This window comes from Aquarana catesbeiana, linkage group LG06 (genome assembly GCF_042186555.1).
Source record: "Aquarana catesbeiana isolate 2022-GZ linkage group LG06, ASM4218655v1, whole genome shotgun sequence".
Lineage (NCBI taxonomy): Eukaryota > Metazoa > Chordata > Amphibia > Anura > Ranidae > Aquarana > Aquarana catesbeiana.
This window is the reverse complement of record NC_133329.1, coordinates 87,207,113-87,462,841: the sequence shown is the minus strand read 5'-3', so window position 1 is coordinate 87,462,841 and position 255,729 is coordinate 87,207,113. Positions and strand designations below refer to the sequence as shown.

General features: G+C 43.9%; 1 protein-coding gene and 1 long non-coding RNA gene across 9 annotated transcripts; both read right to left on the bottom strand.

The window, feature by feature from the left end:
• Window positions 1-109,378: 109,378 nt before the first annotated feature.
• On the bottom strand, window positions 109,379-229,974 carry EPN2 (epsin 2). Of its 8 annotated transcripts, none has more exons than XM_073636398.1 (10): window positions 229,720-229,972; window positions 184,238-185,046; window positions 177,911-177,931; window positions 152,978-153,090; window positions 148,832-148,924; window positions 146,308-146,488; window positions 136,378-136,542; window positions 135,793-135,888; window positions 125,488-125,694; window positions 109,379-110,598 (listed from the first exon to the last, which is right to left on the bottom strand). In XM_073636398.1, the coding sequence occupies exons 2-10, from the start codon at window positions 184,833-184,835 to the stop codon at window positions 110,297-110,299; spliced, it is 1,776 nt and encodes a 591-aa protein (XP_073492499.1). In that variant the 5' UTR covers window positions 184,836-185,046; window positions 229,720-229,972; the 3' UTR covers window positions 109,379-110,296. The 8 variants fall into 8 exon arrangements, with proteins under 8 accessions (XP_073492499.1, XP_073492500.1, XP_073492498.1 ...); XM_073636399.1 differs by having other exon boundaries at window positions 125,488-125,697; window positions 146,308-146,485; XM_073636397.1 differs by having other exon boundaries at window positions 125,488-125,697; window positions 229,720-229,971.
• A 3,051-nt stretch (window positions 229,975-233,025) lies between these two features.
• On the bottom strand, window positions 233,026-255,516 carry LOC141147653 (uncharacterized). The gene is made up of 2 exons (XR_012245080.1): window positions 255,447-255,516; window positions 233,026-233,312 (listed from the first exon to the last, which is right to left on the bottom strand). It is a non-coding gene; the product is annotated as an uncharacterized lncRNA (long non-coding RNA).
• Between the last annotated feature and the right edge of the window lie 213 nt (window positions 255,517-255,729).

Here is a 255,729-nt window from a genome sequence, read left to right as displayed (position 1 = left end):
GGCATTGATGGGCAGCACTGATAACCAGCACTGACTGGCATCACTAATGGCTTCACTGATTGCTGGCACTTGTGGACACTAATTGCTGGCACTTGTAGGCACAGATTGGTGGCAATTGTGGGCACTGGTTGGCACTGATTGCTGGCAGTGGTGGGTAATCATTGCTGGCACTGGTGGGCACTTCATTGTAATCAGGGCACTGTCGATGATCAGTGCCCTGATTACATCCCTAGCTGTACCCTGGGAGGAGATGCCGCTGATCGGCTCTCCTCTCCTCACACTCGGTCAGTGTGAGGCGAGGAGCGCCGATTAATGGCATCTCCGTGTTTACATGTGACCGGCTGTAATTGGACACAGCCAATCACATGGTTAAAGAGCCGCGGTCGAGGCTCTTTACACAGATCGGGTCGCGCCGTGTCCTAGCAGCAGGACGCGCCCGCGATCGCCGCTTGAGAGCAGTCGTTCTGGGAAGCCGTCATATGACATCCACCCAGAACAAGAGCCGCATCGCCCAGCCATCATCAGATGGTGGGTGGGCGGCAAGTGGTTAAAGAGTATCTAAACCCAAGAACTGAATTGCAAGATATTGCAGCTTACCAGTCCTTAGATGAGGTGTCTGCATTCGTTTTCTTTTTTCAGGCAATTTTGCACTGTTTTCGGTTTGTTCACACTGCCTTGATCACTGATCAGCATTGATCACTGCAGGCTCAATACAAGAGTACATAGAAAACAATTATTTTCTATGGGCCCTGTGTTGAGCCTAACAATGAATTTCTATTATTTGCCCTATTTTAGTCTGTTAAATATACATTTGAAAGTGTTTTGTTATATCAGTTTGATAAGTGCAAAAAATACTAGTTTATCCTGTCTATGGTGAACAAGGGACATAGAATTTTTTTTTGTTTTTTTTACATACAGTACATGCTTGTTGATTTGGGTTGCATACAAATGCAGCATGTCTACATTTTTATGCAGCACAATTCATGTCACTGCATGAGTTGAATGAAATGTCATCATGTGATTTCAATAAAGTAAAAAAAAAAAAAAGTAGAGTATGATGCATTGTAGCAATGCATCTCACCGCCCAGACACAACACGCACCAGTGAGTGTTTGTTATGCAGTTAGTAACGCATGGCCACTGAAGTGAATGAGCCCTCCCTGTTGTAGGGTGACAGTGCCCACTCAGCCTCTGTTTTAGGGCAACAGAAAAAGATAGGACTGGGTAATCCCACACCGCTCTTATTCTCCAGGGGTTGTGTTCTGTAGCCATAGGTGTGCGCAGCCTGTTGCATTAGAGCGTGCACCCCAGAGCTCACATACACATGGGTGTGTATGTAACAACAAAGCCTGAAATATCAGGGGTCTGAATGGACCCCTGATGTCTCACTTTTGAGACAGAGAAAGAGACTGAGGACAGAGATTCCCTTGTCTTTTTCTCTGCAGCCTTGGATACACGCGACTGGACAGTGAATGAATGTGAAGTGTCCTGTGCTGGGTGGCTTCCTGTTCGTTCACAACCTAGTAAATACAATGTGGCGGACAGCAGGGGGAAATCAGCATCACATGGGGTAATTAGGGTGTGCCCAGGCACACCCGGAACACCCTGTGCGCACACCTATGTCTGTAGCCTACATAGATAGCCAAGACCAATGTAACTGATGACAGTCAGCACTAGTTAGGTGGTAGATGGGTCCATTCTCTTAAAAACTCTCTTCACCCACAGGCTACTATTCACCATCCTTGCAGAGCTGTTCTGCTCTTCCATTGAAGCCCAGGGTCTAAGCAGCATTCGGTGTGTGTGTGTTGCAGGGTTACTGACCTTCTTCCCTCCACCACGTGAGAGTGTTTAAGCACTTGCCGACCGCTGCACGCCGATATACGTCAGTACAATGGCAGCGGCGGTCAAATGGGCGTACCTGTATGTCCCAATTAATTGGCGGGGCTAGCAGGTGCGCACGCGCCGTCGACGCGTACAGCGTGGCCGTGCCCGCAGGAATCAGTGGACTCGATGTCCGCCGGTCTCCTGGCGATCGTGTCACGGAGCCGAAGAACGGGGAAGTGCCTATGTAAACAAGGCATTTTCCTGTTCTGCCTTGTGCCCTGCCCCATAGTTAGAATCACTCCCTAGGACACACTTCACCCCTTCATCGCCCCCTAGTGATTAACCCCTTCCCTGCCAGTGTCATTTACACAGTAATCATCAGTGCATTTTTATAGCACTGATCGCTGTATAAATGACAATGGTCTCAAAATAGTGTCAAAAGTGTCCGATGTGTCCGCCATATTGTCGCAGTCACGATAAAAAACGCAGATCGCCGCCATTACTAATAAAAAAAAATAATAATAAAAATGCCATAAAACTATCCCCTATTTTGTAGACGCTATAACATTTGTGCAAACCAATCAATATACGCTTATTGTGATTTTTTTTTTTACCAAAAATATGTAGAAGAATACGTATCAGCCTAAACTGAGGAAATTTTATATATATATATATTAGAGGGATATTTATTATAGCAAAAAGTAAAAAATATTGCTTTTTTCTTCAAAATTGTCGCTCTTTTTTTGTTTATAGCGCAAAAAAAACCAAAAAAAACGCAGAGGAAATCAAATACCACCAAAAGAAAGCTCTATTTGTGGGACAAAAATTTTGTTTGGGTCCACCGTCGCACGATCGCGCAATTGTCAGCTAAAGCGACGCAGTGCCGAATCGCAAAAAATGCTCTGGTCAGGAAGGAGGTAATAACCTAACCTAAATCTCTGCATCTTTGGAGGAAAGGCAGAACTTTATATATACTGTATACACTATATTACCAAAAGTATTGGGACACCTGTGTTGACTCACACATGATTTTAATGGCATCCAGGGCCATCTTTACTATTGATTGGGCCCTGGGCAAAAAAAATTCTTGGGCCCCCCCATGCAAATTGTCTCTCCACCCCAACATTCGAAAAAACAAAACAAACACATAAACTTATGTATTGTATTGTATTCTACTTGTACTGTCTGCCCTCATGTTGTAACAAATTGTTGGTGCTATATAAATCCTGTATAATAATAATAATGATGGGGGGAAGAGATAGAGAAGTCCAGGATGATGGGTGGGGGGAGATATGGGAGTCCAGGATGATTGGGGGGGAGAGATGGGGGAGTTCAAGATAATGGGGGAAGGGGGGAGATAGGAGTCCAGGATGACACACGGGGATTGGGGGGTGTACTTTGAGGTGTTTGTATCATACAGGGCACAGAAAAAAATCAGCACAAGGGGCAGTACTTGCATATCCTCCTCCCTCCCGCAAAGTAACTATCTATTGGTCACCTCTGCACATCACTTTGCTTACCTCTGCTTCCTCATCCACAGCTCACTTCTGTATTCCCTGTCTATCTCTGTCCCCCCCCATACACAGCTCACCTCTGTACCCCTCTATCCACAGCTCACCTCTGTACCCCTCTATCCACAGCTCACCTCTGTACCCCTCTATCCACAGCTCACCTCTGTACCCCTCTATCCACAGCTCACTTCTGTATCCCCTGTCTACCTCTGCCCCCCCCCCCATCCACAGCTCACTTCTGTATCCCCCATCCACCTCTGTACCCCCCCCCCCATGTCCACCTCTATATCTTTCCGTCCACCTTTGTACCCCACATCCAACTCTGTGTTCAGCTCTGTACCCCCATCCACGTTCACTTCTATATCTTTCCGTCCACCTCTGTACCCCCCCCCCCATGTCCACCTTTGTACCCCCTATCCACCTCTGTAGTACCCCCCATCCATGTTCACCTCTGTACCCCCCCACCGCCTCTGTTCACCTCCGTACCCCCATGTCCATCTCTGTACCCCCCATGTCCACCTCTGTACCCCTTCCACCTCTGTACCCCCCATGTCCATCTCTGTACCCCCATGTCCATCTCTGTACCCCCCATGTCCATCTCTGTACCCCCATGTCCATCTCTGTACCCCCATGTCCACCTCTGTACCCCCCATGTCCAACTCTGTAACCCCCATGTCCACCTCTGTACCCCCCATGTCCATCTCTGTAACCCCCATGTCCACCTCTAACCCCCATGTCCATGTCCATCTCTGTACCCCCCCCCCATGTCCACCCCTGTACCCCCATGTCCATCTCTGTACCCCCATGTCCATCTCTGTACCCCCATGTCCACCTCTGTAACCCCCATGTCCACCTCTGTACCCCCCATGTCCACTTCTGTACCCCCCATGTCCATCTCTGTACCCCCCCTGTCCATCTCTGTACCCCCCATGTCCATCTCTGTACCCCCCATGTCCACCTCTGTACCCCACCATGTCCACCTCTGTACCCCCCCATGTCCACCTCTGTACCCCCATGTCCACCTCTGTAACCCCCATGTCCACCTCTGTACCCCCCATGTCCATCTCTGTACCCCCCATGTCCATGTCTATCTCTGTACCCCCCCATGTCCACCCCTGTACCCCCATGTCCATCTCTGTACCCCCATGTCCATCTCTGTACCCCCATGTCCACCTCTGTACCCCCCATGTCCATCTCTGTAACCCCCATGTCCACCTCTGTACCCCCCATGTCCACCTCTGTACCCCCCATGTCCATCTCTGTACCCCCCCCATGTCCACCTCTGTACCCCCCCCATGTCCACCTCTGTACGCCCCATGTCCACCTCTGTACGCCCCATGTCCACCTCTGTACCCCCCCATGTCCACCTCTGTACCCCCCATGTCCACCTCTGTACCATGTCCATGTCCATCTCTGTACCCCCCCATGTCCATCTCTGTACCCCCCCCATGTCCACCTCTGTACCCCCATGTCCATCTCTGTACCCCCCATATCCATCTCTGTACCCCCATGTCAATCTCTGTACCCCCCATGTCCACCTCTGTACCCCCCCCATGTCCACCTCGTACCCCCCCATGTCCACCTCTGTACCCCCCATGTCCATCTCTGTACCCCCCATGTCCATGTACACCTCTGTACCCCCCCCCCATGTCCACCCCTGTACCCCCATGTCCACCTCTGTACCCCCCATGTCCACCTCTGTACGCCCCATGTCCACCTCTGTACCCCCCATGTCCACCTCTGTACCCCCCATGTCCACCTCTGTACCATGTCCATGTCCATCTCTGTACCCCCCCATGTCCATCTCTGTACCCCCCCCCATGTCCACCTCTGTACCCCCATGTCCATCTCTGTACCCCCCATATCCATCTCTGTACCCCCATGTCAATCTCTGTACCCCCCATGTCCACCTCTGTACCCCCCCCATGTCCACCTCGTACCCCCCCATGTCCACCTCTGTACCCCCCATGTCCATCTCTGTACCCCCCATGTCCATGTACACCTCTGTACCCCCCCCCCATGTCCACCCCTGTACCCCCATGTCCACCTCTGTACCCCCCATGTCCACCTCTGTACGCCCCATGTCCACCTCTGTACCCCCCATGTCCATCTCTGTACCCCCCATGTCCACCTCTGTACCCCCCATGTCCATCTCTGTACCCCCCCATGTCCATCTCTGTACCCCCATGTCCATCTCTGTACCCCCCCATGTCCATCTCTGTACCCCCCCCATGTCCACCTCTGTACCCCCATGTCCATCTCTGTACCCCCCATGTCCATCTCTGTACCCCCCATGTCCACCTCTGTACCCCCCATGTCCACCTCTGTACCCCCCATGTCCACCTCTGTACCCCCCCATGTCCACCTCTGTACCTACCATGTCTTCTCACTTCTGTACCCCCCATGTCCACCTCTGTACCAGCAATTCTCTGCAGTCTGAACAAATGAATCCTCTTCCCCTTCTCTTCACCTTGTTCTTTCTTACCTGATCACACGGCGGTGCAACGAACACAGTCCCAGCCTATCAGACCCAGCACACAGCCAGAAAACTTCACTTGGCTGTGTACTACACAGGTCTGCCAGGCGGGGGTGGGGGCGGGAGGAACACAGAGCGCCGCTCTCGCTCTGTCATTGACTAGGGTCCGCAGCTCCTGACAGAGGGAGAAGCGGGACGAGCGGGCTCAAACACATGAAGCCCGCAGCTGTCCCGCTCTCCTGTATAATGAATGTAGCCGCTTGGGAGAGCAGGGGGGATCGGCTCCCCCTGCTACTCCGCAAAAACTGCGGGCAGCGCAGGGCTTAAGTGGCAGCTGCTTTGGGCCCCACAGCAATGACAGGGCCCAGGGCAGCTGCCCCTTTTGCCCTGCGTTAAAGACGGCCCTGATGGCATCCCAGATGTCTTTATGGACCTTGCTTTGTGCACTGGTCCAAATCATTTGGTGGAGGGGGGGATTATGATGTGGGGTTGTTTCTCAGGGGTTGGGCTTGGCCCTTTAGTTCCAGTGAGGGGAACTCTTAAGGTGTCGGCATATCAAGACGTTTTGGACAATTTCATGCTCCCAACTTTGTGGGAACAGTTTGGGGATGACCCCTTCCTGTTCCAACATGACTGCACACCAGTGCACAAAGCAAAGTCCATAAAGACATGGATGAGCGAGTTTGGAGTGGAGGAACTTGACTGGCCTGCACGGAGTCCTGACCTCTACCTGGTAGAACACCTTTGGGATGAATTAGAGCGGAGACTGCGAGCCAGGCCGTCTCGTCCATGTGCGTACACCTATAGTCATTAGTACAGTGACAGTACAGTAACAGTGCATATTATTTATTGGTGTCACTGGTCCCCAAAAAAGTGTCACTTAGTGTCCGATTTGTCCGCCGCAATGTCACAGTCCTGCTATAAGTCACTGATCGCCACCATTACTAGTAAAAATAATAAATAAATAAAAATTCCGTAAATCGATCCCATAGTTTATAGACGCGAAAACTTTTGCGCAAACTAATCAATATACGCTTATTGGGATTTTTTTTATCAAAAATATGTAGCAGAATACATATTGGCCTAAATTTTATGAAGAAATTCGATTTTTTACATTTTTTTTATTGGATATGTATTATAGCAGAAAGTAAAAAAAAATTCCTGTTTTTCAAATTTGTTTTTTTTTTATTGCAAAAACTAAAAACTGCAGAGGTGATCAAATACCACCAAAAGAAAGCTCTATTTGTGGGGAAAAAAAAGGACATTTTATTTGTGTACAGCGTTGCACGACAGCGCAATTGTCAGCTAAAGTAACATAGTGCTGTACCGCAAAAAATGGCCTTGTCATGAAGGGGGGGTAAGCCTTCTGGGGCTGAATTGTTTAAATTGATTTCTGTTGCGGGCCCTGAAGGAAAACATCATGGCTGCGATATGTGTGGAGCCCTGAACAGCTGTATGCCCAAGTTTAGGTAGACAGTTGGGGGGGGGGGGTAAAACCATGGCTCAACCAGATGCTTTTTCTCACTGTGTGAATGAGCCCTAAGGCCCCATTCACACCTAGTGTATCCTCCATGTGTGTTGTTGTGCATTTTTTGTACACTTTCATGCGTCACGTGCAAAGCAGCCTTGCCTGTGACGAATGCGCCAAAGAAGTTCCCGCACTTTTTCAGGTGTAAATCTTTGCGCAGGCTTTTTTTTTTTTCTTTTTTACTGTGTTTGTGGCATATTTGTTGCATGTTGTGCTTCATACAAACATATGTCTGCTGGATCCTTATTTTTGGGGTGTCATTAACCACTTCAGCCCTGGACCATTTTGCTGGCCAAAGACCAGAGCACTTTTAGCGATTCGGCACTGCGTCGCTTTAACTGACAATTGCGCGGCTGTGCGACGTGGCTCCCAAACATAATTGACGTCCTTTTTTTTCCACAAATAGAGCTTTCTTTTGGTGGTATTTGATCGCCTCTGCGGTTTTTATTTTTTGTGCTATAAACAAAAAAATAGCGACAATTTTGAAAAAAAAAAAAAAAAAAACCCAATATTTTTTACTTTTTGCTATAATAAATATCCCCCAAAAATATATAAAAAAAGCGGTTCTGAATGAACTGCACGTGCGAAGTACGTTTTTCACACGTGTTCTGGGCACCTTCAGGAAATACACAGTGTGAATGCAGCTGAAAAGTCTTTTCTTTACATATACTTTTATTTTTATCTTCCATATTATATTATTATACACTAGCGAAAACATTCCCTCGTCTAGCGAGGTTTTCTTCATTCGTTTTCTCCTCAGGTTACTAATTATTACTGCGTGGAGCTCGGGGGAGGCGCTCTGAGTGGCGGGAAGGCCTGCCTCGCCCCTTCTGTGATTGGCTCTCACCGCTGCCGATCTCGGCGCTCAGCTATCTTGCCTGGGAGCACGCGGATGGTGCGTAGAGCGGGGAGGAGCTAGGCCTGAGGGGGGGGGGGGATAGAAGAAGAGGCGCGGCCTACCGGGGAGGAGTACAGCGGACACGGTGACCGGGGCGAGGAGAGGACGGGCCGGTATAGAGGTGGGTGGGGGAATTAGTAGAATAATGTATACAAGTAGGAGCACAGGCCGCTGTGCTGGGCGCTCAGTAGGCCGCTCCATGTCCATCCCCCCCATATAAATCCTCCCACCGACTACACTGGTTATCATGAGGGGGGGGGGGGCAGCAATGTCGTCTATTCCTGAGACTCTGAACCCCACCCTGGGGGAGAGGGGTATTTATTAATGTTGGGGGTTATTTATACTAAGAGGAGTGCGCTGGGGAAGGGTAAATTAACAATGTTGGGGGTTGGGGAGGGAAGGTGTGTACTAAGGGACCTGCTGGGGGGGGGGAATCTTTGCTAAAGGAGAGGGGGGGTGTCTGTGTTGGGGGGGAGGGGTCTGTACTGAGGGGGAGGGGTCTGTACTGAGGAGGGGGGAGGGGTCTGTACTGAGTCTGGGGGTCACCACCTCATCCCTTTAACTACATCAATACTGGGGGCACTTAGACCCCCTTCCTGCCCAGGACAATTTTCACCTTTCAGCGCTGTCGCACATTGAATGACAATTGCGCGGTCGTGCGACGTTGTACCCAAACAGAATTTTTATCTTTTTTTTTTTTTTCCCCACAAATAGAGCTTTCTTTTGGTGGTATTTGATCACCTCCTGCGATTTTTATTTTTTGCGCTAAAAAATATAAAGACCGGAAATTAAAAAAAAAAAAAAAAGTTTTTCTTTGTTTCTGTTAAAATGTTTTGTAAATAAGTATTTTTTCTTCTTCAATGACGGGCACTGATAGGGCAGCACTGATGGGCACCAATGAGGTGGCACTGATGATGGGCACTGATAGGTGGCACTGGTATGCGGCACTTATGGGTGGCACTGATGACACTGATGGGTGGCATTGCTGGGCATCACTGAATTAATTTGTTCCATAATGGTGCCAGTCAGTGCCCATTTGTGGGCACTGATTGGCATAGATTGGGCTTTAATTTGTACATGTGGATGGCCATGGGGGATGTTCCTGGTCATCCACATATTATGTGCTTCCCTGGTGGTCCTGGGTGGCTTCCCTGGTGGTCCAGTGTGGGCACCTGAAGGGGAGGCTGCGCTGATCAACAATCAGCACAGACCCCCCCCCCCCTTCAGGAGAGCAGCCGATCGTCTGTCCTCTACTTGCATCTGTCAGACGCGAGTGAGGAAAAGCCGATCAACGGCTCTTCCTGTTTACATTGTGATCAGCCGTGATTGGACACGGTTGATCATGTGGTAAAGAGCCTCCGCCAGATGCTCTTTACCGAGATCAGTGTAGCGGTGTGTCAGACTGACACACACCACAGCACCGATCGCGGCGATGCGCGCCCCCCCCCCCCCCCCACGGGCGTGTGAGAGCAGTCGTTCGCGAGGGCCGTCATATGACGCCCACCCAGAACGAGAGCCGCGCCCCCCCCAGCCGTCATTTGACGGTGGGCGGGCGGCAAGTGGTTAACCACATCCGCACCGGAAGGATTTACCCCCTTAATGACCAGAGCACTTTTTGCGATGCGGCACTGCGTCGCTTTAACTGACAATTGCGCGGTCGTGCGACGTTGTACCCAAACAAAATTGACGTCCTTTTTTCCCACAAATAGAGCTTTCTTTTGGTGGGATTTGATCACCTCTGCGGTTTTTATTTTTTGCACTATAAACAAAAAAACAGCGTCAATTTAGAAAAAAAAAATTACTTTTTAGATTTACTTTCTGCTATAATACGTATCCCAAAAAAATATATATAAAAAAATCATTTATTCATCAGTTTAGGGCTGATATATAATCTTCTACATATTTTTGGTAAAAAAAAAAAAAAAAAAATCGCAATAGGTGTATATTGATTGGTTTGCACAAAAGTTATCACGTCTACAAACTATGGGATAGATTTGGGGACTTTTATTTTTTTATTGTTTTTAACTAGTAATGGCGGCGATCTGCAATTTTTAGCTGGACTGCGACATTGCGGCGGACAAATCTGACTCCAAATAACACTTTTTGGGGATCACCAGTGACATTATTACATTGATCAGTGCTATAAAAATGCACAGATTACTGTATAAATGTCACTGGCAGGGAAGGGGTTAAACACTAGTGGGCGATCAAGGGGTTAAATGTGTTCCCTCAGCGTGTTCTAGCTGTGTGGGGGGGGGGGGGTGGGCTCACAAGAACATGACAGAGATCACTGCTCCCGATCACTGGGAACAGAAGATCTCTTTCATGTCACCAGGCAGAAGGGGAAATCACCTTGTTTATCTCCCCGCTCTGCCTCCCCTCACCGCGTGCGCGCGTCCGCTATCTTGCTTTTACGGACTGATGTACAGGTACGTCAGTTTGCGCAGGAGAGCCATTCTGCTGACATATATCAGCGTGAGCCAGTCGGCAAGTGGTTAAACCTGAACACATATGAATTACACGGGTTCTGTGGCTGATCAAGGTGGTAATTAAACGTGGGGCCTTATCTGCATTAAATTAGCCTAAGGCTCGGTTCACACAGGGGCAACACGACTCTGGCCGCGACTTTGCGAGGCGACCTGGACACGACCTGAGGGCGACACCACAGCGCGACTTGGAGCGACTTGGGGCGACTTACAAGGCGACTTCAAGTCGCCTCCAGGACAGGCGACTTTCCAGTGGCCAATCAAACTACAATCCGCTCTGGGGGAGGGAGGGGTTTGCTTGAAAAAAACATCTTCTCTTCCTGTGAAGTCGCTTCAGTATAGATCACGATCCGACTTGTAGGCAACTTACATTGAAATCAATGGGTACAAGTCGCCTACAAGTCGCCTTGAAGTAGTACAGGGACCTTTTCTGAAGTCGGAGCGACTTCAGTAGCGTACATATAGACGGCTCTCATTCACTTACATGGACTTTCAGATGTCAAGCGACTTGGGGCGACTTGAGGTCTGACAAGTCAGATCCCAAGTCGCGGTAGTGTGAACCAGCACTCAGAAGCTGTGTAATTCATATGTGTTCGGGTTTTAAGGGATGAGGTGGCAACCCTAGCTGTACTGGGGAGTTTGTATTGGGGGGGGTGATCTGTACTGGGATGGCAGACTGGCAGGGGAGATTTAGAGATGTCACCATGCCACCTCGTCCAATCAGAGAGCACTTTGCATTCATCCAAACAATGCAAAGTATTCTTTGAATGGTACCTGTGCCTCCTGTGAGCTGGAATGCAGCCACTCAACCCAGTGTTCTGCCGAGAAAGTTCCTCTCGGCCGATAAGGACCCCCCTCTGCTGCGCAGGCGCAGCGCTTGCACAGTAGGAACAACAAGGGAGCCGCCGAAGCTGAACACCTGAGTCAGCTGTACACGAGGCCTGCGTGCGAAGACTGTTTTAAGAAAAAAAAGTTTGTAACAGGCCCCTCGCGGGCTCGCTATGCTCACCACGCTTCGGGCACGGCCTCGCTGCGCTCGGCATATTATTATTCTAACTCTATGTCCACTTGGATGGTGGGGCTTTAACGTGGACATAGGGTAGAATGTAGTGCGCAGGCGCCATGTACAGCTGACTCAGGTGTTCAGCTTCGGCTCTTTTCGGTGGCTCCTGTTCCTGCTGCACAAGCGATGCGCCTGCGCAGTATAGGGGGGTCCTTATCCGCCGGGGGAACTTTCTCGGCAAGACACCGGGACCCACAATGTAACCATGTATAACATGACATACCTGGAATTACTCTTTAGGTACATTTTCATAAAAACAAACTCTTGATCCTGCCAGAAACCTAGTGTCCTTGTAACTTCATGTGCACTGAGCTCAAACAATGTTATCGGCCTCCTTGGCTATCTTCAGGGAACTACAAAACACATACCCTGCTGTATTCTGGAGGTGAAGAGAAGGGGGGGTGATTGTAGTGCTCTCTTGACACAGTACAATGAGTGAATTTTGTCACGCTAGGACAGGAAGTTTGTTACTGGCAGGATCACCGGGTGAGAATAGAAAAGCTTGAAAAAAAAAAAAAATTAAACCTAATGCATCCCCCACATCTAAGGACCAGAAAACTGCAATATATTACATTCCTGTTTTTGGGTTTAGATATGCTGACATTGGCACAGTCAGAAACAGAACCATGCGGCTAAATTACACGCTGTCAAGAAACAGATTGGCAGAGAGAAAAACTGAGTTCTAGGTTCTGTCACTTGATCTGGGTTCTGTGAACTAGCTTTTATATACTGTGACTTGATCTAGGTTCTATGTACAGGGTCTAGGTTCTGTGACTTGTTCTAGGTTCTGTAGATTACAAAGGTTGGTTCTGATATTTTGCCCATATAAAAAAGCCATAAGCAATTACAAGAACTACCCCCCAATTGTGTGGGATTTTACTGGCAAAAATAAATCAATAAAAAATAGTATCAACAAAAGTTTATTTATTCCAATGTATAAAAAAAAAGTAGGGGTGCACCGAATGGAAGTTTTGATACCGAAAATGCTGGATACACTTTGCCGAAAAACGAAAATGACAGTTTTAAATTTTTTTTATATATATATAATTGTATTATATTTGACGTTTTAATTAATATAATCAATTTAAACTAATATGAATTTATTGTTGGCCATTATTGGCATCTTTAGAACAAGAAAAGTTCAAGAAAAATGCAGTCTGCAGTCTCTAACCATCTCTTGTATCATGTCTGCAATCTCTTAAAACTATTTGCAGTATGTTTAAGTTTAGCAAATTTTCCATTTGGTGCACCTCTAGCAGACATGATACAGGAGATGGTCAGAGACTGCAGACATGATACAAGAGATGGTCAGAGACTGCAGACATGATACAGGAGATGGTCAGAGACTGCAGACATGATACAGGAGATGGTCAGAGACTGCAGACATGATACAGGAGATGGTCAGAGACTGCAGACATGATACAGGAGATGGTCAGAGACTGCAGACATGATACAGGAGATGGTCAGAGACTGCAGACATGATACAGGAGATGGTCAGGGACTGCAGACATGATACAGGAGATGGTCAGAGACTGCAGACATGATACAGGAGATGGTCAGAGACTGCAGACATGATACAAGAGATCAATGCAGCTTCACCAGTGTCCATCAAATGCAGCCTTGCCAGTAGGGATCAAACGATTATCGGTGCGGCCGTTAATCACTTTTTTAAAAGTATCGGTCAAAAAACTGACCGATATTACCGATACTGCTTCAAGGGATTTTACCGGGCTGATGTGTGCAGCTGCAGGCATCACCCCAGTACCGTTCTTTAGAGCGGACAGTCAGCTTTATTGTAATAGCAACCGATGCGGCTCAGCAGCCACTCGGCTGTTATTACTAGCGGGAAGGGGGATGTCCCCTCCCGCCACCTTTCGCCGCTCGCCCGGGTTCTTCCGTCCCATCGGGAAGCCCGAGCAACCAGCCGACACATCCACCGGCTGGTTGAAGAACACGAACAAAGCTGATGCTTTGTTCGGGTCCTGGATCTAGTAATCCAGAAGCAATGTCATGATCACTTCCCGGATTACTGGCATCTTAAAGGCGCCAGTTTTAAAAAAATAAAGTATTCAAAAACGCCAATCTTGACGTTTTGAATACTTTAAATGCAGAGGAGGGGTTTGGGGTCTTATAGAACCCAATCCCTCCATAAAGAGAACCTGTCACTGCCTATTACTATTACAAGGGATGTTTACATTCCTTGTGACAGCAATAACAGTGATAATAAAAAAACAAAAAAATGTAAAATTCCAGTGTGAAAATTAATTTTTTTAAATGTACAAAATGTCGGCAAAAAATATTAGCTATCGGCAGGTGAGGTGGCCGAAATATTAGTATCGTATCGGCACCGGAAAAATGATATTGGACGATCCCTACTAGCCAGTGCCTGTCAAATGTAGCCTTGCCAGTGTCTGGATCAGAGCGCCGATCTCCTGCTGTGTCATGGAGTTGGATTTGACTTTCCCGGCCGCAGTAACAATGTCCCACCTCCTGTGGTACGTCACACTGATTCAATGTCCCAGGATTGGATCAATGTGCCGTCTATCACAGGAGGCGGGACATTGTTACTATGGCTGCCCGGACAGTTCAGCTCCGTGACACAGTTGGAGATCACCGCTCTGCGAGGAGAGTAGGAGGGGAGGAAAGGGCAGGACCTTGAGCCGCCAGGATGACAGTCCGCAGTAGGTGGCCCCCGGTGGGGCGGGCCATGCCCCCTTTTCGGCGCCATTATCGGCATTTTTTCTTCTTTCAGCCGCATGCTGGAAACACAGTTTTCGGCCGATATGTTTTTTCGGCAGCCAAATTTTCAGTGCACCGCTATAAAAAAGGTTTGCATATAAAAACACCATATCATACAGGCTGTTCATTTATTCCCACTGACATCCAATACTAAAGTTACAGGGTTTGTAGCAGAACACTGAATTATTTCAGGATTGATTGACTCCTTCCTTAGGGATAGCTCTGCAAAAAAGCGGTGATGCAATCTACAAGTGCATTTGTTTAGTAGAGTATGCAAAATACAATAAAAAAAAAAAATAATCCATATTATGTATATGAGTCCATAATACTCACTCTCAGTACAATGAAGCAAAATGAACATCAACCTTATGTTAAGGACATGTAGCTTGCTGCCACTCCAGGGGCCACAACTTTCATGGGTACCGGCCCACCAGGGCCCCTCCAGGAGACACTGAAGCCTTCATGGACAAAAAATGTGAAAAAGCTGTTTTTGATGCTTGAGATATTATACAGTGCATCCAGAAAGTATTCACAGCTTTTGCTCAATACTTTGTTGAAGCACCTTAGGTGCCAATTACAGCCTCAAGTCTTTTTGAGTATGATACTACAAGCTTGGCACACCTATTTTTGGGCAGTTTCTCCCATTCTTCTTTGCAGGACCTCTCAAGATCCATCAGGTTGGATGGGGAGCATCGGTGCACAACCATGTTCAGATCTCTCCAGAGATGTCATTATTGGGTATTGTTTTGTAGAATTTTGAGGAAAATAATGAGTTTAATCCATTTTGGAATAAGACTGTAACAAAACAAAATGTGGAAAAAGTGAAGCTTTTGGATGGTTTAGGTTACGTCCTCATATTATATTGTTTTGGCAAATTTAAAGTTAATAGCACAAAGATTGTATGATCAGATGGCTTTTCATTTTTTATATTAAATATATTTTTTTGTTTACCACTTCCTGCCCACCGTATAGTAAAATGACAGCACTCTCGTTCGCAAAAAATAAAAAACCCAGCAGTGATTAACCACTTCAGCCCCGGAAGGATTTACCCCCTTCCTGCCCAGGCCATTTTTTGCAAAACGGCACTGCATCGCTTTAGCTGACAATTGTGCGGTTGTGCGACGCTGTACCTAAACAAAATTGACTTATTTTTTTTCCCCACGAATAGAGCTTTCTTTTGGTGGTATTTGATCACCTCTGCGGTTTTTGTTTTTTTGCGCCATAAACAAAAAGACTGTCATTTTTTAAAAAAAACAATATTTTTTACTTTTTGCTATAATAAATATCCAAAAAAAAAACAAAAAAACTTTCTTCATCAGTTTAGGTCAATATATATTCTTCTACATATTTTTAGTAAATAAAATCGCAATAAGCATATATGTATATTGATTGTTTTGCGCAAAAGTTATAGCATCTACAAAATAGGGGATATATTTATAGCATTTTTATTATAATTTTTTTTTTTTTTTTTTACAAGTGATGGCGGTGATCAGCGATTTTTAGCAGGACTGCGACATTGCGGCAGACAGATCGGACACGTTTGACACTTTTTTGGGACCACTGACATTTATACAACGTTCAGAGATAAAAATATCCACTGATTACTGTATAAATGACACTGGCTGTGAAGGAGTTAACACTAGGGGGGTGATCAAGGGGTTAAGAGTACCCTAGGGAGGTCTTTCTAACTATGGGGGGATGGGACTGACTGGGAGTACAGAGAGATCGCTGTTGCTGATCACTAGGAACAGACGATCTCTCTCTACTTCCCTGACAGAACGGGCATCTGTCTGTTTACATTGACAGATCTCCATTCTGGCTTATCTAAGGGAGTGATCGCGGGTCGCCGGCAACGCGCATCGACTCCGGCGTCGCAGGCGCGTGCGTGCCCCCAATAGCCCTTAAAGCGACCGCCGTACAGCGATTTGTGCAGGGGAGCCAACCTGCCGCCGTATAACAACGCCAGCTGGTAGGCAAGTAGTTAAATACCACCAAAAGAAAGCTCTATTTGTGTAAAAAAAAATTATAAAAATGTCATGGGTACAGTGTTGCATGACCGCGCAATTGTCATTCAAAATGCGACAGCGCTGAAAGCTGAAAATTGGCCTGAGCAGGAAGGGGGTAAAAGTGCTGGGTAGGCAAGTGGTTAAATCTGTGCAGCCTGGCACCTCCTAATTCCTTAAAGAGTGTGGGAAACATAGATTGGGCACTCGTTGGCTCCTGGGATGTCCATGGCACACATCCCTGAAGGCAGTGTTTCAGTGAGATGGTTTTGATCTCATGCATGCGCAGGCACACAGCAGACTACTGTATGGACATTGCACTTCTCTTGGCCTGTATTTTGAGTGCATTTAACAGTATGTGTTCTGTATGCATGTGTGGACTCTGGACAGTTCCACTTCTCTTGTTTTGTATGCTGGGTGTAATTCTCAGTATCAGTTCTTATTCTGTATGTATGGACTGCACAGTACCACTTCTCTTTTCCTGTATGTTGAGTTTAATTCTCAGTATCTGTTCTTAGTAGGTATGCATGGACTATGCAAATTAGCCCTCCTCTTATCCTGTATGCTTGCAGAGTCCGTATCTGGGACTCTGCACAGTCCCACTTCTCTTGTTCTCTATGCTGAAACTTGTTCCTTTTTGTTTTATCTGTCCTTAGAATTAGCATTGTACTTTCTGATATGAGTGTGCCTAGGCAGATCCGGAGTGAGATTTGGTGATGTCATTAATGTGCAGTTTGTTGAAGATAAATTTGCATTGCATGCATCTCCCTTATTCTGTTTCATTCATTCTTTCTGCAGATCTGTGCTGCTTCAACCTCTCCTGCTGCCTGTTGAATGTTCCCGTACCAGACATCAGATCTCCAGTCATCAATAGGGACAGCTCTGACATGAGGAAGAAAAGACCTGCCTCTACCAAGATGGCCGCCTCCACGCAGAGACACGGTGTAGAGCAAGGTATGGTAATTACTTAATGGGGAAACTATCAGCTGCAGGGGGACCACAGGCAATACTGTTGCTTAGTTCTCTGTTCTCTTCCTAACTTTTTTGGGCACAGCTGCCAAAATTCACCTCTTAAGCTTATATGGAGGTATGAATTTTATTGCATAGTTACATTGGTCTAGCTTGGACCAATGTAAATATACAATTCTCGCCCTGGAACATTCCCTGTGGAAGCAGAGAATCGCTGTGGTAGTGCCAATTAGAAATTGTGATGTAATGGCCCCACCTCTCCACCTCATCCAATGAAGGAAGGCTTTTTATGCCTTGATTTAAAAAAAAAAAAAAAAAAAAAACAAGGTGTTCTGTGAATGGAGACAGTTCCAAGTGAGACCCCCCCCCCCCCCTCGTGGTTATGTCTCAGATGGGCCACTAGCTTCTTAACACTGGACTTGGAAGACTGCTGCTATCACTGGAGTAGCAATGACTACTATAGTGATATTCAGCTTCCACACCTTACTGCAAAGGCTAGGTATAGATTGGGGTGATTGTCACTTATTTGTACAGATTGTTGACTGGATTTGGCATGGGGACATATTGGATACCTTCAAATGCCATTTTGTGCTCTTGCTGGGCATCCATTGTGTCCCTGTGCCTTTGAGGAGGAGTGGGCTCCCTCCAGGCAAACCTGCCTTTAATTTATCCATTGCTCTATATGCTCCAACTTGGAGACTCTCAAAACTATAGTTAGCCATAGGGGGCCCGACAGGCTGCTGTACACTCACAGGCTTCTGCATCGGTTCTCTGTACTCTCGCAGCTGATCTGTGTGAGAGCAGAGCGTACCAATGTTTACATCCAATTCCCATTGAGTACTATATGATTGCTGTGATTGGACACAGCAATCACATGGTACAAGACCACATGATCACCCAGACACAGCGGTAATGTGATCTGCTGTGTCCGGGGAACACTCGGATCACTGGGTGCACGTTCTGTGAGCCGCGCAGGAGCACCCGGTGCGAGGTGATGTACAGGTATGGTAATCCGCATTGGCACTACTTTCTGTCTGCCGTCTATAGGCTATGGACGGACAAGAACCAGTTAATGTTGATCTAAGCTGAAAAACAGAACTGTAATATATTGCAACTTCCCAGTCTTTAGATGTGGGGGCTGCATTAGTTTCCTTTTTAAGCACATTATCACCAAATACAGAAAATAGATGTTGATCCTGTCATAAATCCAGTGTCTGTGTAACTGTGTATGCACTGAACTCAAATTGTAAACCGTGTTACAAGACCAGACTCCAGCTATGTTCTGTAAACTACAAAACATGTGCCCCCATCCTATGTTAAGGAGGAGAGGGGAAGGTTTTTGTAGTCCTTTCCAAGGGTGGCAATGCTGCTCTTTAATAGATTTAGCACAGGGAGTGAATACTGTCACCTTAGGATAGAAAGTGTGTTACTGGCAGGATCACCAGGTGAAAATGAAGAAAAAAAGAAAACAAATGCAGCTACCACATCGAAGTACTGGTGAATATATATATCTATATCGATATCGATATAGATATAGATCTATATCTATATAGATCTACATCTATAGATATATAAAATCTAGGCTCTGTATACTGGGTTCCAGGTTCTTTGTCCTGGTCTAGATACTTTGTTCTGGGTTCTTTGTCCTAAACTATGTTCGGTGTACTGAGTTCTGGCTCTCTGAATTGGGTTCTATGTGTGCAAACAATTACTGGTGATATGTGTATATGCGGTGGACTGTGCCACTGACAACACCACACAGGTAATCACAAAGACTCATCCTTGCTTCTAGGCTCTCTGTACTAGATTGTGAATCTTAGTTCTAGGTGTGCAGATCCATAGCTGTGATCTTTAGGGTCTCAGTACACAATTCCATCAACAGAACTGCACAGGCAATGCAGGGGCCAGATGCCGGGTTTTTTATGTTATAACCAAAAACATAAATGTATTTTATGTGATAGACCAACAGAAAGTGGCACATACAGTAATTGTGAAGTGGAAGTGAAAGGAAAATGATAAATGGTTTTTCATTTTTTTTTTTTTTTTTTTTTTTTTAACAAATAAATATCTGAAAAGTTTGGGGTACATTTGTATTTTCAGCCCTCCTGAGTCAATACTTTGTAGAACCACCTTTCTCTGCAATTACAGCTGCAAGTCTTTTTTGGGGATGTCTCTACCAGCTTTGCACATCTAGAGAGTCACATTTTTGCCCATTTTTCTTTGCCAAATAGCTCAAACGCTGTCAGATTGGATGGAGAGCGTCTGTGAACAGCAATTTTCAAGTCTTGCCACAGATTCTCAATTGGATTTAGGTCTGGACTTTGTCTGGGCCATTCTAACACATGAATATGCTTTGATCTAAACCATTCCATTGTAGCTCTGGCTGTATGTTTAGGGTCATTGTCCTGCTGTAAGGTGAACCTCCACCCCAGTCTCAAGTCTTTCGCAGACTAACAGGTTTTCTTCTAGGATTTCCCTGTATTTGTCTCCATCCATCTTCCCATCAACTCTGACCAGCTTCCCTGGCCCTGCTGAAGAAAAGCATCCCCACAACATGATGCAGCCACCACCATGTTTCACGGTGGGGATGGTGTGTTCAGGGTGATGTGCAGTGTTAGTTTTCCGCCACACATAGCGTTTTTTGCTTTTAGGTCAAAAAGTTCAATGTTGGTCTCATCTGATCTGAGCACCTTCTTCCACATGTTTGACTTTCTTTCATCAATGGCTTTCTTCTTGTCACTCTTCCATAAAGGCCAGATTTGTGGAGAACACGACTAATAGTTGTCCTGTGGACAGATTCTCCCACCTGAGCTGTGGATCTCTGCAGCTCCTGCAGAGTTACCATGGGCCTCTCGGCTGCTTCCCTGATTAATGCTCTCCTTGCCCAGCCTGTCAGTTTAGGTGGACGGCCATGTCTTGGTAGGTTTGCAGTTGTGCCATACTCTTTACATTTTTGGATGATGGATTGAACAGTCCTCCATAAGATGTTCAAAGCAGTATGCGATAAATTACACATAGGTAGAATCTATTTACTAATTAGGTGATTTCTGAATGAAATTGGTTGCAGTAGATTTTAGTTAGGGGTATCAGAGTAAAGGGGGCTGAATACAAATGTACGCCACACTTTTCACATATTTATTTGTAAAACATTTTGAAAACTGTTTATCAATTTTCTTCCACGTCACAATTATGTGCCCCTTTGTGTTGGTCTATCATATAAAATCCCCCAAAAAATACATTTACGTTTTTGGTTGCAACACGACTATATATATATATATATATATATATATATATATATATATATATATATATATACATATACATATACATATACACACACACACACACACGTGTTAGGTTGGTGCGGAGTTTCCTTCTCAGCATCTTGACTCGGAGGCTTCAGTGAAGTTTTTGGTATTCTGGAGAGGAATGAATCCTGCAGGGGAACAGAAGGGATTTTAGGAATGACGTGAGCAGCGCGGTGGTGACTCAGCCCCAGCATGAAATCCTCCTTTCCCATTATCATCGGCTCCCATTTTAAGAGGAGACCTAAAGTCATCTGTCGGTGCCTATTTTAAGGCGGATATTAAGCTCCGTATGTTTGTCAAGTGACAAATTCCAATGACGCCAGGCTTCTTTGTGCTGATTGGTGCCAGAATTCTTCAAGGGCAATGTGTGTGTTCTGCAGTGTTACTAAAGACTCTTCTTCTTGGGAAGAGTTTGTATTATGAGGCTGTAAGGAAATTGTTTTCTGGTGTGTGTGTGTGTGTGTGTGTGTGTGTGTGTATGTGTGTGTATATATATATATATATATATATATATATATATATATATATATATATATATATATATATATATATTATATCTATCTCTAACTGCAGGCCCATCTGTATTCATAGCTGTGTTTATTTTTTTTATATATTTTTTTAAATCTAGGCATTCAAGCAATTGACCTCCCGGAAGATTGTTACCCCCCCCCTTCATGACAAGGCCATTTTTCCCGATACACCACTGCATTATTTTAAGTGACAAGAAATCAAATTTCTTTATCAATGTAGGCCAATATGTATTCACCTACATATTTGTGGAAAAAAAAAATCCCGATAGGCGTCTGTTGATTGGTTTGTGTAAAAGTTATAGCGTCTACAAACTAGTTGATATTGTTATTTATTTTACTAGTAATGGCAACGATCAGCGACTTATATCATGATGGCGATATTGGGTGGACATTACCTGACACTTTTGGCTCTCTTTGGGGACCAGTTACACTAATACAGTGATCAGTGTTAAAAAAATATGCACTCTCCCTGTACAAATGAGACTGACTAGGAAGGGGTTAACTGTGTGCCTAGCCAGTATTCCTGTGTACTATGGGAGGAGCTTTTACTAAGGGAAGACATTGATCCTAGTCCCTGCTTTGCCTCCATGCCTTCCTTTCTGTCAGAATGGCTATTTGCCTTGTTTACATAGCCAGACTGCCTCTCTGCTCGATGATCGGTGAGTGCCGGCAGACATCGAGCCTATTGCTGGGCTCCTGCTGTGTGTGATCACTGGTGGAGAAAGCCGCCGGAGGTGTGCATGTGCACCCCCTGCCCAGAAGAGCTGGATCACGTTTATATACGTAATTCGGCGCAGAGGTACCGCCCTGTGGCAGTAAAACTGTTATGCAGTGAACCTTTAAATGGAGCTCCACCAAAAAGAGGAACACTGACACTTGCGGCTCACTTCGCAGTGGCAGTTCAAGAGTCGTCTGGGGTGAGGACACCGCTGGATGCCTGGACAGGTAAGTGCCCTATTAGTAAAAGCCAGCAGCTACAGTATTTGCAGCTGCTAACTTTAAAAAAAAAAAAAAAAATGTTGGGGGGCGGAGCTCCGCTTTAATCGATGATTAGTTATCAGCCTCAACTTATGGGTTTATTTTATGTAAAAAAAACAAAAACACACACACACAAACAATCACATAGCTATTCATAAGGTGAAACTATTGTGTACATTATTGGGGCCGGTTCACACTGCTGCGATGCAGGAACCCTGCGAATCCACTGCCCTATGCGAACTGCTGGGAGTGTCAATTAAAAGTTAATGACACCCCCAAATCAGTTTGCATATCGCAGTGCGATCTGCAAATTCGGACAGAAATCGGATCGATGCAATCTGATTCTGCTGCGGACCAAAAAAAGGGACCTGTGCGAGTTTGGTCCCAATGAGATGTGAATTCAGCCATACCATCTGTATGACTGAATTTGCATTGCCCGGACATCGCATGTAATTTGCAGTGCGGTGCGGTGCAAATCACATGCAATCTCGCACCACGCAGCAGTGTGAACCAGCCCTTTCTGTGCAAAAGGGGCGAAATCAAATGCTCTTCGGTATTTCTTCTACAGCCTGGGTTCACACTGATGTGAATTTACAGTGAGTTTGAAGCATTTAGGAACACACAGACAAACAAGATATTTGGGGGGCACACCCTAAAAGATGCATTAAAGATGGTGCAGTCATAAGACCAAACAGACAGAACAAAATATTACAGAGCGCACATGCAAAAAAAGATATTTACCTCCTGCTGCAAGGCTATTTAAAACACCTAGACATTTTAAAAAAACATTATCAAAAAATATGGGGATTTGGTCACACCATATTGCTATATGGTGCTTAAGCCCACTTACTGCGACAAAGTACCCCATGATTAGTGGGTCCTACGCTATCCATAGAATGGGAACACACAGATTCGCAGGTCATGTAAAAAGCATAGTATTCCATGGCTTTGGTTCACATCTGTGCGTTGTGAATTTGGTGCGAGGAAAAAAAAAAGGGGGTCCTGTGCGCGTTGACTGCGGGTGCGATGCGAATTCCTATGGTACAGTGCAAATTTTATCTTCATAGGATTCAATTGAGCTTGCAGGCTACGAATTTGTTCATTGCCTGCCTCCTAAAAATTCACAGTAAAATCGTGGTAAATTCGTTCCTGTCTACCTCAAAACGCACGGCAAATTCGCACCTCACACAGGACAAAAAAATCTGATCAAATTCGCAGTACATGGCATTGCAGTAGTTTGAACCTCGGCACAAGGTGAATCTTTCTCATTCATAAAAAGTGTTTTGGAAAAAATAGTGCATTATGGCCACTAGATGGCGATGATAATAAGACATAAATGCTACTAGGCTTAGTACAGAGTTTTAAAGAACCAGACAAGCAAATATGGTAAACCACGTGCTGAATACATTTTAGTGCCGGTTCACACTGATGCGAGTTCATGACGAATTTGATGCGTCAAGAACATTCTAAATTCGCATGTCATCCATAAAGTCATTGTTTTCAATGACCGTCGTTCACATACATGTGTTGCGATTCCCCTACGAATGCGATAAAAAAAAGGGTCTTGTGTGAGTTTACTGCGTTGCGACTTTAGCCTCCATAGACATCAATGTAAATCGTTCTGGAATCGCATTGTTGGTTCAGATATGTGCGAATTCCACCACACTACTCTCCACAAAAACCAGGAAATACACAGAAAGTTAACACCTTTTTTCTTTTTCCATTATGATTCCATTGGCTACAACATCAATCGCAGCTATGACCAACTCCTGAAATTCACGTTAAAATCGCGGTAAATTCGCGGTTAAATCGCACCTCACACAGGACAAAAAAAACGAACAAATTCGCAGAGCAGCAGTGTGAACCGGCACTTAGACACTTAATTATCGATGTGTGGCTTGGTAATTAGCACATGAGCATTACAACACAGGGGTCCTCTGTTTGAATCCCAACTGGGACGCTGTCTGCATGGAGTTTGCATCTTCTCCCTGTGCTTGTGGGGTTTACTCCTTCACTGCAAAGACATGCTGGTAGGTTAATTGGATGCTGTCTAAATTCTCCCTAATATGTGTTATGTACTGTATGCATGTGAGAGAGAGATCCTAGATTGTAAGCTCTTGAGGACAGGGACTGATGTGAATGTAAAGTGCTGTGTAATATTGCTGGCTATATATATATATATATATATTCTGTAATCATTTGTATAATTTCATCCTTTTCACTGTGTAGGAGGATGTCATTTTCATGAAATTTAATGCTAGTAAAATGTAAATTTTAATTTTAAATTTCCCATACAAAAAGTGACAAGGTCTGACATTGACAAGATTTTCTGTTGTAGTGATGTGTGTGGGAATTTGGGGGGGGGATCTGAAGAGCCGGTCTCACACAACCGTGGCGTTTCGGCTGGCTTGAGCTTACCCGATGAGTCATTCAGTACCGTCTGACGGGATGAGTCATCTGCAGATGAAAGCTTTTATACCCACCGGCTCGGGGAAGGGGAGCAAATCTGCAGAATTGGAACAATTCTGAATGTCTGACTTTGAAAATGGAAATAACCACATAATACATTTGTTCTGTGGAATGCACAAAAGTACCGACACAGTTTTTTTTTTTTTTTTTTAATTTTTTTTTTTTATAATGCTAGTGACAATGCATTTACTATTTTTACCCTTTTACTGCCACCAACATATGTCAAAAGAGGCATTGTGGGGTTTTATACAAAACTCCTGGCTGCTGCAGCAACCAAGACTCAGTGTACATATGATAAGCTGGCTGTTTCAGATTTAGGCCCCTTTTCACACTGGGGCGGTGGGGGCGTCGGCGGTACAACAGTGCTATTTTTATCGCTGCTGTACCGTCGTTCTTGCATCTGTATTCGGCCGCTAGTGGTGCGGTTTTAACCCCCGCTGGCGGCCAAAAAAGGGTTAAAATCACTCGTACAGCGCGGCTACAGCCGGGGTATTGCAGCGGTATAGCCGCGCTGTCCCATTGATTTCAATGGGCAGGAGCGGTGAATACACCGCTCCTTCACCGCTCCAAAGAAGCGGTTTGCAGGACTTTTTTCACCGTCCTGTCAGCGCACCGCTTCAGTGTGAAAGCCCTCGGGCTTTCACACTGAACAAACAGCGGAGGCTGTTTAGGGGCGGTTTGCAGGCAGTATTTTTAGCGCAATACCGCCTGCAAACCGCCCCAGTGTGAAAGGGGTCTAAACCAATTGGGTGCCTCTGTAGCTGCCCAATCTCTTTTGCAAACCACTGAAAGTGACCCCCCCCCCCCCCCCCCACCATGCATCCTGGGCAATGCTGTCCAAACTGCATGGCAGGTGTTACCGGCAGGGGTAGCATTTATTCCCTTATCGCCTCTACCTAGTAAGATCCTGGAAGAGATGTGTATAATATGTCACTTTACCCAGCTGCTGTGGCCAGAGAAGATGCTAATGAAGTGAGATCTGTGCTCCGTTAACTTTAATGTAGGGTCTGTAAAACATGAGGAGTCTGAGGCTCGGTTTATACTATTGCAACCGTAAAGTCGCATAAAAGTGGGACCAAAGTAGTGCAGGGACTACTTTGAAGTCGCCGCAACTTGAAGTTGTACAGATATGAACGGTACTCATTGGAAATCATGGGGTACGACTTGTCATGCGACTTTTGAGTCCCAAGTCGCATGAAAAGTCGCACTATAAGAAACTGAGTCTTAAGCCCTGTACCCATGGGCCGAATGCAGGGCAGTTTTTTTTTGAACCGGTCAACATTTGGCCAGTGTGTACAGCTGGGCTGACTTTTGACAGACGAGCATGCTGGAAAAAGAGCAGCCAAATGGTTCCCGATCAGTGCTCTCAGCCATTGGAGGAGAGTGATGATCGGAGTGTTTGGGTGGGGGTAGAACACAACAGCTCAGCGGGGGGAGATCGCTGTACTAACATCTGATTGTTGAGCTATCAGTTTTTTGTTTAGTTGTTTTTTTCCGTTCAACCCGCTAAGTTGAAAAAAAAAACTAGTGGTGTGTACCAGACATTAAAGACCCCTGATGTCTCATTAAAGAGAACCCGTTACAACCACATCATAGCAGATTTTGGTCCCTTATGTGTTCTAAATAAAGTTTTATTGATAAAAAATGTAGAAAATGAAAGCTATGGCCAAACACATAAAAAACCCTTCTTTTGCTGAAAATTTGCACTTGTTAAACCATTGCACTAATGCTGTGTGACATAAAAAATTGGCACTTCCACTATTTTATTCTCCAGGCCTAAAATGATCTGGTATCAGATCGGTTCAAAAAGAGATTCCTTTTTTTTCTTGTCATACATCCCAGGAGTCTTCAGGAGAAGAGGATCGGTCTTCTCAGCTAAGCACACCCTCCTGCCTGCATGCTTGAGCTAAGGGCAGATGGATTCCAGGAAGTAAATGCTGCATTAATCGTCTGTCCTTACTAAAGATGGCCACGGCTAGAAATGCTGGGGGGGACATGGATGGATGTGGGAATTGGCTTTCAATATTAAAAATGAATGAAATGGCGTTTTTGGTTTGTGGTGCTCAAAAGCATCACTTTCACTTTAAAGCCGGTCGCCGGCTCTACAAAACCCACCTAGCTGTAAGCTTGTAATTAAGGCCCCTTTCACATGGGGCAGATCCGCTCAGCAGGAGATCGCTCCCTTGATTCCTGCTGAGCCAGCGATGACAGATCTGTCTCTGCTTACTGTGCAGGGACGGACCTGTCAGAACTCCCCTGTCCTCTATGGCGACATCGAATGAAAACAGACAGCTTGTCTGTTTTTCATCTGATCCGCTAGCGAACATATTGACATCCGTCTGTTTTGAGCGGATCTTGTTGGATTGGACGGCAGGTGGGTGTCAGCGGACACAGTCTCCACTGACATCCGCCTGCCCATACAAGTCAATGGGCCCACTCAGATCCAGCTGAAAAACGGACAGTCGGATCTTTGCGGGCCGATCGTGTGAAAGGGGCCTAAGGGTCCACTTTTTGTCCAAAGAGCTCAATTGGCTATATAAAGGTAAAAAGGTAAATTATGTTTTACATTTATTACGGCCATAAGATGCCCCTCCTCCTCCCCAATTGTTTAGCTTATACAGTGCAGCAGTCAGAGTGCAGCGGTCAGGACTATGTAATGCACAGAGCAGCTTGCAGATTTTAGTGGTCAGTCGGGTTGTGTCCCTTTTGAAAGGCTGTTGCTGGTCAGTGCCCCTTTGAATGTTAGTGATCACTGGTGAGTGATCCATAACTATTGAAGTTTTTTCCCCACAAAATTGGTAGTCAGTGTGACCCCTTAATGATTCATATGCGCCCTGTTTGCCTCCCCCCTCCCTTGCTACTCAGTGGTGGTCAGTGTCCCCCTCCTTCAGGGTGGATTTGATTTAAATCATAATTTTTTAAGAGCAAGTGTCATCTCTGACCCGCTGTGGCTCCTCCTCTGACCCACTGTTGACTTACTGACAGTCCCATTTACTTTAACGGGACGGCTGGTGATGCGGCAGTGACACAACAAGGTGAGGGACGTGGCGGCAGCAGGTGAGTGGATTCCCGCTAACAGGCGCTGCCATGATGGATCTGAAATGACAGGTTCTCTTTAACCATTTCAGCCCCGGAAGAATTTACCCCCTTCCTGACCAGAGCACTTTTTTTGCGATTCGGCACTGCGTCGCTTTAACTGACAATTGCGCGGTTTTATTGAACCGGTCAACATTTGGCCCGTGTGTACAGCTGGGCTGGCTTTTTGACAGACGAGCATGCTGGAAAAAGAGCAGCCAAATGGCTCCCGATCAGTGCTCTCAGCCATTGGAGGAGAGTGATGATCGGAGTGTTTTGGCGGGGGCGGGGGTAGAACACAACAGCTCAGCGGGGGGAGATCGCTGTACTAACATCTGATTGTTGAGCTATCAGTTTTTTGTTTAGTTTTTTTTTTTCCGTTCAACCCGCTAAGTTGAAAAAAAAAAACTAGTGGTGTGTACCAGACATTAAAGACCCCTGATGTCTCATTAAAGAGAACCCGTCACAACCACATCATAGCAGATTTTGGTCCCTTATGTGTTCTAAATAATGTTTTATTGATAAAAAAAAATTTAGAAAATGAAAGCTATGGCCAAACACATAAAAAAAAAAAAAAAAAAAATATTTTTAGCTTGTACGTGCACATACACATGTAAATACACACAAAATTGTGTAATATATTGCCTTTGTGTGCCCTTCTTTTGCTGAAAATTTGCACTTGTTAAACCATTGCACTAATGCTGTGTGACATAAAAAATTGGAACTTCCACTATTTTATTCTCCAGGCCTAAAATGATCTGGCATCAGATCGGTTCAAAAGGAGATTCCTTTTTTTTCTAGTGGAACTTGTCATGCATCCCAGGAGTCTTCAGGAGAAGAGGATCGGTCTTCTCAGCTAAGCACACCCTCCTGCCTGCATGCTTGAGCTAAGGGCAGATGGATTCCAGGAAGTAAATGCTGCATTGTCTGCCCTTACTAAAGATGGCCACGGCTAGGAATGCTGGGGGGACATGGATGGATGTGGGAATTGGCTTTCAATATTAAAAATGAATGAAATGGCGTTTTTGGTTTGTGGTGCTCAAAAGCACTCTGGGTGACCATGCTTACTCCCAGTCTACTGGAGCAGGCAGGTGATGCAGGAAGCCACAGAAGTAAATGTTGGGTTCAACCCCCAGTCTATACAGTGTAAGTCAAAACACTGACTCCACAGATTCACACATTTTTTGACCAGTAAAACATTTCACCTTTATTTCTGCTATTTATTTTTTTGCCTGAATTTCCACATTAACCACTTCAGTACCAGTCTGTATACACCTCCCCTCAGTCCATTTCTCCATTTTCCATGCTGTAATAGTTTGCCTGAAATGATATGATCATGCAGCACTACCCAGTGTAGCACTGCACCCAAATTAATTGTATACCTTCTCTTTCTTTTTTGGTGGTATTTATTAGCTACAGTTCTTTTTTTGTATTTTTTTTTGTTTAAAACCAAACCATATAATACCCGTTTTTGGTAGGGGTGCAGCGAATGGGTTTTTTTGGTGCCGAAACCGATACCGATAATGAAAAATACACTAGGCCGAAAACCGATACCGAAACAGCACCGATACCGAAAGTGACTGTTTTTAAAAATATCTTTTATACAGGAGATAGTCAGAGACTGGGGACATGCTACAGGAAATGGTCAGAGACTGGGGACATGCTACAGGAAATGGTCAGAGACTGGGGACATGGTACAGGAGATAGTCAGAGACTGGGGACATGGTACAGGAGATCAATACAGCCTCACCAGTGCCCGTCAGATGCAGCCAGCCAGTGTCCCCAGCCAGTGTCCCCATTGCAGCCAGTGTCCCCATTGCAGCCTGCCTGTGCAGGGGAAGAGAGGAGAGCCTTCACCGCCTTGTTGATTTGAGCGCCGGGAACATCACAGCTTTCATTTTAATAGCTGTGTGTTCCCCGCTGCACGCCATCACATACAGCCCCTCCTCTTTGTCCGGGCACTTTGATAGACAGATCACCCGTCCATTCCTGGGATGGGTGATCTGTCTATCAAAGTTCCCCGGACAAGGGGGGGGGGCTGTATGTGACAGCGCGCAGCGGGGAACACACAGCTATTGAAATGAAAGCTGTGATGTTCCCGGCACTCAAATCAACAAGGCGGCGGCAGCTCTCCTCTTTTCTGAGCTATAGGACAACCCCATGATGGGTGGCACCAGGGGCGGGGGGGCGGAGCCCTGCCCCATTTTCGGTTCCATTATCGGACGTTTTTCTCTTTCGGCAAATTGCTGAAAAGGCCATTTTCGTCCGATATATGTTTTGGCTGCAGAAATTTCGGTGCATCCCTAGTTTTTGGTTAAAATATAAAAGAGGTTGCATCAAGTAAATGGATACCAAAACATTCCATATCTTAAAATTACCTTCCTGCACCCGCAATATCGCCAAAAACTATGGTACCTAAAAATCTCCATAGGTGACGCTTCAAAGGCTTTTAGGGCACTTTCACACTGAGGCACTGAGGCGTCGGCAGTAAAGCCGCTATTTTTAGAAGCGTTTTACCATAGTTTTAGCACCATTTTTCGGCCGCTAGCTGGGCGCTTTAAACCCCCCCGCTAGTGGCTGAAAAAGCTTTGCCATTGCGGATGTGTTCCAGGGCTCCGGTGAGTGCAGGACAGCCCGGGAACCACTGGGGAGGGGGGAGCTTCCGCATCACTTTCACTTTAAAGCCGGTCGTCGGCTCTACAAAACCCACACAGCTGTAAGCTTGTAATTAAAAGAACTCCGGCTGTGTCAAAGCCTCACAATTTATCCAAAACAATAGATGGCCCTCTATTTCAGAATTATTGGACCCGACTGGCCCATTCAAACTCACATTTTGGAGTGCAGCACAAATTCATCATTTCCTCCAGACAATCCAGAACCCTCAATTATACAATAGACCCTTGACTACATTTGAGGAGATATGTTCAGACACAGAACCACTACCACAGGTCTTATCCAAAATGTACACTCTACTAAATACACCCCCACAACAACCCAACCTGTCATGTATTATGAAATGGGAAACAGACCTTCAGCGCTCTTTCACTCCAGTCCAGAAGCAAAACGTGATAGCTCTCTCCCTTAACTCATCAATATGCACTAAATTACAAGAAGTGAACTATAAGATTCTGACGAGGTGGTACTTAACACCCAGTCGTCTACATACTATGTTTCCTGATACATCCAAATATTGCTGGCGATGCCAGGTGGAAGAGGGAACGATGCTGCACGTGTTTTGGTCCTGTCCTAGATTGACAAATTTCTGGACTGCTGTTCGTTCTGGTTCTCAAAAATTTACAGATTTTCAAATTCCAAACGACCCGGCGTTTTTCTTGCTTCAGGTGTCGTCCATGCCGCTCAAAAAATATAAAAAATCCGTATTGCGTCACCTAATGAACGCAGCCAAGTCCTGCATCCCCTTGCTATGGAAACAAACCTCCCCACCTACCGTATCGATGTGGCTACGGAAAGTGGAAGACGTAAACAAATTAGAAGACATTATACTGACAGCTCAAGATAGACAAGCAGTCTATAAGAAAACTTGGACGCTCTGGAATATGTTTAAATATTCAGACGAAGGTAAAACCCTTATGGGGAACCCCACTTAATGATAACTTTTAACTTTTTTGTTAAAAGAAAACTGGCCTACTCAAAGCTTCCGCCGACACCTAACCATTTCCCCTCCCTCCCTTCCCTTTCCCTCTCACCCCCCTACCCATCCCCTTCCTCTCTTCTTTCTTATACTTGCTCCTTCTTCTCTTTGACTCACTTTCTGGTAGCTTCCTCCTGACTGATGCAGTCGCAACAGTTCATAAATATTAAACGTTTAAATGAGATACCAACTAATATCTATGGTGAATGTACTAGGATTTTGCTGCACTGAGATGTTGTAACACTAAAAAAATGTACTCTTCTGGGATAATAACATATAACAGAACTAGGTTGACAAGAGCTTTACTTTTATAAACATACTATGTTTTATTATGATGCTCTGTAAGGAGGCTGCGACCTCGCTTTTCTAATTTATACCATTGTGGTATTTTGTTCGGGGATCTGCCCCTTTTCTATGAAAATTAATAAAATTTATATTCGAAAAAAAAAAAAAAAAAAGTAAATTATGTTTTACATTTATTACGGCCATAAGATGCCCCTCCTCCTCCCCAATTGTTTAGCTTATACAGTGCAGCAGTCAGAGTGCAGCGGTCAGGACTATGTAATGCACAAAGCAGCTTGCAGATTTTAGTGGTCAGTCAGTCGGGTTGTGTCCCTTTGAAAGGCTGTTGCTGGTCAGTGCCCCTTTGAATGTTAGTGATCACTGGTGAGTGATCCATAACTGTTGAAGTTTTTTCCCCACAAAATTGGTAGTCAGTGTGACCCCTTAATGATTCATATGCGCCCTGTTTGCCTCCCCCCTCCCTTGCTACTCAGTGGTGGTCAGTGTCCCCCTCCTTCAGGGTGGATTTGATTTAAATCATAATTTTTTAAGAGCAAGTGTCATCTCTGACCCGCTGTGGCTCCTCCTCTGACCCACTGTTGACTTACTGACAGTCCCATTTACTTTAATGGGACGGCTGGTGATGCGGCAGTGACACAACAAGGTGAGGGACGTGGCGGCAGCAGGTGAGTGGATTCCCGCTAACAGGCGCTGCCATGATGGATCTGAAATGACAGGTTCTGTTTAAATGTAAGGACTTATTCTTGCTGGTAGTTAGAATCTCTTTAATATTTACAAACAAAATTAAGGTTTCCTATTTACAATATTAAGTGGTTTGGTTAGTAAAACAGCGATATCAGAACCATTTAATCATACAGTTTGTAGTGTACATAGATTTGCAAAACAATGGGATAAAGGAATATTTCTGAACTTTGGTTTATCTCATGGTTACTAGAGGTGCGCATCTTCACTGGTCTCACGATTCGATTCGATTACGATTATCCTGTCAACGATTTGAGTCAATTTGATTCCGCGATGCATCACGATTACTGCCCATGCGCCATTTTTTTTATTTTATCCGTTCTTCAAAAAAAAGACAACACTCTCTGCAAGTAGCAAAGTCTAAACACAGCAGACAACTTAAAAGGAGCTCCAGGCTCCCCCAAAATACTAGAGGAGATGGTCAAAGACTGCAGACATGGTACAAGAGATGGTCAGAGATTGCAGACATGGTACAAGAGATGGACAGAGATTGCAGACATGGTACAAGAGATGGACAGAGATTGCAGACATGGTACAAGAGATGGACAGAGATTGCAGACATGGTACAAGAGATGGACAGAGATTGCAGACATGGTACAAGAGATGGACAGAGATTGCAGACATGGTACAAGAGATGGACAGAGATTGCAGACATGGTACAAGAGATGGACAGAGATTGCAGACATGGTACAAGAGATGGACAGAGATTGCAGACATGGTACAAGAGATGGACAGAGATTGCAGACATGGTACAAGAGATGGACAGAGATTGCAGACATGGTACAAGAGATGGACAGAGATTGCAGACATGGTACAAGAGATGGACAGAGATTGCAGACATGGTACAAGAGATGGACAGAGATTGCAGACATGGTACAAGAGATGGACAGAGATTGCAGACATGGTACAAGAGATGGACAGAGATTGCAGACATGGTACAAGAGATGGACAGAGACTGCAGACATGGTACAAGAGATGGTCAGAGACTGCAGACATGGTACAAGAGATGGTCAGAGACTGCAGGCATGGTACAAGAGATGATCAGAGGCTGCGTGCGTGATACTGGCATGATACAAGAGATGATCAGAGACTGCGGGCATGATACAGGAAATGGTCAGAGACTGCAGACATGATACAGGAGATGGGCAGAGACTGCAGACATGATACAGGAGATGGGCAGAGACTGCAGACATGATACAGGAGATGGACAGAGGCTGCAGACATGATACAAGAGATGATCAGAGACTACGGGCATGGTACAAGAGAACGACAGAGACTTTGGACAATGTCCCCATAACGTCCCCCCCCAAATGACAATGTATGCCATTTCATTAATTCATTAATTATGGTTTATGTCTTATTGTCTTGGTGATTGGTTCACATCACAACTTCATTGATGCCCTTTTTTTTTTTTTTGTATTATTTATGTTTTTGCTCATCACTGCCCCACACATGTAATGCATGGCTGCATGTGTGGGGCAGTGATGAGCAAAACCATAAATCATACAAAAAAAAAGTGTATCAATGAAGTTGTGATGTGAACCAATCACAAGACAGTAATGCTGCGTACACACGACCGGACTTTCCGGCAGAAAAGGTCAGACGGAATCGTTCTGTCGGACATTCCAATCGTGTGTGGGCTTCATCTGACTTTTTCTTCGAAAATTCTGATGGACCTAGAAATAGAACATGTTTCAAATCTTTCCGACGGAATCAGATCCTATCGGGAAAACCGCTCGTCTGTATGCTAGTCCGACGGAACAAAAACAATGCAAGGGCAGCTATTGGCTATTGAACTTCCTTTTTCTAGTCCCGTCGCACGTCATCGCTTTCTAAACGATTGGACTTTGGTGTGATCGTGTGTGGGCAAGTCCGTGTCAGCGGAACTCTGTCGGAAAAAAACGTCGGAGTTCATTCCGACAGAAAAACCGGTCGTGTGTACGCGGCATTAGACATAAACCATAATTAATGAAAAGGTATGGTCACTTTAATGTTTAGGTCCACCATCAAGTTTATTTATTGTTTTTATTACTGTCAGTCTGTCATAATTTGGAAAATTTGCACATAATGGTGCATCAGATATAAACTGTCAGTGTCTGACAAGTACCTGGTGATGATGATGACAGCGTGTGCACTGGTTTCCCACTGTCCACAGCAGCCTGTTGTTGGGACAAGAGCGGGAGGCTGGCTCAGGTCTTCTGCCGAGGAGGAGGACTCTCTGGAGACTGGGAGTCGGGGACATTTGCTCCACATGTCTCCTCTCCTGTAGCAGCCAGCTCAACAGGGCGACACCAGGCGGCTGGGGATGACGTCAGCGGGAGGCAGAAAGAGGGCGCGGCTAGCACCCACAGCTCACTTCGGCTCCGTTTGCAGAGGCAGAGCATAGTGCCTATCGGCTGCTTTCGCGGCTAACGCCCGCGGCTTGTTTCGGCTCTGTACGGAGTGGCAGGGCACAGCGCGGATGACATCATCCATAAATCGATTATTTTGGTCGCAGCATCGATCGGCCGAAATGCGATGCATCGATGTTGCGATTAAATTCAACACCCCTAATGGTTACTGTGAAATTATGTGAATGCATCAATGCAGTGCATGTTATCTCAGCTTGTAGAGCTTGGATTCATTGAATGAGTTTACCAAAAATGTAAATATTGCAGATTATACAGCCTCGTGCCACATAACTAAGCTCCATTTCATGCTGAATAAACTAAATAATTATGTATCTCAAATCGAAAACTATCTTTAGTATTAAGATTTGTGATTACTGTGATTGCCCATCAAAGCGTTCACAAGGTACAGAGCCATTCGCATCAGCTCTGTGTCTTTTAGCCTGTGATCTAAGCCAGTGTTTCTCAACTCCAGTCCTCAAGGCGCCCCAACAGGTCATGTTTTCAGGCTTTCCATTATTTTGCACAGGTGATTTGATCAATTTCACTACCTTAGTAATTACTACAGCTGTTTCATCTAAGGGAAATCCTGAAAACATGACCTGTTGGGGCGCCTTGAGGACTGGAGTTGAGAAACACTGATCTAAGCTATCTAATGACAATTCAGTCAGACATTTAATGGGCCCACTGACCACCCATGCCTTAAACGTTTATAAACGGAACTCCAAAAATGCACATCCATGCTTTTTTTTTAAGGAGAAGTATGGGTTTGGTGTCTTTTTATACTTACCTAGGTGAATGTAGCATGGGACCGATGCTGCAGCTGTCCCCCTGCCGCCTCTGCACTGAGAACCGAGCCACTGAACCCCGCCGATGGCTCGGTTCTCTCACCTCACCGAGCAGAGAGTTGCTGCCTGTCAATCAGCAGCTCTCCTGTTCTGCTCCTCCACGTTTATAGGAGCGCTGAGCTGTAAAGGGGCGGGGAGCGGCTGTCTTAGGGGCTTGCTGAGAGTAGGGCTGCAACTAACGATTATTTTCATAATCGATTAGTTGGCCGATTGTAGTTTCGATTAATCGATTATTCGGTTAATAACCTTAGAAAAAGTGTGGTGTATAATTTAGTCAATGTGTACAGTTTTAAAAAAGGGTAATTTATTCTTAAATATCTCTATGCAGTGGTAAATATAAATAACCAACTATATGGTTAGGTAGCAAAATATCGAATCCACTCTGAGAATAACAGACAGAAGAGATATACTGTCTAAACTATTAGAGGAGATATACTGTATATACTATTAAAATGGGGTAAACTGGTAAGACTCAGTGATCAAAATTTTTTATTAAAAACAAAAACAATGTCTTCCTTCAAAAAAAATTTAATTTTAAGAACGTTCGTTCTTTCATTCAGCGAATGTACAAAGATTTTTTGTCTGAATATTCTCGTCTGAAAATTGATCCGCGTGGCCAGCATAAGGCTCAGTACACACCTATACAGTTTGCTTTTCATCTGTTTCTGCAGTGCTTTTTGCTGTGCGTTTTGATTTTTGTGCACGTGATTTTGCTGCGATTTGCGTTTTTGCATTTTTTTGGCCAATTTGTTGTTGGGCAGATTAAAAAACACATATTGCTGCAAAAATGCATTACATGCTTTTCTGCAGCTTCTCTATTGAAGTATATTGAACCAAAAAAGCACCATTTTGCGTGAATGTGTCCCATAGGAAACCATGTGAATGAACTGTAGTGCGTTTCTGCAAAAAGCACCAAAACACACATAGATGTGAACCAGGTCTAAGATGTTTAGTAACATAATGGGGTGAAAAAAACTAAAATTAGCCCTTTATAGTACAAAAAAAAAAAAAGCAGATAATCACTACTGTAAGAGGTTAATTCTTTTTTGTGTAGAACCGTGAAAGTAATATTTGCAGTAGCGATTATTTGCTCTTTTTGTACTATAAAGGGCTAATTTTAGTTTTTTTTTTTAACCCAATTATGTTACTGGCCGATTAATCGATTATGAAAATAGTAATCGATTAATTTCATAATCTATTAGTTGTCGATTAATCGATTAGTTGTTTCAGCCCTAGCTGAGAGGCTGATACTGCCATCAGTCCAGGCACCTGGTGGATCCAGACTTCTGAAGTCGGGATGATGCGGTGCCTGGACTGATCTTGGTGACGTCAGCAGAGAGCCGACTTCAGACCGCTCTCTGCTGAAAAGGGGTGACAGAAGTGCAAAACGAATTGCACTCCTGTGACCCATGGGAGAAGCCCAACCAAATTAGCTCAGACTGGACTTTTCCTTTAAGGTCATTGGTTAAAGTGTATGTGAAACCTCACCTTGTAAAACAACCCATTCCGTTTAAAAAGAAACGAAGGGCAAAACTTTGAGCCCGGGTTCACACCTATGTGAATTAGATGTGCGTTTCCCCGCATCTAATTCCCATAGTAGGAGAATGTGACTGGCTCCCCCCTATGGAGCCGGTTCACATATCTGCGGGGCGGCTGCAGAGCGCACTGCACAAAAACGCTGTGCTTCTTTGGCTCCGTTTCAGAACCGAATTCAGGCATAGAATCAGCCCTGATTTGTCCCTGAAACGGGGAACAGGGACGCACAGCGCTTCCGCATTTATCTCTGTTGATAGCTACATAAGGAGCTCAGAGCTTTGAGGGAGGAGGAACAGCAGTACACTGACCTTCCCAGTAAATGGGTGTGTGTGTGTGTTGGTGGTGGTGGGGATGTGTCAGCACAAGTCTGATCAGTAGAGGGGAGCAGGCTGTGTTCCCTGCATAGCTAGAGAACTGACCACACTGCTCTCATTCCTAGTGTGGTCAATAGGAAAGCAGAGGAACTGACAAGCACACCAGGGATTTCACACAAAGGAAGCAATAAAAAGAGAACAGAAAAACGGAAAATTGTATTCTCACCTTTCCGTAATTTTCCTTTCCTGTCGTATCTTCATGGCAGCATACACTTTGGGGTTGTGACTCCGCCCCTCAAAACCTGATAGGACCACATAGCTATAAGTTGTAAAGATGGCCCCCGCCTCAGTATTCTCCGTATATATCACCTCAGACGGGTGGGGGATTGTGTGCTGCCATGAAGATACGACAGGAAAATTACGGAAAGGTGAGTATACAATTTTCCGTTTTCCTGTCGCATCATGGCAGCATACACTTTGGGGAGTAACTCGCAAAGACTGGGTGGGAATTCAAACTAAGTTTATTAACATAGAACAGAAGAATTGGCCTGGATAACGGATCTTCCGAAATCCACCGTGGATAAGCAGGCGGAATCCACCTTGTAATGGTACATAAAGGTGCTCCTGGAAGACCAGGTGGCCGCTCTGAAAATTGTCTCCGCCGAGACTCGACAATATGCTGCCCAGGAGGTTGCCACTGCCCTAGTGGAGTGTGCCCTTAAGCCCTCAGGTACTTGATGATTGCTTAGTGAGTAGGCCTTTTTGATGGTCTTCACCAGCCATGACGCAATTGTGCGTGAGGATGCCGCTTGACCTCTCTTGAATCTATGTGGAATGATTAGGAGACTTTCGGTCTTCCTGATGGATCTGGTAGCTGAAAGATACTGCAGGACATTACCCTTGATGTCCAGAGGGTGAGGGTCGCCTTGTTCCGTACTGAGGGCCGGAAGGTTAATCTCCTGGTTGAAGTGAAAGGACGAGGATACCTTGGGGATGAACCGGTCCGAAGGTTTCAAGACTAACCTGTCTGGCAATACAATCAGATATGGATCACTGGCCATTAAGGCTTGCATCTCTGACACCCTCTTAGCCGATGTTATGGCTATCAGGAATGAGATTTTCAGCGTCAGATCCCGTAAGGATATGTTCTCATTAGGAAAAAACGGCTCCTTAGATAAAGCTTCCAGTACGACTGAGAGGTCCCAGACTGGGAAGGAAGGTTTCCTAGGCGGCCTCAGCTTTAGACAGGCCCTTTGGAACTGAACCATAAGGGGATCTTGTGCCCATCTGACTCCTGTCAAGGCGGACAGGGCCGAGACTTGGACCTTTAAGGTACTTGACCTAAGGCCCTTCTCTAGGCCTAACTGAAGAAACTCCAGGACCTGTGACACCGATGGTGAGGATGGGTTCCAACCTTGCTGTTGAGCGAAGGCGGTAAACTTCTCCCAGACTCGCCTGTAAGTATTATTCCTAGTAGGCCTCCTGGCCTGGAGAAGGGTATCCGCTACCCTCTGGGAACAGCCTTGCTCTAGGTACCTAGCCCTTTCAGTCTCCAAGCCATCAAATGTAGCTTCTCCGGGTTCGGGTGAAGAAGATGACCTTGGGAGAGTAGGTCTGACAACGGAAGGGGCAGGGGATCTGCCGTATTCAGCTGCATCAGAGTCGTAAACCATGGCCTCCTTGGCCAGAAGGGAATCACTGCCACCACCAGTGCCGATGACTCCTTGAGTCTCAGGAGAAACCTCGCTATGAGAGGAGTTGGAAGGAAGATGTATCCCAGCTGGAAGTTCCAGGGGTGCAGGAGACAATCCGTCCCCTCCGCCGAAGGGAATGGTATTCTTGATAGGAATCTCTGGCATTTCGCATTCTCTGGGGTTGCCGCCAGGTCTATCTCTGGTAAACCCCAAGTCTGGGATATGAGGGCGTAGGCCTGTGGGTTCAGAGACCACTCGTGGTTGGAGGTGAAATTCCTGCTCAGCGAGTCGGCCAGCACATTCTGGACTCCCGGAACATAGATTGCCCTTAGGCTTAACAGGTTCACTTGTGCCCATTCTAGGACAGGACGGACCTCCTGCATCATGAACCTGCTTCTGGTGCCCCCCTGCCTGTTGACATAAGCAACCGCAACCTTGTTGTCCATTCTCAGAAGAACATGTCTTCCTCTCAAGAGGGAGCTGAAGGACAGGAGCGCCTGGAGTGCTGCTCTCATTTCTAACACATTTGACACTGTGTCCTGTGCCCTGAATGGCCAGCGGCCTTGAGCCGCAAAGTGCTGATGGTGAGCTCCCCACCCCTGCAGACTGGCATCTGAGGTCACCGTCTCCTGGTGAGGGGTGTTCTTGCACCTTCTTAAGTTGCGAGGCCGAGTCCACCACAGCAATGATTGCTTCACCTCCTGAGGGATGTGAATCGACTGGGACATTGAAATCCCGTTCCACTGGCGCAGGAAGGAAATCTGGAAAGGCCTCGAGTTCCACTGCGCCCACTGAACCATCGGAATGGTGGATGCCAAAGAGCCCAGGATACTGAGGCATGTTCTGGCTGGTAGCCTCTTGGCCGAGATAGCCTTCTTCACCTTCTGAATCCGGGGAGGAATCTTCTCCTCTGGAAGCTCCACCGTGTTCTCTCTCGTGTCCAGCTCAGCCCCTAAAAAGACCATTCTCTGAGTGGGATGGATACTGCTTTTTCTCCCAGTTTGTCAGCCACCCTAGAGACTGTAAGGTGGAGACCAGGATTCCCCGATGCTGGATGAGAGATTCCTTGTTGTCCGAGAGAAGCAGGATGTCGTCCAGGTAATGGTGGACTCTTAATCCCCTCTCTCTCAAGTGGGCTATCACGGGCAATAGGACTTTCGTGAACGTCCTGAGTGTGGTGGAAATTCCAAAAGGAAGACTTCGGAATTGGAAGTGCCAGCTGTTTATCGTAAATCGGAGGAATCTCTGGAACTCTGCGTGAATCGGGATATGTAAGTATGCGTCTCAAAGATCGATTGAGAGCATCCAGTCTCCCCCAATTTATCGCCTGGAGAATTGATTGAAGGCTCTCCATCCTGAATGTTTCTACCCGAATTGACTGGTTGAGTTTCTTTAGGTCCAGGACGGGACGAAAGTCCCCAGACTTTTTCCTTACCAGGAAGAGTGGGGAATAGAAACCTTGACCTCTTTGAGATGGTGCGACCTCCACTATTGCTTGTTTCCTTAACAGGTCCTGGATATACTGGACCAAGGACAGCCTTTTCTCTCTGGAAGGAGGAAGTTTGGTTGCGCAGAAGTGACCCCTTGGAGGGCGGTTCTTGAACGACCACCTGTGCCCGACCCGGATGGTGGATACTGTCCATGGATCTTTTATCAATTCCGCCCAAACCAACTTGAAACTTTTGAGCCTGGCACCCACTACCGCTGGTTGGGCGGGCGTACCTTCAAAACGGTTTCTGTTCATTGGAGGCCGGGGTCTTGGTTTTTTGGAACTTGAGGAAGGACGTCTGAGGGTTCTTCCAAGTTCTCCTGTACTCCTTCCCAGGTCTATAGGATTTTGCATCCCTGTATCTTTCCGGGAGATTGCGCTTGAAGGGAGGCGCTCTTTGCTGTTTTGGTCTTCTGTCTGAAGGGATAAGACCAGACTTCCCACCTGTCACTTTGGATATTGCTGTATCCAGCTTTGCGCCAAAGAGGTTAATTCCATCATATGGAATCCTGCACCAGTTGGACTTTGAGGCCGGGTCGGCTGACCAGGGTTTAAGCCACAACGCCCTCCTGGCCATTACCGTGGCTAACCTAGATCTCGAAGCGGACCTAATGGTATCCACCGAGGCTTCCGCCAAAAAGTCTCCTGCGAGACTGAGTTCCTGTAGGGCTTTAACGATCTGGTCTTGGTCTCCGCCTTCAGCCACGAGTTTTGCGGTGTTTGCAGACCACCGGGAAATAGCTTTCCCGACGGCGGCCAGTGCCACTGCTGGTCTGCAGGCACCCCCTGCGAAAACGTAAGCCCTTTTAAGGTCCGTATCCACCTTTCTGTCCAGGACATCCCTGAACGTCACTGCATCCTCAATGGGAAGCGTCACATGCCTGGCTAGGCGCATCAAAGAGGCATCCACCACTGGAGGGGAAACCAGGGGAGATACAAGGATACAACTTGGTAAGCCTGTTAGAGACTAACTTTCTTCTCTGGATTCTGCCATTCATCTTTAATAAGCTCATCCAGTTCCTCTATGAATGGAAAGGCTTCAGGTACTTTCTTGAGATTTGATTTGTTTCTGTTGTACCTCAGGTTCTTCCCAGTTAATCGCTTCCTTGACCGATTTCACAAAGGGGCCTATGAGCGAAAAATCAAAGCCTGCTGCCGCCTCCAGTTCTTCCTCATCTGACGGGAATTCTTGTTCCCTAGATGTACTGGGATGGGATGGGGAGGTGCTTAGGGCTGTAACCTCCACGTCTGGAGTTGAGATATGCGTAGCAGGGACTCCGGTAGGCTCTACAGTGACCAGTTCTTTCTCTCTGGTGGCTTCGTCCATGCATTTGCGTCAGGCTAATCTGTCTGGTAGGGCTGTGGCCCCGCATACCCAGCAAGCATTCCCTGCCGGCCGGGAGGGATGTGCAGGAGACTGACGTCTACGTGCAGGGGATCTCCTGTGATAGGAATGCCTATGCCTGGAGTAGGAACGACTCCTCCTACGGCTTCCTCTGTGGGCTAAGCGACTTCGCCTATGGCTGGAGCGGCTTCTCCTGCGAGAGGTCTCTCTTCGTCTTGATTTTGACGACCTTAATGACCTGGTAGGGCTGACCAATTAGGCAGCATTAGTACGATCCTGCTCTCTTTTTCAATCTTCACTACTTACCATGGAAATCCCCCCCCCCCCCTTACCTATTGGGCTGATGGTGATCTGCTGGGGCAGCGGTCTCCATGGAAAGGAAACTGTGATAGACCTGGCAGAGATATAGGCAGGTATAAACATGCAGTCAGCCAAACACAGGTACCAGATAGACCTGGCAGAAATATAGGCAGGTATAAACATGCAGTCAGCCAAACACAGGTACCAGATAGACCTGGCAGAGATATAGGCAGCTATAAACATGGTCAGCCAAACACAGGTACCAGAAGAAAGGAGAAACCACTTACCCCAAGATGGAACGCCAGAAGGAAAAACAGAGCTGATAAAGCAGTAAGGGTGTCTTCAGGAACCAGAGGCATCATATAATGACAGATTGAGGCTTTTAAAAGAACCACCATGGCCGCCGAGGTCACGACCCGCCCGCACATGCTCAGTAGCGCCGTGCCCCGCTCGGCGCCATCTTGGAACCTGGCGAACCGACCAGGCCGCCCTGAGAGTGTGCACCGCACACACAGAAGGAATGAAAAGTGTAATGGAGACCGCTGCACACAACTAAGCCTATTTAAGGCTTATACTGGAGCCGCAACATACCCCTGAGATCACCAGAGTGGGGTTCCTTTCATCTAGCTCATTTAGAGGCTGTACAGGTAAGGACTTCCACCCAGGAGAGGCTAGAACCTGGCTGGGGCGAATTCGGTAAGGGGGTGCTTCTGACATCTTCAGTCCTTCAGGTGAGGAAAAATAAGAGAATACTGGGGCGGGGGCCATCTTTACAACTTATAGCTATGTGGTCCTATCAGGTTGTGAGGGGCGGAGTCACAACCCCAAAGTGTATGCTGCCATGATGCGACAGGAAACTTTAATTTCAATACATTTTTTTTTTAGAATTTTTGTATAAATATTCAAAACCTATTGGTATAACGAAAGAGAAAGATACACACTGGCATTGTGTATGTAGTTTTGATATCCGTATACAATTTGCAAGGATGCTAAAAGGAAACTTCATACAAATAAAACAGTTGTCAGACCGATGCCATGTTAAAGTGGTTGTAAACCCTTACAGACCACTTTTACCTACAGGTAAGCTTAGATTAAGGCTTGCCTGTAGGTGCAAGAAATATCTCCTAAACCTACATGGTTTAGGAGATATTTCCAAAAGACAGGCACCGATGTATATGGCGCATGCGCCGTACACAACGGCACACTGAGCGTGCCGTCTGTAGCGGCGATGATGCCGTTAGTGGCGGCACCAGCGCGCATGTGCGGGAGTGATTGGCCGGAGCCGCGATACCCGGAAAGAAGATGGATGCTTCGTAGAAGAAGGGGCAGCGGTGACATCGCAGGCTCCCTTGTTGGGTAAGTTACACATAATGGGCTACTATGCGATGCATAGTAGCCCATTATGCTTTACATTTGCAGGTAAACAAAGAGGAAGTAAACTCATCAGGGTTTACTTCCTCTTTAAGGGACAGAACAGAACAAATACAAAACAAGTCCTAAAATAAAGAAGATAAGGCACCAAACATATTGTGTGTTTGTTTTTTTTTTTTGTTTTTTTTAATGTTATTAACCCTAAAATTATGAGTACACCAAAGTACCCATGGCCTCCAAGCTTGCTGCATACGCAGATAAGCGTTCCTATCAGTAGAGATCAGAATTTTAGAGTAGTGGGTCTGAACCAGATGCACTGTGTCTAGAAATATCGGGATTCATGTGGATTTTTGTAACCCGGTGATAGCCTTGCTGCTAGTAATACATGGGTGAGTATTTTGGGCATTGGGGCTGTATAGACTCTATATTTAGATTGTGTGGGCCAGATCTGGAGAGAGGGATATATGGAGCTCTACAGTGCTGTGAAAAAGCCCTCTTCCTGATTTTTACTTTTATTTTTTTTGTTATTCCTTTGAATATTTGTCACACTTAAACGATTCAGATCATCAAATAAATTGTAACATTACAGAAAGATAACTCGTGTAAATACAAAATGCAGTTTTAAAATTATGATTTCATTTTTTTAACCACTTAACCACTTCAGCCCCGGAAGGATTTACCTCCTTCCTGACCAGAGCACTTTTTACAATTTGACACTGCGTCGCTTTGACTGCTAATTGCGCGGTCATGCAATGCTGTACCCAAACAAAATTTGCGTCCCTTTCTTCCCACAAATAGAGCTTTCTTTTGATGGTATTCGATCACCTCTGCGGTTTTTATTTTTTGCGCTATAAACAGAAAAAGACTGAAAATTTTGAAAAAAAATATTTTCTACTTTTTGTTATAAAAAAAATCCAATAAACTCAATTTTAGTCATACATTTAGGCCAAAATGTATTCGGCCACATGTCTTTGGTAAAAAAAATGTCAATAAGCGTATATTTATTGGTTTGCGCAAAAGTTATAGCGCCTACAAACTAGGGTACATTTTCTGGAATTTACACAGCTTTTAGTTTATGACTGCCTATGTCATTTCTTGAGGTGCTAAAATGGCAGGGCAGTACAAAACCCCCCCAAATGACCCCATTTTGGAAAGTAGACACCTCAAGGAAATTGCTAAGAGGCATGTTGAACCCATTGAATATTATTTTTTTTTGTCCCAAGTGATTGAATAATGACAGAAAAAAAATATACAAAAAGTTGTCACTAAATGATATATTGCTCACACAGGCCATGGGCATATGTGGAATTGCACCCCAAAATATATTCAGCTGCTTCTCCTGAGTACGGGGATACCACATGTGTGGGACTTTTTGGGAGCCTAGCCACGTACGGGGCCCCGAAATCCAATCACTGCCTTCAGGATTTCTAAGGGCGTAAATTTTTGCTTTTACTCCTACCTATCACAGTTTTGAAGGCCATAAAATGCCCAGATGGCATAACCCCCCCCCCCCCCCAAATGACCCCAGAGTGAAATAAAAAATTTACGCCCTTAGAAAGCCTGAAGGCGGTGCTTGGTTTTCGGGGTCCCGTACGCGGCTAGGCTCCCAAAAAGTCTCACACATGTGGTATCCCCGTACTCAGGAGAAGCAACAGAATGTATTTTGGGGTGTAATTTCACATATTCCCATGGCATGTTTGAGCAATATATCATTTAGTGACAACTTTGTGCAAAAAAAAAAAAAAAAAAATTTGTCTCTTTCCCGCAACTTGTGTCACAATATAAAATATTCCATGGACTCAACATGCCTCTCAGCAAATAGCTTGGGGTGTCTACTTTCCAAAATGGGGTCATTTGGGGGGGTTTTGAACTGTCTTGGCATTTTATGCACAACATTTAGAAGCTTATGTCACACATCACCCACTCTTCTAACCACTTGAATACAAAGCCCTTTCTGACACTTTTTGTTTACATGAAAAAATTATTTTTTTTGCAAGAAAATTACTTTAAACCCCCAAACATTATATATTTTTTTTAAAGCAAATGTCCTACAGATTAAAATGGTGGGTGTTTCATTTTTCAAACGCATTTTTTGGGGAAAAAACACACTTTTTTAAATTTTAATGCACTAAAACACACTATATTGCCCAAATGTTTGATGAAATAAAAAAGATGATCTTAGGCCGAGTACATGGATACCAAACATGACATGCTTTAAAATTGCGCACAAACGTGCAGTGGCAACAAAATAAATACATTTTTAAAAGCCTTTACAGGTTACCACTTTAGATTTACAGAGGAGGTCTACTGCTAAAATTACTGCCCTCGATCTGACCTTCGCGGTGATACCTCACATCAGGGCTCGACAAACCCGGGCGCCAGGTAGCATTTGTGACTAGAATTAGCGACCTGGCGCCTGGGGCGGCACAGCTGGGGCATCCTGTGTCCGTTCGACACCCCCCCCATCCCGATGCGATCGCGTTGGGCCGCGCCGGTAATTGAGGCCGCGGCTTTGAGACCTTCTGCAGTCCTATGGTTCCTTCTGAAATCGGGCGCCCTCTTGTGGTGGCCGTTGGTATGACAAGACAACCACCAATGCTAATGGAGCTTCCCCTGCCTGTTTTCACTGCCCGCTCATCTCCTTCCCTTTACTTAGAACCCCCAAACATTATATATATTTTTTATTCTAATACCCTAGAGAATAAAATGGCGGTCATTGCAATACTTTCTGTCACACCGTATTTGCGCAGCGGACTTACAAGCGCACTTTTTTGGGAAAAAATACTTTTTTTAATTAAAAAAAAAGACAACAGTAAAGTTAGCCCAATTTTTTTATATTGTGAAAGATAATGTTACGCCGAGTAAATTGATTCCCAACATGTCACGCTTCAAAATTTCGTCCGCTTGTGGAATGGCGACAAACTTTTACCCTTTAAAATCTCCATAGGCGACGTTTAAAAAAAATTCGACAGGTTGCATGTTTTGAGTTAGAGGAGGTCTAGGACTAGAATTATTGCTCTTGCTCTAACGATCGCGGTGATACCTCACATGTGTGGTTTGAACACTGCTACTCATATATGCGTTTGCTTCTGCAAGCGAGCTCGGCGGGACGGGGCACCGCAAACTTTTAATTTTTCACTGTTCTTTTTTTTAAAAAAAAGTAACTTTTATTCCTATTACAAGGAATGTAAAAATCCCTTGTAATAGAAAAAAAAATAACTCAGATCTCATATTTAAATTAAAAAGCATTAAAAAAAAAAATTGTCATTTGAAAAAAAAAATAATAAAATGTCCCTTTAAGAGCTATGGGCGGGGGGCCATCTTCTCCTCACTCGTCTCCATGTCAGGCCAGGGACAGATCTGGATCGCCTCTGCCGTTACCGATGGCCAGAGTAAGCGGTGAAGGGCAGCCGAGCGCGGCGGTAGGGGGGGGGGCCCTCCCCCCGCCGCCGATAAAAGTGAGGGGCCCTCCCCCGCCGCCGATAAAAGTGATCCTGCGGCGAATCTGCTGCAGAGACCACTTTTACCTGAAAGAGAACCGCCGGCTCTTGAAGAGGATAACGGCTTTATGGTAGCTGGCGGCTACCATAAGAACGGTATTTCTCTTCAAAGACAGGACGTATATAAGTCGTCCTGTGGGAAGGAAGCGATTAATTAAAATGAATTTATTATTTGTCATCTCCCTGCTTGGCCCCTTTCACATAGGCTGTCTGATCAGGTTCGCCTGTCAGTTTTTTAGGCGGACCTGATTGGACCCTTAGTGGGGATAGGGCGGTCTTGTGTCCCTGCATGGCAGGAAATAAAAGCAGTCACATTCGTTCTAGTCGTCTTTCTGTGTAAATTTAAGATTTGTTAATTTTTATATTGAAAATAAAGCTTTGTCGGTCGTTTAAAAAAAAAAAAAAAAAAAAACCTGGCTCCTAACTTTTTTAGCTGGCTCCTAGATTCCAAGTAAATTTGTCAAGCCCTGCCTCGCATGCATGGTGCAATTGCTGTTTACATTTGACGCCAGACCGACACTTGTGTTCGCCTTAGCGCGAGAGCAGGGGGGGACAGGGGTGCTTTTTTTTTTTTTCTTTTTTTTCTTAATTATTTTTTTGCTGTTCCTTTCATTTTTTTTTTTAATCATTTTTATTGTTATCTCAGGGAATGTAAATATCCCCTATGATAGCAATAGGTAGTGACAGGTACTCTTTTTTTGAAAAAATTGGGGTCTATTAGACCCTAGATCTCTCCTCTGCCCTCAAAGCATCTGACCACACCAAGATCGGTGTGATAAAATGCTTTCCCAATTTCCCAATGGCGCTGTTTACATCCGGCGAAATCTAAGTCATAAAATGCTCGTAGCTTCCGGTTTCTTAGGCCATAGAGATGTTTGGAGCCACTCTGGTCTCTGATCAGCTCTATGGTCAGCTGGCTGAATCACCGGCTGCATTCTCAGGTTCCCTGTTGAGACAGGAGAGCCAGAGAAAAACATGGAAGACGGTGGTGGTGGGGGGGGGGCATTCCCTCCCACTGCTTGTAAAAGCAGTCTAGAGGCTAATTAGCCACTAGGATTGCTTTTACATGAAAGCCAACCGCTGGCTGAAAAGAATGATACCAAGATGATACCTAAACCTGCAGGCATCATTCTGGTATAACCACTCAAAGTCGTGAATGGCGTACCTGAAGACAAAAAAATGGTTAACAATAAAGCACAGTAAACGGTAAAGTATAAAAATTTGCATACCTAAAAAGCAAACATTATAAAACATAATAACAATAAAACATTGCAGTATAGAATACAGTAAAAAAAGAGCAGAACAATAGAGAGAGAGAACAATAAAACGACAACTATTTTTTTTTATTTTTTTTTTTTTTCCACTTTTTTTTGTAACTGTAACTTTTATAACTGTAACCGGTTCCAGGTTTGGGTCTCTCAAAATGCGATGGCATCTTGGGAGACCCTGTGAAAGTGTGTCCTAGTCTGTGCAATGCTGTACCCTACGCTAATACTCAACTAGTGTATGGTAGCGTTCAAAACATTCACCAATGCAAAGACCAGGATTGTCAGGACAGGAGGGACAATAATAGCGGGTGTCACGCCTATATCCGCGCTTGCTGCAGACACGACATCTTTTTTGGGGGGGGTTCGTTGGGTAGGGGTACTCGGGAGGACATAAAGAAAACGCCTCTCATGCAGCCGACTGCATTTGGTTGGGGATGTGAATGGGGGAAGTACGGGCGCTGCAGAAGTGGTGGGTTCCCAATTAGGATTGGCGAATGCAGCAGGAAGGGCATTATGGGCACGACGGGCCTGTTTGTCTTCTTCTTGGTGGCAGCGGGACACTACTTTGTGCTTGCCACCTCACCTCACCAGCTTGAACTGCACTTATGGGACTCGCCAGGTCACCAAGTGTTACTGCAGTGCTGGTTTGACTACGACCGGGGTGTACTAGGCCGCTGGTGCTTGCCAGTACACCAAAACGCTACCAAAAAAACTTAGCGATCGCAGGGATCAGGCCTGACTCTGCGAACGCTGCAGTTATGCGTTTAGTGTTTTGTAAGTGACAGTGATCGATCGATACTGCACTTGGGTGGGCTGGGCTGGGCCTGGGGGGGGGCAAAACACAGGTGCTAGCAGGTATTTGGGCTGATCCCGCTAACACTGCGTTTTTGGGAACCCTAAACTGCTGGGGACACCAGCATAGATCTGATCGGATCAGATATTGATCCATTCAGATAATATACCACTAAGGGAGGCGTATGCTGCGTGCGTGGGTGTTAGCGGTACTGGCGCTAACCTGACGCTGCCTGGGGTGACGCATATCACCGCCGGGCGATCAGGGGGCTAAACCTTTATTCGGTAATAAACGGCGGGTACCCTACCACTATAAAAAATAAACGAACTAACCAGCGTCACCCGTAACAGTATACGGTGATCACTGGTGAAAGGGTTAACTAGGGGGCAATCAAGGGGTTAAAACCTTTATTCGGTAGTATATGGGGGTCCCTGTCGCTATAAAACGCTGACGGCGAACCTATATATTTACCTCCCTAACTAGCGTCACCAGTGACACTAATACAGCGATCATAAAAATGATCGCTTAGCGACACTGGCGACGGGGGGGTGATCAAGGGGTTAAAACTTTATTAGTGGGGGTTAGGCGGGTATCCTAGACCTAAAGGGGGCTACCACTATTTGCCCTACCACACTAACTGTCACAAACTGACACCAATGCAGTAATCAGAAAAAAAAAACTGCTTGGTGTCAGTGTGACGGGGGGGGGGGGGTGATTAGGGGGTGATTGGGGGGGGGGATCGAGGAGGTAAAGGGGGGTGTAAAGTATGCCTGGCATGTTCTACTGTGTGTGTGTGTTTGTGTAACTCACTCGGATGTCTTCTCTCCTCTGCGCCGGAACGGAAAATACCGAGCCGAGGAGAGATGACATCACTTCCTCTGCCTCTGTGTACTATACAGAGGCAGGGGAAGATTCTCATTGGCTGGGAGCGATCGCGAGGGGGGGGCCACGAATGGATGTCCTCCCCCTCATCTCTGAACGCACCCAGACCAAAGCCGACCGCCTTGGGCATGGGGGGGGGGTCCGATTGGACCCCCCGCCCGTGGGAAGGCAATCACGTACCAGGTACGTGATTTTGCCTGCCCGTGCCATTCTGCCGCAGTATATCTGCGTTAGGCGGTCGGCAAGTGGATAAGGACTGGGCCTATTTTTCAAACCTGTTTACATGTTAAAATCATTTTTTTTTTTTGCTAGAAAATTACTTTTTTTATAAACACCCTAGAGAATAAAATGGCGGTCGTTGCAATAATTTTTGTCACCATATTTGCGTAGATTTTGGAGTGGCCTAGGTTAAGACCGGACCTAAATCCGATTAGGATGCTGTGGCATGACCTTAACCCTTTAATGCCTCCATAACGCAAACATGCGGCCTTCGGCTTCAAGAGGTTGTATCGGGGTGATGCCTGGTACCGTTTTTTAGAGCTGACGGTTACATAGTCACATAGTAGGTGAGGTTGAAAAAAGACACAAGTCCATCAAGTCCAACCTATGTGTGTGATTATATGTCATGGTATGGTTGGCTTTCTTGTAATGACAACAGATGCAGCTAAGCAGCCACTTGGCTGTTATTACAAGCAGCGGGAAGGGACACTGCGCAGTGGTGCAACACTGTACCCAAATAAAATTGTTCTCTTATTTTCCCCACAAATAGAGCTTTCTATTGGTGGTATTTGATCACCTCTGCGGTTTTTATTTTTTGAGCTATAAACAAAAAGAGTGACAATTTTGAAATAAACTGATATCTTTTTTTACTTTCTGCTTACATCCAATAAAAAAAAAAAAAAAAATTTAATTTCTTCATCAATTTAGGCCAGCATGTATTTTTTGGTAAAAAAAAATCCCAATAAGCGTATATTGATTGGTTTGCGCAAAACTTATACCGTCTATAAACTATGGGATATATTTATGTATTTTTTTTTTTTTTTTTTTACTAGTAATGGTGGCGATCAGTGGTTTTTAGCAGGGCTGCAACATTACGGCGAACATATCTGACACTAAGTGACACTTTTTGGGGAACATTGACACTAATACAGTGACCAGTGCTAAAAAAAAAAGCACTGTCGCTGTACTAATGACACTGGCAGGGAATGGGGTTAACATTAGGGGCGATCAAAGGGTTAGATAGATGTGTTCCCTGGGAGTGCTTTCTTACTGTGTGGGGGGATGTTTTAACTGTAGGACTGTAAGAAGACAAAGATCTGTGTTCCTGCTTGGCAGAAACACAAGATCTGTCTTCCTTACTAGAACAACGATCTGCCTTGTTTACATAGGCAGACTGCCATTCTGCCTCTCTCGGAATGATCACTGTGTGTCCAATCACAGCAGGAGCGGCGCGTGTACATGCCCCAGACCCGGAAAAAGAAATCACGTACAGGTACGTGATTTTGCGCTTATGGGTCGCCCTGCCACAGTATATTTACGTGGAGCGATCTTTAAGCGGTTAAAGGTAGTATAGTTTCCTCTAAATAGCCCTTGGTTGATTTAGTTAACCACTTAAGTCCTGGACCATTTGGCTGCCTAAAGACCAGAGGACTTTTTACAATTTGGCACTGCGCTGCTTTAACTGGTAATTGCGCGGTCATGCAATGTTGTAACCAAACGAAATTTGCGTCCTTTTCTTCCCACAAATAGAGCTTTCTTTTGATGGTATTTGATTGCCTCTTCTATTTTCATTTTCTGCGATATAAACAGAAAAAGACCGAAAATTTTGAAAAATAAAAGATATTTTCTACTTTTTGTTATAAGAAAAATCCAATAAACTAAATTTTAGTCATACATTTAGGCCAAAATGTATTCGGCCACATGTCTTTGGTAAAAAAAAAGTCAATAAGTGTATATTTATCGGTTTGCGCAAAAGTTATAGTGTCTACAAAGTAGGGAACATTTTCTGGAATTTACACAGCTTTTAGTTTGACTGCCTATCTCATTTCTTGAGGTACTAAAATGGCAGGGCAGTACAAAACCCCCCAAATGACCCCATTTTGGAAAGTAGACACCCCAAGGAAATTGCTGAGAGGCATGTTGAGCCCATTGAATATTTAATTTGAATATTTAATTTAAATATTTTTTGTCCCAAGTGATTGAATAATAAAAAAAACAAAAAAATCACTAAATGATATATTGCTCACACATGCCATGGTTATATGTGGAATTGCACCCCAAAATACATTTAGCTGCTTCTCCTGAGTACAGGGATACCACATGTGTGGGACTTTTTGAGAGCCTAGCCGCGTACGGGACCTCGAAAACCAATCACTGCCTTCAGGATTTCTAAGGGCCGAAACTGTGATAGACAGTGAGGAGTAAAATCAAAATTTACACCCTTAGAAAGCCTGAAGGCGGTGCTTGGTTTTCGGGGTCCCGTACGCGGCTAGGCTCCCAAAAAGTATCCCCGTACTCAGGAAAAGCAACAGAATGTATTTTGGGGTTTAATTTCACATATGCTCATGGCATGTTCGAGCAATATATCATTTAGTGACAACTTTGTGCAAAAAAAAAGAGTCTTTTTCCCGTGTCAAAATATAAAATATTCCATGGACTCGACATGCCTCAGCAAATAGCTTGGGGTGTCTACTTTCCAAAATGGGGTCATTTGGAGGGGGGGGTTTGAATGGTCCTGGCATTTTATTCACAACATTTGAAGACCAAGCCCTTTCTGACACTTTTTGTTTACATTAAAAAAATATATACATTACATTAAAAAAATATAAGAAAATGACTGAACCCCCAAACATTATATATTTTTTAAAGCAAAGGCCCTACAGATTAAAATGGTGGGTGTTTCATTTTTTTTTTTTCACACAGTATTTGCACAGGGATTTTTCAAACACATTTTTTGGGAAAAAACACACTTTTTTAATTTTAATGCACTAAAACACACTATATTACGCAAATGTTTGATGGCATAAAAAAAAGATAATCTTAGGCCAAGTACCATATATACTCGAGTATAAGTCGTTCCGAGTATAAGTCGAGGCCCTAATTTACCACAAAAAAATGGGAAAAACTTATTGACCCGAGTATAAAACGAGGGTGAGAAATGCACAGCTACTGTAAGTGGAAAAGAGGGTCAACAATGCCCATTTGCAGCATCACTGTGCCCATTTGCAGCCATAGGTCCCCTGAACTTCAAAATCGGTAGTTAAGGGTTCCTAGATGCCCCCTAGCTGCAGCAAAAATTTGGGGTCTCTGAACCCAAAGGGTCCCGAAATGACATTGCTGCAGATGGACACAGTTGACTGAATTTGGGGCCCCGTATCTCTGGGCCACTTAGTGCTAAGAACCCCAAATTTGGTGTGCAAACCCAGTGGAACTAGCAGCATAAAATTGTCAAAGCTGAGGTTTCTAGCACAAAGTGGCCCCGAGATACAGGGCCCCAAAAATCAGTTCAGAAAATGTCAAGCACTTTTCTGCAGCAGAGAATGACATTTTCCGAACCAGTTTTGGGGCCCCGTATCTCAGGGCCACTTAGTGCTAGGAACCCCAGCTTTGGATATGTTATGGTACCAGTTCCAGTGGGTTTGCACACCACATTTGGGGTTCCTAACCAAGTGGCCCTGAGATATGGGGCCCCAAATTCAGTTCAGAAAATGTCAAGCACTTTTCTGCAGCAGAGAATGACATTTTCCGAACCGATTTTGGGGCCCCGTATCTCGAGGCCACTTAGTGCTAGGAACTTCAGCTTTGCATATGTTGTGGTACCAGTTCCACTGGGTTTGCACACCAAATTTGGGGTTCCTAACATTAAGTGGCCCTGAGATACGGGCCCCAAAGTTGGTTCGGAAAATGAAATTTTTTGCTGCAGAAAAGTGCTTGACTCGAGTATAAGTCGAGGGGGGCACTTTCAGCACAAAAAAATGTGCTGAAAAATTCGAGTTATACTCGAGTATATACGGTACATGGATACCAAACACGTCATGCTTTAAAATTGCTCACAAAAGTGCAGCGGCGACAAACCACATATATTTTTAAAAGCCTTTACAGGTTACCACTTTAGATTTACAGAGGAGGTCTTCAGCTAAAATTACTGCCCTCGATCTGACCTTCGTGGTGATACCTCACATGCATGGTGCAATTGCTGTTTACATATAATGCCAGACCTACGCTTGCGTTCGCCTTTCTGCGAGAGCAGGGGGGGGGGGGACAGGGGTGCTTTTTTTTTTTTTTTATTATTTATTTTGCTATTTTATTTTTAAACTGTTCCTTTTCATTTTTTATTTTTATCATTTTTATTGTTATCTCAGGGAATGTAAATATCCCCTATGATAGCAATAGGTAGTGACAGGTACACTTTTTTTTTTTTTTTTTTTTTTTTTGAAATCCTAGATCTCTCCTCTGCCCTCAAAGCATCTGACCACACCAAGATCGGTGTGATAAAATGCTTTCCCAATTTCCCAATGGCGCTGTTTACATCCGGCGAAATCTAAGCCATGAAATGCTTGTAGCTTCCGGTTTCTTAGGCCATAGAGTCAACTGGCAGGACCACCGGTTGCATTCTCAGGTTCCCTGTTGGGACAGGAGAGCCAGAGAAAACCATGAAAGACGGTTGGGGGGGGGGGTCATTCCCTCCCACTGCTTGTAAAAGCAGTCTAGAGGTAATTAGCCGCTAAGATTGCTTTTACATGAAAGCCGACCACTGGCTGAAAATAATGATACTAAGATGATACCTAAACCCGCAGGCATCATTCTGGTATAACCACTCAAAGTCCAGCAACATACCAGTACGTTGCTGTTCCTTGTTGGGCATATATTGTAATCTTTTTTTTTTTTTTTTTTCATGCAGCCTGTGGGCTGAACAAAAAAAGAGATTGATCGGTGGGTATGCCCACCATTTGAATACCTCCCTTCATCCACCCACTTCTAATGATGGGCATACATGCACCATTTTGTTTTTAACTGTGGTGGTGAAATCACCTCCTACAGTGCAGTAGTCACGGCTATAACCACTTCGCGCCCAGAGGGCATCCTGGGATGTCCTCGACTTTGTGAGGCTATATCTGAATGATGCCTGTAGCTACAGACATCATTCAGATATCAGCTTTTTCAGCCGGCGATTCCCTACACCATAAGAACGATCATTTCGGCTGTTCCGCCGCTTGATCGTTCTTACAGGCGGCAGGAGGGGACACCCCCCCCTTCCGCCGCCCTCCCGTGCTTGTACCGACTCACCGATGGAAGCACAGGATCCGCCAGCCCCGGATGGTGATCATAGAGATTTCCGGTGGACCAGATGGTCGCCGGAGTCTCTATGATTGTTCGGAGGCCGGGTGCGATGTTACGACGTCACGCCCGGCCTCTGCATTCATAAAAACGGCGCCGCTTCGGCTGGGAAGCGCTGATCTCTCTTTTTTTTTTTTTTTTTTTTAATATTAGGCTTCACAGCCTAGAGGTGAGATGTGGGATCTTATTGACCCCATATCTCACTGTAAAAAGGACAGATCGTGCCATATTCCTATTACAAGGGATGTTTACATTCCTTGTAATAGGAATAAAAGTGATCAAAATTATAATTTTTTTTTTTAAATGTCAAACTAAAAAAATAAAATTCAAATTAACAATAAAAAAAATAAAAAATTAAAGTGTCCCTGTCCCCGCGTGCTCGCACGCAGAAGCGAACGCATACGCAAGTCCCGCCCACATATGAAAACTGTGTTCAAACCACACATGTGAGGTATCACCGCGAACGTTGGAGCGAAAGAAATAATTCTAGCCCTAGACCTCCTCTGTAACTCGAAACATGTAACCAGTAAAAAATTTTAAAGCGTTGCCTATGGGGATTTTTAAGTACCAACGTTTGGCGCCATTCCCACGAGTGTGTGCAATTTTGCAGTGTGACATGTTGGCTATTTACTCGGCATAACTTCATCTTTCACATTATGCAAAAAAATTGGGCTAACATTAATGTTTTGTTTTTTTTTAAAGCATGAAACTGTTTTTTTTCGAAAAAAAAACGCGTTCGAAAAATTGCTGCGCAAATACCGTGCGAGATAAAAAGTTGCAATGACCGCCATTGTATTCTCTAGGGTCTTTGCTAAAAAATATATATATAATGTTTGGGGTTCTATATAATTTTCTAGCAAAAAAATGATGAATTTTATATGTAAAATCACCTCCGACAGCACTGGAGTAACGGCTTTATGTACCGTGGGAGCAAACGCTGTTGCTGTCAAGATAAATAAATCCACTCTGCAGCCGAATGGCGTACTTGCTAAGCAAATGATGGTTAACAATAAAACAAAGTAACATTACAGTATAACAGTAATGCCCCGTACACACGGTCTGACTTTGTTCGGACATTCCGACAACAAAATCCTAGGATTTTTTCCGACGGATGTTGGCTCAAACTTGTCTTGCATACACACGGTCACACAAAGTTGTCGGAAAATCCGATCATTCTGAACGCGGTGGCGTAAAACACGTACGTCGGGACTATAAACGGGGCAGTGGCCAATAGCTTTCATCTCTTTATTTATTCTGAGCATGCGTGGCACTTTGTCCGTCGGATTTGTGTACACACGATCGAATTTCCGACGGATTTTGTTGTCTGAAAATTTTATATCCTGCTCTCAAACTTTGTGTGTCGGAAAATCCGATGCAAAATGTGTGATGGAGCCTACACATGGTCGGAATTTCCGACAACAATGTCCTATCACACATTTTCCGTCGGAAAATCCGACCGTGTGTACGGGGCATAAGACTTGCTATACCTGCAAAGCAAATGGGAAAAAAAAACATAGTAAAAAATAAAACATTTTTTTAATGCAACCTGTGCCTATGCTGAAGCATGGGGGCATCTGCCCCAAAAGTTAGGAGCAAATCGCTCCGCCACCCCTGCTGCCCCCATGCTTCGGCATATATGCTCTTTTTTTTTTTAACTGTGGTGGTAAAATCACCTCCGACAGTGCTGGAGTCACGGCTTTATGTATCGTGGGAGCAAACGCTGTTGTTGTCAAGATAAATAAATCCACTCTGCAGCTGAATGGCGTACCTGAAAACAAAAAAATGGTTACCAATAAAACATTGCAGAATAGAATACAGTAAAAAAGAGCAGAACAATGGAGAGAGAGAGAGAATAATAAAACAACAACTATTTTTGGTGTTTTATTTTATTTATTTTTTTTTTTTGTGGGGGTTTTTTTTTTTTTTTTTTTTTACACTTTTACTTGTAACTGTAACGGTTCGGTTCCAGGTTCGGGTCTCTCAAAATGATGGCATCTTGGGAGACCCTGTGAAAGTGTGCCTAGTCTGTGCAGTGCTGTAGTCTACGCTAATACTCAACTAGTGTATGGTAGCGTTCAAAACATTCACCAATGCAAAGACCAGGATTGTCAGGACAGGAGGGACAATAATAGCGGGTGTCACGCCTATATCCGCGCTTTCTACAGACACATTTTCTTTGGGGGGCTTGTTGGGTAGGGGTACTCGGGAGGACATAAGGAAAGTGCCTCTCATGCAGCCGGCTTACTTCATTTGGATTGGGAAGGTGAGGTGGAGCACCGTCTGGAAACAGAAGGGCTCTGACGATCTCTTCCTGGAATTTAAGGAAGGATCCAGTCCATCCTGAAGCTCTGTATAGCACATGAGCGTTCAGCAAAGCCAATTGAAATAAGTATACAGACACTTTTTTGTACCAGCGTCTGGCCTTATGGGCAATTGGGTACGGCGCCAACAACTAGTCGCTGAGGTCCACCCCTCCCATATTTTGGTTATATTCGTGGACACAGAGGGGTTTCTCCACAACACCAGTCACCGTAGGAATTTGGACTGTCGTGTCTGCATGAAGGGAGGTAAGAACGAAAACATTCTTATTTATCCCTCCACTTCATAGCAAGAAAGTTATTACACTTCAAGCAGGCTCTCTTCCCCCAGCCTAAGACGGGAATCTACAAGCCGCTGGGGAAAGCCCCGGCGATTAGATCGCACGGTGCCACATGCTCCAATCTGAAGATCAAACAAGTGACTAAAAAGTGGCACGCTCATGTAATAATTGTCCACGTACAAGTGGTACCCCTTTCCGAATAAGGGTGACACCAAGTCCCACACAATCTTGCCAGCGCTTCCTATGTGGTCAGGGCAGTTTGTGGGCTCTACGTGACTATCTCTTCCCTCATACATCAGGCTCTACTAGATACACAAAAACAATCCCCTACCGGTGACAGAACTAGAATCATCACCACATATACAACACAGCATAAACAACTTAAACGCATCTTAAATAAGTATTGGCATTTGCTCACAACGGACCCCGTACTATCCCCATTTGTGACAAATACACCTGCTGTGACATATAGGAGAGCTCCCTTTGTAGTTGACTGGGTGTTCATGAGCGAATACAAATCATACAGAGGGGATACATGCAAAACACTGGGCACTTTTCCTGCTCATACTGCCAATATATGGATAGACGTAGGGACATACACCTACCATATGGACAGCATTTTTGTCCAAAACATTACATTAACTGTAAAACTCCCAGTGTAGTATACCTACTCACATGTAAATGTGGGTGCTACTACGTCAGGAAGACGATCAATCCTTTTGGAAAAGAATATATCAGCATACTCTAACTATTTGCAAACGAGACCCGGATGTGCCAATTGGCAGACATATGGCCTTGGTAAACCCGGACTCAATTCCTAAGAATTTCTTGGGACTGGACCGTATCCACTTTCACCCTAGAAGAGGCGATTTTAACAAACGCCTCCTCCAATGCGAACTTAGGTGGATCTTTAACTTACAGGCCACCTCAGCACCTGGATTAAATGAAGCTTTTAACCACTTCAGCCCCGGAAGGATTTACCCCCTTCCTGACCAGAGCACTTTTTACAATTTGGCACTGCGTCGCTTTAACTGCTAATTGCGCGGTCATGCAATGCTGTACCCAAACAAAATTTGCGTCCTTTTCTTCCCACAAATAGAGCTTTCTTTTGATGGTATTTGATCACCTCTGCCGTTTTTTATTTTGTGCGCTATAAACGTAAAAAGACCGGAAATTTTGAAAAAAAATGATATTTTCTACTTTTTGTTATAAAAAAAATCCAATAAACTCAATTTTAGTCATACATTTAGGCCAAAATGTATTCGGCCACATGTCTTTGGTAAAAAAAATGTCAATAAGTGTATATTTATTGGTTTGCGCAAAAGTTATAGCGTCTACAAACTAGGGTACATTTTCTGGAATTTACACAGCTTTTAGTTTATGACTGCCTATGTCATTTCTTGAGGTGCTAAAATGGCAGGGCAGTACAAACCTCCCCCCCCCCCAAATGACCCCATTTTGGAAAGTAGACACCCCAACGAAATTGCTGAGAGGCATGTTGAGCCCATTGAATATTCATTTTTTTGTCCCAAGTGATTGAATAATGACAAAAAAAAAAATTTACAAAAAGTTGTCACTAAATGATATATTGCTCACACAGGCCATGGGCCTATGTGGAATTGCACCCCAAAATACATTCAGCTGCTTCTCCTGAGTACGAGGATACCACGTGTGGGACTTTTTGGGAGCTTAGCCGCGTACGGGGCCCCGAAAACCAATCACCGCCTTCAGGATTTCTAAGGGCGTAAATTTTTGATTTCACTCCTCACTACCTATCACGGTTTTGAAGGCCATAAAATGCTCAGATGGCACAAACCCCCCCCAAATGATCCCATTTTGGAAAGTAGACACCCCAAGCTATTTGCTGAGGGGCATGTTGAGTCCATTAAATATTTTATATTTTGACACAAGTTGCGGGAAAGAGACAAATTTTTTTTTTTTTTTTTGCACAAAGTTGTCACTAAATGATATATTGCTCACACAGGCCATGGGCATATGTGGAATTGCACCCCAAAATACATTTAGCTGCTTCTCCTGAGTACGGGGATACCACATGTGTGAGACTTTTTGGGAGCCTAGCCGTGTATGGGGCTCCGAAAACCAAGCACCGCCTTCAGACTTTCTAAGGGTGTAAATTTTTGATTTCACTCTTCACTGCCTACCACAGTTTCGGAGGCCATGGAATGCCCAGGTGGCACAAAACCCCCCCAAATGACCCCATTTTGGAAAGTAGACACCCCAAGTTATTTGCTGAGAGGCATGGTGAGTATTTTGCAGCTCATTTGTTTTTGAAAATGAAGAAAGACGATAAAAAAAAAATGTCTTTTTTCAATTTTCAAAACTTTGTGACAAAAAGTGAGGTCTGCAAAATACTCACTATACCTCTCAGCAAATAGGGTCATTTGTGGGGGTTTTGTGCCACCTGGGCATTCCATGGCCTCCGAAACTGTGATAGGCAGTGAAGAGTGAAATCTAAAATTTTGGGGTGCAATTTTACATATTCCCATGGCATGTTTGAGCAATATATCATTTAAGGACAACTTTGTGCAAAAAAAAAAAAAAAAAAAATTAGTCTCTTTCCCGCAACTTGTGTTGTCTTTTTCACGCAACTTGTGTCACAATATAAAATATTCCATGGACTCGACATGCCTCTCAGAAAATAGCTTGGGGTGTCTACTTTCCAAAATGGGGTCATTTGGGGGGGGGGGGGGTTTGAACTGTCCTGGCATTTTATGCACAACATTTAGAAGCTTATGTCACACATCACCCACTCTTCTAACCACTTGAAGACAAAGCCCTTTCTGACACTTTTTGTTTACATGAAAAAATTATTTTTTTTGCAAGAAAATTACTTTGAACCCCCAAACATTATATATTAAAGCAAATGCCCTACAGATTAAAATGGTGGGAACGGAAGTTGTGTATCAGGTAGCGGCGACATGCCGCTGGAAGCTGTACTGTTTGCCCATATGCCCTGTAAAGCGTTTTTTACCATTAAAACGGGCTTGATTTACTACACCATTGGAGGCTGTCCTTTTTTTTTCTCTTCTATACACCTGGACCCGGAGACGATCCGGATCGAGCCTGATCGATTTTGATGATTGATATCTACTGATCTGAGGACTCATCGGTCCCCATCATCCACCACCATTTGGAGTACTAAGGCACTTACCTATGCCTTTAGAGGTAAGGGCTCTGTGAGCACATTATCTACAGATGTCACCCATTGTTGTCTACATGATCCACCCCTTGTTTGGAGCATATTCATCTATATCCAGTCCCAGCACTATTGGATCTATTTACTGACTATATATTGGTTGATCCATTATACCGATCCTTATTATATATACATTTTTTTGATTGTTCACCTACTTTATTTCTAGGGGTTTTTGGCACTTGAACACTAGTTGCAGTATTATTTGCATTCTCACTCTTTTGTTGTGCGCGAAATCACTTTATTAATTTTCTATATTGTTAAAATGGTGGGTGTTTCATTTTTTTTTTTTTTTTTTTTCCACACAGTATTTGCGCAGCGATTTTTCAAACGCATTTTTTTTGGAAAAAAACACACTTTTTAAAATTTTAATGGACTAAAACACACTATATTGCCCAAATGTTTGATGAAATAAAAAAGATGATCTTAGGCCGAGTACATGGATACCAAACATGACATGCTTTAAAATTGCTCAGAAATGTGCAGTGGCGACAAACTAAATACATTTTTAAAAGCCTTTAAAAACCTTTACAGGTTACCACTTTAGATTTACAGAGGAGGTCTACTGTTAAAATTACTGCCCTCGATCTGACCTTCGCAGTGATACCTCACATGCATGGTGCAATTGCTGTTTACATTTGACACCAGACCGACGCTTGCGTTCGCCTTTGCGCGAGAGCAGGGGGGGACAGGGATGCTTTTTTTTTTTTTTTTTTTTCCTCTATTATTTTTTTGCTTTTTTATCTTATTTTTAAACTGTTCCTTTCATTTTTTTTTTTTTTTTTTTTTATTGTTATCTCAGGGAATGTAAATATCCCCTATGATAGCAATAGGTAGTGACAGGTACTTTTTTTTTTTTTTTTTTAAATGGGGTCTATTAGACCCTAGTTCTCTCCTCTGCCCTCAAAGCATCTGACCACACCAAGATCGGTGTGATAAAATGCTTTCCCAATTTCCCAATGGCGCTGTTTACATCCGGCGAAATCTAAGTCATAAAATGCTCGTAGCTTCCGGTTTCTTAGGCCATAGAGATGTTTGGAGCCACTCTGGTCTCTGATCAGCTCTATGGTCAGCCGGCTGCATTCTCAGGTTCCCTGTTGGGACAGGAAAGCCAGAGAAAAACATGAAAGACGGTGGTGGTGGGGGGGCATTCCCTCCCACTGCTTGTAAAAGCAGCCTAGAGGCTAAGTAGCCGCTAGGATTGCTTTTACATGAAAGCCGACCGCTGGCTGAAAAGAATGATACCAAGATGATACCTAAACCTGTAGGCATCATTCTGGTATAACCACTCAAAGTCCAGCAACATACCAGTACGTTGCTGGTCCTTGTTGGGCATATATTGTAATCTTTTTTTTTTTTCATGCAGCCTGTGGGCTGCATGAAAAAAAGAGATTGATCGGTGGGTATGCCCACCATTAGAATACCTCCCTTCATCCACCCACTTCTAATGATGGGCATACATGCACCATTTATATATGCCGAAGCAGGGGGGCATCCTCCCGAAAATCGCTCCTCCACCCCTGCTGCCCCCATGCTTCGGCATATATCACCTGCAACTTTTGTAACTGTAACCGGTTCCAGGTTCGGGTCTCTCAAAATGCGATGGCATCTTGGGAGACCCTGTGAAAGTGTGCCTAGTCTGTGCAATGCTGTACCCTACGCTAATACTCAACTAGTGAATGGTAGCGTTCAAAACATTCACCAATGCAAAGACCAGGATTGTCAGGACAGGAGGGACAATAATAGTAAGGGTCACGCCTATATCCGCGCTTGCTGCAGACACGACATCTTTTTTGGGGGGTTCGTTGGGTAGGGGTACTCGGTAGGACATAAAGAAAATGCCTCTCATGCAGCCGACTGCATTTGGTTGGGGATGTGAATGGGGGAAGTACGGGCGCTGCAGAAGTGGTGGGTTCCCAATTAGGATTGGCGAATGCAGCAGGGAGGGCACTTTGGGCACGACGGGCCTGTGCTTGTCTTCTTGGTGGCAGCGGGACACTACTTGTGCTTGCCACCTCACCAGCTTGAACTGCACTTATGGGACTCGCTACGTCACCAAGTGTTACTGCAGTGCTCGTTTGACTACGACCGGGGTGTACTAGGCCGCTGATGCTTGCCAGTTCACCAAAACGCTACCAAAAAAACTGTTAGCGATCGCAGGGATCAGGCCTGACTCTGCGAACGCTGCAGTTATGCGTTTAGTGTTTTGTAAGTGACAGTGATCGATCGATACTGCACTTGGGTGGGCTGGGCCGGGCGGAGGGGCAAAACGCAGGTGCTAGCAGGTATCTGGGCTGATCCCGCTAACACTGCGTTTTTGGGAACGCTAGTATAGATCTGATCAGATCAGATATTGATGCGTTCAGATACTATATCACTAAGGGAGGTGTATGCTGCGTGCGTGGGTGTTAGCGCTACTGGCGCTAACCTGACGCTCCCTGGGGCGACGCAGACCCTATCTGACCCTAAAACCTAAGTTATATCACCGCCGGGCGATCAGGGGGCTAAACTTTTATTCGGTAATAAACGGCGGGTGCCCTGACACTATAAAAAATAAACGAACTAAACAGCGTCACCCGTAACAGTTATACGGTGATCAGTGGTGAAAGGGTTAACTAGGGGGCAATCAAGGGGTTAAAACATTTATTAGGTAGTATATGGGGGTCCCTGACGCTATAAAACGCTGACGGCGAACCTAAATATTTACGTCCCTAACTAGCGTTACCAGTGACACTAATACAGCGATCAGAAAAATGATGGCTTAGTGACACTGGCGACAGGGGGTGATCAAGGGGTTAAAACTTTATTAGGGGGGTATCCTAGACCTAAAGGGGGCTAATACTAACTGCCCTACCACTTCTAACTGTCACAAACTGACACCAATGCAGTAATCAAAAAAAAAAAAAACTGCTTGGTGTCAGTGTAACGGGGGGGGGGGTTGATTGGGTGGTGATCGGGGGGTGTAATGTATGCCTGGCATGTTCTACTGTGTGTGTATGTGTTTTACACTCACATCAATGTCTTCTCTCATCGGCGCCGGAATGGAAAATACCGAGCCGAGGAGAGATGACATCACTTCCTCTGCCTCTGTTTACTATACAGAGGCAGAGGAAGATTCTCATTGGCTGGGAGCGATCGCGAGGGGGGGCACGAATGGAAGGCCTCCCCCTCACGTCTGATCGCTCCCGGACAGAAGCCGACCGCCTCGGGCACCAACCGGACCCCCTGCCCGCGGGAGGCAGATCACGTACAGGTACGTGATTCTGCCTGCCCGTGCCATTCTGCCGACGTATATCGTCGTGAGGCGGTCGGCAAGTGGTAGATCATTCCTTCCTGGCTTTTACTCTTTTTTTACATATACCCTGCGACGTCTCTTTTTCTTTCCCCTACTGATCTACCACTAAAATCATGATAATAATAAATAATTAATCCTAGGGATGTCATGAGTTTTTCCTTCTTCTCTGTTCCCCTGGCTAGAATAATACTGTCTGTACTGTAGAGGTCGACCGATATATAGGCCGATATTTGGCTTTTTTTACTTAATTGGCATTGGCCGATTGATAAAAAAAAGCTGATTATAACTTCAGTGGGACTTGCAAATGATTTCTGTAATAGAAGTCAATGCAAGTTGCCTGAGTTATCGGTGGAGAGGATTCTTTCCTCCTCTGGGCAGTCTGCCAAGTCTGATAAGAAGATACATTGTATCTTTTCAGGTTGTTTTATCAATGAGCTGAACTCCATGTGTAGAAGTTCTCAGTTTAACCATTTAAAGACTAAATCTTTTCTGACACTTGTTGCTTACAAGTAAAAATCCTGTATTTTCTGCTAGAAAATCACTTAGAACCCCCAAACATTATATATTTTTTTTAGCAGAGACCCTAGGGAATAAAATAGCAGTTGTCGCAATATTTTATGTCACACGGTATTTGCGCAGCCGTCTTTCAAACGCAATTTAAAAAAAAAAATACACTAATGAAATAAAAAAGAAAAATATAAGCAGTAAAGTTAGCCCATTTTTTTTCGTCCAAAAGTTTTGATTACCTGTTTTTGTGTATTTAATATTTAAGATATCGTTTTTTTTTTTTAATCTAAATTATACATACAAGTGAACTGATTGGAGGTTTGTTTTGTTTAATAAATGTTTAAATGTAAAAAAATTTCTGTATTACTTAAGGCTGCTTTCACACTGGAGCGGGCATGCGTTGACGTTAAAACGCTGTTAGTTCTAGCGGCGCTATTCGGCTGCTAGCGGGGCGCTTATAACCCAGCTAGCGGCTGAGGAAGGGGTTAAATGTGCCCCTGAAGCGCTGCTGCCGAAACGCTTTGCAGGCGCTTCGGCAGCGGTGCGCATTCATTTCATTGGGCATGAGTGGTGGAGCAGCGGTATACACCGCTCCAAAGATGCCGCTTGCAGGACTTTTTTTAAACATCCTGCCAGCGCATCGCCTCAGTGTGAAAGCACTCAAGCTTTCACACTGAGACTGCAGGGGAGCTGTTTTACAGGCACTTTACAGGCGCTATTTTTAGCCCAAAAGCGCTTGAAAAACGCCCCAGTGTGAAAGGGGTCTAACTGTTAGATTTTATGAGATGAAGGGAAAAAAAAAAAATCGGCCTAATATATTGGCCCAAAAAAATCGGCATCTTATATCGGCCACCGCGATTTCTAAATATCGGCATCGGCCAGAGAAAAACCTATATCGGTCGACCTCTACTCTACTGTACCCTCAAACCTTTAATGTTTATTATACCAATCATATTTCTGTCATATAGATTGTCACAATGTTGTTGAGCCTCTTCCATATGAACTGTTACAGTATTTTTAAGTTACTCAATATTGGTTATTTTTTAGCTCCTATTTTGTTTTACATGTTTACATACTTAATGTTATGATTGTATGTTACCATATTGCACATTCATATATTTTATGTAATTATTTTGCCCATTTCTTTGTTTTGTTTTCTTCGTTTTTTGCACTTGTTTCTTCTATGTAAAATTGCTGCCTGCCATTCCACCTCTATCCACTAGATGGCCAGTGATCTTGTACCCCTGCCGCCTCTGCTTCTGCGCAGACACCCGGCGGGGGCAGCGCAGCGGGGGCTTACGACGGACTTGCTTCTGTCCTCGCCCTGTGATAGCTGCGCGGGTAGGAGCGTGCCTACGTTCTCGCCGTCGTCTCCTTGACGATCGGCGAGTCCTTACCCGCTGGTGACGAGCCGACGCGTGGCGTCATCACACCCAATCTGGGCATGGCGACGCCACACGCCCCCACGTCAGAGGGACGCTCTGATTTTTGCCATTAGGCTGTGTTTACACACAGCTGTACTGGCGGAGATGCTTGCCTTCTCTCCCATTGGCTAATTCCCTCACTAAACAGGTATTTTATTGCTCACACCCGAGCGGCCTGTGTCAGTTCACCGGCCGCTATCGGGATGTCAACAGTACACTCTAAACTTCCAGTTTAAGGTAAACACTATGTCTTTGAACCAACATGCATAGACATGGCTGCCTGCCCTGAATGCCTTTTGTACTTTCCTCTACTTTTCTCTTTAATCTATGAGGATTATTTTTGAATTTTTAATACTCTTTTGGTACAATTATTCCCTACAGCAGCATTTGTTTTCGCTGTTGGGTGGACTGGGCGTCCCTTGTAAATGTGCCCCTGCAGACTGGCCCATGGACACAGACATTGCCATAAGTGGACCCTTGCAGCCAGTACGTACCTTCTTTGTTTGTTTTTACCCCTTTCCAATGAGTCTGACTATATAAGTACTACTTATTTGGCATCTCTTCACATTTGTATGACAGATTTTTTTCTTGAGGTCTCTTATGTCATTATGGTATCACATGAATATATATTTATGTTTCAGATAATAAGAACACTTTTACCCAATTGTGTAAACTTTCCTGAAGAAGGAATACACATGTCCGATTACGTTTTTTTCCGAAACATGTCGGGATGTACCAACCCCTAACCGCATCCCACTTCAATTGGAGCGGTTTATTGGGATTGCTAACTTTGGGTGATATTCATTGTATTCTAAATATTTTATATCAACTAATTTTGATCATTGTCTTTAATAAGTATATTTACTCTCCATACTTTTTTCCTGACCTGTTAAGTCCAAAGGGGCGTCTCCTATATGCACTTTGTTGCAAACATTTTTTCCAAAACCATGTTCCAGGGAAGAAAAGTCACTACATTGTCTTGATGTGGTGAGAGCAGCGAGAATCTATTTAAAGACAACTGCTCAGATTCTTAAGACTGATGTCTTATGTTTTCTGCCAGAGGGTCCTAAGAGGACAGGCAGCGTCGAAATCCACTGTTGCCAAGTGGATTCGGCAAGTTATAGTTCTAACTTACGATTTAAGGGGTAAGATTCCCCCTTTTCAAGTTAAGGCGCACTCTACCAGAGCGGTTAGTGCTTCTTGGGCAGCGCGTCACCAGGCCTCCATGGCTCAGATCTGTAAGGCCGCAACTTGGTCTTCAGTGCATACATTCACAAAATTTTTTTTATCAGGGATGTAAGGAGGTATGAGGATATCGCCTTTGGGCGCAGTGTACTGCAGGCAGCAGTAGAAGTCCTCAAACCTGTGGGTACCCTGCAGGTTGTTTCTCCCTCCCCTCAAGTAGCATTGCTATTAGACGTCCCATTAAGTAATTACTTAAGGCTCTGTGTCCCATGATGTACGATAAAGAAAATAGGATTTTTTTTTACAGCTTACCTGTAAAATCCTTTTCTTGGAGTACATCATGGGACACAGAGGTCCCTCCCCTCTTTTGGGATTTAAGTATATTGCTTTGCTACAAAAACTGATGTGCTCCTGGAACGAGGAGGGGTTATATAGGAAGGGAACTTCCTTGATTGGGTTTACCAGTGTCAACACCTGAAGGTGGCCCATAACCCATTAAGGCCCCTTTCACACTGGGGCGGTGGCGGTAAAACAGCGCTATTTTTAGCGCTGTTTTAACGTCGTTTTTGCGGCGGTATTCGGCCGCTAGTGGTGCGGTTTTAACCCCCGCTGGCAGCCGAAAAAGGGTTAAAACCAATCGCATAGCGCGGCTATAGCCGCGGTATTGCCACGGTATAGCTGCGCTGCCCCATTGATTTCAATGGGCAGGAGCGGTAAATACACCGCTCCTTCACCGCTCCAAAGATATGGCTTGCAGGAAATTTTTTCTTCTCCTGCCAGCGCACCGCTTCAGTGTGAAAGCCCTCGGGCTTTCACACTGAACAAACAGCAGCGGCTGTTTTGGGTCGGTTTGCAGGCGGTATTTTTAGCGCAATAACGCCTGCTAACCGCCCCAGTGTGAAAGGGCTCTAAGTGATTACTTAAGGCTCTGTGTCCCATAATGTACTCCAAGAAAAGGATTTTACAGGTAAGCTGTAATAAAAATCCTTTTTTCTGCCTACATATGTGAACCAACTCAACATCAGCAGAAATGACATCACCTTGGGGTATCTACTTTCCAAATTGAGGTAATTTTGTGAATGTTCTTAGTGTCCTGACATTTTTATTTCCCACCCCATCTCCCCCTTTCCCCTTTTTTTCCTACCTTTCTGTTATTCCCTTCTCCCTTCCTTCCCCCTTATGCTTTTCCCCTTCCTTTCCCTTTCCTTCCTTGCCCTTCCTCCCTTTTCCCGTTTTCATTATATCTTTGCCCCCCCCCCCCCTTACCCCCTCTTTTCGTTCCTTCTTTTTATCCTTTTTTCTTTTTCTTCTTCCCTTCTCTTTTCTTCCACATTCTTCCCTCCCCTCTACCCTTTTTGTTTTTTTCTTTTCTCCTCCCCCCCCCCCCATCGCCCCTCCACTCCCCCCTTTTTTCTTTTTCTTTTTTTTCCTCCCTTCTTCCCTTTCCCCTTTCTTTCTTGTGCCTAATTGTTAGCCCCCCCCCCCCCTTTTTTCTGATGAGGCATCACTGATGGTCGCTGATGAGGCATCACTGATGGTCGCTGATGAGGCATCACTGATGGTCGCTGATAGGTGGCACTTATGGTCACTGATAGCTGACCGCACTCACTCTGGGCGGCTTAGGGTGTAGCGGGCTCTACACCCCTTTCCCCTTTTTCCTTCTATTTCCCCTCTTCCCCCACCCTCCTTTCTCTTGTTTCTGTTTCCTCTTTTTCCACCCCACCTCCCCCTTTCCCCTTTTTTCCTACCTTTCTGTCCTTCCCTTTTTCCCTTTTCCCCTTCCTTTCCCTTTCCTTCCCTCCCTTTTTCATTATATCCTTGCCCCTCCCCCCTTACCCCTCTCTTTTCTTTTATTCTTCCTTCCCTTAACTTTCCTTCCCCATTTTGCCCTTCCCTCCACCCTTTTTTGTTTTTCTCTTTTTCTTTTCTCCCTTTTTTTCTTCTCCCACCCAAACCCCCTTTCCTTTTTTCTTTTTTTTTTCCCTTTCCTTTTTCCTACCTTCTTCCCTTTCCCCTTTCTTTCTTGTGCCCAATTGTTAGCCCCCCCCCCCCCCCCTTTTTGATAAGACGGCACTGATGGTCGCTGATGAGGTGGCACTGATGGTCGCTGATGAGGTGGCACTGATGGTCGCTGATGAGGCAACAGTGATGAGGGGGCACTGATGGTCGCTGAAGAGATTGCACTAATGGGCATTGATGGTCACTTATTTGGCTGCACTGATGGACACTGATAGGTGGCAATGATAGTCACTGATAGCTGGCCGCACCGGCCCTGGGCTGCCCAGACCCAACTTGGAGCCACAGGCAACACTCCAATATGGGGAGGTTTGAGTACTTTGCTAGATGGGTCCCCCCACCCCCTTACAAAGCACCTTGTCCCCATGTTGAAGATGACAAGTGCCCCATCCTCTTCATTCATAGGAGCTGAGCTGGTCACCATCACTGTTAGGGAGCAATTTCTCACTTCGCTCCTAGGCTGCCCAGTTCCGACTTGGAGCCATAGGCAACACTCCTTCAACATGAGGGGGTTTGGGTACTTTGACAGATAGGTCCCCCCACCCCCTGGCAAAGCACCTTGTCCCCATGTGGAAGACGACAGGGGCCTCTTCCTCTTCATTCATAGGAGCTCAGCCTGCCACCATCACTGTTAGGGATGCGGCTTTTTAGCTGTGGTGTCCTCTTGCTGTCTGTCTTTGTCCCTTCAGAACTCCTCCTTCCATTACTTAATTGGGCTAGCTGGTAGTGCAGTCATTGGAATTGGAAGTGGATCTTCTTCTTGCATTTTTTGTTTGCATATGTCTATGTCTACATCTTGTTCCCGCTCTTAATCCTCTATATCAGGGGTGTCGAACTCAATTTCATCGTGGGCCACATCAGTATTATGATTGCCCTCAAAAGGGCCGGTTGTATCTGTAAGATTAGATGTCCAGTGCATCCCCTCCCCTTACATTAGATGTCAAGAGCCACCCCACCATCAGAAGTTGAGTCTCCTATTCTCCCTTACATCACAGTGCACCTCCTCTTCTTCTTATGCTTCTGCTGGGAAGTAGCTATATACATTCCTGGAAGGCAGAAAAGGCTCGGGAGGGTAGCTGGAGCTCTCATGCAGGAGGAGAGGTGCGAGGGGCACCTGAAATGGTCTGGAGGGCCGGATTCGGCCTGCAGGCCTTGTGTTTGACACATGTACTCTGTATCGACATAAGTTCTGTGTTCTTGTCCCATAATTTTTTTTTTTGCTTTTAAGATCTCCTTCTTAGTCCATCGGTTACTCTTTACATGTTGTGGGACAGCTGGTTTTATAGTTGGTGTTATGGGATTGGGGATGTTTTTGCTTTTAACGACGAAGGGGGGCCAAGCTGTCGATGGCATAGGTAGTTCAGCTGTTAGGTTAGTGTCCCCTGTTGAGTTTTTCTCCTCTTCTTTCGGTTGGATGTCAATGTTTATGCTTTGTGGACGAGAAAAACAATTTTTAAATTTGAACCAGCCAAAAATACGTTCCCTCATTGTACGCCTTTTAGCTTGTGGTTCAGTTGTCGGAGGTTGCATCGGTTGTGTGCATTCGTCCATGTCCCTAACTACATCTGCCTTTTCTGGTGGCTTCATGGGCATGGACCCCTCTTTAGTCATTTCAGCTTTAGGTGCAGTCTCCGGTGATAGATCTGGTGCACCTATAGGTTGCATCAGTTGGTTGCATCCGTCCATGTCGATAACTACATCCTGCTTCTCTGGTGGCTTCATTGGCATGCACCCCTGTTTAGTAATTTCAGCTGTGGGTGCAGTCTTCAGAGGTAGAACTGTTGCATCTGCTGGCTTCATCAGTATGTTGCATCTGTCCATGTCAATAACTACATCTGGCTTCTCTGCTGGCTTCATCAGTATGTTGCATCTGTCCATGTCAATAACTACATCTGGCTTCTCTGGTGGCTTCTTGGGCATGCGCCCCTCTTTCTTCAATTTTAATGTCATCTTTCCCAGGTACACGCATCTGTTGATAAAATAAAGATAAAGTCGGTATTTTTGTCAAGTAAATAGAGTGAAGGATGGGTTCATCTCGGGGGACAATAATAAAACCCCCAGTAAGCACAAAGATGAACACTGCATAGAGAGCTATAGAAAGTAATAAGTCAACTTACCCAAGCACGATTGCTGCGATTGCTGCCATATAGCACAGTAGAAACAGGAAAAACAGCACTCCTCCAATGATCATCAGGTATATGAGGTAGCCTTTGTTTTTCAAGACCTGAATGAACTTCATCAAAACCAAGTGAGGATCTTTGAAGACTTCCGTAGTCACTGGTCGGTCGGTGTAAGTGTCTTTTGAATGAAGGTCTGCATAGAACACATCACATACACAAAAAAAAAAAAAAAAAAAATCAGTTTACAAGGTCCATTAGCATATCTGAAATAACACTGAAGTTGAAAAAAGTGGTACCCCTAAGGCCTCATGTACACTGCTGCTGGTAAATGGATGTTTAGGAGCAGTTGGGCATTTTTTTCAACTGTTCCTGAACTCTCCTCTGTTACCTTATCAGTACATGTACACAGGGGCATTTATAGTCCTTTCTAGGCAGTTGAGTTTAGAGGCTTTTTCTGGAACCCAAAAAAATGCGTTCAGAAGCTTTGTTTAGAGGCATTTCAAGCGCCAAACGCGGTAACTCGCGTTTAGCAGCGTTTCGTTTACAGACGTTTTTTCATTTTAACAAAAAATAATTTTTTTTTGTCCAAGCGCTTCTAGACGCAAACACGGCTAAACGGACGTTTTTAGATGCCGGTTTCTAGTCTTCTGAGCTAAAAACTTTCAGGATGCGAGGTCAGATATAGAGAAGCCAGGGTCACTTTGACACGCCCTGGAGCCCTACACCTTTTAAATCTAGTTGATAATTTAATTCTCCCATAATACTGTCCTCACAGATCAACTTTAAATCTCCATATTAGTCTTTTTTTTTTTTTTTTTTTTTCTTTTTTTAAGAATTCCTAACCTCCTTAGTGCAGCCACCATACTTCCCTTATTTACTAATCCAGTTATTTTTCCTCCTGCAAGGTCCCAGCTAGCTCCTCTTTATAGTGAGACAAGTACCCTTCCTTCCCATGAGTAAGCCATACTCATGTCTCCCTCCAGAGCTTTCACAGAATAAAATGGGGCAGCAGAGTGTATTTTAAAGGAGTCTGCCAGGACCATGTCAGAAGTAAAATCACTGTATTGGAGACTAAGGTAAGTATTATTACAGGTGGGCTGCCAATCCATAGAGGTGTGGGGTTCTGTACAGGTCTGGGAGTCTATAATATGCAATCTTTATTTATTTATTTTTTTGTATAATTTCCACATAATACATGTAATGTATGATTTTTGTTTTAGGTGTAAAAGCTTTCAATATAATTTTTCAGCAGCCCACACATACACTGATATACATTTTGGCAGATGACGGAATTGCCTTGTTACCAGTCTGCCCTTGTCCATTACTAGGGATAAGCTGGATTTAGATCTAAACTCAGGCTGAACCCAGTTCACCCGAGCCCACGGGAAGCTGTTACATGATCACATCCCGGCTGGTCCAATGAGCAATGTCATTGTCCTACTATGGCCATGTGGTCATATTAGGTCAGTGATGTCACAAGGATCCTCGCCGCACAGCTCATTGGCCAGCAATACAGCCAACTTCCAGGTTTGTACAAAACCCAATTCATTCCTGCTCTTTCGCAAGGCTAAAGGACACCCATAGAAATGGCAATACTATATAACGAATATATAAGATACAATGTTAAATGAATAAAAAAAACTTACCATGCGTCCCATGACTTTTCAGGACACGAATATTGACCTTTTTTTTGCCTGTCTTCTCTATTCCATTCAATGCCATGCGAACCTGATACGTTCCGCTGTCATTGAGGTTGACAGGATCGATGACCAGGGTGCAGTGTCCCTTGTGCACTTGCATTGGGTTTATCGAAGCCCTTTCATTCGGCTCACTTACGTGCAGATAGCCAGTGTCATCCAGACGGATTATTGGTCTGAATGTATCAGTGCCGTGGGGCTTCACACTCCACTCCAGTTCAATCTGATAATCCCCGCTGGGATCATCCACTTTAAAAGAGCAAGGGATTAGCAGCCGCTCTCCCTCGCTAGCGACCAGATCATGATGTTCTAATAGGACGCTTGTAATTTCTGCACCTGGAGAAAGAGAAAAAAAAAAAAAAAAAAGGTTATTACTCTTCGTAAGTCTCAATTAAGACAGCAAATCACAAAGTTAAATATTGTCGGGGGCAGTGATCACTTTGGGAGATGTTAAATACTTTGAACAATTATAGTAACTGTTCTTGGCCTGCATGTCCTTAAAATGATAAAATATCACATTCAACTCTATACAATACATAAGGATTGCAGTTTAACTTCCAATAGCCCTGCTCACACTATTGTGTTGTCGTAACAAATGGACTACTTTAACACAATGCATGTGAATGAGGATGCGCTAATGCAGTGCAATAGTGTAAATGGGGCCATCAGCCCTGAGGCTATGTTTCCACTAGTGCGACTTTTCATGCGACTTGGGACTGAAAAGTCGCATGACAAATAGTACCCCATGCTTTCCAATGAGTACCGTTCATATCTGTGCGACTTCAAGTCGCAGCGACTTCAAAGTAGTCCCAGCACTACTTTGGTCCCACTTTGATGCGACTTGAGGTCCATAGACACAGGCATTGTTTCAAATCGCGATAAAAAGTCGCGGTAAAAAATCGCGCGACTTTGGGGACGCAATAGTGCAAACATAGCCTGAAACTACTTTTAAATTGAAGTGTAACTCTGGGCAACATAGAAAAAGACAAATATGCTGCAGTATGTCACTAGTATTAGCACAGTGTTTTCCACTTTCTTTAGGGGCTGGTTCACTCCAGATGCTTTCCAGTGTGTTTTTAAACTGCATCCAACATGCATGCACACAGTTTTTGCCATGTATTCCAATGGCCCTAGTTCACACCAGTGCATTTATTTCCAGTGCTTTCAGCTAAAGTACAACCTGATGTTTTTTTTTTTTTTTGTCCGGGATGCATCAAAATGCATGTAAATGCACCAGAATGCACATTGTCCTATATGACAATAAAGATTTTTCAAGTGTCAAAATTAAACATGCAGGAAAAAAAAAAATTGCACTGGAACACATCACACCAAAACTGCATCAAAAACACATGTAAATGCGTACGCAAAACGCATCTGTAAAGGAGAAATGGTGTTGTGAACAAGCCCCTAATGGAGTGACTATTATTTTTATTCTGCAGTAAAATCACATAGCAGTGTTGCCCCCCTGTGGTCTTAGATGGATGTGAACTTCTATAGTATTGTAAATTCAATCCAAGCTTTTATAAGCTGTTAGTCATATTTTGAATTAAATATAGGTAATAATTTTTTTTTTTTTTAATGAAAAAAGCGTTTAGTCATATAAATAAAGGTTGACTCTGATGTAGGTAACATTATTAGACTAATCAGCCTTTTCTTTTCTGAAAAAAGGTTTTGGCCATATAAATACAATGTGATTTCTGCAGGCAGCCATGTCAGTTAAATCTCCCTTCTTCCATCTCCAACTGACACTTTGTCAGCACAGCTGGACCTGATACAGGAATTTGAAAAAAAAAAAAAACAAATCTATTGTCAGAATCATGTGATATTAGCACTATATTGGGGGGGAGGGGAATCTGTGTTAATGTCCCAGCATGTCTATCACAGAACAAGCATTCTAACACACCCTGTATAACATTTCACACACATCTCTAATACATACCTGTTGCAAGGTGCAGAAAGAGAAATAAAAATAAAATTTTCACTTTGGTGATCATCTTTAAATCGATTTTATCGATGAGATTTTTCCAATGAAAAAGTATTCAATGAGAAATTTAGACTGATAAACGATTCTCTTTGAGCAGCAGAAAATATCTGTCTCACTCCTAGAGCAGTCAAGTCTAACTGACAGAGCTCTGTCCTCTGCAGGTATTCAAATGCTTCCCTCACTATGAGGTCATCACCAGGCAAGAGCAAACAATCTCAGATGGTTTTTCTCCAGGCAAAAGTAAACGATCTCAGATGGTTTTTTTCTCCAGGCAAAAGTAAACGATCTCAGATGTCGTTTACTACATTTTGTCATCTCTTCAGATTGTGTTTTACATCTGTAACAGATCAACAAATCAGATTTAGTTTGCCTTTGCGCACATGGTTCTGGGCAGTTGAATTCTGATTGATTGCTGTGAATTGTTAAATTAAATGAGCTTGTAAACCCCTAATGGTGCTTTTATTAGTGATTACATTATTATTCACCTGTCACTGGGATCGATTTATAATTAGACAATGAGACTTTATTTAGTCCACAGCGCTGTCTGAAGGCAAATGGCAACTTTCCAGCCGAACTGATCGTATTTATAATGATTTTCTCTGGGGGTGATTTTGGTGATGGATTGGAAATGTTTCTATAGAGAGGAAGCTTTGTGTATTGTGATCTTCAATGTTATCCAAATTCATCTGTATTCTGGATGGACTTTCCAGGCATCCAGTTTTAAAATATATAGAAAATCCAAATTGGTTATAAGGGTTCATTCATATCTATGCATGTTGCTATTGAGCGTTTCTGCTGTGCTTTTTGCTGTGCTTTTTGAGTTTTTTACAGTGATTTTGCGTTTTTTTTGGGGGGGGGGGGGGGGGGGGGGGGGGGGGGGGCTAATGTGTTAGGCAGCTTTAAAGGGGAAAATCACAGTAAAACCCACTACATGCTTTTCTGTAGCTTAACGTCCTGTAGGGCCGAAACAACTAATCGATTAATCTTTGTGTATTGTGATCTTCAATGTAATCCAAATTCATCTGTATTCTGGATGGACGGTTTTTATAGAGGAATTCTTTCCAGGCATCCAGTTTTAAAATATATAGAAAATCCAAATCGGTTATAAGGGTTCATTCATATCTATACATGTTGCTTTTGAATGTTTCTGCCGTGCTTTTTGAGGTTTTTACAGTGATTTGGGGTTTATTGTTTTTTTTTGGGGGGGGGGGGCTAATGTGTTAGGCAGCTTTAAAGGGGAAAATCACAGTAAAAACCCACTACATGCTTTTCTGTAGCTTTTCATTTAAGTCTATTTAACCGAAAAAGCAAAAAAAAAAAAAAAAAATTACCATTTTGCTTAAAAAAAAAAGTCCCTGACCCTTTCTAAAAATGCAGGGAAACAAAAATGCATTGATGTGAACGTGCTCCATAGGAGCACATGTTAAAAATAACGTCCAGTAGGGCCGAAACAACTAATCGATTATGAAATTAATGATTACTATTTTCATAATCGATTAATCGGCCAGTTAACATAATGGGGTTAAAAAAAAACGAAAATTAGCCCTTTAGCGTACAAAAAGAGCAAATAATCACTACTGTAACTTTTACTTTCACTGTTACACAGTAAAAAAATTAACCCCTTACAGTAGCGATTATTTGCTCTTTTTGTACCATAAAGGGCAATTTTTTTTTTTTTTTTTGACCTTATTATGTTACTAAACGTCTTAGGCCTGGTTCACATCTATGTGTTTTTTGGTGCTGCGTATTTGGAAAGGGTCAAGGACTTTTTTCCAACGCAAAACGGTGCTATTTTGGTTCAATATACTTCAATGGAGAAGCTGCAGAAAACATGTAATACGTTTTTGCAGCAATTTTTTTTTCAATCTGTCCAACAACAAATTGGTTAAAAAAAAAGGCATTAAAAAAAACGCAAATCGCAGCAAAATCACGTGCGCAAAAAATCAAAACGCACTGCAGAAACAGATCAAAAGCAAACTGCATAGGTGTGTACCGAGCCCTTATGCTGGCCACGCAGATACATTTTCAGACGAGAATATTCATATGAAAAATCTTTGTACATTCGCTGAATGAAAGAATGTTGTTTGAAATTTTCACTTGCTTTTAACCGCTTCAGCCCTGGAAGATTTTACCCCCTTCCTGACCAGAGCGTTTTTTGCGATTCGACACTGCGTTGCTTTAACTGACAATTGCGCGGTCATGCGACGTGGCTCCCAAACAAAATTGACGTCCTTTTTTTCCCACAAATAGAGCTTTCTTTTGGTGGTATTTGATCTCCTCTGCGATTTTTATTTTTTGCGCTTTAAACAAAATAAGAGCGTCAATTTTGAAAAAAACGCATTATTTTTTACATTTTGCTATAATAAAATACCCCCCAAAAATATATAAAAAAAAACGTTTTTTCCTCAGTTTAGGCCGATACGTATTCTTCTACATATTTTTGGTAAAAAAAAAAAAAAAAAAAAAAAAAAAAAAAAAAAATCGCAATAAGCGTTTATTGATTGGTTTGCGCAAAAGTTATAGCGTTTACTAAATAGGGGATACTTTTATGGCATTTTTATTAATATTTTTTTTTTTTTTACTAGTAATGGCGGTGATCAGTGATTTTTATTGTGACTGCGACGTTATGGCGGACATGTCCGACATTGTCATTTATACAGCGATCAGTGCGATTAAAAATGCACTGATTACTGTGTAAATGACACTGGTAGTGAAGGGGTTAACCACTAGGGGGCGGGAGGGGTTAAGTATGTCCTAGGGGAGTGATTACTAACAGTAGGGGGATGGGCTAGCAGTGTCATTACTCTGATCACAGCTCCCGATGACAGGGAGCTGTGATCAGTGACACTTGTCACTAGGCAGAACGGGGAGATGCTGTTTACATCAGCATCTCCCCATTCGTCCTCTCCGTGAGCCGATCGCGGGTATCCCCGCGGCGATCGAGTCCGCGGGACCCGCGACCCGACTCGCGTAGCTCCCGGCCGGCGCGCACGCACGCAATGGCAGGGCGGGGAATTCAAATGGATGTACAGGTACGCCCATTTGCCCAGCCGTGCCATTCTGCCGACGTACAGCGGCGTGCGCCGGTCGGGAACCGGTTAACATTCTGTTTTAAAACGAATGTAGTTTCTGAACGAAAACCTCATATACTGTCTGAAAATTCCTTTGACCAAGAAGTTTTCTATTGTTTCTAAATTTTCCCGTCACGGTGGTTGAAAACAAACGTCAATTTGACCCCACTAACGATTAGAAAATCGAACGAACGTTCTTGAAATGAAATTTTTTTTGAAGGAAGATATTGTTTTTGTATGGCCAGCATATACTATATTACAGTTCTGTTTGAAAATCAGCAAAACGGTCTAACTTTTTTTTCTTTTAAATAAAGAAAAATTTTAACTCTGAGTCTAATGATATTTACTAGATTCAACCTCCAATAGTATATACAGTATATATCCCTTCTGTCCGTTATTCTCAGAGTGGATTAAAGATTTTTCTCCCTAACCATATACCGTATTTATCAGCGTAAGACGTGCGCCGGCGTATAACACGCACCCCAAGTTTAGGAGAGAATTTTAAGGAAAAAAACTTTTAGGAGGGAAGTTTAAGGAAAAGAAACTTACATTAAAATGCCCATCAATGCAGCCTTATCAGTGTTCATCTGCAGCCTTGTTAGTGTCATTGCAGCCTTTTCAGTGTCAGTGCAGCCTTGTCGGTGCAGCTTTGCCCCAGTGCAGCCTTGTCAGTGCAGCCTTGTCCCTAGTGCAGCCTTGTCCCCAGTGTCCATGCCTCCTGCCGCCGCCGCCATACACATGGTAGTAGTTTTAAATATTGCGCCGCGGAGTTCGTAGGGACTCGGCGCCGGCGGAAGTGAACGAACGCCGCCGAGATACACATAGCTGAGGGTTCTCGGCTCTTTCCGGCGCCGCTCACAGTCCCGCCCAGTCCCGCCCTGTGATGGACATAACACAGGTCCAATGGCGGGACTGGGCGTGACTGTGAGCGGCGCCGGAAAGAGCTGAATACACCCGACTATGTGTATCTCGGCTCTGTGATTTCAGCGGCGCTCGTTCAGCACCGCTGAGTCCCTCCGAACTCCGCGGCGCCATATTTGAAACTACTCGCTATGTGAATGTCGGCGGCGATCGCCGTCATTCACATAGCGATAGCGGGGATCGGCGTATAACACGCACCCATGACTTTCCCCTGATTTTAAGGGGAAAAAAGTGCGTGTTATACGCCGATAAATACGGTAGTTGGTTATTTATATTTACCACTGCATAGAGATATTTAAGATATTTAAGCCTTTTTTTTTTAAACTTTACATATTAACTAAATTATACACCACATTTTTTTTTAAGGTTATTAACAGATTAATTGAAACAATAATCGGGCAACTTATCGATTATGAAAATAATCCTTAGTTGCACTAAGTATAACATTGATGCGATTTAAATAAATAGTGCACAATATGCTGCTGCGACTAAGCTTAAATCCAGGAATAAAAAATGCATACATGTGAATAAAATAAATAAATAATTATGGTGCTAATACATGTGTTAAAATTGCCAAAATAAATCTTCAAATTGGTGATGTGACGGTGAATATAAATAAAATAATAATGACACTCTAAATACAATGTCCAGGTGGGAGGAGCTTAGGACGTTCAGTGCTGCAATACACCTGAAGGTTAAAAGCAGCTGTTTCTCTATGGGAAACCTCGTCCACAGCGGCTGACTGCAATCTGCATATTTGAATGCTTCTAATAGACCGGGAGTTTGTGAGTGTATCTCTTGTCCCTGTTTTGCTTATGTACTATCTAGTAAGTTCACTGCACAATGATCTATTTTTTCTTTGCTTGCTTTGCATAAAACCTTTATCCTGAGAGCCGAATCACCAGCAGTATTATGGCTAAAGTGGGATGCAAGAAAAACTAAATATCCTGATACAAACGATCTAACCCAGTGAGTCAATCAATCTGGATTAAGGCTCGATTCACACCTATGCATGTTGCTTTTGAGCGTTTTTGGAGGTTTTTTTTAATGCTTGGCACGTTTTTGAGCAGCGTTTTTGTAGCGTTTTTGCCGCGTTTTGCGTTTTTTTTTTTTTTTTTCATTTTTTTTTACAGTCTTAAAAAAAAATTACAAAAAAATTACAAAAAAAAAAACGGCAAAAACGCACCAAAAACGCTGCAAAAACGCTGCAAAAACGGTGCACTTGCGTTTTTGATGCTTGTCCATTGAAATCCATTACATGCAAAACGCTGCTTTTTGCATGAAAAAAAGTCCCCGACCCTTTCCAAAAACGCAGAGATACAAAAAAGCATTGATGTGAACATGTTCCATAGGAACCCATGTTAAAAAATTCCCATGCATTTCTGCAAAATGCAAAATGCATCAAAAAACGCGCTAGTGTGAATGGAGCCTAAGGGAAGGAACTGTTTAATTATTTTTACTTTGTCCCACTATTTATCTCTGCCTGGACATTGTACTCAGAGTGTCATTATTATTTTATTTATATTCACCGTCACATCACCAATTTGAAGATTTATTTTGGCAATTTTAACACATGTATTAGCACCATAATTATTTATTTTATTCACATGTATGCATTTTTTATTCCTGAATTTAAGCTTAGTCGCAGCAGCATATTGTGCACTATTTATTTAAAGCGCATCAATTTTATACTTAGTACTATTTGTTTGGTTATCTGATCACCCTATATTGATAGCAGCTTTAATTTACTGATTTTTTCATAGCACTAACTATATTGGTATATATATATATATATATATATATATATATATATATATATATATATATATATATATATATATATATATATATATATATATATATATTTTTAAGCACAATTTATTTATATCACACATATCTATCCACATCAGCGCTTGGTTTTTATTCATTTTTTTTAATCCTTAGTTGCAGCCCTAACGTGTCCTGCGTTTCTGCAAAAAAAATGAAAAAACGCATTGGTGTGAATGGAACCTAAAGGGCTGTAGTAATGTTATATGATGCTAGGCAGAATAGTCTTATGTACTAATGCAGGAAGGAACAATCCTATTGGTAGATACAGATGAACTTTTGTATGATTTAACCACCTGCTATCCGCGCTATGGCCGAATGACGGCCACAGCGCGGACCTGCATTCCCGGGAGGCCGTCATATGACGGCCTCCCCTGTGCACGTTCCCTGCGCACGCCCTGCAGGGCGCGGGCCGGGCGCGCTGTGATCACCGAGTCACTGAGACTCGGCTGATCACCGATCCATGTAAGGGGCCGGTCCCGGCCCCTTACCATGGGATCAGCTGTCAGCCAATGACAGCTGATCACATGATGTAAACTAAAGATCGGTAATCGTTTTTTTTTTTACTCACGCTGACAGCGCGAGTAGAAAAAAAAGCCGATCACCGGATCGGATGTCAGGGACATCGGTCCCCAAGTGGAAGAGGCACATCTGCCTCATCAGTGCCACCTAAAAGTGCCACCTAACAGTGCCCACAGTGCCACCTAACAGTGCCCACAGTGCCACCTATCAATGCTCACCTGTAGTGCCAATCAGTGCCACCTGGCAGTGCTGCCCATCACTGCCGCCTATCAGTGCCCATCACTGCCGCCTCATCAGCGTACATCAATGAAGGAGAAAAGTGACCCGTTTTAAATTTTTTATAACAAAATATAAAAAAATTAAAAATTTTTTTTTAAAAAAAATTAAGTTTTTTAAATTTTTTTAACAAAAAGTAAAAACCGCAGAGGTGACCAAATACCACCAATACCACCAAAAGAAAGCTCTATTTGTGATGAAAAAATGATAAAAATTTCATTTGGGTACAGTGTATGACCGCGCAATTGTCATTCAAAGTGCGTCGGCGCTGAAAATTGGTCTGGATAGGAGGGGGGTTTAAGTGCCCTGTAAGCAAGTGGTTAAATTTGATCAGATATGATGAGAGCTGTGTATTGTAAGTGTTTGCCTGCAGATAGTGGATAATCGATACATAATCGCCCACCTACCTTCCTTCCTTCCCCCTTCCTTTCTCCCTCCCCAGCCACAGGTGCACAACGGAGTCTCTTACTTAAAGCGTAACTCCCCCTTTGTTGAGAAGAAAAAACATCCCCCTCTGGGTGATCTATGTAGATTAGAAGGATTTTAACCACTTACTGACCGCCTCACGACGATATACGTCGGCAGAATGGCACGGGCAGGCAGAATCACGTACCTGTACGTGATCTGCCTCCCCCGGTGCCCGAGGTGGTCGGCATATCTGCCCCGGCGATCGGAGGTGAGGGGGAGGCCATCCAGTCGCGCCCCCCCCCCCCCCCCCGCGCGTGATCGCTCCCAGCCAATCAGATCATTCCCCTGCCTCTGTATAGTACACAGAGGCAGAGGAAATGATGTCCTCTCTCCTCGGCTCGGTGTTTTCCGTTCCGGCGCTGAGGAGAGAAGACTGCAATGTGAGTGCACCAACACATCACAGTAGAACATGCCAGGCACACAATACACCCACCTTTACCCCCCCCCCCCCCCCCCCCCCCGTCACACTGACACCAAGCAGTTTTTTTTATTTTTTATTACTGCATTGGTGTCAGTTTGTGACAGTTAGTGTGGTAGGGCAGATAGTGTTACCCCCTTTAGGTCTAGGGTACCCCCCTACCCCCCCCTAATAAAGTTTTGACCCCTTAATCGCCCCCCGTCGCCAGTGTCACTAAGCGATCATTTTTCTGATCGCTGTATTAGTGTCACTGGTGACGCTAGTTAAGGAGGTAAATATTTAGATTCGCCGTCAGCGTTTTATAGCGTCAGGGACCCCCATATACTACCTAATAAATTTTTTAACCCCTTGATTGCCCCCTAGTTAACCCTTTCACCACTGATCACCATACAACTGTTACGGGTGACGCTGTTTAGTTCGTTTATTTTTTATAGTGTCAGGGCACCCACCGTTTATTACCAAATAAAGGTTTAGCCCCCTGATCGCCGGCGGTGATATGCGTCGCCCCAGGCAGCGTCAGATTAGCGCCAGTACTGCTAACACCCACGCACGCAGCATACACCTCCCTTAGTGATATAGTATCTGAACGAATCAATATCTGATCCGATCAGATCTATACTAGCGTCCCCAGCAGTTTAGGGTTCCCAAAAACGCAGTGTTAGCGGAATCAGCCCAGATACCTGCTAGCACCTGCATTTTGCCCCTCCGCCCGGCCCAGCCCAGCCCACCCAAGTGCAGTATCGATCGATCACTGTCACTTACAAAACACTAAACGCATAACTGCAGCGTTCGCAGAGTCAGGCCTGATCCCTGCGATTGCTAACAGTTTTTTTGGTAGCGTTTTGGTGAACTGGCAAGCACCAGCGGCCTAGTACACCCCGGTCATAGTCAAACCAGCACTGCAGTAACACTTGGTGACGTGGCGAGTCCCAGTGCAGTTCAAGCTGGTGAGGTGGCAAGCACAAGTAGTGTCCCGCTGCCACCAAGAAGACAAACACAGGCCCGTCGTGCCCATAATGCCCTTCCTGCTGCATTCGCCAATCCTAATTGGGAACCCACCACTTCTGCAGCGCCCGTACTTCCCCCATTCACATCCCCAACCAAATGCAGTCGGCTGCATGAGAGGCATTTTCTTTATGTCCTCCCGAGTACCCCTACCCAACGAACCCCCCAAAAAAGATGTCGTGTCTGCAGCAAGCGCGGATATAGGCGTGACACCCGCTATTATTGTCCCTGCTGTCCTGGCAATCCTGGTCTTTGCATTGGTGAATGTTTTGAACGCTACCATACACTAGTTGAGTATTAGCGTAGGGTACAGCATTACACAGACTAGGCAAACTTTCACAGGGTCTCCCAAGATGCCATTGCATTTTGAGAGACCCGAACCTGGAACCGGTTACAGTTATAAAAGTTAGTTACAAAAAAAGTGTAAAAAATAAAAAATATATATATAAAATAAAAAAAATAGTTGTCGTTTTATTGTTCTCTCTCTCTCTATTCTCTCTCTCTATTGTTCTGCTCTTTTTTACTGTATTCTATTCTGCAATGTTTTATTGTTATTATGTTTTATCATGTTTGCTTTTCAGGTATGCAATTTTTTATACTTTACCATTTACTGTGTTTTATTGTTAACCATTTTTTTTGTCTTCAGGTACGCCATTCACGACTTTGAGTGGTTATACCAGAATGATGCCTGCAGGTTTAGGTATCATCTTGGTATCATTCTTTTCAGCCAGCGGTCGGCTTTCATGTAAAAGCAATCCTAGCGGCTAATTAGCCTCTAGACTGCTTTTACAAGCCGTGGGAGGGAATGCCCCCCCCCCCCACCGTCTTCCGTGTTTTTCTCTGGCTCTCCTGTCTCAACAGGGAACCTGAGAATGCAGCCGATGATTCAGCCAGCTGACCATAGAGCTGATCAGAGACCAGAGTGGCTCCAAACATCTCTATGGCCTAAGAAACTGGAAGCTACGAGCATTTCATGACTTAGATTTCGCCGGATGTAAACAGCGCCATTGGGAAAGCATTTTATCACACCGATCTTGGTGTGGTCAGATGCTTTGAGGGCAGAGGAGAGATCTAGGGTCTAATAGACCCCAATTTTTTCAAAAAAGGGTACCTGTCACTACCTATTGCTATCATAGGGGATATTTACATTCCCTGAGATAACAATAAAAATGATTAAAAAAAATAAAAGGAACAGTTTAAAAATAAGATAAAAAAGCAAAAAAATAACAAAGAAAAAAAAAAAAAAAAAAAAAAAAAAGCACCCCTGTCGTCCCCTGCTCTCGCGCTAAGGCGAACGCAAGCGGCGGTCTGTCGTCAAACGTAAACAGCAATTGCACCATGCATGTGAGGTATCACCGCGAAGGTCAGATCGAGGGCAGTAATTTTAGCGGTAGACCTCCTCTTTAAATCTAAAGTGGTAACCTGTAAAGGCTTTTAAAGGCTTTTAAAAATGTATTTATTTTGTTGCCACTGCATGTTTGTGCGCAATTGTAAAGCATGTCATGTTTGGTATCCATTTACTCGGCCTAAGATCATCTTTTTTATTTCATCAAACATTTGGGCAATATAGTGTGTTTTAGTGCATTAAAATTGAAAAAAGTGTGTTTTTTCCTCAAAAAATGCCTTTGAAAAATCGCTGCGCAAATACTGTGTGGAAAAAAAAATTAAACACCCACCATTTTAATCTGTAGGGCATTTGCTTTAAATATATAATGTTTGGGGGTTCAAAGTAATTTTCTTGCACAAAAAAAAAAATGTTTTCATGTAAACAAAAAGTGTCAGAAAGGGCTTTGTCTTCAAGTGGTTAGAAGAGTGGGTGATGTGTGACATAAGCTTCTAAATGTTGTGCATAAAATGCCAGGACAGTTCAAACCCCCCCCCAAATGACCCCATTTTGGAAAGTAGACACCCCAAGCTATTTGCTGAGAGTCATGTCGAGTCCATAGAATATTTTATATTGTGACACAAGTTGCAGGAGAGACAAATTTTTTTTTTTTTGCACAAAGTTGTCACTAAATGATATATTGCTCAAACATGCCATGGGGATATGTGAAATTACACCACAAAATACATTCTGCTGCTTCTCCTGAGTACGGGGATACCACATGTGTGAGACTTTTTGGGAGCCTAGCCACATACGGGACCCCGAAAACCAAGCACTGCCTTCAGGCTTTCTAAGGGCATAAATTTTTGATTTCACTCTTCACTGCCTATCACAGCTTCGGAGGCCATGGAGTGCCCAGGTGGCACAACCCCCCCCCCCAAATGACTCCATTTTGGAAAGTAGACACCCCAAGCTATTTGCTGAGAGGTATAGTGAGTATTTTGCAGACCTCACTTTTTGTCACAAAGTTTTGAAAATTGAAAAAAGAAAGAAAAAATGTTTTTTCTTGTCTTTCTTCATTTTCAAAAACAAATGAGAGCTGCAAAATACTCACCATGCCTCTCAGCAAATAGCTTGGGGTGTCTACTTTCCAAAATGGGGTCATTTGGGGGGTTTTGTGCCACCTGGGCATTCCATGGCCTCCGAAACTGAGATAGGCAGTGAAGAGTGAAATCAAAAATTTACACCCTTAGAAATCCTGAAGGCGGTGATTGGTTTTCGGGGCCCCGTACGCGGCTAGGCTCCCAAAAAGTCCCACACATGTGGTATCCCCATACTCAGGAGAAGCAGCTAAATGTATTTTGGGGTGCAATTCCACATATGCCCATGGCCTGTGTGAGCAATATATCATTTAGTGACAACTTTCTGCAAAAAAAAAAAGTGTCACTTTCCCGCAACTTGTGTCAAAATATAAAATATTTCATGGACTCAATATGCCTCTCAGCAAATAGCTTGGGGTGTCTACTTTCCAAAATGGGGTCATTTGGGGGGGTTTTTTGCCATCTGGGCATTTTATGGCCTTCAAAACTGTGATAGGTAGTGAGGAGTGAAATCAAAAATTTACGCCCTTAGAAATCCTGAAGGCGGTGATTGGTTTTCGGGGCCCCGTACGCGGCTAGGCTCCCAAAAAGTCCCACACATGTGGTATCCCCGTACTCAGGAGAAGCAGCTGAATGTATTTTGGGGAGCAATATATCATTTAGTGACAACTTTTTGTAAATATTTTTTTTTTTTTTTTTTGTCATTATTCAATCACCTGGGACAAAAAAAAAATATTCAATGGGTTCAACATGCCTCTCAGCAATTTCCTTGGGGTGTCTACTTTCCAAAATGGGGTCATTTGGGGGGGGGGGGGGTTTGTACTGCCCTGCCATTTTAGCACCTCAAGAAATGACATAGGCAGTCATAAACTAAAAGCTGTGTAAATTCCAGAAAATGTACCCTAGTTTGTAGACGCTATAACTTTTGCGCAAACCAATAAATATACGCTTATTGACATTTTTTTTACCAAAGACATGTGGCCGAATACATTTTGGCCTAAATGTATGACTAAAATTGAGTTTATTGGATTTTTTTTATAACAAAAAGTAGAAAATATCATTTTTTTTTCAAAATTTTCGGTCTTTTTACATTTATAGCGCAAAAAATATAAACCGCAGAGGTGATCAAATACCATCAAAAGAAAGCTCTATTTGTGGGAAGAAAAGAATGCAAATTTCGTTTGGGTACAGCATTGCATGACCGCGCAATTAGCAGTTAAAGCGACGCGGTGCCAAATTGGAAAAAGTCCTCTGGTCCTTAGGCAGCTAAATGGTCCGGGGCTAAAGTGGTTATAGGGCCTTTTTACATCTGCACCCATTTTGAGATACCCTGACCCTACCTTGCCTTATGTTCTTGAGGTTGATGCCTCCGAGATTGCTGTGGGAGCCATACTGTCTCAGCGACAGGGGATAAAATCCTTACTCCACCCTGTCGCCCTCCTTGCCAGAAAACTAAGTGCCTCAGAAAGGAAATATGACGTGGGTGATCGGGAGTTACTGGCTATCAAATCTGCCTGAGACTAAGACCCTGCCAGGCCAGATGGGCCCTCTTTTTTGCAAGGTTCTGCTTCCATATTACCTATCGGCCTGGATCCAAGAATGGGAAGCCTGATGCCCTTTCTCGTATGTTGCAAGACACTGAGGTTCCCTCTGAGCCCGATACCATTCTACTGGCTAAAAATTTTCTTCTGTTACAGATGGACCTCATTCCTCAAAATAAGTCAGCAGTTCAGAACCATTCTCCACCTCAAGAACTCCACCTTCAGCTGAAAGAAGGTCTCTACTTTCATGGCGAACAGATCTTCGCTTGGCAGGTCATTTCGGAGTACATAAGATATCAAATCTGGTCCTTCGCTCCTTCTGGTGGCCAAACCTGATGCAAGATTGCAGGGGCTATATTAAGTCCTGCACAACGTGTCCTCGGAACATTGGAACCCCTTTCTGTCCCTGATAAATTATGGACCATGATTGCCATGGACTTTATTGTTGAACTACCCCCATCAGAAGGCTTCACCACCATTTTTGTGATTGTGGATCGAGTGTCCAAAATGGCCCACTTTGTGCCCCTTCTGCTGCAGAGACTGCCTCTTCTTTTATCAAGGAAGTTGTACGTCTTCACGGTATTCCTGCTAACATTACCTCTGACCGTGGGGTACAATTCACTTCCCGATTTTGGAAATCTATATGTGAAGCTTTGGGCATTAAACACTGTTTGTCATCTGCATACCATCCACAGACTAACGGTCAAACAGAGAGGACAAACCAGACCCTGGAGCAGTATTTGCGTTGATTTTCTTCATTTGCACAAGACGACTGGGTCTCTCTGCTGCCATTAGCGGAGTTTGCATATAATAACTCTATACACTGCAATCAAACAAACTCCCTTTTTTGCAAACTATGGGTTTCGCCCATCTTTTTTGCCTGATGTTCCCCAGGAATCTTCAGTTTCGGCAGTACAGGATCGTTTGGAGTTCTGGAGGTCCAACAACCAACTCCTACAAGAAACCATCACCAAGTCCCAGGAAAATAATAAGAGGTTCTATGACAGGAGGAGAAGGGGTAACCTGGACCTGAAACCAGGAGATAAGGTATGGCTTTCCACCACGAACCTAAATTTGGCCTGTCTCTCTAAAAAACTTGGACCAAGGTATATTGGCCCAGTCCCAGTAAAGAAGAGGATTAATGCTGTTGCCTTTGAGCTCAACCTGCCGTCAAAGTTGAAGATTCACCCGGTATTTCACGTATCTCTCTTAAAACGATCCGTGGCTGATCACTTCCCTGATCGAGAACCTGAGATTCCTCCACCCTTGCTTGTTGAAGGTAACGAAGAGTTTGAGGTTGAAGCTGTTATGGACTGCAGGAAGAGAAGAGGCCAGATCCAGTTTTTAATTAAATTGAAGGGCTATGGTCCTGAAGATAATTCGTGGGAACCCTCTTCCAATGTACATGCTCCACAATTGATTCAGGCTTATCTTCAGCTTCACCGAGAAAAGAGATCCCTAGTGGGCATCCGGAAGCTGCCTGTAAGGGGGGGCAATGTGAGAGAACTATTAGCTCCCGTTCGGTGCGCGCACACGAGCGGCTGCAGATGCCTGTGCGCATCAATGCACGTGCGCGATGGACGGCGTGCACGCGCAGGAGCGCGCCTATAATGCCAGTTGCCGTTATTTGAAGAAGGGCTCTGCCCTCAGACTGGTGCTGACTGGTCTTCAGCTGTACCCTGATACCTGATCCCTGCTACTACCTGCTTGTTTCCTGATTGATGAATCTGGCTTGCCTTGACCCTGCCTCTGGATCCTGTTTCTGCTCTGACTACCGGTTTCTGATCCTGGCTTCCCATTGGACTCTGTTTATGCCTACTGCCTTGCACTGTGCTGCTCGCCTGTTACCAGACCCGGCTATCCATGTGACTTCGCTTCTGCCTGCTGCCTTGTACCCTGCTGCCCGCCTGTTACCGATCCTGGCTACCCTTGAGACTCTGCTCCTGCCTCTGGCGTTTCTCCTCATTATCCTGCAAGTGCCTGCAATCACAGTCCTGCAACCTGCTGCAAGTATTCCAGAGACTTTACATCACCTAATGTTCCAGCACCACAGTTCCTGCGGAGTGCCTCCTTAAGCCCAGCTGATCCTTGGCGCAGCACCGCTTCTCCTGATCTGACGGTTTTTCTGCTCATCCAAGATCGCATCCTCCGCCACAAGTCTCCGGGTCTGCAGCTGGAGGCACTCGTGTCCCTCCTGGTCCTCGGCTCCCGCTGTTCCACTTCCAGCGGGACCTGGACTGGAGATACAAGAGAGGCCCGACCTCGACATTTCAGTCTCCAACCAGGTACGTGACAGTTGTAGAAAGTCAACCATCACTGCAGCCCTCCACCAGTCGGGGCTTTATGGCAGAGTGGCCCAACGGAAGCCTCTCCTCAGTGCAAGACACATGAAAGCCCGCATGGAGTTTGCTAAAAAAAACACCTGAAGGACTCCAAGATGGTGAGAAATAAGATTCTCTGATTTGATGAGACCAAGATAGAACTTTTTGGCCTTAATTCTGAGCAGTATGTGTGGAGAAAACCAGGCACTGCTCATCACCTGTCCGATACAGTCCCAACAGTGAAGCATGGTGGTGACAGCACCATGCTGTGGGGGTGTTTTTCAGCTGCAGGGACAGGACGACTGGTTGCAATCGAGGGAAAGATGAATGCGGCCAAGTACAGGGATATCCTGGACGAAAACCTTCTCCAGAGTGCTCGGGACCTCAGACCGGGCCGAAGGTTTACCTTCCAACAAGACAATGACCCTAAACACACAGCTAAAATAACGAAGGAGTGGCTTCACAACAACTCCGTGACTGTTCTTGAATGGCCCAGAGCCCTGACTTAAACCCAATTGAGCATCTCTGGAGAGACCTAAAAATGGCTGTCCACCAACGTTTACCATCCAACCTGACAGAACTGGAGAGTATCTGCAAGGAGGAATGGCAGAGGATCCCCAAATCCAGGTGTGAAAAACTTGTTGCATCTTTCCCAAAAAGACTCATGGCTGTATTAGATCAAAAGGGTGCTTCTACTAAATACTGAGCAAAGGGTCTGAATACTTAGGACTATGTGATATTTCAGTTTTTCTTATTTAATAAATCTGCAAAAATGTCAACAATTCTGTGTTTTTCTGTCAATATGGGGTGCTGTGTGTACATTAATGAGGAAAAAAATGAACTTGAAAATGATTTTAGCAAATGGCTGCAATATAACAAAGAGTGAAAAATTTAAGGGGATCTGAATACTTTCCATCCCCACTGTAAGTCATAAAATGCTCTTAGCTTCCGGTTTCTTAGGCCATAGAGATGATTGGAGCCGTTCTGGTCTCTGATCAGCTCTATGGTCAGCTAGTGCAACCACCGGCTTCATTCTCGGGTTCCCGGTTGGGACAGGGGAGCCCGAGAAAACCATGGAAGACGGTGGGAGGGAGGGGAACGTTCTCTCAAACTGCTTGTAAAAGCAGTCTAGAGGCTAATTAGCCACTACGATTGCTTTTACGTGAAAGCCGACCGCTGGCTGAAAAGATTGATACCAAGATGATACCTAAACTTACAGACATCATTCTGGTATAACCACTCAAAGTGCAGCAACATACCAGTACATCCCTTGTCCTTGGTGGGCATACATTGTAATGTTCTTTTTTCATACAGCCTGTGGGCTGAACAAAAAAAAGAGATTGATCGGTGGGTATGCCCACCATTAGAATACTGCCCTTCATCCACCCACTGCTAATGATGGGCATACATGCACAATTTTTTTTTAAACTGTGGTGGTGAAAACACTTCCTACAGCACTGGAGTCGCTGATTTACGTATCGTAGGAGCAAACGCTGTTGCTGTCAAGATAAATAAATTGGTGGTTAATTGAGTGTATGTGAATAATTGCGCTGATATTAACCTCTTATTATTGCACCTTGGTGTTTAACTCAATAAGTGATGGGACATAAATAAATATACTAATTGTGAATAAAACAACAATCCTCCTAATAATTCACCCTTATAAAACACCTGTGAATAAGGTACCACAATAATCCTTAGTTAAAGTTGCCAAAAAATAAATATATAAATTAATAAATAACTTATGTGCGCCAACAATAAATACTAAAAAGTTCAACTGATGAATAGATCAAAATAAATAAAGTTCAGTGCCGAGTCTACTGTGAAACAAATAGTAGCAGATTTACTGTCGCTCTAACCACTCCGTCACCGGTGGCGTTTACTATGATTTTCCCGATTGTCAGCTCATTTTCATGACATGAAAAATAAAGAGAACAAATTCATTGCGCAGAGATCACAGCAGAATGATACTAAATGCTAGGATACTAGTCTCACTCACATATCCCCATTCGCAAGATCGCATAGAGATTACAATGATCAGCTGCATACAGCTCTGCACTGGAGGCTCCTCATCCACCGCCAGTGCTCACACACAGCCACTGCTGGAAACGTCACAGGCTCCTCCTCCTGACGCGTTGCGTCACAGACACATGACGTTTTTTCAAGGGTCTTGAAATCAGTGCTGCAGCTGAATGGCGTACCTGCTAAGCAAATGATGGTTAACGATAAAATAAAGTAACATTACAGTATAACAGTAAGACATACCATACCTGCAAAGCAAATACAATAAAACATAGTAAAAATAAAACAGAGAGAGAACAATAGATCTAGAACAATAGTGAGCAGACAGTAGAGAGCGAACGTAAGAGAGAGAACAATAGAGAGAGAGAAGAAAAATAAAACCACAACTATTTTTGGCTTTTTTATTTTGTATTTTTTGTGTTTGTCGGAGACGACTGGAACCCCCGATAAAAGTGATCTTGTGGTGTATGGTAGCTAGGGGTTAGTTAGCTGCTGCCATAACCCCAGTATTTAATGGCAAAGTACCGACGTACAGGTACGTTAATTTGCGTGAAGTGGTTAAATAACAAACATTTTATACTTGCCTCCTCTGTGCAAGGGTTTTACACAGTGACACCCCACTGCAGCCTTCCTAATACCCCACCCCCTGTCATCCTCATCCTCATCACACCTGGCAACCCACTGCAACCTTGCTAAACCCCCCACTGTCATCCTTATCCTCCTCCCACCTGGCACCCCACTGCAACCTTCCCAACACACTACCCCTTGTCATCCTCATCACACCTGGCACCCCACTGCCGCCTTGCTAACACACTACCCCCTGTCATCCTCATCTTCATCACACCTGGCACCCCACTGCAACCTTGCAAACACCCCACCCGCTGTCATCCTCATCACCTCATGTTCATCACACCTGGCACCCCACTGATACCTTGTTAACACCCCTCCCCCTGTCATCCTCATCACACCTGACACCCCACTGCAACCTAACACCCTACACCCTGTCATCCTCATCACACCTGACACCCCACTGATACCTTGCTTACACCCCAACCACTGTCATCCTCATGTTAATCACACCTGGCACCCCACTGATACCTAGTTAACACCCCACCCCCTGTCATCCTCATCACACCTGGCACCCCACTGCAACCTTGCAAACACCCCACCCGCTGTCATCCTCATGACCTCATGTTTATCACACCTGGCACCCCACTGATACCTTGTTAACACCCCTCCCCCTGTCATCCTCATCACACCTGACACCCCACTGCAACCTTTCTAACACCCCTCCCCCTGTCATCCTCATCACACCTGACACCCCACTGCAACCTAACACCCTACACCCTGTCATCCTCATCACACCTGGCACCCCACTGCAACCTTGCTAACACCCCACCTCCTGTCAACCTCATCCCCCTCACACCTGGCACCCCACTGCCGCCTTGCTAACACCCTATCCGCTGTCATTCTCATCCCCACTATAACTCACTGCCAGCTTCCAAACACCTGCATTGACAAAGCAACTTATTCCAATGTTGAGGGTAACATGGTCTGTGGATGGGAGAAAAGAGGAGGATCTGGGCTGCTCTGTGCAATACCACTGCACAAAGCAGGTATGTATAACATGTTTGTGTTTTTGCTGTAGGAGCTGAGCTCATCTCCAATAGATTGACCACTTTCCGTTAATGACAGACCAGCCGAATCCTAAAAAGTTAAAAGTGGGGGCATCTGTCTGACTTTCTGGAATGGCTAGAGATAGATCCGTCATTTCATCTGATGTCTTCACTGATTTCTGTGCCTGTGGCTTGGCAGCTCCGTGCCCCTTTTCAATGTCTTCAGTAATTTCATCTGCTTGCACAGCCTCTGGAGATAGATCAGTTGCCCCATCGAAGAATTCCATTGGCTTCTCTGCCTGCAGATTAGTAGCTTTGGTGCCCTCTTCAATGTCTTCAGGCATTTCAGCTGTTAGTGTGGCTGCCGGAGATGGATCCGTCACTTCATTTGACGTCTCCACTGTTGTCTGTGCCTGTAGTTCGGCAGCTGTATGCCCCTTTTTGGTGTCTATAGGCTTTTCATCTGTTTGCACAGTCTCTGGAGATGAATTAGTCGACACATTCGAGATCTCGACTGACTTCTGTGCCTGCAGCTCAACGGTCCTCTGCTCCACTTCCATGTCTTCAGGCATTTCTGATGTTGGTGGTACAGTCTCAAGAGATTGATCTGTTGCATCTATTGGTTGTATCCCTTGGTAGCATCCCTCCATATCTATAATTACATGTGAATTATCTGGTGGATTCTTGGGCATGTGCCCCTCAGATCTTCACTGGCTTCTGTACCTGCCGCTCAACAGCCCTCTGCCCCGCTTCCATTTCTTCAGGCATTTCAACTGTTAGTGGTACAGTCTGAAGAGATTGATCTGTTGCATCTGTTGGTTGGTTGAATAGTATCCCTCCATATCGATAATTACATGCGCATTATCTGGTGGATTCATGCGCCCCTCTTCCATCAATGTTATGGCATCTGTTGTCTGGTGCATCCTGTGCCCCTGATTCCAGTACACACATATGTGTAGATAAAATAGAGATAAATTAGGTATGTCAAGTGATAAAAGTGAGAGATACTGTATGTTCATCTCTAGGGACAATAAGAAACCCCCCATTAAGTGTGAATAGGAACCCTGCATAGAAAGCCATAGAAAGTGATCAACTTACCCAAACACGATTGCTGCCACACAGAACAGTACCAGCAGGAAAGCCACCACTCCTCCAATGATTATCACGTATAAGTGGTAGCCTTTGTTTTTCATGACCTGAATAACCTCCGCCGTCAGCATCTTCAAAGGCTTCTGTGGTCACTGGCTGTTCAGTGTATGCGTCTGTTGAATGAAGGTCTGCATGAAACACATCACAAAAAAAAAAAAAAAAAAAAAAAGGAAAAAGATCAGTTTACAAGGTCTATTTACATATATGAAATAACAATAAAGCTGAAAAATGTGAAAAACCTAAATCTACCCCAGAGTCTGCTGAGGTAAAAACATTCAGGATGGGAGGTCAGATGTAGAGAAGCCAGGGTCAAGATGACAAGGCCTGGATCCTGCACCTTTCAAAACGAATAGATCATTTAATTTTCCCATAGTTTTGTCCTCACAGATCAACTCTAAATCACCATATTAGTAAAGATATTTTTTAAATAATCCCTTTATTCCCCTGAGTGCAGCCCCCCTGGGATCATACTTGCTTTTCTTCCTGATCCAGTAATCTTTGCTCCTGTGTTTCGTCAGATTCGGCAACCCGTCAGAATGTGTAACGGAAGTGACATTCCGTCGCCGCCATCTTGCTACACCCCACACTCCTCCACAGTTAGGATACACTGAGAAGGGGGAAAGCGGAAATGTTGTTACACCCACCGGAGTTTTGCATTTTACACGTATTTATAAAGTAAAGTGAGTTTTTATAGTGAAATACAGTACTTAGAACGCCGTCTGACTGGTTAGATGTTGAATTTTAAAAGCAGCAAACTTCTGTCAGATTAGCAATGCTGTGAGATGAGCATACTTGCCGCTGCTTTTAAAATTCAACATCTAACGAGTCAGATGGAGTTCTAAGTACTGTATTTCACTATAAAAACTCACTTTACTTTATAAATACGTGTAAAATGCAAAACTCCGGTGGGTGTAACAAGGTGTCCGCTTGCCTCCTTCTCACTGTATCCTTACTGTGGATGAGTGTGGGGTGTAGCAAGATGGTGGTGACGGAACGTCACTTGCGTTACACATTCTGACGGGTTGCCTAATCTGATGAAACACCTGCAAGGTCCCAGCTGACCCCTCTTTATAGTGAGATAAGTGTCCTTCCTTCCCATGAGTAAGCCATACGCATGTCGCCCTCCAGAGCTTTCACAGAATATACGGGGCAGCAGATTGTATTATGAAGAGGAGTCTACCGTGTCAGAAGTAAAATCAATGTATTGGAGACTAAGGTAAGTATTATTACAGGTGGGCTGTCATTCCATAGAGGTGTGGGGTTCAGTACAGGTCTGGGAGTCTTATTATTTTTATTATTTTTTTATTTTTTTATTAATTTATTTTTTTGTATACTTTCTACATAATACACATAATGTATCATTTTTTGCTGCTAATTGATAGAGATATTGTGTTTCATACAGGTGTGGGAGATTATTATATGCAATCAGAATTTTTTTTACCATCCTTTCAACACAATACATGTAATGTGCCTTTTTTTTTTTTTTTTTTTTTTTTTTTTTTTTAGGTGTAAAAGCCTTCGACATAATTTCTCAGCCGCCCACACATACTCTGAGATATACAGCAGCCATTTTGGCAAATGACAGAATTGCCATGTTACCAGTCTGGTCCTGTCCATTACTAGGGATAAGCTGGATTCAAATCCGAAGTCAGTCTGAGCCCAGTTTGTCCAAACCTGCAGGAAGCTGTCACATGATCACATCCCGGCTGGCCCACTGAGCAATGTCATTGTTCTACTATGGCCATGTGCCCATATTAGGTCAGTGATGTCACAAGGATCCTCGCTGCACAGCTCATTGGCCAGCAATACAGCCAACTTCCAAGTTTGGACCAAACCCAATTCATTCCTGATCCATAAAGCTAAAGGACACCTATAGAAATGGTAATACTATAATGAATATATAAGCTATAATAATCTTAAATGAAGAAAAACTTACCATCCGTCCCACATCTTTTCTGGACACTTAACGATGATCTTTTCAGTGCCTGGCTTCTCCATTCCATTTATTGCAATGAGAACCTGATATGTGCCGCTATCATCGACGTTGACAGGATTGATGACCAGGGAGCAGTGTCCCTTGTGCACTTGCATCGGGTTTATCAAAGCCCTTTCATTCGGCTCACTTACGTGCAGATAGCCAGTGTCATCCAGACGGATTATTGGTCTGAATGTATCAGTGCCGTTGGACTTCACGCTCCACTCCAGTTCAATCTGATAACCCCCGCTGGGATCATCCACTTTAAAAAATCGCGGGATTAGCAGCCGCTGCCCCTCCCTAGCGACCAGATCATGAGGGTGAAATCGGACGCTTGTAATTGCACCTGGAGAAAGAGAGAAAAAAAGGTTATTACTCTTCATAAGTCTCAAGTAAGACAGCAAATCACAAAGTTAAATATTGTCGGGGACAGTGATCACTTTGGGAGATGTTAAATACTTTAAACAATTATGCCGTGTACACATGAGCGTTTTTTCCCTCGGAATAAACTCACACCAAAGTCCGACAATTAAGAACGCGGTGACATACAACATGTACGATGGGTCTAGAAAAAGGAAGTTCAGTAGCCAATAGCTTCCGTCTCGTGCTTTCTTCAGAACATGCGCCGTTTTTGGAACGTCGGAACAGCATACAGATGAGCGGTTTTCCCCATAGGAATTGGTTCCGTCTGAAAAATTTAGAACATGTTCTCTTTCTAGGTCCGTCAGAATTTTCAACGTAAAAAGTCTGATGGGGCATACATACGATCGGAATATATGATGAAAAGCTCCCGTCGGAAATTCCGCTCGTCTGTACACGGCATTAGGCTACTTTCACACTGGAGGCATTTTTCAGGCGCTAAAGGGCTAAAAATAGCACCTGTAAAGAGCCTGAAAAACGACTCCCCTGCCACCCCAGTGTGAAAGCCCTCACACTGGAGTGGTGCGCTTGCAGGACGGGAAAAAAAGTTCTGCAAGTAGCATCTTTGGGGCGTTGCACCTCTCCTAAAACGCCCCTGCCATCAATGAAATCAATGGCCAGCGCTGCCGAAGTGCACGCAAAGCACTTAATAATAATAAAAAGTTCTTCTTATTATTTATTATTATTAATTCTGTATGTTCCATTAATTTAGATGCGGCATTCGTTATTTCAGATAATTCGTAACTTCGGATAATATTGTATTCATTAAGTTCACTAAAAGCCAAATTTGAAAGGAAATTCAAATACCTACTGTGAAATTTAGTAGTTAGTAATAGTTATTAGTTAGAATTTTCAGGTTTTCTAATTTTCAGATTTTCGCTCTTTTGAATTTTCGGATTTTTGTTCTGATTTTCATATTTCAAATTTTCGAATCCTTGAATTTATTGATTTTTCTAAACAATTCGTTAACAGGGTTTTCGTTAATTCGAATATTTCCGAATTAACTAATTTGTCGAATTTCGTCAAAAAAACGAATTTGGAAGGAAACAAACTGCACATGTCTGCCATAAATGAAGATCTTGCGAGCTACCAGGGAAGATCAAGCAGAGCGTTGGTTATCAGCTGCTGACACTGTTCACAATCTCATAAAGGTGTGCTAAATATATGATAAATACCGTATTTATCGGCGTAGAACACGCACCCCAAGTTTAGGAGGGAAGTTTAAGGAAAACAACTTACATTTTAAATGCCCATCAATGCAGCCTTATCAGTGTCCATCTGCAGCCTTGCCCATCATTGCAGCATAGCATGATCAGTGTCCATCTGCAGCCTTGCCCATCATCGGAGCATGATTTGTGCCCATCTGCTTTAATTTGCCACTGTTTGCAGCACGATTAGTGGCCAACTGCTCATCAGTCTTTCGCCTGCCGAGGAGGGAACGAGCGCCGCCGAGATAGACAGAACCGGATGTCCTGTGTACTCGGCTCCTCTCGGCCCGTCTTGCAGTCCCGCCCCTTGGCCCAGCTCTTATGATGGACATAACACCGGTCCAATGACGGGAGGCGTGACTGGGCGTGACTGAGCGGAGCCGAAAGAAGCCGAGTACACCGGTGATTTGGCTCTGTCTATTTCGGCGGCGCTCATTCCCTCCTTCCCCTCCGAGGCAGCCGTTCGGCATATAACACGCACCCATGATTTTCCCCTGATTTTAAGGGGAAAAAGTGTGTGTTATACGCCAATAAATACGGTAATCAAAGTGTCGTGCTATAATGTATGACCAATGTGCATCCTGTAAATTAGTGCCAAAAATACATTACCAGTGTTCCATTATATAACATCAAAATATATAGTGAAATGTATTCTTATTAATGCAATATAAAGTGCTACTATGCTAACACCATAAACAATATATGAAAAAATGTTGTTACACATTAAAACATATTGAGTTGAACTGCACGTCTTACTCTGTTATATATTATTCTATTGCATTGCTGACATCTAGTGGTTATATTTTGCACTGCAATATAGCCCTGTGCTGTATGCAAAGGTTTCTGGGCTCAGCGTATTAAAGTGTAAACCCTAACAATGATGTGCCATTTTTGTCTTCTGTTATATAACGGTGAGGGAAGAGCAGTGATTGGTCGTGTCTGAGAGTGTCACATATGTGACTAGTCTGTCCAGCAAGCCGGCTGACCTTATAGTTTAACCACTTCAGCCCCAGAAGAATTTACCCCCTTAATGACCAAAGCATTTTTTTCGATACGACACTGTATCGCTTTAACTGACAATTGCACGGTTGTGCGACATTACACTCAAACAATATTGACGTCCTTTTTTTCCCACAAATAGAGCTTTCTTTTGGGTGGTATTTGATCACCTCTGCGGTCTTTATTTTTTGCTCTATAAACAAAGAAAGAGCGACAATTTTGAAAAAAAAAAAAAAAAAAAAAACAATATTTTTTACTATAATAAATATCCCCAAAAATATATAAAAAAACAAATTTCTTTCTCAGTTTAGGCCGATATGTATTCTTCTACATATTTTTGGTAAAAAAAAAAAATTGCAATAAGCGTATATTGATTGGTTTGCACAAAAATTATAGCGTCTACAAAATAGGGGATAGATTTATGGCATTTTATATATTTTTTTAAAATTAGTAATGGCGGTGATCTGCGATTTTTATCGTGATTGCGGCGGACAGATCAGACACTTTTGACACTATTTTGGAACCTTTGTCATTTATACAGCGATCAGTGCTATAAATAGCCACTGATTACTGTATAAATGTCACTGGCAGGGAAGGGGTTAAACACTAGGGGGCTCTCAAGGGGTTAAGTGTGTTCCCTCAGTGTGTTCTAACTGTAGGGGGGGGTGGGCTCACTAGAACATCACAGAGATCACTGGGAGAAGTAGATCCATGTCATGTCACTAGGCAGAATAGGGAATGCCTTGTTTACATTGGCATCTTCCCGTTCTGCCTCTCCGTGCCACGGTCGCGGACCACCGGTGGACATTGAGTCTGCGGGACCCGCGGGTACGCTGCCCGCTAGCCTGCGATGACGTAGGGACGTATGCCTATGCCCATTTGCGCAGCCATGTCATTCTGCCGACGTGCAGCGGTTAAGTATAATGCCCCGTACACGTGATTGGATTTTCCGACAACAAATGTTGGATGTAAGCTTGTTGGCTAAAAGTCCGACCGTGTGTATGCTTCATCAAACATTTGTTGTCAGACTTTCCGCCAACAAATGTTGGCTAGCAAGTTCTCAAATTTTCCGCCAACAGAACTTTGTTGTCGGAATTTCTGATCGTGTGTACACAAGTATGACGCACAAAAGTTCACGCATGCTCGGAATCAAGCAGAAGGAGCCGCACTGGCTATTGAACTTCCTTTTTCTCGGCTCGCCGTACGTCTTGTATGTCACGCGTTCCCACGTTCGTAATTGTTGGCCAACATTTGTGTGACCGTGTGTATGCAAGACAAGTTGGAGCAAACACCCTTCGAACAAAAATCCACGGTTTTGTTGTCGGAAAGTCCGATCGTGTGTACAGGGCATAAGTGTTGTCACACTGTGGTGAAGATGGCTGAAAAAATTTTGAAGAACCCCCCCCGTATATACATACAGTGCAGGTGTGAAAAATGCTGTAACTAAAGAATGCTTTCAGAAATAGAAGTGTTAATAGTTTAATTTTTTTATCAACCAATTAAAAAGGAAAATAAATGAACAGACGAGAAATTCAAATCGAATCAATATTTGGTGTGACCGCCCTTTGCCTTTAAAAACAGCATCAATTCTAAGTACACTTGCACACAGCTTTTGAAGAACTGGCAGGTAGGTTTTTCCAAACATCTTGGAGAACCTACCTCCAATCTTCTGTAGATGTAGACTGCCTCAGATCCTTCTGTCTCTTCATTAAGGATGAGATCCAGCATATTCGCATGCTGCATGTGCCGAGCCCGCCAGGAAGTCGGAACGGCGCAGCACTAATCACAAGCAGTGAGACATTTCTCGATGTGCGGCTGCAAACATCGGGAAATGTCTCACTGCCTGTGATTAGCGCAGCGCATTGCTGACTTCCTGGCGGGCTCGGCACGTGCAGCATGCGAACACACCGGAGCTCATCCTTACTCTTCATGTAACCCCAATCAGATTCTATGATGTTGAGATCAGGGCTCCGTGGGGGCCAGACCATCACTTCTAGGACTGTTCTTCTTTACAGTGAAGATAGTTCTTAATGACATCGGCTGTATGTTTGGGGTCATTGTCCTGCTGCAGGATAAATTTAGGACCAATCACACGTTTTCCTGATGGTATGGCATGGTGGAGAAGTATTTGCCTGTATTTCTCAGCATTGAGGACACCATTGATCCTGACCAAATCTCCAACTCTATTTACAGAAATGCAGCCCCAAACTTTCAAGGAACCTCCACCATGCTTTACTATTACCTGCAGACACTCATTATTGTATCTCTCTCCAGCCCTTCGTCAACAAACTGCCTTCTGCTACAGCCAAATATTTGACATTTTGACTCATCAGTCGGGGGCACCTGCTGCCATTATTCTGCAGCGCAGTTCCTATGTTTTCATGCATAGGACATGGAGGCAAGGCTAAGCGATTCAACTACGAGCAAAACCATAAGAACTGCGGTGCAGAATAATGGCAGCAGGTGCTCTGGGCTGATGAGTCAAAATGTCAAATATTTGGCTGTAGCAGGAGGCAGTTTGTTGGTGAAGACTGACAGATCACCCGGCTGTGCGGCCCTGTGCGAGGGGGGCGTTCTGGGGACGATGTCATAGGATTACTCCATTTTGTCAACCAGTCAGATTCTGCTCCAAGTCTATATCAAATCAAACAATCAGATTTAGTCTGCCTTTGTACAGATGGTTCTGAGCAGGTGAATTCTGATTGGTTTCTATGCATTTCAATATTAAATGAGCCTGCAAATCCCTAATGGTGATTTTTTTTTTTTTTAGTGAATGCATTGAAGTGAACCTGTCACTGAGGTCAATCCATTTGAGAAAATTAGACTTTATATAGTTATTTATTTATTCCGCAGTGCTTTCTGATGGAAAATTTCTAGCTGGACTGATCCTATTTATAATGATTTACTCTGGGGTTGATTTGGTGGGTGGATCCTAAATGTTTCTATGGATTCTGGAGAGAGGAAGCTTTGTGTATTTTGTTCTTCAATATAATCCAGATTCTGCTGAATTCTGGATGGACAGTTCTTAGAGCAGTGGTCATCAACCTTTTTCCTTAGGGCCCACTAACAGGTCAGATTTTAAATATTACCTTGGGGAGATAAAGACTAGAATACTGCAATCACTGAGCAGCAAATTATATCACCTGTGATTGTATTTCAGTTATCTTGCAAACCTGGCCTGTTAGTGGGCCCTGAGGACAGGGTTGATGACTACTGATATAGAGGAATTCTTTCCAGGCATACAGTTATAAAATATATAGAAAATCCAGTCAGACATAAAGAGTTTTAGTAATGTTAGACATAGCTCCCAACTGTCCCTGATTTCAAGGGACTGTCCCTGATTTGAAACAAAGGCCCTCTGCCCCTCTTTCCTCCTCATTTGTCCCTCATTTTAGTCTAATTTATATAGTTGTATACAAAATACACTTTTTTATCTATCAAAACATGTTCCCCAGTGCTAAACCTTCCATCCAATTTCTAAATCGCTGCATTTGTAAATTTGAAAGGCCATTATAAAGAAATAGAATTGGTAACAAAAAAACACTTGTGGGTGTAATTAATATTCTCCTTTAAGGGGGGTTGTCAGGGGGTGTGTCTTATCCCTACATATTTTTGTTAATAGGTGTCCCTCATTCCCATCTCAAAAAGTTGGGAGGTTTGATGTTAGATGATGCCAGGCAGAATAGTTTCTAGCCTACTAGCGTAGGAAGTAATGACCCTATTGGTTAATACAGATTCATTTTTTTTGTATGATTTAAATTTCATTGGATATGATCAGATCTGTGGACTTGACAGCATTTGCCTAGATCTCCGGTGCCCCCACCCATGGCTGAATTACAGCAATTATATGTTTAATAGTCTAATAAGAGATGGGTAATAAAGGTGGACACAGGATGGCTGCTGCAGCTTCAAAGGGTTTTATTAAGGAGATGCAAGTTTGCAGGGAGCGGAGAGTAATCGGTTTTAAAACCTGTTTTTTTTTAAAGCCCCAAATTTTTGAATACTGAAAAGGACTTTGAAAATGACATTAAAGAAGAAGTACAGCTAAAGCTCGTTTAGCAGAGCAGACAGCGGTGACTGACCAGCTCTCTGCTCACAGAGCTGTGAGGACCGAGTGATCAGTGGTGTTCGATCGCTCGGTTCTCAGTCTTAGAGCCTGCGGGGGACAGATGCCGCATCGGACCGATGCTGCATCCACCTAGGTAATTATGATTCTTGGGGAAAAAAAATCATGAACTTTTCTTATATTGTAAAAGGTAATATGAGGTTTTTGTTATTGGATTCACATATACAATAAACCAGCCATTATAATCCAGGTTACACCCTATGGTTCCTTCAGAGCCTGCTATGGCCCTTTCGCACAATCGGACCGTGTATCCGTTTTTCATCCATCCGTCAATGGACGACAATGCATTCCTATGGGTGACCATCCGTTACCATCCGTTAACCTCCGCTTCCGATCTTGTCCGTTTTTATTTAACGTACAAGGCTACGTCGAAATCCATGAAAGCGGATATTAACTGTTGTTACCGGACAATGTCTGTCAACGTCCAATCAGTTAATATCCGCTTTGAAGAAATACATTTTTTTTGTTTTTATGTGAACTCAACCTATGACCCAGGCAGTAGTTGGGACAATAGGAAGTACTTTGGAAGCACATCCCTAAGGAGAAACATGGCCAGAGATGTCTCCCAGGAGCAACTAATATACTTGATGCATGAATGGCCAGGCTTGTGGGACTCAACATGTTGGCAAATCCACATATAGGCACATGTGACCAACAACGTCACCCTGTTCCAAAAATTGTTGGAATCCATCGCACTACACAGATAGCACACACAAGGACACAGCAAGGACAAGTCACTCACTGAAAACTACAATGCAGCATGAGAGGAGCAATGTTTTCTGGGTAATGTCATCAAAGCCACAGAAACTGCTGTAAACGGATAAATTAACGGATGTAAATGGATGTTAACGGAATGGAAGATGGAGGAGTGGAAGAGGACTCCAGTGGCAACCTGTGAAGCTCTGGTGAACTCCATGCCCAAGAGGGTTAAGGCAGTGTTGGAAAATAATGGTGGCCACACAAAATATTGACACTTTGGGCCCAATTTGGACATTTTCACTTAGGGGTGTACTCACTTTTGTTGCTAGCGGTTTAGACATTAATAGCTGTGTGTTGAATTATTTTGAGGGGACAGCAAATTTACACTGTTATACAAGCTGTACATTCACTACTTTACATTGTAGCAAAGTGTCATTTCTTCAGTGTTGTCACACGAAACGATATATTAAAATATTTACAAAAATGTGAGGGGTGTACTCACTTTTGTCAGATACTGTGTAGATTATATATATATATATATATATATATATATATATATATATATATATATATATATATATATATATATACATTCACATCAGTCCCTGCCCTCAAGGAGCTTACAACCTAAGGTTGCTAACTCACATTCATATATACAAATACAGGATCAATTTAGACAGGAACCAATTAACTACCAGCATATCTTTGGAGTGTAAGAGGAAACCCACGCAGGCACAGGATGCCAATTATGTTTTTAGTTATCTGTGAAGGTGGCATTCTTCCCACTGACCTCCAATGTAAGGAGCATTCTTCCCATTGACCGTCAATATAAATCGCATTCTTCCCACTGACCTCCAGTGTAAGGAGCATTCTTCCCCCTGACCTCCACTGTAAAGAACATTCTTCCCACTGGCCTCCAATGTAAATCGCATTCTTCCCCCTGACCCCCAATGTAAGGAGCATTCTTCCCACTAACCTAAAATGTAATGCCCTGTACACACGGTCGGACTTTCCGACGGAATATGTGTGATCGGAGCGTGTTGTCGGAAATTCGGATCGTGTATGGGTTCCATCAGACTTTTTCCATCGGAATTTCCGACACACAAAGTTTGAGAGCAGGCTATAAAATTTTCCAACAACAAAATCCGACCCTTTAAATTCCGATCGTGTGTAGACAAATCCGACGGACAAAGTGCCACGCATGCTCAGAAAAAATTACGAGACGAAAGCTATTGGCTACTGCCCCGTTTATAGTCCCGACGTACGTGCTTTACGTCACCGTGTTCAGAGCAAACAGAATTTCCGACAACTTTGTGTGACCGTGTGTATGCAAGACAAGTTTGAGCCATCATCTGTCGGAAAAAATCCATGGATTTTGTTGTCGGAATGTCCGATCGTGTGTACAGGGCATAAGAAGCATTCTTCCCATTGACCACCAATGTAAGGAACATTCTTCCCACTGATCACCAATGTAAGGAACATTCTTCCCACTGATCACCAATGTAAGGAGCATTCTTCCCACTGATCACCAATGTAAGGAACATTCTTCCCACTGATCACCAACGTAAGGAGCATTCTTCTCACTGATCACTAATGTAAGGAACATTCTTCCCACTGATCACCAATGTAAGGAACATTCTTCCCACTGATCACCAATGTAAGGAACATTCTTCCCACTGATCACCAATGTAAGGAACATTCTTCCCACTGATCACTAATGTAAGGAACATTCTTCCACTGACCTCCAATGTAAGGAACATTCTTCCCACTGACCTCCAATGTAAGGAACATTCTTCCCACTGACCTCCAATGTAAGGAGCGTTCTTCCCACTGACCACCAATGTATAGGAGTGCAGCCAGAGCACAGTTTAAATGAGCCCCATAAAGTTATCATATACATATTTCCATTCGTATTCACTTGACTTCCAGAAGATTTACCCCCCTTCAAGACAAGGTAATTTTTTGTGATACGGCACTGCGCTGCTTTAACTGACAATTGCTTGGTCATGCAATGATGTACCCAAATAAAATGTATGTCCTTTTACCCCCACAAATATAGCTTTCTTTTGGTGGTATTTGATCTCCACTGCAGTTTTTAGTTTTTTTGTTTATAAAAAAAAAAAAAAAAAAATTTGAAAAATGTATTTTTCTTTCTACTATAAAACATATCCAATAAAAAAAAGTAGAAAACCAAATTTCTTCATGAATTTATTAGCCCAATATGTATTCTGCTACATATTTTTGGTAAACAAAAATCCCAATAAACGTATATTGATTGATTTGCGCAAAAGTTATAGCGCTTACATGCTATGGTGTATATATACTGGAATTTTGGTTTGTTTTTTTATACTAGTAATGACGGTGATCAGTGACTTCTAGCAGGACTGCGACATTGCAGTGGACAATTGGACACAAACTGACACTTTTGTGGTAACCAGTGACACTAATACAGTGATCGGTGCTAAAAATATGCACTGTCACTAAACTGACACTGGCTGGGAATAGGTCAAACATCTGGGGCGATCAAAGGGTTAAATGTGTGCCTAGCCAGTGTTTTTGTGTACTTTGTGAGGTGCTTTTGCTAAGGGAACTGATGGAATTTCTAGGGTAAGAAACATAGTGCTCTGTAAGACCCCTTTCACACTGAGGAGATTTTCAAGCGCTTTTGCATTAAAAAAAAAAGCGCCTGAAAGCTCACGAAAACGGCTTCCCATTAAAATCAATGGATGCTTTCACACTGGGGCGGTGCGCTGGCAGGGAGGTAAAAAATACTCCTGCAAGCAGCATCTTTGGAGCATGTTTGGAGAGCTAAAAAAGTCTCAAAAGTGCCCTTCTCTATTGAAATGAATGGAAAGCTCCCGAAAAGCTCTTCAAAAGCACCTGAAAAGATCCGAAAAGCTCTTCAAAAGTGCCTGAAAAGCTCTTTAATAGTGCCTGAAAAGCACTGTGTTTTACTGGCAGTTCAGTGTGAAAGGCTCCTTATATATTGTTTATTACGTTGAAGACATCCGGTGGCTATATTTGGTATTGCAGCATAGCTGTATGCTGTTCTCTACCTATAGTGTTACTATACAGGACTTATATAGCGCCAACAGTTTGCTCAGCTCTTTACAACATGGGGGCAGACAGTGCGGGTACAATACAATTCAACACAGGAGGAATCAGAGGACCTTATGTAGTAATTTTTTGTTTTGTCATCCTAAAATATAATGTATGTAAACCCTAAGATTGAACTTCTCTTAAATGTTCAAACTGGTCTGCCAAATATACCATTGAATGTTTGTTTTGTTATATCTGTTTCATAAGTGCAACAGTTACCTGTAGATTTGCCAGATGTCTTGTGAGCCGATTGCACAAGGGGTATGGAGGTGAGGAACAAGCGGAGGTGGATGGTGTTCTTCATAATTCATCAGAAATTATATAGGCAGAACGGACGACGTGCTTAGGAATTCAGAGCAAAAATACACTGTGTTGTCATGTCAGAGGGGAAGGTGGGAGCACATTTTTTTTTTTCTAGAGACCCTGTCACCAATCTAAAAAAAAAAAATGCAAGTCTGGGTACAGAAAACATTTGATATAGTTGCTAGGATAAAGAGAGAAGGGAAATACATTATAGCAGTGGTTCCCCTTGGCCGTCCATTTCCATAAATTCCCCCCTCCCCTGGAGGTGGTAGGGCTAAGAGTGTTAGCAGCAACATTGCACCCTCCTTGCCCCTTTAGCACTCCCCTAACTCCTGCACCTACTCTGCCACTCTTAGGTGGTATGATGGTATTCAATGCCCAGAGAACTTTTATAAACTCTGCAGGTGAGCAGCATACTTCTCCATTCCAAAAGTCATCATTAATGATACTGAGCCCATGTACAATAGCTTTTGTGTCTGCACTAGTGAATTGCTGCGTGTGCATTGCATATCCAGGACAGGGTGCCATGCAAGAATGAGGTGGGCGCAGGGGAATCCACTTGTCACCTCTGGTGAGTTTAATCTGGAACCTGCTCTGGTACCCTGTCACTGAGCATCCGTGGCAACCCTCTATCAAGGTCACAAACCTGCAGCTCCCCTCCCATTGCTCCTGTGCCAGCTTCCGCTGCCCATCCTTCTACTCAGATGCCTCTGCTTGTCCTGTGCTACAGATCAGAGTTTTATACTACAGCTGCAACTCCCCTATATTCAGCCAGCTCTGAAAAGTGACACACGTGCAGGAGGGCTACCAGCACCATACTAACCAATGGCACCATATGACCTGGCCAACCTCACAATGGGAACGCATTATACCGTGCATCCCAGCTGCATAGTACTGCAATTACTGATTAATAGTTCCTACCCTAAAAAAATCCTAGCTTGTACTCCAGGTTTGAAACCGCGGTCTTAAAGTGTCCCTTGAGTGACAGCTCTGAATCCACTGCAGCTGCTGACATCACATCCAAGATGGCGGCACCCAGCAGCAGTCTCGGGGCTTTTGGATATCTACACAAGGGAGGCTTTTACAAGTAAACGACAAACATAAAATATGGTAAATGCACATAGAATCGAATGGGGAAAAACAATTTTTTAACAAATGGTTTTGCAACCATTATATATATTTGTTTTATTGTTCTGTAGCACCACTCTATCTATCTATATCTATATAGATATATCTAGATAGATAGATAGATAGATAGATAGATATATCTATCTATATTTTTTTTTTACAAAAGTAAAGGCTGAGACAAAGTGATAAAAATATAGGTTTTATTTTACGTAAAGAATAGCTTTATAGACACAATTGTGTTTTATTTGATGGTGAGGAAAATCCAAAGTTATTTAAAATGGTTTGACTGCCCAGATCCCATTTCGTACAGCAGCTCAGCCATTTTGCCAGCAGCCAAACAGAGTCAGCCCAACGACTCGCTGGATCACGTGACGTCACAGAGACACAAGGCAGTGAATAGATAGGCTGCATTCCTACAGATGACAACTCCACTTTGCAAATTGGCTGACAAAACGTTGGCACAACCGTCCCTTTAAACTCTTGTCCGTTAGTGTGTTGTTGTCACTTTTTGTTACATAAGAACTCCAACCCATTGCCAAGTGGGCGTGTTAAATCTAAAAGTGTAAAACAACCGTGTCGTTTTTTATTTATTTCGTCTTGTAGGCACACAATGCGTTCGCATGTCAATTCCGTTTGTCCACAGTTCCCCTATATAATGGGTCAACTCGCCAATTCGAAATACACCCACAGACCCAATGTTAGTATCTCCTCACAGGCACAACTACTGAAAATCCACAAGTTTGATGCTTTTTTTTTTTAATTTTATGACATAAGATCTCAGAGTGACACAAGTTATAGCATCCTGGGAAAAGAGTGAGTGACGGAGACGGGGGTGACCGAGAGACACTGAACCACGGGGAGCATGGTGATGAATTTCGACCTAAGAAAAGACAGGAGGACGAAGCCTTGCTTTGGTGTCTCGTGTTGATTGGTTGTGAAACAGAATGCTACAGGCGTGTCCTTAGTAGCTTGAAGTCGATTTAGACCTAGTCACCCTGCAGGACGGACCTAACAAATTATAAGGACACAGCAGCCGAGAGGTATAACTCCATTCTGTAGTGTTATTTTGTACGTTTCTGCGCCCGCAGGTACCTTCCGCTTTCATAGCAAGAATGGGTTGGTAGCATTCATGGCTTGGGTGTTCGAAGGGGGGATGGCAGTGTTGTGATGTGGCAAGGTGGCTGCCATGTTTATGTTCATCCCTGCTGGCGGTACCGCGGGTAGCGTTGACATGCCCAGTAAAGGGGGTGGTATGGAGGCCTCGTTAGCCATTGCTGGCATGTTGTTGAAGGACGGTGCGACTCCCATCATGGGACTGGAGCGCAGCTGGTTTAGGGTCAGGGCTTGAGGCTGGTTGACCTGGAAGGGATTGATAGCAGGAGTAGATGCTGGAGCAGTTTGACCTAGGAAGAGAAGAGACGAAATTCATTAGCATGGCTGGAGCTAGGTCTGAACACAGTACAAATAAACCTCAGCCTACAACTAAATAGATAAAGAAAATACATATAGGGGAGCTGTTTTACCTGCAAAAAGATATGTATTTCTATCAGTCCAGTCCTGACTGCTCTGCCACACAGCATAGCCCTGTCTGGCAAGGCATGGGCCCTGTTTTTTCTCTGCTACCCTTCATTTACACTCCCAGGTATCGTCCCTTCCCTGCCTGTGACTGCAGAGTGAAAGGAGAAGCAGCAAACTGATGAACTCATCACTCTGCTCTCATCTCCTATCAGTACATGAGCACTACAGCACAATTGATTGACTCTTTGAGCTCCCTATCCCAGTCTGGACTCTGCTGTACTATCACTTCAAGAGATTGACGCCAAACCAAATACAGTACAACCTTGGATTGTGAGCATAATTCGTTCCAGAAATGTGCTTAATCCAAAGCAATCGTATATCAAAGCGAATTTCCCCATAAGAAATAATGGAAATGCAGATGATTCATTCCACAACTATTTATTCATAAGTCCTTCAGTTTATAGCCCAAATACAAAGATTGTAGCAATTTAAGCGGAGCTTTAGTCATTTTTTCATCTTTCCCTCTATTAAATCTTCTGCCCTTGTTGTTTTAACTTTGGGTAGTAAAACTTTATTTTTCTGCCAGTAAACACCTTATACAGCCCACTTCCTGTTTTTTGTCTGGTAAAAAGCCTAGGCTTATGACATCATGCACAGCTCTCGCTCTCATATGAGTTTCCCAGGAAGGGGGGGGGGGGGGGGGGTGAGTCATAAGAGGGACAATGAAAGCTGCAGAGCCTGGAGGTGTGCCTTTGTGTGTCTGTGTAAATCCAGGAAGTGAACAGGCAGCAGCTTCAGCTGCCCACAGTTAAAATGGCTGCAGCCATACTCAGTGGAGGGAGATTTCTGCACCATATTTGGCAAGTACAGAATCACAGTATATATAAAATAATATGCAAAGTGGTTGGAGGGAAGCTTAAGAATGGCAAAGATGTTTTTATTACCAATGTTGTGAGCAGACTGAAGTTCCTCTTTAGGTTGTGTAACCATAAAATGTCCATCCACAAATGGAAGCCTCCACAAAGGGATTAAAAGCAAAATCCAGCAAGAGATACTGAGTATAAAAGAGAAGAGAGGCGCCTCTAAATGTAGCAATATGGTTACGTTTAATGAAGGTACAACATTTAGCAACTCACATGGTCAATGATTAAAAGAAGCACATCTAAGTATGCAGGCATCCAGGGTAAAGCTGTCCACGTAGACCATCCCCCGCACCGCTGTCAGTCTGCAATCGTGATCGGGAAGACTGCGCTGCAGTAGAGCGATCTGAAAGCGAGGCTTGAACCGATCGTGGAGCGCAGCATGGAAGGGATGATGTCGATGGCGGGGCGGAGGACGGTCTATGTGGACAGCTTTACCCTGGATGCCTGCAAACTTAGATGTGTCTGTTTTAATCGTCAACCATGTGACTTGATAAATGTTGTACCTTCATTAAATGTAACCAAGTTGCTACACTTAGGAGGCACCTCTCTTCTCTTTTATACTCAGTTGTGACATGACGCTACTTGTATATCAAGACATCGCTCGTTTATCAAGTCAAAATTTATAAACAAAAATGTGGAGGTCTTGCAAAACACTCTCAGAACAATTTACTGTCAATCCAAAGTTTTACTGTATAAGTAATTACACTGCTTGCATTTAACATCATTACAATAAAGATGTGTAAATGAATATAATGCTGCAATGTTTGTGTTATTTATATCTGCCTGAAGTTGAACTTTAAAGTGTAAGTTCACCTTTACAGAAAAATCTGTGAGGTGAACTTACACAGGACCCCCTCCCAGTCCCGCTGACCTGCAGCGTGGCAATTTCCCACTCTGAGCCCCGGTATATCTGCCTCAGGGGTCCGGGATTTACAGATCCCCTCGGCATTCACTCTTCTTCTTCCCTGCTGAGAGGACGGGCTACGCGGGTTCTGATTGGTCGGCGCCAACCAATTAGAATGCTCCTAAACGTCCCTCCTGACGGGGTACGTTTAGGAGATTAAGCTTCTGGGATTTCTAAGCCCCTGGGATTTCTAAGCCCCGGAGCCGTGAGGCGGCTATACCGGGGCTCAGAACGGGAGATCGCCGCACTGCAGGTCAGCGGGACTGGGGGGATGGGGAGAGGGTCTGTGTAAGTTCACCTTACAGATTTTTCTGTAAAAGTGAAGAAGTCCAGTCAAAACTTGTTTGGCTTGACTTCTTTTCTTGTGGGTCACAGGAGTGCAGTTTGTTTTGCCGGCCACCCCTGTCCCCCCCCAACAGCCCATCGTTTCAGTGAGCGAGGAGGGGACAGAGCAGAGAGCTGCGACTGACAGTCACCACATCTCTGCTCGGGGAGCTGTGAGAACCAAGTGATCGGCCGTGTTTGAATGCTCAGTTCTCAGTGTTAGAGCCTGCGGGGGACAGCTGCTGCATCCACCTAGGCAAGTATGAATCTTAAAAAAAAAAAGAAGAAAAAACATACCTCTCTTTTAAATTATATGTATAATGTATTTTAGAAGAAGCAAATACTTCATTTTGTATTGTATTCACCTCATTTCCGATCTCTCTAAACGCCAGACAAGTTTTTTTTTTCCTGAAGACTTAGAAACAAGCTGACAGAGGTTCTAACCCTTCCTTATATTACTGAAATAGAAGTGCTTTGTTGTGTTTTGTGTCACCACTAGAGAGATTTCCCAGCACCTTCTGCCCCAACAGAAAGTAAAGCTGCCCATACATTACAGGGGACTGAACTAATAAAAACTCGGCTGATTTCCCCAGTCAACCAATTTGAGGTGGATGGGGAAATCTTCCCTGCTGTTATTTTATTCTGACAGCAGGACTCCCCTCACCGTCAGAATACACTTGTCAGCACTTCAGCCCCGATCATAAGAAACTCAATAGATTGACTTCTCGTGAACTAAAAGACCATACATCGATCAAAATTCAAATGTCAATCCATATGTGGCCAACTTTTAGAGGAAGTCTCCCAAGGCGTTCCCCGCTCTATCCCTTCCCTGCTCGATTCAAAATGAATAATAAAAAAATATCTTGTCTGGAAGTTTGTCTTTACATTTCAAAAGAATCCATAAGACACGTCAGTCAAATCTCTTTATATTGAGAGATCTCAAACGCTTTTCCCAACTCCCAGTCTCAATTACGTGGCCTCTGGCTACCAAGTATGACTACACAGATTCTATTGTTGTCAGTGGGCAGTGAGATGAGAAGATCATACAGGCTCCCACAGAGATAAATGCAAAAGTATACATCGCATGTAATACATTAGCACACATTTATAAGACTATTTACATTAAAAAGGTAACCTGAAGTAACCTAAAATAGGCCCTTTCACACTGGGGCAGGAGCAGCGTCAGCGGTAAAGCGCCCCTATTGTAAGCGGCGCTTTACCGTCGGTATTCGGCCGCTAGCGGGGCGGTTTTACCCCCCGATAGTGGCCGAGAAAGGGTTGAAAACCACCGGAAAGTGCCTCTGCTGAGGCGCTTTGCCGGTGGTATAGCCGCGCTCTCCCATTGATTTCAATAGGCAGGAGCGGTGAAGGAGCGGTATATACCCCGCTCCTTCACTGCTCCAAAGATGCTGCTAGCAGGACTTTTTTTCCCGTCCTGCTAGCGCACCGCTCCAGAGAGACAGCAGCGGCTGTTTCGGGTCGGTTTGCAGGCACTATTACTAGCGCAATAGCGCCTGCAAACCGCCCTAGTGTGAAAGGGACCTAAGGCCCTTTTCACACTGAGGTGCCTGTAAACTGCCAGTAAAACTCTGAGCACTTTTGAAGAGCTTTTCTGGCGCTTTTGAAGCGCTTTCCATTCATTTCAATGGAGAGGGGTGTTTTTTCACCACCTTGCCCGCGCACTGCCCCAGTGTAAAAGCATTCATTGATTTTAGTTAAAATAGGTTTTCGTGAGCTTTTCAGGTGCTTTTTTTTAGCGTAAAAGCGCCTGAAAAGCGCCTCAGTGTGAAAGGGGTCTAAAGGAAAACGGTAAAACAAAGTGTACGTATCCCTTTCCCCTCCCCATTCCCTGACCTAACCCACCCTCCCCCTCCATAGATGCATACTTACCTTAATCCGGTAGCTGCAGATCTGCTGTTTGTTTACATCCAGCCCTGCAAGTTTTCACTGTCCTGGCAGCACCTATTATTTTCAACCCCATAGAGCACTATTGTGCCATCTCTGGTTATCCCTGTCCTCAGGGCAAAGCCCCATAGAAGTCTGCTTAAAGCCAGCCAAAGACGGATCGTATCTCGACAGGCTAAGCTGGGACTGGCTGAAATTCAATCCATCTGTGGACCGGCTGGTTGTACTGAAGCTGATCCATGGATACAACCAGTCTGTCAGATTTTTTGCATGCAGTCGCTGCTGGCCACTATAGCTGCTAGCAGTGATCATTGTGTCCTGCAGGCAGGGAAGGCTCCCCTCCAGCAGAACACAATGGCTCGGCAGGAGGGATTCCCCCATCAACCCATTCACTGAGCAATTTTCTTTCCTGCAACCCATGGTTGTAGGAAAGAAAATTGCTTGCTGTATGGCCTGCCTATGTCTGTAGGGCTCTAGTGGGCACTGTGCAGGTGCGGCCAGGGCACTGAAAACTTGTGGTGCTTGATGTAAAACATTAGAACCGCGGCCGTGGATTTTGGTAAGTATGTGCATCTGTGCGAGAATTGGGGGGGTTAGTCTAATTAATATATATATGTTGGTATTAAAAATATTTGTATTAAAGTAGAGGTAGAACCAATCACCACGGGCCCAGTCACGCTATTGTGTTACTGCAACGCTCAGAAGTGCATTTTATTCATTGATTTGACTCGGTGCACCTTGTTAATGAACGTACAATGATACATGCATCAGTTTTTGATTGTTGGCAGCCTATTAATTTTGGCTGCCTTAACGCAACACATGTTGGTATGAATAAGCCCTATTCCCATAATAGTTTTGGAAAGAGATTTCAAAAGTAATTTTCAATATATTTAAAGCAGTAGTAAAATGCAGGTGATTAAAAAAAAAAATTCCCTGCAAAGTAATGTCATAATGTGCAAGTATGCATGGCATACTAGCACATTATGAGAAACTTACTTTAGAACAAAGCCCTCCAGCGCCATGATGTCACCGCTGAGAGGGCTTACATCTTCCCTCGGTCTTCCTTCGGGGTTCGCGGCCTCCAGCTACATGAGTGACCGGGGGCAGGATGACGTCACTCCCGCGCATGCACACTGTAAGCTGAACCTTCAGAGCCCATGCACCAGTGATGTCATCAGCTGCATGCACTCTGAATATCTCCCAAACGGTGCACGCTTAGGAGATATTCACAGTACCTACAGGTAAGCCTTATTATAGGCTTACCTGTAGGTACAAGTGGTGTAACAGAGTATACTACCACTTTAATTCTGCAACTATCAATAAAATAATCCCTAGTGATCCTGCCATGAAGGTCCTTGTTGCCCATCTCCCAACTTTGCTGTTACACTGACTTTTCATTGATACTACAAATGGCTATGCTGATGCACATTATGCAGGCATGGTTCGCTGTTGCCGCCTTCAGGAAGGCCGTCCTGAGAAATGCCATGCATCCATCGCTGGTGTGCATGTGAGACAAGAAGTGGCTGCAAAGCCTCTGGAGGAGATCAGCAGCACTGAGAATCTATATAGGAAGAAAATGTATATTCTATTTCATAAATGGGCAATTGTTTATGATACAAGCAAGCTAAATGTCATTCTTTTAGGGTTTATTTCTAATTTAATATAAATGATCTTATATAGTATAGTGTGGCTCCCTCTTCACTTATGTGCCTTGCAGACCTTCCTATTGAGATGGTATAGCTTAGTATTTTATACTAATATGTAGCTTATATGTACCTGTTAGGTTCCTACGAGTTATATATCTCTGTTTGTATTACTCTAATATATGATACGTTATCTGTGGTACTCCTTGATGTATTGTTCTTTTAAAATTTTAAATAAAGTTTACTGTTAAAAAAGAAGCACAAATAACCAGCAATGGTCAATCACTATAAAAAAAAAAAAAAAAAAAAAAAAAAAGAAAAAACTTGCCCAAGGGATTTATGCTGTCCTATTAAGTAGGATGAGCTTTCAGAAAGGGCACGGGAGGTTGTGGCAGGATCAGGTCTGATCTGTAAGTCAAGGGATTCAATGGTAAAAGGAGGTGCTGGGAAGGTCTCGTGCGGCTCTGTCTGTATTGCGGCTCTGTCTGTATTGTGAGGGGCCTTATTCTATCTCTGTGAGTAGAAAGGGTGGGGGGAGAGCTACAAGGTATTTCAGGAATCCCCAAAGTAAACAGGTCATTTCCGATTTCCAGGCAGACAGGAAAAACACAGGAAAGGAACTTTCTCTGGAATTAAGAGGCCCTGGCCTGGTGCCACAGACAATTAGAAAGTCTTTGTGAAACTAGAGAGCAGGGAAGCCTACTATGCATGTAAATCCTGCATGAGGGAACTTGATTGGAGGTCTGGGGGGCCAGAGAGGATTATGAGGTTTAGGACATCCCAGAGCTGGGATTCACATGTAGGAACTCTTTACTGGTCGGACGGTTTATAAAGTAACCCTCAGGCATGTGATCCAGCTGCTCTGCTGCACTATGGGACTCAAAATATTAGAAAGGATCTGAATGGGCAATGTGACCGGTTCTCTCGATAGAGCACAACTTACCCCTACCTATTTACACTTACCTTCACCACACTCCCCAGTCGCCATGTTTGTCCTTTGGGGCCACAGGTCTAGTCCCTGCCTAGGCTCTATGTCGAGAGGGTTAAAGATCTTTTCCCTTCCTCCTTGTGTTCGGACCTAGCAGTTGGCTGACCATGCCCAAACACTGCATCCTGGGAAAAATAGGGTCCCATGTGTCCCCATACCAAAAGGTACTGAAGGCTCCGATGGGACAGTCTGGGAAAGATGAGTATCAGTTGGTTGGTAGGAATGTGCCCTATCAAGAGAACCTTTGCCATTAATGGAAAGAAGATGACTACACTTTCCATATCTTACTATTGCCCTGGCTCCGGGCTGTTCTCCTCCCCACTTTTCAGACTACTAGTTTAGGCCGGCCATAGACTGTTCGAATCTTGGCTGGTTCAGCCAGAAACGGACAAAATTCTAACCATGTATGGGCCGGTTGAATGTTCCAAGTTGGTCGATCGATCATCTTGGGTACAACAAGCCTGCTGGATTTTTAATACGATTATCGCAATAATCACTGTCTTCTCTCAGTGGGGACTGCTTCCATGCCCCCACGCCGGGAGAGGACAATAGCTCGTGGTTGCAGGAAAGAAATTCGCTCAGTGTATGGGCAGCTTAACATTGCCATGCTGGTGTCACAACCCCGAATTCTCTCCATCGTCTGCACCCATCTAAGTACCCCCACACCATTACCCATCTGCTTTGTTCCATGCACACCAGCTTTTTAAAAAAAAAAACTACCAGAAAAACGCTCTCAAAAATGCAAATCAGAACAGTTTTTTTTCTGCCTCTAAACGCTGAGCTTAAAAAACACCTCTAGACTACCTAATGTGCATGGACACATAGGATAACCTAGGAGCAGAGTTTAGTTAAGCTAGTATGCATGGAGTCTTAACCAGTACATGTAACTCGTCTGATTGCAACTGTCTCCTGCTGTGTGTGCCAAACGAATATAAACATTCATAGCTAAAAATGCACATGTGCCCTTCATGGCCCTTTTACAATTGATGATGGTGAAAGCCAGTGGCAGCTGGTGCTCAATATTTTGAGGGTGGGGGTGGGATGGCAAATCAGAGATGCCTTACCTTTATAGAAGCAGCGGGAAGGAAGAGCCGGGGCCGCTTTGACCGATTCTCTCGGCGAGCACACAGACATATTTTCCTCCCATCCGAACAGGAAGTGTGTCCTGAGACACGATTGGCCAGGGAGTCTTAGGACTCCCTGGCCAATCGGGGCTTCCTGATTGGCCAAGAGGAGAATGAGAATGAGGAAGACAATTGTGAATATTAATTTGCTATTGTCACACAAGTGGGTGGGCTTGGGGCACCCACCCTTTTTTGAAGCCAATTAGAGCCTTGTGCTCTAATCGTGTGCTTCAAAAAAAAAAAAAAACCCATTGGAATCCATGCGTCCGGCACCCTGCATGCAGGTTCCTTACCTTTCTATCCCTGCCTATATTCTATTTTATGGTGCTATGGCCACTGCCCCATCTTTCCTGTTTCAGGGTGGCTCCTTTCTCTTGTAGGATCCTTTGGACTTACCCTTGCATGCAGGGACTAGAATTGTGTCTCCTTATACTGTGTGCATCAATAGAAACACACAGCTTCATAGCCTAGGCTGGCAAGGCACGCCAACACACACTTTCTGTAAACACCTGAAAGCAGAGTTCCACTGTTTTGTAAGTTTATTAAAAGTCAGCAGCTACAAAAAGTGTAGATGTTGACTTTCAATAAACAGACACTCACCTGTCCCCTGTCCCAGCTTGCAGCTTAACCACTTACCGACCGCCGCACGACAATGTACGTCCAAACTTTGAACGGGGATATCTTTGTTATGGCAGCAGTTAGCTGCCATAACCCCGGTATCCCCGTTTTCGTGCAGCGGCCAGCTTTCAGATAAAAGTGGTCCCTGCGGACGGATTCGCCGCGAGATCACTTTTATCAGTGGGGGGAGAGGCCCCCCCCCCTCCCGCCGCGATCTGGCGCCCTCCGCCGCTTACCGGAGCCGTCGGTAGCGGCGGAGGCGATCGCGTCCTTCTCTGTGGTGTGCCTGGAGACGAGTGAGGCTAAGATGGCGCCCACTCGTCTCCATGACACTGCTGGGCGGAAGTGAATGTCAAAACGTCACTTCCGTCCACGCCTCTTAAAGGCACATTTTTTTCAATGTCATTTTTTTAAATTACTTTTTTTTTATTGCATTTTAGTGTAAATATGAGATTTGAGGTCTTTTTGACCCCAGATCTCATATTTAAGAGGTCCTGTCGTGCTTTTTTCTATTACAAGGGATGTTTACATTCCTTGTAATAGGAATAAATGCGACACAATTTTTTTTTTTTTTTTTAAAGTGTAAAAATAAATAAAATAATGTAAAATAAATAATAAAATAATTTTTAAAAAACCCCCTATCCCGACGAGCTCGCGCGCAGAAACTACGCGAGTAGCACCCGCATATGAAAATGGTGGTCAAACCACACATGTGAGGTATCGCCGCGACCGGTAGAGCGAGAGCAATAATTCTAGCTCTAGACCTCCTCTGTACCGCAAAATATGCAACCCGTAGAATTTTTTAAACATCGCCTATGGAGATTTTTGAGGGTAAAAGTTTGACGCCATTCCACGAGCGGGCGCAATTTTGAAGCGTGACATGTTGGGTATCAATTTACTTGGCGTAACATATTTCACAATATAAAAAAAAAAATTGGGCTAACTTTACTGTTGTCTTATTTTTTTATTCAAAAAAGTGAATTTTTTCCAAAAAAAGTGCACTTTTAAGACCACTGCTCAAATACGGTGCAAAAAAAAAAGTATTGCAACGACCGCCATTTTATTCTCTAGGGTGTTAGAAGAAAAACAATATATAATGTTTGGGGGTTCTAAGTAATTTTCTAGCAAAAAAACCTGTTTTAAACATGTAAACACCTAAAATCCAAAATGACGCTGGTCTTTAAGTGGTTAACAGCTGGGTGCGCATGCACAAGTCGAGCTGTGCTCTCCTAGTGGCCAGGCAATCTTCTGGGACCTGTGACGTGTCCCAAACGATTGCAGAGAGGGAGGGGCCGCCTAGGGGGAGAGGAGGAGTCGCCTAGGCGGCGAGATGGCGGAAGAAGGACGTGGGACAGGAAGTACCTGTCAAAACCAGGTACCCACTCCCCCCCCCCCCAAAAAAAAAATGACAGGCCAAATGTGGCATGTAAGAGGGCAAGGAGTGCTTAAAGCAGAAGTTCCATTTTTGGGTGGAACTCCGCTTGAAATAGAAGCAGCACTGAGGGAGCAGAGGCCAGCAGCATTGAATATTGTAAACGGCAAATGCTGTGCTAAGAGCTGTAACAAATAGTTTAGTGGATAATGTTTATTTTATTGTTTTCAATGTGATAAACGAAAAAAAAAAACGCTGAGGGTTTAATACTACTTTCAGCTTTGTCCACCAACAAAGAGATGATGGTTTACACAGGGGGCGTGACTTCTTACACCAGTAATGGCTTCTAATTTTAAAATATTCTTCATCAATAATGCTTCTTGTTGATCTCTGTGAATTTCTCTTGGTCTCCATGTCGCACTGTCCACCAGTGGAGTCATTCTAAATCTGAAACATTTCGGTCAATCTTCAATAAATGGTCTTTGCGTTGTATAATAGTTTTCCACCTGCTATAAATTGCTAAGCAGAGATTTCTGCTTCTAGCAGCTGCTGGCAGTTAGGGCATTGAACATTCCCAGACCAGAACATCAGCGGGTCAATTGGGCATGGTACTGCTCCTGAGCAGTGTTCACATTCCTGTCCTGTACTGAAAACCATATCTGAGAACTGCACATGGCTGCATCTTCTCATCTAGACAGGGAACTGTTATGGGCTAGGGCAGAGGGTATTGTTTACAATTAGACTGAGCAGAAGGTAGGTTTGGACTTGAGCAGAGCCAAAGGTGAGATTTAGGGTTGAACAGAAAGAATGGATATGTTAAGGCTAGGGCAGCGAGATTCAGGCTAGTTTATAAGGTATGCTAACTTTGTAAAAGTAAAGGGTATTATTAAAATCAGACTAGGTTACAGGATATAATTAGAATTATGCAAAAACAGAGGTTATAGTTTCTGCTAGGGCAGAGGATATGGTTAGGATTAGGCTTGGTCAGATGTTATTAATAGAACTCTGCTAGGGCAGAAGGTATTGTCTCCATAAGGCTAGGAAGTTTAATTTTGACTTGGCTAGAGCAGACAATATGGTAGAATGAGGCTAATGCAGAAGGTTTGGGTAAAGTGATATTAAAGTCTGTTTTTTTTCATTTAAAAACATGTTATACTTACTTGCTCTGTACAATGGTTTTGCACAGAGTAGCCCAGATCCTCCTCTTCTCGGGTCCCTCGCTGACGCTCCTGACCCCTCCCTCCTGCAGTGTGCCCCCACAGCATGCAGCTTGCTATGGGGGCACCAGACCCGCTGATCTGTGTGTTTATTAACCGGTTCCCGACCGGCGCACGCCGATGTACGTTGGCAGAATGGCACGGCTGGGTAAATGGGCGTACCTGTACGTCCATTTGAATTCCCTGCTGTGCCGTTGCGTGCGCGCCGCCGAGAGCTCCGTGAGCCGGGTCGCGGGTCCCGCGGACTCGATCGCCACGGGGACACCCGCGATCGCCTCACGGAGCGGATGAACGGGGAGATGCTGTTGTAAACAGCATCTCCCCGTTCTGCCTAGTGACAAGTGTCACTCGATCTCTGCTCCCTGTCATCGGAGCAGAGATCAGTGACGTCACACATACAGCCCATCCCCCTACAGTTAGTAATCACTCCCTAGGACACACTTAACCCCTCCCCGCCCCCTAGTGGTTAACCCCTTCACTGCCAGTGCCATTTACACAGTAATCAGTGCATTTTTAATTGCACTGATCGCTGTATAAATGACAATGGTCCCAAAAATGTGTCAAAAATGTCCGACATGTCCGCCATAACGTCACAGTCACAATAAAAATCGCTGATCGCCGCCATTACTAGTAAAAGAAAAAATTATTAATAAAAATGCCATAAAACTATCCCCTATTTAGTAAACGCTATAACGTTTGCACAAACCAATTATTAAACGCTTATTGCGATTTTTTTTTTTTTACCAAAAATATGTAGAAGAATACGATCGGCCTAAACTGAGGAAAAAAAATGTTTTTTTATATATTTTTGGGGGATATTTATTATAGCAAAATGTAAAAAATAATGCGTTTTTTTCAAAATTGTCGCTCTTATTTTGTTTATAGCGCAAAAAATAAAAATCACAGAGGTGATCAAATACCACCAAAAGAAAGCTCTATTTGTGGGAAAAAAAGGACGTCAATTTTGTTTGGGAGCGCACGACTGCGCAATTGTCAGTTAAAGCGACGCAGTGCCGAATCGCAAAAAACGCTCTGGTCAGGAAGGGGGTAAAATCTTCCGGGGCTTAAGTGGTTAAGATACAGATGGTTCAGCCCCACCCCCTCTCTTTCCTCCTTGGCTCACTGATTTTGATTAACAGCAGTGGGAGCCAATGGTGCCCTCAGCCAATCAGGAGGGAGAGCGTCTCTCCTGCAACATCCCTGGATGGAGATGGGCTCAGGTAAGTATTAGGGGGGCTGCTGCACACTGAAGATTTTTTATCTTATAAGATAAAAAACCTTCTGACTTTACAACCACTTTAAATGTGAACATACAGTTAAAGCAGCAGTAAAGGCCTTAAAAAAAAAAAAAAAAAAAGCAAAAAAACACCCAAGGTAAAGGCATAATGTGCTAGTATGCATCGCATATGAAAGACTTACCTTAAAACGAAGCCCTCCAGCTGCACACTGTCACCGCTGCAGAGGCTTCCATCTTCACCTGGTGTTTCTTCCGCGTTCGCGGGCTACGGCCGCTCGAATAGCTGTGCCACAATGATGCCACGGCCGCGGCACAGAGCTTTGAAGGAACGTCACAGGATGCTTTTCCTTCAGAGCACATGCACAGTGACATCACCGACTGCTACTCTTTAGAATATCTCCTAAACGGTGCACGTTTAGGAGATATTCATTTAACCTACAGGTAAGCCTTATTTATTATTATTATACAGGATTTATGTAGCACCAACAGTTTGTGCAGCGCTTTACAACTTGGGGGCACACAGTACACTTACAATACAAATCAATACAGGAGGGATCAGAGGGCCCTGCTCGTTAGAGCTTACAGTCTAGAAGAGAGGGATTATTTAGGCATACCTGTATGTAAAAAATAATGTCTTTACTACCACTGTAACAATATGGAAGAATGTATGTGTAGAAATAGGCAGAAATGGAGGGTATAACTGGGATTAATTTAGAGCAGAAGGTATTGTCAGGACTAGGCTAGGGTGAAAGGTATGGTCATGATTAGGCCTGGGTAGAAGGTATGGTCGGGAATAGGGTAGGGTGAAAGCAATGGTTAGGAATAGGGTAGGGTGAAAGGAATGGTTAGGAATAGGGTAGGGTGAAAGGAATGGTTAGGATTAGGGTAGGGTGGAAGGAATGGTTAGGAATAGGGTAGGGTGGTAGGAATGGTTAGGAATAGGGTAGGTTGGTAGGAATGGTCAGGATTAGGCTAGGGTGGAAGGTATGGTCTTGATTAGACTTGGGTAGAAGGTATGGTCAGGAATAGGGTAGGGTGAAAGCAATGGTTAGGAATAGGGTAGGGTGAAAGGAATGGTTAGGAATAGGGTAGGGTGAAAGGAATGGTTAGGATTAGGGTAGGGTGGAAGGAATGGTTAGGAATAGGGTAGGGTGGTAGGAATGGTTAGGAATAGGGTAGGTTGGTAGGAATGGTCAGGATTAGGCTAAGGTGGAAGGTATGGTCTTGATTAGACTTGGGTAGAAGGTATGGTCAGGAATAGGGTAGGGTGAAAGGAATGGTTAGGATTAGGGTAGGGTGGAAGGAATGGTTAGGAATAGGGTAGGGTGGTGGGAATGGTCAGGAATAGGGTAGGGTGGTAGGAATGGTCAGGATTAGGCTAGGGTGGAAGGTATGGTCATGATTAGGCTTGGGTAGAAGGTATGGTCAGTAATAGGGTAGGGTGAAGGGAATGGTTAGGAATAGGGTAGGGTGAAAGGAATGGTTAGGAATAGGGTAGGGTGAAAGGAATGGTTAGGAATAGGGTAGGGTGAAAGGAATGGTTAGGAATAGGGTAGGGTGAAAGGAATGGTTAGGAATAGGGTAGGGTGAAAGGAATGGTTAGGATTAGGGTAGGGTGGAAGGTATGGTCATGATTAGGCTTGGTTAGAAGGTATGGTCAGTAACAGGGTAGGGTGAAAGGAATGGTTAGGAATAGGGTAGGGTGAAAGGAATGGTTAGGAATAGGGTAGGGTGGAAGGAATGGTTAGGAATGGGGTAGGGTGGTAGGAATGGTCAGGAATAGGGTAGGGTGGTAGGAATGGTCAGGATTAGGCTAGGGTGGAAGGTATGTTAATGATTAGGATGAAGTCCGGGTGAAACAAATGATTAGGGTTAGGCTAGGGTGGTAGGTATGGTTAGGGTTTGGCTCGTACATACAGTATGGTCAGGTTTATGCTAGAACGTAAGGTCTGGTAAGGATTATATTAGGGCGGAAGGTATGGTCAGGATTAGCTGCACTAAAGAGTAGGCTAGAGGCTAGGTTTGCTAGCGGAGTTTGATGTTCTCCATTTTCTGGATGGTAAACACTGATATTATAAGCAATTTACCATTGGCCCTTATTGAGGACCTGCCATACTGACTCTTGCTTGCTCACCATCTTCCACCCTAATTCACATTACTTACTCTATCTGCCCCTGCTGCAGATTCATATTATAAAATGGCATTAAGAATAGCGATTTTAAAAAAAGGTGAATGTGCAAGTTGCTTGCTTATGAACAGCCGCCAAATGTTCTTTTAACAATATGCCAGGAAGTTTGATTGTGATAAACATACTTCTGATCTGCATACTACTTCCAAGTTGGTGAATCAGAAAGCAAATGTCTAGTAAACCAATTGGAGAACAGGATTCTGCCTACTATACAGAGCTGGATTTTGGATTGGTAGCCAGGGGTAAGAAGGATGCCTTTCTTTCCTTTGGCTCTCACACAGCATTATCACAAATGTCAATTACCAACAGCTAAAAAACATTTGAGATGTACCTGATGCCAGGAAAGGGTTAAACGTAGGGGCAGGCGGTGTGGGCATCGTCACCAGTGTGTCGAGGTTCACTAAGACGGCGTTGGGTCCCAGGAAGGATTCTGGGGTTTTGCGAGCCTGTTTGCCTATGGTCATGGACACTGGCTGAGAGTCGAAGAGGTCTGGACTGGTGGTACCACTGCGTGAGGACGGTAATGTAGATATGGAATCTGCTAGAAGGAGGAAGACAAAATGGAGTCAGCCAGAGAGTCACCAATGCCAAATGTTTTTTTTTTTTTTTTTTTTTTTTTAAAGTAAAGCAACTGAAGGAGACCAAATACCAAGCAGCGTTGTGAGCCCTGACTGTGTTCTCTCCTGCTGGACTACAGAACTTCCCCCATGTTATGAAAAAGATAAGGAAAGGGTAGGAATTCTGTATTTCAGCACATATTGATTGTGCAGCAGTCAGGACCTCAGTCAAATTTTGGCAGGATCAAATGGTATTTTTGAACTAACTGTTCTTGTATTTTAATAAGTTGCTGTTAACAATCAATCACCTTTGAAGGTATGGCCTGGGACCGTACTCCAATAAGGTTTATTGTACTAGTTTAAAACTGAAGTTTAATCTGCTTATTCTTTGTCTGCCCCATTAAAATGCTAATGACATTTTTAAAGAAAGCCTATTTTTTATTACATATTTTATTTTAGACCCAATGATGTAATTACTAGATTTTTCGTACTCTTCTATATAATGAAGACAGATCATAGCTGGTACAGGGCTGGGTGTTGCACCCTGCTTCAGTTTTTCCCAAGAGCCCTTAGCCCTGATGCAAACAGTAGATTGGCTCTTGGAAGGAGTTATGCGAATAACTACTGGAAGATTGTACACGAAATCCAGCGTTTTTGGGAGCCAATCCTTGTCCCCTTCATCAGGGCCTAAAATAAGCTTTTGACTGAGACAGGGGCAATTTTTGTTACCATGCTGCAAGGCCTAGACCAGTGATGGGTGAACCTTGGCACCCCAGATGTTTTGAAACTACATTTCCCATGATGCTCAACTACACTGCAGAGTGCATGAGCATCTTGGAAAATGTAGTTCCAAAACATCTGGGGTGCCAAGGTCCGCCATCACTGGCCTAGACAATGCCACAATGCCTTGTACATTGGCACCTTTTATTCATTTTTTTTTCTCCACGTCTTTCACTTTCACTTTTTTGTGTGTCACCTTTCACTTAGGATTGTAGGATGTGGGTCTTTGAGCCTACTCTGCAGTTGGGGTGGTGCTGGTGGAGAATTTGGCCATCAAGTTCTTTCCTCTGCTTTGAGGGGTGGAGGTCTTTCTTTGGGAAAGCATCCCACCCAGTACTTGGTTGGCTTTAGCTGATCATGAGAAGTGGAGTTCATGGGCCTTTTGGATAGGGGTCCTTCCTCTTTGGGAGGGAACCATTTGGCGATTTCAGTACAATTTTCAGTACAGGACAGGCACCTGTACAACTGTGTTTGTTTTATTTTTTAAATAACAAACATGTTATACTTACCTGCAATGTGCAATCGTTTTGCACACAGCAGCCCCAATTCTCTTTTTATGGGGTTCCCTTCCAGCACTCCTGGCTCCTCCTGCCTTCCAAGTACACCCCCTAGCAAGCTGCTTGCTATTGGGTTACTTCAGCAGGCTTGATCCGGAGCCGCACTGTGTGCCTCTATTGACACACACAGCCTGGCTTCACCCCCTGCTCCTTCGTCACTGGATTTGATTGACAGCAGCAGAAGGGAATAGCTCCCGCTGTTCTCACTAAGTCCTGTGAGGGGGAAAGAGAGCGAGTAGCGCTGTTGTTCTCAGGCATAGCACTGGATCAAGATCGGGCTCAGGTAAGTATTTAGGGGTTACTGGGGGAGGAGAGCTAAGAATGCATTAAAAAAAAGAAAAATTTTAGCCTTTACAACCACTGTAAATTAAGCAGTTTTGAATGGTTTCAGCAGTAAAAATGGCCTTTTGCCCAAAAGGCCTTTCTCCTTTAGGTGAGAATATGAAATATAATCTGAACCTGGGTTTAAACCCAGCACAGCTACAAAGCCGGTCCAGGAGTGAGGACAGACAAATACCAGCACTGAGTGTATGTAATGAGTACAGCTGCAGCACATTGCAGGAACAAACTCCTCCCTGTCTTCTTTCTGTGCTCGGGTTTAGGTAGCTGCCTCTTCCTCTCCATATGTCTGCAGACTACAGGGGTTTGTGCACATGTGTGACCTCTGACCCCTGCACTCAATCCAAAATTCCTCTACATCTCATGCCAGTTATTCCAGCAGATGTTCCGCTCCTTGACACCTGGGATACATCACATTTCACCACCGCCTTTCCAAGCATTATAGAAACCAAAGGAGTAGAGGAAACCAGGAATCCTTGCAGTGCCTAGACTGCCAGTGGAATGTTCCGAATTCAAAACATCTGCGATTCAGATTTACAATGGAACATGACTGCTGGATGAATCAACCGCAGGCAGTGTGTGCAGCTGTGCCTCCACCGCAGCACTGAGGCATGATGGGAGTTGGAGTTCTGCTGGCGGATTGAGGTACATGCAGGGGAGGAGGCCTGGACATTACGGCTCCCTAAAGACTCAGAGAAGCCATGTTGTCTCCTTGTGTTAGGGCCAACATAAACAAGAGCGTTACTTCATTCAGAATCTCATCTGGAAATGCACGCAGTTCCTAGAAATCTCAGCCCTGAGAAAAACAGATCAAGCTACTTCAGAAAATAAGATACAGAAAGTCATCTGTTTCCGATGGGATGGGCCCAGGGTTCAGTGCCCTAAAACTGCGCATTCATTGACATGGCTTTTCATCCTAGCCATTGTTATCACCTGTCCAAAGCTGTCTACACACATTACAATCTGCCATGTAGAAAGTTTTAACAACTTGCCGACCGAGCCATAGACAAATGATGTCCTGGTCGGCAAGTGGGGAATACCGGGATTATAGTTGCAGCAATATGCCATATCCCCAGTATTGGGGTTTTCTACAAGATAAAAGTGGTCTGAGTGGCAAATTCACTTTTAGAAGCGGCGGAAGGGGTTCCCCCCTCCTGCCGCTTTCTGGTGGTTCCCGTGCTTACCTGACCAATTGGTGAGGCCCAGGACCCATCCAGCACCAATGGCTTGCAATAGAGATAAGTGAAGGCAAGATGGCCTCCGCTCATCTCTATGACCTTGGAGGACCAGAGTGACGTTATGATGTCACTTCCGATTCCTTCAGGCATGTAAAAGTTGCTTTATTTTTTTACATTTTTTTATTTTTTAAAAAGCAAAACATCAAAAATGTTTTTTTTTGTTTTTTTTTTTAATCTTTTGTTTTTAAAAGTAGGAGAGATTTGGGATCCTATAGACCCCAGATCTCTCCATAAAGAGGACTTGTCATGCTTTATTGTTATCACAAGGGATGCGTACATATCTTGAGATAGCAATCAAAGTGATTAAAAAAAACGTAAAAAATGAAAAAAAAAAAACTGGAATAATAACGATGAAAAAATAAAATTAAAGCGCCTCTGTCCCCCTCTACTTGCGCGCAGTGGTGATTGCATACATGGGTCGTGCCCACATATGTAAACGGTTTTCAAACCACACATGTGAGGTATCGCCGTGAATGTCCGAGCAAAATCAATAACTCTAGCACTGGACCACCTCTGTAACCCTAAACTGGTAAAAGGGAAGAAATGGTTGTACTCCAAGAAGAATAGGAGTCCTTTATTGATCCATTCAAGTGACACACCACAGGAAAAACGACAATCAAGGCAGACATATTTCACACAGTATCATGTGCTTAATCATGATTAAGCACATGATACTGTGTGAAACATGTCTGCCTCAGTGCCTTGATGGTCATTTATCCTGTGGTGTGTCACTTGTATGGATTAATAAAGGACTCATATTCATCATCTTGGAGTGCAGCCGTTTCTTCCTTTTTGCAGTTTGTGTGGCGGGCGAGCCGTGGCTAGCAGCCTTGAGACAAGTCATTCAAATTGCTTCACTCATTCATTTATCTGGATTCATCCACCTGAGCGGTGTTCCTTGTTTTTACCCTAAACTGGTAACGTGTAGAAATTTTTTAAATGTTGCCTATAGAGATTTTTAAAGTGGACCTTCAGATCTTCTGTCCTTGTTGTTTTAACTTTGGATAGTAAAACTTTTTTTTCTGCCAGTAAATCCCTTATACAGCTCACTTCTTGTTTCTTGTCTGGTCATTAGACTAGGCTTATGACATCATGCACAGCTCTCTCTCGCTCACTCTCCTGTGTTTGCCAGGAATGGAGGGGGATATCGGCAGTGTTTGATCGCTCGGTTCTCAGTGTAGAGGTGCCGGGGGACAGATGCAGCATACACCTAGGTAAGTATGAATGGCCCAAAAAAAAAAAAAAAAAACACACTTCTCTTTTAACCACTTCCCGACCGGCGCACGCCGATGTACGTCGGCAGAATGGCAAGGCTGGGCAAATGGGCGTACCTGTACGTCCATTTGAATTCCCTGCCGTGCCATTGCGTGCGCGCCGGCCGGGAGCTCCGTGAGTCGGGTCGCGGGTCCCGTGGACTCGATCGCCGCGGGGATACCCGCATAAACAGCATCTCCCCGTTCTGCCTAGTGACAAGTGTCACTCGATCTCTGCTCCCTGTCATCGGAGCAGAGATCAGTGATGTCACACATACAGCCCATCCCCCTACAGTTAGTAATCACTCTCCTAGGACACACTTATCCCCTCCCCGCCCCCTAGTGGTTAACCCCTTCACTGCCAGTGCCATTTACACAGTAATCAGTGCATTTTTAATTGCACTGATCGCTGTATAAATGACAATGGTCCCAAAAATGTGTCAAAAATGTCCGCCATAACGTCGCAGTCACAATAAAAATCGCTGATCTCCGCCATTAGTAGTAAAAAAAAAAAAAAATTAATAAAAATGCCATAAAACTATTCCCTATTTAGTAAACGCTATAACGTTTGCGCAAACCAATTATTAAACGCTTATTGCCCTTTTTTTTTTACCAAAAATAAGTAGAAGAATACGATCGGCCTAAACTGAGGAAAAAAAATGTTTTTGTTATATATTTTTGGGGGATATTTATTATAGCAAAATGTAAAAAATAATGCGTTTTTTTCAAAATTGTCGCTCTTATTTTGTTTATAGCGCAAAAAATAAAAATCGCAGAGGTGATCAAATACCACCAAAAGAAAGCTCTATTTGTGGGGAAAAAAGGACGTCAATTTTGTTTGGGAGCCACGTCGCACGACCGCGCAATTGTCAGTTAAAGCGACCCAGTGCCGAATCGCAAAAAACGCTCTGGTCAGGAAGGGCGGGGCTGAAGTGGTTAAAAGAGAAGTACTGTATGTTTTTTTTTTTTTTCCCCCCCCATCATACTTGCCTAGGTGGATGCAGCATCTGTTCCCCGGCACCTCTGCACTAAGAACCGAGCAATCAAACACCGCCGACGGCTCAGTTTTCACAGCTCCCTGAGCAGAGAGCTGCTGACTGTCAATCAGCAGCTCTCCGCTCTGCCCCCCCCCCCCCCCCCCCCCGCTTACTTGAGCGCTCAGCTGTGGAGGGGCGGGCTGTCTCAGGCTCTCAGCCATCTGGCTGATCCCGACTTGCTATTGTAGGGATGACGCGGTGCCCGGACTGAACTTGGTGACATCAGCAGAGAGCGGACTTCAGCCTGCTCTTTGCTAAAGATGGGTCATAGGAGTGCAAAACGAATTGCACTCCTGTAACCCATAGGAGAAGCCCAGCTGAATGAGCTCAGGCTGGACTTCTCCTTTAATTGAAGATGTTATTAGTATGTTGATGAGGGGGGAAGGGGGACCAGGAAGGCAAAATATAAAATTAAACTTCAGCTTCAAGTTCAATGTTACAAAAATAAAAGAATAAAATGGGAGTTTGAAAACAGAATTGTAAGGTGTACAGCCAACGTGACAATCTTCTTACATCCAAATTTACAGATTATCCCATAATGGTTTCATATAACTCAATCCAAACATTATAACACATAAGGCCACAACCATACACGGTTTGAATGAGATTCGAACCACCAGTGGGCAGGCTGAATGTACCATATTGATCAATCGATCGATCAACTTGGGAGTAACCAGCCTGCCGGATTTGCTTGCGATTGTCGCAAGCAGTTGCTATAGCCGCTAGCGATAATCTGAGGGGAGAAGAGACTGATCGTGTGTTCATACAAAGTATGAACAGCGATCTGTCATCTTCCCTAGACAGTCCCATCCCCCCTTCAGTTAGAACAGAGAGAGGGAACACGATTAACCCCTTGATCGCCCCCTAGTGCGTAATCCCTTCCCTGCCAGTGACATTTTTACAGTAAGCAGTGCATTTTTATAGCACTGATCGCTGTATAAATAACAATGGTCCCAAAATAGTGTCAAAAGTGTCCGATGTGTCCGCCATAATGTCTCAATCCCGATAAAAATCACAGATCGCCGCCATTACTAGTAAAAAAAAAAAATAAATAAAAATGCTATAAATATATCCCCTATTTTGTAGACGCTATAACTTTTGCGCAAACCAATCAATATCCGCTTATCGCGTTTTTTTTTTTTTTTTACCAAAAATATGTAGAAGAATACATATTGGCCTAAACTGAGAAAAAATGTGTTTTTTTTTTTTCTCAAAATTGTCGTTCTTTTTTTGTTTATAGCGCAAAAAATAAAAACAGCAGAGATGATCAAATGCCACCAAAAGAAAGCTCTATGGGAAAAAAACATAAATTTTGTTTGGGTGCAGCGCCGCATGACCGCGCAATTGCCAGTTAAAGTGACGCAGTGCTGAATCGCAAAAAATGGCCCGGTCATTCAGCAGCCAAATCTTCCGGGGCTGAAGCGGTTAATGGGATAATAATGAAGCTGCTTTGCATGTAGTTTTACCAAATGTATTTTAAAAGGCATTTGTTTTGTACGATCTGAAAGTCGCGAATCAAATCTCACGAAACTTCTACTAACACGAATTCAAAAGAAGGGGCCCAAAGGGTGGTGCTTGAGAAATGAACTTCCTCTTTATACACTCGTAGTACGTCACTACGTTCGTGTTGTCGAACGACAATTTGCGTAACGTTAGTATGCAAGACAAGATCCTGGCACACGCCCTTTTGACAAAAATCAGACGCTCGGTCGTCCAACAATCATACCGTGTGTACGAGGCTTTAGTCTGAATTCACAAAAGGATTTTATTTTTCTATTTACTGAAGGTTTTATTACTGCACACATCAGACAGGTTCACCACACAGTGACTGTTTACTAAAGGAGTTGAGAATCTACTTGGTAAACTGTATCTGTGTTCACTTGCAATACCTAATCATGGGGATATGAAATAAACAGTGATTTGCTTACCATGAGTGGATGGATAATTGAAGTCAAATTTCACTCAATTTATTCAGATAAAGTTTGTGAATTAACAATAAATTTAATGAAGATTCTCAACTCCTTCAGTAAATCAGCCTTAAAGCAGTATTAAGCCCAAAACCACAAATGTAATATGTCGCATCTTACCAACCATTAGATGTGGTGGCTGCATTGTTTTTTTTTTTTTTTTTATGCTTTCCCCCTATGTTTTCACCTGGTGATCTGGCCAGTAATGCACATCCTGTATTAGAGGCCCCCCACTCTGGATGAAGGAGCACAGGGGGCACCTTTGTTCAGCAGCATTGTTAATCTGGGGGGAGGGGAGTGTTAGACCCCATACACACTATTAGATTTTCTGCAGATTTTTGTCTTTAGGTTTACCAAAACCATATAATATGAGGTCAAAGCTTAAAGCCTCGTACACACGGTACGATTGTTGGCCAACCGAGCGTCTGATTTTTGTCAATAGGGCATGTGCCAGGATCTTGTCTTGCATACTAACGTTACACAATTGTCGTGCCAACAAACACAAATGTAGTGACGTACTACGAGGAATTTCAGCTCTTGAGCGCCACCCTTTGGGCCCCATCTGCTAATTTCGTGTTTGGTGAGCATTAATTCTGAGCAGGCGTGTTTGTGCTTTCGACTTTTGTGTGACGGACTTGTGTACTGACCGTCAGAAAATATGACAACCAACCGTTGTCTGACGAAAATTTACTAGCCTGTCATCCAACGTTTGTTGGCAGAAAGTTGGACAACAATTGTTAAAAGGAGCGTACTAACGGTAAGATTTTAGGACAACAGTCTTAAGCCTCGTACGTTGGCCAACAAAACCGTTTACTTTTTTTCCGACTTTTTTTTTTTTTTTTTGGGCGTTGGCCCAAACTTGTCTTGCATACACGCGGCCACACAATTGTTGCCCAACAATCACGAACGTAGTGACATACTACGTGTTTTTTCAGCTCTTGAACGCCACCGTTTGGGCTCCTTCTAATTTCGTGTTAGTAGAAGTTTGGTGAGTGTTGATTCGCACTTTTTATTTTGCGCTTTTCATTTAGTTTCTGAACGGCTGTTCAGAATCGGAGGAGATAACGTGTTATTTATTATTTTATTATTGGCCTTGGCGTTATTGCTTTGACATTTTTTTTTAGGTTGAATAATGATTTGATTTGTTATATTTTCTATATTATTGGATGCATAGAATGCACTTTTTGGTTAAGTTCTATTGACAGATAGCATGTCTAATTGTATTTGTTTTCTTTTTTTAATGCACAATAAAAAAAATTGTGTAGAATAATACTTGGCTCTGTGTTTTACTTTAAATGACAGTTTGGGAGTAGCAGTTACATTTTAAAAAATACAATGTAAAATTGACAAAGGACACCAATATAGTTGTATATTTGATATTAAAAACTACGGGATAATGGTGTTGTGGTAACTTGCCCAAATAATAAAAAAAACAATAATAATATTATTCTTGATATCACTAGAAAAAAAGCCTTTGAAAATTTGTTTGCAATAACTCCATCAGTATCACCAGCAAAGCAGCTTCATTATTATCCCATTAAAGAAGAAGAGAATTGTGCGCTGCATTTCGAGATTTCATAATTTGCCGCATCACAAATGTTAATTCTCCATTACGAACGCTAGTTTACAAGACCGACCGCTTCTGGCTCGTCCTTGCTTCCGAGCATGCGTGTTTGTACTGTGGACTTGTGTCCGACGGACTTGTGTACACACGCTCGGAAAATCCGACAACACACATTTGACCACAGAAAATTTTAAAACCTGCCATCCAACATTTGTCTGCAGAAAATCCGACAACAATTGTCCGATGGAGCGTACAGATGGTCGGATTTTCTACCAACAGCCTGTCATCACACATTTCCCATCGGAAAATCCGATCGTGTGTACGAGGCTTAACAGACAATCCCTTGCCAACAATCTGATCGTGTGTACGAGGTTTTAGACTTGCTAAACTGCAATATCATAAATGTTTGCCTTTAGGTTTAATACTGCTTTAATGTCCAATCACAAACTTTATCACATGGATTTCTACTCCTTATAATCCTGCAAGTTTTAGACTGGTGGTAACTGTGAGCTTCAATAAAAGAGGCAAAGGAGGTATTTGAGGAGGTAATAAAATAAGAGCCTATTTAGACATCCTCGAGGTGGTAATGTACGGTTACGCAGGAGACGAGCGTTACTGCATCGCCGTACCGATCATTTTGAGTGGAAATCCAAAGCACTAAGGCAACACACCTTCATTGTGTTACAAAAATAAGGTGTGAACAGCATTGGCAGCCCATTATTTTCTATGGGCTGCCTTAAAACAACATGTTAACATTAATGCACATGCATTAACGCATTGGAAAGAAATAAAGGGCCCCAATACCTTCTTAGTACTTTCTCTGGAGGACACCCAGAGAAACTAAAGTGATTGTAAAGGTTGTGATTTAAAAAAAAATAAAAAATAAACATGTCATTTTTGCCTGCTCCGATCCTTTTCTTTTTGGGTCCTCAGCCAGCGGTCCAGGCTCCTCCATCCTAGCAAGTCTCTTGATTTGGGGGCACTCGCGCAGGCTCAATCCTGAGCTTTGCTCATGTGAATGGACATTGTTGGCCCCATCCCCCAATTAATCCTCATTGTTTCACTGGCTGTGATTGACAGCAGCAGGAGCCAATGGATCTTGCTGCTGTGTGAGCCAATGAGGAGTTGGATAGCCAAAAGAGCCACTGCTCTCATGCACATTGCTGGATTAAGATGGGGCTCAGGTAAATGTAAGGGGGGGCTGGGGGAGAGCTGCACCCAGAAGATTTTTTTTTACCTAATTCATAGAATGCATCAAGATAAAAAAAAACCTGCCTTTAGAACCACTTTAAAATGCATTGAATGTGGAGCTGATACAGTGAAGACGTATTGCATATTACATACCTGATAATTTTGACATGGACCTGAGGCTGTCAAACTCAGAAAAATCATCTTTTGCGATCCCATTTAAATTGCTGAATGGGTCAAAGGATGGCCCCCCTGTTAAAAAAAAAATAGAATGCTTAAAGTGAAACTAAACCATAACCTTCTCCAAAAATAATACATACACATCCAGTACTTAATGGCCCTGTAATCTATTTTTCAGGAAATTGTTTTTTTACGGGTAAAGAAAATTGCTCGATTCCCCCAACACAGGCAGTCCCTGCTGGCAGTAATCGCATGTAAAAATCCAGCATGCTGGTTGTACCCAAGTCAATCGATGGATTGACTTGAGCACAATCAGCCTGCCCATAGATTGTTCCAATCTAGGCCGGTCATTGCTGAACCAGTCGAGATTCAAACCATCTATGGCCGACTTAAAACAACCCTGTCCAGGATGACAAAGAGAGCAAATAGTTTGATATTCGTTTATATTTTAGGAATGAACATCCAAATTCTTGCATTCCCGTAGTTATGACAGTTTCTCTTTAACTACAGACAGCTGTTTTTTTGTTTTGTTTTTTTAGTACCACTCCGGCGTGCTCTCACCTGTGCTTGTGTTAGATTTAGTTGCAGGTCCCCAGGGGTCTGCTGTAGGATTAGCTGCTCCCATGGCAGGGGAGGGGGCCCAGGGGTCTTGGCTTTTGGGAAGAGACTGCGTTGAAGAGACCTTGCTTGATCCCCAGGGGTCGGAGGTGGCAGATGTCTTCGTACCTGCCGTATAAACAGATGGACCCTGTTAGCTCTGAGTGTTAGTGGCAGGCTGTGACATTTCACATGTAGGTGGGGGCATCCCAAGGAGGGAGCCTGCAGGAAGCACATGCCTTCCCTGATAAATACATGTTCATTTCATATACAAATAAAAGCAGCAGGACTTGAATTCAGGATTTTAAACACTGCTGACATGTGACAAAATTACATTGTTAATCCTTGCTTGTAGTATAAGCTACAGTGCCAACAGAAAGTAATTTTGCAACTAGTCGGGTAGCTGCAGTTTACCCACAGTGTGAAGTGGGCATCTGGCAAGATAGGATATATAAATATAGATAAGTGGTTTGTAGTCTGCAACCCTTTGTCTATTATTGTCCCTTGGGCCTCTATTCCTCTCAATGATACTAATGATGGATCAGTATTCCTCCCCGTGATACCAATGATGAGGCACTATTCCTCCTACTGATACCAATGATGGGGCACTAGTCCTCCCATGGATACCAATGATGGGACACTATTCCTGCCACTCATACCAATAATGGGACACTATTCCTGCCACTAACACCAATGATGGAGCACTATGCCTCCCACTGATACCAATGATGGGACACTATTCCTCCCACTGATACCAATGATTGTACACTATTCCTGCCACTGATACCAATGGTGGAGCACTATTTCTGCCACGAATACCAATGACGGGGCACTATTCCTCCCACTGATATCAATGATGAGGTACTATTCCTCCCACTGATACCAACGATGGGGCACTATTCCTGCCACTGATATCAATGATGGGGTACTCATCCTCCCACTGATACCAATGATAGGGTATGATCCTTCCAATGACACCAATTATGGAGCACTTTTCTTCCCACTGACATCAGTGATGGTTCACTATTCATCCCGCTAACAGGAATAATGGGACACTACTCCTCCTACTGACACCAATAATGGGGCACCACTCATTCCACTGGAACCAAAAATGGGGCATTATTCCACCTCCCACTGACCACAGCAGCCAGGTAATTTTTCACTCCAGTTGATCACAAAGCTGGGAGCATTGTTTGCTCCCACTGACTCTGGGGCATTTTATACTCTTATTGGCCACAGTCTACCCCCCCCCCCCAATTCTGAAGGACAGCAAACAGACAGGCTTTTGTTTAGACATTTTGGGGATCCCTAATTTTGAGGGATCAAGTTAGGCCGGTGATACACAATTTCTTTCAATAAATTTTTATTATTAATAAAAATTTTTGACAAAACATTTGTATCAAGCAGTACAAAGAAATAAGGTATAAGGAAACATAAGGTACAACTAAATCCGAGGCGAAACCTCGCAATGTAGGATGTAAAAAAAGAGAAAAATAAAACATTTTGTGTTACAATTTAAAACACATCAGGATTTTAAGCTAGGATTGTCATGTCTCAGTAGCTAGAGTGAGATAGAATGCATATTCTGCCAGATCCAAAGATTGGAGGGGGCAGATGTATCACTTTTTGGGGAGGGTGATGTGGTTGTGTAAATAAGAAGGACATCTCTTGTAGTTGCAAGGGCTCAGGGAGCAGGAGAGGCGTCCGCCACCCGCCCCATAGGGGAACACACTGCGGGCATGGGACCTCCCCACCCTCCCAGACCCCCAACCTCGGCCGAGTCCTTCCCAACCGGGAGAGCCCAGTATTATTGTTCTAATCTAGAAGTATGAAAAACCCTACCCCACTAATGTCTATGGTCAAGTGATCTAACCAACTTAGCTACATATCCTCTAGCTTAAGGAGAGGTATTTAAATCAGAAAAAGCCCTAGACTCGGGGAGCCCAGGGATTGTTAAGGTAATACCTTATCCCTCCAAAGAAATGCAAATAAATAAGTATCAGGGTTAAACAGCTTACAGAGAAAATGACCAGTCTGAGGTAAAAAAAAGAAAGGGAAGGAAGGCCAGGGGGAAGAGAAGGGAGGAGGGTAAGAAGAGATTCACAAGTGATGAGGAATATCAGTGGAGTCACTCAGAGTACCTGTTGCCCTGGTAGTCTAACGCCAGGGCATAAGGAAATATGGCAAAAATTGGCCCAAGGTTCCCATGTTAGTTCGAAAATACGAACTTTGTCTTGTATGATGCTAACTATCTTCTCTTGTGCCATAATCCAGGATATTTTATGCTTCACCGCTGCGAAAGGGACCCTGCGTTTTTTCCAACAAGAGCTATTGTGATTTTGGTGCCCAGTAGGATGAAAAAGATCAGTTGTTGGGTATATTTATCTACCTTTTCCACTTTCAGATTCAATAGAGCTATCTCTGGGTTTTGAGTAATCTGAACGGTGGTTATTTTGCGGATCACTGAGAATACTTTGTTCCATAAGCTCCTTATTCGTGGGCAGGACCACCATACGTAGTACAGAGACCCTATATGGTTACACCCGCGGAAGCACAGCGGGGAAGCATTAGGATATATCCTTGCAAGAAGAGAGGGTACCCTGTACCATCTCATGAGCACCTTAATGCTGCCCTCCATGAGGGAAACGTTTAAGATTCCTTTAAAAGAGCGGTGAAAGCAGGAGAACCATTGATCTCTATCCCAAGAGATATCAAGGTCTCTTTCCCAGGATAAGGCGTTTGGAGGCTTGGACACCACTGAGGCAAGCGAGGCATATATGATGGAGATCCCCCCTCTCTGATCCATTGCACCCGCACACCATGATTCATAGTTAGTTACTGTGGGGGGTTCAGATTTATTTGGCCAAATGGAATGAAGGAAGTGTTGTATTTGCATAAAACGGAAACGTTCCGCAAGAGGCATTTCATGCTTACTAGTACAGAATGCCAAAGAGAGCGGGCCTGTGGAAGTGAAATAGTTCCCTATTCTAAGTAATCCCTTATTCAGCCACCAACTAAACGCTAAAATGTTCATTCCTGGTGAAAGTCGGGATTATGAAAAATATGTGTCAGGGGTTTGAGGGAGGAAATCAGGGAGGGATTTTTATGAAGTCTGTCACATAAGGCCAGAGAATGTGATAACGTGGGGGCTAGAATGGGTGGTCTCAATTTAGTGGGAGACCAAAGCAAAAAATCAATCGTGTGAAGAGGGACTGCATGACGTTCCATTGATACCCAATCAGGTTTTGGGCCCTTTGAGTATACAATGGAGATCTGGGCCAACTGAGCTGCCTGATAATACCACCAAATGTTAGGTAGGGCTAGACCACCTTGTGATTTAGGCCTGAATAAGATGTGCTGTGCGCAACGACTTCCCTTCGGGCCCCAAATGAATTTTATGATTATGCGGGGGAGGAGGGTCATTTTGACTGCGTTAATACGGCCTAGCCAGGATAAGTTATGATTATCCCAAAGGGAGAGGTCCGATATCAATTTGCGAAAGATAGCCGGGTAGTTGGATGAGTAGAGGGAGGCTATACTTGCTGTGAGATTGACTCCTAGGTAGGGAAGTGAGACCTCGTTCCAGGAAAACGGGAAGTGGTTTTGTAGGCTACATAAAACATTGGGAGGGACCGTAATGTTCAGGGCAGAAGATTTGGAAAGACCAGAGCAGACCAGAAACCTCACCAAACTTATCAAGCAAAGAGAAGATATTAGGAGAAGAGATTAGAGGGGAAGTCACGAAGAGCAACAAATCGTCAGCAAAAAGGGCGCATTTGTGCTCGCGTTTGCCACACAACACCCCTTTAATGTCAGGGTGATTTCTAATCGCAATAGCCAAGGATTCCATGGCTATGGCGAATAGAAGGGGGGGGAGAGGGCACCCCTGTCTAGTTCCCCTCTCTATAGTAAGAGGCTCAGAGTAGTAGCCCTGCAGTCTGACCTGTGCACTTGGGGAAGAGTACAGGGCTCTAAGAATGCTCATGAAACGTGGACCAAAACCCCAGCGTTCTAGTACATGGAATAGGTAGGGCCAGGTGACTGTATCAAAAGCTTTTTGCAAGTCGATGGATAACAGATAACCGTTTTGCGGGGGGGCCCCATCCCCATTGAGATTTGAGAAGTGAAATAATGTTAACCGCTCTCCTGATCTGGTCAGGTCCTTGTCTCCCCGGGATGAAGCCCACCTGGTCCTTATTGATGTAGAGAGCTATGCAGGATGCTAGCCGATTGGAAAGAACTTTAGTTAAGATTTTTAAATCATTGTTAATTAAGGAGATAGGACGATAATTGGAGACCATAGTTGTATCTTTGCCGGGTTTTGGAATGACCGATATGAAGGCAAGATTTAGGGCTTTATCCAGGGGAGAGCCAGACCTGAGAGAGTTAAAAAATTTTGACTAAATACGGGGTTAATATAGGACCGAATTTTTTGTAATATCCAACGGAAAAGCTGTCAGGACCCGGGGCTGAGTTTTGTTTCAGGTGCTTAATCACCTTGAGCACTTCTGAGTCAGTGATTGGGTCCTCTAGTAGGTCCGAATGTTCAGGCGATAATTTTGGAAGGGATAGGTTGTTTAGGAAGTCCGATATAGAATGGTTAGGTGTTGTTTGTTCCTTTTTATATAGTGAAGTATAAAAGTCGTGGAATGTTTCCATTATGCGTTTTAGGTTTTGAGAAAGTTCACCCGATTGAGTGCGAATTTTCGGGAATGCAACTGATCGCGGTCTTGGTGACAATTTGGCTGCTAATTTAGCTCCTATTTTATCAGTTTGGTAGTAAAAGAGAGTTCCTGACCACCGGAGCTGTTTCTCAGCCTCGGAGTAAAAATGGCAATAAAGTCCAAAACTGAATGTGCAGATACGGTGAACATAAATTTCGCAATGGTGATAAATTCCAAAACATATACTCGTGAGAGATTTCTGTATGTAATCCAACATGTGCTGACAGACCCTTGTGCGAAACCGCCACCTAGGATGACTGGAGGCTTACCAGAAAGTTGGGACCCACCTAGCATACGCTATATGGGTCAAACAGGCTTGGATTGCTCACTGGCAATGAAGGTAGGGAACCAAGGGCTGGTGAATGGTGAAGTTGTAACGTTGCTATCCCAAAGAGGTCTTCATATGGAAGCTCGGACACCAACGGACATTACCCACATGTAATGAAGAAGGGGCTCATAGCGTAATTCCGTAAACCATAAAACATTTATTAAAAGGAAAAACACTTACATTTCAGAATAAAAAGCGCTTGCAAGTAAAATGGCGGCAGTGGAGTCCTCCCGACGCGTTTCGTCATACAAGACTTCGTCTGGGGTCGAAGTCTTGTATGACGAAACGCGTCGGGAGGACTCCACTGCCGCCATTTTACTTGCAAGCGCTTTTTATTCTGAAATGTAAGTGTTTTTCCTTTTAATAAATTTTTTATGGTTTACGGAATTACGCTATGAGCCCCTTCTTCATTACATGTGGGTAATGTCCGTTGGTGTCCGAGCTTCCATATGAAGAAGACCTCTTTGGGATAGCAACGTTACAACTTCACCATTCACCAGCCCTTGGTTCCCTACCTTCATTGCCAGTGAGCAATCCAAGCCTGTTTGACCCATATAGCGTATGCTAGGTGGGTCCCAACTTTCTGGTAAGCCTCCAGTCATCCTAGGTGGCGGTTTCGCACAAGGGTCTGTCAGCACATGTTGGATTACATACAGAAATCTCTCACGAGTATATGTTTTGGAATTTATCACCATTGCGAAATTTATGTTCACCGTATCTGCACATTCAGTTTTGGACTTTATTGCCATTTTTACATCCTGTTATCACTTTTGGTGACCCTAAGGCTTTATAACATAAGTGTTCTATATGTATGAATGTTCACAAAGTATACAAAACACTATCTTTTCACAATTCATTTTGCTATTATATGTGGTATAGCAATATTTTCTTTCTCATTTTTTAGCGCTACACTTGGTTATATATGATTTATTACAAATTTTCTATTTGTTGTGTTAGCTGCTTACATCTATGACTTTTTTGGAGTAAGCGCATGGTTTATAGGTTTTTTATTCTCAGCCTCGGAGGTAAGGGCTAGGTCTAAAGATGTCCGCGCGTTTTCCAGCGCCTCTAGTGAATCCTTGGTGGGGTTCCTTTTATGGGCTCCACACAGAGATTGGAATTTTAACCGAAGATTGTTGGTTTCAGCCGTGCGTTCTTTTTTAAGATTAGTGGAGATTTGAATTATTTTTCCTCTGAGGACTGCCTTATGGGCTGCCCACAACGTCTCCGGAGAAACCTATTCAGTATTGTTTAAGCGAAAATATTCCTGTATTTCCTTTGCTAAAATCGAGCATTGGATTGGGTCACTTAGGAGCCCTTCATTAAGGCGCCATATGAATTTGTTACCCGGGTTGGGAGATTGTTGCATATATAAGAGTACCAAAGAGTGGTCTGAAATGGAGGTGTCCCTAATAACTGCTTTATTAGCCCAGGGGATGTTATGTGATTGGATAAAAATATGATCGATTCTGGTGTAGAGGTGGTGTGGGGCAGAGTAATGAGTGAAGTCTTTGGACCTGGGATTCATTTCTCTCCAGATGTCCACAAGGCCTAGAGAACACAGTGTGGAGGCTATTTTAGTACTTTGTTTTGGAGGTTTTCTGGAGCGAGGGGGTCCAGACCCCGATTTGTCTAGAGAAGTATCAAAAGGGAGGTTTGTGTCTCCTCCCATTATTATTTTCCCCTCAAGTTGCGGGCCTAGTGTGGACATCATTGTAGAGAAAAAGGAAGCCTGACCCTTGTTTGGGGCGTAGTAAGAAATAAAGGAGTACAATGATGTCATACACAATTTCAATCTCAGCCGGTTCAGCAGGAACCGGCCGAGATTTGAACTAATAGTGGGCAGGCTGAATGTACCAAGTTGATCGATTGATCAACTTTGGTACAACCAGCCTGCTGGATTCATTTCCGATTTTCGCAAGTGGCTGCTATACCTGTTAGCGATAATTACTGTCTTATTTCGATGCCCCCAGCCACGAGAAGACAATTGCCGATTCCTGTCAGCACTGTCTGTGTTAATGGAGGAATCATGGGAATTTCTTTCCTGCAACCCGTGGTTGCAGAAAAATAAATCTGCGCCATGCATGGCCGGCTTAAGGCTTTAGTAGGTTTTCTTAAATCAAACAACTTTTAACCTGACTTCTCCGCCATACTAAATATATGGAAAACAAAAGCGATGATCGTCACATAAACTAATACCTTGGGACAGGCCATATGGTCCCTCCTTATTGGAGGCTCAGAGTTCAGGCAAAGTCTCTAGCTGGCTAGCTCAGCCTGAACATTCATCTGAGCCCCTTCATATGGGATCATGTGATCAGTGCCTGGGCATCTGGTCATGTGACCAACACTAGAGAGAGTTTTGGAGCAGCATTTTCTCCAGGACAGTATTTCTAAATGGGTTTTATTCTTCATATATTTATGTGTGACAGGAGGGGCAAGCTGGATGCCATCCTTAAAATAGGTCTTTTTTAACATAGAGAGCGTGTAGTGAAGCATGTTTGGTTTTCATATTTTTTACCCACGGCCAAAACTTTTTTTTTTTTTGTCCATTTTTTGCAATTTGTTTTACAGATTACAGGGTTACATGATGTGGCTTTTTAAATTAGAAATAGAGACAAGAATGTGGTCAGACGGATTCCCATCTTAGGCATAAAGCTTCCTAAAAACTTCAACAAGATCTTTTTCTGGCTACCCTGAGACTTTCCACTGAGGAATGTGTCTGAACTGCCAGTAGAGTGACGTCACCCTCCGCCGAATCCAACACTGGGCTACTGTGCAAAGGGAAAGTAAACAGAGCGGCAGGTGACACAGTATTACAAGTGGCTGAGAGAAAACGCGGTCTGAGAGGGCCATGGCAACAAATGGAAATCCCCCCCTACACACGCAGACACACACACACATTTTCTCTGTAGGCGAGAAATAACAGCAGAAGTTTGGGGAGGGAATATCTCTTGTTATTGATTGATACTTCACGTGTCACTAAACAAAATCCCTATTCTCCAAATATAATAAATACAAATCCACTTACTAATGACCCTGTAATTTATTTTTCACCCAAAAATGGAACTTCCGCTTATCCGGTTCCTCCACCCCCCCCCCCCCTCCGGTGTCACATTTGGTACCTTTCAGGGGGGGAGCAGATACCTATCTCATACAGGTATTTTCTCCCAGTTCCGGCAAAAGATCGCTGCAATATCCGCGGCGATCTACGCCATGTCCGGCCCCTCCTCCGTCCCCTCCCCCCGCTGTCTTCTGGGAGACACACAGGTCGACTTGCTCATGCGCAGTAGGGAACCAGGCTGTGAAGCCGAGTGCAGAGTGCTTTCACACTGAGGTGATGCCCTGGCAGGACGTTACAAAAACTCCTGCAAGCAGCATCTTTGAAACGGTGTATACACTGCTCCTAAAGCGCCTGGTTCCCTACTGTGCACGCGCGAGCCGTGCTGCACGTTCTGGCTGGTCCCTACTGTCTTCTGGAACCAATGTTCACCAGAACTGGTGTCCCCATCGGAAGATTTCCCCTCTATTACTCTTCTGGAGATTTTCTTTTACTTTCACGTTCAATGATAATGGCAAACAGGACAAATAAAGAGGGTGAATCTTAAAGCGATAGTAAACTCTGTTTGTGAACTTGTACCTACAGGTAAGCCTGTAATAATAGGTAATGACTAGGCTGACATTTGTGTGAAACGCTTCTACCTGCTTGTCCCGTGCTCCATCTCTTAACCATCTGCCATTTGGTCTTCAATAAAGAGGATTTTGAAATGCGGAATACACGGTTTAGGAGATATTCACCCTGCATGCAGCAGCTGACCTCAGCGGCGCATGCGCAGTGAAGGTCCGGCGAATTGTGCCGGAGTGGAGGACTCCAGCGCACAGTGAAGGTCCGGCGTATTGTGCCTGAACGGACGACTTGCGGGTCTGGCCATTCACAGCGCTAGAGCCACCGACCCCGAAAGAAACGGCGAGGCAACATGTCAGCCCCCTCATCGCTGACCAGGTCGGGCTGCGGGAGCTTCGTTCTATGGTAAGTATTTCATAATGTGCTAGTATGCGATGCTTTAACAAGTGACCATTAACCACTTTCCGCCCGCGCTATACCCGAGATACGGCTACAGCGCAGGCCTACTTAGATGGGAGGGCATACATAGACATCCTCCTGTGATCGCGTGGGTGGCACGCTCTGTGATCATTGTATCCAATCACGGATGTAAACACAAGCCGGTTATTGGCTTTCCTTTCCTCACACTGGCAGCATGAGGAGAAGAGAGCCGATAACCGGCTTGTGTTTTTTTTTATCCTAATGCATACTATGCATTAAAATAAAAAACCTTCTTTGTGCAGCAGCCCCCCTAATACTTACCTGAGCCCCATCTTGATCCAACAATGTTGCATGAGAGACTCGACTGTCCAGGACTCTCCCTCCTCATTGGCTGAGACACTAGATCAAGATCTACTATTGCTTACAGCTCAAGGAACCTCTAGCAACCTCTGCAGGTACCCTATGGCCCCACAGAACCCTGGTTGACAAAGGCTGACTTAGACCTTCGGACATGTAACCAATACTGAGGGGCTGGCGCAACATTTTGTCCAAGAAATTTTATCTATACTCGAAAGACCGTTAACGTAAATTTAAGTTAACATTTGCATACTAAGGACTGAAGGTAGATTAGTGCTGCAGAACATTATAGGAGTCACCCAGCATGTGTATATGGCCACTTTAAATCATTTGTGTGCTGAACCAATGTTCACCAGAATGCAAGCTCCTACTATACTATATATTGACATCCTCAGAATCACGTCACATGGTTTGAAAGAATTCAAAGAACAAAGTTTACTTACCAAAAGATTGCCAGGGGTCTAAGGAGGCAGGAGAGGCAGCGGTTGCCCCCCAAGGGTCAGGTTGGCTGTTTGATGTTGGTACTGATGCGGCTGCCCAAGGCTCGGATTTTGGAGGGGCCGGGGCCCCGGGAGGCAGTGCGTCTATTAGGTCCAATAACGATGGTGGCTGCTGGTGCTGCTGCTAATTAAAAATGAGTAAATCAATGAACACTGTAAATCAAACTTGAAGTTATAGCCACCTATGGGCACAAAGATATTGCTGGCCACTCTGGTAGACTTCGGCCACATTGGGTGACAGCGTGCATATTTCCACACACTTTATTATATATATGTTTTCTGATCATGCAGAACTTTATTCATGTGGCCTATACAAATGTGCATGCACATACAATTACTCAGAAATGCAACAAATTGTTAGAATTATAACTTGTCCAATTCGTGCTATAAGGAGTTTTGTTCTTAAAGAACTAAGCATGGGTTGTCATTTTTAATAATCAACACTTTAAAAAAAGATGGTGTTGATTGTTCCACTAAGGGCAAAGTGACAGGTTTAAAGCTTAAATGGGGCTAACTTATGGAGTTAGCCAATAAGGAAGTTGATAGCCAGTAGCTAATAGCTGCCCTAGCGTCGTTTTTTGTCCAACGGACTAGGATACAGACGAGCGGATTTCTGGGTCCGGCGGAGTTACGATGTAAAGATTTGAAGCATGTTGCAAATCTAAAGTCCGTCAGATTTACGACTGGAAAAGTCCACTGAAGGTCCGATGAAGCCCACACATGATCGGATTGTCTGCCGGATTTGGTCCGTCGGACAAGTCCGGTCAAAAAGTCCGACCGTGTGTACGCTGCATTAGTGTCCAATTTGTCTGCTGCAATGTCGCAGTCCTGCTAAAAATCGCTGATCGCCGCCATTGCTAGTAAATAAAAAAAAAGTCCCTTAATCTATCCCATAGTTTGTAGACGCTATAATTTTTGCACAAACCAATCAATATACGCTTGTTGGGATTTTTGGAATACATATTGGCCTAAATTTATAAAGAAATTAGATTTTTCAAAAAAAATTTATTGGAAATGTTTTATTGCAGAAATTAGTTTAAAAAAAAATAGTTTTTTTTCAAAATTGTCTCTTTTTTTTTTTTTGTTTATAGCACAAAAAGTAAAAACCGCAGAGGTGATCAAATACCACCAAAAGAAAGCTCTATTTGTGGGGGAAAAAAAGGACAATTTTGGGTACAGCGTCGCACGACCGCGCAATTGTCAGTTAAAGTAATGCAGTGCTGTATCGCAAAAAAAATGGCCTGGTCATGAAGGGGGTAAAACCTTCCGGAGCTGATGTGGTTAAAGAGGCCAAACGCATATAATGTACACTTTAGGTTGAGATTAACAGTTTTGAAAATTCCCTTCATGACTGGTTCTCTTTAACAATGACAATTAAAGCAGAACTCCATGATTTAACCACCTCCCCCTGATGACACCCCCCCCCTTCCACTTTTTCAAACCCCTATACATACCATTTTTCTTCAAGCCATCTTGCCTATCTGGTGAAGTCACTGCAGCTTCCTTTCCTTCCTCTGGCGGCTGTAGAAGGCAGGCAATCTTCAAGGACTGAATAGAGCTCATGTAGTGACATGTGAATGCTGCTCAGTCCTGGAGTACAGTGAGCTTGGCCTACATCATGATCAGAGTCAAGAAATGCCATCGGCACACCAAGGATTCCTCAAAAGGGTCCAAAGCTTTATTTTCATGGTCACATGATAGACATAAAGCAAGGTTTTTGAGCCGCGCAGGGCCCCTTGGTCACTTGCCTGATGAAGGGGCCCTGTGTGGCTCCGAAACTTTGCTGTATATTTATCATGTGAGCACGAGAATAAAGCTTTGGACCGTTTCGAGGAATCCTTGGTGTGCCGACGGCATTTCTTGACTCTGATCATCAACGGTTTCCAGCCTGTGGTCATTACAGCACCCAGCATTACTGAGCAGCCAGTTTAACCAGTTTATTGAACGTGTGGGTGGGCAATATTGCGCTTAGACTCAGCCTGCAGGGTGACACATTGCCTAGGGGGGGGGTGTAAATAACAGTCTGGGCTCACAGGAGATGGAAAGAATGTGTAGTATGGTTCTGCCATGAAGAGGACTGCTGGTGCAGGACCGAGGAGGAAGTCGGGGACAAAGTACATGAAGATTGGTGCTATTTTTTTTTTTTATATATACAGGAGGATGGAAAATCTAAAAAATAAAAATTCCTGGAGTTCTACTTTAAACTTTCTGTTATATTCCTCTAGTGGCCATCAGAAAATCTCCAAGCCTAAGTAGCTGTTCCCTCTCCCAGCAGTGACCTTGTACAATTGCTGCTTTTGCTCAATAGTCAGTAGACTTGTACTTATATCTAGTCTGCCAGAGAAACAAGGACTGTTTTACTCTATGAAGCATCCCACACGCTCCTCTCTACAGCAGTCCTCCCTCTCTTCTGTCCCTTCTCAGAAAGATAAAAATAGGAGACTTGTGATGCTTAGAGGAGCCTTACCGATTTCTTTTTTGGCGCTTTGGTGGTGGCTTTCTTACTTTCCTCCAGGGCCATCTGAAGCCGCAAATCGTCACCCCGTCGGATTCGCTCCTCCTGCCAAGACATAAAATACAGTCAGTTTAAAACAAAGTGCTTTGTTTATCCCACCATTGTGAGGGGACCCTTTTACCTTCATAACCCCAGAAGTAATAAGCAGAATTCTTTTACAATTATGCATTTTGTTAAACTACAATTGTAACCAAAACTTTTTATTATTTTCGGTAAAATTGGGAAGCATTACTGCTTTTGTCTTTTTTTTTTTTTTTTTTTTTTTTTTTATCTTCTGTGTCCTTTAGCCTTGGTTCACATTGATGCGATTTGACATGTCAAATCACATGCCAAATCGGCGGTTAAGCGTCAGAATCGGTGTGACGATGACTTTGCGGCGCTGCACTGATTCCCAAAAGTAGTTTCTGTACTACTTTTGGCGATTTCAGGTGCGATTTCTATTACCTTTTGTACCACCACCCCCTCCCTTTAGAATGTAAGCTCTACGAGTCGGGCCCTCCTGTCCTTTCTGTATTGAACTGTAATGTAATTACATCGTAAAGTTGCAGGGGGCACAGTGGTGTAGTGGATAGCACTTTCGTCTAGCAGTAAAAAGGTTCCGGCAGCTTCCAGAGAACACCACAGCATCCTACCTCAGTACTTCTCAAGAGCCCTTGTGTAAGTATTTTATTACTAAAGTGTGTGTGTGTGTGTGTGTGTGTGTGTGTGTGTGTGTGTATGTATGTATATATATATATATATATATATATATAAAATATATACACGCACGAAAGTGCTGCTATATATATTAGGTGGCACAGTGGTGTAGTGGGTAGCACTCTCACCTAGCTGAGAAAAGGTTTGCTGGTTTGAATCCCAACCACGACATTACCTGCCTGGAGTTTGCATGTTCTCCCTGTGCCTGTGTGGGTTTCCTCCGGGTACTCCAGTTTCCTCCCACATTCCAAAAACATGCTGGTAGGTTAATTGGATCCTGTCTAAATTGGCCCTAGTATATGAATGTGAGTTAGGGACCTTAGGTTGTAAGCTCCTTGAGGGCAGGGACTGATGTGAATATATAATATATAAGTAAAGCGCTGTGTAAATTGATGGCGCTATATAAGTACTGTACCTTAAAGTGCTGCGTAAACTGTTGGTGCTATATAAATCGTGTATAATAATAATAACTTCAATAGACATATGCGCAGGAAACCACACAGATGTCTCTGAAATTGTTGGACTGTCACGCGGGAATGAAATGCACGATTTCAATCCCACATCAATGTGAACAAGGACTTAAAGGGGTTTTAAACCCTTGTTTTCTCACCCTAATCCATCCTATGCATTAAAGTGGGGTTCCACCCAAAAAAACAAAGATACCTGAAAAATTCTAAAAAACAAAAAAACATTTGGATATTTTTTTTTTTTTACTTACCTCTAAATGCCTGTTGCTAGGTGGTCCCTCGTAGTCTGCCTCTTCCTTTGCCTGGGCTGGTGACATCACTTCCCCCTCGGCACAGGAAGGGCTCGGCTCTGCTCCCTCCCTCCTGTCAATCATCTGGGACCCATTACAGGTCCCAGGTGATTGAGCGGCCAATCACGGCGCGCGGCGCCGCTCGCGCATGCGCAGTGGGTGCCAGGCTGTGAAGCCACAGCCCGGCGCCCACAGTTGAAAGCGGAGGGGGGGGGACGAACGGGGCTTCGATCCCCCGCATCGCTGGACCCAGGGACAGGTAAGTGTCCAATTAAAAGTCAGCAGCTGCAGTATTTGTAGGGGCCCTGTGTGGCTGCTGACTTTTAATTTTTTTTTTTTTAATGGACCCCCTGGGTGGAACTCCTCTTTAAGGTGAAAAAACACCTCACCTGGCAGTGACCGGCCCCCCAGCCCTCCCGTTTTACTTACCTGAGCCCTGAATTTCACCCAGCGGAGACGCGCTCTTCCTCTGCCCGGGGTTCTCGGCTCTCGATTGAATAGATTGATAGCAGCGCAGCCATTGGCTCCCGCTGCTGTCAATCAAATCCAATGATCCGGGGCCGAGTCCGGCATTCGTGTCTATAGATGCAAATGCTGGACTTGTAAGCGCGCTCGCAAGGTGTCCCCCTGGGAGAGCGCTTCTTCTAGGGGGGTTATACGACACGGGGAGGAGCCACGAGAGCCGAGAAGACAAAGTTTGGGGCCACTCTGTGCAAAACAAACTGCACAGTGGAGGTAAGTATGATATGTTTGTTATTAAAAAAAAAAAAAACGCCAACCTTTACAATCACTCAGATAAATAAATAAATCAGACAGATTTACCACTTATATTTATCCTGGTGACCATTAAAGCTGAACTCCAGGCCAACTGATAAATACACAAAAAAAAAAAAAAAAAAAAGCATAAATGGCGATTGTTGTACCTGCTTGGAATTTGCATTTCAGTTTATCCAGCTTTAAGATTTACACAGACTCTGCACACAGCACAGCCCGATAGATGACACCACATTATCTGTATTGCCCCTTACACACGGTCGGATTTTCCAATGGAAAATGTGTGATAGGACCTTGTTGTCGGAAATTTCGATCGTGTGTAGGCTCCATCACACATTTTCCATCGGAATTTCCGACACACAAAGTTTGAGAGCATTTCTTGTAAAAAAAAAAAAAAAAGTTTGAGAGCTTGCTATAAAATTTTCTGACAACAAAATCCGGAATTGTCGGAATTTCCGATCGTGTGTACACAAATCCGACGCACAAAGTGCCACGCATGCTCAGAATAAATTAAGAGACGAAAGCTATTGGCTACTGCCCCGTTTATAGTCCCGACGTACGTGTTTTACGTCACCGCGTTCAGAATGATTGGATTTTCCGACAACTTTGTGTGACCGTGTGTATGCAAGACAAGTTTGAGCCAACATCCATCGGAAAAAATCCATGGATTTTGTTGTCGGAATGTCCGATGAATGACCGACCGTGTGTACGGGGCATTACAGTTAGGCTGCTTTCACACTGGGGCGGTAGGGGGCGTCGGCGGTAAAACAGTGATATTTTTAGCGCTGTTTTACTGCGGTATTCGGCTGCTAGCGGTGCGGTTTTAACCCCCCGCTGGCGGCCGACAAAAGGGTTAAAACCACTCGTATAGCGCGGGTATAGCGCGGCTATAGCCGCGGTATAGCCGCACTGTCCCATTGATTTCAATGGGCAGGAGAGTTTTAGGAGCGGTGAATACACCGCTCCTTCACCGCTCCAAAGATGCGGCTTGCAGGAGATTTTTTCTTCTCCTGCCAGCGCACCGCTTCAGTGTGAAAGCCCTTGGGCTTTCACACTGAACAAACAGCAGCAGATGTTTTGGGTCGGTTTGCAGGTGGTATTTTTAGCGCAATAACGCCTGCAAACCACCCCAGTGTGAAAGGGGTCTTATAGACTGCAGAAGGAGTGCAGTGGTGATCTTTCTACTCTCTTCTATCAGCAAGTTCCTTGTCAGCACATTTACGTACAGCACTTCTGATTGGTGGTCCAGCCTATCCCTCTTCCACTCTGAGCTCTACTGTACAGGGACTGCACGAGGCTAATACCAAGTTTATATAAATGACACTACTTGTATTTCAATATATACAATTCAAAATTTAAGAACAAATACATGGCTGTTTTAATGTGTCTTTATAGCTGCCTGGAGTTCAGATTTAAAGTTAAAAGCGGAGATTATGGAATTAGTAGTAGACCTGGCAGGAATGTCATTTTCCAATGAAACAGTGCGGCTGAGGTGAGTTTGTAGGGAAAGGGAAACAAAATGAACAGGTTGCATGTAACTTAAACCTACTCTAATAAAAAGTGACACTTCTGTGCCCAGAATTCAGAAGAGCTTGCCATAAAGTATTCAAATGCCATAGCCACTGTGCAACTCTACATTTTTCTAAACCTACTCTAGCTTGCACATTATTGGCTGCCCTCCTTCTGCTCATTTTCAATCTGAGTGAATGCAGTCACTGCTAACATTGGAAGATCTAGTAGAAATGATCAGCGATCTGCTAGTTTCCTAAGACTTAACATTAATGTAAATACCTGACAGACTGCAATGGGCAACATGGCCATTCACCTGTCACCTCTATTCATTGTCAGTGAGCCCCGGAGTTATTACTTACCTGCTCTGCTACCTCTCTGCTCATGGCAAGTGCCAGCTGCAGCTGGAGCTCTTCCTCTCCACTTGTCTGAGGTCGGGCCTGTTCCAGCTCCGAGGAGACCCGGGGAGACGTAGCTACAAGAGACAAACAAGATATCAAGACAATTTCACTTTAAAGCTAAAATTTCTTCTTATACTTTGACTTCCTTGGTTACTCCACCCCTCTCATCAACATGCTAATACAATTGTTAAATAAAATCTTAATAGGTTTTCATTACATACCTTATTTTAGACCCAGTGACATCACCAGGCCTCTGTGCTTCTCTATGCAATGCGGGCAAATTGTGCCTAGTGAGAGGGGCCGGCAGCTTCCAGAGAACACCACAGCATCCTACCTCAGTACTCCTCTCAAGAGCCCTTGTGTAAGTATTTTATTACTAAAATGTATGTATGTGTGTGTATATGTGTATATATATATATATATGTATGTATATATATATATGTATGTGTATATATATATATATATATATATATATATATATATGTATGTATATATATATATATATATATATATATATATGTGTGAAAGTGCTACCCACTACACCACTGTGCCGCCCAATGTGTGTGTATATATATATATATATATATATATATATATATATATATATATATTTTGGGTGGCGTAGTGGTTAGCAATCTCACCTAGCTGTAAAAGGGGTTGCTGGTTTGAATCCCAACCTCGACATTACCTGCCTGGAGTTTGCATGTTCTCCCTGTACCTGCGTGGGTTTCCTCCGGGTACTCCGGTTTCCTCCCACACTCCAAAGACATGCTGGTAGGTTAATTGGCTCCTGTCTAAATTGGCCCTAGTATATGAATGTGAGTGAGGACCTTAGATTGTAAGCTCCTTGAGGGTAGGGACTGATGTGAATGTATATGTAAAGCGCTGTGTAAATTGACAGTGCTATGTAAGTACCTGAAATAATATCTATCTATCTATCTATCTATCTATCTATCTATCTATCTATCTATCTATCTATCTATCTATCTATCTATCTATCTATCTATCTATCTATCTATATCCATATATATATATCCATCTATCCAGGGACAGAGAGAACATTGCCAGGGTTCTATCTTTCCCCAGTCTACTAAAAAAAAATGGTATATCTGTGTTACTACTAGAGATCTCAGCACACTTCCTGTCCTGGGGGCAATATTATCATCAGAACAGGAAGTAAGGGGAAATCTCTCCAATGGGTCCACAGAGAGCAATTAGGCTCCATTGAAAACATGGAGGTGCAATGGAGCATACATGTTCAGGGCAGCCCATCCTTTTCGGTGGGCTGCTCTATGTGCAAGAAGCGGGCAAAAGAAATCCCTCACCCTGCGCCCATGAAAACACAGGCATTAGCAGATGCGCGGACACCATTTAACCAAAACTCAGGAAATACTGGAATTTTGGTTAAGTTAAACTGATTTTATTTTTTTGGATCAGATTAACCTCTTGCCCGCAGCGCTATGGATGAATGATGGCTATAACACGGTTGCACGTTTACAGGAGGGCGTCTATTGATGTCCTCCCAGAACCCTGCCTTCAGACACAGCCGATCACAGATTGGGGTAAAGACAAAATCTACCTAACAAGATCCCTGTCCTTGCACAGTGCCTGGTCTCTCCATCATATGGGTGCGTTGTGTATGTTTATACATCCGCACAAAGGGCTGAGGGCGCTGCGTGCCAAAACCATCGAGTGATCCATGCAAGGCCTCAACATGAGAAAATCTGGGAATTACAGAACGCTGACTCCTCAGCTGACTATTTTAGAAAGAACACCAGAGCGCCCCAGAGACAGGAAGCAGGGGCAGGGTTATTGGATGTACGGGGTCACTAGGCCTCATTCCCGGAATTCCTTTCACAGAAAACATGCAGAGCTGCAATCTGCTGCAGAGATTAGACAGAATCCTGCACTGTTGTACTGGGTCCCCCATATTGAGTCTTCCCAACACCCTTGAACTGGTTCCCAGTATCAATACCCGGGGGGGCAAAACCCTGCAGCCAGTGCGAATGGACCCCAATGGGGGAATGATGGGGGAATAAAACAAGCACTGCAATGTGTTTTAACAATGCATTGCAGCATGCATCCAGACTACACACTAGAACTGCGCTGTGTGGTGTGAACAAGCCCTTAGATTTAAGTTTTGTTTGTCTTTGAGCAGAGAAGAGTTAAATGTTCTGTCATTTTTGTTTCCCCCTCAGGTATTGTCCCTGTGACATCTGTAGAAAGATTGGGAATAGCAGTTGTCACCAGGAAAGCACAGAAGCGCAGGCAGTAATAAAACATTTCAGAGCTTCCTTGCACCACAAATTGTTTTTTTTTTTTTTTTTGTGGGTTCTAATGGAGCGATTTCCTGGCAGGAATTGAGGGAAATTCTTCCCAAAGATAACTCAGAAAGCCATAAAAACCTGACATGCCTTGTTTACACTTGCGGTGCTTTCTGAAGAGCGATTGGATTGCTCTTTAGGCCTCATGCACACAGAGCATCAACAACACTGCTTTTAAAACAGTGTTTTACTTTTTTTTTTCTGCTTATAAATGCCATTCTGTCAGCCTATGTGTCCATTCACACATAGGCCTTCAGAGGCAGAAAAAGAAAATGCACCGTCAGTGCCTTCAGGAGAGGAGCGTTAGGGTGGAGAAACCACCAAACGCTCATAAAAGCACAATAATGCTATCCTGTTATTGAGCATTCATGTGTTTAAAGGAGTTGGAAAGACAGAAGGTTTTTTATCTTTATGCATTAGGATGAAAAAACCTTCAGTGTGCAGCAGTCCCCCTAATACTTACCTGAGCCCCATCTCGATCCAGCAATCTTGCTTGAGAGACTCGGCTGCCCAGGACTCTCCCTCCTGATTGGCAGACATACAGACATACAGCAGGTGCCATTGGCTCCTGCTGCTATCAAAGTCAGTGAGCCAATGAGAAGAGAAGGGCCCGGGCCACAGCTCCATGTCTGAATGGACACAGGGAGTTGTGACTTGGCTCGGGTGCCCCCATAGCAAGCTGCTTGCTGTGGGGGCACTTGACAGGAAGGGTGGAACCGGAGCACAGAAGAGGGACCCGAGAAGAGGAGGATCCAGGTTGCTCTGTGCAAAACTATTACACAGAGCAGGGAAGTATAACATTTTTGTTATTTTTAACAAAACAAAAACAAAACTTTACAATCACTTTAATGCATTTTTTTGGCCAGAATAAATCATTATTTTAGCCAATAGAATGCATTAATGCCAAATGCACAAAACACAGCTAAAAAAAAGCACATCTAAAGCTAATGCCATGTACATACGGTCGGACTTTTCAGCTACAAAAGTCCGACAGCCTGTCCGACAGACTTTCAACAGACTTTCGACGGACTTTTGGCGGACTTTCACTTTCTAACGACCGGACTTGCCTACACACGATCACACCAAAGTCCGACGGATTCGTACGTGATGACGTACGACCGGACTAAAATAAGGAAGTTGATAGCCAGTAGCCAATAGCTGCCCTAGCGTCGGTTTTTGTCCGTCGGACTAGCATACAGACGAACGGATTTCTGGGTCCGGCGAAGTTACGGCGTAAAGATTTGAAGCCTGTTCCAAATCTAAAGTCTGTCAGATTTGTGACCGGAAAAGTCTGCTGAAGGTCCGGTGAAGCCCACACACGATCGGATTGTTCGCCGGATTTGGTCCGTCGGCGTCTGTCAGACCAGTGCGGTCGAAGAGTCCGACCGTGTGTACGCCCCATAAAGGCATCTAGGGGAGGAAGAAAAATGTCCTGTGAGCATCAGGCCATAGAGAGCATTTGACAGGCAGTGAGGAGGCTCGTCTAATGCAATAGGGGGTATAATTCCTGCCACGGCCACGGAACAAAACATCACGGCCAACATGTGTACACCCTCAGCCGCTGCCTTTCCAGCTGAAGGGTGAGCAGTCAAAGAGTGGTGAAATTATGGCTCAATAGTGTCGTTTTACCGCACCCCTTTGTGACATGGTGCATTATCCTGCTGGAAGGAGCCAGCACTGTAATCATAAAGGGATGCGGTAATCAGCACTGTAATCATAAAGGGATGGACATGATCAGCAACAATACTCAGGTAGGTCGTGGTGTTTATACAATGGTTAGTTGGCACTAAGGGGCCCAAAGTGTGCCAAGAAAATATCCTCCACACCATTACACCACCACCAGCCTGAACCCTTGATAGAAGGCAGGATGGATCCATGCTTTTATGTTGTTTACACCAAATTCTGACCCCACCATCTGAATGTCGCAGCTGAAATCGAGACTCATCAGACCAGACAATGTTTTTCCTATTTTCTATTGTCCAATTTTGGTGAGTCTGTGCGAATTGTAGCCTCAGTTGCCTGTTCTTAGCTGACAGGAGTGGCACCCTAATTTGAGTTACTGTTGCCTTTCTATCATCTTGAACCAGTCTGCCCATTCTCTTCTGACATCAACAAGGCATTTTCCTCCACACAACTGCCGCTCACTGGATATTTTCTCTTTTTCGGACCATTTTCTGTAAACCCGAGAGATGGTTGTGTGTGAAAATCCCAGTAGATCAGCACTTTTTGAAATACTCAGACCAGCCCGTCTGATACCAACAACCATGCCATGTTTAAAGTCACTTAAAGTGGTTGTAAACCCACTTTTTTGACTTCTACCTATAGGTAAGCCTAGAATAAGGAGATATTTCACTTGTAGTCCGCCGAAAATTCCAACGGCGGGGAAGAAACTAAACTAAGTTCCGTTTCTTCCCTAGCCTGTGCCGTTAATCGCGGCTCCCATGCGCAGGAGTATGACAGAGCCGGAGTCCGCGGCCCGGAAGGAAGACAGACCAGAAGATGGATGCTGCCTACACAGGGGACATCGCTGGATTCTTTTGCAGGTAAGTGGCACATAATGGGCTAGTGTGCAATGCATACTAGCCCATTATGCTTTTCATTTGCAGCCTTTGTAGCGAGCAAAAGAGGAAGTAAAACCCATCAGGGTTTACTTCCTCTTCAAATCCCCTTTCTTCCCAATTCTGGTGCTCAGTTTGAACTTCATCAAGTCGTCTTCACCTCGTATAGATGCCTGAATGCATTACGTTGATGCCATGTGATTGGCTGATTAGCAATTTGTGTTACTAAGCAATTGAACGGGTGTACCTAATAAAGTGGCCGGTGAGTGCATAATAGTGTGCAAAGGGTTAATTCAGCGTTTACACCTTCCTCCCTTCCTTCCTGAGGTCGGTCGATGACAACAATCCAGCATGAGGATGACTGGAAAGGGCAGAGAATAACACTCACCTGTTTCCATGGCATTGCTCCATCACTGGCCGGATGGGTGAGGCATCACTCCCTGGCTGAGGGAAACGCCGCGGAATCTCCCTTTCCAGCCAGGGAACGCCGTTTTCACTCATCCAGCCAGCGAGGAGGCATCGCCGTGGAAACACTTGTGTATTTCTGTGCACTCTGTAGAAATTCTGTTGCTGACAAGTTGTCACCAGTGACGGGATCACAAGTGTAACCCTTTCCTGCTCTACCCAAGACTAAATAGAAAGTGCTGACCAAAGTTGGGTGTTTAATTCATCTTACACACACATTGATTGTAATTAGAATGTGACATGTACGGCCTCATGCACATGGAGCTCCTATGTGCAGCAGCATAAATTCCCCCCATGCGTTTTGGGAGCTGCACATGTCATGTACAGCTGCCAATACAATTTAAAGGCTGAATGCGGCCGTGTCTAGGTAAATGGCTGCATGGCTTCCACTTTCACGTTCATGGAGAAGAGCACAGGAAAAATGCAGAAGCCATCAGTGTTTACCCGAGTGCCGCCACATACAGCTGTTTACTTAAATTGGTGACTGTACTGTACGTGGCACACGCTTCTCCCTGGTGCAAAAAAGTCCTCATCACACAGGAGCTGCTAAGTGTCCGTGTACATGAGGCCTATGTAAATATCTACTTGTCTTTGTTGTCACCAGCACCGCTTGGTACTAAATTTAGGACCCCTGCAGATCTTCCTCTTTTTTTCTGGTGTGTACACACACATATGCTGAGGTGTGTTGCATTAAAGTGCAAGTCATGCTAAAAACTTCGGAATAGGAGCCCCTGTCTGGCTTTTACTGCTGTCTGGGGCTCAGTTAAAGCGGAGCTCCACCCAAAAGGGGAAGCTCCGCTTGTTTGCTTCCTTCCCACTCCGCTGCAACATTTGGCACCTTGAAGGGGGGAGCGGATACCTGTCAAAACAAGGTACTCACTCTCACTTCCGTGTAAGATTGCCGCAATCGATGTGCAGCGATTTATGCAATTTCCGGCCCCTCCTCCTTCAGCCACCCCCTGTCTTCTGGGAGACACACAGGTCCCAGAAGCCAGGGGTGGCCGACATCATGGGATCCCTGGACGTGTAAGTGTCCTTATATTAAAATTGACTTTTACATTTTCTTTCCCCCAGGCTGGAACTCCTCTTTAACCACTTAAAGACTGCCTGCTGCAGATATAGGGTGGCACTTTTGCACGAAATGTGCAATAGATGCTGTGCGCACGCGTTGGACAGAGGGGAGCCAAACAGCGGGTCCGGCGGACCCGATTTCCGCCAGCCACCAGCAATCGTTCCCCAGAGAGGAAGAACGGCGATCTGCCTATGTAAACGAGACAGATTGCCATTCTGACAGGGGAGAGCACAGTGATCTTGTGGTTCTGCTAAGCAGGAACACGGATCTCTGTCTTCATCCAGTCAGACCATCCCCCACACAGTTAGCAAGCACCTCCTAAAGACACACTTAACCCTTTCATCACCCCTGGTGTTAACCCCTTCCCTGCCAGTGTTAGCACAGTAACAGTGCATATTTTTAGCACTGATCATTGTAATAATGTCACTGGTTCCCAAAACAGTATCAAAGTGTCAGGTGTCTGAATTGTCTGCCGCAATGTCGCAGTCCCCCCAAAAATCGCTGATCGCCGCCATTACTAGTAAAATAAAAATGCCATAAAAAATATCCCATAGTTTGTAGATGCTATAACTTTTGTGCAAACCAATCAATATCCACTTATTGGGATTTTTTTTACCAAAAATATGTAGAAAAATACATATTGACCTAAATTGATGAAGAAATTAGACTCTTTTTTTTTTTTTTTTATTGGATATGTTTTTTAGCAGAAAGTAAAAAATAGGGTTTTTTTTTTTTCAAAATTGTCGCTATTTTTTGTTTATAGCGCAAAAAATAAAAACCGCAGAGGTGATCAAATTACACCAAAAGAAAGCTCTATTTGTGGGGAAAAAAATTACACCAATTTTATTTGTGTACAGCGTTGCACGACCGCGCAGTTGTCTTTTAAAATAACGCAGTGCCGTATCGCAAAAAAATGGAGGGGGTAAAACCTTCTGGGGGTGAAGTGGTTAAATAAAAACTGCAGCCTTCCCCCTCCATTTTTCTTCCCTGCATGCCTTTTACATTCTTCAGCACAGTAAGCATACTCATCCAGCTGGCAGGTCCAGTGTTGAGCTGCTGGGATCCTCCTCTCTGCAGCCACTTGTCCGTCGCCGCCATGTTGTCTGTGACAGCTGCCCCCTCTTTTGCTGAATGGGACTGCACTTCATGCATCCCAGGAGACACCGCATCATTCGTCTAGGCGAATTGTGGAAACCGGGGTCGGGCCGGGCCTTTGATGCAAACCCCCCCCAAATATCGGCGCAGCAGAGGGGGAGCAGGATGGAGAGGAGGACCCACTAACGGTCCCACTAACTGCTGCGGGAGGGTGAAGGTCCACTTTAATTCAGACTCTGCCTCACTTTCTGTTCCAGTGACTTTGGCTTGCCAGAAAGAAAGTAAAAGGAAAACCTGCATCAGGAAGACAGACAGAAATAAAAACCTGACCTTCCCTCACTTTACTAAAAATAAAAAAATAAAAGGAAGTGTTTTTATTTCTTTCTGTATTTCACTTCCTGTCCAGTAAAATGTGGTAAGCAGGACAGGAAGTGAGAGAAAATCTCTCTACAACAGTGGTTCTCGACTCCTGTCCGCTAACAGGCCAGGTTTGCAAGATAACTGAAATACATCACAGGTAAAATAATTTGCTGCTCAGTGATTGCAGTATTCTGGTCTACATCTCCCCAATGTAATACTTCAAATCTGGCCTGTTAGTGGGTCCTGAGGACAGGAATTGAGAACCACTGCTCTACAAGAACCCCAGACAGCAGTAAAAAGCCGATAGGGGTATTAACCCTTCTCCACTCTGTTCAGAGCTAAGAAAAAACATTTTGGCTGAACATATATTTTAAGGCAGGGTTAGGCAACCTTAAAGAGGAAGTAAACCCTGATGGGTTTTACTTGCTTTGTTCCCCACCAGCAAAGTAAAAGCATAATGTACTAGTATGCATCGCATACTAGCACATTATCTGACACTTACCTGCAAATTAAGCCCGCACTGTCCCCGCTGTAGGCCGCATCCATGTTCGCCCCTCTTTGTTCCGGGGCCGCGGACTCAGGCTCTGTGACCGTCCGGAGTCAGGTGACATGCACGTGGGAAGCCGCCGGTTACAGCACTCCCTGTTGAAAAAATGGCACGGGCGGCCTCTTCTTCACAGCGCATGCGCCAATGACATCATCGGCTCAGTGTACAGCAAATATCTCCTAAACAGCGTACATTTAGGAGATATTTACAGTATCTTTGGGTAAGCCTTATTATAGGCTTACCTATAGGTACAACTTACCAATGGTTTATGTTTACAGCCTCTTTAACCACTTCAGCCCCAGAAGAATTGGCTGCTCAATGACCAGGCCATTTTTTGCGATACGGCACTGCGTCGCTTTAAATGACAATTACGCAGTTGTGCAACGCTGTACCCAAACAAAACTGACGTCCTTTTTTTCTCACAAATAGAGCTTCATTTTGGTGGTATTTGATCACCTCTGCAGTTTTTATTATTTGCGCTATAAACAAAAAAAGAGCGACAATTTTGAAAATAACACAATATTTTGTACTTTTTGCTATAATAAATAGCCCCAATTTTTTTCCTCTGTTTAGGCCGATATGTATTCTTCTACATATTTTTGGTAATAAAAATTGCAAAAACAGTACAGTGGAACCTCGAATTACGAGCATAATCCGTTCCAGGAGAATGCTCGTAATCCAAAGTACTCGCATATCAAAGCGAGTTTCCCCACTGAAGTCAATGGAAACGAAAATAATTTGTTCCGCATTGACTTCAGTGGCATGCAATATCACATGCGGCCAGAGGTGGGGGTGGGGGGGCGCCGGAGAGCTTCAGGAAAAGGCCGGAAAGGCCCGAGAACACCTCGGCAAACCTCAGACACCGTTCCCGAGGGTTGCCGAGGTCAGCCGAGGCCTGGCCTTTCCGTGCATTTCCGAACAGCGCCAGTCGGCACCGCTCAGCTCCGGCCCCCCCCCCCCCCTCACCTCAGGCCAAACGCGGTACTGTTCATGCTTTGACCTGAATCATGTTTGTTTTGCAAGACAAAAAATACAGTGCTCGTATTGCGAAATGCTCGTTAACCGCGTTACTCGCAATCTGAGGTTCCACTGTATATTGATTGGTTTGCGCAAAAGTTATAGCGTCTACAAAATAGGGGATAGATTTATGACATTTTTATTATTTTTTCTTCTTTTTTTACTAGTAATGGCAGCGATCTGCGATTTTTATCAAGACTGCGACATTATGGCGGACACATCGGACACTTTTGACACATTTTTGGGTTGATTGACAATTATACAGTAGAGTTGCCACCTCATCCCTTTAAACCCGAACACATATTAATTACACAGGTTCTGAGGCTAATTTAATGCAGATAGGTGAGTTTAATTACCAACTTAATCTGCCTCAGAACCTGTGCAATTAAAATGTGTTTGGTTTTAAAGGGATGAGGTGGCAACTCTACTATACAGTGATCGGTGCTATAAAAATGCACTGATTACTGTATAAATGTCACTGGCAGGGAAGGGGTTAACACGAGGGGGTGATCAAGGGGTTAACTGTGTTCCCTATGTGTGTGTTCTAACTGTGGGGGATGGGACTGACTATAGGAGATGAGAGATCGTGGTTCCCAGCTCGTAGGAACTCACAATCTCTCTCTCCTCACAGGACTGGGATTTGTGGGTTTACACACACACACGTCTTGCCTGTTCTGCCTCTCGTGCCCGGCTGTCATCGCAACAGCCGATCACGAGCATCGGCACCCCAGCCGCACAGTGGGTGCGCGCACCTGCTATCCTGCTTAAAGGGACCGATGTATAGCTATGACGGTTCGCGGGATCGTGCCGACCTGCTGCAGTATAATGATGGCGGCTGGTCGGCAAGTGGTTAAAGAGGTGGAGATCTACCTGAACACAACAGAAGTCTAAGATCACTGGGCACAGCGTCGCCTCCTGACACCTGTTTTAAACCTCTAATTGCCATACTACTGTGTCACAATCACATGCATTGCATGGCAATCATGGGTTTAAATCAGGTGGTGAGGAGGCAACATATCGCCTCCTAACCACCTGTCAAACACACTTGGATTGCTTTTCAGAGGAGCAGCAGTGCCTGCTGCACTTGTGAATGAGCCCTTAGTTGCATTCGGCAGCAGCACCCTTAGGGCTTGTTCACATGTACTGTACATGTAAAACCGTGCAGTTGAGCCGCGGTTTTACCGCCCCCTTTAGCTGCTGAGGCAGCAGCCAAAGGTGTACACATGCAGCAGCAGGAATTGAACCCTCCTGTTGCTTTTGGTGGGTGCTACCGTCTGCCACTCACGATCCATTCAAGTAAACAAGGTCACCCTGTAGGCACCCCACAACTGCATGCTTCTGTGGTGTCCGAGGGATTAAAGCAGATAGTGAGAAAGCAACACAGCGCTTCCTGCTTTCACGCCTTGTTTGCTGTACTGCACAAAGTTGCAGGGCACTTGCAGAGTGGCCTCATTCATTTGAATGGGTCATGCTTGGCAGGTGCTACACCCACCAACCATGAAAAGGCGTATAACTCCTGCTGCGGCTCCGACGGATGTTGGCTCAAACTTGTCTTGCATACACACGGTCACACAAAGTTGTCGGAAAATCCGATCGCTCTGAACGCGGTGACGTAAAACACGTACGTCGGGACTATAAACAGGGCAGTAGCCAATAGCTTTCGTCTCTTAATTTATTCTGAGCGTGCGTGGCACTTTGTGCGTCGGATTTGTGTACACACGATCGGAAATTCCGACAATTCCGGATTTTGTTGTCAGAAAATTTTATAGCCTGCTCTCAAACGTTGTGTGTCGGAAAATCCGATGAAAAAAGTCAGATGGAGCCCACACACGGTCAACAAGCTCCGATCGCACATTTTGCGTCGGAAAATCCGACCGTGTGTACGGGGCATAACTGTTCTGAGCCCCTTATAAGACTGCTTTCACACAGATGTGCTGTGGTTTACCTGCAGGTGCAGTGCATCTGCAACTTTTCTGGGTTAGCTACGCTTTTCCGTAGACATCTATGTGGAGGTGCATTGATGTGCTGTTCATTCTTAATGGCACCAAATTGCATCAATTAAGTATCATGCATTGCGGCAATGTAGTATTAATGGACCCTTAAGGCTGTAAGCTGGTCTTTGCTCTGTAACAGCTCAGAAAACGCCTTGCCTACATATAGTGACTCGATGAATTCACTGGTTGTGAGACTAGAATTAAGATGACACCCCCAGAGCCTGGCCCTTTATAAATAAGCCAGCATTGGCGGCACTTGCATCTTCATCTGGACATGTTCCCTTTAATAGTCTGCAGAGTACTTTTTTCTGCTGTAAGGGTTCATTCAGATGGGGGTTTACACCCTTTCTGTATGGGGGGGCTACATTTGTTATTGCGTCTATAGAGGTGGCTGCACAGACAGCTCTGTGTCAAAATTTGACATGTGTGCAGCAGCGGATGCACAGATCCAAATAAAGGCAGTGTGCGCTCAGATTATTGCACCCGCTGCAGGATGCATGTCAAATTTTGTGGCTAGGTCCAACTCAATAGACTTCCTGTGCGCAGCGCAGGGTGGATACAGATGCGCAGAACGGGTGTCAATGCACATCTGAATGAAGCCTTAAAGCCTCTCTCCTCTGGATGCTTCCATCTTGGTTTAATAGGCATGGTCGGTCATCCCCGGCCTCCTCCACAGCAGCAGAAATAAATTCCAAACTGTACTAATCACTAAAGCAGGATTCCCATTGCACCATCTGTCTCCTGTCCTTTGTGTTTGCTGTGCCAAGCCGGCAGCCAGCGGGGGACGGGAGAAGTGGGCACATATCACCGGCGGATTATCGCTGCCTCCACAGGTTCAATTTAAAGCGGAGCCACCATCTGGATAACAATACCAGTACATTTATGAAAGGTCAGGTTATGTGAACGTTGAAAAGAGAATTACAAATCCGTTTTATTGGAGGCAGTTCATACCAGCAGGGGAACATTATGTTATAACTTGCATGCACTGGTGTGCGTTGTGTAGGGCAGTGTGGTGCATTGTTACAACACATTACACACGGTTTACTTTTGTTTTTTTAACTTAATTGAAGGGTCACAAAATCACATTTCATTCAACGCTATGCACCAAGGTGACACACATCACCACATATGTATTGTGTGAACAGCGCACATGGCAAACAATGGTTTTCTATGTGCCCTTGCGTTGTGCCCTTAGGATTGGTTCACACTATTGCGCAGGCACAGCAGCCGCCTATTCATTTGAATGGGCTGTTGTGCCTGTGTTTCATGCAGAAAAAAAAAGGCTCCTGTACCACTTTTAAAAAGCAGTGGCAGGGAAATCGCATAGTGCTTTTGCACCATGTTTTTTCCCACACCCACAAATGCGCTGTGTTTTTTGATGTGTGGGGGTGCCATTAAGAATGGATGGCAGTCCCGCTCCTTTCTAAAGAGCAGGATGTTTTGACTGCAGTTGGTTGCAGGTACAGCAGCGATTCTCGCACCTTCAACCACCTGCAATAGTGTGAACCAGGCCTTATTGAGGGGTTTTGTAGACAGGAAAACATGTTTCATCTAATGGCTACAAAGCCTACACTCCCTGGCAGGTGACGCAGGCTCACCCAAGTCGTGGAGTCTCAGCACCAGCTGGTTTTCACCAGAGCTCCTGGTGGTGGAAATGGTGGTTCGGTGTGTGTTGGTACAAGGTCACAGCCTCCAGGATCACCCTACCAAGGGGTGATCAGAGACAGGGAAGGCTGCAGTATGGAGACTGTACACTGGGGGGATCCACAAAATAATAGTTGGGTCAAGGCAGGCAGCAATCTAGAGAGAAGTTGGGTTCAGGTAGGGGTGGAGGTAGGTAGCAATGAAGAGAGAAAAGAGAAGCAGGAGTCAAGGTAGGCGGCAAACACAATAGAAGTCAGATTAATAATGAAACATGCAGCCAGACGTATAATACAGCTCTTTTACACCAGCAGAGTAGCTAGCAAAAAAAAAAAAAACACAGAGCACCAACCACTTCCAGAGCTGATGCCTAAATATCCCCCTGGGTCAGGGGACACACCCAGCATCATTTCAGAGAGCACTGGAAATCCTGGCAGGGATTCTTTTAACCCCCCAATGGAATATTTGGTAGAGATTTTATGAGTAGCATTGGATGTACTGGTGGTGATATTGGAAATCCTGTACGGATTCTGTGAGCACCATTGGAAATGGTGGAAAAGATTGTTAGAGGGCCACTGGAAGCTCTGACAAGGATACTGGAAGTACTGGCAGGAATCCTGGAAATACAGTGATGGAAGGTGTAGGAGTGTGCCCTAGAAATTTACAGATGGATGGTGAGATGTTCCTAACAGAACTAGTGTAGGCCATGCTCCATGTTTGCCATCTCCAGCCCTAGTGTAGCTCCTACCGGCTTGGTCCGGAGCCTCGCCAAGCTCTGCTCTAAAAATGAACATTCCGGTTCTGTCACTAACTGTCCTACTACTTAGCTCAGCCAAAAATGAGCTTTACAAAAGTCTGTACCTTGCTCATACTAAAGTAATAGGCTGTCCTTTACAAAAGACACCTCAAGCGTCTATGCTCCCCTAGTGTCTGGCCACTTAGGCAACCGGGCTGCGATATGAAGAGGCAGCGGAAGTGTCCCTCAGTACCTGGGAGTATTGGGTATTCCTCAAGGGGGGGACTGGCAACAGATTGGAGTGGTGTGAGAAGCGAGCACAGCTGTCCTACAGTGCATTCTATAAATAAAAACAGTTACTCTGCCTATTACTGGCAAACAACCTGTTCACTTTATAGATTCAGTCCATCTTTTGCGCCCACTTTTTGCAAAAAGTAGTAAATGTGGCAACATTGATATAATGATCAATAGGAATTTACTAATATTTGCAATCATAGCAGCAGTAGGGTCGTTGGTCCCAACCCCAACCATAGCACTACCTGCTTGGAGTTTGCATGTTCTCCCTATGCCTGCGTGGGTTTCCTCCCACACTCCAAAGACATGCTGGTAGGGTAATTGGCTCCTGTCTAAATTGGCCCTAATATGTGTATGTATGAATGCGAGTTAGAGACCTTATAATGTTAGCTCCTTGAGGGTAGGGACTGATGTGAATGTATAATTTTATATGAAAAGCGCTACGTAAATTGACATCGCTATATAAGTACCAGGAATAAAAATACATAATAAAAAAATGAAGCCTGTAGAGTGTTGCAGGTGCAGTGCACAGCCTCCTGCAAGGTCTTCTCAAAGCCTCAGGTCTGTATGAAGATAGAGACCTGCTGGAGGAAGGGAGTAGGGATGATCACACTTCTGCCGTGGACCTGGCTTACACAGCTGTGCAGCCAAAAGTGGAACTTCTGCTCATTTGTCTTCTCACCCCTTCCGGGGCCACATTTGGCACCTTTCGGAGGGGGAGGGGGGAGCAAATACCTGTCTTTGACAGGTATCTTGACCCCACTTCCGGGAGTCCAGGTCGCGGCGAATTATGTCACAGCTCAGGTCCCTCCTCCTTCCCCCACTGCCGGGCCAGCAAAAGAGCGCAGTAGTGCCTCGCGCATGCGCAGTAGTGACCCGGCGTGAAACCGTAATGCTACACTGCCATATTCCCTTACCCACAATGGCGGCGGCAGCTCCCGACAGCTGATGGAAATATCGCTGGACTCCAGGACAGGTAAGTGTCCTATTATTAAAAGTCAGCAGCTGCAGTATTTGTAGCTGCTGGCTTTTAATTTTTTCAGGGGTGGGCGGACCTCCGCTTTAACCCAAAAGATGACAATATTCTGGTGGAAGATGTAACCCTCCAGTCACGGTGACAAATTTTTGTTTTTGTTTTTTTTCCCCCAATTGATACGTGATTCAATCAAAGTGATTGAATCCCCAAACAAATGAATAGCCATAACCTAAAATCCACATCTGTGTGTGTGTGGCATATTGATCAAATGGGTCGTCAACTATAGATTGATTATTCCTAGTGGAAGAGATCAATCGGAAAAGAAATCAATCATTTATCAATTGTGGCCACCATAAGGCTAGTTTCATCCATAACCCTTGAGAAGGCCTCATTGGTGTAAAAAATTCACAGTGTACAGAAGCAGCCAATCAGAAAACAAGCTGTCATTACACCGTCACTTTATGAGCACACATATCCTGATGTATACATTTAAACAGACCAATTCAGCCGTGTGTATCGGTGCTCAGATTTCCAGACTGGTTTCTGGTACACTGGGGGGGTTAATATGTAGGTAGAGAGGAAATCCAGCATACAGAGGAAGGGAGGCCGGTTACAATGTGCTCTCCCCCACTGGCCTTGGTATGTGCATAGTAAGCTTTACTTCCACTCCTCTGCTGTACATTCCTTAATCTGCATCTCACAGCTAGAACCCCAACAATAGCTTTTCTTTAATGTAAAGAGACCCTTTCTCTGGAAAAAAATAAAATATCCGGTGAAATTTCACACCTTCCTCCTTCACCCCCCCCCCTCCTCCTCCATCCTTAGGTGGGGGTGTGCCCCCTCACCCCCCACCCTTTGCCCAAATATTTGCTCTAGCTCAATCCTACCTCCCAGTCCTTATAGTGGCTGATTTAATTCATAGGGTCAACTCCTAAGGGACCACTTTCTATGGATCCGATCTTATGTGCTTTACATATCCATAGGCCTTGCACACTCGTTTGTAGCCATACAAGGTTGTTTTATTACAGATCTGCATACAGGTGTCTCCTCTACAGCAGTGGTTCTCAACCTCAGTCCTCAGGTACCCCCAACATGCCATGTTTTGGAAACTTCCCTCAGATAAAATAGCTCTTATCAATACCATGTCATTGATATTGATTTAAAGCAGCTGTGCAAAGTAAAGGAAAACCTGAAAACAATGACCCCCATTGGGGGTACTTGAGGACTGAGGTTGAGAACAACTGAATCTACAGGACCTATTTTAACACTAAAAATGCAGAACCACCCGCATGGGTCACATTCTGCTGCGGTACCCACCTGCCTACTACGACATGCCATTTCATTCTTACTGCTCATGTGTACAGCCCTGTGGCTGTACAAGTGGCTGAATGCACTTGTTTATAGGCAGTCAGACCGCATGTCTGAATTAGCGCTATGGGACAATGCAATCCGCAGCATAAAAATCCTTTCTGCTGGAATAAAAAATATATACAATTTTACGTTTGAGTGCAGCAATTTATGCATACCCCAATACATATGAATATATATGCATAAACTGAAACAATGGCAGCTAGAAGGGGAATTATAGTATTATTAAAGGTACTTATATAGCGCCGTCAATTTACGCAGTACTTAACATATACATTGTACATTCACATCAGTTCCTACCCTCAAGGAGCTTACAATCTAAGGTCCCTAACTCACATTCATATATTAGGGACAATTTAGACAGAAGCCAATTAACCTACCAACATGTCTTTGGAGTGTGGGAGGAAACCGGAGTACCCGGAGGAAACCCACGCAGGCACAGGGAGAACATGCAAACTCCAGGCAGGTAGTGTCGTGGTTGGGATTCAAACCAGCGACCCTTTTACTGCTAGGCGAGAGTGCTACCCACTACACCATTGTGCCACCCATTATACACATGTACACACCTACGCACTTTTACTTGTGCACACGCAAGGTCTTTGTTTTTTTTTTGTTTTTTTACACAAGACCTTCTGCCGGTCTCTGCCACCAAGATCCCAGGTATAAACATCAGTAAATGATGTCCGCATGCAAAAGTCCTTAGGGGCTTGTTCACAAGAGCAACAGGGGTGGTGGTTAAAAGAAGCAAATGAGACGCACTCACCCCCTAGCCCCCCCCCGAATGCTAACATTACAGCCTGACAGGATTATACATTAAGGATGAGCTCCGGCGTGTTCGCATGCCGAACGTGCCGAGCCCGCTAATCACAAGCAGTGTGGCTGCAGAGATCGGGAAATGTCTCCCTGCCTGTGATTAGCGCTGCGCCATGCTGACTTCCTGGCGGGCTCGGCACGTTCAGCATGCGAACACGCCGGAGCTCATCCTTACTATATATATGACACGGCAGCAATGCTTTGCTTCACAGTCGCAGCATTTTTAACCTGGGCTGTGAAGTATGACAGGCGACAACTAAACTCACGTATTGAGATCAATACTGTTGCACTTGGCGGCAGTCTCACAATATTAAATTGCTTTTTAGCAATTAAAAAAAAAAAAAATAGTGAAAAAAAAAAAAAAAAACACCTATCAGCCGCTGCTTTACCGCCCTCCAAAAAAGAATCCAGCGCAGATCACTTTTCAGAAGGTGGTAAGCACTGCCGCCTGTCTGAAAGAGACCTTACTCTTCTTGGATATTCATTTTACCTAATGTATACACTGTTACCTATTGTATCCTCTGCTGTACTGTACTACTAATTCTACAGATGTTTAACAAAATATAATAAAAAAAAACCTATCAACTGCCATAACTGGGTGAATGGAGGCGCTGTGAGCTTGTCATTGTTTTGGTTCCGGTGCACCTCGCTGTATCTAGTACAGGAAATAAAAATTGGAGCAAGTTACTGACCAAGAACAGGAACTTATTTCCTCATAGGTGGTTTCTTTATATACACATATATCTAACTTGTTAAAGCATTTCAGTATTATCCATTACGGGACGCCATGCAATGCTACTGGGCAGAACAGCAGATAGCAAAATAAAACGAAATGATAAATACTATACAAATCACATTTACAAAGCATATTACTTTATTGGCCTACAACTCTCTATTTCAGTGAACAAAAAAGACGGGTCAGAAAGCCCAAAGGAGGCTACAAAGTATTTGGTTCTTATAGGGATGAAGGTTTTAGTGCCTTTAGAAAGTGTCATGTCTATATTGTACTCTGTATAACCTTATTACAGTTTTCTGTTGTCAATGCAGAATTAGGAGGTTGGGTTGTATGAGAGTTAGGTATGGCATACAGCTTCCTGTCACCGTGGCAGAATGAGGAAGTTAGGTTGTGGGACACTTAAGCAAGCCATAGATTATGCAACTTTCATTCTTTCAACCGCTGGTTGAAAGAATAAATTGTTGAAGGAAAGAAAATCATTAGATTTCCCCATCAACACATTACATTTGCATTACTCGAGCTCACATCCTCGTTTCCTTGTACTTAGCATACCATTCAGCCAATACTTAAGGCTGCGGCGCAACTGTGCAAGGGACGAGGGGAGCTTGAGGCTAAGGCACTCTACTCTAGATTACAAACCAGGATGTAAAGTAAAAGAGTCCTCAAAAAAGCATACCAGAGGACTAAATCAAATACACCTGAATCACTTATTTTTAAATCTAAGGTTAGGGATACTAACCCTACCACTAAATTCATTACGACCTTTACTGCCCATCAAGATATCTTTCGTAAACTAATCACAACTGGCACTTCCTGTCTGAAGATCCTATTATTTCCAAATATGTGAGCACTACACCACAAATTGTATATAGGAGATCCCGTTCTATTAGAGATAGTCTGGCGCACAGTCATCTTCCTCCTGCCCCTCCCATTCTTGGAGCGACGGGAGGAGGTGGTACTTTCAAATGCAGCCAGTGTGATCAATGCCCGTGGATCAGGGAAGGCGTGGGATGCCCTCTACCCAGAGGTGGATTCTACAAACCTAAGGGGTATGCCGATTGTCGTACTAAGGGGATTGTGTATCTAGCCATGTGTCGATGTGGTGCATTTTACATTGGCAAGACTAAGTGCCCGTTTGCCAAGCGTATACAAGATCACCTGTACTATTTAGACGCAGGATTATTATATACCCCTATATGTAAACATGTAGGCCTTAATCATAGTTTTGATCCATCATACATTTCATTTGCTGCATTGGAAGTAATTCTGGAATCTGAAAGGGGAGGAGACTTTGACAAGAAAATCTTACAAAGAGAGGCAAGATGAATTTTTAATCAGAAGGCCATATACCCACCAGGGTTAAATACGGCATTATCATATGAACCATTCCTCTGAAATATATTAATTAGTTGTGTGTTTTTTTTTTTTTTTTTTGTTTGTTTTTTTTTTTTTTTTTTTGCTTTTGCGCTCTGTACTGGCTACTATCATCATATGCACTTTGTAGGTGTTAATGTCTGTATTTGGGATGTCATACCCCTTGCTGACATAAATATTATTTTTGTAAGTGCACTTGAATGTTATCTAATGTTTGCCACACATTCTTGCCTTATATTGTATAGGTCATACGTTTTTAAATATTTGAGATTGCCTCTGCTTTATACATTTTTATTTCAGTGTTTGTGGTCTTTCTTTATGAATGATTATTGGCTTCATTCCAGCGTTCGTCTGCCATCTAACCCAGGGCAAGCTGCCATTGGTGAGGAAGTTTGTGCGTCTCTGCATATGAGGGCGGAGTTTTCCTTTCCACCCTCACATTTCGTCCGCGCTACTAGCGTATGAGTGATGCCGCGAACGCACCGATCCTCCTTGGATCTATGCGCATCTGCAGGGACGTCCCGACCGGAAGTGATGTCAGGGGTCACGTCTGACTCTTCACTTCCGGTGGGATCGTGAAGACATAAGATGGCAGCGTCGGCTTTTTGCCGATGCACGCATCTTGCTGTCTGTGCGGTGAGTCAAGTCACACACCGCTGCCGAATGTCCACCAGCGGAGGTATCTCTATCCCCATCATCTATTGTATTAGGTAAGAACTGCTAAGGTTTTGGGATGTATTTAATTGATTATCGTTTGGTGCTTATTTATTTAATTATTGGCTGGGAGGCTATCACTTACTATCCAACAACTGTTGCATTTTGCATATATTATACACCAAACAAACTAACTTTATCCTCCCTCCCAATTCCTCAGTAGCAAGTAACAGTAATTATAAATAATTATTATTAAATTTATTTAAACTAAATAAATTGATTAAATTATAATAAATAATCAATGATAAACAAGTATATATAAACCTAAAATATCAAATATATACAATTATTTATAAAAATTTTCATACATTTCTTACAACGGCATTATTACGGCATTATCATTTTTATTTCTGATCCTTCTCAATGGATGCTGATATGCTATCAAATTTGAAGTCGCCATTCTCGGCTTATTATGGTCGTGAATATTATTATTTGTATAAATCTGCTCCTAGATTGTTACACTACCCTAAATTCCGGCCATCATACACGGTCCAACTTCCCCACCGGCAATCCCGATTGGATCTGCCTTCCACTGGGAACCAGCCCTGAGTGGTCTCATGATGGGCGGATGTCTGTGCAATGTTGCGCTTTAGCATTCATACTTTGTGATAGACCAGGTGAGCATATGTTATTTGAAATGTTTATTGTAATTTATATTATTTTTATATAAATGCAATACAATCTAACAATCTCCTGTCTTCTGAATTGATCATAGGATATGTTTTTATATACTAATGATATGTTTTATACTTTATGGAACCTAGATGAAATCAGTAATGCATGCAGTACCCTGATGAAGCGTTATGCAAAACATGTTGGCTGCTTCTGCATATCCACGTATTTGATTTAATGTATCTAGTCGTAATCTATAGTTACAATCTATATCTTGTCTGTGTTGTTTTTATCTGATATATTTCAATAAACGTATATATTTTTTATACTAATTGTTGTTGCTGGTGCTCACCTTATAAACAGACACATTACCTCCCTCCAAAATCCCATAACCCCTTGAGACAGTAGTGTCTCTTTTTTTACATTCTTATTACAATTAGAGACTGGGAGGAATGGTCTGTTTCTGGAAACTGTCCATCTATATACTCATATATTCCCCATCAACACGGTCATTGTTGATGTGGGAATCCCTCCTGCTGTGATATTGTATTCTGACATTGGGAGGTTCCCCCATCATCAAAATACAGTGATCACTGCTGACGGCTTTTGCCACCAGCTGTGATTGCATGAGAAAAACCTGACAAGCTAGTTGTACTGAAATCAATTGATAGATTTACTTCAGTACAACCAGCCAAATTTGTTTGGTTCCTGCTTAACCGACAAAAACTTCAATATATCTATGGCCAGCCTTAGGGTTTTCATACAGCCTCCTGTAACCATGGCAGAATTAGGAGGAAATTCAAGCAATGGGTGGCCTGGTTGGCACCACTCCTCAAAAAATGTAAAATAGAAGTAAAGGCAAAGTTTTTTTTTTTCCATTTTAGATAGAGTACGGGAGGGTTATAACCCCTGTCAGATTTTTTTTCGCTATCTGTGCCCCATTGCGGAGATTTCCCTTCACTTCCTGTCCCATAGCCAAACAGGAAGTGAGAGGAAATCCCTGTAAATCAAGGGAATTCCCTGGGGACCCCCCCCCCCCCAGGTCACCAGAACTTCGGTCCCTATTGCAAGATTTCACCTCTTACTTTTCTGGGGACAACCCAAAATTCTAGGCATATTATTTTACTTTCACTTTCAATGATAATGGTAAACAGGACAAATAGAGAGGGGGAATCTCCCTAACGGGGTACAGACAGCAATAAAAACCTTATAAGTGTTCTAACCCCTCTCTACTCCATCCAAAACTAAAAAAAAAAGTTTTGCCTTTAGTTATACTTTAAATCTGTAAATTGATGGAGCCAGGTAGAAAATTCTCAGCCGAATAGTGACTGCAGCCAATCAGAAAGCTTCACTTTTCATGTATTCTGGAGCAACGGCTGTTAGAATACAATAGTCTGCCTAGGGGGTTCCTCCACCCACACTGCTTGGCATGGATGAGGGAATCTATTGACAAGAGAATTCTGGACATCGTGACCTCTATAGCCTTAGGTTTTATCATACATTTACCTGTTGCCATGGCAGAATTACGAGGTAAGATTGTAGGAGAGGTTTGGTAGACAAAAATTGCCATTTAGCATTGAAGAACATTATATGGAGTATCAGCAAACTCTGCCACAACCCAGCTTCATTAGAGATCCCAGAAGCACTACACATCGATGTCTAGAAAGGAGGTATTGCATTCTGGTACAGGAGGTGGGAATAGGTTGTTCTGCATGGCGGTGTAGTAACACCTTTCCACAATACACTAAAACCTTCAGCTTTTCCAATGGAGGCACTCAATGTTGTCCCCATATAGCCACCCAAGGACTTCACTGGGCAACCGGACATGCAGGTACGATCTGACCACCCTTTGGACTCAGAGCTGTCTCCGCATAAACACAGACGCTGGGTTCAGCTGGGAGTTTGTGTTTAAAGTAATTGTAAAGGCTCAGCTTTTTAAATTAAATGATAAACCTGTCACACTTACCTGCTCTCTGCAATGGTTTTACACAGAGTGGTCCAAACCTCTCCTGTGGTCCCCCACTGAGGATCTTGGCTCCTCTTCTGTGGCTTCTCCCATAGCAAACACTTTCTATGGGGGCAGACATGCGGGCTTGTTCCTTAGCTGGGCTGTGTGGGTCAATAGATACACACAGTGCAGATCAGCCCCACCCACCACCTCTCTTCTCAAGAGCAGCAGGAGCCAATGGCTACCGCTGCTGCATCTGTGTCTGTGAGAAGAGAGAGCAGGGATACTGGAAGGTTTTTTACTCTGCATAGAATGCATTAAGGTATGAAAAAAAAAAAAACTTTTCACACTTGTGCAACTTGGGACTGCAAAGTTGCATATGACAAGTCGTACCCCATGATATCCAATGAGTATAATTTATATCTGTGCGACTTCAAAGTAGTCCCTGCACTACTTTGGTCCGACTTTCCACTTCAGCCCCGAAAGGATTTACCCCCTTAATGACCAGACCATTTTTTGCGTTACGGCACTGCGTCATTTTGACTGACAATTGCGCGGTCGTGCCATGCTGTACCGAAACAAAATTGACATCCTTTTTTCCCACAAATAGAGCTTTCTTTTGATGGGATTTGATCACTTCTGCGGTTTTTATTTTTTAGCGCTATAAACAAAGACTGACAATTTTGAAAAAAAAAATTTTTTTTTTTTTTACTTTTTGCTATAATACATATCCCAAAAATATATATAAAAAAACAAATGTATTCATCAGTTTAGGCCGATATATATTCTACATATTTTTGGTAAAAAAAAAAAAAATCACAATAGGTGTATATTGGTTTGCGCAAAACTTATCACGTCTACAAACTATGGGATAGATTTAGGGACTTTTATTTTTGTTTTTACTAGTAATGGCAGCGATCTGCAATTTTTAGCTGGACTGCGACATTGCAGCGGACAAATCTGACCCCAAATTACACTTTTTTGGGGACCAGTGACATTATTACATTGATCAGTGCTATAAAAATTCACTGATCAATGTATAAATGACACTAGCAGGGAAGGGGTTAACACTGGGGGGGGGGGGGCGATCAAGGGGTTAATTGTGTTCCCTGGGTGTGTTCTAACTGTAGGGGGGATGGGCTCACTGGGACAACACAGAGATCACTGTTCCTGATCACTGGAAACAGTAGATCTCTGTCATAGTCCCCTGTCAGAACGGGGATCCGCTTGTTTACACTGGCAGATCCCCGTTCTGCCTCTGTACTAGGTGATCGCGGGTCGCCCGACCCGCTGCCACGTTCACACAGCGGACACGAGCCGCCTTACAGCTACGGTGATTTGCGCAGGAGAGCCGACAACGGCTGGTCAGCTAGTGGTTAATGTGACTTGAGGTCCATAGACCTCGAGATTACACAGGTATTGCTTCAAGTCGCGTCAAAGTCACGCGACTTTCAGGTCGCACAAGTGTGAAAGGGGCCTTATTCCTCTAAAACCACTTTTAGCCAATGGGGAGACTGACACAGATGTTCTGCAGATAGTTCCAAAGCCTGCCTGTCTTGGAAAAAAGCAGCAGTGATTGGGCACGGTTTTGTAGCCTATCAGATTACTTAATTTCCTCTATAATTTCATGGCCAGGCCTGACCTGATCTGTCTGCAGCTGCCCATACAGATGATCGTTGATCATATAATCGCTGCATATAAACTGGAGACATTGGGTGTTGCTGTATAGAGATCCAGACTTTTCATCTAGATCAGGGATGGCCATGGAGGAGTCACATGATTTGACCACAATAGATGCAGATGGACCAGCCTCGGGACCGTTTTATGTAAGCTGGCATTCACAGGCTGTGCGTCGTATTCTGTTCACCGCTGGCCTGCGGAGATGTACCATGCAGCTCTCCCAGGCTGAGCCCATTCTTATCTTTTAAGCTGGTCACAGACATTGTAGGGTGGTTGGATTGTACCTGCATCATGTGATCTTTATACAGATACTTACATAAACATGTATGCTTAGACCACTCAAGTGTGCATGTTTATACCAAGGGAACAGGGGTCAGAAGCATGACCAGACACCTCCATCGCTATGTTGTTTCATAGAAAAACAGGAGCAATCATCCAAAGATTTGCAACACAGCCTATGGCCATGTCTCCTAAGGTTGGCCAGCGGGGGGGGGGGGGGGGGGGTCTGGTGGTGTCAACTGGGGCCATGCAAAACCATGCAAATTGCCATGCCTGAGACAATACACTCACCTGTGAGGACATCGCACATAACTGCAGGCAGATAACAAAACACAACCATCCATGTTATTATAATATTAATAACCCGTATGCCATACATCCATGTCTACACAAACCAAAGTGCTTCAATTATAGGCCAACACCATGGTGCTCACCTATCAATACTAGTGCAAAAGTGAGATTGTGAGCTGCCTATAGTGACCAGATAAGACTGGCCATTTTTAAAAGCAGGTGTGAAAATGCAAGCTGCTAGAGGCAACACCACATTATTTGATCAAATGTACCAAGAGGTAGATATCCAGTATTCAACTCCATGTTTTTTTTTGACATTTTTAAAATCATGCGTCAGACAGGTCTACTCATACATAAAGGATCAAGTGTTACCCAAGATTCACTGTATATTTGCTGACAAATTATCACCTGCCAAAAAGACCAACATCTGTATTTTCTCTCTGTAAAGTGAGGTCACCAACCTGGCTATACACAGCAGGGGCGTTGGATCACAAGACTGGCTAAAAAGAATGGCAGATAAGAGGCAGCCTCCATACAAACCACAGCCTGACAGGTATGATCCAAGCCTTCAAAACTTTCTAAACAAAGGGCCAGTTTACTGTCCTTCAGACTTTCGGGGGGCCGGACTGTGGCTCATGAGTAGAAATTGTCTTGGCATCAGTTGGAGTAAACAATGCCCAATTTTTGGTGTCAGTGAGAGCAATAGTGCCCCATTGTTGAGGTCATTGAGGGGAACTGTGCCCCATCGTTGGTGTCATTGGGAGAAATAGTACCTGGTCTTTGGTGTCATTGGGAGGAACTGTGCTCTATCATTGGTGTCATTCGGAGGAATGGTCCCCCATCACTGGTGTCATTAGGTGTCATTGGGAAGAATAGTGCCTGATCTTTGGTGTCATTGTGAGAAGCTGTGTCCCATCATTGGTGTCATTGGGAGGAATAGTGGTTGATCTTTGGTATCATTGGGAGGAACTGTGCTCCATCATTGGTGTCATTGGGAGGAATGGTCCCCCATCACTGGTGTCATTAGGCCTCATTGTTGGTGTCATTGGAAGGAATGTTCCCCCATCATTGGTATCATCGGGGCCCCATTGTTGGTGTCATTGGAAGGAACTGTGCCCCTTCGTTGGTGTCAGTGAATAAAATACTGCCCCAAGGCCTGGATATAGGCAAACAAAGGGCCACATTCAGCCCCCAGGCCGCAGTTTGGAGACCACTGTGCTAGACAATACTCTACTTCCCAGCAATTAAAAAAAGTATATCTAAAGTTCCCGTTTAAACCTGTTGCTTTGTCTTGCATTGGTAAAGCACAGGTTGACTTGACGATCAGGAGAAAACAATTGTAAATTGCACTGATATCCTTTCACTCTGAACACATCCAATTTGCAACAAAGATGCAAATGGGTAGCTTTCTGTTGCAAATGAATGGAATCACAGGAATGCAATCAGAACTGCATCGCCATCTGCAAATACAAGGCATTTTGTTCCTGTCCTTCAAGCCATGCAAAACAAAAAAAAATCAACTAAGCTTTTAACACTCCGCAGACTTCAAGGGATAATTAGTTTGGATTTTGAAAGTCAGCAGGCAGAACGCCATTCTCCATTTCAAAAGACGGCTAAATTGGATTAGCCGGGGGTGATAATGACGGAGGGTGGAGCTCGGGACTTGCGCATTGTCACACCGCATGTATAGAATCGAGAGATTAGATGAGTGTCTATGCTACAGATAAGGAAGAAGAGCAGCTGTTCATTTGCTGACTTTCGTTTCATTAGAGGGATGGTGCCGCCCTCCGATAGCTTTGATCTGTTTTATGTGCCCCTCCTGAAACTTTGAAAACAGACCTAGATTCATAGCTAAACTCTGGGGAAGCAGTTAAATACACCGCTGAAATATGTATTTATGAACTGTTTTTGCAATCAAAGCATTTGTAATACTGTTTAGCCAGTCTTATGATCCAGGTAGGATTCCAAGACACTACAGTCAGGTCTATGACGTAATATAGTGCTGCAGCAGCACAGCTCATTCCTGAGCACTGGGTCAGGACACGCCTCCTGTCTGCTTATTGGATGATTTAGGAGCAGCAGCAGCACAGTGATGAGTCAAAAGCCATTAATTGCCTTTATTGTCTCTTCTCGGAGCAGTCTGTTGGTCGTTGAGGCTACCCTTCCCCCACCAAGGATGGTCCAATAGGGAGGCCTGGTGAGAGGATGAGATTTGTACATAAATTCAGCTGCAAGAAAATAAAGGAGGGCGCAAACCTTAATTACCATAGAATTTATAAAGAAGCCAAAAGCATACTCACAAACTTGAGGACATCACAAACATTTAAAATCACAACTCTAACATGGTGGATCCCAGATCTTTATGACGCGTCTCGGGAGTCAGGCTCCCTTCTTCGGAGCCCTGTGATGTCCTGAAGTCTGTGCGCATACCTTTGGCTTCTTAATAAGTTCTACGGTGATTAAGATAATGCACTAGGCGTCTGAGTCCCCCTTTATTTTCTTATTGAATTTCCCCACTTAGAGAGAGCAGCATTGCCTGAGATACTACTGTTGTACAGTTGGATGTGAGACGGAGTGAGCGCTGAGGCTTGACTGTTTTGGATAAATTCAGCTGCCTCGAACTTCAATTTTGCAATAAGTTTTAAGATGAAATTAACTTTTTGTAGGATGGTACTGCTACTTTTAGTTTACATTCACACCAGCGATTTAGGTGATTGGTGCAAATTTCAGCATCAGGAATCTTCTGATTCCTGCTGCTGCTGTGATGAGCTAGGTGTGCCCGCCAGCCCCATTCAGTATGATGACCACTTGCTGGCAGCTGAAGCTATTCGCAGCTATCAGCACAGCCAGCTATTGCTGGACACGCACAGTCATCCAGCAGTGCTCACTGCAGGTACTCGCTGGCTGGGCAGACGGCTGCTGGTGACCCGCCATTATAGTGAACTGGGTCAGCGGGCACACCTAGCCCATCACAGCAGCAGCAGGAATCAGAAGATTCCTGACACTGCAATTTGCACAAATCGCTGGTGTAAACGGAGCCTTAAGGGGAACTCAAGATTTTGTTCATTGTAAAATAGACAGTCAACTTTACATTTCACTAAATATGTTTCCATGAAGATATCATTTATTTTTCTTTGCCAAGGTTTCAGTTGTCTACATTTCTATCCAACCAATCCTTCCCTGGGTGCCGCCAATGTTTGAACTCAGGGCTCAAGGCCTGCCATGTTTTCCACAACCCACCTCCACCACCTGGGATGTCAGACGTTGTCATCTATTGTGAACTCGTAGATTCTGATTGGATGAAAGCATTGGGTGGTGAGGACAAGTTCAAACAACATGATATTATTTGTTGTGGAAGCCAAAGCTGGGCTGCAGGAGAGTTGGGGGGGGGGGGGGGGGGATCAGTGTCGCTCACTTGTGCAAGTCAGAAAACCAAGACCTTTAGTAAAGCTCAATGGACTGCCAACGCACCAAACATCCAGAAAATCAGATGTGTCGCAATTTTTGTAATACAACACACTGGAAAGCATGTTGTTGCTTAGTGCACTGGGGTGTAATTCAAACTCAATGGCACAACATTGCTTTGGCATGCATTATCATAACTTGATACAAGCCTAACAACACAAAAATATAAATGGAGCCTAAGGCCACCTTCACAGGAGCGATTAGGGGCGTACAACTGATTCAAGCAGCAATAATCAACAGATTTTTGGGGCTGGGATGATGGGTATGTGAACAGCAGTGGGCACTCATTCTCTACAAAACAATGACAGGCTGGGAGGAGCAATCTCTTTTCGCTTGTAACCGCACATGGAACGGTTACCTACATTTAGGGATGGATGTCTAAGTCTGGACTCCTCTTTCTGTGTGAAGTGGCAAACATCTGTCCCTAACTGCAGGTAACGGCTGAATGTGAATTTAACCAGCAGGCAGCCACAGCCACTGTCATCCTGTCATTCATTCACACAGAAAGATCCGCCGCAGCTAAATGTAAAAACCTGTGATTCTGGCTGCAGGAGTCTGCTGATTCTTGCCACCATCCCTAATCGCCCATGTGAAGGAGGCCTAAATGTCCGATGAACCCAAACCCCTTCACCACTCCCAGACCAGCCTGTGTCCTCCTCGATTCTCTGCAATCAGCCGGGTGCTAAGACCCCAGAGTCTGCTCTTGCTCCACTGTAATCTACCATTCAAGTAATGGGCCACACACTCAGGATGTTCAGCATACTGCTCAATCCCACCCAAAGCCATGCCTCCAACATGTTTCACCCAGAACAGGGCTTAATCATGACGAGCTGAACGTCTTTGTATGGCACATTATTTGGATAGTGGATTACAGTGGAACAAGGCCTAAATATCACCAAAACATTATCAATACTGATTTACTGCTGGTGTGTGAGAGATAGCATTAAGATCAGTGAGTTGTTCCTTTGGTATAGTAGTGGTAAAACAATATAAAAAGGGCATTACTCTGCTCTAATATTTGGACATAGAGCAGCAGTAAAACTAATAATAACATTTTAGCACTTTTCTGCATAAACACTATACGAAGCATAATAAATATTTTAAAAGTAAGGGCCAATAAATCCCATAAGCTTAAAGTGCATCTTCAGTCTTTTAGTAAATACGTCCAGATTATGTACAATACATTTTGTACCAAAGTCCAAGCTTTTCAATAATAAAATAAATCCTATAAAATCCCTAAAAAAACAATAAAAAGATCCCTTTGCTGACAACGTTGGACATATGTTTATCACAGAACAATGCGGAGTGATGAGACCAAGGCGGTACCGTATGTTAGATTGACTTGAAAGATAAGTGGCTGCTTCTAAAAAAACACAACTTAGGACACGTAGGAACTTGTGACATCTGTCTAAAAATAACACTTTCAGAGACGCTGTGTACCTGGCAAGCTCAATATTCCCACAGTGTGTTCAAGAGTAGAGTGGAATCACAACAGGGATTAAAGTCAATGTAAACCCAAGAACAAAAAATGTATTATATTGCAGTTTACCAGGCCTTAGATATGGTGACTGCATTAGCTTTCAGTTCATTTTTTTCCATTCGAATCTTTGTAACACACTTCCTTTGCTAGGGGGACAACCCTCAATCACTGTACTGTATCTGTTTAGGAGCAACATTGTCACCCTTAGATAGGACTACACAACACACCTTCTTTCTCTTTCTCAGATTACAGGAGAAACAGAACATAGGAAATTAGCAGCCCACTAAAGTTCCGGAAGGATCAACAGAGATATGTTCATGAGTACTCAAGAGACATCACAGTGAAGGATTTAGCCCATCCCAGCCTAGTATAAAAAATATCAGCTTTGGGTGAACTGACTTTTTAAAGAGACCCTGTTGTCAGACCCAGTCATTCCAACTACAATTACACATATTTTATGCATGTTGTTTATCTCAAAGTCTCCCTTGTGTAGACCTCTAAAAGCCCTGAGACTGCTGACTTAAAACTGTCACCCAAATGATACTCTATACAAGCCTTTCTCAAAAAGGGTCCCTTCTGTGTTTATTGAGGGCTCCTTTAGCAGTGAGCAATGGGGAATTGATCTGCTACCTTCAGTGACCACCAATTTAAAGCTTCAGGTCTCCGCTCAGGCTTCTGCGGCTGTGTCTGATGGATCCAGCTATGGGTCCATCCTAACCCTATACCGTAGGCAGAAAAAATATCCCAGGACGCTGTACACTGTGCAAGCCTGTCCATCACACAAGTAACAGCAGCTTCAGCATAGTTCCATCTAAGCCCCCCCAACGTGTTTCACCCCACGGGGATTAGTCATGGTGGGGCTCAATTTCTGTTGACCAACAATGATAGGGGTCCATTCTCCACTGACCACCGTTATAGGGGGTGACTTCTCCAATAACGATTGTGAGAGTTCATTTCTTTACTGGCCACCAATGTAAGGGGTAACTTCTCCACTGACCACCAATATAAGGGGCCACTTCTCCATTGATCATCAATGTAGGGGTCACTTCTCCACTGACCACCTCACTAGAGAGATCTTCCCTCACTTTCTGTTCCCGTGACAACAGGGCAACAAATTGGAGGAGAGGTTGTCACCAGAACAGAAAGGGACAGACCGCAATAAAAATATTGTCAAATTCTAACCCTTTCCTAATTTACAAAAAATATGGTTTTGTCAGTGTTCCCATCTTATAGATTTCCCATTGCAGAGCTGACTTTAACCATCCCCTGCTCTATCCTAAACATAATACAATGTTTTCGCTAGAGTTAGGCTTTTTTGAACAAACTACAGGAGTTTGTGGTTAACCCATCTTCTCCATAGTTAGATATTGACATCTACTTACATCCATGATATGACGCTGGAGATCCACCTGACTTTCCGTAGTCCTGCTCTGAGTAACTTGTAGACAGGTTAGGTTGACTAGATCCTCGGCCAAAGCTGATCTGATTGTTGCTCCCCACCCCGGTGGCCACCTGTGCCATACGCTCTTTGGTCTTAAGTGCCTGGGCCCTCTCGCCTTTCAACCTCTCATCATCCTTCAAAAGGCTCACCAATTGTTTAGACTTTTCCCGTACGTTAATCCCCTGGTCTTTGCCGTCCCGGTCGATGTACTGGAAGTCCTTTAGAGTCTGTATGGCGAAGATGTTCTCCTTGCACTGGTGGGACACCCTCTCAGAGCCAGTCTTGATGAGATAGTCCAACAAGGTCAAAGCTTTGTAAACATGCCTCCAGTTCTTCCCATGGTCATTGAGTCTCTTCCAGATCATGCTCATGATTTCGGAAAAAGCCACCACGTTGTAAGTCAAGTCAGCGATTTCTGTCATAAGGGAGCTAGAAGGACCCCATGGATCGTTGGAGGTGGCTTCCCTGACTTTAATCTCAGCTTCTGAATAATTATTTACAATGTTTTTCATCTGCCTCCGAATAGATGAGGTGGTCATTTTTGTATGGTTTAAAAATGTTTTTAAAAATCCACAGTAAAAAATCTAAATCATAAAACAGCCTTGAAAATCCACGGCCGAAATGTCCTCGCGTTCAAAGGTAGAGTAGTAAACCCTTTGTGAAATGAATCGTCCACACACGAGAAGGAGCGTGATCCAATTTTCGGTAAAAGCATCTCCTCAACCCTCGTACATTTTGAGACCCTGTGAGCTAAAAAGAAAAAAAAAAGAAGGGGTCAGTAGAGGTAGTGTTTTTTTTCCCCCCACAGAAAAATATTAAAATGACACATCCAGCATACAAAATCCTCATTGCCCTTCTGTCCCAGCCAAATTTTTCAGATTTTGCTAGTTGCCACTGGGGTTGAGGTTGCACACCCCTAAACCCTGCACTCTATACACAGCACATCCCTGAAATCTGCATGTAACGTACTCCTAAACACTGCATTCTGTACATAGCGCACCCCTGCACTCTGTATTTAATGCACTCCAGAACCCTGCAATCTATATGTAGCACACCCCTTAACCTTGCACTCTGTACACATAAACTGCACTCAGTACATAGTGCACCCCTGCATGCTTTATGCAGTGCACTTCTGAACTTTGCACTCTATACGGAGCGTAATCCTGAACCCTGCGCTCTGTACGTAGCGCACCCCAGGTACAACCGACCCTTTGAAGGCAACCATACTGCTGATGCAGCCCTTGACGAAATTGAGTTTGACACCCCTGCTGTAGGGCATGGAGTGAGAGGAAATCCCCTCTGTGGGGACAAAAGCAACACAATTTTGAAGTTTTGGTATTACCCTCCCTGGCGGTATGATTATTTCAGATTTTAGGTGCTGAAAGTGGTACAATTATTTTGCACAGAAATTTGGCGTTTTATATTATAGGCCTGTAATTCTTAGGAATAATTCACTTAAATCTGTCCAAACAAGAGTCTAGTAGACATCCCAGGTATGATAAAGTTTGAAAAACGAAATAAAAAATTATAATATAGTAAACAACTATAAATAATTATACCAAATAATAATATAATAATAAAAATTATTCAATAATGTAATCAAATCAAAAACACTGAAATTTGCTCAGTTGCAGAATTGTCGTTTTCGTTACTTTTAGTGTTTGGTGACGGATTTCCCCACAAATCACTATTACTCAATTCTGCGAGTGATTCTAATTTATTATCGCTGTTTTCTAGCTGGTCTAAAGCCACTTTTGATGTAAAAGGACAGTTTTGGTTGCTATGGACAATCTCCAGTTTCCAGGCAGAAAGAACAGTTTTTATAATATAAAACTGCATGCAGGACACTGGGCAGACCACTAGGGACAAAGGGGATGTGTAATTATTTGATACAGTACTGTAATCTATAAGATTACAGTATACTGTATCTGTACTGTGTGTTTCACTTTTTGAATTTGGCGCCAACGCAGGAGATGGAGCTCGGCACTGTAAATCGAGCGAGACACAGCGGCTCGCCGATCACAGCGGGGAGACATCGCAGGATCCAGGGGACAAGGTAAGTATCCTCTACATGGATCCTGTGATGCGATACCGAGTCTGGCTCAGGGATACCGCTTTTGGTATTGAAAATCCACCCCGAGCCAGACTCGGGAATACCGCCAGGGGGGTTAAACATATCTATGTTACCAGTAACCTGCTATTAGTCATGAAAGCCTCTTCTGTGCAAACCTTAACTATTATTTTAATAAGGCCTTGACTTGATGGATAAGCCCTATCCTTGTGGATAAAACTTGCCTACTCACCTCTGTCCAAGGCAAGCGCACTTACTGGCCAATACATCATATGAGCCAGGGGCCCACTGCTTACGGATCCCATAATCTACACACCATAGGGGAGGACTAACGTTATTTCCCCATAGCAGCCTTTCTCTACTAGGGTTACTCCAGAGGTTGCTAGGGGTTCTGTGAGCACTGAGCAACTTCAACCTCTTAGATAAGTAGCCAATTACACCAATTAGCTTTTACGCCATCTGTAAGGGGGGCATACTTTACACTGACCACCAAGTAATAGAATCCTACTCCAATGATTACCAGTGTAAAGAAGCCCTACTCCACCGACCACCAATATAATTGAATCCTATTCCAGTGATTACCAATATAATAGAGTCCTACTCCACTGACTACAAATGTAAGGGGATCCTTCTTCGCCAACCACCAACGTAACAGGGTCTTTCTCCACCCACCAGCAATGTAATGGGGTCCTTGTACACTGACTAACAGTGTAAAGAGGCCCAACTCTACTGACCACCAATGCAATAGAATCTTACTTCACTGACCACCAATATAATAGAGTCCTACTCCACCAACCACCAATGTAATGGGGTCCTTCACCACCAACGTAACAGGGTCTTTCTCCACCCACCAGCAATGTAATGGGGTCCTTCTTCACTGACTAATGCCCCGTACACACGGTCGGACATTGATCGGACATTCCGACAACAAAATCCTAGGATTTTTTCCGACGGATGTTGGCTCAAACTTGCCTTGTATACACACGGTCACACAAAGTTGTCGGAAAATCCGATCATTCTGAACGCGGTGACGTAAAACACGTACGTCGGGACTATAAACGGGGCAGTAGCCAATATCTTTCATCTATTTATTCTGAGCATGCGTGGCACTTTGTGCGTCGGATTTGTGTACACATGATCGGAAATTCCGACAACGGATTTTGTTGTCGGAAAATTTCATAGCCTGCTCTCAAACTTTGTGTGTCGGAAAATCCGATGGAAAATGTGTGATGGAGCCTACACACGGTCGGAATTTCCCACAACAAGGTCCTTTCACACATTTTCTGTCGGAAAATCCGACCGTGTGTACAGGGCATAATAGTGTAAAGAGGCCCAACTCCACTGACCACCAATGCAATAGAATCTTACTCCACTGACCACCAATATAATAGAGTCCTACTCCACCAACAACCAATGTAATGGAGTCCTTCACCACCAATGTAACGGGGTCTTTCTCCACCCACCAGCAATGTAAGGGAGTCCTTCTCCATTGAGTACCAATGTAATAGAATCCTACTCCACTGACCAACTATATAATAGAGTCCTACTCCACTGACTACCAATGTAAGGGAGTCTTTCTCCACCCACCAACAATGTAAGGGGATCCTTATCCATTGACCACCAGTGGAAAGGGGTACTTTTTCACTGACTATCAATGTAAGTAGGCATTATTTCACTAACCACCATGTGAGGAAACTGTACTGTATTCATTGTTGGCTTCTGTGCAACCCCAGTAGCCACATATGGTTAGATCGATATTTGGTTGGTCTCTGCTGAACCGGCTGAATTTTGGCTCATGTATGACCAGCTTTTCAGTTTCTTTTATATTTCAGGATTCTATTGGTAAGCTGTTGGGTCTGCACGCATGCTGTGCCCATTATGAGGCCTTTCCGCTTACCCTGCTGGACTTTGTATTGATATTACGGAGAATGTCAGAGGAGGAGCTCGAATGCAGAAGAGTGTGCAGAAACACACTAAACCTCCCAGGAGGACGGGGCAGAGTCATGGCAGGGAGATCCCACTATAAAAGAAAATCCAAGACAAATGAAAACCCAGGGGCTTACTCAGTCCAGCAGGCTCTACCTACAGTATAATCCAACAATCCAAAATAAAATAGCGTTCATAGAGAGCCCAGAGCTGCACTATCCAAAGAAAGCCTTTCTAATGTCTGCCTTTGCATTTGGGTTTCCTGAGCTGGTTTCAGCCCACTACACATTGTTTCCCAGCCCCATGTTAAGATCCTGTGTCTTTGTAACAACCAGCCGTCACAGGTTCAGGTACTTCCTGTCACTGTGAACAATAACCGAATAAATAAACACAACGACGACGTGTTCCGGAAGAGAACGTGAAACCTAAGATAAGGGCATGAGAGCCATTGTGCGGGGCTTTGCCACTTTTAGGTCTGGCTGCATGGCAAGTTTGTGCCCAGCTGCAGATCAGAAAAACTGGGAAGGTTACCACTCTTCCATAGTCATATCAATCTGAAAGAAGCAACCTGATTTTGTGCCATGGCAGATTGCTACACAATCCCTGTACAGGAATTTGAAGTTTAATCTGTTAATATTTTGCTTTCCTGGTTCCTCCCTGCCTTCTTCTCAACAAGCTGATTAAACTTTATTTTTAGGAAAACCTTTCCGTTTTCATTGCATACCTTATATCATACCCAGTGATGTCATTACTAAGTTTAAGTGCTTCTCTATGCAATGCAGGCAGCTCATGGCTGGTGGGAAGGGCTGGCAGGTATGCTGCGCATAGCTCCCTTTAAACATCACAGCACCCTGCCTCAGTAGTCCTCTCAAGAGCCCTGGTGCAATCAGTTGGCTGGCACTCGGAAGGAGTTCTGCAAATATCAAAATGCTTTGATGAGTGGGTGTCAGTCTGGAGGAGTGGGTGATTCTATGCAGGCTGTTTGTCCATGCAGAGCGCCCTAGATAACGGGCACATGTGATAATGATTCTTCATATTTTTCTTGTTTAACTTAGGGATGGGAAATTGGGAGACACAGATGATAAGACGAGAATAGAATTTTAGCTTAAAAGAGTAGTATGGGTTTTCGTTTTATTTAAGAATCAGACAGTGTATCTGGAAAGTATTCAAAGCGCTTCACTTTTTCCACATTTCGTTATGTTACAGGCTTATTCCAAAATGGATTAAATTCATTATTTTCCTCAAAATTCTACAAACAATACCCCATAATGACAATGTGAAAGAAATTAGTGTAAAATCTTTTCATATTTATTTTTTAAAAAATGTATTCACAGCCTTTGCCATGGTACTCAAAATTGAGCTCAGGTGCATGGTCAATACACATGGGGGATGAAATCAGGGATCGGCAAGGTGTCCATGAGCTGTCCTTGCAGGGTCCGCCACGGGTGCCGCCGCTGACTTTTCTGAGTTTGCTGCTCTCTGACAGTCCCTCCTTCACCCCCCGATGCGATGGCTCGAGCCTCGGCTCAGCTCCAGTCTCTTCTGTGTACTGTGTAGAGAGAGCTGTAGATCTGGCCGGTGCGGGCCAGAGACGCACACTCAAGTGGAGTGAGGTTGGAGTCCTGCCTGCATGCGGAGTGATCTGTGGGGACTGTCTTGGGGATTCTATTCTATATACAGGTGAAAAAAAGGTAAGAGTAAGAAGACTAAGTAAAGGAGGATCTATTATATGGGGGACCTACCCTGGCCTGGCCTGCTCTAAAGGGGGATCTATATGGGGGACAGTGGCCTGGCCTGCTCTAAAGGGGGATCTATGGGGGACCTGCTCTGGCCTGCTCTAAAGGGGATCTATGGGGGACCCGCCCTGGCCTGCTCCAAAGGGGGATCTATGTGGGACCTGCCCTGGCCTGCTCTAAAGCAAGATCTATATGGGGGGAAGCTTGATCCTTCTATTAAGCTTTTGCATCAGGTTTCTCAAACTTTTTCATGCCTCCGCTTTATGTGATAATGACTAAGCCCCTCCCCTTCATGACATTGTCAAAAAGGGGCGGAGCATGGGTGACCTTAAAATGACCCCCCCCCCCCCAACCAGTGCGGATGCCCATGCTCCACTAATCTTTCTTTAGATATTTTTACAACAGATATGAAAATGGCTGCGCACTGGCGCTCCCCATCCAACCTGATGGATCTTGAGAGGTCCTGCAAAGAAGAAAGGGAGAAACTGCCCAAAAATAGGTGTGCCAAGCTTGTAGCATCATACTCAAAAAGGCTACAATTGGTGCCAAAGGTGCTTCAACAAAGTATTGAGCAAAGGCTGTGAAAACTTATGTACATGGAATTTTTTTCATTTTTTAATTTGTAATAAATTTGCAAAGATGTCAAACAAACTTCTTTCATGTTGTCATTATGGGTATAGTTTGTAGAATTTTGAGGAAAATAATGAATTTAATCCATTTTGGAATAGGGTTATAATGTAACAAAATGTGGAAAAAGTAAAGCGCTGTGAATACTTTCCGGAGGCACTGTACTTACTCAAGTGGATGCTGCATCTGTCTCCCGGCGCCTCTAAGACTGAGAACTGAGCTATCAAACACCACTGATCGCTTGGTTCTCACAGCTCCCCGAGTAGAGAGCTGGTCACTGTCAGTCACCGCTTTCTGCTCTGCCCTCTCCCTCAGAATGAATTGCACTTCTGTTATCCACAGGAGAAGTGCAGCCAGACGAGCTTCTCCTTTAATATATTACAATTTATCTGTCCTAAGGCCTCGCTCACACAGGGCGTACTACAGCACGTCCCCATGCAAAGCCGTGTTTACCCACACAGGGATACACAGGTGTTCCATGCATTACCGTGTAGGCACTCCTATTGATGTCCAATCCCCATCCATCTGTTTTTAGCAGACAGGATCAGATGATCTGATCGGGTCTGCCTGAAAAACTGTCACTGTGAAAGGGGCCTACAAAACACCATCCCCTTTCCAGCTTCATAACATGAGGAGGGGGTGTTCTGTAGTTCACAGAGGAGAACTGAGCAGGGCTGATAACAATGCTTCAGATGACACCGCAGAGTGCACTGGATTGACACAATCAATGATTTATTTATTTTTCCACGTATCAAACTGATACAAGGAAAAGCTTTCAATATACAACCCCTGGCAAAAATTATGGAATCACCAGTCCCTGAGGATGTTCCTTCAGTTTATTGTTGTAGAAAAAAAGCTTTCTGGCTTTAAGAAACACTAAAAGAAATCAAGAAAAATAATTGTGGTGGCCAGTAACAGTTAGACTTATAGAACAAGCACAGGGAATAAATTATGGAATCACTCAATTCTGAGGAAAAAATTATGGAATCATGAAAAACAAACAAAATAACACTCCCAACACATCACTAGTACTTTGTTGAGCCACCTCTGGCTTTTATAACTGCTTGCAGTCTCTGAGGCATTGACTTAATGAGTGATAAACAGTACTCTTCATCAATCTGGCTCCAGCCTTCTCTGATTGCTGTTGCCAAATCATCTTTGCAGGTTGGAGCCTTGTCATGGACCATTTTCTTTAACTTCCACCACAGATTTTCAATTGGATTGCGATCCGGACTGTTTGCAGGCCATGACATTGACCTTTTGTGTCTTTCTTCAAGGAATTTTTTCACAGTTTTTGCTCTATGGCAAGATGCATTATCATCTTGATAAATGATTTCATCATCCCCAAACATCCTTTCAATAGATGGGATAAGTGTCCAAAATTTCAATGTAAATTTGTGTGTGTTTTCTTCAGTCGTCTGCATAAATCTCATTGGAACGGCACCAAACAAAAGTTCCAGCATCATCACCTTGCCCAATGCAGATTCATCACTGAATATAACTTTTCATCCAATCATCCACAGTCCACGATTGCCTTTCCTTAGCCCATTGTAACCTTGTTTTTTTTGTGTTTAGGTGTTAGAGATGGCTTTCTTTTAGCTTTTCTGTATGTAAATCCCATTTCCTTTAGGCGGTTTCTTACAATTCGGTCACAGATGTTGACTACAGTTTCCTCCCATTTGTTCCTCATTTGTTTTGTTGTACATTTTCTGTTTTCAAGGCATATTGCTTTAAGTTTTCTGTCTTGACGCTTTGATGTCTTCCTTGGTCTACCAGTATGCTTGCCTTTAACCACCTTCCCATGTTGTTTGTATTTGGTCCATGTTTTAGACACAGCCGACTGTGAACAACCAACATCTTGTGCAACACTGCGTGATGATTTACTCTTTAAGGAGTTTGATAATCCTCTCCTTTTTTTCAATTGACATCTCTGGTGTTGGAGCCATGCTTCATGTCAGTCCACTTGTTGCAACAGCTCTCCAAGGTGTGATCACTCCTTTTTACCTACATACTAACAAGCAGATTTAATCTGATGCAGGTGTTAGTGTTTGTAATGAAAATTCAGATTTGAGTGATTCCATAATTTATTCCCTGTGCTTGTTCTATAAATCTAACTGTTACTGGCCACCACAATTATTTTTCTTGATTTCTTTTAGTGTTTCTTAAAGCCAGAAAGTTGCCATTTGAAATGCCTTTAGTTTTTGGCCATGTCTGTGATCTGCTTTTTTTCTACAACAATAAGCAAATGAAGGAACATCCTCAGCGACTGGTGATTCCATCATTTTTGCCAGGGGTTGTATAACCGGCCAAAAAGGGAGCAAATAAGAGAGTTTACATACACTTGTACTATACTGATGATAATACTGACTGTTCTCCCAGACAAAACCACTACAAGTCCCAGCATGCCAGGTGATCTCCCGGGGGGCTGCACGTGTTCTGATTAATGTAACAGTATCATCTGTCCTGGTCTGTCATAGTCAGACGGGAAGGCAGACAAGCGGGCATTGTGATTGCAGGGAGGAGGAAGAGAATACAAACTTTGCTGTTAGACAGCAAGACAGAGAGTGCTTCATGCTACGCTATAAATGGGGACATTCATGGGCTTTCCTGGATTAGAGAGAGCGTCCTGATTCACACAGCAGACGTGCAAACCCTGCAGAGATTGTGCACATTGTTCTTTTCCAGAGGCGCCCAAAATCTCACTAAAGACTCCTAAACTACAGTATATGGAATTCCAACCGCTAAAACCTCCGAGAAGCTGTAACATGTTGGTATCATTTTAAAAGACCCTTTCAGCATTTCAAAATGTTCAGCTTTTGTTAAAATACTTGTGTTGAAGAACCTTATTTAGGTACTTAAGGTGACAACACTCAGTCCCTATCTACCAGTTACGTTCCTATGTTGTCACCTGGGGGGTTGATTTACTAAAACTGGAGAGTGCAGAGTTTGATGCAGCTGTGCATGGTAGCCAATCAGCTTGTTTGATTAAGCTTTGAACAAAAAAAAAAACTTGGAAGCTGATTGGTTTCTATGCAGAGCTGCACTAGATTTTGCACTCTCCAGTTTTAGTAAATCAACCCCCCTGTCACAAGGACTGCCAATGATGACTGTGAGTGACCTTTTTAACAAAATGCAATGTAGCCATCACTGGAGCACATGTAGACAGAATGCAAGAGGCTGCAGAAGGCCTGAAGTAGTGAGGAGCAACAGAGGATGACAAAACGTGCTTTTGTTTTAACAAAATGACAATTGTGGTTTGGCAACCTAAGGGGGTTATTTACGAAAGGCAAATCCACTTTGCACTACAAGTGCAAACTACAAGTGCAAAGTGCACTTGAAATGGCACTGAAAGTGCACTTGGAAGTGCAGTCGCTGTAAATCTGAGGGGTAGATCTGAAATGAGGAGAAGCTCTGCTGATTTTATTATCCAATCATGTACAAGCTAAAATGCTGTTTTTTATTTCCCTTGCATTTCCCCCTCAGATTTACAGCGACTGCACTTCCAAGTGCACTCTCAGTGCAATTTCAAGTGCACTTTGCACTTGTAGTTTGCACTTGTAGTGCAAAGTGGATTTGCCTTTCCTAAATAACACCCTAAATGTCATTTCGTTAAGGTTTACACCTACTTTATATTGAAGCCAGTGGGTCAGCATGAAACCAAGGCAGCTATTTTTTTTCTCATGACAGATTTACTTTAATATATCTTATGTAGCAAATAATATGATGCACAAAAAGGAGGGTAAGACGCTAAATCTTAAGACAACCCTTGGATAGCATGCTATATACCAACCTAATCATTCTCTTCTCCTCCTGCTCTCTAGTTCCCTCATCACCTCCTCCCATGCTCGCCTCCAGGACTTTTCCATAGCCTCTCCAATCCTATGGAACTCCTTACCCCAATCTGTCCACTTATCTCCTACTCTATTAGCTTTTAGACAATCCCTGAAAACCCTCCTCTTCAGAGAAACATATCCTACCCACACCTAACAACTGTATTTTAATTCTCTTCATCTGATCATCAGCCACAGCTATATTACTTTTTGTTTCACTTGACCCTCCCTTCTAGATTGTAAGCTCTAAGGAGCAGGGCCCTCTGCTCCCTCGTGTGTTGAATTGTATAAAATCCTGTATAATAATAATAATGCTGAAGGTCTAAAACATCTGTCGCAGTTTTACTGCTGTCTGTGATTTCCCCTCACTTCCTGTCCCTGTGACACCAGCTCACAGTGCTTCTAACCCTAACCCACCCTATCTGTTTTGAATTCTACTAACATAGGTGTGCTGGTAGATTGCTCAACCCAAAACAAGAAGGATGCGACTTTAAGCCTTTGTTCCTTGTTGCCGTATACCAGTGCGATTTTGAAGACATCTGTGTGATTCTCATTGTGCAAACTAAAGATTAAGGCTGGGTTCACACTATCTTCGCATGCGGCTCCCAGCAGGGGTCCTGTGCGTCCCCGTTTCAGGTCCGATTTCAGCCCGAATTTCTGGCTGAATTCGGACCTTAACCACTTCACATCCGCGCTATGGGCGAATGACGGCCACAGCGCAGACCCGAATTCCCGGAAGGCCGTCATTTGACGGCCTCACCTGTGGGTGCGCTGTGATCACCGAGTCACTGAGACTCGGGTGATCACCGATCCGAGTAAGGGGCCGGTACCGGCCCCTTACCATTTGATCAGCTGTCAGCCAATGATAGCTGACCACATGATGTAAACAAAAGATCGGTAATCGTTTTTTTTTCTACTCACGCTGATAGCGTGAGTAGAAAAAAAAGCCGATCACTGGCTCAGATGCGAGGGACATCGGTCCCGAAGTGGAAGAGGCACATCTGCCTCATCTGTGCCACCTAACAGTGCCCACAGTGCCACCTAACAGTGCCCACAGTGGCACCTATCAATGCCCACAAGTGCCAGCTATCAATGCCCACAAGTGCCAGCTATCAATGCCCACCAGCAGTGCCAATCAGTGCCACCTAGCAGTGCTGCCTATCACTGTAACTGATCAGTGCCCATTATTGCCACCCATCAGTGCCGCCTATCAGTGCCCATCAGTGCCGCCTCATCAGCGTACATCAATGAAGGAGAAAAATTACCTGTTTTAAATTATTTATAACAAAATATAAAAAAATAAAAATAATTTTTTGAAAAAAAATTCAGTCTTTTTACATTTTTTTAACAAAAAATAAAAAACGCAGAGGTGATCAAATACCACAAAAAGAAAGCTCTATTTGTGGGGAAAAACCGATAAAAAATGTCATTTGGGTACAGTGTTGTATGACCGCGCAATTGTCATTCAAAGTGCGTCAGCGCTGAAAGCTGAAAATTGGTCTGGATAGGAGGGGGGTTTAAGTACCCAGTAAGCAAGTGGTTAAACGGACCAAAAGACGCAAAAAGCTGCAGCTCCGGCGTGCAAATTCACAGCGGAGATATGTGAACCGGCTTCATAGAGAGCTGGTCAAAATCTCCTGCTAGTGTGAAGCTGATGCGGAGATTCTGCATCCAATTCGCAATGGTGTGAACCCGGCCTTACTAGACTTGCACTATAATTGTAGCGCTTTCACTCTCTCCACACTTCATGGCCCATTCTGCTAAAAGGAAATAATGTTCTTGTCTCTGTTCCCACTGGAGCGATTTCTCATCACTTCCTGTCTCAGTGCCCCCTTGTCATTGGAACAGTAAGTAAGAAGGACGCAGCAATAGAATCTCTTCTGTTAGGCCCCTTACACATGAGAAGCTGGTTCTACCTCCCTTTGAAAAAGTGTTCCATCGTGCGGTGGATCGCTTTTCAGCAGCAGCTTCCGGGCGTTCAAGAAACGATCCTGCTGTCTCCACAATGCATGTTTTTATTTGTGTGAAATATCACGCAGAAAGCGTTTGGATAGCGGTTGCAGTGCGGGCCCAGTGACCCCAGTGGGCGACTTAAATTTGGCGCAGCCAAGAAGCAAAGCATCATGGCAGCACCATGTGAACCACACGCTCTTGCTGTTGTGGAAGGCCTAGGTGGGCAGCCGGGGTGGTAAAATCACCTGGTATTGCCGCCCGTGTGAAAGGGGCCCTAGAGTATACATTTTCCAACTTCATATGTTGCTGTATGTCTTATAGTGGCGTATGATTGCTGAACATACACGAGCCTTCGTGATCCGAAGTGCTAATTCCCAGTGACAGCCCGAGTCGCTGTCTCTTTATAAGGACATAATCCCACAGGTCTGCATCTTGTTAAGTCATAGAGCAAGTGGGAGCAGGTTCCTGAGTACATGCTTTCGTCAGCGGAGGAGCCACACACTTTTTTGGGCCCGCTTCCAGACACATGGAATTCATTCCTGGAGAATGTCTACAGCAGACTGGCAGTCAAAGTCAGGATGTTATGGAGTGAAATGAGCCAGGAGGGGCCACTAAATACACTCAGTCACCCTGCAGGCCTAACTGTGCCACCTATATCTGCCAGAGGCATGAGTTGCCTGGGCACTGTCCGACAACCCATTGGGACCTTTGATAAGCGATAGCTGCAATCTGTTTGTTATGGATAAGTGTGCTGTCAGCGTCAACCAATTGGGACCTTTAAAAAAATTATAGCTGGACTCCAGTTGCTAAGGGAGTGTGTTGTCCATGGCAATCAATGGACAGCAAACACAAATGACAGCTGGATCCTGGTTGCTATGGATGTGTACTGTCCACAGCAACCAATTGGAACCTTTTAAAAATGACAGCTGAAATCCAGTTGCTATGCATGCGTGCTGTCCACTGCAACCAATCGAGACCTTTAAAAGATGATAGCTGGACTGCAGTTGCTATGGCTCTTTGCTGTCCATGACAACCAGTATGAACCTTTTAAAAATGACAGCTTGAATCCGGTTGCTATGAATGTGTGCTCTCCCTGTCAATTAATAAAAAAACCTCTAAAAATGATAGATAGGATCCAGTTGCTATGTATGTGTATGCTGTCCATTGCAACCAATCAGGACCTTTTGAAAAAGACAGCTGAAATATGGTTGCCATGGCTGTGTGTTATCCGCAACAACCAGCCAGGACCATTAAAAATGGCAGCTGAAATCCAGTTGCTATGGGTGTATGCTATCCATGTCAACCAATCGGGACCTTTAAAAAATGACAACTGGAACATGGTTGCTATTGCTGTGTGTTGTGCGCGACAACCAGCCAGGACCCTTAACAATTTGACAGCTGGAATCCATTTGCTATGAATGTGTGCTGTCCACGGCAACCAATCAGGACCTTTTAAAAATGACAGCTGGACTATGGTTGCTATGGATGTGTGTTGTCCGCAACAACCAGTCAAGGTCATTAAAAAAATGACAGCTAGAAACCGGTTGCTATGGATGTGTCCTGTCCATTGCAGCCAGTCAAGACATTTAAAAAAATGAAAGCTGGACTCTGGTTGCTATAGATGTGTGCTGTTTGTGTCGACCAATCAGGGCTTTTAAAAAAAATCAAAGCTAGAGTCTGGTTACTATGGATGTGTGCTGTCCACATCTAATTGGGGCCTTCAAAAAAATGACAGCTGGAATCCCATTGCTATGGGTTACAGATATACCTCTTGTGCAGTGCAAAACATGAAGAGGCCTCGAAGCAACGACATAACCAAATCACCTCTAAACTCCACCCAAAAAATTACAGATCATAATGATTGTACTTCTTCCTCATGGGTGCCAATGTTTTAAAAGGATTTCGCAAGGTGCAGTTGGGATGCATGGGTGCATTTACAGGCAGAATTTTTTTTTTTTTAAAACATCATCAGGTGCAAATGCACGTATGTGCGGTAATGCACAGAATATATTAATATTCTGGCCAATAGAATGCATAAATGTGTGTGCAATACGGGGCTTTTACTGCATTTTCTAAGCAGATTTTCTTCTGCCAAGAGAAAAGGCATTCAAAGGAGCAAACGCTCGGTGTGTATGAGGCCTTAGGGTTTTTTTTTTCCTTTAACTGACACACGTAGAAAATTTTTACATTTTGTACCAGTCCTTTTAGGAGAAGCTGCCACAATTCCTGACACTTTTCCCAGATAGGTTTTGAGGTCCCAGCCCTTCCCTTTACTTTCTTCATCATATAAAAAGAATACAAATACAACATGGATGGAGGGAGCCCCTCAGCCTTTGACTGCAGAGATCTTACCATATAGACCCCAGAGGGATAGAAGAATGTAGGTGATTGAAATCTCAGGGTCACAAATCTGTGTGGACAGGTCTTTGAGCACTTATAATCTTGTCCAGTTAGTTTCCTATCTGCTTGGATAAACGACCTTGCGGTGCCCTCTCAGGCTATGCCCAAAATATATCAGGCGTGCCGATAAGCCGGAGGACAGGGGATGCTTCGGATTCCAAAAGTGAACTCCTACCTCCATAGCCCAGAGCAATATAACAAAATACCGAACATGGTGAATGACACCCCCAGCAACCAGAATCACGCTGTCCTCTCTCCACTGTTGGTTACAAAAAGAAAGCAAGTCCCCTATTGGTTAGCTTAGGCTACACAGACACTTATATTCACAAGACCAAGTGTTATCTAGAGAGAGAAATGTCCAAGTACACTAAATTAAAGTGGTTGTAAAGGCTGAGGGTTTTTACCTTATTGCAATCACTGCATTCTCTGTGCAGCGCCCCGCTTAGGCCACCATAGACGGTCCGACAATCCTCCTAAACCGGTCAAGATTCGAACCATGTATGAACAGACTGCATGTGCCTAGTTGATTGATCAACTTGGGGTACAACCAGCCTGCCGGGTTTTACATGCGATTATCGTTAGCGGCTTGTAATGCCGCTAGCAATAACCACTGTCTTCTTCAGGTGGGGACGACTTCCCCGCCAGGAGAACACAATGTGACCTTTTTTATCTTCGTGTGCCGCGCAGGCTCAGTGGATGAGGGGTATACAGGTTGGTTCCTCCGCATCTGCTGCTGAGAGTGCTGACGAGGGATAGATCCCATCCTGGCTCCGGCAATGGCTCAAAAAGGAAAGGGGTGATCCCTGATGTCGCACATCTGAGAAATCCTATGGAGGTGGATAGAGTGGCAACCTCAGCCTGGACTCCGACCAGGCCACGCCTCCAGCGCATTTCACTCTGTCCCCTGCAGCTTAGTCATGGGGATAGAGATCACATGCCTATGGGGAGTATTTAAGCATCATCAGTAGTCACTCAACTAGAGAACACAATGGCTCAGCGGGAAGGTTTCCCCTTGTCAACAATGAATTTGAGAAAATTGCTCCATGACCTGCTTTATACCTGAGCTTGATCCAGCGATGTGCATGAGAGCAGAGGCTCTCTCCTTCCTCACTAGCTCAGGCACAGCAACGGGAGCCATTGTCTCCTGGTGCTGTTAATCGCAGCCAGTAAGGAGTAAGCGGGGGGGTGGGGCCGAGCCATGCTCTGTGTGTCAGTGGACACACAGAGCGGGGCATGGGAGCGAGCACGCTTGCGTGCCCCCAGATCAAGCAGCATATTTGGGATTACACAGTAGTTAGGTCGTGTTGATGAGTAACTGAACTGAAACGCATTGGCTTTCTTTTTATTGACTATTGAATAAAACAAAGCTGTTCCCCATCCTACTGGGGGGAAAAAAAGTGTTTTCATGGCAAGATTCCCAGTTGGGGAGATTTTTAGTCCTTTCCAGGAAGAGAGGGGAAATATTCCCAATGGGGACACAGACCGCACATAAAAAAAAAAAAAAACAAAGCATCTCTTCCCTACTCTGTCTAAACTTAAAAAATGTCTTTTGTCTAGAATTAAAGCAGAATTACAAAGGAGAACTTTTTCTTCTGCTGAGAGATTTGTCCAAACAGCCCTGAGATATACAAAGTCCTGCCACAGACCACAGCCAGGTTGGTGACCTGACTATTCTCTGATGGAGTTTGGTCACCTCCCTGTCCCCAGCCTGTGAATGGACAATGAAGCATCTGATGAGCCCATCCCTCTCCTCCTGATCCTAGTGCTATCACCACCTCTGCCAGTCTGAGTGCTGCTGTACCGGGCATTACAAGAGAGTGATATAAAGTCCTTCAGCTACATAAAAAAAAAAAAATATATATATATATATATATATATATATATATATATATATATATATATATATTTTAACTAGGACATAACTGTATCAAAAATATATTTTCCAGTGTCAATAACAGTAACTTAATTCTATCTTTATATCTTCCAGTGTCATTAACTCTAGGCAACTAGTATGATGTACTAAGGAAGGAAATAATTACTATAAGTATAAGAGGATTAGTTTATGATTACCGTAATACAAAGAAAACAATTATCAGTTGATCATCTTTCTAGAACATCTAGAATTCCCCTAAAAAAGGTTTACAGAATTTTGCAGCCTCCATGGCCAGTAACTTATATTTTAGACATGTATTCATCACATATATCATGTTTCTTTCCCCTGGTTCTCATACCGTTTTCACACCCTAAGACCACAGCGAACCAAAGATGCTTATCATATTTTCTCGAAATGAGAAGATGTTAACCACTACTGTGCATGGGTGATATGTCCACTTTAAAATTTTAAAATAAATCTCTCATGAGAAAATTAGCGAGGCTGCCATTGCTGATTTCTTCTGAAATGCTTGGCTGTCGTGCCTAACCTCTAGTACAGCCATTCTCAACCAGGGGTTTGTGTAACCCTAGGGTTCCTCAAGAGGTTGTTAGGGGTTCCTGGAGCTGTGGTGACTGCATAGTTCTAGAGCCAATGCCATTTGCATGAGACAAAGATCTCGGGGGGGAATTCTTCCCACTAACCTACATTCTTCTATCCCTCTGGGGTCTATATGGTAAGATCTCTGCAGTCAAAGTCTGAGGGGCTCCCTCCATCCATGTTGTATTTGTATTCTTTTTATATGATGAAGAATGTAAAGGGAAGGGCTGGGACCTCAAAACCTATCTGGGAAAAGTGTCAGGAATTGTGGCAGCTTCTCTTAAAAGGACTGGTACAAAATTTAAAAATTTTCTACGTGTGTCTCAGTTAAAGGAAAAAAAAAAAAAACCCTAAGGCCGCATACACACCGAGCGTTTGCTCAGCTCCTTTGAATGCCTTTTCTCCTGGCAGAAGAAAAACTGCTTAGAAAATGCAGTAAAAGCCCCACATTGCACTTCCCTTTCTTTTCACAGGACAGCATTGGAAAATTAGAAGAGATGGCTGCCCTCCACAGTGGGATGTAGTACTATGCTATACTATTCTAAAAATTGACAGATCATGTGGCACAGGACAACAGGATGTTAGCTCGTTTCACACAACATAGTGCTTAGTCATAACCAATTATGACTAAGCGCTGTGGTATGTGGCCATTACTTCTCATTTTCCTCGTTTATCACGGTGGCAAGCCTTACAAGCACTTATCAGATGGGAGCGATGATGGGATTTGCCTAATACTCACCTAGAGCGGTGCCATTTCACATTCGGTTACCAGCATTGGTGATTGGCGGCTCAGGCACCCAGCACTGTCACATGGGACTGTGGAGAAAGTCCTCATCCTTCTATGGGTGAAACTCAAAACTTGGAGGTTCCACAGGTTTATAAGAAGGCCAAATGGAGGCATTCAAAGGAAAGTAAGTAGGTGTATCTTGGGGGGGCGACATTACAGTTTTTTTTGCTCTGAATGGGACAAACATAGGTTTAAATCAATTATATCTTCTTTTATATCAAGTAGGGATGAGCCGAACACCCCCCTGTTCGGTTCGCACCAGAACATGCGAACAGGAAAAAAGTTCGTTCGAACATGCGAACACCGTTAAAGTCTATGGGACACGAACATGAATAATCAAAAGTGCTAATTTTCAAGGCTTATATGCAAGTTATTGTCATAAAAAGTGTTTGGGGACCTGGGTCCTGCCCCAGGGGACATGGATCAATGCAAAAAAAAGTTTTAAAAACGGCCGTTTTTTCAGGAGCAGTGATTTTAATAATGCTTAAAGTCAAACAATAAAAGTGTAATATCCTTTTAAATTTCGTACCTGGGGGGTGTCTATAGTGTGCCTGTAAAGGGGCGCATGTTTCCTGTGTTTAGAACAGTCTGACAGCAAAATGACATTTTGAAGGAAAAAACTCATTTAAAACTACCCGCGGCTATTGCATTGCCGACAATACACATAGAAGTTCATTGATAAAAACGGCATGGGAATTCCCCAAAGGGGAACCCCGAACCAAAATTAAAAAAAAAAAATGACGTGGGGGTCCCCCTAAATTCCATACCAGGCCCTTCAGGTCTGGTATGGATATTAAGGGGAACCCCGGCCAAAATTAAAAAAAAAAAATGACGTGGGGTTCCCCCTAAATTCCATACCAGACCCTTCAGGTCTGGTATGGATTTTAAGGGGAACCCCGCGCCAAAAAAAAAAAAAAAAACGGCGTGGGGTCCCCCCAAAAATCCATACCAGACCCTTATCCGAGCACGCAACCTGGCAGGCCGCAGGAAAAGAGGGGGGGACGAGAGTGCGGCCCCCCCTCCCTCCTGAACCGTACCAGGCCACATGCCCTCAACATTGGGAGGGTGCTTTGGGGTAGCCCCCCAAAACACCTTGTCCCCATGTTGATGAGGACAAGGGCCTCATCCCCACAACCCTGGCCGGTGGTTGTGGGGGTCTGCGGGCGGGGGGCTTATCGGAATCTGGAAGCCCCCTTTAACAAGGTGACCCCCAGATCCCGGCCCCCCCCCCTGTGTGAAATGGTAAGGGGGTACATAAGTACCCCTACCATTTCACGAAAAAAGTGTCAAAAATGTTAAAAATGACAAGAGACAGTTTTTGACAATTCCTTTATTTAAATGCTTCTTCTTTCTTCTATCTTGCTTCATCTTCTGGTTCTTCTGGCTCTTCTGGTTCTTCCTCCGGCGTTCTCGTCCAGCATCTCCTCCGCGGCGTCTTCTGTCTTCTTCTCCTCGGGCCGCTCCGCACCCATGGCATGGGGGGGAGGCTCCCGCTCTTCTCTTCTTCTCTTCTTCTTTTCTTCTTTTCTTCTCTTCTTCTCTTCTTCTTCATTTTCTTCTCCGGGCCGCTCCGCAATCCATGCTGGCATGGAGGGAGGCTCCCGCTGTGTGACGGCGCTCCTCGTCTGACAGTTCTTAAATAACGGGGGGGGGGGGCCACCCGGTGACCCCGCCCCCTCTGACGCACGGTGACTTGACGGGACTTCCCTGTGACGTCACGGGGAATGCCACAGGGAAGTCCCGTCAAGTCACCGTGCGTCAGAGGGGGGCGGGGTCACCGGGTGGCCCCGCCCCCCCTGTTATTTAAGAACTGTCAGACGAGGAGCGCCGTCACACAGCGGGAGCCTCCCTCCATGCCAGCATGGATTGCGGAGCGGCCCGGAGAAGAAAATGAAGAAGAAGAGAAGAAGAGAAGAAAAGAAGAAAAGAAGAAGAGAAGAAGAGAAGAGCGGGAGCCTCCCCCCCATGCCATGGGTGCGGAGCGGCCCGAGGAGAAGAAGACAGAAGACGCCGCGGAGGAGATGCTGGACGAGAACGCCGGAGGAAGAACCAGAAGAACCAGAAGATGAAGCAAGATAGAAGAAAGAAGAAGCATTTAAATAAAGGAATTGTCAAAAACTGTCTCTTGTCATTTTTAACATTTTTGACACTTTTTTCGTGAAATGGTAGGGGTACTTATGTACCCCCTTACCATTTCACACAGGGGGGGGGCCGGGATCTGGGGGTCACCTTGTTAAAGGGGGCTTCCAGATTCCGATAAGCCCCCCGCCCGCAGACCCCCACAACCACCGGCCAGGGTTGTGGGGATGAGGCCCTTGTCCTCATCAACATGGGGACAAGGTGTTTTGGGGGGCTACCCCAAAGCACCCTCCCAATGTTGAGGGCATGTGGCCTGGTACGGTTCAGGAGGGAGGGGGGGCCGCACTCTTGTCCCCCCCTCTTTTCCTGCGGCCTGCCAGGTTGCGTGCTCGGATAAGGGTCTGGTATGGATTTTTGGGGGGACCCCACGCCGTTTTTTTTTTTTTTTTTGGCGCGGGGTTCCCCTTAAAATCCATACCAGACCTGAAGGGTCTGGTATGGAATTTAGGGGGAACCCCACGTCATTTTTTTTTTTTAATTTTGGCCGGGGTTCCCCTTAATATCCATACCAGACCTGAAGGGCCTGGTATGGAATTTAGGGGGACCCCCACGTCATTTTTTTTTTTTAATTTTGGTTCGGGGTTCCCCTTTGGGGAATTCCCATGCCGTTTTTATCAATGAACTTCTATGTGTATTGTCGGCAATGCAATAGCCGCGGGTAGTTTTAAATGAGTTTTTTCCTTCAAAATGTCATTTTGCTGTCAGACTGTTCTAAACACAGGAAACATGCGCCCCTTTACAGGCACACTATAGACACCCCCCAGGTACGAAATTTAAAGGGATATTACACTTTTATTGATTGACTTTAAGTATTATTAAAATCACTGCTCCTGAAAAAACGGCCGTTTTTAAAACTTTTTTTTGCATTGATCCATGTCCCCTGGGGCAGGACCCAGGTCCCCAAACACTTTTTATGACAATAACTTGCATATTAGCCTTTAAAATTAGCACTTTTGATTTCTCCCATAGACTTTTAAAGGGTGTTCCGCGGCATTCGAATTTGCCGCGAACACCCCAAATTGTTCGCTGTTCGGTGAACTTGCGAACAGCCAATGTTCGAGTCGAACATGAGTTCGACTCGAACTCGAAGCTCATCCCTAATATCAAGTACACAACACTAACAGCCTTTTTGCACCTTCTAGCAATGTTCATGAGTTTAAAGCCAAGTGGAAGTTAGGGGTTCTAACTTATGTTCTACAGCTGCTTGGCTCTTCACCTACAGAAGCCTTCTTTCTAAGACACTGTATGTTGGTAGTCATGTGACTCCAAAAACGTGTAACATCAAATTATATGCTGTAGCTTGGTCTGGGTGGCTCAAGCTTCGAGGCTTTGGCTAGCAGGCATTTTAGCAGTCCAGGGCTGTGAATATGAGCAGAGGGAAGCCGATAAACTAGCAAGGTCCTAAACATCTGCAAGTAGACAGTGATCCAGGATGAAAGAAAAGGCTGTTGGAGTATTGCCAGGGGTCATTGCTATGGCTAACCAGAGCAAACATGTAGTCAAAGAACTAAACAAGGTCAGGGCAGGCAGAATTCAAATGAGGTTACCACATCAATCCGTAAAACCACAAAGACTCACACTTATGACTCTAAAAGTGGCCATGTGAAAATGGAGTAAGCTTCCAATTAAAAGGGAGCTCCACCAGTTAGATCCTAAGCCAACACACTAATGCAAATGTGTGCTGGAGGGTAGTCAACCTGAGGGCATAAAGGGATGACTGGTGCACATGTGAGGGATCCAGAGAGCTATTGGGAGGACCCAACAGGAGCAGCCAGAGTGCAGCATAGATAACTTTGTCAGATGGAGCCAAGGTAGCAGCATGAGCAGGATAAGGGAGTAAAGCTAGCCCACACACTGGCAGAATATCATTCAAAAACAGTTGTTTTCCTAACATTCATGCAATTTTCTAGTGGTAAAGGTGGTCAAATTGATGATTGTTTTCGACCACAGTGATGAGAAAAATTGAAATGGATTTTTTTTTTTTTCGTTTCTTGTCTGACTAAATTTCCTAACTGTAAAACAGCCCATAGATGATTTGATTCTCTTTTGGGGTCGGGGCAGGGATCCTTCTCAACCGGCATAACACAATTACCGCTAGCTGCTGTAGCCGCAGGCAATAATCATAGAGTTCCGGCCTCTTCAGAACGAGGCTTGGAGCGCACGCGGTGACGCCATTTTGCCTGTTTCTGGAAGTGGATGCTAATCCACACAATTGACACCATGAGGCTGTGGCTCATTACCCATTAACTTTTTTCTATATAAGTACAGTGCCTACAGCAGATGAGCACCTCAGATATGTCTTGTGAGACGAAACGCATCGGGACGCTCTACTGAAGTCACTGTTTTGCTCTAAGCGCTTTTTTATCAACTAAAATGTGAGTGTATTTCCTCCTTTTTTTATCAATAAATTTTTTCCAAGTTAAACGGAATTGCACCTACCATGTGCCTACCTCTTCTTCCTTTTCAGAAATGTATCCTATTGGAGAAACCATCCATGCGGTTTTCCGTTTAAATATCTACCCCATTGAGGTCCATCGTTGGAGTTGGTTGTCTGGCTGGAGGTCGTGTCCCTTGTGACAGTTCCCCTTGGGTGTGTAGCCCTACAAGTCTGATTGACCCATTAGCTGTATACCTATGTGGGTTCAATTGTTCTGGTAAGCCTTTTGACTCTCTGGTGGTGGATCACTTATCAGCAAGTTTGGGCACGTTGTTCTATGTCACATTGTTATCCAGTTCAAGTGTCAGTTACTTTGAATCACGTTTTGGATATTCACAATTTTATTGTTTGGTCCACTTTTCCAAACATTAAGGACTTGTACTTTTTTCTTTTGGATATTATCATTGGACATTATTCACATAATTCCTATTTTGCACATTTGTTGATATGACCTTTAGTATATCATATTTACTTTAGGTTCTTGACACTTGTATGTTTAGTGTATACTCACATACACTGTTTGTACTGTCTTGAATTTATTCTCAGACCATTTGTGTGCACTTTTTTCATGTATATGTACACTATTTATACAGTATATATATTTTTTTCAGTTCACTTTGAGATTAATTTTGAGGGCTGCGCTTATCTTCCACAGGCTGGTTGTGCCCAAGTTGACCAATGGATCAACTTGGGTACAATCAGCCTACCCATAGATGGATCAAACCTCGCCCAGTCCCTGCTGAACTGGCTGAATATCAATTCATGAATAACCTGCCAAAGGGTGCATTCACACTCGCAAACGCACCTGCACTGCAAACCCCAGCAGAGTTTCCCACAATAATTAGCTATGAGATGCAGCCCTATTGAAAGCAATAGTAGGCTTGCAGCTCTCGCAGCTAATTGCAGCCACTAAAAAGTAATCTTTCAGGTAGTCTGCATCTAATCGCAGTGCGGGTGCATTTAAATGTGAACGAAAAACCACATCAGTTATCAAATTTGTTCACTCCAAGACCATTTTCCATCCTCTTTCAAATTTTCTCATCACTGCAGTTGAACACGGATGTCAATTCGACCCAGTAACTATTGCAAAACTGAACAAATGCACCTAAAATTGAAAATTTGAACTACCGTACATTCAACTAGTGTATGACCAGTCTCCCCCAGCCTGTGACTGGACATTGAAAGGAGAAGTAGCAGACTGATAAGCTCATCCCTCTGTCACTGCGCTTTCTCCTCCTATCAGTACGTTCCTTGTTAGCACTATGCACAGCTCTATGTGCTGCGTTTCCCTCTCAGCTCTGTTGTACAAGGATTGCAAGATTCACATAGCCCGTTAAATTTAGGTAATTACATTGCTTGGTTTAAAAAAAAAAAAAAACATTTGATAATGTAATAATAAATACAGACCTGCACAGTTTTGTGTCTTTTGCATCTCCTTGTAATTCAGCTTTAAGTCACATAAATGTTTATTAAAGGATCGCGGTCCAGCAGACGGCATGGAAGGCGGCGAGTATACTTAAACAATTACCCAAGGCTTCGGAACAGACTATGGAAAATGTAATTATTTTGTTTCTCCTTGAAGGCTAAAGGAAACATTTTACTACTAGTTGTTGTGAAAGCTCGGAGAAATCGCCTGATTTCACAACGATTGGTTTGGTATACAGCGCCGTGGTAAGGGTACAAATAAATAAGCGGCGGCTGTGTGAAATATGAGTGTATACAGTAGGCTGTACTTTGTGTACCTTTCCCGGGCACACTGTTTCATTGATGAATATGTGGAACCACACGATGTTATGCCTATTTTCCGTAACGTCATTACTGGTTGCCCAGCGACGAGCATCTGTTCTGCTTCACGACTGACTTATGGCTGCAGTGCCACTTATCCCCATTAACAAACGCTGGACGAAAACCATTAAATAGTTTCCTTTTTTTAGGTGCCTGACACCTTCCTAAAGTCTGTCAATATTATCAAGCTACTTCTGTCTGGAATCTGGAGGCTAACTAGGACAAAGTGACAACTGATGAGGGATCACATGACAGCTGATAAAAGGATCACATGACCCACCCCTTTCCTGGGTCCTGTTCCCCATTCAAATGCCAACTACCGGCAGGTGGGAGAGCACGCATGGATGTCAGGGGGGTACAGCTGGATTACATATTGGGCTACATTCATGGGGGTGGCCACCTGAGAGAATCAATAGATTCCATTTATTAACCTAATATTAGGTAATATTATAAATTAACCTTTAACCACTCTCCGCCCGCGCTATAGCCAAAAGATATCTACAATCACAGCGGCCTTTTACAACGTGATCAGCTGTCAGCCAATGACAGCTGATCAGGGAAGTAAACAGAAGCCGGTTATCCGCTTTTTTCTCAGCATGAGGAGAAAGGAAGAAAGCCGGTATCTGGCTTCTGTTACAGGGACATCAGTCCCACACAGTGCCCATCATTGCCATCCAGCGCCAGCTATCAGCGCCCACCAGTGCTGCTAATCAGTGCCCAACAGTGCTGCTAATCAGTGCTCACCAGTACAACCTATCAGCACTGCCAATCAGCGCCTCATCATCAGTGTCACCTATCAGTGCTGCCTATTGGTGCTGCCCATCAGTGCCACCTATCAATGCAGTCTCAGTGCCACCTCATCAGTGCAACCTCACCAGCGCACATCAGTGAAGTAGGAAAATTAGCTGTTTTCAAAATTTTATAACAAACTATGATAAATGATTTTGTTTTGTTTTTTTTCAAAATTTTTGGTCTTTTTTTTTTGCTTCTTTAGCAAAAAAATAAAAAAAACCCAGTAGTGATTAAATACCATCAAAAGAAAGTTCTATTTGTGTGAAAAAAATGTTGTTTGGGTACAGCGTTCCATGACTGCGCAATTGTCATTCAAAGTGTGACAGCGCTGAAAGCTGAAAATTGTCCTGGGCAGGAAGTGCCCAGCAAGCAAGTGGTTCAAAACAATGATATCTGCAGGTCCCCTGTTACTCTATTTCTTACCACCAATGCAGCACAATTGCCTATGCCACATGCAGTTTTGTTTTAGCAAGTTAACCAGCTTGGCCAAACCAGAAGTGTTTCCACTCTAATATTCACCCTCCAAGACACCAGTGAGAAGTCAAACGTATGCAGAGAAATGGGCCTGAACTCCATTGTACACTATTATGTTCAACAGGGACCGGCCAAGATTTGATCCATCTATGGCCAGGCTGGCTGTACCGAAGTCAATCCATCGATCGACTTCAGTACAACCAACCTGTTGGATTTTTTTGCACGTGATCACTGTCGGTGGCTATAGCCATCAACAGTGATCATTGTGTCCTGCCGGCAGGGAAGGCTCCTTGCCAGCAAAACACAATAGCACTGCAGGAGGGATTCCCCCATCAACACTGACTGTGTTGATGGAGTAATCAAGCAATTTTCTTTGGTGGGAGGAAAGAAAATAGTATGATCTATGCCTTGCTTAGCCTTAACAAAAAGTGGTCAATTTGGAATCTCTGCTAGCATTTTTGTACAGTGTAGGAAGGAAAACGCCACTCTTTGGTCTTGTTTACACGAACAATGCTTTACCGCTGTTTAAGCTGCGCTTTTCAGCCACTAGCGGGGCGATTTTAACCTCAAAAAAAGGAGTTAAAAACTCCTGTATTGCCGCACTTCCGAAGCTCTGCCCATTCATTGCAATGGGCATTGGCGTTTTGGGAGCGCTGTATACAGCGCTCCCAAAACGCCCCAAAGATTCTGCTTGCAGGACTTTTCCTAACGTCCCGCAAGCGCACCACCCGGGTGTGAAAGCACCCATTGTAATGAATGGGAGGCAGTTTTCAAGCGCTTTACAGGCGCTATTTCTAGTACTACAACGCCTGAAAACTGCCTCGGTGTGACAGGGGTCTAAGTGTAAGTTCACCTTTTCAGAAACAAATGAAAAGGTGAACTAACACCCTCTGCACCCCCTGTGGGTGGCTTACCTCCATGGGTAATGGGCTGTCAATGCCCACGCAGACGGTGCAGCAGTCTTGAAAGCAGATTTGAAAGCTCCGCTCCTTTCCCTCCTTGCGGTGCTTCCAGGATGGATCAGAGCAATTCTGTTTGGTCAGCACCTAATGGTAGTAATGTGGATGATGACAGTGGCAAACTTCTAGCCTGCCCCCTACTGCTTGTTCCTATTGACTTAGCACTATAATTAACATCAATAATCCATCGTAGTGTTCTAATTGGAACATATTGCGGTTTGCATAGAACAAGTATTAACCTAAAGTCACCTACATCCTTCCCAGTACACATGTTCCTGGGGAGGGCCTAGCATAAGAGGATGCTGCAGAAACTGCCAGTAAGTTGGCTGATGTCAGCACATAGTTAAGGACAAATGTCATCAGTGCGCCATGGATCTGTAACCAATAATTGAAACATTTATTGAAGCGATCCCATCACAGACAGTGTTGGTGCAATGTTTCAGGGCCACACAGGCCCTCTTCTGGCATGTGATAAGTGCAAAATGCAATCAAAATTGTGCTCAGGAGGTATTGGGCACTTGCAAGCCTGAGTCAGTAAGTCTCAGTAACATTTATTGTATTCATAACACAGCCAGTGATATATCCTGCGGCACCAATCTTTTACAAATATGCCATATTCAGATGCCAAACTATTATTATCAATAATTCGCCCAATGTGCTCAATCCCACTTTCTTGTCCATGTTACACATTCGACACACTGCTAATAAAGAATGTATCATCATTTCGGGTTAATGGCACTGGAACCCTGAAGTTTTGTTATGTATTATTAATATCATCCTTGGTAATCCATTAATATCATAATGGTGGCGCAGTGTTAGCCTTGCAGCTTTTGAGGGATTTCCCTGATTAACTTGGGACTTAGGATTTTAGTGCTGCATTGTAACATTTGAGTCCAAAAAATAGGTTTATTCAAAATACAAAATGTGTCCCGGGGCTGCCCTTCATCAGGGCTCAAATGTAACATGAAGGATAAAAAATTGTAATAGATCTTAAAATGATGACATAGAAGATAACAAAAAAATATCTTTTATGCTATACAGTAACTCTAAAACTGGCATGAATATTTTTAAAAAAGAATACCCTCTAACATAACTAAAAATTATAAGAATAAAAGTACTGGATAATTATAATTAACAAAAAGGAAACTGAATCGACAATATTGTAACAATAATAATCATACTTCTAAAATAAATAATAATTGTAGTAATTATAATATTGTTAAAATATTATGAATTGTAATATTATTACCATTATTAATTATTTATCCAAAGAACAGATGTACTTTATCTCTATGGTATGACACATGCCACGTTCATCAACTCAAAAATGTTATGTTCATTGTGATTTACATTGAGTATAATCCTTATGCAATTGTTTAAGAACAGGGGTCTTAAACTTTCAAAACAAAGGGCCAGTTTACTGACCTTCAAACTTTAAAGGATCCAGACTGTGGCCAGTGGGAGTAGAAAATGCTCTGACATCGATGGTAGTAAACAATACCATAGGCTTGGGGGTCAGTGGGAGTAAAAAAAATTACATTATTGGTGTCAGTGGGAGGAATAGTGTCCCATCATTGTTGTCGGCGGAAGGAATAGTGTCCCATCATTGGTGTCGGCGGAAGGAATAGTGCCCCATCATTGGTGTCGGCGGAAGGAATAGTGTCCCATTATTGGTGTCGGCGGAAGGAATAATGTCCCATCATTGGTGTCGGCAGAAGGAATAGTGCCCCATCATTGGTGTCGGTGGAAGGAATAGTGCCCCAAGGGCCAGATAAAAGCAAGCAAAGGGCCACATCTGGCCCACTGGGCACAGTTTGGTGACCACTGTTTTAGAAGATACTTTCATCTAATATTTATATGTCTATTATGTTTACTTTGCATTTATTTCTACATCATATATATCACACTACAATTGTCATCCTAATTTTACTAACTATATTTCATTTCATTTCATTATTTCTGCAATGCTCATATCATAAATGTAATAGTATTACCATTATACAATTATTTTTGTTTTAATATTAATGATTCAGTGTTTTTTTTATATATTGTTATTACCGTCATCAATCCAGTTTCTTTATGGGAATGGATACAGAAAGAGATACTCTAATATTGAAATAATGACTACAAGACTATAATTAAATTGGTATTAATTGGCCACAGCCCTTTTTTATTATTGGTATTAATAATAAATTTATTTATATAAATATCTTTAATATTGATACTTTTGGAACAGTATTTATCCATAAAATAGTCCAGCCATCACAGCTCGAACTAAACAACTATAATATCACAACAAACTGCCCCCTTCAGACGAAGGGACATAACCAATCCACACAACATCGGGCTGCGACAAACGGGTGGGAGGGAGGACATGTCTTCTCAATCATCATCGCCGCTCTGCTGAATAATTGACTTATCCACTCCTATTTATAGGTACTCCAGGATCCAACTGACAGAGGGCTCGTGCATATAGGTAAGTAACCAATCATTTTAAAATTTAGTTATTTTTTTATTTTATTTTTTATTTTAATTTTAAAGCTTTATTCTTCATTTCCCTCATTCTGTCTAATTCCCATGTGATGGGTAACTAATCGTTTCCACTCCTTTTATTCTTTTCATTTTTAATTATAATATAATATTTTCTATTTTAAAGACATCCGGACCCATTTTAAAATTATAGTATACAATAGTTTTATTGGTATCTCCTTTGTCATTATTTATTAGTATTTTTTTATCCTTGTTACATTTTATCCTTGTTTTATCCTTGTTACATTTCAGCCCTGACGAAGGAGGTGGAGTACAGCACCCAAAATGTGTTGGCTTTTATATACAATTTATCTTTTGAATAAACCTATCTACTATTGTACTTGAGTGTTAATCCTAGGTGCGTTTAGTACTTGAGCGTTAATCTTAGGTGCGTTTAGTACTTGAGTGTTAATGCTAGGTGCTTAGAATAAAGATCACGATTCTCTCACGGTTCTCGCGGTGTAACATCATCTTTCATATTATACAAAAAAAATTGTGCTATCTTTACTGTTTATTTATTTTATTTTTTAATTCATTAAAGTGTATTTTTTTCCAAAAAAATTGCATTTGAAAGACTGCTGTGCAAATACAGTGTGACATAAAATATTGCAACAACCACCATTTTATTCTCTAGGGTCTCTGCTAAAAAAAAAAAATATATATATATATATATATATATATATATATATATATATATATATTGTGGCAGAGCAAGGCTCTGTCACTATGAAAATGGGGTTAAAGTAGACACAGAGTCTGCATATTGGCTGAGTGCAGAGCTACAGAGTGTAAATTTGAAATGGAGAAAACTGCTCTGGCAGTTTTCTCCAGGTTTTGCTAGTTCCTTATGGGGCTCTGTAGTTTGGAGATCCTTCAGAGTCTTGGGTGGGACGGGATCTCCAACCCTGTGTCCGGGTCTTGTGGACAGCCAGCAGGGTGTGTGCCCAGGTGCACACAGCCCATATAACGAGGGGCTAGTGAGAGTGGAGGAAGGTGAAGTTGGAGCAGTGGCTGCTAGTAAGTGTCTCTGTGTGAGAATAGATGCTGTGTGCGTTGAAGGGCTTCAAAGCTGTGTGCGTCCAAGGAGCCAGATGCTGTGTGCGTTGAAGGGCTTCAAAGCTGTGTGCGTCCAGGGAGACAGAAGCTGTGTGCATTGAAGGGCTGTAAAGCTGTGTGCGTCAAAGGAGCCAGAAGCTGTGTGCATTGAAGCTCTTGAAACTGTGTGTGACCAAGGAGCCTAAGACTGTGTGCATCCTAGCAGCTTGTTTGAGGGGCCTGTTCCCTATAGCAGCAATACTGCTGAAGAGTAGCCAGGTGGGCTAGCATTTTCATTTGGATTTTCTATTGTATTTACTTGCTGAAGCTTGGATCCCTGTGTGGGATTCCTGGATGGACTTTTGTTTTGTTTTTTTCCTTTAATAAACATGGGCTACCAGGCCCTTAACTATAAATGCCTCTCTGATGTGGACTCACTGCACCAAAACGCATCTATCCACTTGAGCTGAACAATCCCCAATGTCACAAGTGGTGCTCGAATGCGGGCATGTAGACGGTGGAATCTAGGTCCTTGCTCCATGGTGAGTCGCATCAGGAACTACTGCTAGCTGTGTGTGGCAGCCAGGCGAACAGCATTGCACAGAAGTTTGATGGACTGTGTTGCATGCAGGTTGTGTACCTGTGAAAGGAGAATCGCATAATTTTTCTCTTTGTGTTGCATGCAGGTTGTGTACCTGTGAAAGGAGAATCACATATTTTTTCTCTCTCTGTGTTGCATGCAGGTTGTGTACCTGTGAAAGGAGAATCACATTTTTTTTCTCTTTGCTGTGAAGTGTGTTGCAAGTTGCTGTGTGTGTAAGACAGCAAGCATGGGGCGTTCCAAACAGAAAAAGGAAGCAATCCTTGCTGAAGCAAGGGAAAGGGTTCTATGGCTAGAGGGTATTTCACCACATGCCCCAGCCACGCCAGAGAATTTTTCCAAGTGTGAAATTTCTGTGACCTGGGGTAAATTAATCATGTCATCCCCAGTTGAAAAGGAAGTGAAAGAAGTTTCCCCTGGCAACAGGAAGCCAGGTGGACAACAGCGTGTGGAAAAGAGGAATATGGTCATCTGTGGAAGCAATGTCCAGGCCAACAGGGATGTCGGGGATCCAAGGAGTCTGTCTGCTGATGGTCATGACCAGTGGTATCCCTTGGCAACAGAGAGCCAGTCATCAAGGAGATTCCAAGAAAGTAAAGTTCAGCTACCAGTACCGTGCTTGGAATGTGGTCAAGTGGGGCATGGAATTTTTACTTGCCCAAGGTTCTGGAACAACGCTGAAGAGTCTGGAAAGGCTGCAGTGTCGTCCTGTGGCCACCCAGAGGAAGTAGCTGGTATGGATGCAGCTGAGAGACAGCGCACTCAAGTGAAGGGTATGATGCCAGCCACTGAAAATGGTAAGACTGTTTCAGTTTGTGGGACTGAACCTAGTGACATGGGAGTGTGTCCAGCGGGAAGATCCGCAGTGCAAATGGACATAGACTTGCTGCAGTGTGCTAACCGGAGTAGTGGAGAGGCACATGGTGAAGACCAGCTGACAGCAAGGTTAAAGACTCAAATGAACATGGGGACTATGCATGTGCCTACTATAATCCAGCAGAGTGCTGGAGAGGTTAAACTAGGGGTGACCAAAACTGTTATTGTGCCATGTTCCCTAGTGACAGGTGCTGCAGAGTTGCCCAGGGAAACTTCAGAGGAGCTTGCAGTGATGGAGCAGAGAGTTTCCCAGGTCAGCTATGGAGCTGCCCAAGGAGGAAAGAGTTCCCCTTTAAAGATAGAGGGTGATGTGAGGAGAGGCTCACAGGCTGTGGTTGGTAATAGACAATCCACAAATGTAGCAGTTATGTCTATACGTAATGAAAATTCAGATGGTTATGCTGACAAATGTGTTACTGTTGGCAAATGTGATGGTATTGGTGATAATGACATTGAAAAATGTGTTCCCTTTAATGTCATGTCTGAAAATGTTGCAAATGTGTTCACTGACAATGATCGGAGTAGGATATCTCCCGTGACAACCAGAAGCGCAGGCTTGTCCATGGAAGTCTCATGGGGTATCCATGTGTTGGAGCCAGAGGTGTTCCAGGATGGCTGTGGTGCTACTCTGGTGAAGCAAAGGAAGACTGAGTCACACAGTGAGAGTGTGCGGGCGCAGCCCCACAACCCTAAGTGTAACCCAGTTGTCAAGGGGTTAATTCAGCCTGCAAAAGCTGAAAGTGCAGAGCTGTGTGTGTCAGTAGCGCCCCCAGAGCAGGTAGGGCAAAAGCATGTATTACAGCCTACCTTGTCAGATGATGTGTCAACCCAAGGGGATATGTATAGAAATGACACAGGTGATGTTTTGGCTAGTGAATCCCAGGTTCCTGTGGGGCCTTCTAGAGTAAGTGATGGAACCACAATAGACTGGGATAATTGGTATGAGAATGCAATCGCAATATTAAATAATGTAGTGGACATAACACCTGCTATGCCCAATGGAGGGATTGCAGATCGGCTGGTGCTCAAGGACACGTTTGTCCCTGTGAAGGTTATTGCCCTCCAGTCTGAAGGAACTGTTCAGGGTGCTGGCATAGCAGATGTGTTGTCCACAGCCCAACAGCTCGGATGTCAAGGTGACAATGTGACTTGTAATGACCTGCAGTGGCTCACTGACACTGGTGCAGAAGGGTTAAGTGTGAGACATGTGTCTGACAGCGCTCCAGGGGAGCAACAGGCTGTGATGAGGGGTACCTCCAAGGAGGTGGAGGTCTCTTCAAATGTCTCAAACTCAAAAGCTGCAGTGGATGAGCCCCTCCATGTCTTGGACAGGGAAAAAGACCTTAGAAAGGTCTGGTATTTAGACATGGGATGTTTAGAGATGACAGAGACCTTATTTGAAATGCTGGAGTTGGTAAAAACGCACTCATTGTACACTTGGGTGTCTCCACCGCAGTCGGACCAGGTGGTGCTGCGTAGTACCAATGGGTGGAGCCAGGTGGTACAGACTGTGCTGGGAAGTCTTGATCTACAATGGTATTGGTGGGGCCAATGCTTATTAACAGTGTGGCAAATAGTCTTAAGGTTCTCTGAGAGGGTGCTCCCAGTTACTGAGTGGTATGGAAGGCGCCCAGGAGAACTGTTGGAGACATCAAAGGTCTCTCCGGCTGGTGTAGTGACTATAAACATCTCTGCTGGTGTGGTCCGAGGTGCGGCTGAGCTGTGGTCAATAGAGGGCGTGGATACTGTCTCACCCGCTGAACCTCATGAGAAGGTAGGGCCCAAAATAGACGCAGCACTAGCAGAGATGCTTTCTATCACTCAGAAAGTGGTACAACTTAAAGTACCCGGAGACACTGTAAAGGAAAGTGCTAATGTTGGTTGCTGCAAAAATGTAATGTGTACATCAGAAAGAAGTAGTTTGTGCTTGGATCAGTGTCATTTGTTAGATCAGTTACCCATGGAGTGTTGGACAACAGGTGAGGTGAAGCTGTGCTATGGACCCTTGGGGTGTAATCGCTTGCCTGTGTTTTGTCCCTCCTCAGGTCTGGTCCTAACAAGTACTGAGATAGATGGCACTGATTGTGTTCGACAGGATGTCATTGAAATGTATGATCTGCTAATGTTTGGTGCTGTTAAAATTGATGTGGTTGCCGTGGGTAACCAGAGAGAGTTTTTTGAACCTGAAAGACCTGAGGTGAAAGATAAAACTGACGTCTGTAAGCTGAAAGGTAGGATCAGGGAAGGCAGAGTTCTCCCAAGAGAGGAGAGTATGCTCAGGAACCCCAAGAGAAGAAAGGGAAGGCAGAGTATAAGGAATTATAGGACCCTGTCAAGATCCAAGGTGGGACGTACCTGGAAGCACACCCGAAAAAAGGGTTGGGCCTACGTGGCTAATGGCCAGCACAGAAGTGTCCCAACTGCTATGGTGGGTGCAGGTGTTTCTCCCTCCGGATCGAAACAAGAGGGGGGGGTATGTGGCAGAGCAAGGCTCTGTCACTATGAAAATGGGGTTAAAGTAGACACAGAGTCTGCATATTGGCTGAGTGCAGAGCTACAGAGTGTAAATTTGAAATGGAGAAAACTGCTCTGGCAGTTTTCTCCAGGTTTTGCTAGTTCCTTATGGGGCTCTGTAGTTTGGAGATCCTTCAGAGTCTTGGGTGGGACGGGATCTCCAACCCTGTGTCCGGGTCTTGTGGACAGCCAGCAGGGTGTGTGCCCAGGTGCACACAGCCCATATAACGAGGGGCTAGTGAGAGTGGAGGAAGGTGAAGTTGGAGCAGTGGCTGCTAGTAAGTGTCTCTGTGTGAGAATAGATGCTGTGTGCGTTGAAGGGCTTCAAAGCTGTGTGCGTCCAAGGAGCCAGATGCTGTGTGCGTTGAAGGGCTTCAAAGCTGTGTGCGTCCAGGGAGACAGAAGCTGTGTGCATTGAAGGGCTGTAAAGCTGTGTGCGTCAAAGGAGCCAGAAGCTGTGTGCATTGAAGCTCTTGAAACTGTGTGTGACCAAGGAGCCTAAGACTGTGTGCATCCTAGCAGCTTGTTTGAGGGGCCTGTTCCCTATAGCAGCAATACTGCTGAAGAGTAGCCAGGTGGGCTAGCATTTTCATTTGGATTTTCTATTGTATTTACTTGCTGAAGCTTGGATCCCTGTGTGGGATTCCTGGATGGACTTTTGTTTTGTTTTTTTCCTTTAATAAACATGGGCTACCAGGCCCTTAACTATAAATGCCTCTCTGATGTGGACTCACTGCACCAAAACGCATCTATCCACTTGAGCTGAACAATCCCCAATGTCACAATATATATATATATATATATATATATATATATATATATATATATATATATATATATATATATATATATATATATATATATATATATATATATATATATATATATATATATATATATATATATATATATAAATATATATAATGTTTGGGGGTTCTAAGTAATTTTCTAGCAAAAAATAATGATTTTAACTTGAAATCAACACGAGTCAGAAAAAGGTTTAGTCTTTAAGTGGTCAAACTGACCTCATTTACAGACCGAAGTTCATTCCTTTGATCTAAAGAACAAAGCGTTACAATGTTTATAGTTAGCTCAGCGGAGGAATGTTGTGAAACTTGGCAGACTGCCTGTGTTTTTTTCTTTGCTTGTTTTTTTGACAGCTGTCGGCTTGAGCAGAGAACTCTGCATAGATTCGGGAAAATGCCTTAAGATCGCAAGGGGGGGGGGGATCTCAATTCCTAACGATTAATCATGCAGCTCTATTGAGTGTTAATTCATTTCAAGAGCCAGGATTAGATATTGTTCTGGCCAATGAAATTAATGAACGCCCAAGCCCTTGACATGCCGAAATTTGTTAACTATGTTTAGGTGTACTTGCGCATTTTATCTGCCAAAACGTCGCTGCCAGGAGGAAAGGTATGAGACCAGTTTAGTGATCTTAGAGGTTGGGAAGGTTGGTCGATCAATGTGCACACCGCAGCAAATAACCGATGGTGGAAAGCCTGATTGGATATATTATTCAAAGCCAAAGAGAGACTGCCGACTAAAAGTGAGGATTTGTTTTAGACAAAATGGGTATAGCTTGGGAAACTGCCAAAAACAGATTAGAAACAAATGTATATAAAAGACATCTATGCCGATTCTAAAGTTACCCAAAAGATTTTACCCCCTTCATGACCAGGCCATTTCTTTGCTGTTTAGCACTGCGCTATTTTAACTAGTAATTGCGTGGTCATGCAATGCCGTACGTAAACAAAATTGATGTAATTTTTATTCACATAACTAGAGCTTTCTTTTGATGATATTTGATCATAACTGGGTTTTTCATTTCTTGCGATATAAGCAATAAAAGACTAAAAATGTTGGGAAAAAACAATATTTTTTAACTTTCTACTACAAAACATATCCAATAATAAAAATCTTCATACATTTTTGGCCAAAATGTATTCTGCTACATGTCATAAAAAATCCCAATAAGTGTCTATTGATTGGTTAGCATGAAAGTTATAGCGCCTACAAACTATGGTATATTTACTTGAATTTGTATTTATTTTATACTAGTAATGGTGACGATCAGCGACTTATAATGGGGCTGTCATAGTGCGGCGGGCAATCTGACACTAACTGATGCTGGGGGGAACTGACTAACTGCCACTGACATCACCAGTGACATTAATACAGCAATCAGTGATAACACTATGCACCAGGAGTAGGCAACCTCGGCCCTCCAGCTGTGGTGAAACTACAAATCCCATCACGCCTCTGTCTCTAAGAGTCATGCCTCTGATTGTCAGGGTCTTGCAATGTCTCATGGGACTTGTAGTTTCACCACAGCTGGAGGGCCAAGGTTGCCTACCCCTGCTATACACTGTACTAATGACACTGGCTGGGAAGAGGTTAACATCTAGGGCAATCAAGGCATTAAATGTGTGCCTAACTACCTGGAAGCAGGCAGCAATGTACAGGTACATCGCTTTGCCTGTGTGGGCTGCCTGTCCGCAGAAAATTGCAGATGGGTGGTCCACAAGTGGTTAAAAGACCTGATCTAGTCAAATACTGTTGGACTGGAAAGTGGTCTATGGCCACAAAAGGAGGACCAGACACCCTAGATGGACGCTTTTGTGCCTCTAAGTTAAAGTGTATACATAGCCAAAACTTTTTTAGTTTTTGGTACAGCAGGTTATTTTTTCTGTCCATGTCCCACCAGGGAGATTTCCCTTCACTCCAAACCAACAAACATATGTCAATCCTCCTGCGCTTGAGCGTGGACCCCACAGGTGGCAGTTGCCTAGATTCCCATCTTGGCTTTAATGGACATGCTGTGCCTTGCTGCTCTCTGGGGAAGTCAGGATGCTTTGAAACCATAAAAAAGAGGGTACACCAGCATAGAGCATTATCCTCACAATATGTATTTTATTATTAAAAAAGCCGTAAGTATAATACAAACCTACAGGTGTATAAAAGCTTGTCAGGCTTACAACAACATCATCAAGTCCACGTTCCTTCACAAATCGTAACAGGATATCATGAGTCCAACAGGCTAACGCGTTTCGCAGGCTTTCCCTCTTCCTCAGAGCCAACTGAACTGCGCCTTACATCAGCTCTTAAATAGCCAGATGGTACGTCTGCCCCCAAGTAGGGGCCCCTAATTGACAGCAAATTAATGGTTGCAACAGCCAATAAGGTTTCAGCTTTCATTTCTTTAATATGAAGAAAAAATGGTTGCTGTTTGGCTGCCAGGGGTTACCGCATGGCCTTGCCTTAGACCAGGGATCCTCAAACTACGGCCCTCCAGCTGTTGCAGAACTACACATCCCATGAGGCATTGTAAAACTCTGACATTCACAGACATGACTAGGCATGATGGGAATTGTAGTTCCTGAACACCTGGAGGGCCGCAGTTTGAAGACCCCTGCCTTAGACCTATAAATCTAGGATGGTTACTGTTTGGTTGTCAGGGGTCAGCTCATGGCCTTGCCTCAGGCCTAAAAACATGAGGTGGTTACTGTTTCGTTGTCAAGGGTTGCCTCTTGGCTCAGTCCTATAAATCGAGGATGGTTCCTGTTTGATTGTCAAGGGTTACCTCATGGCCCTCCTCAAACTTATAAATCTGGGATGGTTGCTGTTTGGTTGTTAGGGGCTACCTTATAGCCTTGCCTCAGGATTATAAACCTGTGATGGTAGCCGTTTGGTTGTCAGGGGTCACCCCATATTTACTGTTTGGTTGTCAAGGGTTGCCTCTTGACTCAGTCCTAAAAATCTGGGATGGTTGCTGTTTGATTTTCAGTGGTTACCTCATAGCCTTGCCTCAAAGCCTAAAAAATGTGAGGTGGTTACTGTTTGGTTGTCCTGGGTTGCCTCTTGGCTGAGTCCTATAAATCTGGGATGGTCATTGGTTGTCAGGAGTTACGTCATAGCCTTGCTTCAGGCCTATAAATCTGTGATGGTAGCCCTTTGGCTGTTAAGGGTTACTTCATGGCCTTGCCTGAGGTCTATAAATCTGAGATAAGTGCTGCTTGATTGTCAGGCTTACCTCATGGCCTTGCCTAAGGCCTTTAAATCTGAAATGGTTACTGTCTGGTTGTCAGGGGTTACCCCATGGTCTTGCCTCAGGCCTATAAATCTGGGATGGTCATTGGTTGTCAGGAGTTACGTCATAGCCATGCTTCAGGCCTATAAATCTGTGATGGTAGACCTTTGGCTGTTAAGGGTTACTTCATGGCCTTGCCTGAGGTCTATAAATCTGGGATAAGTGCTGCTTGATTGTCAGGATTACCTCATGGCCTTGCCTATGGCCTTTAAATCTGAAATGGTTACTGTCTGGTTGTCAGGGGTTACCCCATGGTCTTGCCTCAGGCCTATAAATCTGGGATTATTGCTGTTTGGTTGTCAGGGGTTACCTCATGGATTGTTTTTAGTAGTACAGATTAGAAAGCATATCACAATAAAGCATTCCTCCTGGGCTTATATCACCAAGGTGCTTCTCTGACACAATAAACACGCAAACGCCTCACCTCGGCTGCCTGTGTGTAAAAACCCTCTCTGATATTTCACTGGCTCTCCAAACATGCAAATCTGAGGTGAATCCGACACTACAGCATGATGACTAAAACCAAAGCATGAAGATTGCAAAACCAGATATCATTTCTGATGACAACACCCCCCCCTTACTATGTAACATGAATCAGCAGTAAGGAAATGATGACACTTGTAGTTGCTCAACATGTGAAATGACAATGCCTACCATTCGACCTGAATGCAGAAGCGGCAGCCATTTTGTCCCCCAAACCAATATTCAAACTATAGGACCACCAGAAACAAATATATAAAGGATTCTCTGGGCCTGTTTTTCAGAAATTCCAGAAAAAAACATAACCACCGATCTGTTGCCTACGGCAACCAGTCAGGAGCAACTATAGGAGATGACCATATGTAATCGGATTTGGACTCTGCTAGATCAGTAAAATGTACTGTGCTATGAGGGCTGGCCAGCAGGTTGCTGCACAGATCGTGGTCGTAATAAATTCTGATGGTTGAACTGTGTGGCCTATATTATTCAAGATTACTGTGATTCCATCAACCACAAATGTTTTATTTTATTTTTTTCTTGACGATCACCATAATGTTTAATTGCTGTTAAAAATGGTATTCCCATCGAACATGGCATCAAAACAGAAAAAAGCTGTTTGTTGCGATGTGCTTTTCAAAAACCTCAAACACAATTTTACAGATTCCATCCTTTTTGAGATGAAAAACTGATGAAGAGGGATCGAAATGTAGACCACTTTACCTGCATGAACCCGCACAGATGTCTTTCAAATCGCCCCTGAACTCGCAATGAAATCATGCGAGTTCGGCCCAATTTCAAATCCGCCTCCAATGTGAATGCACCCTACGAGTGTACTACAGCGTATACCTGTGCGAGGGCCATGTCTAATTTATGTCAATTGGGACACAGTGGCTGCACGGACACAGTTGCTGCTCCTAATTTACCAGCCGTGCGCGGCCCCAAACGCAGACAGTGTTTGTTTGAGGCCAAGCACCAACACGTCTGTCAGATTGTGAGCAGAAGCTTTGTGCTGCATCCCTATTGATAATAATGGGACTGCCTGCATAGGGATGCACGGAACACCTGTGCATCCCTGTGCCGGCAAACGTGGCCCTCCACACAGGTGTACGCTGTAGTACACCCACGTGAATGAGGCCTTACATGCCTTTTCTTCCTGCAAGCACATGGGAAATCTCAACATGTGACTTACAAATTAAAAGCATATTGTGTTTTCAGTGCCTTTTCTATGCGTTGCTGTTGACTATAATGTAACATGCACTTTTAGCAAAAGTTGCAACAAGCAATGAGTTTTAATCTGTAATTTTCATTATAATGGTATATAGTTTTCAGTGCACTGTGATCTGCACTCCTGTGACCCGTATTCATCTCACAGCAGGCTAAGGTGCACTGTCAGCTGACTTCACTCAGTTAATCCAGGCTCTGGAGCAATCCCGACTGGAACTACCGAGAAGCCTGGACCGGCAGCTGGCTCAGCCTCTCAACGAGCCACTAAGAGGCTGAGCCAGCTGCTCCCACCCCCTCTAAAGCCAGGGACTTCAATGAGCACTGGTGGGGCAGAGCAGAGAGTCAGTCACCAGCTCTCTGCTCTGTGAAGACCAAGAACCAAGTGATCATAGGTGTTTGATCTCTCAGTTCTCAGTCTTAGAGGCAGAGGGGGACATATGCAGCATCACCCCAATGCTGCATCCACCTAGGTGAGTATATTTGTTTTTCGTTTTTTAAATTCCCATACTTCTCTTCTAGTGTTTATGTTTAAAATTAAAGGGTTGGTCCATCAAAAAATGATCTTTAAGTTTTTGGTAGTTACTGGTGAATTAAATCACCTACAGTTTCTTTTATCTCTTGGGAAGTCTATCGGAGATTCTATCAGTGAGATCCCAACACTGAATTCCCAACTCTGCACCTCAACCATGTCTAATATGAGGGGTTCCTACCATCCCTGCTGGATTTATTTATTAAATAGCATGGAAATATAATGTATCGTGAGAAGTTGTAACATGCAAAACTCCCAGGAGGACCTGAACAAGTTCCTGTTACCTCGGTTGCCTTATTGTACATTTCAATCTGAGAGTTAAAGGAACAGCGCATTGGTGAAACAACTGGTTGCATTATCAGTCCCTATCACATGCTACTTTAATAGGGCAGGGTTCTCTGAACTACTGCCCACTCTGCTGGAGACCCTAATGTAAGGGAGGACTCTGATGAGGCTGTCATGTAGGGGAGGACTTTGATGGGGCTGTCATGTAGGGACTTTGATGGGGCTGTCATGTAAGGGAGGACTTTGATGGGGCTGTCATGTAAGGGAGGAGTTTGATGGGGCTCTCGTGTAAGGGATGACTTTGATGGGGCTCTAGTGTAAGGGAGGACTTTGATGGGGCTGTCATGTAAGAGAGGACTTTTAATGGGGCTCTCGTGTAAAGGAGGACTTTGGTGGGGCTCCTGTGTAAGAGAGGACTTTGATGGGGCTGTCATATAGGAAAGGACTTTCATGGGGCTCTCATGTAAGGGAGGACTTTGATGGGGCTCTCGTGTAAGGGAGGACTTTGATGGGGCTGTCATGTAAGGGAGGACTTTGATGGGGATGTCATGTAAGGGAGGTCTTTGATGGGGCTGTCATGTAGGGGAGGACTTTGATGGGGATGTCATGTAAGGGAGGTCTTTGATGGGGCTGTCATGTAGGGGAGGACTTTGATGGGGCTCTCGTGTAAGGGAGGACTTTGATGGGCTTGTCATGTAAGGGAGGACTTTGATGGGGATTCTGATGTAAGGGGGACTTTGATGGGAACTCTCATATAAAGGGGGGCCCTTTTCGGCTCAAAGTTTATGTGGAATTTTATTGCTTTCGTTTTTTTATATTGTTCTAATTTATAGCATACTACAAACAAATTCCAAGTAAAACTTATGCATTCAAATTTAATTAATAAATTGAATTATTAATTTAAATTTGATTCACTCATTTACAAAACTTTTTTAGGTTTGCACCAATTAGAAATAGGCTTTCATCAACGTATAGCCTTCAGGACAACAAGGTGATTTCTGATTGGTTGCTTTTGGTTACTGCCCTTTAAGCAGATGATCCTGCTTAAAGGGCAGTAACCCTTTAAAAGAGAAGTATGGGAATCATTTTTTTTCTAGAATCATACTTGCCTAGGTGAATGCTGCATCGGTACCCCTCAAACACCACCGATCGCTCGGTTCTCAGAGCTCCCTGAGTAGAGAGCTGGTGAAGCTGCCTCTTTGGAGAGGGCGGGAGCGGCCGCCTCAGGTTCTCAGAGGCTGAGCTGGGTGCTGGTCCAGGCATGTGGGTGGATCCCAATCATATGGTCACGATCTTTCCCGAGCCTGGACCGGCTCTGTGGCGTCAGCCCACTGTCTGCTAAAAATGGGTCACAAGAGCTCAGAACGGACTGCACTTCTGTGATCAATAGGATAAGTACAGTCAAACAAGCTTTCCCTGTACTTCTCCTTTAAGGATGATCCTTATTTGGCCAGCAGCAGTTGGATCTAAAAACGATCACTGTCTGTGGGTGACCCCTACCTGCACAGGCAGCCTCCAACAAACCTCAGGGGAAAAAAAATCAAAAGTTGTCCATAATATTTCAATCTGATTGTACAATCTTTGTCTAATCCCCTACCCAGACAATTCATACAGGTTGTATGCAGTCAGACAGGCCCTTGCATGACATAGGTGTTCGTAGCTCTTAAGCTGGCAATACAGATTACAATGTGATTGTACAGTCTCCTTTAGGTCTACCATAGAGGTGGATGGAAAACCCCCAAACTCCTACTTGGACAGAGTCGAATACTATGGTAGGGAGATCTTGATAATGGAATTTTCAAGTCATATAAGAATCCAGGGGCTGCCCACCATACTCTACCAGTAGCTAACATATTGCTGAATACAAAACTGAATGGGTTGTTTAGGTAGAACCTCACATTGACTAGCTTTTGAAAATCTAAAGGAGATTGTACAGTGATAGTGCAACCAGACTGTAACATATATGGCCAGTTTAAAGGAGATTTACAATTAGACTATAACATATGTGGTTAGCATAATGCCAGGATGAAGTTTGTAAAGCTAGCATTGAAGGCTGTAAACACGTGCACGCAACCAAAAGCATTCTACTCTTTCTGTAGAACATCGGGGCTCCAGTTGTATCTTTTCACTACCTTTTTTGCATCAATTTTTTTTGTATATCTTATCCTATGCCTAAAACAGTCCTTACACCTGTAGAATTTTGTAAAAAAAAAAAATTGTTGTTTTGCAGGACGTTTCTTTGATTATCTAGGAGTTACAGAGGACAATTTGACAATTGGTATTAACTAGGGGAAAAAAATTCGGAGGACAAGGATGAAAAAATGTATGTTCAATCCAATGAGAGAGAGACTGAATTTCTTAATGCTGGATTCGCTGCTGAGAAAAATAGTAACAAGTCTTAGGCGCTTGCGCTTGTCAAAGTTCACTTTGAAATAGAATGTTTGTTCAACAAAAATTGATACATTGACATGGTACTCAAATGAAATGTCATTCAAAATTTGACGAGTCCATGAAGGCACTGGCACTGAAATTGGCAAGCGAGAGATTTTGGTTCTGTCTCCTTACTAACAAAAGTCTACATTCAAAATCACTCGACTCCGCGTAGATGGACAAGTCACCCCTGCTGGCTATTGTATTCTGCCAACTGACACCTGAGGCTGTCAGAACATCTGAACAGTGGTTGCATTAATGTTTGGTCAACTATTTTCCACACGGCTTCTTGGATTTTACAGGAATCAGCCAAATTCTTGTGGTGGACAGCTTTTCTGGTGCTGCCAACCCCAATGGACTAGACCAGTGATGGCAAACCTTGGCACCCCAGAAGTTTTGGAACTACATTTTCCATGATGCTCAACTACACTGCAGAGTGCATGAGCATCATGGGGAAATGTAGTTCCAAAACATCTGGGGTGCCAAAGTTCTCCATCACTGGACTAGGCCATCATCTTAGACTGTTGAGCAGTAGTTATCCTGAGCAGAGTATGCTGGGAAAGTAAACAAATGGCTCAGATAAAGCGTATTTTTTCATCTCTATATTAACATGAACCCAATGTTTAAAGGATGTTTACAAACTAGCCCGTCCGTGTACTCTCGAAAAAAAAAAACCTAAAAAAACAGCATACCAAAAAAGATGCGATTATAAATTCCTTCTACGTCTGGAACCCCCCTACCCTCGGCACAAAAATGTCAGCACGCCCAGCTTTTGTAACCACTGTCGCAGGAGCTTTCACATACAATGAGTCTGATAACAGAGGAATTCCCACTTAAAACAAAAAAAGTTACAACTGATTGCTTTGACAACGAAAAGTATACCAGCCTGGAAGGCACTCCCGGCGGCGTTTTTGTGCTACGAAAATAATAGCAAGCAGGTTCTGCGGCTTCTCGGTTTGCAAGAATCAAGTCCGTATAAAGGAAGGCGTAAGGGCTCGTTCACAGCGGGTGCGCTGAGCTGCACAGGCTCAATGCTAAGGGAACATAGAAAACAATTGTTCTCTATGTGCTTTGTTCACACTATAGCCCTGTGTTGAGGTGCACTGTGTACGCAACACTCTGCACCGCATGTCAACGCAAAAGTTAAAAAAAGAAAGAAAAAAGAAGTAAACAGTGCTATGAGCCCCTAGACATAGCATACCAATGCGCACACGTTAAATGGTGCATAATGCATGTGGACTGGTGTAAACAAACCCCAGATGTAGCTATAGATGTTTTGTAATCAATTTGGGCTCGAGCAATCAAACACAAGGGATTCATCATCAATCCAGTGCAACACATATATTATTTTTGACTTAAGATATAAAATTGCCATTTATAAATGTAAAAGATCTATTAAAATGTAATATTTTTATATTGAATGGACCTATATTATGACTCGTTCTCTGACCAATACACAGATATTTGTTGAATCCTTCAGAAGTGATCGGCAAAACTCCACCTCAGCCGGTCAACTTTCCATCAAGAACTAACAATCGATCAAATGGCTCTTTCGTTTTTGTTATTTTTATTCGATTTGGGTCATTGTATGATCTCATTGATAGGTGTGTGTGGTCACCATTCATTGGAAACATTTTTGAAAGGTCAATGAATGAAGTTCAAGAGGTGAAAAGAGACAAATCCCAGTGGTCAGGTGGTCTCCACGGCACAAAAAGAGTTAAAGAGCTTAAAAATGCCAAATTGTGGTGGTGGTGGGGGGAGGGGGGGGGAGAGGGGTCATCCAAGTCCCTTTTCAACAATGCTTTCTGATACCAAGTCCTAAGTGTTACCCTATCCCAAAAAGTTCCTACCCACTTCCTCCCCCCACCGCAAGGAACAAAAGTGCAAAGGGGACTCCTGCAATCCTTTCCCAGCAGTTTGTAAAGTTTAAAGAAAATAATACAAAAAAAACACAAAAAATGAGCAATAAAAACAGACGCAGGGCTCTGCTCCATGACTGGTGTGGGTGGGCACTAGCGGCACGCCGTGGGCACAGGGTGGGGTAGGTTCCATGTGCAGAGGTGCCGTATCCAGCAGCTTGCAGTACAAGCACAATAGTGTGCCAAGAGGTATTTTGGGGAAGGGAGGTTATTATAACCAGAGATGCCAAGATACTCTGCCCACCGGAATTCTCTGACGGCAAACGGGATGGAGGGAAGGGGGAGCGCCTTAATACAAGCCCTTGGGGTTTAAGTAAATAAATAGGTGGAGGAGTTGGAGGGGGGGTGATCCCACACCCAAAAAAAAGAGAAGAGGCCTCTTCCTGCAGACATCTCATGCAACAGGGCCCAGGGATGGGAAAGAGTGGGCACAGGGGCTGGAAGGCAGTGTATAGGCTGATCTCCCCTCCACTCCTCCAGATGTAAACAGCACACCCTAAATAGGAAAAAGAGACACACACTCACCCCAGTGGGCTCCAAGTCTTCTTCCTGCAGGGGGGGGGATCAGAGGGCAGCAGTAGGGGCAGGGAGGGTAGTCCTCTCCCCCCACCCCTGGCAACTTAGGGTGGCAGTGCACAGAGGGGGGGGCAGGCTTTGGCAGTAGGGATCACAGCAGCAGATCGGGTGTCTGTGCAGCCCTGGAGCAGGCAGGGAGATGTGAGCAGAGCAGCAGCCAGGGAAAGGATGAGGAGGGGAGGAGAGAAGGGAGGAGGGAGAGAGAGAAACAAGAGCCTGCAAGGAAGGGAGGGGGAGAGCAGTGAGGGAGGAGGAAGGGAGAGGAGGATGATGATGATGAGGGGGGGGTTCCTGACTGCTGAGTGTCACTCATTGCACAAGTATCATCACCCACTGCATGACTGCAAGGGGGGGGGGGGGACTGCCAGGTGTTAGGTACTACAGTGGGCAGCATGCCCTGACAGCCGCAATCTGATGGGGGTGCAGGCTCTTGAAGTTCCACAGCATGGTGGCATCACAAAAGTTTGCATTGCATGAGTTACACAGCCATTGTATTAAAGTAGGGGGGTTGCGGAAGCCACATGGCCATAGCTAACTGGCACAGGACTACAAGCCTTAGCTACTATTCTGTGCTGGCTCTTGTAGTTTCACTGTAGCTGGAGTAATGGCATTGTTTGCATTAAAGACGCATTACATGGAAGCATATTATAGATGTAAATATTGAATGCTAGCTGTTACAGAAGTCCCAGCTTACCGTTCTATACTGGCTCTTGTAGTTCCACAGCAGCCAGAGGGATGACATTGTTTAAACCACACATACATTGTATTACAGCGGGGGGGGGGGGTCAGAATATTGTAGATGCAATTGGATGACTAATAGCTGTTACAGGAGTCCTAGCTTACCATTCTCTACTGACTCCTGTAGTTCCACAGCAGGGAGGGATGACTATGGGGTTGATTTACTAAAGGCAAAGAGACTGTGCACTTTGCAAAGTGCATTTGCACTATGCAAGTGCAGTTGCTCCAGAGCTTACTAAATGGTCAGAAGCTCTGCTGACTTACATCAACCAGTCATGTGCAATCAAAAATGCTGTTTTTTTTTTTTTTTTCCTTGCATGTGATTGGGTATTCTTTGCAAAGTGAAACCTTACCTCATTTACTAAGCCCTGGAGCAACTGTACTTGCAGAGTGCATCTGCAGTCTATTTGCCTTTAGTAAATCAACCCCTTTGTTTCAACTACACACACATTGTATTTCAGCAAGGGAGGCATAAGACTATTGTAGATGCAACATGTTGATTGCTACCTGTTACAAAACAAAATGTCCTAGCTACTACTCTATACTGGCTCGTGTAGTTCTGCATCAACTGGAGGAATGAAATTGTTTGATTTACATATGCATTGTATTTCAACCCATTACACATGAATTGTATTGCAGCAGAGGGCATCAGAACACTGTGTATGCAGCATGTTGATTGTCAGCTATCCTAGCTTACCATTTTATGCTGGCTCTTGTAGTTCCACAGCATCATGCAACGATGTGTATGGTATGAATTATACATGCATTGTGTTGTAGCAGGCAGCATCACAAGTGGAAGCAACATATGGATAACCAGATGTTATAACTACAAGACTCACCTGTCATTCTAGGCTGGCTCTTGCAGTTCTTCAACATCTGCACCAGTGGCATTACCCAGTGTTGCATTGTGTGAGTTGTACATACATTTCCTTACAAGAGAAGGAGGAAGCGGTTGAAGCAACATGTGAATTGGCAGCTGCCTATTACAGAGCTGCTGTTCAGTGCTGGCTCTTGTAGTTCCACAGAACCCAGAGCGATGGCACCAGCTAGAGATGTATTAGATGAATTAAGAACACACTGTGGTCTATCAGTAAGGAAAAGGCTGTTGGAGCAAAATGTGGATTGCCAGCTTTTATAGAACTACAGGTCCCAACTGCCGTTTCATGCAGGCTCTTGTAGTTAAACGGCAGCTGAAAGAATGGCATCACACAGGTTTACATTGTATGAATTATACATGAATTTTATTGCATCACAGCTGGGGAAGCAACACATGGATTGCCAGATGTTACAGAACTGCAAGTCCCATCTGCCATTGTATGCAGGCTCTTGTAGTCAGCAACATAAAGGCATCATGCAGAGTTGAATTGCATGAATAACACATGCATTGTATTGAATCAGAAGGGAGACTGCTATGCAAGTGACATGTAGACATTACAAAATGTCTTTACAATTACTTTACAAAATTACTTGTCTTAGCAGCCATGCAATGCTGGCACTTGTAGTTTCTACTTAGCAACCATGCTGTCCTGGCTCTTATAGTTCCTACTTATCAACCATGCTATGCTGGCTCTTATAGTTCCTACTTATCAACCATGCTATGCTGGCTCTTGTAGTTCCTCAGTATTTTAAGTGAACACTGCTTGATTCAAATCCATTTATGTAGCTCTGAGAATGGGCCTTCATTTAAAGTGAGTCCATCTTTGAGATCCAGATCTATCTGTATTTCTTTATTCCATAATTGTTCTTCTATAGGTCATGCAAACCTATAGCTAGTAAATATAATGTGTTATAAATAAATAAAATTAATATAATGTGTTATGAATATAATAAATCTATGACTATAATGTGTTATAAATAAATATAATGCCTAATGTATTTATATTGGTCTTTATATTAGAGCCCACCCTGTGATTGTTTTCCATATCTTTGAAGCAGTGATGGAATCTGGTGATGATTAAGATGCGCAGTGGGTGGGGCAAAGGCATATCTTATTAAAAAAGGTTCCACCTTCGCCATCTCTGAAAGTTCAGAGGTTCTGGATTTACAGAAAGAGCAATGCAAGAGCGGTATAGAAAGCTGTTATATTACATTTTTATTTTGTTTTGGGTATTTTTAATTTTTTTTTTTTTTTGCAGTTTTCATGTTTTTATTTTTCATTAGGCTCATTTTTTTTTATTCGCCCCAATATTCAGTTGGTATTATGACTCCTTTTATTAAATCTTTATAAGATTGATTTTAACTCCATGTTGTAAAAAGATCAAATCTTAAAAAGTGTTTGATCTTACCACAGACCCTGCAAATCCATTGCAATCGATAGGGCATTTCTCAAGCTGTTCTATGGTTTGTAATTCACTACATTTAAACATTCCATGGCGGTGCGGTAATGCACACTGTGGTGATGTGCGTTGTGGCATGCGTTAATGTGCATTTTGTTATACCAGCTTAATAGACTGCCAATGCAGTAAGCAAGATGAAAAACCCGTTGTCAGAAACCATGAAATCAGGCCGAGACAGAAGTACAGTTAAATCACACTTGTTTAATAATAAAAGTAAAAAGAACAAATGTAGTCAAAACATAGCCAAAGTTCAGTAACCGGAATGGATAGTCAGACAAGCCAAACGTCAGGGATCAATGTAGTGGAAGAGCAAGCAGGATCTGGAGCCAGAAGGGATGTCAGCAAAGCAAGTCTTGAACAGGATCGCAGGAGATGGTTTCTGTGATGTTGGCGAAGGCAGAGCTGCTCTGGACTGGATGGCTTAGGTAGGCAGGACTGACGAGCAGGATATCATCAACAGCTGAGTAACTGTGGAGAGATAGGAGCTGGCAATTAGCTGACAGCTGAGCGGCTAGCTCTGAGAAGGAAGGGCTGAGCCCAGCCCTGACACCCATGCACACATAGTGCTGGGTATATGAATTGTGTTGCCCTGTGGTATGTAGTACAGTGCACTGAGGTGTCCAGTCTCAATGAATAGAACCACAACGCACCACAAATAAAGCAGGTGCATTGCCATGTGTTGCGACAACGTGCGTTTTAGCGCATTCTAGGCTCCATTCACACCTAGGATCGCGGGTGGACCTTAATGGCACCCCAAACACGGTGCAATTTTGCTGTGACTGTTGAGCAACAAATGACGCTACAATTGTGGCAAAAATCACAACCGCAAATGCTTCTGGCTCTGTGCCAAAATTTGGTACATGAGCTGCTTTATAAGTGTTTTCAGAGCGGAGGGGGGCCCATTCAAATGAATGGTGCCGCTCCAAAAACGCTCAAGTAAAAAAACAATAAAAAGCTAAAAAAAAAAAAAAAAGTATGGCTGCAGCTGTCACTACAGATCGCTCAGGTGTGAATGGAGCCTAACTCGCCATGTGAATAAGCCCAGACTATTGTAAAATGACAACACTTAATTCAGATTTTCAAAGATGTGATCTGATTGAAAGGGGCCGTGGCAGTGGGCGTGTCCTATGCCTACATACTTTTGTTTGCTAATAGGTGTCCCTCGTTCCCATCTCAAAAAGTTTTGGGAGGTATGTCAGTTCCTGACCTCACAAATGCTCTTCTGGAAGAATGGTCAAACATTCCCATAGACACACTCCTAAACCTTGTGGACAGCCTTCCCAGAAGAGTTGAAGCTGTTATAGCTGCAAAGGGCGGGCCAACTCAATACTGAACCCTACGGACTAAGACTGGGATGCCATTAAAGTTCATGTGCGTGTAAAGGCAGGCGTCCCAATACTTTTGGTAATATTGTGTATATTTATATTATTCTGAACTTGGCTATACTTGAACCAATGTCACTGGTTTTGTTTTGTGCTGGAATATGGTGCACGAGACCCCTTGAATCCCTTCACCCTCTAGGTTGGGGATAGCGTTGCCACCTTTTCTTCAAGTCAAACCCGAACACTTTAGCGGCGCACGCCAATTTTTTTTATAGTATAAACTATACATATATTTTGCTATTAACCACTTAAGCCCCGGACCATTTGGCTGGTCAAAGACCAGAGCACTTTTTGCGATTTGGCACTGTGTCGCTTTAACTGACAATTGCGCGGTCGTGCGACGTAGCTCCCAAACAAAACTGACGTCATTTTTTTTCCCACAAATAGAGCTTTCTTTTGGTGGTATTTGATCACCTCTGCGGTTTTTATTTTTTGGGCTATAAACAAAAAAAGAGCAACAATTTTGAAAAAAAAAAAGGCATTATTTTTTACTTTTTGCTATAATAAATATCCCCAAAAAATATATTAAAAAAAACATTTTTTTCCTCAGTTTAGGCCGATACGTATTCTTCTACATATTTTTGGTAAACAAAATCACAATAAGCGTATATTGATTGGTTTGCACAAAAGTTATATAGAGCCTACAAAACAGGGGATAGTTTCATGGCAATTTTATTCAATTTTTTTTTTTTACTAGTAATGGCGGCGATCAGCAATTTTTATTGTGACTGCGACATTATGGCGGACACATCGGATAATTTTGACACATTTTTGGGACCGTTGGCTTTAATACAGCAATCAATGCTATAAAATTGCATTGATTGCTGTAAAAATTTCACTGGCAGTGAAGGGGTTAACCACTAGGGGGCGGGGAAGGGGAGTGATTCTAACTGTCTGGGGGATGGGCTAGCAGTGGCACGACACTGATCGCTGCTTCCGATGAGAGGTCATGGAGCTTGTGGCAGGGGCGTGTGCGCACGGCGGGAAATTCAAAGTAACGTACAGGTACGTTACTTTGCCCAGCCGTGCCATTCTGCCGACGTATATCTACAGGAGGCTGTCAGCAAGCGGTTAAATACCATTTCTAATCATATGAAGTTAATAACAAGAGTCCCCCTTTACATCAGAGTCCACAGAGTTCCCCTTTTACATCTGAACTTGCAGAGTTCCCTTTCACTATAAGGGGGGACTCTGCAGACTCTGATGTAAGGGAGAACTCTGGGGACTCTAATATAAGGGATGCTCTGGGAACCCTGATTTAAGGGGGAACACTGAGAACTCTGATGTACAGAGAACACTCTGATGTAAGGGGAAACACTGTGGCCTCTGATTTAAAAGTGAAATCTGATGTAAGGGGTGCTCTGAGAACCCTGATTTAAGGGGGAACACTGAGAACTCTGATGTATGGAGAGAACTCTGATGTAAGGGGGAACACTGTGGCCTCTGTTTTAAAGGGGAAATCTGATGTAAGGGGTGCTCTGAGAACTCTGATTTGCCTTAGTGTACTCAATCAGAGGCAGGAGAGAGAAGGAGGGAAACTTCAGTCACGGACAGGGATGGATGGTGAGCTCACTCACTCCTTGGCAGTGAGCACCTCTCATCCAGATGTATCTGAGGCTGCTGAATTCAAATTTCCGGCCCCAACTTTCCTTTTCTGAGGCACAGCGCCGGGGATTGGAGTGTGGGCAGACACAGAGGGGTAGGGGTGGGGGTAAGAGGTGCAGATCGAGCCCTCTCTTCTCTCCCATCTGTCAGCTTAGACAACTGCAGCCAGTAACCCTGCTGGGAAGCCATAGTCCAGTCTAAATAATGTGTCTGGGTTTCAGACAGTCTGAAACCCGGATGCATGATTCCAAACCCGAACTGTCCGGGTGAATCCTGGACAGGTGGCAACCCTATGGTGCAGACAAGACAGAGAAAATGAATCACTGCTCAGGAGAACTCGCTCTCAGGTGTGTATTAGTTAATCCTTCAGAGGAGGGGAGTCCCAGGTGCTGGCTAAATGCAAATTGAAGCAGGGTTTGAAACAGGAAAATCTGGATGCCGCACACCGGATAAAGTTGAAAACAACTTCTTTATTATACAACTTGGATCATGAAAACCGGACAATCAGGCGGGTAGTACAGACACAGCTGACGCGTTTCGCACTCTGGTTCAACCCTAGTTAGGGATGAGCACACAGGGTAGCAAGTCAGCTAAAGCATGCAAAGTCCTCAGTGCAACATATTTCCATGCTGATTAGTTTGATTACATTTTATATAAATCAGTATGCTACTTGTGAGCTTTACCAAATCACAATACTTTCTCTTGATAAAAATAAAATAAAAAATTCTGTTTCTGATCTCGTTATGAGCCCTGCAGTCCAGGCAAAGCTTGCATGGCCTCCAGCTTCCACTGTGGGTGTTCTACAGGACTGTTGTTTTCAGTCCGACAGACCCTGTCTGCTAGACTTGCAGCAAGAGCAGCGATAACAGGTTCAGTGGCACAATCATTTTCTCAAATCTACAAAACAGTAGGCAACTCCTGCCTGAGACATTTGAAGAAAGTGGTATGCACGCTCTGAATTTTTTGATTATTATCATTATATAAAGTCTTAATGCAACCCTTTAAAGTGGACCCGTCCGTAACCATACAACTCAGTAGCTGTACAATCCTGCATGAAAAAATACCTGGCACGGCACAATAGACAGCAACAAAATAATTTTTCAAAAAATGTATAAAACGCAGTCCTTGAGGTCCACGCAAATGACTTGGGCTGAGATGATGCCATCAGTTAGCTGCAGGCAGGATAAAGAACTTTGTCAGTCTCCTCTATCTAGTGATCGGTCCAGGATGAAGATGCTGACTCTGGATGATGAGTGAACAGAGATGGTGCTGTCCTTCTGGAGAGAGAATCAGTTAAAGGCATTGTCAGGGGGAATACTGTGATCTCTACAAGAGGTGGTGAATGCTGACGGGACCATCTAACAAGATACAAAATCCACAGCAGGAGATTCATCCATCCATGCTGTGTAGCGTGGATAGAGGAACCTGTTTGAATTTTGTTTAACCCCTTCCCGACCCCTGCACGACAATATACCTCGGCAGAATGGCACAGGCGGGCAAAAGGGCATACAGGTACGTCTCCTTTAAGATGTGGCATTGTGGGCCCACGCGCGCCCGCAGCATGTTCCGTGATTGTGGGTCCCGCGGACTCAATGCCCGCCAGGTACCCGCGATCGTGTCACGGAGCAAAAGAACGGGGAGATGCCTTTGTAAACAAGGCATTTCCCCGTTCTGCCTGGTGACATGACAGAGATCTCTGCTCCCTGTCATCGGGAGCAGTGATCGCTGTCGTGTATAGTAGCCCATCCCCCCCCCACAGTTAGAATCACTCCCTAGGACACACTTAACCCCTTGATTGCCCCCTTGTGGTAACCCCTTCCCTACCAGTGTCATTTACACAGTAATCAGTGCATTTTTATAGCACTGATCGCCGTATAAATGACAGTGGTCCCAAAATAGTGTCAAACGTGTCCGCCATAATGTCGCAGTCTCGATAAAAATCGCAGATCCCCGCCATTGCTAATAAGAAAAAAATTCATAATAAAAATGCCATAAAACTATCCGCTATTTTGGAGACGCTTTAACTTTTGCGCAAACCAATCAATATACACTTATTGCGATTTTTTTTAACAAAAATATGTAGGAGAATACATATCGGCCTAAACTGAGGGAAAAAAATTTTTTTTTTGTATATTTTTGGGGGATATTTATGATAGCAAAAAGTAAAAAACATTGAGTTTTTTTTCCCAAAATTGTCACTCTTTTATTGTTAATGGCGCAAAAAATAAAAACCACAGAGGTGATCAAATACCACCAAAAGAAAGCTCTATTTGTGGGGGAAAAAAGGACGTCAATTTTGTTTGGGTGCAGCGTCGCACGACTGTGCAATTGTCAGTTAAAGCAACGCAGTGCCGAATCGCAAAAAGTGCTCTGGTCAGGAAGTTGGTAAATCTTTCCAGGGCTGAAGTGGTTAATTCAGCCCACAGCCGGGGGGGGGGGGGAAAAAATGATATGTGAATGGACAGATTCAGTATTCTGCTGAACATCTCAATATCCAGGTAGTTCATATTTCCTCCTGTTGCCTGCTAATAGCACCTGCATTTATAGGAGCCTCTGTAAATGGAGATATATTTAGAAAAGCATCCCTGGCATCCAATTAGATGGGAACGCTATCTAGGCTAGCACACAGTCCTATTCAGGGATGTGCAAGAAGTTCAAATATCTGATTGGTTGGGGGGGGTTGTTGTTCTTCATTTAAGGTAAGAAAAGTCTCCCCCCCCCCCCTCACATTTAGTACAATTCTTTGTGCACAGGCTTTAATATGCATTTTGTACGCACCTGCTGCTTACAAAATAATCATTTGGGCATTTACCTACAGGTACAATAAGCAAAAAAAAAAAAGTTGTCATGCAATTGCTGTTTCCCGTACCAGCAATCATATTCTGACTTCTAGGGCAGGTTCGATGGCCTGTTCACAGCTTTGCCCAATGCAGTCCCAACACATAGATAAAGCAATTCGCCTTGAGTTCTATGTTTTCCGCTCACACCACCTAGAGCTGCGCGATTTTGGCTAAAATGAGAATCGCAAATTTTTTTTTGTTTAGAATAAAGATCACGATTCTCGCGGTGTGACATCTTTCACATTATACAAAAAATTGGGCTAACTTTACTGTTTTTTTACTGTTTAAATTCATTAAAGTGTATTTAAAAAAAAAATATATATAGCGTTTGAAAGACCACTAATACGGTGTGACATAAAATATTGCAGCAACCACCATTTTATTCTATAGGATCTCTGCTAAAAATGTTTGGGTGTTCCAAGTAATTTTCTAGCAGAAAAAAAATTAATTTTACTTGTAATCAACAAATGTCAGAAAAGGTTTGGTCTTTAAATGGTTAAACTTCCTTCATCTACATGCAGGGGTTCTTTCCTTTGATAAAAAGAACGAAAAGATACTTTAGGCCCCTTTCACACGATCGGACCGTTCAGGTCCACCTGTCAGTTTTGACGGCGGACCTAAACGGGGAGCTCCATGTTAGTCTATGGAGCGTCGAATGTCAGCGGAGACATGTCCGCTGACATCCGACCCAGTCCGATCTGCTAAAAGCAGACGGATGGCTCTACGTCCAGGTCCGTCGCTGGCGGATCGGATCGGGTGACATGCTGTCCGTTTTCATCCGATCCCTCCATAGGCGGCAGCGGCGCCTGACAAGCCCCTCCCCGCTCAGTGAGCAGAGAGGGACCTGTCATCCGCCGGCTCAGCGGAGATCAACGGACAGATCTCCCGCTGAGCCATCGGACCGAAGCAGGCTCCGTAGAAACAGAGTCTGCCTCGTGTGAAAGGGGCCTTACTTTGTTTCTACTTATTCGTGTGTTGTGATTAAACTTGGCAGGCTGTCTGGATTTTTTTGAGTTTTTTCCCAGCTGTGAGAACTCTCTGCACTTGTTAAAGAATCCTGACATGCAGTTTTGAAGATCGGAAAGAGAAAAAAGATTGCAATTTCGATTCTTGACACCACCACGTTACAGTGAGCCGTAGTTTGCTCGACCGCCCACCTAAAGGCAGTCACTCAGGGCTGTATTCATGCCATGTCCACGATGCTTCAGCAGGCAGTATTGAGTGGCATTTGGTGATGGGCGCCACAATGCAACCAAGTGCAATGCGTCTGGTTGTAGTGTGGTGGGTGGGCATTTTGAGGGTTTAAAACCAGGCAGTGAGGAGGCAACATATTGCCCCCCCCCTCACCACCTGACAAATGCCCTCTGAAAAGCAGTCCACTGCAGATCACTTGGCAGAGCAATAATAGGCATTTGTGTGAACGACCCCATAATGCAGCGTGTTGCAAATCCAGTACATCACAACATAATAGCCTGCAGTCTGCAGAGCTTATTACTAATGTGCAGATAAAGGAACACCTGGGTAGCAGTGACCATAACATGATTTCATTTGATGTTAGCTGTAAACAAGAAATACATAAGGGAAAGATAAAAACACTTAACTTCAAGAGAGCAAATTTTCCAAGGATGAGGGCTGCTCTCGAGGACTTAGACTGGGAGGGAATATTGGCAGCGATAAACACAGAACAGAAATGGGAATTCTTCAAAAAGACTGTTTGGGACCTCACTGCAAAGTATATTCCCATGGGCAATAAGTTTAAAAGGCTAAAAAGAAAACCTATGTGGCTCACGGTCAAAGTTAGAAAAGCTATAAACAATAAGAAAAGAGCTTTAAAAAATATAAAAATGAAGGAACACTAGTGTCATTTAAATGCTACAAAGAATTTAACAGAATATGTAAAAAGGAAATCAAGGGTGCAAAAATTCAAAATGAACGACAGATCGCAAAAAATAGTAGGACAAACCCCAAAAAATTCTTCAAATATATTAATAGTAAAAAGGTCAGATCTGAGCATGTAGGCCCTTTACAAAATAATCTAGAGTGGGTGACTGGGGACAAGGAGAAGGCTAATTTATTAAATACTTTCTTCAGCTCTGTGTATACAAAAGAGCATGGGGAAGTTCATGTCCATAATGGGGGTGGTATTGACACAGCCCCCAATGATCCACAATGGCTCAAAAGGGATATGGTCCAGAAATATTTAGACAGAATAAAAGTGGATAAAGCACCTGGACCTGATGGCATCCACCCACGGATCCTAAAAGAATTGAGCTCTGTAATTTCAAAGCCATTGTATCTAATTTTTAGGGACTCATTAATGACGGGAATAGTACCGCTGGATTGGCGCAGGGCGAACGTGGTGCCTATATTTAAAAAGGGATCAAAGTCTTTACCAAGTAACTATAGACCTGTTAGTTTAACTTCTATAGTCGGGAAGATACTGGAGCATTTAATAAAAGACCACATAGACGAGTTCTTGCTGGAAAAAAACATTTTAAGCAACAGACAGCATGGGTTCGTGAAAGACAGAAGTTGTCAGACAAACCTGATTTCTTTTTATGAAGAGGTAAGTAAAACCTTGGACAGAGGGGTGGCTGTGGACGTGGTTTATTTGGATTTTGCAAAAGCGTTTGATACAGTTCCGCACACACGGCTCATGTGTAAGTTAAAGTCTACAGGCTTGGAAATATCAGTTTGTAAATGGATAGAAAACTGGCTAAAAGACAGAATTCAGAGAGTAATGGTTAATGATTCTTACTCTGAATGGTCTAGGGTTATCAGTGGTGTACCCCAAGGTTCAGTGCTGGGACCCTTACTCTTTAATATCTTTATAAATGATATTGGGTCTGGGATCAAAAGTAACATTTCTGTCTTTGCAGATGACACCAAGCTATGCAGTGGAATAACGTCCTTACAGGATGTCTCCAATTTACAAGCCGACCTCAATGCACTGTCTAATTGGGCGAGTATGTGGCAGATTAGGTTTAATGTTGAGAAATGTAAAGTTATGCACTTGGGGGCTAAGAATATGCATGCATCATACATGCTAGGGGGAGTACAACTGGGGGAATCTGTAGTGGAGAAGGATCTGGGGGTTTTGGTAGATCATAAGCTCAATAATAGCATGCAATGCCAAGCTGCGGTTTCCAAAGCGAGCAAAGTTCTTTCTTGTATTAAGAGAGGTATGGACTCCAGAGAGAGAGATATCATTTTGCCCCTGTTCAAATCATTAGTAAGACCTCATCTGGAATATGCAGTTCAGTTTTGGACACCAGTTCTCAAAAAGGATATCGTGGAACTGGAGAAAGTGCAGAGAAGGGCAACCAAACTGATAAGAGGCATGGGGGAGCTCAGCTATGAGGAAAGATTAGAGGAACTGAATTTAATCACTCTTGAGAAGAGGAGAATAAGGGGGGATATGATCAACATGTTTAAATATATAAGGGGTCCATATAGTGAACTTGGTGTTGAGTTATTCACTTTACGGTCAACACAGAGGACAAGGGGGCACTCTTTACGACTGGAGGAAAAGAGATTTCATCTCCAAATACGGAAAGGTTTCTTCACAGTAAGAGCTGTGAAAATGTGGAATAGACTCCCTCCAGAGGTGGTTCTGGCCAGCTCAGTAGATTGCTTTAAGAAAGGCCTGGATACTTTCCTAAATGTACATAATATAACTGGGTACTGACATTTATAGGTAAAGTTGATCCAGGGAAAATCCGATTGCCTCTCTGGGATCAGGAAGGAATTTTTTCCCCTGCTGTAGCAAATTGGAGCATGCTCTGCTGGGGTTTTTTGCCTTCCTCTGGATCAACTGTGGGTATAGTATTGGGTATATTGGATTGTACGTTTTTTTTTTTTTTTTTTTTGTGGTTGGACTGGATGGACTTGTGTCTTTTTTCAACCTGACTAACTATGTAACTATGCAGTGAATAAAGATGATTGAAATGACATTTAGTGACATAAAGTTAAAAAAAATGCAAACAGATGGATGTGTCATTGATGACGCATTGGCACTGCACTCTTCACGGCGGTAGAACGCGGTCACTGGTGTGAACAGGCCCTGATAATTGATAGCTGATAGAAACGTTCTGTTCGAAATAGACAGCAAGTATACATTTAAAAAAACTAAAATATTGCACCGCAAATACATTTTAGACTTAAAAATTGATACGAAGGACAACTTTGGCATTAAATGGCTTTGATGAACGACGCATGCTCAGAATGTGCTGGGCTCTTGCCTGTTGCATTAATCTCCATCTGCTATAGAATAGCTCACCAAGGTTACTCTGCCTTATCCAAACACGTTTTATAGGCCAATGCTCCTCCTTTACACAATTATTATTGTAACGACTCAGCCAACAAATATTGCTTTGTGCAGCTGTCACAGGTTGGCACGGTCACATCAGTAGCTTTGCTATCTATCACTAATCTATTGACAGTGTTGAGTGTCTAGATGATGTTTCAGCCTCCAGAAACCTCTGACCCTCCGAGCAGCATAGCTACACAAGCTGATCACATTTTAAGCTGTCTTGCTGACCACTACATGTCAATGGAGGGGCAAAGGGGTGGGAAGGCAGGACTAGGAAACTGCTATTGGCTTATGAAGGGGAACGGCAGTTATTGGGACCTGTCTAATCGGTTGTCTCTTGCCTCCCCACACAGTGACCAGCTGGGGACCAGTGACCTCCTATAGACAAGATATCATTAGGCCTCGTGCACACTGGACCATTTTGGACATTTTTACAGCTGCTGTTTTTGGCAACAGACGTTTTTTTCCACAGTCAATAGGCTGTTATTAGCAGTTTTTGGCAGGGGCGTTGTTTGGCTTTAAAATAAACCCAAAAAAACTAGTGGGTTCTGAGGAGTTTTTTCCAGCTGTCTTCAGTCAAAAAACGCTGATAAACGCAGCTCACCGGCGTCTTTCAACGTTTTAAAAAAAGAAAAAAAACGCTAACGTGGAAAAACGCTAATAAACGCTAAAAAAAAACTTTAAAAAATGTTGAAAAATTCACTGCAAAGCTACTGGCGTTTTTATAATATTATTTTAATGTCCAGTGTGCATAAGACCTTAAAGTTGAACTCTAGGCAAACACCATAGTAAGCTGATGAAATGTATATATATAGTATATGGGGCGTTTTAACTGCCAAAGGGTTTTTATTTCTGTCCATCCAGTCCTGAGATTTAGACAATTTGCTACACAGTACAGGCTTATAACTGGCAGGGATACAACATATATATGTCAGAAAAAAATCCCTATCAAATCCCCCCTAATATTGAAGTCCCCATCAGAGCCCCTCTTGCAACAGGGTCGCCATTACATCAGAGTCCCCATCAGACCCCCCTAAGATCGGGGTCCCTATCAAAGTCCCCTTACAACATGTTCACCATTACATCAGAGTCCCCATCAGACCCCCCTAAGATCGGGGTCCCTATCAAAGTCCCCTTACAACATGTTCACCATTACATCAGAGTCCCCATCAGACCCCCCTAAGATCGGGGTCCCTATCAAAGTCCCCTTACAACATGTTCACCATTACATCAGAGTCCCCATCAGACACCCCCCCCCCCAAAGTTTAGGATCCCCGTCAGAGCCACTCTTACATCAGAGTTCTCATCAGAGCCCCCCTTATAATAGAGTCCTGGTTACATCAGGATCCCCATCAACATCCTCCTTACATCAGAGTCGCCATCAGACCCTTCCTAACATTGCAGTCCTCATCACAGCCCCCCTTACAACATGGTCCCCATTATATCAAGGTCTCCATTAGAGTGCCCTGGTACATGGGGGGGGGGGAGTGAGACCATAGGTAACCTCTGTTGAACCCCATTACATGGTGGATTACATATTAAGGATATGCCACTGACCCAAGCTGCAGGCCTGAGAAAATCTTGTAGCAGATATGCCCTGCAGTATGTAGTTTGAGGACCCCTGCTGTACATCTATGTCTTTCTGAGACCTGTCTCCCCTCCACTCACTGCACTCCTCCCTTAAATACTTTGTGGGTGGCTCACTTGAGTGACATGGTCCATCACAGTTCTAGGTGGAGGATCCTGGCTACAGAGCACTCCACCCTGCAAGGGTGCTAGATCCTGCATAGGATCTCCAACGCTAATTGGCTTGCTGCGCCCCCCACAGTCTGAGCTCTGCTGTACAGAGGGTTACAAGGAGCTGATACCAGTTATATGGATACAGATATAGGATACAACAAATGCTGATAAAAGCAAAGACTGGCTGCACAGAAATATTTCAGATGGGCATTGATAATATATACATGTATTTTAATTTTTTTTTTTTTTGACTAGTGTCTTGTTAGGTATAACATTGGCTTTTGTGCCTGTATCAGTTTTCATACATGTCCCCAATGTGCAAGTCTCAGTTGCATTCAACTAACCCACCGCATTAGTAGTAAACAGAGAGGCCTCGGTGCAGCATATTATATTTACACATCTGTGCTCCACTCTAAGAGGCTTATGATAATACACTAACATGGCACGAAATGGACACCGAAGCATGCTGGGAAATGTGCTTAATGATCCAAGCATGGAAAAATAGAGGGCAAAACTTTTTTTTTGGTTTATTTTAAGATAAGTTTCACTTGGAAAAGAAACGTTATCCTGTTACAGTAGTCAGTGCTTAGCTGTAATATTTTTGGCTCCCTTTGTGTAGGTAATTGTTACTTCTATTAAAGTCCTCAATGTTGTCAGGCTGTTATACTGTGTAAGTGTAATTTCTAGACTTGAAACGGTCACTCAAAAATAGTGTAAACTACAGTGCCTGCAATGACATCAAGAATTGAGGATGGATTTTGTTACCAGAGAGTGCTTGCAAATGTTATAGGAGTGTGCTCCCGGACTTAAAGGACATTTGTCATTTAAATGTCCCCCCCACCCCCCCTGAGTTACAGTCACTTACTTAAAGGAGAAGTACAGCCAAAGCTTGTTTGGCTGTACTTCTCCTGTGGATCATTCATTTTGCACTCCTTTGACCCATTTTCAGCAGACGGTGGGCTGAAGCCTGCTGTCAGCCGACATTACAGAATCGGTCCAGGCTCAGGCAAAATCGCAACAATAAAGTCGGGATCTGCCCACATGCCTGGACTGGCACCCAACAAGCTGCTGAGAGCCTGAGCCGGCCGCTTCTGCCCCTCCACAGCCCAGCGCTCCAGAACAGAGAGCCGGTCAGGCTCTCTGTTTAGAGAGCGCTGAGAACCAAGCGATCGTGGTGTTCGATCCCTCAGTTCTCAGTGTTAGAGGCGCAGGGGGGCAGATGCAGCATCGGACTGCTGCTGCATATCCCTAGGTGAGTATGAGTCTTTAAAAAAAAAAACCATACATCGCTTTTAAATACTTAAAGTGGTGTTCCGGCCAAAATTATACTATTTAAATAAAAATACCCCTATAATACACAAGCTTAATGTATTCTAGTAAAGTTATTCTGTAAACTAAGGTCTGTTTTGTTAGTTTATAGCAGTAGTTTGTTATTTTATAAACTTACAGCAGGCCGTGGCCATCTTAAGTGTGGGCATCTGAAGGCAGACTGTATTTCTTGCTGGATCTCATCCTTGCAGATCTCGCACATGCTCAGTGCAGCACAAGCAGTGTAATAGGTTTCAGGTCAGGTTTCCATAGCAACGGCAGTGTCAGAGGAAGTTGCCGCCCCTTCCCAGAAGGCATTGCAAACAGGAAATGATGCGATGGGCCACGGCCAGGGAGGAGGAAGTGAAAAATAAATACAGCAGATACACAGTGGGTGCTGAGAAAAAAAATGTAAAAATATCCAATTCGTTTACAGTGCACAGTTTAGTGAGGGATGCTGAAGAGTTGTAAAAGTGGGTGGAACTCCATTTTAACTTTAATTTGCTCCTTAGTTCTTCACTATGCAGGCCTTCCAAGATCGACACAGTAATTGCAGAAAAAATGTCCTGGTTGCTTCTTGCTCCTGTTGTGCTTGCTCCATTCATTCCATCGCTGGTCTATACTCCTGGCAGCTCCCAGACATCCAAAGGAGTCAGCACCAGCTTGAAGCTTCAAAAGACTTCTTTTTGAAAAAGTCACGTGGGACGAGGCAGGAACGCACAGTGAAGAACTTGGAAACAGAGATGTAGGTAAAAATATAGGTAGGTGGCTTCCAGCCAGGAGGTACAGGGGACATTTAAAGGACAACTTTACTTTACTTTACTTTTGCCCTTTAAAGAGACTGCCATGTTGTTATAAAGACTGCCTCATTGGAGACAACCTTGGTATAGAGACTATGGGGGTTACTTACTAAAGGAAAATCCACTTTGCACTGTAAGTGAACTTGAAAGTGCGCTTGGAAGTGCAGTCGCTGTAGATCCGAGGGGGACATGCAAGGAGAATAAAAAAACAGCATTTTAGCTTGCACATGATTGGATGATAAAATCAGCAGAGCTTCCACTCATTTCAGATCTACCCCTTAGATCTAGAGCGACTGCACTTCCAAGTGCAATTTCAATGCAAAGTTGATTTGCCTTTTCGTAAATAACCCCCCATATCACATAAGATAAACTACATATGAAGTGCAGAAATCCATTTTCTTTTCTGAGTGAATTACCAGAGTGAAATGAACAGCACTTAGGGATTTTGCAATGCTGATCAACTCTCCTTGAGTGAAATACACATTTCTATAGAGAAACTGCTATGTTGGATATCATTGCAATGTGAAAGACAATACTATTTTACCTAGACATTGTTCTAATTATTATTATTATTATTATTATACAGGATTTATCTAGCGCCAACAGTTTGCAGCGCTTTACAATATGAGGGCAGACAGTACACTTACAATACAAATCAATACAGGAGGGATCAGAGGGCCCTGCTTGTTAGAGCTTACAATCTAGAAGGGAGGGTCAAGTGGAAACAAAAGGTAATAACTGTAGGGGATGAGCTGATGGAAAAAATGAAAATACAGTTGTTAAGTGTGGGTAAAGCTTTTCTGAAGAGAAGGGTTTTCAGGGATCGTCTAATCACTGCAGTTTCATTGTTTGCATCATTCAATGTATTATTTATGTACTGTACTTTTTGGCAATTTGTTTAAGTGCATTTGGCATCTAATAAACACCTTTAAAAGGGTATTTTTTACACTATTGGAGCCCCTTGTTTATTTTTGGGTATCGCTGAGAGTCCTGAAGTTTATGCACAGTGCTGGAGGAACAGCTTATGAGATACGCATCATCTGCACTACATCTCCTATGGATACAACCGGGATATCCAAAACGCCTATTTGACCTTCCATAATAGAGGGTCCATTACTTGGGGTAAGAACACCATCTTGGCCTTATTGTTGGTGACGTCACAAGGTTTAGGATTTTATTGGATTTGGACCAACGCAAGCACTTCAGTTCATGTCTATTTATTTTCATTGATGTTTATTTTGTTGCTTTTCAGCCTGTGTTGCTGTATTGGACTTTATGAACACATTTGGACTTTAATGGTCTACTCGTATCGAGCGCAACTTCATTTATTTTCGGGGCGTCGCTCCGACTAGAACGGTTCCATTGTACAGAACGGGACGCTACTTGTCAGGCGACTAGGTCGCCTGACAAGTCGTCCTAGTGTGAACCGGCACTTGGGGCTAATAAAATAGGTAAATGTTTCTGGGTAAATTAGGTAATCCTAATGGCTCTAAGTCAGGATTTCTCAACCAGGGTTTCTCCAGAGGTTGCTCGGGTTCCTTGAGCAATGAGCAATTTCCACCTGTTCTGACATAATGTCCCACTGACACCCTTGATCTTTTTAGCTATCTCAGTAACGGGGTAATTCTTCTCAATGACCACAAGTGTAAGGAGCATTCTTCCCACTGACCATCACACTAATGTATCATGAGTTGTATATATAGTCATTTTTAGCAGGGTTTCCTTGAGACCAGAAAGGTATTCAAGGGTTCCTCTGTGTTGAAAAGGTTGCGAAAGCTAATCAAGTCCTGTACATAGAAAAATATGTTTTAGCCCAAGAACCAGCTCAATAATAGTGCAATAGCCGGCTGCTATTGGTGGATGTCATTATCCTGTTGCAGAACTGAACATGGCAGTTGCCCACCAATCCTATGTTTCTTTGGTGCCCATTAGCCATGACATCACAAGGTACATGACATATCAGAAGACTTCTAAGAAAAGACCTAATTGGAATGAAATGTCTTTGTACTCTGTACTTGCTGTAAGATGATGTCACTACCTACCCTCTGCGGTGCTGATGTCATCCACTGCACCAGTGATGGCTGGGAGGTGGCAGATTCAGTCTCCTGTCCAATTTGGAAGCATTGGTCTGTCTGCTTCGGGGAGACGCAGATGAATAGGGTAGTCAGTACAGCAGTCTGTTGCAGTTAAAGCAATACACCTTGGTCAAGGACATCCTCTGCCTGTGACTGGATAATTAAGGAGCAGCAAGATACTGAACTCTATAACTCTGCACTCTTATTCTCTCTGCCATACATGGAAGTGTTGAATACGCAATTTGTATCTGCCTATGCTTTTACTTTAAACATTTTCAAAAATAGACTAAGACCTACATTAATGGAGGAACCAAGTGTAGTACATAACTTCCCTATCAAAGATTAAAACACAGGATCCTTTTCTGTAACATTGAAAAAGTTGAAAGTGACCTCAGGCTTTCCCTGTTACTGGTTTACGAAATTCAGACTAGTCACGTGTCCTAAGATGACTGCAATAAATATTCAATCACTATGGCATCAAGCCACAGTTCATAAAACGTCATATAGCTGGAGTGATAACACCAAGTCTGCACAGGCCGAGGCCCCTCCGGGACCACCAAGGCCAATCTTAATTTATTTTTTATTCCTGCATTTCCTGGATTCTCAGGCATGGCAGCAAGCGCCTGTCGCCAGCACTTTGTGCTAATGGAAACATAATAAAATCAGACAACCAGCCTAGAGATGAGCTCGAATGACTGTACCAAACCCCCTCCATTTCAGCCTGCAATCTGAGCCACAGAGAGAGCGATAAAAGGCTTGTGGTTTGAGAGTGATCTGCTTGGGAATAGAGGGAGGGGTGTTAAATGAGCCCTCATCGATTGGTAATAGAACCAAGCAAAGCCCAGGAGGGGGCATCACGGATTAAACTTTACAGGATGGGCAAAATTGATCTTTCTGGCGCAAATCTAGAATAAGATATAATAACTGGAAAATTTATAACAAACACTTTGACAAATTTTATAGTAACCAATGTTTAAAGAGCAAAATTTTACTTTTAACCCTAGTTTCCACATTCAACATGTAATTTACAATTGCAGCTGCTATCTATCAACCTTTTACACATTTCCAAGAAACCTGGACTGCAGTTTATTAACAAACAAAACTTGCTCCTAAATGAAAGTTATGATTTTTGTTTCAAGGAGCCCTCAGGCTGTGTTTTATTCATCTAGGAACAAGAGGCAGCTGTTCTAGGCTTCATCTCATTTATACCCCTTGCAGCCACCTGCTGGTCACTCACTCTCCTGACCAGAAATTGGCTGAATAAGCATTAATATTGAGGCCAGGGTCAAAGCTCTTCTGCCTACTATACCCCCAGTTCAGTGGGATGCAGGGAAAAGTAGCTGAGCCTGCACTAGCAAAACCTAGAGCAGACAATAAACAACAATTGTATCAGGAGCGTGTAGCACCCCTAATCCTTCATAGCTGCCGGTCTCATTCCAGCATCCTGATTTTGGTTGTTATATATTCTCTCTGCCTGTCCACCTGCAAGGTGATTGATGTGGTCAGTCTCTGGGTGGAGACCAAACCTGATTTAAGCCAGCCAAGCCTGCAGTCTCATGCTTGTGATTTTGCATTTGTTAAACATGTTCCAAGCTCCCTGCTTGTCTGCCCTACTAGATTGGATTGCCATGCTGACGACCTCGGATCACATATTAAGTATTCTCTGGACCACTGCCTGTCTGCCATCTGCAAGTACCTGTTTGTAAATACATAAAGAAACACCCGAGCAAATATAATCAACCTGTAATTTACAATTGCAGCTGCTATCTATCAACATCTGGCTTGTATACAAAACAACATAAAAACTAGACAGTGCTTGCCATTATAATCAATGAAAATAAATTATATATGTGCTCATTCTAGAGAAATATTAAATCATTCTTGTGAACACTAAACTGAAATTATTGTGCGGCTAATGTACACAATGTGCTAAATCATAACATAAGTACTCAGTCCAAAAAAATATTTTTTAAACTCCTGTGTAGTCAATACAAAAAAATCATAAAATGTGAAGAAAAGTTCATAGGATGTGAAGAAAAATACTTGTGCTTGAACACCATGTGAAACAATCCGCACTCATCGGAATCCAATTACCCCCTTGTTATATAACAAGAGTAGTCAACTACTCTTTTGTGGTCACCCCAGGATCTATTCTGATCTCCTAGTTGCCATCATCCGTGGATATCCCTTCCTTTATGGTGCTTGGATCCATATCCAGTTGGCCCAATTGGCAAGAGGGATTAAAAAGGAAGAAGAGGAGTCCTCTCATAGGGTGAAAACTGCTAGGTATTTTTATTAGAACTCACTAAAATAAAAGCCACTTACATAAAAAAAAAAAAAAAAAACATTTGTCCGATAATTCAAATCTATGTGGAAGCTGCCTGGCTCTCCGCATGCACTCCACATGGACTGGAGATGTTGCACCGCAAGTACCGGTTTGCCTTTCTCAGTTCGTGCATGCCCTGGCGTGGTGGCCAGCACTTTAGCATTGTGTATGAGTCCTGGGGGCCTGCTTGTCTTATGGGAAAGGGGGTTGCTATAGGTGAAGAACACAGAAGCCAGCTATAGTGTCTGACTACCTGCGTTAGGGGTAAGCATGACATATTGCTGCTCTCTCTGATTACGGGGAGGGGAAAAAATAAATTGTTCTAACACTTGTAGCCTGCATGTAGGGCACTACAAGTGGACAGCCAGAGGAGTAGAGCCTTCCAAGAAGAGTAGAGCCTATTAAAGTGGCAAGTGGGAGACAGCTCCAGATTAGTGCCCATAGTTGTGAACTAGATGTCCAACAAGCTCATATACTGTAGGTGTGATGGTCAAGTGTCCACCAACTGAATGGGCATGGGTTCTTGCAGATATGCTCCAAAATATTATTGAAATCCTTTCAAGATGAATGGAGGCTGTTATAACTGCAAAGTGGAAGTCAACTCTATATTAATGCCCATGGTTTTGAAATAGATGTCCAGCGAGCTCAAAGAGGTGTGATTATCAGCTATTCTCCAACCTTTAGCCATAAATTGTATCCAAACCTTTTTTATTTCTGGATAGGCAAAAAGGAACAGTTTTGCCTGCTTCCTATTCCAAATTCAGGTTAAACCTTATTTTTTGTGATTTGTGGTGAATGTGAGACACATAGATACCTTCTGTTTAAGCACTTGGAAGACCTGGCCTTTTTCTGACATTTGTTGCTTACAAGTTACAGCGGAGATCCAGCATCAAGTTTTTTTTTTTTTTTAAGTCAGCAGCTACAAATACTGTCTGCTGACTTTTAATAAGGATACTTACCTGTCCAGGGAGCCCGCGATGTCGGCACCCTGAGGCCAATCCGTCCATCGGCTTGGGTGCAGGCGCCGCCATTATAACTAAGGGAAACCGGCAGTGGAGCCTTCAGGCTTCACAGCTGGTTTCCTACTGCGCATTCGCGAGTCGCGCAGCGCTTTGTGAATGGCCACCTCGTCTTCTGGGACACAGGTCCCAAAAGGCAGCGGGGGAGAAGGAGGAAATTACGTACTTGGCCGTGGCAGTTCAAGGATGGAAGTACATTTAGAAGAAAAAAAAAATATATATATATGTGTGTGTGTGTATATATATATAATACAAAAACAAGGGGTGGTCTTTAGACCACCTTGTAAAATTGGGTGGAACTCTGCTTTAAAATCTGTATTTTTTGCTTGAAAATCACTTAGAACACCCAAACATTATATATATATTTTTAGTAGAAACCCTAGAGAATAAAATGGTGGCCGTTGCAATATTTTATGTCACATGGTAAAGTTAGCCCAATTTTTTTTTATAATGTGAAAGATGATTTTACGTCGTAAATAGATACCTAACATGTTGGGCTTTAAAATTGCGCACACTCCTGGAATGGCTACAAACTACGGTACTTAAAGCGGACCTTCAGTCATTTTTTTCAACTTTCCATCTATTAAATCTTCTGCCCTTTTTGTTTTAACTTTGGATAGTAAAAGATTTTTTTTTCTGCCAGTAAGTACCTTATACAGCCCACTGTTTTTTGTCTGGTAAAAAGCCTAGGCTTATGACATCATGCACAGCGCTCTCACTCGTGTGAGCGTTTGCCAGGAAGGGAGGGGGGGGGGGTGAGTCATAAGAGGGCCAATAAGAACTACAGAGCTGGGGGTGTGCCTCTGTGTGTCAGTGTAAATACAGGAAGTGAACAGGCAGCAGCTTTAGCTGCCCACAGTTAAAATGGCTGCAGCCAGACTTAGTGGAGGGAGATTTCTGCAGCATATTTGGCAAGTACAGAATCACAGTATATATAAAATAATATGCAAAGTGGTTGGAGGGAAGCTTCAGAATGGCAAAGATGGTTTTAATACAAATTATGTGAGCAGACTGCAGTACCTCTTTAATCCATAGGCGACGTTTTTTAACGGTTACCTGTTTAGAGGTACAGAGGAGGTCTTGCACTAGAATTGATGCTCTCACTGTAACGATCGTGGTGATACCTCACATGTGTGGTTTGGACTTATGCATGCATTTGCTTCTGCATGCGAGCACGTAGGGATGGAGCGCTTTCATTTTTTTATTTTTTACAATGTCCATTTATTTAATTATTTGTTTGTTTTTGAATCACTTTTATTGCTGGCACAAGGAATGTAAACATAATAGGCAGTGACAAGTCCTCTTTATGGAGGGATCTAGGGTCTATAAGACCCTAAACCGCTCCTCTGCACTTGAAAGTATTCAAAACGCCAAGATCTGCAATTTTGAATACTTTTGATTTTTGAAAACTGATGCCGTTGGCTCCCGAGTAAACGGAAAGTGATGTCATGACGTTGCTTCCGAGGCCCAATCAAAGCTGATTCTGGCAGACGTGCCCGCTGGTCGCTATTACAAGAGAGCCAAACGCCAGCTTTAAAAAGCAGTACCGGGGTGATGCCTACAACCACTTGAAGTCAATGACGTACAGGTACGTGATTTGGTGGCAAGTGGTTAAGGGGGCTCTACTGTTATTTAAACCACATCATTTCAGTTAACCGCTTGCCGACCGCCGCTCACAGATGTACGTTGGCAGAATGGCACAGGCAGGCAAATGGGCATACCTGTACGTCCCTTTTAATTTGCCGCCTATCGGGCGCGTGCACATGCCTGTGGGTCCCGGGAAGTTGATGTTCTGCCAGCGGCCTGCGATTGCGGTATGGAGCGTTAGAACAGGGAGATGCAAACAAGGTATTTCCCCGTTCTGCCTAGTGACATGACAGGGATCTACTGCTCTCTGTCATCGGGAGCAGTGATTGCTGTCATGTGGAATTCCATCCCCCCCACAATTAGAATACCTCTCTAGGACACACTTAACCCCTTGATCGCCCCCTAGTTTTTAACCCCTTCCCAGCCATTGTCATTTACACAGTAATCAGTGCATTTTTATAGCACTGATCGCTGTATAAATGACAATGGTCCCAAATTGGTGTCAAAAGTGTCCGATGTGTCCACCATAATGTCGCAGTCACAATAAAAATTGCAGATCGCCGTAATTAGTAATAAAAAAATAAGAATAAAAATGCCGTAAAACTATCCCCTACTTTGTAGACGCTATAACTTTTGTGCAAACCAATCAAGATACGCTTATTGCGATTTTTTTTTTCACCAAAAATATGTAGAAGAATACATATCGGCCTAAACTGAGAAAAAAAATGTTTTTTTATATATTTTTTGGGGATATTTATTAAAGCAAAAAGTAAAAAATATTGCTTTTTTTTTTTCAAAATTGTCGCTCTTTTTTTTGTTTATAGCGCAAAAACTAAAAACCACAGAGGTGATCAAATACCACCAAAAGAAAGCTCTATTTGTAGGAAAAAAAAGGACGTCAATTTTGTTTGGGTAGAACGCCGCACGACCACGCAATTGTCAGGTAAAGCGACGCAGTGCCGTATCGCAAAAAATGCTCTGGTCAGGAAGGGGGTAAATCCTTCCGGGGCTGAAGTGGTTAAACTGATAAAATTATTTAGAAAGGGGAAATTGTTTTCTTTAAAACAAACAATCTTTTGTTATCCCGGGACCCCAGGGCCTGAAGTATACACTGGTTTATTCAATAAACAAAAAACAAACTCCAAGTATGTGCATGTATATCACAACGTGCATTTGGACAATGGGCATATGGCCAACCACTCATCATATCATATGAAAAATATCTTCATCCTAGCTCAGGATTACACTTTGCCAGGCCGCCCACCAACAGTCTAGATCACACTTCGATGTATCTTTTACATTTCAACCCCAGAAGCCTCGTGCTGTTCGATTAACACATTCCAGGCCTCCTTCTAAGTTCTGTCTGTGTTTATAGAGCGGCTTCTGGTTTCTCTATATACACTATGGGATTTAGCTTACATTAATCCATGGCGCAGCAGAACCAGGCCTGGGTCATGCTGTAAACAGATCCCATTACTGTTGTGGAGTATAAGAATAACGCCAAACCTACAGCTTTCTTACCGGCAGATATAAAACAAAACTGTAATGCAATCCCTTAAAAATATTTAAAATAATTAAATGTATTTTACTTGCAACCAGCATAAGTACCTGAATCTGTCTTGATAGCTTCTTTCATCCATTGCACAAGAGCACTTAGATTGGGAGAGGGGGTGGTAACAGTGGAAGCCAATCAAATGTGCTATATGCACATATGCGGACAGGAGGAGGAAGCAAAACAAGCAAAGGGAAAGTATTTTTTCTGCTCCTTCATTGTCCAGTGAGCAGGTTGTGAGTGGGAAAGTGATACCACCATAACTCTCATGCCGTGTACACACGACCGGACTTTGACAGCAAAGGTCCGACGGAACAAATCTGTCGGACAATTCAATCA

Bases quoted from the DNA above. Each gene is read 5' to 3' on its own strand.
- EPN2 (XM_073636397.1), bottom strand. From the start codon at position 184,835: ATGACCACCTCATCTATTCGGAGGCAGATGAAAAACATTGTAAATAAT. The intron at 153,091-177,910 runs GTGAGTGTATTG...TGTCTCTTGTAG, and splicing joins TATGTGCGATGTCCTCACAG to CTACGTCTCCCCGGGTCTCC. The intron at 148,925-152,977 runs GTAAGTAATAAC...ATGTCTTGGCAG, and splicing joins GCAGAGAGGTAGCAGAGCAG to GAGGAGCGAATCCGACGGGG.